The sequence below is a fragment of the Phyllobates terribilis genome, unplaced genomic scaffold (assembly GCF_046119375.1).
Source record: "Phyllobates terribilis strain yellow unplaced genomic scaffold, ASM4611937v1 Scaffold_5__5_contigs__length_657084704, whole genome shotgun sequence".
Lineage (NCBI taxonomy): Eukaryota > Metazoa > Chordata > Amphibia > Anura > Dendrobatidae > Phyllobates > Phyllobates terribilis.
In genome coordinates, this window is record NW_027362765.1 from 383255572 (window position 1) to 383543929 (window position 288358).

Sequence of the window (288358 nt, forward strand, 5' to 3'; positions counted from 1 at the left end):
ATCTCAAGACAGAATGGGGACAAAGGCTGTTAGGATACAAAACCAAGGGAACATCACCACAAAAAGTCTCTGTCTTAATCTATATGCTGCAGCCATGTGTAAATGAATTGCACAGTAAACACAAGCCTGTTAATCTGGACTTCCAGTCTCCTGTCTTGCTTGCAGTCGATACCTCGATACCGGTCCTGAGGATGGGAGGTAACGGAGACTCCCGAAGTAACAGTACATAAAGAACAGATTCCATCACACAAAAGACTCCACTCTCAGTCCTTTATAGAAGAGGGGTTACAGGGTGCAGAGAACTCAGTTCTGGCCCACAGCATGTTGAAACCGGCCCTCTACCCCCCTTTACATACAGTAAAGGATTTAGCCACAGGTGCTTTGTTTATGTGGTTTCTTAAATTGAACAGAAGATAGAGAAAATAGGAAAGCGCAATTAAAGAGTCATAACTGTCTAGGAAGCTTGAAAGTCCCTAACTCTGCTAGTGAAAAGTTTCACCAACTGTACCACTGAAATTGTTTGTTGAAGACATGTCATTATACTGTAACCTAAAGAAAGATGTCTGCAACTCCTGCTGTGCTTTGTTGGTTAATGAAACAGACAGTAAATTTGAACTTGTTTTTGTACACTGTTGTTGTCTCCAGTTCCTGGGGTCGCATAGAATCACGGCCATGCGAAGGGTGGCGGACCAGAGGAGGCAAGAAGTGTCTACAGCCACAACAGCAACACACACACACACACACTGGAAGCAGGCCCATTTGTTCGGTAAAGTGCCGGGGTGTCAGACCCATGACACTCACCTACAGCTACTGCCCTGATACCTTGCATACAGTGGGGAAGATTTGACTGACGATTTTACAAGTTTTCCCACCTACAAAGAATGGAGAGGTCTGTAATTTTTATCGTAGGTACACTTCACCTGTGAGAGACAGAATCTAAAAAAAATTCAGAAAATCCCATTCTATGATTTTTAAAGTATTTGATCACCTACCAACCAGCAAGAATCCTGGCTCTCACAGACCTGTTAAATTCTCTTTGAGAAACCTTCTTACTCTGCACTCATTACCTGTCTAAATTGCACCTGTTTTAACTCGTTACCTGTATAAAAGACACCTGTCCAAACAATCAATTACACTCCAACCTCTCCACCATGGCCAAGACCAAAGAGCTGTCTAAGGATACCAGGGACAAAATTATAGATCACTACCCTCTGATAACTTTAAAAACTACGTAAAATCCCGTGTGACTATGTGCTGAATCTACCACTGGATAAGTGAAGATTATGCCAAACTACAGTAAAATATGTCGGACACATAATCAATAAGGATGGCATTGCTTCTGATTCAGCCAAGGCAGAATCCGTAATTAAACCCTTCACGACCTATGATGTATAAGTATTTCCTAGATCGTGAAAACAATAAAAAATACACATATTTGGCATCGCTGCGTTCAGAAATGCCCGATCTATCAAAATATGAAAATAATTAATCCAATTGGTAAATGGCGTAATAAAAAAATTAAAACGCCAGAATTATGCTTTTTTGGTCACCGCAACATTGCAATAAAATGGAATAACAGGCGATCAAAACATTGTATCTACTCCAAAATGGTATCAATAAAAACATCAACTTGGCACACAAAAAATAAGCCCTCACCCAATTGTGGAATGGCACTTTTTTTTTGCAATTTCACTCCACTTCGAATTTTTTTCTGTTTTCCAATACATTATATGGTAAAATCAATGGTGTTGTTCAAAAATACAACTCGTCCCGCAAAAAACAAACCCTCACATAGCTATATTGATGGAAAAATAATAAAAGTTATTGTTCTGGGAAGAAGGGGAGCAAAAAACGAAAACGCAAAAACGGAAAATCCCAAGGTCCTGAAGGGGATAAAGAGACTTTAGACTTTATCGTGTTTTCGCTGCTTAATCTGTGAGCAGCATAATTTTTGGGCAAAGACCTTGTTACTGTGATGCTTGCTGTAGTTTTAATAAATCACTGTTTTATTAGCAGGCTATTATCACAAGAAGACTAGTAAATCTGCTGCAATGTAGTCTCCCATATTTGTGAGCTCTGTATATCCCCGCCTCCACCAATGATTATGCATAGGCAGAAAGATGCCAGTGAACACAGAAAGCTGCCAATCAGAGTTGTGGGTGGTGTTATAGAGGGCTATGCATTCAGAGAACTGCGATGTGCACCAGGCTGTACAGGCACTCTACACCAGGCTGTAAGTGAACTCTGCACCAGGCTGTAAGGGCACTCTGCACAAGGCTGTAAGGGCAGTGTGCACCAGACTGTAAGGGCACTGTGCACCAGTTTGTTAGGGCACTGTGCACCAGGCTGTAAGGGCACTGTGCACCAGACTGTAAGGGCACTGTGCACCAGACTGTAAGGGCACTGTGCACCAGGCTGTAAGGGCACTGTGCACCAGACTGTAAGGGCAGTGTGCACCATGCTGTAAGGGTACTCTGCGCCTGGCTGTAAGGGCACTGTGCACCAAGCTGTAAGGGCACTCTGCCCCAGGCTGTAAGGCACTCTGCCCCAGGCTGTAAGGGAACTCTGCACCAGGCTGTAAGGGCACCGTGCACCAGGCTGTAAGGGCACCCTGCACCAGGCTGTAAGGGCTCTGTGCACCAGGTTGTAAGAGCACTGTGCACCAGGCTGTAAGGGCACTCTGCACCAGGCTGTAAGGGCACTGTGCACCAGGCTGTAAGGGAACTTTGCACCAGGCTGTAAGGGCACTGTGCACCAGGGTGTAAGGGCACCCTGCACCAGGCTGTAAGGGCACTGTGCACCAGGTTGTAAAGGCACTGTGCACCAGTCTGTAAGGGCAGTGTGCACCAGGCTGTAAGGGCACTCTGCACCAGGCTGTAAGGGCACTGTGCACCAGGCTGTAAGGGCACTGTGCACCAGGCTGTCAGGGCACTGTGCCCCAGGCTGTAAGGGCAGTGTGCACCAGGCTGTAAGGGCACTCTGCGCTAGGCGGTAAGGGAACTCTGCACCAGGCTGTAAGGGAACTCTGCACCAGGCTGTAAGGGAACTCTGCATCAGGCTGTAAGGGCACTCTGCACGAGGCTGTAAGGGGACTCTGCACCAGGCTGTAAGGGCACTCTGCACCAGGCTGTAAGGGCACTCTGCACCAGGCTGTAAGGGCACTGTGCACCAGGCTGTAAGGGAACTCTGCACCAGGCTGTAAGGGCACTCTGCACCAGGCTGTAAGGGCACTGTGCACCAGGCTGTCAGGGCACTGTGCCCCAGGCTGTAAGGGCAGTGTGCACCAGGCTGTAAGGGCACTCTGCGCCAGGCGGTAAGGGAACTCTGCACCAGGCTGTAAGGGAACTCTGTGACGCGCCCCTGGGCCTGTGTCGCGCTGCGTTGCGCACGCGGGAGCCTACCCGGAGCCGGATCAGTGGAGGGTTGTAGTCTCGTGGCGGTGACCCGGTCCGTGCCCAGGGAGTCAAACTAGACGGCAGTCTATTAGTAGTAAATAGTTGATGACTACGCCACCCGTTGAGTGCAGCCAGGAAGCTGCTGCTGCAGGGCAGACCGCTGAGGCCGGTGGTAGGATTGTGCAGCGTGATAGTATAACCCCCAACGGGAGGGGTATGGCCTCAGGGCAGCCGACGTGGATGATGGGGGTAGCAGGAACCACTCAGAGACGGTACGGTGTAGTTCAGGGTCTTTACTGGTAACAACGACAGACCCTCCCGGAGTACTTGCTAGCAAACGGGGCCTGGTCAGTCTTTGAGCAGATGGGATCTCCCCTGGCCAGGCGTAGTTGTAGGCCTCCCAAACTGACTGTACTCTTCTGGCTACCTTGCTAGAAGCTGATGTAAGTAGCCCACGTCCCTGAGTGTACCGTGTGGTGCTCACCCGTATGGCCGGTGACTCGGGGCCTTCTAATGGCTTCCGCTCCACGATGGCGGTGCTGGTCCCACGCGTGTGACCGTGCCTTCGGGCTTCTGGGCCAGAGGACCTGAAATCCCCTGCCTGACGGATTCTGCTGCTGGGTAGGAGTTAGTCCCCACAGCCTCGGACTCCGGGTCCGGTAAAGAATCTTCTTAGTCAGGGCGAGCTCTGCAGCTGCCAGCCCCTGACTCCTTGTAACTCTGCTGTTTCCTATGCTGCTTCTTGTCTCCACTCTCCTTGTCTGACTCACCCTGCCTCAGCCCCGGGTTTATACAGGGGAAGTCCTTCCCCTCCCAAGACTGGGCAGGAGGTGTGGCATGCACAGGATCCCTGACCAAAGGACCTCCCACCTGCTCTCAGACATAACATTACATTACTGTGGAAAACCAGACCCCTGGGGTGCCACATTCCCCCCTAGTGAAATTTAGTACTCCGGGACTAAACACATTTAGAAAAACATAACAAAGTATAACAATAACAATACTATAAGAAAAACACATAAGATGGTTACGGCGTGTCCGCAACCGGATGCAGTCTTTGAAGAAAAGCAAAGGTGTCCATTTCACCAACACAGGGAGACGTAACCAGGTAGGGGTCTGTCCTACCCCGAGTCCTTAACAGTCTGTAGTCCATCCTGGGTTACGCTCCAACTATATACAAGGATTCCCGGTAAATCCACCAAGGTTTCCTAAAAACAACTGGAAACACAAAATTATACACAAGCAACAATACACAGATAAACATAAATAAAACTATTTTTACACTTCAAATTCTCCAGCGTGCGGGTAACTGGCCTCTAGTGGCCCTAGTGGACCTACGGAGCTGACTGTCTGGCCCTGAACTACAGGGTGTAGGAGCTGTCAAGGGTAAACTGGGCAGCTGTCTACCGGCTCTTTGTCTCACTAGGGGTACGGCAGGCTCACTATAAGCAGAGGGTTGATTCTCCTGTTCTACTCGTGTGGAGTCTTCTGCCTCCTGGACCGGCTGTTCTTCCAGCTCTACCCGTTGCTCCGTAGGTTCTTGGGATGATGGTTGGAGGAAGGTGAGTACGGGTACCACAACTGCACCATTGACTTGAGTCCAAGACCGAGGGAAGTCCCCGAGCACGGTACTAACCATATCTTCCCTTTCCTCTACGGGTCGATGGTCTTCTTGTTCTTCTTCAGGGTTCCTCAGTTGTTCGGGACACTTCTTCAGGTGGTCCCGGGATACAATGGCTGTGGTTTCCCCTCCGTCTTTACTGATGGTACAGACCTTCGGGTTCTCGTGGCTTGAGGGCAGTACGGTGTACGGGTCCTTCTCCCACTGGTCATCCAACTTGTGGAGCCGTCTTTTCCTCTTCAAGACCTGCTCTCCGGGTACCAGGGGAACAGCGGGAGCATACTGGTTGTAAGTCTTCTCTTGTCTTTCCCTAGCCTGACAGAGACTTCGCTCCACGCTCTCTTGTACTCTCCGGTACTGCTGCTGCCTCTCTGTGTCCCAGTCTGTTTCTGGTGAAGTGTCCTCAGGTGTCAGGACTCCCATTTCCAGGTCAACAGGTAACTTACCAGGTCTCGCCCTCATTAGGTAAGCCGGGGTACAGTTGGTGGAACCTACCGGGATGTGGTTGTATAGGTCCACCAGATCGGGCAACTTCTCAGGCCACAGACTGCGTTCTTCCAGGGGCAATGTTTTTAGAAGATCCATTACCACCTGGTTCATTTTTTCACAAAGTCCATTAGTTTGCGGATGGTAGGGTGTCGTCCTTATCTTCCGGCAGCCATACAGATTGCAGAATTCCTGGAAGACCTCCGCTTCAAAGGCAGGTCCCTGGTCCGTCAGCACTTGGTCCGGGTACCCGTGTGGACGGCAGAAGTGCTGCTGGAAGGCTCTAGCTGCTGTTTGAGCCGTTAAGTCCTTGACGGGGACGACAACCAAGAACCGGGAGTAATGATCCACGATGGTTAACGCGTAGACGTAGCCACTTCTGCTTGGGGTCAGTTTTACATGATCCAAGGCTACCAGTTCCAACGGTTGCCGGGTGACGATGGACTGCAGGGGAGTCTTCTGGCTGGCCCGGTCCTTCCTTCTCAGATTGCACGGGCCACAGTCTCTGCACCACTTCTCGATGGTTCCCCTCATGCCTACCCAGTGGAACCGCTCGCGCAGCAGGAACTCCAGCTTTTTCCACCCGAAGTGTCCAGCTCCGTCGTGGTATGCCTCCATCACCATGGCTGCGTCTCTTCGTGGCACCACTACTTGCCAGAGTAGTTCATGCGTCCGGGAGTTGACCATTCTGCGGCACAACTTCCCCTTGTAAAGGAATAGTCGACTCTTCTCCGCCCATAGTTGTTTGGCTTCCTCCGGAGCGTCTGGTTCAAGGCGAGCCTCCGGCCGAGTCAGCATCTCCTTCACCAGTCGGACGGCAGGGTCGCTGTCTTGCGTTTCCGCCCAGTTGTAGTGGGGTAAGGGGTTCAACGTAGCAGCCTGCTTACCCCTTACCCGGTGGGAATACTGGATAGTCCCATGACGGTGGAACGCAGGGAGTTCAACTTCTTCCAGTCCCTCCGGATCTTCTCCTTCGTCCGGCAGGTTGGGCATCCTGGACAGGGCATCCGCGTTAGTATTGGAGCGTCCTGCCCGGTATTTGATTGTGAACTCGTAGTTGGACAGACGGGCCATCCACCTCTGCTCCAGGGCACCGAGTCTTGCCGTGTCCAGGTGTGTCAACGGGTTGTTATCCGTGTATACGGTGAACCGGGAAGAAGCGAGGTAATGCCTAAAGCGCTCGGTGACTGCCCATACCACGGCCAGGAACTCTAGCTTAAATGAGCTGTAATTCTCGGGGTTCCTTTCGGTGGGTCGCAGTTTTCGGCTGGCATAGGAGATTACTCGTTCTCTCCCCTGCTGAATCTGGGACAGTACGGCTCCTAGCCCGATGTTACTGGCGTCGGTGTAGAGGATGAAGGGCTGGCTATAGTCCGGGTACGCCAAGATTTCATCCCCCGTGAGGGCCATCTTCAGCTGGCGGAAGGACTCTTCTTCTAGCTCTTCCCATTTGAAGGGCGGCTTCTGGTTCTTGGCCTTTCGGGACTGGCCTATCAGGAGGTCCTGCATAGGCGCTGCCTTTTTGGTGAAACCGGGAATAAACCTTCGGTAGTAGCCTACCAACCCTAGGAACTGCCGCACTTCTTTTACGCTGGAGGGGCTTGGCCATCCCTTAATTGCGGTGATCTTATCGGGGTCGGGAGCCACTCCGTCAGCGCTCACCACGTGTCCCAGGTATTGCACCTTTGGTTTCAGGAGGTGACACTTGGAGGGTTTCACCTTTAGGCCGTAACTCGCCAGAGCTTCGAACACCTCCGCCAGGTGTTTCAGGTGGTCCTCATAAGTTTTGGAGTATACGATGACATCGTCCAGGTACAACAGGACCGTCTCGAAGTTTCTGTGGCCCAGACAGCACTCCATTAATCGTTGGAAGGTTCCTGGGGCGTTGCAGAGTCCGAACGGCATGCAGGTGAACTCGCTAAGTCCCATCGGGGTGGTGAATGCGGTCTTCTCCCGGTCCGCCTCTGCTACAGGAACCTGCCAGTACCCGCTAGTGAGATCCAAGGTAGAGAAGAAGTTAGCAGATCTTAAAGCAGCCAATGACTCCTCTATCCTTGGTAAGGGGTACGCATCCTTGTGTGTGATACGGTTGATTTTCCGGTAATCTACACACATCCTCATGGTGTTGTCTTTCTTTTTGACTAAAACTAGTGGGGCTGCCCAGGGGCTACAGCTATCCCGGATTACCCCAGCCTCCTTCATGTCTCTAAGCATCCCCTTGGCGTGTTGGTAATGTGCAGGGGGTACGGGTCGATACCTCTCTTTTATGGGAGGATGATCTCCCGTGGGGATGCGGTGTTCTACCCCCTTGACTCGCCCGAAGTCTAACGGGTGTTTACTAAACACTCTCTCATACTCTTGAACCACCCGATAGACTCCTTGTTTCTGATGTGAGGGAGTGGAATCAGTACCCAAATGTAGTTGCTGACACCAGTCCTCCATGTCTTTCTTAGAGCCGTTACCTTCCTCCGGGTGAGATGGAGGCAAGGGTTCCACAGATTGTATAGAATTTTGATTAGTGGTATATAATTTGGCTAGCGTGGCATACCGGGGCAGGTACACTTCCCTCTCCCCGATATTTATTATGCGAATGGGCACCCTCCCATGGCGTACATTGACCACCCCCCGTGCTGTCAAAATGGTGGGCCTACTGTCTGAGTAAACTGGTTCTACCATTGCCTGGTAATCTCTACCTCTCAGACCAATAGCTGCCCGGCACCAAATCATCATTTCACTTTTTGGGGGCATGGCAATAGGAAAAGGGTCACACATTCTTACGCTACCAATCTCACCGCCGGAGAGTTCCACTTGTTGCCGTTGCATCAGTGCCCGGATCTCTTTCTGGAGCACCCGCTGCTCGCCGGAGCTGGCGTTCTTGGCAACCTGCTGTAAAAGGAAAATCACCTCTGCAAGACAATTTTCAATTACGTTAGTTCCTAGAGTTATTTTTGGGTGACTCTCATGTTTATCAATATCTACAATGATCAGTCCCTGTGCGGCCAGTTCGACTCTACCGATTTTGAGGGTCACCTCTTTAAATCCGATCTGTGGCACGGGCTGGCCATTGCTGGCGATGATACTCAAGTCGTCGTCAGGGTAGCGGGTAATATCCGAGTCATTCCAGTACTGCTTGAAGAGCACGTACGGGATGGTGGTGACCTGTGACCCGGTATCCAGTAGGGCACTCATGGGAATGCCATCCAGTACCACAGGCAAGACTGGACGTCCTCCCACATATCTGTCGCGCCAGTTCGATGGGCCTGGTGATCTTTTTCCTGGGGGTTGGCCCTCTACCCCAGGTTGTGCCCGTTTAAAGAACAGTACCTTTCCATATGTCCGGGTTGATTGCAGCGGCGGCAGATGGGTCGTCCGTCCTCGCTGTATCGGTCACTGGGTCTTCCTCTGGCCGGTGGGGTCCTCCTTGGTCGACGCCACGGGATGTCCTCCGGTCCGGATGCCAGCTGGATCTTCCCTGGGGTGGAAACCTGTAAAGACTGCACAGTTCGGGTTAGCGCAGCAACGCTCTTAGCTAGCTCTTGGACCTGATGGTGTAGGTCTGGAGCCGGGTCATTGTCCAAAGCCTGCGCATCAGCTCCCACAGGCCCTGCCGACAAGGGCGCCGCCTCCTGGTGGTAAGTGATAGCTGGGCGCCTGTGGGTAACAACGCCACCCGGTGCTGGTTCTCGGAGCACCCGGATAGCTCTATCCTTGAACTGTGCAAAGTCCAGATGGGGATCCTGTAAGGCCATTGCCCGCAACTGGGTTCGGTGGGCATTGCAATATAAACCCTCTATAAATTGTTCAGTCAATAGCCTGTCCTCGTTTCCCACCCCATCAGGGTCGGTCTGCTTTATGGCCCTCAGGGCCTCTTGTAGGTTTAGTGCATAGTCCCTTATACTCTCATGCGCTCGCTGCTTGCACCCGTAGAATCTAAGCTTAATCTCGGCTGAGGTGCGGGTATCAAAGGTGTCCTTCAGCCGGGTTAGTATCCCTGCGACAGTCTTCCTCCCAGGTGGCCAGGATTTTACTTCCCTTTTGGCTGCCCCGGTTAGTTGGGCCACCAGGATGCTCACTTTTTGCTCTTCTGTGAGGGGGTACACCTGGAAGAGGCTATCCAGCTTTTCTCTAAAGTCATGCAGGGTATGTGACTCCCCTGAGTACTGGGGTAGCCAAGCTGCTCCCGGGATATAGGGCATGGTGAAGGGCATAACTGCAGCAGCGGTAGCGCTGGCGGGGGTTGAGGCAGTGAAGCCCTCCTCCGTATCCGACATCTTCCTCCCCCCTAGTGGACCGTGGCCTACCTTACGATGATCCTGTTCCGTAGGCCGCGGCTCCGCAGTGGATCGTCAGGGTTGAGGACCTTCCGTCGCGCTCCTGTGACGTCGGCGTCTGCTGGGCTCCTTCCAGGACCTTACGCAACGTCCGGACGTGAGGCGGGGCTTCAGTTCTCGCGCGCTTTCGGAGTCCACGCCCCTCTTCTTCCCGCGCGGCGTCCTCAAGATGGCGTCCAATGGCGGGAAAACTCCACGGATGGCGGGAAGAAGGTCGAAGATGGCGCCGGATGGCGGGAAAACTTCGCGGATGGCGGGAAGAAGGTAGAAGATGGCGCCGGATGGCGGGAAACCTTCACCACTGGTAAGTTTGAACAGTCTTTGCTTTTCAGGCACGCAGTACCCGGTGGTTGCGGGCACGAAATCCTGCCGACTACGCCAAAGTTGACGCGCCCCTGGGCCTGTGTCGCGCTGCGTTGCGCACGCGGGAGCCTACCCGGAGCCGGATCAGTGGAGGGTTGTAGTCTCGTGGCGGTGACCCGGTCCGTGCCCAGGGAGTCAAACTAGACGGCAGTCTATTAGTAGTAAATAGTTGATGACTACGCCACCCGTTGAGTGCAGCCAGGAAGCTGCTGCTGCAGGGCAGACCGCTGAGGCCGGTGGTAGGATTGTGCAGCGTGATAGTATAACCCCCAACGGGAGGGGTATGGCCTCAGGGCAGCCGACGTGGATGATGGGGGTAGCAGGAACCACTCAGAGACGGTACGGTGTAGTTCAGGGTCTTTACTGGTAACAACGACAGACCCTCCCGGAGTACTTGCTAGCAAACGGGGCCTGGTCAGTCTTTGAGCAGATGGGATCTCCCCTGGCCAGGCGTAGTTGTAGGCCTCCCAAACTGACTGTACTCTTCTGGCTACCTTGCTAGAAGCTGATGTAAGTAGCCCACGTCCCTGAGTGTACCGTGTGGTGCTCACCCGTATGGCCGGTGACTCGGGGCCTTCTAATGGCTTCCGCTCCACGATGGCGGTGCTGGTCCCACGCGTGTGACCGTGCCTTCGGGCTTCTGGGCCAGAGGACCTGAAATCCCCTGCCTGACGGATTCTGCTGCTGGGTAGGAGTTAGTCCCCACAGCCTCGGACTCCGGGTCCGGTAAAGAATCTTCTTAGTCAGGGCGAGCTCTGCAGCTGCCAGCCCCTGACTCCTTGTAACTCTGCTGTTTCCTATGCTGCTTCTTGTCTCCACTCTCCTTGTCTGACTCACCCTGCCTCAGCCCCGGGTTTATACAGGGGAAGTCCTTCCCCTCCCAAGACTGGGCAGGAGGTGTGGCATGCACAGGATCCCTGACCAAAGGACCTCCCACCTGCTCTCAGACATAACATTACATTACTGTGGAAAAAGGGCACTCTGCCCCAGGCTGTAAGGCACTCTGCCCCAGGCTGTAAGGGAACTCTGCACCAGGCTGTAAGGGCACCGTGCACCAGGCTGTAAGGGCACCCTGCACCAGGCTGTAAGGGCTCTGTGCACCAGGTTGTAAGAGCACTGTGCACCAGGCTGTAAGGGCACTCTGCACCAGGCTGTAAGGGCACTGTGCACCAGGCTGTAAGGGAACTTTGCACCAGGCTGTAAGGGCACTGTGCACCAGGGTGTAAGGGCACCCTGCACCAGGCTGTAAGGGCACTGTGCACCAGGTTGTAAAGGCACTGTGCACCAGTCTGTAAGGGCAGTGTGCACCAGGCTGTAAGGGCACTCTGCACCAGGCTGTAAGGGCACTGTGCACCAGGCTGTAAGGGCACTGTGCACCAGGCTGTCAGGGCACTGTGCCCCAGGCTGTAAGGGCAGTGTGCACCAGGCTGTAAGGGCACTCTGCGCTAGGCGGTAAGGGAACTCTGCACCAGGCTGTAAGGGAACTCTGCACCAGGCTGTAAGGGAACTCTGCATCAGGCTGTAAGGGCACTCTGCACGAGGCTGTAAGGGGACTCTGCACCAGGCTGTAAGGGCACTCTGCACCAGGCTGTAAGGGCACTCTGCACCAGGCTGTAAGGGCACTGTGCACCAGGCTGTAAGGGAACTCTGCACCAGGCTGTAAGGGCACTCTGCACCAGGCTGTAAGGGCACTGTGCACCAGGCTGTCAGGGCACTGTGCCCCAGGCTGTAAGGGCAGTGTGCACCAGGCTGTAAGGGCACTCTGCGCCAGGCGGTAAGGGAACTCTGCACCAGGCTGTAAGGGAACTCTGCACCAGGCTGTAAGGGAAGTCTGCATCAGGCTGTAAGGGCACTCTGTACCAGGCTGTAAGGGGACTCTGCACCAGGCTGTAAGGGGACTCTGCCCCAGGCTGTAAGGGCACTCTGCACCAGGCTGTAAGGGCACTCTGCACCAGGCTGTAAGGGGACTCTGCACCAGGCTGTAAGGGCACTCTGCACCTGGCTGTAAGGGCACTCTGCACCAGGCGGTAAGGGAACTCTGCACCAGACTGTAAGGGCACTGTGCACCAGGCTGTAAGGGAACTCTGCACTAGGCTGTAAGGGAACTCTGCACCAGACTGTAAGGGCACTGTGCACCAGGCTGTAAGGGAACTCTGCACTAGGCTGTAAGGGAACTCTGCACCAGACTGTAAGGGCACTGTGCAACAGGCTGTAAGGGCACTCTGTACCAGGCTGTAAGGGCACTCTGTACCAGGCTGTAAGGGCACTCTGTACCAGGCTGTAAGGGCACTGTGCACCAGGCTGTAAGGGAACTCTGCACTAGGCTGTAAGGGCACTGTGCACCAGGCTGTAAGGGAACTCTGCACCAGGCTGTAAGGGCACTGTGCACCAGGCTGTAAGGGAACTCTGCACTAGGCTGTAAGGGCACTCTGCACCAGGCTGTAAGGGCACTCTGTACCAGGCTGTAAGGGCACTCTGCACCAGGCTATAAGGGCACTCTCTACAGCAGGCTGTAAGGTAGTTTATTAACCCTTCGGGTGCTTTTCAGGAACTGATGCCAGGTGGAATGACAAGAACGTCAAATTTTATTTTTACCACTAAAATGTTGCTAACATCTCGCTATGAACAGGCCCCTATAGCCGGCAGACTCTAAAGCCGTTGCTTGACCATGGATTGTCATTGCAACCATCAGAATCACAGAACCACAAACTCAGGGTACCAGTGGAGTTAAAGAGAGGCCCCCCACACTGTTAACCATCTAGATGCTGTTATCATCCACATCTATATGATTATATGGCCATGCTTGGTGCCAACAACAATCATGGCTGATGCAGCAGGGTGTCAGCAATATTGTTCAGTTGACATCCACTGCATTTTTAACCACAGGGGGGATGCTATACTCCTATATGTCAGGTAAGTAAACAGACGTATTGGTGGTCACTATAGGGTTAAGATAATAAATAATAACATTTTAATAAATAAAAAATACTATTTATTTGTTAAATAAGGTCACTTTTTATGGTAACAATTTTTGTTTTATGCATTTAAAGCACCAAAACTGCCTCGTCATTAACAACTTAAATACATATTAAGGGGAATGTGTCTTCAGGCTTTTGAGTTATAAACTGCTGCCAGCGCATCATGCGTCACTTAAAGGGAATCTGTCAGCAGCTTTTTGCTATGTAATCTGGCAGCATGATGTAGGGGCTGAGACCTTTATTCCAGCGGGTACAAGTCAGTTTTCTCTAAGCAGATCTAGCAGAGCTTGAAATGTTAAGCTGTGTATAACCCCGTCCACACCACTGATTGGCAGTTTTTTATGTATATTATATATTGACAGAAAGCTGCCAATCAGTGGTGGGGGATGTAGTTGGACCAGGAGGCAAGAAACAAGTAGTACTGTTGTGATAATCTCCTACTGATAAAACACTGATTGTATAGAAACAGTAAAACACAGTCTAGTAAGTGGCACATCACTGAAATCAGGGTTTCTGCCCCTACATCATGCTGCTCTCAGATTACATAGCAATAACCTGCTAACAGATTCCCTTTAATTAGAGCCATTCACTGCACCCCTGCAGCCTGGCATACTGTACTGATTGTTCTGATCATAATTATGTGACACATAATGTTGTGGTAGCAATTTAGAACCTGGAAAGATCTGAACAGCAGTACTGTACATTGGAGTTATGATATTGTTAGGCGGGTTTCACACCATCTTTGATCATCGTTTTCCTGTCTTTGTTGGAACTTCCATCTGAAAAGAAAAATTAGGAAAATTAAGAACTCCACCTATAAATATACAATATTTATAGACATTGAGACTGATTTATTAGGAAAGAAAAATCTTTCCTTCATGCCTTCCAGCACATTTAACACATTTTTTATAAAGATATTTCAACATGCTCAACAATGGGGCATAGTCCAAAGTGGCCAGAAAGAAGGCATAGCCTAAATTGCAATCCTAATGCAATGTCACAAACTGGTACGTGGACTAAAGTAAGCCAACTAATGGACTAGGCAGTCTAAAGATTTGCCAGAGTTATCAAACAGCTTGAAACACTTTGGTAAATTTGGTGCATTTTAAAACTGTCTAATTTAATAAAAGTTAGACTTTAAGGTAATCAGCCTCACAGTGCATACTATATATACTGTACTTGAGAGAATGACAAGGAGGTGTAAAGCTGTCATCAGAGTAAGGGCACAGTCAGACGGCCATATAACACGGACGACGATCACATCGCAATGCTCAGACTGGTCGGCGACTCTCCTGTCCCGAGTGTGACAGTGAAGACCGTGTACCGGGGTGGTCTCTCCCGAATACAGTGGGCCGAGGACAAAGAACACTACCAGGCAATTTAAGGAACTACTTTTTACTAAAAACGAAAACTGAGTTACCCCGACAATGCACGAAAGCAACACAGTTAAAATTTCACACACACCTAGCCCAGGTCGGCTAGGAACCCTGCGCTGCACAACCAATAGGCCCAGTATGTTCTATAGGATAAAATATAATTTGCCTGACCTGTGTTTCTGCTTAATGCGGTAACTGGGAGTTAACCAAGGGCAAAGGTGCAATTAGATGGGTGCAAGAGGCGGCCCCTGCAGTGGTGCAGCGCAGTGATTCACAAATGTAACAATTCTCTAAGATTACAATTTTGTTATACTATCTGTACACAAGCTCACCCACTGAGGGGAGGATCTAGCTACGGTTCACAAAGTCATATTAGCAAACAATATCTCTAACTGAGAATCTACAGTACAGACCAAAAGTTTGGACACACCTTCTCATTTAAAGATTTTTCTGTATTTTCTTGAATATGGGAATTGTACATTTACACTGAAGGCATCAAAACTATGAATTAACACATGTGGAATTATATACTTATCAAAAAAGTGAGAAACAACTGAAAATATGTCTTATATTCTAGGTTCTTCAAAGTAGCCACCTTTTGCTTTGATGACTGCTTTGCACACTCTTGGCATTCTCTTGATGAGCTTCAAGAGGTAGCCACCGGAAATGGTTTTCACTTCACAGGTGTGCCCTTTCAGGTTTAATAAGTGGGATTTCTTGCCTTATAAATGGGGTTGGGACCATCAGTTGTGTTGTGCAGAAGTCTGGTGGATACACAGCTGATAGTCCTACTGAGTAGACTGTTAGAATTTGTTTTATGGCAAGAAAAAAGCAGCTAAGTAAAGAAAAACGAGTGACCATCATTACTTTAAGAAATGAAGGTCAGTCAGTGCGAAAAATTGGGAAAACTTTGAAAGTGTCCCCAAATGCAGTTGAAAAACCATCAAGCGTGTAACATACGTGGCGGCGTACTTGCATAGTGCACCATCTCCCACTATGCAAGATCGCAATCTTAGCTTTCATTCCAGTTTGTAAGCCGTGCTCCTGTTCATACTGTGTGCATGCCCTGGTCTGACTGCTTAGGGCGGCGGCCCGGTCACTTCCTGCTTCTTATAGCTGCTGTGGGCGCACCCCTAATGCGTCTCCAGCCTATTGCTGTGAGTCTCTGGATATTTAAACCCCCTCCACCCAGTAGGAGGTGCCTGAGCAACACCTTCACTCAGTTTGTCTTTGCATTCTGTATTGTCAGGTCCTGTCCTGTTACCTCTGTCTTCTAGTCTGTTTCCGCCACTCTGGGGACTGTATTCCCAGACTGGCTCCTGTATCTCTTTCAGTAGCAGTTCCTGTCTGAACTGTACCCTAGCCTGTTTGTCCGCCATTCTGCGGGCCATATACCCAGACTCTCTCCTGTATCTCTTGCAGTAGCAGTTCCTGTCTGAACTGTACCCTAGCCTTTTGTTCCGCCTCTCTGGGGGCCGCATTCCCAGACCTGTTACCTGTGACTTCTAGTCTGTTTCTGCCCCTGGGGGCTGTATACCCAGGCCTGTTCTTGTATCTCCTTGCAGTAGCAGTTCCTGTCTGAACTGCATCCCAGCCTGTTATCTGTTTGTCTCTATGTCCGTACCTTCCCTTTTCCTGCAGTATCTGAACCTGCACCTAACTCCTACTCGTTGTCTCTGTACATCTGTTGTGAGTGTAGAGTCCACTCGCTACTTCATTGCAAGTACCTTGTGTGTATCTGGTTCTGCTTGTCCCTTCCAGTCTGTTCAGTGTGAACAGAGCCCTGTCCTCTCTGCCTCGTCCACCGCACTTGCGGTTTCGCTCCGCTCTGTCTTTCCCACCGCTCCGGCGGTTCCTTCCTGCTCTGCCTTGCTCACCACTCCGGCGGTTCCTTCCTGCTCAGCCTTGCTCACCGCTCTGGCGGTTCCTTCCTGCTCTGCCTTGTTCACCGCTCCGGCGGTTCCGCTCTGCTCTGCCTTGGTCACCGCTCCGGCGGTTCCTTCCTGTTCTGCCTTGCTCACTGCTCCGGCGGTTCCTCTCTGCTCTGCCTTGCACACAGCTCCGGCAGTTCCTCTCTGCTCTGCCTTGCTCACCACTCCGGCGGTTCCTCCCTGCTCTGCCTTGTTCACCGCTCCGGTGGTTCCACTCTGCTCTGCCTTGCTCACCACTCCGGTGGTTCCTTCCTGCTCTGCCTTGCTCACTGCTACGGCGGTTCCTCTCTGCTCTGCCTTGCTCACCGCTCTGGCAGTTCCTTCCTGCTCTGCCTTGTTCACCGCTCCGGCGGTTCCGCTCTGCTCTGCCTGTCTACTGCATCTGCGGTTCTGTTCCTGAATCCCAGTCTGTACTGGACCCTATCCTGCCTGTGCTCCAACCTGCTAGTACCCCCCCTGTCTGCATACCAGCCGTGCTTACCAGTATCCACCTGTCTGCACTCCAGCCATGCCTGCCAATACTCACCTGTCTCTGTGCCAGCCTAACCTGCCCGTTCCTGCATTTTCCAGTGTGGGTCAGCAGCTGTGACTCGGGTCTTACCTGGAGTCGCACCTGGTCCCTCTGCTCGTTTCCTCCTTGGTTCACGGAGTCGTTAGCCGCCGTGCAACCTTGGTCGGATCGGGTTGATACTTAGTTACGCCCCTCCAGGCACTCCTCGGTTCATGGCACAGTGGGATCACTAATCACGCTCACGCCAGTCAGCCCGGGCGCGAGCGTAACAAAGCGCTACAAAGAAACTGACTCACATGAGGACCGCCCCAGGAAAGGAAGACCAAGAGTCACCTCTGCTTCTGAGGATAAGTTTATCCGAGTCACCAGCCTCAGAAATCGCAGGTTAACAGCAGCTCAGATTAGAAACCAGGTCAATGCCACACAGAGTTCTAGCAGCAGACACATCTCTTCAACAACTGTTAAGAGGAGACTTTGTGCAGCAGGCCTTCATAGTAAAATAGCTGCTAGGAAACCACTGCTAAGGACAGGCAACAAGCAGTAGAGACTTGTTTGGGCTAAAGAACACAAGGAATGGACATTAGACCAGTGGAAATCTGTGCTTTTTTCTGATGAGTCCAAATTTGAGATCTTTGGTTCCAACAACCGTGTCTTTGTGCGACGCAGAAAAGGTGAACGGATGGACTCTACATGCCTGGTTCCCACCGTGAAGCATGGAGGAGGAGGTGGGATGGTGTGGGGGTGCTTTGCTGGTGACACTGTTGGGGATTTATTCAAAATTGAAGGCATACTGAACCAGCATGGCTACCACAGCATCTTGCAGCAGCATGCTATTCCATCAAGTTTGCGTTTAGTTGGACCATCATTTATTTTTCAACAGGACAATGACCCCAAACACACCTCCAGGCTGTATAAGGGCTATTTGACCAAGAAGGAGAGTGATGGGGTGCTACGTCAGATGACCTGGCCTCCACAATCACCAGACCTGAACCCAATCGAGATGGTTTGAGGTGAGCTAGACCGCAGAGTGAAGGCAAAAGGGCTAACAAGTGCTAAGCATCTCTGGGAACTCCTTCAAGATTGTTGGAAGACCATTTCCGGTGACTACCTCTTGAAGCTCATCAAGAGAATGCCAAGAGTGTGCAAAGCAGTCATCAAAGCAAAAGGTGGCTACTTTGAAGAACCTAGAATATAAGACATATTTTCAGTTGTTTCACACTTTTTTGTTAAGTATATAATTCCGCATGTGTTAATTCATAGTTTTGATGCCTTCAGTGTGAATGTACAATTTCCATAGTCAAGAAAATACAGAAAAATAAATGAGAAGGTGTGTCCAAACTTTTGGTCTGTACTGTATGTTTGGTGCCAAACACTCTCTAAAGTCTGCGTGCATGCTCCCACCCGGATACCTGTGGTGCGGCCTGAGCTCAGGACTTACCGTCCGTAACCCAATCACGGAAGGGGCTGCCTGATCGTCCATTCGATCGTTTAGCTGTGATGGCCGAGGAGTGGATCCTGGACTTGTCATCTGGAGCATAGTTTTAGCCTGAAAGGCTAGCAGAAGGTCATTCAAATCACAGCAGGCATTGGGGGGGAATCCAGCTCTGCATCCAACCGTAGTCCCCCCCCAAAGTAATTCCTCCTCACAGGAACAGTTGCACCTTTCTTGAGTAGTCTGATCAGCTCCTAGCACACTGCACACACTGGGCTTCCAGGATGTTACACGATTGTCCTGCTCAGGCAGCTTCCTGCTCCAACTGACTTAAACACTATCAGGTCTGCCGTAGAGTCTATTCCAGAGGCAACAGTTACCTCTTGTGGCAGGAGTCCGATATTGCAACAATGTCCCATCATTCCATGTCACAATAGCCTTTATTTCTATCCAGCTGTCGTACTCGGGTCAGGAGAGCCGCCCGCCAGCCCAAGCATTGCGATGCAATCATCATCCGTGTTATACGGCCATCTGACTGCTCCTTTAAAGAGGGATTGTGATGACTCTAAAGTGTAACACATAATCTGATTTATTTCACACGTTTCTGCTTTTAGTCTGAATCTACAATGTGCACATTCCAATGATAACAAGGAAAACCATTGCATGAACTGGTGAGTCCAAACTTTTGCCTGGTACTGAATTTACGGCAGACCTCCGTCAGTAATCGGTCCTGTAATGATACCTACAGAGGTATTTACTACTGTTGTCACAGCTTTCTGGTTCTTCTATCCTTTAGTATACAGGCCCGGAGAGAATAAGACACAAGACAGGTAGTATGCGTCAACAGACTCTAACTTTATTACAAACCATAGGGTTTATATACACCTTGGAGGCAGAAACGGATTTACCATATATGGTCCAATTATACAATTTAGCTGTGCAAACAAAAGCTGGTTTCTGTTCTTGTGACACCTAGGTTTGTAGTTGAAACATTTAATCAGACACATTTAATCAGACACTTCTGATGACTAGCAAGGACACGTTAGTTTCTATTGATACAAGGAAGGAACATTTAGTTGTTGTTGTTGACCTAAGGTAACCGTCAGACTTATATAGCATAGATCGGGTCTTTGACTTGAGGGACCTCATCTTCTGCTATAAAATTCCGTCCTTTTGTTCCTTCATTTATCAATATGAATCTCTATATTTTCTTTTTCTTTTAGTACAACGCTGAATACACATTAGAAAAAGCTTAAAAACCAAATAAACCGCAAGACACATTAGCAAAACCTGAAAAATAGAATTATTGGCCAAAGTATCTGAGCAGTTCACCCAAAAGTTTATCTCTTCCCATGAGACTGGGACAGCGAGAAAGGGTATGCTAGTGGACGTCACAGGGGCATGTGTACATATCCAACAATTAGCAATAGTCTGGTTTTGCTCTTTTAGTCCATCGATTAGAGCAAGATGGTGTTTAATGAATCTATTGTCATCTCTATCTGTGGTGCCTAACGTACTCCATGCACCTGTGGTCGCAAGGATGCAGGTAAGTATAAACAATGTCTTCATTCTTTGTCCGCTGGGTCTCCTAGTATCTTTTTGCAATGGGACGCGTGGATCCAGGCCTCTTTTCCCTCTAGCTTAACGGCTGTGCTTGTGGTCAGCAGAACTTGAAAGGGTCCGTCAAACCGTGGATCTAGGCTTTTCCTCACGTGTCTTTTTATAACCACCCAGTCTCCAGGTTGCAGCTTATGGCTGCTAGAGTCTTGATCTGGATCTGGAAGAGAACTGAAAACATTATCATGTATTTGCTTGATCTTTTTGTGTAAAGCCCTCACGTAGGAACTTAGCACATGGTTGTTCATTTCTAATGCTTGCGGATAGAAACACCCTAGACTGGGTACGTTGCCAAACAATATCTCATATGGAGAGAGTCCAGTCTTTTTATTGGGCGTGTATCTTACTGAAAACAGAGCAAGCGGTAAACAATCCGGCCATGGTTTTCCTGCCTCAGCCATGGCTTTCTGAATTTTTAATTTCAATGTCCCATTCAGTCTTTCCACTTTACCACTACTTTGTGGGTGATATGGGGTATGGAATGCTTGTTGAATTCCTAGAGCTGACATGACTTCATTCATTATTTCACCCGTGAAGTGTGTACCTCTGTCACTCTCAATTACCTCTGGTACCCCATACCTGCAGACCACCTCCGCAAGCAGTTTCTTTGCGGTTGCCGCAGCCGTGGCTTTGGCAATCGGGAAAGCCTCTGGCCATCCAGAGAACAAATCAATACAGACCAACACATATTCCCATGATCCTGACTTCGGCAGCTGAATATAATCAATTTGCAGTCTCTGGAATGGATAGAGGGGCCGGGGGGTGTGTTTGGGTGGTGTTTTAACTACTCTACCCTGATTATGTGTAGCACATATCATGCACCCTTTTATCAGTCGTTCAATACAGGTGGAGAACCCTGGTGCCACCCAATATTTCTGCATCACATTCATCACAGCCATTTTAGATTGGTGTACCGGCCCATGTAGCATCTGGGCAGCCGCTGGGTATAGTTCCCTTGGAAGGCATCATCGTGTCCCTTTCCCCCATACCCCATTTGCTTCATTCAGGCATGCACCTTCCTTCAACCACTTATCAACCTCCTCCTTCAGAGCCTGAGCCTGCATTTGGGATAAGATGTCGTCCGACACAAAGGGGTTTTTAGGGGCACTTAACTGACGTACTGTTGACCCTTGTTGCGGCTTGCAGGCTGCTGCTTTTGCAGCTGCGTCTGCCATCGCATTACCTCTGCTTACCTGGTCGGTGCTTCTGGTATGTGCTCTTATCTTTATGACAGCTACTTGTTTGGGTAATTGTAGCGCATCAATTAACTGCTGGACCGCATCAGCATTCTTTATGGGGTGTCCTGCTGCCATCAGGAAACCTCTTGATTTCCATATTGGACCAAAATCATGCGCTATACCAAAGGCGTACCTAGAATCCGTGTAAATGTTAACAACACTACCTTCTGCTAATTTACAGGCCTCGGTTAGGGTCCTAAGTTCGGCCTCTTGAGCCGATTGGTGTGGGAGCATTGGTTCTGTCTTGCTTACTGCATTGAGGGAGACAACTGCATATCCAGTATGGAAAGTACCTGAATCGTCCTGATGACGGGATCCATCTACAAAAAATTCAAAATCTGCATTTTCTAATTCATGTTCAAATACAGTAGGTAAACCTGCCGTTTCTTGTGCCATCATTTCTACACAGTCATGAGGAACATCCTCTCTTGGATCTTCCTTAAAAAGCACAGTACCTGACCCCTCCTTCAGATCCGAGAGAGGTAACAAAGTTGCTGGGTTCAAAGTAGTACACCTCTGTAAAGAAACATTGGGAGGCATTAACAGTGCACATTGTAACCTGAGATGACGTGCTGCTGAGAGGTGAGCGGGTTGCACTTGATTCAATATAGTATAGACATCAAGAGGTGTTAGGACAGTGAGCGGATGATCTACAACAATGTCTGTAGATTTGTGGAGTAGCAGTCCAACAGCATGCAGAGCAAGTACACAGGATGGTGCACCTCTGGCTACCGCATCCAATCTGCCACTAAAATAGGCAACAGGTCTCTGATTGTCACCATGTGATTGAGTTAAAACTCCTGCTGCATGTCCAGCTTGCTCGTGAAGGTACAGAGTAAATGGGAGCTCATAATTAGGTATACCCAAAGCTGGAGCGGCCAAAATACGGTTTTTGAGAGAATAAAAACAGTCTATTGCCTCTGGTGTTAGTACAAAAGGTGTTGGGGTAAGACAGTCATAGAGGGGCTGCATTAAAACAGAGACGGCATGAATCCACTGTCTGCAATAGGAAACAAGTCCAAGAAAAGTTCTGAGGGCTGCAACATTAATGGGGACGGTGAATGCCTGTACTGCTAGTTTACGTGCATTTGTCAAATGGCGGGCTCCTTGTGTAATGCAATGTCCCAAAAAGGTGACTGAAGATTTACAAAACTGAAGCTTATCTTTCAACGCCTTGCAGCCAGAACGCGATAGAGAAACAACATAAGTGATATAGTTGCGTTATGACATTGTTTCCTGGAGGGGGCACAAATGAGCAGGTCATTGACATATTGCAGAACAACAATATGTGGTTCAGACCATCCCTCCAGTATTTCCTGCAGACTTGCAGTGTACATTGTGGGTGAATTCTGGGCACCCTGTGGCAACACTGTCCATGTATATTGACTGCCCTGGAACGTGAAAGCAAACAGGTACTGGCAGTCAGGATGTAATGGTACACTGAAAAATGCATTTGCCAAATTGACTACTGAAAAACAAAGTTTTAGAAGGTATCTGTGACAGAAGAGTATGCTGGTTGGGCACAACTGGTGTTAGAAGTTCTGTGGCTTTGTTAACCAACCGGAGGTCATGGACCATTCTATATGCGGCTGGCTGTCCTGGCACGCTCCTTTTCTTTACTGGGAACAGGGGAGTGTTACAAGGGGACTGGGTTTTGACTAGGACTCCCCTGTGTAGTAATTTTTGGACTTGCTGGGCTATGGCATTCTCCTGAGCCGAGCTAAGGGGATACTGCTTCTGTTGAGGCAAGATGGCTCCTGGTTTTAGATTCACCATTACTGGTTGAACTCTTAACCTACCAGCATCTGTGCTATCTGAGGCCCAAAAGTCGTAGGGTACAGCTTGCTCCAATATCAGGGGAAAATCGTTTGTCTCTTCTATGCTGGCAATATCTAGTGACATAATTTTGCAAAGGGTGCTTGGTTTTAAACCTTGGGTCATGGTGACAATGCCATCAGGATGATATTCGATATGTGCTTGTAATTGAGACAATACATCGTTTCCCAAAAGGTTACATTGGCCTCGGGGCGATACCATGAGCTGGCTATGTACAGTAGCTCCTTGAATTTGCAGGGGAATTTTTTTAGTGACAGGGAGCAGGACAGACGGGGAATTGAAAGGGGTGGCAATGACATGATGTGAAAAATCCGTGTCAGTGTATGGCCAATCACCTCGCGTAATTACTGAATTGTCGGCCCCCGTATCTACTTGGAAATCGATTTCATGTCCCACTGGTAGGTTCACCTGCACTATACAACTGGGAGTTGGGGGTAAGTAGATGAGGGGGTTCATGTGCAAGCTACCCTCATTCTATGGGGGCGTTGTTTGTTTGGCTGGAGGACCCGTACTCTGAGCATCTGGATACGGGTTGGTCCTACAGTCCTTTCTAAAATGTCCTGGCTTTCTACATCCGTAACATAGTCTCTGTCCCCCTCCTGCAGTCCGTCCTCTGCCTCTGTTGTTTCTGGGAGTCGTCTCTACTATATGTATTCTGGCAGCTCTCTTTGCCTGTATTATGTTATGCTGTGCCCCCTGAGATATCCTTGCCAAATCCTCTGCCTTCATTGATCTCTACTCTGGTCTACTTGCTTTTACCTTTTCTGCAATCACTTTGTTTAGTCCGTTCAAGAAAGCACTTGCTAATACCCTCTCACTAGTCTTATTTTCAAGAATGAACCCCATTTCCGACCAAGTCTTCCTTAGAGCCCAAAAGTAGTCTTTGGGGTCCTCTTCCTTACCCTGAACTCGGTCTTCTAGTGTAACTTGCCTTTCTCCCTGCCTGTCTTTACATGCTTTTACCAATGCTGTTGTGAACAGGACTCCGGCCGCTGCATTGTTGGGTTCTGCGTCTACGGGTCCGGTCCTATTGTCATACTGCTTGTACGTTAAGTCTGTCAACCTATCATAGCGGGCTTCATCTGCCAATTTTCCCTTAATTACCCCTTGTAAATCCAACCTAGTTGCATTGTACGTATCCTGTATGGTTGTTATCATTCTGGCAAAACCCATCGGGGACTGGGACGGATCTGGCAACTGGGAAATCAACGCCAATTGTTCTGAGGGACTCCATGGTCTATACATTAACATTGTACGGGCTTCTTGACCTGGAACAACTGCGTCCTCTACTGCTGCTGCTGCTGCGCCTGGTGCTCCTGGCACAACTACCGTCCTCATTGGGAATAGTCTAGCTGGGTGGGGTCTTGGTCCTCCGCATGCCACACAGATATCTACAGTCAAGGGATTCTACTGTCCATATCTGGGGCAAACCCAGCAATTAGGTTCCTGGGAATTCTGGTACTGGGGTGAGGGTGACGTCGGGGGCAGATAGGGAGGAAAATCTGTCATTCCGGTTTTTGTCAGTCTGTAACATCAGTTTCCTAATTCTTCAATTCTTCCTTCAAAATGAGCACATACATTCATCCATACGTCTACTGTCCCTAACAGACCCTTATCTCTCAGCCATCCATGATAGGAGTTAAAGAAGGATTTCCATTTCTCTCCGTTCATCTCTCCATTTTCAGTCATTCCCACCTTACACAATATTTTGTCAATTCCAATCAGTGCCTGTTTCCCTTCTCTGCGTACTACTAAGCCTTTGGCTGTAATGCCTTCTTTGGCATTTTGGTTCCCCATTCTTTTGGTTCTCCTCACTCAGAGTAGACTCCTCAATCACTTAGACAATGGGCCACAAAGATTTCTGAACCATGCTACTACTTGCCCTCCAGGATTTATACGCCAACCAGAAAAACAGACCAAAAACACTGATCCCGAGACACACCCACAACACAATCATCGGATCCATACTGTCATTCTTAAGTTTTTCCAAAGGATAGAAGGCAGGACTGACAATTTATCTGAGGGAATTCTACTGGTTCAAAGGGACCTGAGCCAGACAACAATCTGTGAATTACCTGGGAGCCGACCGCTCGGGGGTGAGGGAGTCTCTTCTATGTAGTGATATAATTTAGGTAGAATATAACAGTTATTCTTACCTAAGCGCTGTATACAGTACAGACCAAAAGTTTGAACACACCTTCTCATTTAAAGATTTTTCTGTATTTTCATGACTATGAAAATTGTACATTCACACTGAAGGCATCAAAACTATGAATTAACACATGTGGAATTATATACTTAACAAAAAAGTGTGAAACAACTGAAAATATGTCTTATATTCTAGGTTCTTCAAAGTAGCCACCTTTTGTTTTGATGACTGCTTTGCACACTCTTGGCATTCTCTTGATGAGCTTCAAGAGGTAGTCACCGGAAATGGTTTTCACTTCACAGGTGTGCCCTGTCAGGTTTAATAAGTGGGATTTCTTGCCTTATAAATGGGGTTGGGACCATCACTTGTGTTGTGCAGAAGTCTGGTGGATACCCAGCTGATAGTCCTACTGAATAGACTGTTAGAATTTGTATTATGGCAAGAAAAAAGCAGCTAAGTAAAGAAAAACGAGTGCCCATCATTACTTTAAGAAATGAAGGTCAGTCAATCCGAAAAATTGGGAAAACTTTGAAAGTGTCCCCAAGTGCAGTTGCAAAAACCATCAAGCACTACAAAGAAACTGGCTCACATGAGGACCGCCCTAGGAAAGGAAGACCAAGAGTCACCTCTACTTCTGAGGATAAGTTTATCCGAGTCACTAGCCTCAGATATCGCAGGTTAATAGCAGCTCAGATTAGAGACCAGGTCAATGCCACACAGAGTTCTAGCAGCAGACACATCTCTTCAACAACTGTTAAGAGGAGACTTTGTGCAACAGGCCTTCATGGTAAAATAGCTGCTAGGAAACCACTGCTAAGGACAGGCAACAAGCTGAAGAGACTTGTTTGGGCTAAAGAACACAAGGAATGGACATTAGACCAGTGGAAATCTGTGAGTTGTTCTGATGAGTCCAAATTTGAGATCTTTGGTTCCAACCACCGTGTCTTTGTGCGACTCAGAAAAGGTGAACGGATGGACTCTACATGCCTGGTTCCCACCGTGAAGCATGGAGGAGGAGGCGTGATGGGGTGGGGGTGCTCTGCTGGTGACACTGTTGGGGGTTTCTTCAAAATTGAAGGCATACTGAACCAGCATGGCTACCACAGCATCTTGGAGCGGTATGCTATTCCATCCGGTTTGCGTTTAGTTGGACCATCATTTATTTTTCAACAGGACAATGACCCCAAACACACCTCTAGGCTGTGTAAGGGCTATTTGACCAAGAAGGAGAGCGATGGGGTGCTACGCCAGATGACCTGGCCTCCACAGTCACCAGACCTGAACCCAATCGAGATGGTTTGGGGTGAGCTGGACCGCAGAGTGAAGGCAAAGGGCCAATAAGCGCTAAGCATGTCTGGGAACTCCTTCAAGATTGTTGGAAGACCATTTCCGGTGACTACCTCTTGAAGCTCATCAAGAGAATGCCAAGAGTGTGCAAAGCAGTCATCAAAGCAAAAGGTGGCTACTAGAGATGAGCGGTGTTCGACTAGAACTGTTCGCCAATCTCAAATTCGAGCTGTTTTGGGCGGTGTTCGAGTTGTTCGAGGAACCCGAACGATTTGCAAAAAATTCGGCTGTTCGAGGTTATGTTCGATAACTGTTCGTGCACCAAAAGCGTGTCCTGCATGTCTGGCGCTATTTAGAGCACCAATCATGCAGGGATTGTCTGCCACTCACTGTAATGCCACAGCCATGGTGGTTGTGGCATTACAGTGATTGCCCAAATCGATGGGAACAGTGCCAACAGTGAAACATGAAAAGCCGGCAATTCAGCAGCGGCATACACCTGTACCCGACAATTTAGAACCGAAAGAATAGAGCTTCACACATAGATTAGATAGATATAAACATGTCAGCCACATATATACGAAGTACAGTGAAAGTGCTGCTTACTGTACTTGTCATTTAGCGTAAAGGATTTATCAAAAAAAATAATAGTGTTTTCATGCACCGTCTCTTTAAAAAAGCCGGCCGGCAATTCATCAGCGGTACCCGACAATTTATAATAGACAGAATAGAGCTTCACACATAGATTAGATAGATAGAAACATGTCAGCCACATATATACGAAGTACAGTGACAGTGTTGCTTACTGTACTTGTCATTTAGCGTAAAGGATTTATCAAAAAAAATAATAGTGTTTTCATGCACTGTCTCTTTAAAAAAGCCGGCCGGCAATTCAGCAGCGGTACCCGACAATTTATAACAGACAGAATAGAGCTTCACACATAGATTAGATAGATAGAAACATGTCAGTCACATATATATGAAGTACAGTGATAGTGTTGGTTACTGTACTTGTCATTTAGTATTAAAATAAAGGATTTATTATTAAAAAAATTGGCGTGGGGTTCCCCTTAATTTTAGGCTCTAGCGGAGGTTAAGCAGACGGCTGGGGCAGATGTTTGAAGCCTGGGAAGGGGGTAATACCCACGGAGCTTCCCAGGCTACTAATATCAGCCCCCAGCTGAATACATAGCCTTTACTAGCTATTAAAATGGGGGACCCCCCAAAAAAAATGACGTGGGGTCCCCCCTAATTTAATAGCTAGCAAAGGCTAGGCAGACAGCTGGGGGCTGATATTAATAGCCCAGGAAGGGAGCCATGAATATTGGCCCCCTCCCAGGCTAGAAACACCAGCCGTCAGCCGCCCCAGAAATGGCGCATTCATAGGATGCGCCAATTCTGGCACTTAGCCTCGCTCTTCCACGCTGCCCTGTAGCGGTGGCAGGGGGTAATAGGGTTGGGGTTGATGTCAGCTTATAATGCCAGCTGACATCAAGCCCAGGTTAGTAATGGAGAGGCGTCTATAAGACACCCCCATTACTAACCCCATAGTCAAAGTTAAAAAAAACACAAACACCCAGAATAAAGTCCTTTAATTGAAATAAAGACACAATCCTTTATTGTTCTAAATTAAACCATACTTACCGTCACGCCCATTCCAGCTGAAGCCAACGATCTCCTGCAATAAAAGAAAAATAATAAAGCAACCTCATCCTTACCTTTCCATGGTTCCCACGACAGCTTCAGCTCTGCTACATCGAGATGACAGGCTGGACCGCAGCAGAACGCTGCCATCCAGCCTCTCATCCCGCAGACACTGAGAAGCGCAGGCTTGCTTGCGCTGCTCAGCGTCTCTCTGTGACGACATCCAGATGAGCCGAGTTCATGTCCAATGAACTCGGCTCACCTCATGCACGTCACTGACAGCGTGGGAAAATTCTTACGCTGAAGCGGTGAGTGCAGGAGAATTCTCCCACGCTGTCAGTGACGTGCATAAGGTGAGCTCATGTCCAATGAACTCAGCTCACCTCCTGCACGTCACTGACAGCGTGGGAGAATTCTCCTGCACTCAGCGCTTCAGCGTGAGAATTCTCCCACGCTGAAGCGCTGAGTGCAGGAGAATTTTCCCACGCTGTCAGTGACGTGCATAAGGTGAGCTCATGTCCAATGAACTCAGCTCACCTCCTGCACGTCACTGACAGCGTGGGAGAATTCTCCTGCACTCAGCGCTTCAGTGTGAGAATTCTCCCACGCTGAAGCGCTGAGTGCAGGAGAATTTTCCCACGCTGTCAGTGACGTGCATGAGGTGAGCCGAGTTCATTGGACATTAACTCGGCTCATCTGGATGCCCTCACAGAGAGACACTGTGGAGCGCAAGCAAGCCTGCGCTTCTCAGTGTCTGCGGGATGACAGGCTGGATGGCAGCGTTCTGCTGCGGTCCAGCCTGTCATCTCGATGTAGCAGAGCTGAAGCTGTCATGGGAACCATGGAAAGGTAAGGATGAGGTTGCTTTATTATTTTTCTTTTATTTCAGAAGATCGTTGGCTTCAGCTGGAATGGGCGTGATGGTAAGTATGGTTTAATTTAGAACAATAAAGAATTGTGTGTTTATTTCAATTAAAGGACTTTTTTCTGGGTGTTGTGTTTTTTTTAAATACTTTACTAGAAATTCATGGTGGTCATGTCTAATATTGGCGTGACCCCATGAATTTCGGGCTTAGGGCCAGCTGATAATGCCAAGCTGGCCCTAACCCCTTTATTACCCAGTGAGCCACCGCATCAGGGCCCTGGATGAGTTGGGTACAGCGCCAGAAGATGGCGCTTCTATGAACGCGCCATTTTCCGGGGTGGCTGCGGACTGCAATTTGCAGCGGGGGTGGCCCAGAAAGCTTGGGCCTCCCTGCGCTGCGGATTCCAGCCCCCAGCTGCCTAGTTGTACCTGGCTGGACACAAAAACAGGGCGAAGCCCCACGTCAATTTTCTTTAAATTATTTCATGAAATAATTAAGAAAAAAAGGGCTTCCCTATATTGTTGTGTCCGGCCAGGTACAAATAGGCAGCTGGTGGTTGGGGGCAGCCCGTTCCTGCCTGCTGTACCTGGCTGGACACAAATATAGTGCGAAGCCCCACGTCAATTTTTTTTAAATTATTTCATGAATTTCCTGAAATAATTTAAAAAAATTGAAGTGGGGCTTCGCACTATATTTGTGTCCAGCCAGGTACAGCAGGCAGGAACGGGCTGCCCCCATCCACCAGCTGCCTATTTGTACCTGGCCGGACACAACAATATAGGGAAGCCCTTTTTTTCTTAATTATTTCATGAATTTCATGAAATAATTAAAAAAAATTGAAGTGGGGCTTCGCACTATATTTGTGTCCAGCCAGGTACAGCAGGCAGGAACGGGCTGCCCCCATCCACCAGCTGCCTATTTGTACCTGGCCGGACACAACAATATAGGGAAGCCCTTTTTTTCTTAATTATTTCATGAATTTCATGAAATAATTAAAAAAAAAGTACGTGGGGCTTCGCCCTATTTTTGTGTCCAGCCAGGTACAACTAGGCAGCTGGGGGCTGGAATCTGCAGCGCAGGGAGGCCCAAGCTTTCTGGGCCCCCCCCCGCTACAAATTGCAGTCCGCAGCCACCCCGGAAAATGGCACGTTCATAGAAGCGCCATCTTCTGGCGCTGTACCCAACTCATCCAGGGCCCTGGTGCGGTGGCTCACTGGGTAATAAAGGGGTTAGGGCCAGCTTGGTATTATCAGCTGGCCCCAAGCCCAAAATTCATGGGGTCACGCCAGTATTAGACATGACCGCCATGAATTTCTAGTAAAGTATTTAAAAAAAACACAACACCCAGAATAAAGTCCTTTAATTGAAATAAAGACACAATTCTTTATTGTTCTAAATTAAACCATACTTACCATCACACCCATTCCAGCTGAAGCCAACGATCTCCTGCAATAAAAGAAAAATAATAAACCAACCTCATCCTTACCTTTCCATGGTTCCCACGACAGCTTCAGCTCTGCTACATCGAGATGACTGGCTGGACCACAGCAGAACGCTGCCATCCAGTCTGTCATCCCGCAGACACTGAGAAGCGCAGGCATGCTTGCGCTCCTCACTGTCTCGCTGTGACGGCATCCAGATGAGCCGAGGTCATGTCCAATGAACTCGGCTCACCTCATGCACGTCACTGACAGCGTGGGAAAATTCTCACGCTGAAGTGCTGAGTGCAGGAGAATTCTCCCACGCTGTCAGTGATGTGCATGAGGTGAGCTCATGTCCAATGAACTCAGCTCACCTCCTGCACGTCACTGACAGCGTGGGAAAATTCTCCTGCAATCAGCGCTTCAGCGTGAGAATTTTCCCACGCTGTCAGTGACGTGCATGAGGTGAGCCGAGTTCATTGGACATGAACTCGGCTCATCTGGATGTCGTCACAGAGAGACGCTGAGCAGCGCAAGCAAGCCTGCGCTTCTCAGTGTCTGCGGGATAACAGGCTGGATGGCAGCGTTCTGCTGCGGTCCAGCCTGTCATCTCGATGTAGCAGAGCTGAAGCTGTCGTGGGAACCATGGAAAGGTAAGGATGAGGTTGCTTTATTATTTTTCTTTTATTGCAGGAGATCGTTGGCTTCAGCTGGAATGGGCGTGATGGTAAGTATGGTTTAATTTAGAACAATAAAGGATTGTGTCTTTATTTCAATTAAAGGACTTTATTCTGGGTGTTTGTGTTTTTTTTAACTTTGACTATGGGGTTAGTAATGGGGGTGTCTTATAGACGCCTCTCCATTACTAACCTGGGCTAGATGTCAGCTGGCATTATAAGCTGACATCAACCCCAACCCTATTACCCCCTGCCACCGCACCAGGGCAGCGTGGAAGAGCGAGGCTAAGTGCCAGAATTGGCGCATCCTATGAATGCGCCATTTCTGGGGCGGCTGACGGCTGGTGTTTCTAGCCTGGGAGGGGGCCAATATTCATGGCTCCCTTCCTGGGCTATTAATATCAGCCCCCAGCTGTCTGCCTAGCCTTTGCTAGCTATTAAATTAGGGGGGACCCCACGTCATTTTTTTTGGGGGGTCCCCCATTTTAATAGCTAGTAAAGGCTATGTATTCAGCTGGGGGCTGATATTAGTAGCCTGGGAAGCTCCGTGGGTATTACCCCCTTCCCAGGCTTCAAACATCTGCCCCAGCCGTCTGCTTAACCTCCGCTAGAGCCTAAAATTAAGGGGAACCCCACGCCAATTTTTTTAATAATAAATCCTTTATTTTAATACTAAATGACAAGTACAGTAACCAACACTATCACTGTACTTCATATATATGTGACTGACATGTTTCTATCTATCTAATCTATGTGTGATGCTCTATCTTTCTGTTCTAAATTGTCGGGTACCGCTGCTGAATTGCCGGCCGGCTTTTTTAAAGAGACAGTGCATGAAAACACTATTATTTTTTTAAATAAATCCTTTACACTAAATGACAAGTACAGTAAGCAACACTATCACTGTACTTATTATATATGTGACTGACATGTTTCTATCTATCTAATCTATGTGTGAAGCTCTATTCTTTCTGTTCTAAATTGTCGGGTACAGATGCTGAATTGCCGGCCGGCTTTTTTAAAGAGACGGTGCATGAAAACACTAATATTTTTTTTAATAAATCCTTTACACTAAATGACAAGTGCAGTAACCAACATTGTCACTGTGCTTCTTATATGTGTGACTGACATGTTTCTATCTATCTAATCTATGTGTGATGCTCTATTCCTTCTTGTCTAAATTGTCGGGTACCGGTGTATGCCGCTGCTGAATTTGCCGGCCGGCTTTTTTAAAGAGAGTGTCTTCTGAGCAGTTTGTCAGCTTTTGGACACCTTTGCAGGTGTTTTCTATGTGTTTCTATGTGTTTTTGTTTGCCTGCCATTGGTTTTAACGGTGTTCGACGGTGTTCTAAGGTGTTCGACGAACAGTTCGACGAACAGTTCCTCGAACATCCCGGTGTTCGACGAACCGAACCTAACCCGAACACTACGGGGGTGGCTCAACACTAGTGGCTACTTTGAAGAACCTAGAATATAAGACATATTTTCAGTTGTTTCACACTTTTTTGTTAAGTATATAGTTCCACATGTGTTAATTCATAGTTTTAATGCCTTCAGTGTGAATGTACAATTTTCATAGTCATGAAAATACAGATAAATCTTTAAATGAGAAGGTGTGTCCAAACTTTTGGTCTGTACTGTATATCACCAACAGAGAGCTTCGCTCGTCCCACGTCTCGGACCGGTCGAGCACCCCTGTGCAGATTAACTCAGGTCCCTGTGCACATTCCAATGATAACAAGGAAAACCATTGCATGAACTGGTGTGTCCAAACTTTTGCCTGGTACTGAATTTACGGCAGACCTCCGTCAGTAATCGGTCCTGTAATGATACCTACAGAGGTATTTACTACTGTCGTCACTGCTTTCTGGTTCTTCTATCCTTTAGTATACAGGCCCGGAGAGAATAAGACACAAGACAGGTAGTATGCGTCAACAGACTCTAACTTTATTACAAAGCATAGGGTTTATATACACCCTGGAGGCAGAAACGGATTTACCATATATGGTCCGATCATACAATTTAGCTGTGCAAACAAAAGCTGGTTTCTGTTCTTGTGATGCCTAGGTTTGTAGTTGAAACATTTAATCAGACACATTTAATCAGACACATTTAATCAGACACTTCTGATGACTAGCAAGGACACGTTAGTTTCTATTGATACAAGGAAGGAACATTTAGTTGTTGTTGTTGACCTAAGGTAACCGTCAGACTTATATAGCATAGATCGGGTCTTTGACTTGAGGGACCTCATCTTCTGCTATAACACTACAGAGTCCCAAAATGGTACCCTATGTAGTACAGAGGTTACAAACTCAACTATAATATAACAACTTTTTTTCTTTTAGGAAATTAATCCCAGAAAATATGAGCATATTTGAACCATATAAATGAACTTTATCATGACATTTACAATTAAAAGAGCATAAAAAAACAGTGCTTCACAAAATAAGCAGGCAGGTATCTCCTCAACATACCCACAATGAATGGTTATTACAGGTAAATGTTTGATAATAATGATAGAGTTTGCATAACTGATCTTAATAAACTTGCAATCAGTTATATCATTTTGTGTATGGTATAATCCAAATACATATAAATATTAAGATATAGCAAAAATCCTATGCAATTACTGCAAATAAACATGCAATCAGACCAATAGCTAATATGTGTCCTTTCTATCCATGTCCTGCATTGAATGGTATGGTGAAGGGAAACATGCAATTTACCTGAATAAAGTGCTATGTTCTGGTGCCTACCCACCACCCCCCTGTTGAAAGCAATGCAAAAGTACAAAAACACATCACAAACGCTATGCGTGAACATAGCCCAAGGTGTGGAGGAAAATGTTTGTTTTTGGTTATTTATTTTGCCTTATATACAAGTCATTACCCTGGAAAGGATGTCCCTTAACATTTTTCCAAGGAAAATCCATTTTGTTTTTGTATGTTTTATTGTGAGTCTATAAAAGTGGCGTAATATCTCTGACAACGTTGTTCACAGCAGTGAGCTGGGAGTCAGAAATGCTTCCAGGGGTCTTCCCCATGCTGTTCCCATATTAGCACTGTTCCCATCGATTTGGCCAAATTTTAGGTCCCCTCCAGACCTCCGGGGGAAGCCGCCTGAAAAACGCTTGAGTTTCCCATTGAATTACATTGGGCTCGTTGCTCGGGTCGAGCACCCGAGCATTACGATTCGCTCAACACGATCATCGAGCACCTGAGCATTTTAGTGCTGTCTTTTTTTTTGCTTTACCTGCAAGGATATTCCCAACTATCTCAACACGCACACCGCTACTTCCTATTACATATCCATTTGTGTTCAAAATTTCCTCCATGACTCTTTACACCATCATGATTCAGAAAAGCATATTCATCTTTTCCAGTGTTCTCTGTCAATCTTGTGATTCTAAATCTGAAAAACAAAACATTTTGCTTAGAGAATCAACACATTCGCTGCTTTTATCAAGTCACCCAGAATGATATCGTCTTATTATAAACTGATGTTTAAGACTAGTAACCATTGTTTTAATTTTTATTTCATTAATCAATAGTACACATGAAAATAAGAAACTTTGTATTATATCTCATCAGGGAAATTTGCTTATTTTACCTCCTGGATTGATCTCTCACTTTCAATTCACGGGTAAAATGTGTATTCAGTGAAGACAGATTGTTTAATTACAGGTTGGGATATAACAGTTGATGCTTTAAAAATTCTATGAAGAGAGGCTGAGTGAGGAGCTAAAGGCAGACACAGACATTGTAGGGAGGAGCTAGAGGCAGACACAGACATTCTGGGGAGGAGCTAGAGGCAGTCACAGACATTCTGGGGAGGAGCTAGAGGCAGTCACAGACATTCCGGGGAGGAGCTAGAGGCAGACACAGACATTCTGGGGAGAAGCTGGAGGCAGACACAGACATTCTGGGAAGGAGCTAGAGGCAGTCACAGACATTCTGAGGAGGAGGTAGAGGAAAAGACACAGACATTCTGGGGAAGAGCTAGAGGCAGACACAGACATTCTGGGGAGGAGGTAGAGGCAGACACAGACATTCTGGGGAGGAGCAAGAGGCAGACACAGAAATTTTAGGGAGGAGATAGAGGCAGACACAGAAATTCCAGGGAGGAGCTAGAGGCAGACACAGACATTCTGGGGAGGATCTAGAGGCAGACACAGACATTCTGGAGAGGAGCTAGAGGCATAGACACAGACATTCTGGGGAGGAGATAGAGGCAGACACAGACATTATAGGGAGGAGCTAGAGGCAGACACAGACATTCTAGGGAGGAGCTAGAGGCAGACACAGACATTCTAGGGAGGAGCTAAAGACAGACACAGCCATTCTAGGGAGGAGCTAGAGGCAGAGACAGGCATTCTGGGGAGGAGCTAGAGGCAGACACAGACATTCTGGGGAGGAGCTAGAGGCAGACACATACATTCTAGGGAGGAGCTAGAGGCAGACACAGACATTCTAGGGAGGAGCTAGAGGCAGACACAGCTATTCTAGTGAGGAGCTAGAGGCAGACACAGACATTCTGGGGAGGAGCTAGAGGCAGACACAGACATTCTGGGGAGGAGCTAGAGGCATAGACACAGACATTCTGGGAAGGAGATAGAGGCAGACACACATTCTGGGGAGGAGCTAGAGGCATAGACACAGACATTCTGGGGAGGAGATAGGGGCAGACACAGACATTCTAGGGAGGAGCTAGAGGCAGACACATACATTCTGGGGAGGAGCTAGAAGGATAGACACAGAAATTCTGGGGAGGAGCTTGAGGCAGACACAGACATTCTAGGGAGGAGCTAGAGGCAGACACATACATTCTGGGGAGGAGCTAGAGGGATAGACACAGAAATTCTGGGGAGGAGCTAGAGGCAGACACAGACATTGTAGGGAGGAGCTAGAGGCAAACACAGACATTCTGGGGAGGAGCTAGAGGCAAACACAGACATTCTGGGGAGGAGCTAGAGGCAGACACAGACATTCCAGGGAGGTGCTAGAGGCAGACAGACATTCTGTGGAGGAGCTATAGGCAGACACAGACATTCTAAGGAGGAGCTAGAGGCAGACACAGACATTCTGGGGAGGAGCAAGAGGCAGACACAGACATTCTGGGGAGGAGCTAGAGGCATAGACACAGACGTTCTGGGGAGTAGATAGAGGCAGACACAGACATTCTAGGGAGGAGCTAGAGGCAGACACAGACATTCTGGGGAGGATCTAGAGGCAGACACAGACATTCTGGAGAGGACCTAGAGGCATAGACACAAACATTCTGGGGAGGAGATAGAGGCAGACACAGACATTGTAGGGAGGAGCTAGAGGCAAACACAGACATTCTGGGGAGGAGCTAGAGGCAGACACAGACATTCTGGGGAGGAGCTAGAGGCAGACACAGACATTCCAGGGAGGTGCTAGAGGCAGACAGACATTCTGTGGAGGAGCTATAGGCAGACACAGACATTCTAAGGAGGAGCTAGAGGCAGACACAGACATTCTGGGGAGGAGCAAGAGGCAGCCACAGATATTCTGGGGAGGAGCTAGAGGCATAGACACAGACATTCTGGGGAGTAGATAGAGGCAGACACAGACATTATAGGGAGGAGCTAGAGGCAGACACAGACATTCTAGGGAGGAGCTAGAGGCAGACACAGACATTCTAGGGAGGAGCTAGAGGCAGACACAGCCATTCTAGGGAGGAGCTAGAGGCAGACACAGGCATTCTGGGGAGGAGCTAGAGGCAGACACAGACATTCTGGGGAGGAGCTAGAGGCAGACACATACATTCTAGGGAGGAGCTAGAGGCAGACACAGACATTCTAGGGAGGAGCTAGAGGCAGACAGCCATTCTAGTGAGGAGCTAGAGGCAGACACAGACATTCTGGGGAGGAGCTAGAGGCAGACACAGACATTCTGGGGAGGAGATAGAGGCATAGACACAGACATTCTGGGAAGGAGATAGAGGCAGACACACATTCTGGGGAGGAGCTAGAGGCATAGACACAGACATTCTGGGGAGGAGATAGGGGCAGACACAGACATTCTAGGGAGGAGCTAGAGGCAGACACATACATTCTTGGGAGGAGCTAGAAGGATAGACACAGAAATTCTGGGGAGGAGCTTGAGGCAGACACAGACATTCTAGGGAGGAGCTAGAGGCAGACACATACATTCTGGGGAGGAGCTAGAGGGATAGACAAAGAAATTCTGGGGAGGAGCTAGAGGCAGACACAGACATTGTAGGGAGGAGCTAGAGGCAAACACAGACATTCTGGGGAGGAGCTAGAGGCAGACACAGACATTCTAGGGAGGAGCTAGATTCAGACACATACATTCTGGGGAGGAGCTAGAGGGATAGACAAAGAAATTCTGGGGAGGAGCTAGAGGCAGACACAGACATTGTAGGGAGGAACTAGAGGCAAACACAGACATTCTGGGGAGGAGCTAGAGGCAGACACAGACATTCTGGGGAGGAGCTAGAGGCAGACAGACATTCCAGGGAGGTGCTAGAGGCAGACAGACATTCTGTGGAGGAGCTATAGGCAGACACAGACATTCTAAGGAGGAGCAAGAGGCAGACACAGACATTCTGGGGAGGAGCAAGAGGCAGACACAGACATTCTGGGGAGGAGCTAGAGGCATAGACACAGACATTCTGGGAAGGAGATAGAGGCAGACACACATTCTGGGGAGGAGCTAGAGGCATAGACACAGACATTCTGGGGAGGAGATAGGGGCAGACACAGACATTCTAGGGAGGAGCTAGAGGCAGACACATACATTCTGGGGAGGAGCTAGAAGGATAGACACAGAAATTCTGGGGAGGAGCTTGAGGCAGACACAGACATTCTAGGGAGGAGCTAGAGGCAGACACATACATTCTGGGGAGGAGCTAGAGGGATAGACACAGAAATTCTGGGGAGGAGCTAGAGGCAGACACAGACATTGTAGGGAGGAGCTAGAGGCAAACACAGACATTCTGGGGAGGAGCTAGAGGCAAACACAGACATTCTGGGGAGGAGCTAGAGGCAGACACAGACATTCCAGGGAGGTGCTAGAGGCAGACAGACATTCTGTGGAGGAGCTATAGGCAGACACAGACATTCTAAGGAGGAGCTAGAGGCAGACACAGACATTCTGGGGAGGAGCAAGAGGCAGACACAGACATTCTGGGGAGGAGCTAGAGGCATAGACACAGACGTTCTGGGGAGTAGATAGAGGCAGACACAGACATTCTAGGGAGGAGCTAGAGGCAGACACAGACATTCTGGGGAGGATCTAGAGGCAGACACAGACATTCTGGAGAGGACCTAGAGGCATAGACACAAACATTCTGGGGAGGAGATAGAGGCAGACACAGACATTGTAGGGAGGAGCTAGAGGCAAACACAGACATTCTGGGGAGGAGCTAGAGGCAGACACAGACATTCTGGGGAGGAGCTAGAGGCAGACACAGACATTCCAGGGAGGTGCTAGAGGCAGACAGACATTCTGTGGAGGAGCTATAGGCAGACACAGACATTCTAAGGAGGAGCTAGAGGCAGACACAGACATTCTGGGGAGGAGCAAGAGGCAGCCACAGACATTCTGGGGAGGAGCTAGAGGCATAGACACAGACATTCTGGGGAGTAGATAGAGGCAGACACAGACATTATAGGGAGGAGCTAGAGGCAGACACAGACATTCTAGGGAGGAGCTAGAGGCAGACACAGACATTCTAGGGAGGAGCTAGAGGCAGACACAGCCATTCTAGGGAGGAGCTAGAGGCAGACACAGGCATTCTGGGGAGGAGCTAGAGGCAGACACAGACATTCTGGGGAGGAGCTAGAGGCAGACACATACATTCTAGGGAGGAGCTAGAGGCAGACACAGACATTCTAGGGAGGAGCTAGAGGCAGACAGCCATTCTAGTGAGGAGCTAGAGGCAGACACAGACATTCTGGGGAGGAGCTAGAGGCAGACACAGACATTCTGGGGAGGAGATAGAGGCATAGACACAGACATTCTGGGAAGGAGATAGAGGCAGACACACATTCTGGGGAGGAGCTAGAGGCATAGACACAGACATTCTGGGGAGGAGATAGGGGCAGACACAGACATTCTAGGGAGGAGCTAGAGGCAGACACATACATTCTGGGGAGGAGCTAGAAGGATAGACACAGAAATTCTGGGGAGGAGCTTGAGGCAGACACAGACATTCTAGGGAGGAGCTAGAGGCAGACACATACATTCTGGGGAGGAGCTAGAGGGATAGACAAAGAAATTCTGGGGAGGAGCTAGAGGCAGACACAGACATTGTAGGGAGGAGCTAGAGGCAAACACAGACATTCTGGGGAGGAGCTAGAGGCAGACACAGACATTCTAGGGAGGAGCTAGATTCAGACACATACATTCTGGGGAGGAGCTAGAGGGATAGACAAAGAAATTCTGGGGAGGAGCTAGAGGCAGACACAGACATTGTAGGGAGGAACTAGAGGCAAACACAGACATTCTGGGGAGGAGCTAGAGGCAGACACAGACATTCTGGGGAGGAGCTAGAGGCAGACAGACATTCCAGGGAGGTGCTAGAGGCAGACAGACATTCTGTGGAGGAGCTATAGGCAGACACAGACATTCTAAGGAGGAGCAAGAGGCAGACACAGACATTCTGGGGAGGAGCAAGAGGCAGACACAGACATTCTGGGGAGGAGCTAGAGGCATAGACACAGACATTCTGGGGAGTAGATAGAGGCAGACACAGACATTCTAGGGAGGAGCTAGAGGCAGACACAGACATTCTGGGGAGGAGCTAGAGACATAGACACAGACATTCTGGGGAGGAGATAGGGGCAGACACATACATTCTGGGGAGGAGCTAGAGGGATAGACACAGACATTGTAGGGAGGAGCTAGAGGCAAACACATACATTCTGGGGAGGAGCTAGAGGCAGACACAGACATTCTGGGGAGGAGCTAGAGGCAGACACAGACATTCTAGGGAGGTGCTAGAGGCAGACAGACATTCTGGGGAGGAGCTATAGGCAGACACAGACATTCTAAGGAGGAGCTAGAGGCAGACACAGACATTCTGGGGAGGAGCTAGAGGCAGACACAGACATTCTGGGGAGGAGCTAGAGGCATAGACACAGACATTCTGGGGAGTAGATAGAGGCAGACACAGACATTCTAGGGAGGAGCTAGAGGCAGACACAGACATTCTGGGGAGGAGCTAGAGGCATAGACACAGACATTCTGGGGAGGAGATAGGGGCAGACACATACATTCTGAGGAGGAGCTAGAGGGATAGACACAGACATTCTGGGGAGGAGCTAGAGGCAGACACAGACATTATGGGGGGGAGCTAGAGGGATAGACACAGACATTGTAGGGAGGAGCTAGAGGCAAACACAGACATTCTGGGGAGGAGCTAGAGGCAGACACAGACATTCTGGGGAGGAGCTAGAGGCAGACACGGACATTCTAGGGAGGTGCTAGAGGCAGACAGACATTCTGGGGAGGAGCTATAGGCAGACACAGACATTCTAAGGAGGAGCTAGAGGCAGACATTCTGGGGAGGAGCTAGAGGCAGACACAGACATTCTGGGGAGGAGCTAGAGGCATAGACACAGACATTCTGGGGAGTAGATAGAGGCAGACACAGATATTCTAGGGGGGAGCTAGAGGCAGACACAGACATTCTGGGGAGGAGCTAGAGGCATATACACAGACATTCTGGGGAGGAGATAGGGGCAGACACATACATTCTGGGGAGGAGCTAGAGGCAGACACAGACATTATGGGGAGGAGCTAAAGCAGACACAGCCATTATGGGGAGGAGCTAGAGGCAGACACAGACTTTCTGGGGAGGAGCTAGAGGCAGACACAGACATTCTGGGGAGGAGCTACAGGCAGACACAGACATTCTGGGGAGGAGCTACAGGCAGACACAGATATTCTGCTGCAAGTTCTCCTGAAATTTTACAACTAGAACCTTAGCACCAACTCTCATCTCATATTTTAGTAATGTATCATTTTGTTTTTACTGAAGACCGATTTTACCTATGAATTTAGAATTTTGAGAATGAATAATCCGCCCAGGAGGAGAGAGAAGCAGATTTCTCTGATAAGATATATTACAAAGTTGCTTAATTTCATGTGTACTATTGATTCATGAAATAAATATTAAAGCAATGTGCTTGATTGCTAACAATGTTAACAGTTAAGAATCACCATTAAAATCCCCATATTCACTTGGAAGCAAAGCTGATAATCTATCATATGTATGTAACCCCTGTAGGGGCAGCATGGGGTACAGAGACTGCTACAGTTAGGCGCAAACATGGTTTCACAGTAGCAGATATTAATGGGAACCTGTCACCAGAAAAAAAACTCTTTTACCTCAGACATGGGGTTAATCTGCAGCTTAATAGCGTTTTTAACCTGCCCGGCACCCTCGCAGCGTTCGGGTTTCAGTCACGGGTGCAGCACCGGCGCTGGTTTAGTGCAGGAGCATGCAACAGTCAAGTAAATAGAGCCTGCATAGTTGGGAGGCTAGTAGTGATGAGCGAGTATGTTCGGTTAACCCTTTCGCCGAGTATACTCGGCCGAACACCGAGTATTTATAGAATGCTCGGGCTTTACGTTTTCGTCGCTCCGTGAACATGATTTGCAACTGTTTGACAGATTTAATACATGTGAGGAATGCTGGAAAAACAGGCATTCCTCACATGTATTAAATCTGTCAAACAGTCACAAATCATGTTCACGGGAGCGACGAAAACTTAAAGCCCGAGCATTCTATAAATACTCGGTGCTCGGCCGAGTATACTCGGCGAAAGGGTTAACCGAACATACTCGCTCATCACTAGTGGCTAGTAACTCTGCTGTGCAGGGAAAACAAAGAAAAGGATAAAATGCTAAGGATGATTACTTATACAGAGATTTTTTTGTAGCCACCTTAAATAAGCACTGTGGGTCCTTCATCCTCAGGATCTATGAAGGGTCCAGAGTTCAGACCATGGCCTGTATGCCAGTGTGATGTGATGTGATGGCATATCTTAACAATAATATGTCATGTCATTACTTTAGCAAATAAGAACAACAATTAATGTTGAGAACTTTTGCTAAGTAACAAGACAAATAAAAGTAATGCTGTAACCACAGCTTTATATACTGCCAGGGATGTAACCGTCATGGTTGCAGAGGGTGCGACTACACCCTGTAGGGAAGGGAGCCAGCCAACGCTAGCGCCTATTTCACCTGGATGTGTGTCCTCTGATGCACATTCAGTTGAAATTTATTGCGGTGCATAGATTTGGCTCTCTGCACCACAATAGCTATATGGGCTACCGGCCTATCAGAGGCTGGAAGCTGAGGTTGGTGTTCCCATCATGGGCGGCACATGATGTCACTGCCATGCACCACCCCACACCTTTGCACTGGCTATGGAGCAGGAAATGGATATTGCTCATGTGGCACCCCAGGGGTCTGGTTACCACAGTAATAGAAATATCACGTCTGAGAGCAAGTGGGAGGTTTCTCTGGTCAGGAGCCCTAAGCATGCAGCACCGCCCGCCCAGACCTGGGAGGGGAGGAATCTGCCCTTATAAACCGGGTCTGGGGCGGGATTAAGTCAGTCAGAGTCTGGGAGTCAGAGCCTGGAGAGGGAAAGCAAGAACTAGGAGCTCTGTAGGAGCAGGAGCGAATGCCAGGGGCTGGAAGCCAGATAGCTCACCCTGGCAGAAGACACTAAGCCCGGACACGGAGTCCGAGGCTGTGGGGACATCCAGGTCCAGCAGCAGAATCCAACCGGCAGGGGATTCCAGGTCCTCTGGCCATAGAAGCCCGGAGGCACGGTCACAAGCAAGGAACCAGCACCGCCATCGTGGAGCGGAGGCTAACAGAAGGCCCCAAGTCACCGGCCATACGGGTGAGCACCACACGGTATACTCAGGGACGTGGGCTACTTCTACCCGCATACAGCAAGGTAGCCAGGAAGAGTGCAGATATACGGGGAGGCCTACAACTCCACCTGGCCAGGGGAACTCCTGCTTGCTCGCAGACTGACCAGGCCTCTACTGCTAACCAGTACTCCCGGGAGGGTCTGCTTTATAACACCAGTAAAGACCTGAACTGCACTGCACGGACTCTTGAGTTATTCCTGCTGCGCTCGTGCACCATCACTCCCATCATCCACACCAACTGCCCTGAGGCCATACTTCTCCCGTGGGGAGTAATCCCATACTTGGCTGCGCATACAACATCAGCCTCAGTGGTCTGCATCGCAGCGGCGGTCCCCACTGACCGCAATCCACGGGTGGCATAGTCGGACAATTATAATACTAATAAGACTGCCACTGGTTTGACCACCCTGAGCCACGGGACCGGGTCACCGCCACGGTGACTACAACCCACAGCATCCCACAAAAGGGCCCGGTTCCGGGTTCCCCACAGGCCCAGGGGGCACGTCACTCACCATGTGGACATTATTAAAGAAAGGGACCAGTTCATTGGACATTGTTAGAAAAACGGGCCAGAATGGGGGACATTATGTACATAGTGGCTTTTGTTCAGTAACAGGCTGGTGGTTTTTATACTCAGACACCCTGGGAGGAAGGGGACAGACAGACACCATCACCTAATGTATTTCACCTGAATGTGTGTCCTCAGATGCACATTTAATTGAAATGCATGGCGGTGCAGAGAACCCCTGGCTCCCTGCACGGCAATAGCTATACGGGCCATTAGCCTATCAGAGGCCGACAGCTAAGGTTGGCGTGCCCATCACAGGCGGCGCATGATGTTACTGCCATGCGCCACCCATTCTTTTGCGCCGGCTATGGAGTAGAAAGTGGACGCTGCTCGATACAGGGACATTATTAAAGAAAGGGGCCGGGACGGGGGACATTATTGACATAGTGGATTTTGTTCAGGAGCAGGCTGGTGCTTATAGTCAGACACTATGTGGTGATAATATATGGTTCCTGTGTGGGGCTATTTACCCTCTATATGTGGTTTGTTATTGGTATGCAGTATTAGTTTGGTACAGTAGACTTATTCAGCTACAATATGGTGATATCTATTATTCAGTAAACTGTATGACTATTTAGAAGTATTACTTAGAAAATTATCTTATTGCAGTGTTTCCTATGAGATTTATATATTTTATCTGCAGTCTTTTTTTTTTTTAATGGTGTGGATCGAAAACACATGTCTTTATAGGATCTAGAATGCTACAAGGGCCCATACATCTGACTAACATGACTTTAGCTATGCCGCTGCATACCACATGTACTTTCCCCATGGTGACTTACAAGCTTTCATTGTATGATTTTCCATTAGTCCAACTCCAGCCTGTGCCAGCATATGTACGTTTTATACCAATCCAGTGATTTTCTGAACCCCTTAATCGAAACAGAAAATCCTGCCAATAAGAAAACCAGGTTACAGTTGTTCTATATAATCTTGTGTGGATATATTGCCAGCATATGTACGTTTTATACCAATCCAGTGATTTTCTGAACCCCTTAATCGAAACAGAAAATCCTGCCAATAAGAAAACCAGGTTACAGTTGTTCTATATAATCTTGTGTGGATATATTATTAATATTATTATTATTATTACTATTATTATATACAGTTGAAACCAGAAGTTTACATACACTATATAAGAAGACACATATGCACGTTTTTCTTAATATCGGACATGAAATCAGAATAAACCTTTCCCGTTTTAGGTCAATTAGGATTACCATTATTTTTAATATTTGCCAAATGCCACAATAATGAGAGAGAGAGAATGTTTTAAGGCATTTTTATTACTTACTGCAAAGTCAAAGTGTATGGAAACTTCTGGTTTCAACTGTATAACCCTATGTGGATATTCCATGTCTCTTTTGTACATTATCAGTTTCTCACCAGTTCTTCTTTATTATCTATAATCGCCAGTGATGATTTATGTGAGTTACAGAATTTCTCGCTGTTTCTCCAGGTGTTACTTTCATTAGAGAAGTAATAACACTTTCCCAGGTACCCGATCCAATAATCCTCACATGGAGCAGATTTCTGGTTCTTGATTTCAGTTCCATTATCTGTACAAGGAACACATCATCATTTGTATAAATTCACCAATTTATATTTGGAATAAAAGTGTTTAGTGATTGATATAAGCAGGGGCGTAGATAGGAATCATGGGGCCTCATAGCAGAAGTTCTAATTGGGCCCCGCCCCCCAAAAAAATGTAAATAATTGTCGGGGTCACAGAAGAGCAGATCTCACAACCTTCCAGCCTTTACATAGTAATTTTCCTCCTGCTGTAGTCCTAGATCCCTTTTTCATTGCTCCATAAAATGTGATGCCGACAAAAGTGCCCCCCAAACACAGTATGAAACCCCCATGGTCCATTCCTCCTCATTAGCCTCCACATGAACAGTATAATCACCCTACTGTCAGGGCTGTGGAGTCGGAGCCCATTTTGGTGGAGTCGGAGTGGGAGTCGGTATAAAATGGACCGACTCTGACTCCTAAAATATATAATAAATTGGGTACAGTAGTTCAATGCAGTTTGTGGGGAATATTTTCATATATTTTCAAATATTTCATAAGAATTTGGGAAAGTTATGAAATGTCCTATAAATGTCTGTCCTATTCCTGATCTAAGGGTCTGGACTTTTAGCTGAGATGAGTTTGTGCTGCAGTAAATTTATCACTTAAACATGAGCCATGTATGAATGAGTCGGAGTCGTGGCGTCGGAGTTGGAGTCAGTGTCACGGAAATTGAGGAGTCGGAGGTTTATCTTACTGACTCCACACCCCTGCCTACTGTACCCCACCTCAACTCCCATGGCAAAGTATGGTGACCCCAACACAGTATGAACCCACACACAGCCCTCTATGCAGTGTAATGGGCCTACATAAATTAAAATGGCCCCCACACCTCTCCACACTCCACAGAGTATAATGCACTCCCCATGGTCCTCCATAGAGTATAATGTACTCCCCATGGTCCTCCATACAGTGTAATGCACTCGCCATAGTCCTCCACACAGTATAATGCGCTCCCCATGGTCCTGCACACAGTATAATGCACTCCCCATGGTCCTCTACACAGTATACTGCACTCTCCATAGTCCTCCACACAGTATAATGCACCCTATGGTTCTGTGCGCTGTATAATGCAGCACCCCATAGAGTAAAATGCAGCCCCCACCATAGGGTAAAATGCAGCCCCAGTCCTCCAGTATTATCAGTACTCACTGATTTACAAAAATAAATAAATACATACTTACCGCTCCTCGTTCTCGTCTCTGCAGCGCGTCTCTGTCATCACCTCAGCAGCTGCCAGCTCCACTGTCTGACAGAGCGTGGAGCGTCATCACACCGATGCGTCAGACGCAGAGGAGGAATGATGGGAGAGGGAGTGTCACATGATGTTCCCTCCTCCATCATTGCTATCAACCAGGGCCGGCTCCAGTTCTTCATGGGCCCCAGGCGAAAGAGTCTCAGTCTCAGATATAGCAGAGAAATATAGGTATACAACACAGGCCCAGGCTATCCTCTCATCCTTCACATATGCAAACACGCACACACACAGCACGCAGACATGCACATACACAAAAAGATAAGTACACATATAGACATATGTACATACTTGAACACATTCTTAAACACATAAAACAGACATATATATATATACACAGTCATACACACTGACATACACACAAGACACATTATAAATATATTTAATATGGGGATTGGGGAATCTGGCAACAAGCCTCACTTACCTACCCCTTGGCCTGTGTCAAGTCCAGCTGTGCAGGGCAGCCGGCATGTCTGATGGCCATCACAGGCTATGGGCCATCAGAGGGGCCCAGACCACTCCCCCAGCCTCTCCGCAGGGAGGACCTCCGGCTCTGTTTGATTGCCAGAACTTCATCGGGGCCCCGCTCCTGAACCCCCCTCTCCGCCGGCGCTGCTTAATTGACAGCACTTCATCAGGGACCCCCTGAGAGCCTCCCTTCATCAGGGCCCTCCTTGGGGCCTCCCTTCATCAAGGCCCCCCTTAGGGGCTCGGACGCGCCCCCTGGGCCATATTCTTTAGGGGAATATCCGGAGCCGGATCAGATGGGGGTTGTAGTCTTCCGAGTGGCTGTGACCCGGTCCGTGCCCAGGGTGTCAAACTCAGTTGTATGTGGCAGTCCTACAGATGTTATTAAGTTCTTAATGTCGACTACGCCACCCGTTGTATTGCGGTCACTATGGCCGCCGCTGCAGCAGGGTCCGCTGAGGCTGATGGTGTTGGTGCAGCTTTTGGTGGTATAACCCCCAACGGGTGGGGTATAGCCTCAGGGGGTCAGGTGCAGAGGATGGGGGTTGTGGTGGTGCAGCATAGGTGTTAAAGGAAGACAGAGTCGGGTTATGCAGTTTAGGGTATTTACTCACTGCTGATGTTCCGGTCACTCCAGCTTCAAGTGACCTCCCGAGCCGTGCTGCATCCACCAGGTCCTGGATCCAGCCAACCCCCAAGCGAGTCCGGAGCGTGACCCTGAGCTCTCCTTCTGTCCTTTCTCTGGCCGTCCCCACTAGTGATCCACCCAGGTCCAGCTCCCTCGGGCCTTCTGTTGGGAGACCCTTGGCCTTGGGTTCCCTGACCCTCCACGTGGTATGCCTTCGTGGTGGATGTGGTGGGTGGCCGTGGCAGACGCTGCCCACGGCCTCCGGTCTCTGGCTGGGGTGTGTTTTTGCCCCCACCAGCTTGGGTTCCGGTACCCTGATGCCAACTCTTCACCCGTGGATTGGATTTGGGGTCTCAGAGTCCTCTCTTCTGCTTCCCCCTCTGCGTCTCTCTTACTTTCTCCTCTCTCTCTCTCTGGGGCTTCTCTGCTCCTCTGACTTCTCTCTGCAAAGACTCACAGCCTGACTGACTGTGGCTGACTGACCCTGTTCTTTGATGGTGCCCACCTTATATACACCCTCTATGTGTGAGCTCAGGTGACCAGCACCCAATGAGCTCCTATCTTTACCCAGGCTGCTGCCCCTATCTGCCCCTACACTACTTGGGATGTACCACCCCCCTCCCACTCCAGCCAGGAACAGACTCGGTCGTACCTGCACATTTCTAAGTGGGAGTACCGTCGGCCTGTTCCTCGGAAATGGGATGTATGTAGTGCATGCAGCCTACCGAGCTCAGTTCCACACTCCATCCTTACCCGGGAGTGGAATATCACACCTCTGGGTTGAGGTGCAATACCCCTGTAGCAGCCGAATCCTCAGGGTGCTACAGCTCCTTTCCACAGGGCCCCCCTCGGGGCCTCCCTTCAACAGGGCCCCCCTCGGGGCTTTCCTTCATGAAGGCCTCCCTTGAGGCCTCCCTTCATCAGGGCCCTCGGCAGGGCCTCCCTTCAACAGAGCCCCCTTGGGGCCTCCCTTCAACAGAGACCCCCCTCTCCATCGGGGCCTTCCTTCAACAGGGCCCCCCCTCCATTGGGGTGTCTCTCCTGCACTCCCCGCTCTGCTGTTTGATTGCTGCCGCCGCCCGCTGGCACTGTGTTCGGGCATGGCCGCGCACTGTGTGGCTGTTTCTTGTAGTAATGACATGGCAGGGATGACACAAGCACAATTAAAGGTGCAGTGTCGCCACTGCCATCATTATCATTACTACAAGACACAGCCGCACACCATGCGGCCATGCCTGAACACAGTGCCGGAGGGTGGCGGCGGCAATCAAACAGCAGCGCGGGGTGAGCAAAAGGGGGGCGACTGCTATGGTACCCCTCCGGCTCACGGGCCCCATAGCAGTTGCGTGGCCTGCCGCCATTGGCGGTACGCCACTGGATATAAGACATATATTAAAATAAAAATTCCAGATGGCACACCAATCACTGGACCACACACAATGGGCTGACATTTCCTGTTCTCTTTCTGTAGCTCAACTTTTCATCTTTGTTGCCTTTAGAAGGCCAGAGTCAACACTAAATGTATATAAAACTAAACTTCCATATAGGATATACTGTATTCCTTTTAAAGACTATAAAAATAATGTGATGCAATAATTTCAATGGTGCAAAATAATGTCACGCAAATGGCACAGTCTTCATCATGAAGCACTGACCAGACATGCTATTAATATAGTGCTGTGGAAAGTATATTAGAAATATTTGAGAATATCATATCAGACATATCTTTGTCAATTAAAAATATGCTAGTATTCTGTTAATACTTAATAGTTTTTGCTACTTGGATGCATTTATTTATTTGTAACATTTGTCGAAAATGTTGCAGTACAGGATTAAACTAGGGCACTAGAGAAGAGCGAGCACTAAAATGCTCGGGTGCTCCTTGCTCAAACCAAGTAGTTCTTAATGCTTGAATGCTCGTTACGAGTATAATGGGAGTCAATTGGAAAGCCAAGCTTTTTTCCAACAGACCCTACAAAGAGATCTGGGGGGCAGTGAAAATGTTCCAATGAAAGGGAAAAGTGATGAATGGAAGGAGAACAGCATGGGGAAGACCCCTGAAAGCATCTCTGACTCCCAGATCGCTGCTGAGAACAATGGTGTCACACTTTTACTCCACTTTAAGGACTGACAATAAAACATTCCAAACCAACAAGAAATTTTAGAGTAATAAAAATGTTAAGAATCATTTTTCCTGTATAATGACTTGTATATAAGGCCAAATTTAAAATGGATTTAAAAAATTTTAATTTAAGTAAACCAAAATTGTTTTTGCTATTAAAAAATAGGAAATTTAAGTTTCATTTTTGTAGGAAGCAAGAACTGCCAAAAATTATGGACTCAAAGGGACCCCAATAAATAAATTCGAGCTGTTTTGGGCGGTGTTCGAGCCGGTCGGCGAACACGAACAATTTGAGAAAAATTCGGCTGTTCGAGGTTATGTTCGATAACTGTTCGTGCACCAAAATCATAACTGGATTTTTTCTCAGTAATGATGAAAATTAATGTTAATACGCAGTTTGAGTGTACAGCGGGGCGGGGGGAGGGGCAGGGGATGGATCTCTGCAGGAACAATGAAGATCTCCATTTTTTTTTCTCTTTCCCGCATTTGCAGTGGGGAGGTGCAATCTGTCAGCCTATCAGCAGCGCACACACGGAGCGAAGAGCTTTTTTTCACACAAGCAAGGGCATGTGTCATTGGCTGTATATGTCACATGTCCTTGCCCTATAAGACCAAGCCATTTTCCCCGTCGCCACCATTTTCTCACTGCTGCAGCTGCGTGTTAGACGGCACCGCTGTTGCTGTGTGCGCTATACCTTGTTAATTTCAAGCCAATTTTCGCACAAATATACAGATAGCTTGGGAGTAGGGAATAGTTGTGATTGCAGTCCTTTTAAGGACTAGGTTACAGCATTTCCTACGACTTTTATCAAGCAGGTCTGTGCTCTTAAATAGATAGATTGTGGGAGTAAAGACTAATTGTAATTGGAGTCCTTTTCAGGACTAGGTTACATCAGTTCCTATCAGTTTTTGCCAGGCAGGTCTGTGCCAGTGCTGTGCAAGTTTTTTTCACAGCATTTGGCTGAATCTAGCAAAGCTAATCCTTTTTGGCCTATTGCAGAGTGTGTTAGTCAGTGGAGTAGCCTATCTGTGTTGCAAGATATACCACCTGTGTATAGAATACCAATTTTTTTACTGCACCTAGTGAAGTAAAATCTTTTGGGCATAGCATCATTCTATTAGTCCATCTATACTGACCTCCATCAGGTTGCAAACTGAATATAATTTTTTTCTGCATCTAGCTCTGAAAAAATATTTGGGCTTCTAGCAGTGTGTGGGACTTGTTGTATTAGTCCATCTATACTGACCTCCATCAGGTTGCAAATTAAAAATAATTTTTTTCTTCATTTAGCTCTGAAAAAATATTTGGGCTTCTAGCAGTGTGTGGGACTTGTTCTATTAGTCCTTCTATACTGACCTCCAGCAGGTTGCAAATTGAATATAATTTTTTTCTGCATCTAGCTCTGAAAAAATATTTGGGCTTCTAGCGGTGTGTGGGACTTGGTCTATTAGTCCATCTATACTGGCCTCCATCAGGTTGCAAATTAAAAATAATTTTTTTCTGCATCTAGCTCTGAAAAAATATTTGGGCTTCTAGCAGTGTGTGGGACTTGGTCTATTAGTCCATCTATACTGACCTCCATCAGGTTGCAAATTAAAAATAATTTTTTTCTTCATTTATCTCTGAAAAAATATTTGGGCTTCTAGCAGCGTGTGGGACTTGTTCTATTAGTCCATCTATACTGACCTCCATCAGGTTGCAAATTAAAAATAATTTTTTTCTGCATCTAGCTCTGAAAAAATATTTGGGCTTCTAGCAGTGTGTGGGACTTGGTCTATTAGTCCATCTATACTGACCTCCATCAGGTTGCAAATTAAAAATAATTTTTTTCTGCATCTAGCTCTGAAAAAATATTTGGGCTTCTAGCAGTGTGTGGGACTTGGTCTATTAGTCCATCTATACTGACCTCCATCAGGTTGCAAATTAAAAATAATTTTTTTCTTCATTTAGCTCTGAAAAAATATTTGGGCTTCTAGCAGTGTGTGGGACTTGTTCTATTAGTCCTTCTATACTGACCTCCAGCAGGTTGCAAATTGAATATAATTTTTTTCTGCATCTAGCTCTGAAAAAATATTTGGGCTTCTAGCGGTGTGTGGGACTTGGTCTATTAGTCCATCTATAGTGACCTCCATCAGGTTGCAAATTAAAAATTATTTTTTTCTGCATCTAGCTCTGAAAAAATATTTGGGCTTCTAGCAGTGTGTGGGACTTGGTCTATTAGTCGATCTATACTGACCTCCATCAGGTTGCAAATTGAATAAAAAAAATTTCTGCATCTAGCTCTGAAAAAATATTTGGGCTTCTAGCGGTGTGTGGGACTTGGTCTATTAGTCCATCTATACTGACCTCCATCAGGTTGCAAATTAAAAATAATTTTTTTCTGCATCTAACCCAGCCAATAGTTTTGGCCTAATACCACAGTTTGGCCACTCAGCTCTGCTCGGTTACCATCCATTGTTTTTTTGTGGAAACAACTCCAGAGTTGTGAATTAGTTAACCACCAAAATGAGTGGAAAAAGGCATGCTGCTGGTGGAAAGGGGAATAGGCGTGTTGGGAAGGGGAAAAAAGGTTGTGTCCGTGGGGTAGGTGCAGAAGAAAGACCATCTTCCAGCCAAACTAAAATGTCTACTTCTTTTAGCGGACAATGTGATAAGATCCCTTTCTTACGGCCACGCCAATCGTTACAAATTCCAGATGAGGCACAAAAACAGCAGGTGCTTCAACGGATATCAAGTGCTCCTTTAAGTGGGCTCTCCTCCACATCAACTTCAACATCACAAATACTCCAGTCCTCAAAGGTGTCACCCAAATCGCACTTGCTTCCTCACAGCTCCCAAATCTCCAGCTGCCCGTCTGAGTATGAGGTAGAACAGATGGTTGAGTCTGCAGAGCTGTTTACTCATACTATAGCCTGGGAATCAGAGGTCGACTCCAGCGCTTCTGTGAATCCAGACGAGGAAATGATCTGCACTGATGCCCAGAATCTTTATGAGTCGGATCCAGGACCAGACGCAGAAGGTTCTGACCATAATGTAGACCCTCATTCCCAAACTGTAACTCCTGTTGGTGGAGACAATGAGGAAGACGATGATAAGACTCAAATACCTGATTGGAGCGACAACTTTAGTTTTTTGTCAGGGCAGGAACAGGTTGGCTCTGAGGACGATGGGTGTGATAACGCACAGGGTGATGATGATGAGGTCGGAGATCCCACTTACTGTCAACCCACAGTCAGCCAAGAGATGAGGTCAGCAGAGGAGGTGGAGGAAGATGCTAGTGACGACGAGGTCAGGTTGCGCCTTCCTGGACAGAGACGTAGTACTGGAAGCACGTCAACAACTGCATCCTCAAACACAACTCTGCCTCTCACCACAAGTCGTGGTGGCTCTTCAGGTCGCATGGGTGCTAAGCCTTGCATAGCCTGGGCATTTTTTCAGATCGATAAAGATGACCCAACTCGTGTTATCTGTAACATTTGTCAGCAAAAGCTAAGTAGAGGCCAAAAAATACATAGTTTGAGTACTTCATGCATGAACCGGCACATGGACATGAAGCATAAGTTGCAGTGGGAAGCTCAGTGTGCTACAATGCGGCCTAGCCGGCCGGGCCAACCACCGTCTGCCATATCTTGTGCATCCGCGGCCTCTTCATCCTCTGTGACTGGGGGGACAGCAGTCACACCTGTTTTGGGGCGCAGACCTGCCACCTCTTTACCCGCAACAGCCAGCGTGATTGGCAGGTCATCATTTTCTTTGGAGGTGGTAACACCAGCTGGTCTTGAGCGCTGTCCGACATCGATAGCACCACCTTTGGATCAAGGCAACCTAACATGTCCGCCTGCATCTTCCTCACAGACCGGCAGTTTGCCGGGGACACCCTTATCAACCCCGTCTAAGCACAATAGCCAGCCCTCGGTCCCTCAGATGTGGACAAGTAAAAGACCATTTCCTCCTAGCCATGAGAAAGCTAAGAGGTTGAATTTCACCATCTGCAAGCTCTTGGCTACAGAAATGCTGCCTTTCCGCCTGGTGGACACAGAGGATTTTCGAGACCTTATGTCCGTCGCAGTGCCCCAGTACCAGATGCCCAGTCGGCACTACTTCTCAAAGAAAGGTGTGCCTGCGCTCCACCAGCATGTCGCACACAACATCACCGCTTCTTTGAGAAACTCTGTGTGTGACAGGGTGCATTTCACCACAGACACTTGGACGAGTAGGCATGGACAGGGGCGTTACATGTCGCTGACTGGGCACTGGGTAACTATGGTGACAGCAGGACAAGGGGCTGCTGTCCAAGTCTTGCCGTCCCCACGAGTTGTGCGTCAATCCTCTTTATGTCAAAGTTCCTCCACTGCTTCTGCCTCCTCAACCTCCTCTCGGTCTTCCACCTGCACCCAAAGCCTGTCTGGTCATGCCACAAGCTTTCTAACTGCGCAGAAGGGATCCTGCACACCTCCTTACTATGCTGGCAGTAGGGCTCAACGTCATCAGGCGGTTTTTACATTGAAATGTCTGGGAAATGTGAGTCACACAGCTGAGGAGTTGTGGTCAGCTCTGGAGAACCAATTTCATGAATGGTTGTCTCCACTGGACCTGAAACCAGGGAAGGCCGTGTGCGACAATGCTGCAAACCTGGGTGCGGCCCTTCGCCGGGGCAATGTCACACACGTGCCTTGTATGGCTCACGTGTTGAACCTGGTTGTCCAGCAATTTTTAGCCCACTATCCCAGACTAGATGGCCTTCTGCAGAGGGCACGGTCGCTGTGTGCTCACTTCCGCCGTTCGCATCCCGCAGCTCAGCGACTTACATCTCTACAGAAGTCGTTGGGCCTGCCACTTCACCGGCTAAAATGCGATGTGCCTACCCGGTGGAATTCAACTCTGCACATGTTGCAGCGACTGTGGCAGCACCGACAAGCCCTGGTGCAATACGTTCTGACGTATAGCCTGGGCCAACGAGATTCAGAGGTGGGGCAAATCACGCTGGAGGAGTGGTCTCAGATCAGGGACCTATGCACCCTTCTGCACAGTTTTGAAATGGCGACGAAGATGTTTAGTGCTGACGATGCCATTATCAGCATGACTATTCCGGTGATTTACATGCTGGAGCACATGTTAAACAGAATTCGGAGTCAGGTGGTGGCACAAGAGGAGGTGGAGGAAGTAGAGGAGGAGGAGTTGTATGCGGAAGGGCTAACATCTGCAAGGTCCAGACGGTCGGCAGCACCAAGGCGGCAGGCATGTGAGGGTGGGGGAGATGATTTTACCAGGGCGCATGGTAGCAGCCAAACTAGTGAGGAAGGTGCAGGAGCCCAGGAAGAAGTGGAGGACGAACTGATGGAAGACTCATCAGATGAGGGAGACCTTGATCACATTTCTGTTGTGCGAGGTTGGGGGGAGAGGACAGAGGAAGGAAGCATGATTGTTACCTCGCCACCAACACAACAGGGACTTGGTGCTCCTGGATGCGCAACACACATGAGTGCCTTCTTGCTGCACTACCTGCAACATGACCCTCGAATTGTGAGAATTAGAAATAATCCTGACTACTGGGTTGCCACACTGTTAGATCCCCGGTACAAAAGTAAATTTGCAGAAATTATTCCTGCCATAGAAAGGGATGCACGCATGCAGGAGTATCAGCAGAGACTGTTGCAGAATCTTACATGTGCTTTTCCACAAAATACCAGTGGTGCACGTAGTGAATCTCACAGTTCCAACTTGCCAACCGGGGGACCGTCAAGTGTTCAGCACTCAAACCGTAACAGAACCACAGTATCTGCTGGTAACATCAATTTTGCGGAATCATTTCACCACTTTTTTAGCCCATCCTTTGCAAGGCCACAGGAGACAAGAAGTCTGACACATAGTCAACGCCTAGAGACGATGGTACAGGAGTATCTCCAAGTAAACATTGAAGCCACGACTGTGTCACTGGACCCTTGCTCTTTTTGGGCTTCCAATCTGGATAAATGGCCGGAGCTAGCCACTTACGCCTTGGAGATCTTGTCATGCCCCGCAGCCAGCGTTCTGTCTGAACGTGTGTTCAGCGCTGCTGGTGGTGTGCTGACAGATAAGCGCACGCGGCTCTCCACTGATAATGTAGACAGACTCACGTTCATAAAGATGAACAAATCATGGATCCGAAACGACTTTTCTACCCCTGTGTCATCCTGGGGAGAGTAAAAGCTTGATGATTGGTTAAAATCACCCTACCAACCGTTTTAAGCTTTCAAATTACTAATCATGTTTATCTGTATCTTGACTGGAAAATAATTTGGGCTTTGTAGCAGTGTGCAGCACTGATCCTATTAGGCCATCTATAATAAGCTTCACCAGATTTAAAATTAAAAATAATTTTTAGCTGCATCTAGCCCGGAAAATAATTTTGGGGCTCCGAGATGCGCAAGACACATAAGTGCCTTCTTGCTGCACTACCTGCAGCATGAGCCTCATATTGTCAGAATTCGAAGTAATCATGACTACTGGGTTGCCACACTCTTAGATCCCCCAAACTTTTCGATCAACCTTTTCATTTTAATAAAGACCAAAAAAATGGTCATTTTTGAAATTATAAGCATTAGCAGGTTGTTAGAAACTGAAATCAAACAGTTTTCAACTCAAAACTTTATTCTAGGTGATGTTACATTTTCACATAGGACCCCTTGTTCGAAAGGAGCTTCTGAACTCTCTCGTCCATTGAATTTGTCAGGTTTTGGATGGTTTCTGCTTCATTTGTTTTGCATGAGGACAGAATACCCTCCCAGAGCTGTTGCTTAGATGTGAACTGCCTCCCGCCATCATAGACACTCCTTTTAATGATGCGCCAAAGGTTCTGAATGGGGTAGAGGTCAGGGGAGCATGGGGGTCACACCATAAGTTTGTCCCCTTTTATGCCCATATCAGCCAGAGATGCAGATGTTTTATGTGCAGCATGAGATGGTGCATTATCATGCAGAAAAATGATCTTGCTGTGAAATACACGGTTCTTCTTCTTGAACCATGGCAGGAAGTGCTGTTTGAGAAAATCCACATACATTATGGAGTTCATCTTTAGCGCCTTCAGGGATCCTAAAGGGGCCGACAATCTCTCTCCCCATGATTCCAGCCCAAAACATTACTCCACCTCCTCCTTGTTGGCGCTGTAGCCGTGTTTGCGTGGGGTGTCCATCAACCAGCCATCCTCCACTCCATTCATCTGGACCATCGAGCGCTGCACGGCACTCATCCGTAAACAAAACAGTTTTGAAATCAGTCTTCATGTAATGTTTGGCCCACTGGAGCCGTTTCTGCTTGTGTGAAGTGGATAGAGGAGGTCGACAGGATAGCGTATGCACAGCTGCAAACCTCTGAAGGACCCTGCATCTTGTTGTTCGGGGGACGTTGGAGGCACAAGCAGCTTCAAAAACTTGTCTGCTGCTATGACAAGGCTTTTTTGCCGCTGCTCTTTCAACCTGACGTAATTGCCTGTAGGAAAGAGTCCTCAATTTGCCCTTATCAGCACGCACACGTGTGTACTGTGAATCAGCTACATACTTCTTGATTGCCAAGACACTTCATCCTGATCATCGCACAATGTTGATTGTAGTCATGCCTTGACCTAAACACTCCACAATTTGTTGCTTCTCAGCAGCCGACACATCCTTTTTCTTTCCCATTTTGGCAGAAAATGTAGGCTGCTTAATAATGTGAGAGAGCCTTCTTAAGTAGTCTTGCCTTTCATTGGACACACCTGCCAAACTAATTAGCACAGGTGTCTGCAATTGCTTACAGTGATATAAAGAGCCCTGACACACATCACCATCAATGAGTTTAACTGACAAACAAACAAATTCTTCCCTTATCACTCCTAAACACTTTTTGCATAATAATTTGGAACGCGGTGTACATGTGCTTTTCCACAAAACACCAGTGGTTCACGTAGTGAATCTTACAGTTCTAACTTGCCAACCGTGGTCTGTATGGAGTTGTTCAATAAAGGGCCCAAAATTAAGATAACATAGATGGGAGAGGTCTCTATGAATAGGAATTCCTAAGTATTTGATACCCTGTGAGGGCCAGGCAAAGGGAAAGTTGGACTGGATGGAATCCTATATGGATTTAGGGAGGGAGACATCGAGGGCCTCAGACTTCGCTGCATTGATTTTAAAATTTTACCATGTAACAAAGTGATCTATTTCAGCCATAACAGCAGGGATGGATATATGTGATTGAGTGATATATACTAGGACATCATCAGCAAATAGAGAGCACTTGTACTCGGTGCCTCCCACCTCAATCCACCTAATATTGGGGTTATGGCGAATTGATGAGAGCAGGTGCTCCGTCACTAGGATGTATAAGAGAGGGGACAGAGGACATCCCTGCCTTGTCCCATTGGTGATTGTGAAAGGTGATGAAAATGTTCTGACGCACCCCCTGGGCCTTGGGACACCCGGAGCCGGACCCTTTTTGGTGGATGCTGGTGGTTGTAGTCTTCGTGGCGGCGATCCGGTTCCGTGGCTCAGGGCGGTCAAACCAGTGGCGGAACTATTTATGTGGTTTTGATGTTTAAATGTCCGACTACGCCACCCGTGGATTGCGGTCAGAGTGAACCGCCGCTACAGGGCAGACCGCTAAGGCTGGTGTTGTGGGTGCAGCAGAGCGTAGCATAACTCCCCACGGGAGGAGTATAGCCTCAGGGCAGTGTATGCGGAGGATGGGGGTGATGGTGCAGGGCAGCAGCAGTAACGACACGGAGTCAGTGATGCAGTTCAGGGCCTTTACTCACAGTTCTTATTATCCAGACCACGTCTGCAGGTAACGGCTGCCCACGTCGTACTGTGCTCACCAGGTGAGGGGCTCAGACAACTCCCAGATAACTTTGGAGCGCTTCACAGGACCCCCTTTGTGTGTCCTTTGTCTGGCCTTTCTTACCAACACTTCTGTCCGGCTGCCTCGGGCCTCCTCTTGGTAAACTTGGCGCCAGTTTCCCTGACCCTATGTGGTGCCTTCCTAGCGGGTGGAGCAAGGGGCTGCGCCACATAAAATGTCAGAGCCTCCGGTTTCTAGCTGAGGGTCGTTTCCTGCCTCCACTAGTTCGGGGACCGGTCTCCCACTTTGGCCTGACCCCTCCACGCAGGTGGATTCGGGCGTGCGGTGGCGACTCGCCCGTCCGCACCCCTGGGATCCCTTCATTCCTCGTTCCTGGAGCCTTCTCCGCTCCTCTTCCTTCCTTCTCCCTCTTGCAGGCCTGGGCCTCTGTTACTAGGCCCGCCTCCGGAGCAGAGCTCATGCAGAGCCCCTGCTCCCTGCCACTTCTGCTCAGACTTCTCTGCACTGAACTAAGATGGTGCCCACCTTTTATACTCCCTTCTCAATGCACCCAGGAACTGCTTCCTCCCTGCTCCTGCACTGCAGGGTTCCCCTTCCTCAGTGTTCCCTCCCCCCACTCCAGCCAGGGACAGGGACTGTCGTGCCCATCTCAGGGGCATATTGGTCGCCCTGCCCCACGGCAATGTGGTGTAATGCATGCAGGTGTCGGGTCCTGATCCACACTCCATCCTTATCTGAGAGTGAGATATCACACCTCTGGGTGAGGTGCAATACATCTGTAGCAACCGAGCCCTCGGTGCTACAGTTCCATTTATCTTCAGCCTAGGTGACGTATTGTGATACAGGGCCGTGATTTTGGCTATAAAAGGGTCCCCTAGACCCCTACCCCAAGCTTTTTAAGAGAATCATATATGGCGTGCCAGGAGACTCTATGGAATGCTTTCTCAGCATCCAACGAGAGTATCTACTTACAAATTTTTAACTGCATCTAGCCCAGGAAATACTTTGTGCCTAGTAGCAGTGTCTGCTAGTCAGCGGATTATCCCGGCTGTTAAGCAAGCTACACCACCTGTAGTTTGGACACTTAATTTTTTCAAAGGAAATGCTTCGGGACCACGGGATACTCAGTGAAGAGCATCAGGAGGCACCCCAAGGCATAGGGGCTGGGACTGGCACTAGGATGCCTTGCGGTGGACAGCCGAGCTCGATCCTTATAAAAGCTTTTTAACTGCAGCAGCTTTAGTGGACGCTACTGGAGCTGGAATTACGCGGCTGCTGGCATGAGACTTGCCCTCCAATAGATCCTTGTAAATGGATTTAAAGTGTATTCATTCAAATTAGAGGGACAATTTAAATTAAAAAGCTTAGAGCTGCCTCCACCACAGGGGGGCTCTCTCGACCCACCAGCGGACAGGCACCAGTATTGTGAGAGGGGGGCTGGCCGTCAGGGTTCACCGCGGCTCTGGCACAAACCCGGCGACACGGAGGTGGCACGGGCAGGAGCGGACTGGCCGTCTCGGCTTCTCACTTTTTGGATTTTAGAAGGGCATGACATGCCTATATCTGTGTCTCCCCCTCCTTTTACTCCTCCACCTCTTTTCTTTTCGCATGACTATATGTACTTGTCACTTTTCCATGTGTTAGTTGTGTCTTCTGAGCAGCTTGTCAGCTTTTGGACACCTTTGAAGGTGTTTTCTATGTGTTTCTATGTGTTTTTGTTTGCCTGCCATTGGTTTTAACGGTGTTCGAAGGTGTTCGACGAACAGTTCGACGAACAGTTCGGTGAACACACGGGTGTTCGACGAACCGAACCGAACTCGAACACTACGGGGGTGGCTCAACACTATTGTTAACCAATCCGTGCCGAGCAGATAAGATGAGGCTGAGCTTGGTAGTATGTCCCTGTCCCATGTCTTCCTCCATCTCCATCTGGTCCATATGTAAAGCTTCATGTTTGTCAGCAGCGAATGTTTAAATAAGCACAGAAGCTGGATCGTCGCTCACTATCTTTGTGGAGTCCTCAAAGTCTTAGAGAACCGCACAAATTTCAGACATCCATGCCTACTCTTCAGTTGTTATGTGTGGAGGCTGACCAGAATACCGACGGGCATGTTGGAGCTGGTATTCCACAACTAAACTCTGCTTCTCACAAACCCTTGCCAGCATGTGGTCACGTCCAGCATGTGGTCATGTCGCACACCAGTTGATGAGCTGGCTCTTGCATGTGTTGATGCAGCACTGCCAGAGCAGTGGCAGCTGTAGCTGACTTGTGTAAACGGGCAGTGATGTAGCGTACTTTGACCATAAGCTCTTGAAAGTCTGGGTAGGTTTTTATAAAATGCTGAACTACCAAGTTGAGCACATGGGCCAAGCATGGTACATGTGTCATCTTGGAAAGCTTCACAGCCACGACCAGGTTGCGGCCATTATCAGACAAGGCCATGTCTGGTTGGAGCTTCATTGCCATAAAACACAGATCTGTCTGATCTGTTATTCCTTTAAATAACTCTGTTGCGGTGTGCGGTGCTGCAGAGGCAGTGCAGCAGAGCTTCCAGCTTCTGGCTGATGTAGATGATGTGCTCTGAGATAACAAATGGGAGATGGTGGTGGAGCAGGAGGAGGTGCAGGAAACTGGTGTAGGAGATGGAAGAAACCCTGATAGAAGTGGGCCCAGCAATCCTCGGTGTCGGGAGCACATGTGCCATGCCAGGGTGAGACTCGTCCCCGGTCTCCACAATGTTCACCCAGTGTGATGTCAGGGAAATGTAGCGTCCCTGGCCACAAACTCTTTTTCACGTGTTGGTCATTAAGTGGATAATCCCAGCAACAGCATTGGTTAGGGCACAGGTGATGTTCCTGGACATGTGCTGGCATAAGGTAGGGACGCCATAACAGGAGAAATAGTGGCAACTGAGGACCGAGTACCGAGGGACCAAATTTCTACACCTGTGGCAGGACAATTTTTTTGTTTTGTTTCAAAGCAACAAAATTTAGCACAAACCAAGTTTTATAGTACAAGTGACAATAGTCAATTTGTGAACAACCACATTTCAACCACATAGCATATTGTTGACACATTTCCCCCACAACTCCAAAATTTCACCTCCAGTAGCATACAAGCAGCTGCAAATAAAAAAATTGTAGGTTGATTCTGGATACAGCTGGCGGTCCACCTTGAGGCATGCTACTGCCAGTCTTAGCCCCTTTACCTTGGGACGTCTCCCAAAGCTCTTGTCTTAAGGTCCGAAGGGGAAGTGTTTCCCTTGAAAAAAATAGTGTTCAAAGCAGGCAACCTCGCATGAGTACTTCAGCTAGGGATAATGGAATTGTACTCTGTTTCTATTTTCTTGTTTGCTCCAACTGGGGCAATGATTAAAAAGGGACGAGGTGGATCACAAACTGAAGGAACTGGACGCACTCTCAGCCATGCAATCTCAAACCACCCACAGGCAGAGTTGCAGAGTACACACGTGTAATGGAGAATCCGGTATCTATTCTGATAAATGTGTACCACATCCAAGGAAGGCAGCAGTCAAGCGAATTAACACCTTCTCAAATGAGTCAGCAGCTCATATTGCAAGACAGAAAAGCCATCCATGCCAATTTACAGGCTCTGTAATTGGAATGGGTAGTTAAAGCGCACCTGTCAGCAGGATTGTGCTCAGTAAAATACATAAACTGTCAGGTTGGAGGGCAACACTGATTAATATGATACCTTGGTTGATGAAATTCGTCCTGTGGTTGTTGTATAATCTTTACTTTCAGATAATGATATGCCCGTGCGTCGGGGCAGCCTGTGGGGTGGGCTGTATCTGGCGCTCTGCTTACATATTCATCTGTATGCTCTTATGACAGCTCACTGATCGTTCACTGACCTGCCTCTTATTTTACCTAATGCATCTACAAGTAATAGTGCATCTAATCACTCATACTGCAGTAGGAACGGCGTAAAAAATAAATAAAACCAATTCTTCACCTGCTGTTTATTTGTTCATTTTGCCTCCCAAAGATCGCAGTATGGCTCAGCGCACATTTATCCTGCGCTCTACGCTGAGCGCTTACAGCGGGGTTTTCGTGTAAATCTCTGAAATACGTGATTGAGACAGAACACTCGGCTGATGATTCCCTATAATAAGGCAGATGGAGGCACTGTGGACGCCGTCTGACCTATGATCCGGCGATGTCCGTCTTTTTTTTAGGCGTGCATAAAAGTGCCGTCAGCCACAGTTCTGTGCACTTTTGAAAAGAACGACACTGCTGAACAGAGGCCAGATGGAGTCGAGAGTAGAGATGAGCGTTGTTCTACTCGAACTGTTCGCCAATCTCAAATTCGAGCTGTTTTGGGCGGTGTTCGAGCCGGTCGGCGAACACGAACAATTTGAGAAAAATTCGGCTGTTCGAGGTTATGTTCGATAACTGTTCGTGCACCAAAATCATAACTGGATTTTTTCTCAGTAATGATGAAAATTAATGTTAATACGCAGTTTGAGTGTACAGCGGGGCGGGGGGAGGGGCAGGGGATGGATCTCTGCAGGAACAATGAAGATCTCCATTTTTTTTTCTCTTTCCCGCATTTGCAGTGGGGAGGTGCAATCTGTCAGCCTATCAGCAGCGCACACACGGAGCGAAGTGCTTTTTTTCACACAAGCAAGGGCATGTGTGATTGGCAGTGTATGTCACATGTCCTTGCCCTATAAGACCAAGCCATTTTCCCCGTCGCCACCATTTTCTCACTGCTGCAGCTGCGTGTTAGACGGCACCGCTGTTGCTGTGTGCGCTATACCTTGTTAATTTCAAGCCAATTTTCGCACAAATATACAGATAGCTTGGGAGTAGGGAATAGTTGTGATTGCAGTCCTTTTAAGGACTAGGTTACAGCATTTCCTACGACTTTTATCAGGCAGGTCTGTGCTCTTAAATAGATAGATTGTGGGAGTAAAGACTAATTGTAATTGGAGTCCTTTTCAGGACTAGGTTACATCAGTTCCTATCAGTTTTTGCCAGGCAGGTCTGTGCCAGTGCTGTGCAAGTTTTTTTCACAGCATTTGGCTGAATCTAGCAAAGCTAATCCTTTTTGGCCTATTGCAGAGTGTGTTAGTCAGTGGAGTAGCCTATCTGTGTTGCAAGATATACCACCTGTGTATAGAATACCAATTTTTTTACTGCACCTAGTGAAGTAAAATCTTTTGGGCATAGCATCATTCTATTAGTCCATCTATACTGACCTCCATCAGGTTGCAAACTGAATATAATTTTTTTCTGCATCTAGCTCTGAAAAAATATTTGGGCTTCTAGCGGTGTGTGGGACTTGGTCTATTAGTCCATCTATACTGACCTCCATCAGGTTGCAAATTAAAAATAATTTTTTTCTGCATCTAGCTCTGAAAAAATATTTGGGCTTCTAGCAGTGTGTGGGACTTGGTCTATTAGTCCATCTATACTGACCTCCATCAGGTTGCAAATTAAAAATAATTTTTTTCTTCATTTATCTCTGAAAAAATATTTGGGCTTCTAGCAGCGTGTGGGACTTGTTCTATTAGTCCATCTATACTGACCTCCATCAGGTTGCAAATTAAAAATATTTTTTTTCTGCATCTAGCTCTGAAAAAATATTTGGGCTTCTAGCAGTGTGTGGGACTTGGTCTATTAGTCCATCTATACTGACCTCCATCAGGTTGCAAATTAAAAATAATTTTTTTCTGCATCTAGCTCTGAAAAAATATTTGGGCTTCTAGCAGTGTGTGGGACTTGGTCTATTAGTCCATCTATACTGACCTCCATCAGGTTGCAAATTAAAAATAATTTTTTTCTTCATTTAGCTCTGAAAAAATATTTGGGCTTCTAGCAGTGTGTGGGACTTGTTCTATTAGTCCTTCTATACTGACGTCCAGCAGGTTGCAAATTGAATATAATTTTTTTCTGCATCTAGCTCTGAAAAAATATTTGGGCTTCTAGCGGTGTGTGGGACTTGGTCTATTAGTCCATCTATACTGACCTCCATCAGGTTGCAAATTAAAAATAATTTTTTTCTGCATCTAGCTCTGAAAAAATATTTGGGCTTCTAGCAGTGTGTGGGACTTGGTCTATTAGTCCATCTATACTGACCTCCATCAGGTTGCAAATTAAAAATAATTTTTTTCTTCATTTATCTCTGAAAAAATATTTGGGCTTCTAGCAGCGTGTGGGACTTGTTCTATTAGTCCATCTATACTGACCTCCATCAGGTTGCAAATTAAAAAAAATTTTTTTCTGCATCTAGCTCTGAAAAAATATTTGGGCTTCTAGCAGTGTGTGGGACTTGGTCTATTAGTCCATCTATACTGACCTCCATCAGGTTGCAAATTAAAAATAATTTTTTTCTGCATCTAGCTCTGAAAAAATATTTGGGCTTCTAGCAGTGTGTGGGACTTGGTCTATTAGTCCATCTATACTGACCTCCATCAGGTTGCAAATTAAAAATAATTTTTTTCTTCATTTATCTCTGAAAAAATATTTGGGCTTCTAGCAGCATGTGGGACTTGTTCTATTAGTCCATCTATACTGACCTCCATCAGGTTGCAAATTAAAAATAATTTTTTTCTGCATCTAGCTCTGAAAAAATATTTGGGCTTCTAGCAGTGTGTGGGACTTGGTCTATTAGTCCATCTATACTGACCTCCATCAGGTTGCAAATTAAAAATAATTTTTTTCTGCATCTAGCTCTGAAAAAATATTTGGGCTTCTAGCAGTGTGTGGGACTTGGTCTATTAGTCCATCTATACTGACCTCCATCAGGTTGCAAATTAAAAATAATTTTTTTCTTCATTTAGCTCTGAAAAAATATTTGGGCTTCTAGCAGTGTGTGGGACTTGTTCTATTAGTCCTTCTATACTGACGTCCAGCAGGTTGCAAATTGAATATAATTTTTTTCTGCATCTAGCTCTGTAAAAATATTTGGGCTTCTAGCGGTGTGTGGGACTTGGTCTATTAGTCCATCTATACTGACCTCCATCAGGTTGCAAATTAAAAATAATTTTTTTCTGCATCTAGCTCTGAAAAAATATTTGGGCTTCTAGCGGTGTGTGGGACTTGGTCTATTAGTCCATCTATACTGACCTCCATCAGGTTGCAAATTAAAAATAATTTTTTTCTGCATCTAGCTCTGAAAAAATATTTGGGCTTCTAGCAGTGTGTGGGACTTGGTCTATTAGTCCATCTATACTGACCTCCATCAGGTTGCAAATTAAAAATAATTTTTTTCTTCATTTATCTCTGAAAAAATATTTGGGCTTCTAGCAGCGTGTGGGAGTTGTTCTATTAGTCCATCTATACTGACCTCCATCAGGTTGCAAATTAAAAATAATTTTTTTCTGCATCTAACCCAGCCAATAGTTTTGGCCTAATACCACAGTTTGGCCACTCAGCTCTGCTCGGTTACCATCCATTGTTTTTTTGTGCAAACAACTCCAGAGTTGTGAATTAGTTAACCACCAAAATGAGTGGAAAAAGGCCTGCTGCTGGTGGAAAGGGGAATAGGCGTGTTGGGAAGGGGAAAAAAGGTTGTGTCCGTGGGGTAGGTGCAGAAGAAAGACCATCTTCCAGCCAAACTAAAATGTCTACTTCTTTTAGCGGACAATGTGATAAGATCCCTTTCTTACGGCCACGCCAATCGCTACAAATTCCAGATGAGGCACAAAAACAGCAGGTGCTTCAACGGATATCAAGTGCTCCTTTAAGTGGGCTCTCCTCCACATCAACTTCAACATCACAAATACTCCAGTCCTCAAAGGTGTCACCCAAATCGCACTTGCTTCCTCACAGCTCCCAAATCTCCAGCTGCCCGTCTGAGTATGAGGTAGAACATATGGTTGAGTCTGCAGAGCTATTTACTCATACTATAGCCTGGGAATCAGAGGTCGACTCCAGCGCTTCTGTGAATCCAGACGAGGAAATGATCTGCACTGATGCCCAGAATCTTTATGAGTCGGATCCAGGACCAGACGCAGAAGGTTCTGACCATAATGTAGACCCTCATTCCCAAACTGTAACTCCTGTTGGTGGAGACAATGAGGAAGACGATGATAAGACTCAAATACCTGATTGGAGCGACAACTTTAGTTTTTTGTCAGGGCAGGAACAGGTTGGCTCTGAGGACGACGGGTGTGATAACGCACAGGGTGATGATGATGAGGTCGGAGATCCCACTTACTGTCAACCCACAGTCAGCCAAGAGATGAGGTCAGCAGAGGAGGTGGAGGAAGATGCTAGTGACGACGAGGTCAGGTTGCGCCTTCCTGGACAGAGACGTAGTACTGGAAGCACGTCAACAACTGCATCCTCAAACACAACTCTGCCTCTCACCACAAGTCGTGGTGGCTCTTCAGGTCGCATGGGTGCTAAGCCTTGCATAGCCTGGGCATTTTTTCAGATCGATAAAGATGACCCAACTCGTGTTATCTGTAACATTTGTCAGCAAAAGCTAAGTAGAGGCCAAAAAATACATAGTTTGAGTACTTCATGCATGAACCGGCACATGGACATGAAGCATAAGTTGCAGTGGGAAGCTCAGTGTGCTACAATGCGGTCTAGCCGGCCGGGCCAACCACCATCTGCCATATCTTGTGCATCCGCGGCCTCTTCATCCTCTGTGACTGGGGGGACAGCAGTCACACCTGTTTTGGGGCGCAGACCTGCCACCTCTTTACCCGCAACAGCCAGCGTCATTGGCAGGTCATCATTTTCTTTGGAGGTGGTAACACCAGCTGGTCTTGAGCGCTGTCCGACATCGATAGCACCACCTTTGGATCAAGGCAACCTAACATGTCCGCCTGCATCTTCCTCACAGACCGGCAGTTTGCCGGGGACACCCTTATCAACCCCGTCTAAGCACAATAGCCAGCCCTCGGTCCCTCAGATGTGGACAAGTAAAAGACCATTTCCTCCTAGCCATGAGAAAGCTAAGAGGTTGAATTTCACCATCTGCAAGCTCTTGGCTACAGAAATGCTGCCTTTCCGCCTGGTGGACACAGAGGATTTTCGAGACCTTATGTCCGTCGCAGTGCCCCAGTACCAGATGCCCAGTCAGCACTACTTCTCAAAGAAAGGTGTGCCTGCGCTCCACCAGCATGTCGCACACAACATCACCGCTTCTTTGAGAAACTCTGTGTGTGACAGGGTGCATTTCACCACAGACACTTGGACGAGTAGGCATGGACAGGGGCGTTACATGTCGCTGACTGGGCACTGGGTAACTATGGTGACAGCAGGACAAGGGGCTGCTGTCCAAGTCTTGCCGTCCCCACGAGTTGTGCGTCAATCCTCTTTATGTCATTTTTCCTCCACTGCTTCTGCCTCCTCAACCTCCTCTCGGTCTTCCACCTGCACCCAAAGCCTGTCTGGTCATGCCACAAGCTTTCTAACTGCGCAGAAGGGATCCTGCACACCTCCTTACTATGCTGGCAGTAGGGCTCAACGTCATCAGGCGGTTTTTACATTGAAATGTCTGGGAAATGTGAGTCACACAGCTGAGGAGTTGTGGTCAGCTCTGGAGAACCAATTTCATGAATGGTTGTCTCCACTGGACCTGAAACCAGGGAAGGCCGTGTGCGACAATGCTGCAAACCTGGGTGCGGCCCTTCGCCGGGGCAATGTCACACACGTGCCTTGTATGGCTCACGTGTTGAACCTGGTTGTCCAGCAATTTTTAGCCCACTATCCCAGACTAGATGGCCTTCTGCAGAGGGCACGGTCGCTGTGTGCTCACTTCCGCCGTTCGCATCCCGCAGCTCAGCGACTTACATCTCTACAGAAGTCGTTGGGCCTGCCACTTCACCGGCTAAAATGCGATGTGCCTACCCGGTGGAATTCAACTCTGCACATGTTGCAGCGACTGTGGCAGCACCGACAAGCCCTGGTGCAATACGTTCTGACGTATAGCCTGGGCCAACGAGATTCAGAGGTGGGGCAAATCACGCTGGAGGAGTGGTCTCAGATCAGGGACCTATGCACCCTTCTGCACAGTTTTGAAATGGCGACGAAGATGTTTAGTGCTGACGATGCCATTATCAGCATGACTATTCCGGTGATTTACATGCTGGAGCACATGTTAAACAGAATTCGGAGTCAGGTGGTGGCACAAGAGGAGGTGGAGGAAGTAGAGGAGGAGGAGTTGTATGCGGAAGGGCTAACATCTGCAAGGTCCAGACGGTCGGCAGCACCAAGGCGGCAGGCATGTGAGGGTGGGGGAGATGGTTTAACCAGGGCGCATGGTAGCAGCCAAACTAGTGAGGAAGGTGCAGGAGCCCAGGAAGAAGTGGAGGACGAACTGATGGAAGACTCATCAGATGAGGGAGACCTTGATCACATTTCTGTTGTGCGAGGTTGGGGGGAGAGGACAGAGGAAGGAAGCATGATTGTTACCTCGCCACCAACACAACAGGGACTTGGTGCTCCTGGATGCGCAACACACATGAGTGCCTTCTTGCTGCACTACCTGCAACATGACCCTCGAATTGTGAGAATTAGAAATAATCCTGACTACTGGGTTGCCACACTGTTAGATCCCCGGTACAAAAGTAAATTTGCAGAAATTATTCCTGCCATAGAAAGGGATGCACGCATGCAGGAGTATCAGCAGAGACTGTTGCAGAATCTTACATGTGCTTTTCCACAAAATACCAGTGGTGCACGTAGTGAATCTCACAGTTCCAACTTGCCAACCGTGGGACCGTCAAGTGTTCAGCACTCAAACCGTAACAGAACCACAGTATCTGCTGGTAACATCAATTTTGCGGAATCATTTCACCACTTTTTTAGCCCATCCTTTGCAAGGCCACAGGAGACAAGAAGTCTGACACATAGTCAACGCCTAGAGACGATGGTACAGGAGTATCTCCAAGTAAACATTGAAGCCACGACTGTGTCACTGGACCCTTGCTCTTTTTGGGCTTCCAATCTGGATAAATGGCCGGAGCTAGCCACTTACGCCTTGGAGATCTTGTCATGCCCCGCAGCCAGCGTTCTGTCTGAACGTGTGTTCAGCGCTGCTGGTGGTGTGCTGACAGATAAGCGCACGCGGCTCTCCACTGATAATGTAGACAGACTCACGTTCATAAAGATGAACAAATCATGGATCCGAAACGACTTTTCTACCCCTGTGTCATCCTGGGGAGAGTAAAAGCTTGATGATTGGTTAAAATCACCCTACCAACCGTTTTAAGCTTTCAAATTACTAATCATGTTTATCTGTATCTTGACTGGAAAATAATTTGGGCTTTGTAGCAGTGTGCAGCACTGATCCTATTAGGCCATCTATAATAAGCTTCACCAGATTTAAAATTAAAAATAATTTTTAGCTGCATCTAGCCCGGAAAATAATTTTGGGGCTCCGAGATGCGCAAGACACATAAGTGCCTTCTTGCTGCACTACATGCAGCATGACCCTCATATTGTCAGAATTCGAAGTAATCATGACTACTGGGTTGCCACACTCTTAGATCCCCCAAACTTTTCGATCAACCTTTTCATTTTAATAAAGACCAAAAAAATGGTCATTTTTGAAATTATAAGCATTAGCAGGTTGTTAGAAACTGAAATCAAACAGTTTTCAACTCAAAACTTTATTCTAGGTGATGTTACATTTTCACATAGGACCCCTTGTTCGAAAGGAGCTTCTGAACTCTCTCGTCCATTGAATTTGTCAGGTTTTGGATGGTTTCTGCTTCAATTGTTTTGCATGAGGACAGAATACCCTCCCAGAGCTGTTGCTTAGATGTGAACTGCCTCCCGCCATCATAGACACTCCTTTTAATGATGCTCCAAAGGTTCTGAATGGGGTAGAGGTCAGGGGAGCATGGGGGTCACACCATAAGTTTGTCCCCTTTTATGCCCATATCAGCCAGAGATGCAGATGTTTTATGTGCAGCATGAGATGGTGCATTATCATGCAGAAAAATGATCTTGCTGTGAAATACACGGTTCTTCTTCTTGAACCATGGCAGGAAGTGCTGTTTGAGAAAATCCACATACATTATGGAGTTCATCTTTAGCGCCTTCAGGGATCCTAAAGGGGCCGACAATCTCTCTCCCCATGATTCCAGCCCAAAACATTACTCCACCTCCTCCTTGTTGGCGCTGTAGCCGTGTTTGCGTGGGGTGTCCATCAACCAGCCATCCTCCACTCCATTCATCTGGACCATCGAGCGCTGCACGGCACTCATCCGTGAACAAAACAGTTTTGAAATCAGTCTTCATGTAATGTTTGGCCCACTGGAGCCGTTTCTGCTTGTGTGAAGTGGATAGAGGAGGTCGACAGGATGGCGTATGCACAGCTGCAAACCTCTGAAGGACCCTGCATCTTGTTGTTCGGGGGACGTTGGAGGCACAAGCAGCTTCAAAAACTTGTCTGCTGCTATGACAAGGCTTTTTTGCCGCTGCTCTTTCAACCTGACGTAATTGCCTGTAGGAAAGAGTCCTCAATTTGCCCTTATCAGCACGCACACGTGTGTACTGTGAATCAGCTACATACTTCTTGATTGCCAAGACACTTCATCCTGATCATCGCACAATGTTGATTGTAGTCATGCCTTGACCTAAACACTCCACAATTTGTTGCTTCTCAGCAGCCAACACATCCTTTTTCTTTCCCATTTTGGCAGAAAATGTAGGCTGCTTAATAATGTGAGAGAGCCTTCTTAAGTAGTCTTGCCTTTCATTGGACACACCTGCCAAACTAATTAGCACAGGTGTCTGCAATTGCTTACAGTGATATAAAGAGCCCTGACACACATCACCATCAATGAGTTTAACTGACAAACAAACAAATTCTTCCCTTATCACTCCTAAACACTTTTTGCATAATAATTTGGAACGCGGTGTACATGTGCTTTTCCACAAAACACCAGTGGTTCACGTAGTGAATCTTACAGTTCTAACTTGCCAACCGTGGTCTGTATGGAATTGTTCAATAAAGGGCCCAAAATTAAGATAACATAGATGGGAGAGGTCTCTATGAATAGGAATTCCTAAGTATTTGATACCCTGTGAGGGCCAGGCAAAGGGAAAGTTGGACTGGATGGAATCCTATATGGATTTAGGGAGGGAGACATCGAGGGCCTCAGACTTCGCTGCATTGATTTTAAAATTTTACCATGTAACAAAGTGATCCATTTCAGCCATAACAGCAGGGATGGATATATGTGATTGAGTGATATATACTAGGACATCATCAGCAAATAGAGAGCACTTGTACTCGGTGCCTCCCACCTCAATCCACCTAATATTGGGGTTATGGCGAATTGATGAGAGCAGGTGCTCCGTCACTAGGATGTATAAGAGAGGGAACAGAGGACATCCCTGCCTTGTCCCATTGGTGATTGTGAAAGGTGATGAAAATGTTCTGACGCACCCCCTGGGCCTTGGGACACCCGGAGCCGGACCCTTTTTGGTGGATGCTGGTGGTTGTAGTCTTCGTGGCGGCGATCCGGTTCCGTGGCTCAGGGCGGTCAAACCAGTGGCGGAACTATTTATGTGGTTTTGATGTTTAAATGTCCGACTACGCCACCCGTGGATTGCGGTCAGAGTGAACCGCCGCTACAGGGCAGACCGCTAAGGCTGGTGTTGTGGGTGCAGCAGAGCGTAGCATAACTCCCCACGGGAGGAGTATAGCCTCAGGGCAGTGTATGCGGAGGATGGGGGTGATGGTGCAGGGCAGCAGCAGTAACGACACGGAGTCAGTGATGCAGTTCAGGGCCTTTACTCACAGTTCTTATTATCCAGACCACGTCTGCAGGTAACGGCTGCCCACGTCGTACTGTGCTCACCAGGTGAGGAGCTCAGACAACTCCCAGATAACTTTGGAGCGCTTCACAGGACCCCCTTTGTGTGTCCTTTGTCTGGCCTTTCTTACCAACACTTCTGTCCGGCTGCCTCGGGCCTCCTCTTGGTAAACTTGGCGCCAGTTTCCCTGACCCTATGTGGTGCCTTCCTAGCGGGTGGAGCAAGGGGCTGCGCCACATAAAATGTCAGAGCCTCCGGTTTCTAGCTGAGGGTCGTTTCCTGCCTCCACTAGTTCGGGGACTGGTCTCCCCCTTTGGCCTGACCCCTCCACGCAGGTGGATTCGGGCGTGCGGTGGCGACTCGCCCGTCCGCACCCCTGGGATCCCTTCATTCCTCGTTCCTGGAGCCTTCTCCGCTCCTCTTCCTTCCTTCTCCCTCTTGCAGGCCTGGGCCTCTGTTACTAGGCCCGCCTCCGGAGCAGAGCTCATGCAGAGCCCCTGCTCCCTGCCACTTCTGCTCAGACTTCTCTGCACTGAACTAAGATGGTGCCCACCTTTTATACTCCCTTCTCAATGCACCCAGGAACTGCTTCCTCCCTGCTCCTGCACTGCAGGGTTCCCCTTCCTCAGTGTTCCCTCCCCCCACTCCAGCCAGGGACAGGGACTGTCGTGCCCATCTCAGGGGCATATTGGTCGCCCTGCCCCACGGCAATGTGGTGTAATGCATGCAGGTGTCGGGTCCTGATCCACACTCCATCCTTATCTGAGAGTGAGATATCACACCTCTGGGTGAGGTGCAATACGTCTGTAGCAACCGAGCCCTCGGTGCTACAGTTCCATTTATCTTCAGCCTAGGTGACGTATTGTGATACAGGGCCGTGATTTTGGCTATAAAAGGGTCCCCTAGACCCCTACCCCAAGCTTTTTAAGAGAATCATATATGGCGTGCCAGGAGACTCTATGGAATGCTTTCTCAGCATCCAACGAGAGTATCTACTTACAAATTTTTAACTGCATCTAGCCCAGGAAATACTTTGTGCCTAGTAGCAGTGTCTGCTAGTCAGCGGATTATCCCGGCTGTTAAGCAAGCTACACCACCTGTAGTTTGGACACTTAATTTTTTCAAAGGAAATGCTTCGGGACCACGGGATACTTAGTGAAGAGCATCAGGAGGCACCCCAAGGCATAGGGGCTGGGACTGGCACTAGGATGCCTTGCGGTGGACAGCCGAGCTCGATCCTTATAAAAGCTTTTTAACTGCAGCAGCTTTAGTGGACGCTACTGGAGCTGGAATTACGCGGCTGCTGGCATGAGACTTGCCCTCCAATAGATCCTTGTAAATGGATTTAAAGTGTATTCATTCAAATTAGAGGGACAATTTAAATTAAAAAGCTTAGAGCTGCCTCCACCACAGGGGGGCTCTCTCGACCCACCAGCGGACAGGCACCAGTATTGGGAGAGGGGGGCTGGCCGTCAGGGTTCACCGCGGCTCTGGCACAAACCCGGCGACACGGAGGTGGCACGGGCAGGAGCGGACTGGCCGTCTCGGCTTCTCACTTTTTGGATTTTAGAAGGGCATGACATGCCTATATCTGTGTCTCCCCCTCCTTTTACTCCTCCACCTCTTTTCTTTTCGCATGACTATATGTACTTGTCACTTTTCCATGTGTTAGTTGTGTCTTCTGAGCAGTTTGTCAGCTTTTGGACACCTTTGAAGGTGTTTTCTATGTGTTTCTATGTGTTTTTGTTTGCCTGCCATTGGTTTTAACGGTGTTCGAAGGTGTTCGACGAACAGTTCGACGAACTGTTCGGCGAACACACGGGTGTTCGACGAACCGAACCGAACTCGAACACTACGGGGGTGGCTCAACACTAGTCGAGAGTAACTGCTGCCTCATTATAGTGAATGGATCTCTCAGGGGTTTCATCACGTCAGTTGGAGATTTAAATGGAAACTCCGATATAAGTGCTCAGCGTAGAGCGCCGGATAAATGTGATACAAAATGTTATGGAAAATGTTCCCAATAAAAGATTCAATTTCATTCACAAAGAAGCTAGTCCCCACTCAGGTCCATCATCTGTTAACAGAAATATAGGGACTTCCACGTTATTGGTAGCACAAACGTTCTGGAAAAACAAAATGGCTTCTCACCCTGCAAAAGAGATCCAGCAAATTCTGCTCTCCCAAATCCACATGCCCCCCTCCCTTCTGAGCTCCACAGTGTGCTTAAACCACAGTTAGCGTCCACATGTTTGGCATTCCTGTAGCGATGAGAGACCGCCTAATTTATGGGTGCGTGTCTCCAGAAGCATGAGCTGGTCACTACAACGTACTGGTCACTCCAACGGCAGTTTGCAATCTTCACTCAGCAACACCTGTAGATAAATTCACAAAGGGGTATAATTTCCATAATGGGTTCTGCGCTTCTAGCACTTAGGAGCTCTGTATATGGAGTCCGCAAACTATTCTAGAAAAATCTGCTCTCCAGGAGGCAAATAGCGCTATAGCGCTATGTCCTTCCTGAGTCTCGCGTATGGCTAAGCAGTACTGCACAGCCACATATGGGGTATTTCTACATTCAGCAGAAATTGTGGGATACATTTTGGTGCCATTTTTACCCATTTCCCAGTGTGAAAAGTAAAATCTGGGTTTAAAGCAAAATTTTGGTGGTAAACATATAATTATTTCTTCTTCACTGCCCAATGGTATAAGATGCAGTCCAGCAAAATATGAACTCCAATATAGCAGTTCTTCCTGTCTGAGCTTTGCACAATGCCTCAAAAGTAGTTTTTGACCACATATAGGGTATATGTGTACTCAGGAGAAATTGCAAAACAAATACTTGGTGCATTTTCTCTTGTTACCCTTGTAAAAATGCAAAATTTGGGCCTAAAACATTCTTGCGGGAAAAATGTGATTTTTTTTATTTTCACGGCTCAATGTTATAAACTTCTGTGATGTACATTGGGGGTTCAACGTGCTCACCACACATCTAGATAAGTTCCCTGAGGGGTCTAGTTTCCAAATGGTGTCACTTGTGTGGGGTTTCCACTGCTTAGGCAAATCAGGGGCTCTCCAAATGCGACATGGCGTTGGCTAGTTATTCCGGCAAATTTTGAATTCAAAAAGTGAAGTGGCACTCCTTCTCTTCCAAGCCCTGCCATGCGCCCAAACAGTAGTTTTTCTCGACATATTGGGCATTTTCGTACTCAGGAGAAATTGCACAACAAATTGTATGGTCCAATTTCTCCTGTTACCCTAGTGAAAATGCAAAATTTGGGGCTAAAAAAACATTTTTGTGTAAAAATGTGATTTCTTTATTTTTACGGCTCAACATTATAAACTTTTGTGAAGCACCTGGGGGTTCAAGGTGTTCACCATATAGCTAGATTAGTTCCCTGAGGGGTCTAGTTTCCAAAATGGTGTCACTTGGGGATTTCCACTGTTTAGGCGCATCAGGGGCTCTCCAAATGAGACATGGCGTCCACTAATTATTCCAGCAAACTTTACATTCAAAAAGTCAAATGGCGCTCTTTCCCTTCCGAGCCCTGCTGTTTGCCCAAACACTATTTTTTCCCCACATATGGGGTATCTGTGTACTCAGGAGAAATTGCACAAGAAATTGTATGGTGCAATTTCTCCTGTTAACCTAGTGTAAATGCAAAATATGGGTCTAAAAATCATTTTTCTGGGAAAAATGTGATTTTTTTTATTTTCATGACTCAACATTATAAACTTCTGTGAAGCACCTGGGGGTTCAAGGTGCTCACTGAACATCTATATTAGTTCCATGAGGGATCTAGTTTCCAGAATGGTGTCACTTGTGGGGGTTTTCCACTGTTTAGGCACATTAGCGGCTCTCCAAATGCGACATGGCATCTGCCAATTATGTCAGCCAATTTTACATTCAAAAAGGCAAATGGCGCATGTTCCCCTCCAAGCCCTGCCTTTCCCCCAAACAATGTTTTTTTCCCCCCACATATTGGGTATAGGTGTCCTCAGGAGAAATTGCACACATTTTCGGGTCCATTTTTTCCTATTACCCTTAAGAAAGTTAAAAAAATAGATCTAAAGTAAAATCTTTGTGAAAAAGAGTTAAATGTTTATTTTTTTCTTCCACATTCCATTAATTCTTGTGAAGCATCTGAAGGGTTAATTAACTTCTTGAATGTGGTTTTGAGCTCTTTGAGGGGTGCAGTTTTTTTAGAATTGTGTCACTTTTGGTATTTTCTGTCACATAGACCCCTCAAAGTCACTTCAAATGTGATATGGTCCCTAAAAGAATGGTTTTGTAAATTTTGTTGTAAAAATGAGAAACCGCTGGTCAACTTTTAACCCTTATAACTTCCTAACAAAAAAAAATATGTTTCCAAAATGGTGCTGATGTAAAATAGACATGTGGGAAATGTTATTTATTAACTATATTGCGTGACATGGCTCTCTGATGTAAGGGCATAAAAATGGAAAATTTGAAAATTGCAAAATTTTCACAATTTTTACCAAATTTCCATTTTTTTCAGAAATAAACGTAAGTCATATCAAACAAATTTTACCACTATCATGAAGTACAATATGTCATGAAAAAACATACTCAAAATTACCAGGATCCATTGAAGTGTTCCAGAGTTATTACCTCATAAAGTGACACTTTAGTCAAAATTAAAAAAATTGGTCTGGTCAGGAAGGTGACAACAGGTGTTGGGGTAAAACAGTTAAATCCAGAAAAAAATTTGGAACATTAATATTTTGAAAATGTACTTTACTTTACATTCATAAAGGATTTGCAGAAAGTGCAAAGCCAGTTAAAAATGATAAGGAGGGTCATCCATAGACCACTGTAAGGCAACAACTGTCGGGCTTCATTGCAATATTTTTATAGTTGCTGTACTCCTACACTCATAAAGGCTTTGCACAAAGTGGAAAGCCAGTAAAAAATTATAAGGACAGTCTTCCACAGACCACTGAAAAATACATATCTTTTGGACCCGTGGAAGCGCGCTGTGCACGAAACGGTCGTCGTCCTTTAATGTGTACCACAGACCCCATTGCTATAGATTTTTATCAGATGAAATAAAGGAGGATTTTTTAGACTGGTGAGTGCTCTCTTGTTTTCCTCCATATTTTTTCTCGGTACCTTATGGGCCAGACAACATTTGTCCAGACCTGGTCCTGGCTCGCCTCCTGGTCTCTTATGACCAGCCTAGGTCCCGCAGTCTGCTCACCAGTTCCTGTATCCTGACTCTCCCGTCTGCAGTGCGCAAGAAACCCATTGACAAAGCATGCGGCCTGGGTCTAGACCTTGGTGGGTCAGGGATATCGGACGGATCAGGACCACAGGCTCCTGCCACTTCTGCTGTTATGCAAGCTTCCTCTGGCTGCGAGACTCTTATGCTCATTCCACCAGAAGTCTCACGTGCTTCTGCCATCTTTGTCGCCCACTAAGCACGTAGCACTGTATGACAGAGAAATGGAGCCCTAGAAACATTTTAACAGCTTTTTCTCAGTTTTACAGATCACAGAAATGTTCACAGACTACGTTACACTGTGTGGCTGAGAAATGGAAGCCACAAAAATGTTTCAATAATTTTTGGGAGTGTTATACAACGTGAACAAGAAAATCAGCTCACTTGGACGGCTTGTTTCGTCTCTTTAGTGTTATAAACACAAAAAAGGACCTTGAAGCATGTAGTACTTGATGGATCAAAATATATTCCATTTTTTTTCAGCACCCACAAAAAAAGCTGCAGCTATATATTTGCCAATGGACGGCATAGACCTAATCCCTGTTTACAGACTCTATTCTGTCTCTTTACCTCCCAACACTTAATGCAGAATGTATGGGATACAAACAGCAAAGCACAGGTTTAGCCCTGACGAGGGCTTTTAGTATGAAGGTTCTGCTTTAGCAGAAGATTAAATTGTTATACTGTGCACACACGCCTGTACAAGCACTTTCTCCTTCCATTACAAACTGTCACGGAGCGAGCATCTCTTTCACACATATCGCTCATTACACAACTTTTCTGATATATTTACCTCTAGAAATGTATACAGGCTAGACGCTGCTAAATCAATATCATATAAAAAAGTCTCTAATGTAAAAACCTCAGAGAATTCTATCAATGCCATTATAAAATATTGTCACTTACCAGAAGTCCTGTTAACTATGAGGGCCATTGTCAATCCGATTATCACCACTATCAATACGATTATCAACATTATCAAACCGGCAATGTATTCTGCATGAAACAAAATGTGAAAATTGACTAATATTTATGGGAGAGAGAAGACAATTACACCAATGTAAGAAATCAATGTAACTGTTGAGCGTCATTTTCAGATATGTTTTTAGCATCACGGATTATTTTGTTTGCTTTGTAGCCAAATGTCACTTTCTCAGCCCTAACTTCTTATAATACCAACAAAAGCTGATCTTCCTACCTTGGGGCCATTAGGCACTAATGAGAATATTTATGGAATTACAGGATAACAAATACTTCTGCTGTCTCCTTCAATTATAAGTCAAAGACTACAAGAAGTTTCCTATCTGGGGGAAGCTTTGACCAGATCTGCTCTATATGATTCTCTAGTAGCTTTAGGCTAAGTGCCCACGATGCAGAAATGCTGCGGAGCGTTTCTGCATCTCCCTGGCAGAAAAAACACATGCAGATTTTACATGCGTTTTTTTCTGCCAGGTAGAAGCGTAAGTGATGCGTTTTGAACATGCGATTTTGCATGCGGGTTGTCAAGCGCTTTTACAAGCGATTTTAGCATCACTTGGAAAGTGCTTGACAACTTGGTCACACTATATAAATCCATGCAACCGGCATGGATTTATGTTGTGTCACCAAGTTACGATGCAGCAAATGCAGCATCAGTAGTAAAAGTAAGAATAAAAATGGTGAAAAATAAAAAAAAGACATAATACTCACCTTCTGATGACCCTCGGTCTCCTTCTCCGGTGCCTTCGGCGGCTTGCGGTGGTGTAAAAGGACCTTCCATGACATCATTTAGTCATGTGACAGGTCATGCGACTGCCGACATCAGCGGTCGCGTGACCTGTCACATGACCAAATGATGTCATGGAAGGTCCTTTTACCACCCCGAGCAGCCGAAGAGCCAGCAGCACCGCCGGGAGCAGACAGGGGGCCATCAGAAGGTAAGTATATGTTTTTTTTTTATTTTAATTCTTTTTTAACTACAGGTACTATGGTACTCGGGTCTGGTGGAGAGTCTCCTCTTCTCCAGACCCGGGTACCATCCACGCATTAAACCACATAATATCCTCATGAGCACATGTAGTCATACGGATGTTATGCGATCCAATGCAAGTCAATGGTGGCTAAAACGCCTCGTTTCCGCAAAATTAATGATAGTGCTGCAGATTTTTCCGCAATGATAATCCACAGTGGAAATTTCCGCAACATGTGCACAGCACATGCGGATTATCATTGGGGAACATGGCAGACCTTCTACCAAGTGTTTTTTAAGCGTTTCCGAGGCGGAATTGCCGCTGCAAAAACGCTTAAAAAACGCATTGTGGGCACACAGCCTTATTATGCAGTAAGATTTATTTATTTTAATTGAACCCACACAACAAACAAAAATCAGAAGTATTTATGCATTACAAATGAATTACCGGGTTTACATTTCTGGAAGCGAGTCACTAGCTTCTTTGGTACGTATTTTTGAAAACCTGCAAAAAAGAAAATGTAGGTAGAAAAAATATTCCAACAAAGAATGAATTAATAAAAGTAAGTAGCAGTAATAAAAAAATAAAATAATAAATGTTAAGTTGGGGGTTGTCACAGCAGTTTCAAAGGTTAGGATACGTGATAACTTATTAACTGGAGGCGCTCCTTCCTACTGCTTTGACCTGCACCAATCTTGAGAATTAGACTCAGCAAAACCTCATCTGAATGGAGCGGAGGTCGGGCTTATGAACTTCTTCCCTGTTATCTTCTGAGACTGCTGGAGATAGTCGAGTACATCGTTCTGTCATTTTCGACAGTCCCGAGAATGAATAGAGCTGAGGTTTACATGCATGACATCCAATACATTCAGAAGGGTCTCTGCTGAATCCAGTTTTTGGTATCAGTGGGGGGCCCAGCTGTAGATCCACCACATTCAATAAGTTATCCCCTAATCTATCGAAAAGGAATAACATATTACTGTAACTTGGTGCAAACTCTTTAAAGTAACAAAACCTAGAAATTATAGATAAAGGTAAACAGGGGTTAAAAAGTCCAGGCTATCAGTCTGTGGGATTATTTGCCTGCTGTACGAGTATAAATCTTACACAGCAGGCAGGGGTTAATGATCTCTTCAATATATAGCTGGTAAACAACTAGGGGCGGGGAGCAGTGATCTTTGTGTGATACAAGAAATCATTATATATTTCTATGTGTAGGGGGAAGGGAAAATTAGAGATAAAGAGACACAAAGTGTCATCTCCTGCTGTGTACAATGTATCAGTCCTGGTCTGGATGATTCTGCTCTTCATGTAGATCCACGATATTATGGAGGATCTGTGACATTTCCTGTCTGTGGACGGCAGAGTATAGAGAAGGGATACATACTATATGGCAGATTCTTTAACAGAACATTCAGGTAACATCTATGAGATAATCATAGTAACAGGACTGATAATAACAGTCATAATCAGGGCTGTGGAGTCGGTAAGCCAAACCTCCGACTCCTCAATTTCCATGCCGCCGACTCCGACTCCAGGACTCCGACTCCCTCATACACGGCTCATGTTTAAGTGATAACTTTACTGTAGCACAGATTCATCTCAGCTAAAAGTCCAGACCCTTAGATCAGGAATAGGACAGACATTTATAGGACATGTCATAACTTTCCCAAATTCTTATGAAAAAATATTCCCCACAAACTGCATTGAACGACTATACCCAATTTATTATATATTTTAGGAGTCAGAGTCGGTCCATTTTATACCAACTCCGATTCCGACTCCACCAAAAGGGGCTCCGACTCCACGACTCCGGCTCCACAGCCCTGGTCATAATATAAACAATAATTTAAAATATCCTGTGAGTCTTACCAGTTCTTCCTGTGTCCATCATGTCATCAAGTTCAGAAAGTTCATCATTTTCATTGACCCTCATAGTTTTTGTAAAGATATTACGCTGTAATGTTGATATTTCCTGCAGCAATTCTTTCAGCACTGGCGGACACAGAGAGAAAAGGGCCCCTTTGCAAGAACAAAATATCCGAGAGCTTCTAAAAATGCAAAATTGCACCTGTTTTGGAGGTAAAAATTGGCCCCCTTACCTCTTGGGCACCTGCGTGGCCGCACAGGTTGCACAAATGATATGTTCACCTTTGCCACTTAGCTAGAGAGTGATTTGTGTCCGGCATGCACAGGCTGTACAACTTACTGTAGAGGGGAAGGCGTCTGAGCTTTTAACAATGACTTGAGCTGAATAAATAAGAAACAAGAATTTCATGTTTAGTTCAAGATGTTGTCAGAGATCAATTAAATAGCTTCTACTTCCTGGTAAGATGGCATAATGTAGTATATTCCTCCAAATTGTCCTGAAAACAAGGATGACACGGGTACAGAGGACCATTTAGTTGAGTAGAACGTTCTCTGTAAATACTTTAATCACATCAAGCTTAACCCCTTCATCCCCTGGCGATTTTCCATTTTTTTGCATTTTCATTTTTTGCTCCCCTTCTTCCCAAAGCCATAACTTTTTTATTTTTTCCATCAACATGGCCGCATGAGGGCTTGTTTTATGCGGGATGAGTTGTAATTTTGAACGACACCATCGATTTTACCATATAGCGTACTGGAAAACAGGAAGAAAATTCTAAGTGTGGGGAAATTGAAAAAAGAAAAGTGCAATTACGCAATTCTTTTTTGGATTTTGTTGTACCATGTTCACTAAATGCTAAAAAGAAAATTGCCATTATTATTCTCCAGGTAATTACGAGTTTGGTGATTAGTGTTGAGCCACCCCCGTAGTGTTCGAGTTCGGTTCGGTTCGTCGAACACCCGTGTGTTCGCCGAACTGTTCGTCGAACTGTTCGTCGAACACCTTCGAACACCGTTAAAAACAATGGCAGGCAAACAAAAACACATAGAAACACATAGAAAACACCTTCAAAGGTGTCCAAAAGCTGACAAACTGCTCAGAAGATATAACTAACACATGGAAAAGTGACAAGTACATATAGTCATGAGAAAAGAAAAGAGGTGGAGGAGTAAAAGGAGGGGGAGACACAGATATAGGCATGTCATGCCCTTCTAAAATCCAAAAAGTGAGAAGCCGACACGGCCAGTCCGCTCCTGCCCGTGCCACCTCCGTGTCGCCGGGTTTGTGCCAGAGCCGCGGTGAACCCTGACGGCCAGCCCCCCTCTCCCAATACTGGTGCCTGTCCGCTGGTGGGTCGAGCGAGCCCCCCTTTGGTGGAGGCAGCTCTAAGCTTTTTAATTTAAATTGTCTCTCTAATTTGAATGAATACACTTTAAATCCATTTACAAGGATCTATTGGAGGGCAAGTCTCATGCCAGCAGCCGCGTAATTCCAGCTCCAGTAGCGTCCACTAAAGCTGCTGCAGTTAAAAAGCTTTTATAAGGATCGAGCTCGGCTGTCCACCGCAAGGCATCCTAATGCCAGTCCCAGCCCCTATGCCTTGGGGTGCCTCCTGATGCTCTTCACTAAGTATCCCATGGTCCCGAATCATTTCCTTTGAAAAAATTAAGTGTCTAAACTACAGGTGGTGTAGCTTGCTTAACAGCCGGGATAATCCGCTGACTAGCAGACACTGCTACTAGGCACAAAGTATTTCCTGGGCTAGATGCAGTTAAAAATTTGTAATTAGATACTCTCGTTGGATGCTGAGAAAGCATTCCATAGAGTCTCCTGGCACGCCATATATGATTCTCTTAAAAAGCTTGGGGTAGGGGTCTAGGGGACCCTTTTATAGCCAAAATCACAGCCCTGTATCGCAATACGTCACCTAGGCTGAAGATAAATGGAACTGTAGCACCCTGAGGGCTCGGTTGCTACAGACGTATTGCACCTCACCCAGAGGTGTGATATCTCACTCTCAGGTAAGGATGGAGTGTGGATCAGGACCCGACACATGAATGCATTAAACCACATTGCCGTGGGGCAGGGCGACCAATATGCCCCTGAGATGGGCACGACAGTCCCTGTCCCTGGCTGGAGTGGGGGGAGGGAACACTGAGGAAGGGGAACCCTGTAGTGCAGGAGCAGGGAGGAAGCAGTTCCTGGGTGCATTGAGAAGGGAGTATAAAAGGTGGGCACCATCTTAGTTCAGTGCAGAGAAGTCTGAGCAGAAGTGGCAGGGAGCAGGGGCTCTGCATGAGCTCTGCTCCGGAGGCGGGCCTAGTAACAGAGGCCCAGGCCTGGAAGAGGGAGAAGGAAGGAAGAGGAGCGGAGAAGGCTCCAGGAACGAGGAATAAAGGGATCCCAGGGGTGCGGACGGGCGAGTCGCCACCGCACGCCCGAATCCACCTGCGTGGAGGGGTCAGGCCAAAGGGGGAGACCGGTCCCCGAACTAGTGGAGGCAGGAAACGACCCTCAGCTAGAAACCGGAGGCTCTGACATTTTATGTGACGCAGCCCCTCGCTACACCCGCTAGGAAGGCACCACATAGGGTCAGGGAAACTGGCGCCAAGTTTACCAAGAGGAGGCCCGAGGCAGCCGGACAGAAGTGTTGGTAAGAAAGGCCAGACAAAGGACACACAAAGGGGGTCCTGTGAAGTGCTCCAAAGTTATCTGGGAGTTGTCTGAGCCCCTCACCTGGTGAGCACAGTACGACGTGGGCAGCCGTTACCTGCAGACGTGGTCTGGATAATAAGAACTGTGAGTAAAGGCCCTGGACTGCATCACTGACTCCGTGTCGTTACTGCTGCTGCCCTGCACCATCACCCCCATCCTCTGCATACACTGCCCTGAGGCTATACTCCTCCCGTGGGGAGTTATGCTACGCTCTGCTGCACCCACAACACCAGCCTCAGCGGTCTGCCCTGTAGCAGCGGTTCACTCTGACCGCAATCCACGGGTGGCGTAGTCGGACATTTAAACATCAAAACCACATAAATAGTTCCGCCACTGGTTTGACCGCCCTGAGCCACGGAACCGGGTCGCCGCCACGAAGACTACAACCACCAGCATCCACCAAAAAGGGTCCGGCTCCGGGTGTCCCAAGGCCCAGGGGGTGCGTCAGAACATTTTCATCACCTTTCACAATCACCAATGGGACAAGGCAGGGATGTCCTCTGTCCCCTCTCTTATACATCCTAGTGACGGAGCACCTGCTCTCATCAATTCGCCATAACCCCAATATTAGGTGGATTGAGGTGGGAGGCACCGAGTACAAGTGCTCTCTATTTGCTGATGATGTCCTAGTATATATCACTCAATCACATATATCCATCCCTGCTGTTATGGCTGAAATAGATCACTTTGTTACATGGTCAAATTTTAAAATCAATGCAGCGAAGTCTGAGGCCCTCGATGTCTCCCTCCCCAAATCCATATAGGATTCCATCCAGTCCAACTTTCCCTTTGCCTGTCCCTCACAGGGTATCAAATACTTAGGAATTCCTATTCATAGAGACCTCTCCCATCTATGTTATCTTAATTTTGGGCCCTTTATTGAACAACTCCATACAGACCATGGTTGGCAAGTTAGAACTGTAAGATTCACTACGTGAACCGCTGGTGTTTTGTGGAAAAGCACATGTACACTGCGTTCCAAATTATTATGCAAAAAGTGTTTAGGAGTGATAAGGGAAGAATTTGTTTGTTTGTCAGTTAAACTCATTGATGGTGATGTGTGTCAGGGCTCTTTATATCACTGTAAGCAATTGCAGACACCTGTGCTAATTAGTTTGGCAGGTGTGTCCAATGAAAGGCAAGACTACTTAAGAAGGCTCTCTCACATTATTAAGCAGCCTACATTTTCTGCCAAAATGGGAAAGAAAAAGGATGTGTCGGCTGCTGAGAAGCAACAAATTGTGGAGTGTTTAGGTCAAGGCATGACTACAATCAACATTGTGCGATGATCAGGATGAAGTGTCTTGGCAATCAAGAAGTATTCACAGTACACACGTGTGCGTGCTGATAAGGGCAAATTGAGGACTCTTTCCTACAGGCAATTACGTCAGCTTGAAAGAGCAGCGGCCAAAAAGCCTTGTCATAGCAGCAGACAAGTTTTTGAAGCTGCTTGTGCCTCCAACGTCCCCCGAACAACAAGATGCAGGGTCCTTCAGAGGTTTGCAGCTGTGCATACGCCATCCTGTCGACCTCCTCTATCCACTTCACACAAGCAGAAACGGCTCCAGTGGGCCAAACATTACATGAAGACTGATTTCAAAACAGTTTTGTTCACGGATGAGTGCCGTGCAGCGCTCGATGGTCCAGATGGATGGAGTGGAGGATGGCTGGTTGATGGACACCCCATGCAAACACGGCTACAGCGCCAACAAGGAGGAGGTGGAGTAATGTTTTGGGCTGGAATCATGGGGAGAGAGATTGTCGGCCCCTTTAGGATCCCTGAAGGCGCTAATGATGAACTCCATAATGTATGTGGATTTTCTCAAACAGCACTTCCTGCCATGGTTCAAGAAGAAGAACCGTGTATTTCACAGCAAGATCATTTTTCTGCATGATAATGCACCATCTCATGCTGCACATAAAACATCTGCATCTCTGGCTGATATGGGCATAAAAGGGGACAAACTTATGGTGTGACCCCCATGCTCCCCTGACCTCTACCCCATTCAGAACCTTTGGAGCATCATTAAAAGGAGTGTCTATGATGGCGGGAGGCAGTTCACATCTAAGCAACAGCTCTGGGAGGGTATTCTGTCCTCATGCAAAACAATTGAAGCAGAAACCATCCAAAACCTGACAAATTCAATGGACGAGAGAGTTCAGAAGCTCCTTTCGAACAAGGGGTCCTATGTGAAAATGTAACATCACCTAGAATAAAGTTTTGAGTTGAAAACTGTTTGATTTCAGTTTCTAACAACCTGCTAATGCTTATAATTTCAAAAATGACCATTTTTTTGGTCTTTATTAAAATGAAAAGGTTGATCGAAAAGTTTGGGGGATCTAAGAGTGTGGCAACCCAGTAGTCATGATTACTTCGAATTCTGACAATATGAGGGTCATGCTGCAGGTAGTGCAGCAAGAAGGCACTTATGTGTCTTGCGCATCTCGGAGCCCCAAAATTATTTTCCGGGCTAGATGCAGCTAAAAATTATTTTTAATTTTAAATCTGGTGAAGCTTTAGTATAGATGGCCTAATAGGATCAGTGCTGCACACTGCTACAAAGCCCAAATTATTTTCCAGTCAAGATACAGATAAACATGATTAGTAATTTGAAAGCTTAAAACGGTTGGTAGGGTGATTTTAACCAATCATCAAGCTTTTACTCTCCCCAGGATGACACAGGGGTAGAAAAGTCGTTTCGGATCCATGATTTGTTCATCTTTATGAACGTGAGTCTGTCTACATTATCAGTGGAGAGCCGCGTGCGCTTATCTGTCAGCACACCACCAGCAGCGCTGAACACACGTTCAGACAGAACGCTGGCTGCGGGGCATGACAAGATCTCCAAGGCGTAAGTGGCTAGCTCCGGCCATTTATCCAGATTGGAAGCCCAAAAAGAGCAAAGGTCCAGTGACACAGTCGTGGCTTCAATGTTTACTTGGAGATACTCCTGTACCATCGTCTCTAGGCGTTGACTATGTGTCAGACTTCTTGTCTCCTGTGGCCTTGCAAAGGATGGGCTAAAAAAGTGGTGAAATGATTCCGCAAAATTGATGTTACCAGCAGATACTGTGGTTCTGTTACGGTTTGAGTGCTGAACACTTGACGGTCCCACGGTTGGCAAGTTGGAACTGTGAGATTCACTACGTGCACCACTGGTATTTTGTGGAAAAGCACATGTAAGATTCTGCAACAGTCTCTGCTGATACTCCTGCATGCGTGCATCCCTTTCTATGGCAGGAATAATTTCTGCAAATTTACTTTTGTACCGGGGATCTAACAGTGTGGCAACCCAGTAGTCAGGATTATTTCTAATTCTCACAATTCGAGGGTCATGTTGCAGGTAGTGCAGCAAGAAGGCACTCATGTGTGTTGCGCATCCAGGAGCACCAAGTCCCTGTTGTGTTGGTGGCGAGGTAACAATCATGCTTCCTTCCTCTGTCCTCTACCCCCAACCTCGCACAACAGAAATGTGATCAAGGTCTCCCTCATCTGATGAGTCTTCCATCAGTTCGTCCTCCACTTCTTCCTGGGCTCCTGCACCTTCCTCACTAGTTTGGCTGCTACCATGCGCCCTGGTAAAACCATCTCCCCCACCCTCACATGCCTGCCGCCTTGGTGCTGCCGACCGTCTGGACCTTGCAGATGTTAGCCCTTCCGCATACAACTCCTCCTCCTCTACTTCCTCCACCTCCTCTTGTGCCACCACCTGACTCCGAATTCTGTTTAACATGTGCTCCAGCATGTAAATCACCGGAATAGTCATGCTGATAATGGCATCGTCAGCACTAAACATCTTCGTCGCCATTTCAAAACTGTGCAGAAGGGTGCATAGGTCCCTGATCTGAGACCACTCCTCCAGCGTGATTTGCCCCACCTCTGAATCTCGTTGGCCCAGGCTATACGTCAGAACGTATTGCACCAGGGCTTGTCGGTGCTGCCACAGTCGCTGCAACATGTGCAGAGTTGAATTCCACCGGGTAGGCACATCGCATTTTAGCCGGTGAAGTGGCAGGCCCAACGACTTCTGTAGAGATGTAAGTCGCTGAGCTGCGGGATGCGAACGGCGGAAGTGAGCACACAGCGACCGTGCCCTCTGCAGAAGGCCATCTAGTCTGGGATAGTGGGCTAAAAATTGCTGGACAACCAGGTTCAACACGTGAGCCATACAAGGCACGTGTGTGACATTGCCCCGGCGAAGGGCCGCACCCAGGTTTGCAGCATTGTCGCACACGGCCTTCCCTGGTTTCAGGTCCAGTGGAGACAACCATTCATGAAATTGGTTCTCCAGAGCTGACCACAACTCCTCAGCTGTGTGACTCACATTTCCCAGACATTTCAATGTAAAAACCGCCTGATGACGTTGAGCCCTACTGCCAGCATAGTAAGGAGGTGTGCAGGATCCCTTCTGCGCAGTTAGAAAGCTTGTGGCATGACCAGACAGGCTTTGGGTGCAGGTGGAAGACCGAGAGGAGGTTGAGGAGGCAGAAGCAGTGGAGGAACTTTGACATAAAGAGGATTGACGCACAACTCGTGGGGACGGCAAGACTTGGACAGCAGCCCCTTGTCCTGCTGTCACCATAGTTACCCAGTGCCCAGTCAGCGACATGTAACGCCCCTGTCCATGCCTACTCGTCCAAGTGTCTGTGGTGAAATGCACCCTGTCACACACAGAGTTTCTCAAAGAAGCGGTGATGTTGTGTGCGACATGCTGGTGGAGCGCAGGCACACCTTTCTTTGAGAAGTAGTGCCGACTGGGCATCTGGTACTGGGGCACTGCGACGGACATAAGGTCCCGAAAATCCTCTGTGTCCACCAGGCGGAAAGGCAGCATTTCTGTAGCCAAGAGCTTGCAGATGGTGAAATTCAACCTCTTAGCTTTCTCATGGCTAGGAGGAAATGGTCTTTTACTTGGCCACATCTGAGGGACCGAGGGCTGGCTATTGTGCTTAGACGGGGTTGATAAGGGTGTCCCCGGCAAACTGCCGGTCTGTGAGGAAGATGCAGGCGGACATGTTAGGTTGCCTTGATCCAAAGGTGGTGCTATCGATGTCGGACAGCGCTCAACACCAGCTGGTGTTCCCACCTCCAAAGAAAATGATGACCTGCCAATCACGCTGGCTGTTGCGGGTAAAGAGGTGGCAGGTCTGCGCCCCAAAACAGGTGTGACTGCTGTCCCCCCAGTCACAGAGGATGAAGAGGCCGCGGATGCACAAGATATGGCAGACGGTGGTTGGCCCAGCCGGCTAGGCCGCATTGTAGCACACTGAGCTTCCCACTGCAACTTATGCTTCATGTCCATGTACCGGTTCATGCATGAAGTACTCAAACTATGCATTTTTTGGCCTCTACTTAGCTTTTGCTGACAAATGTTACAGATAACACGAGTTGGGTCATCTTTATCGATCTGAAAAAATGCCCAGGCTATGCAAGGCTTAGCACCCATGCGACCTGAAGAGCCACCACGACTTGTGGTGAGAGGCAGAGTTGTGTTTGAGGATGCAGTTGTTGACGTGCTTCCAGTACTACGTCTCTGTCCAGGAAGGCGCAACCTGACCTCGTCGTCACTAGCATCTTCCTCCACCTCCTCTGCTGACCTCATCTCTTGGCTGACTGTGGGTTGACAGTAAGTGGGATCTCCAACCTCATCATCATCACCCTGTGTGTTATCACACCCGTCGTCCTCAGAGCCAACCTGTTCCTGCCCTGACAAAAAACTAAAGTTGTCGCTCCAATCAGGTATTTGAGTCTTATCATCGTCTTCCTCATTGTCTCCACCAACAGGAGTTACAGTTTGGGAATGAGGGTCTACATTATGGTCAGAACCTTCTGCGTCTGGTCCTGGATCCGACTCATAAAGATTCTGGGCATCAGTGCAGATCATTTCCTCGTCTGGATTCACAGAAGCGCTGGAGTCGACCTCTGATTCCCAGGCTATAGTATGAGTAAACAGCTCTGCAGACTCAACCATCTGTTCTACCTCATACTCAGACGGGCAGCTGGAGATTTGGGAGCTGTGAGGAAGCAAGTGCGATTTGGGTGACACCTTTGAGGACTGGAGTATTTGTGATGTTGAAGTTGATGTGGAGGAGAGCCCACTTAAAGGAGCACTTGATATCCGTTGAAGCACCTGCTGTTTTTGTGCCTCATCTGGAATTTGTAGCGATTGGCGTGGCCGTAAGAAAGGGATCTTATCACATTGTCCGCTAAAAGAAGTAGACATTTTAGTTTGGCTGGAAGATGGTCTTTCTTCTGCAGATGTTACTGTTGCTTTAACACCTACCCCACGGACACAACCTTTTTTCCCCTTCCCAACACGCCTATTCCCCTTTCCACCAGCAGCAGGCCTTTTTCCACTCATTTTGGTGGTTAACTAATTCACAACTCTGGAGTTGTTTGCACAAAAAAACAATGGATGGTAACCGAGCAGAGCTGAGTGGCCAAACTGTGGTATTAGGCCAAAACTATTGGCTGGGTTAGATGCAGAAAAAAATTATATTCAATTTGCAACCTGATGGAGGTCAGTATAGATGGACTAATACAACAAGTCCCACACACAGCTAGAAGCCCAATATTTTTTCAGAGGTAGATGCAGAAAAAACTATATTCAGTTTGCAACCTGATGGAGGTCAGTATAGATGGATTAATAGAACAAGGCCCACACACAGCTAGAAGCCCAATATTTTTTCAGAGCTAGATGCAGAAAAAAATTATATTCAGTTTGCAACCTGATGGAGGTCAGTATAGATGGATTAATAGAACAAGACCCACACACAGCTAGAAGCCCAATATTTTTTCAGAGCTAGATGCAGAAAAAATTATAATCAGTTTGCAACCTGATGGAGGTCAGTATAGATGGATTAATAGAACAAGACCCACACACAGCTAGAAGCCCAATATTTTTTCAGAGCTAGATGCAGAAAAAAATTATATTCAGTTTGCAACCTGATGGAGGTCAGTATAGATGGATTAATAGAACAAGACCCACACACAGCTAGAAGCCCAATATTTTTTCAGAGCTAGATGCAGAAAAAAATTATATTCAGTTTGCAACCTGATGGAGGTCAGTATAGATGGATTAATAGAACAAGACCCACACACAGCTAGAAGCCCAATATTTTTTCAGAGCTAGATGCAGAAAAAAATTATATTCAGTTTGCAACCTGATGGAGGTCAGTATAGATGGATTAATAGAACAAGACCCACACACAGCTAGAAGCCCAATATTTTTTCAGAGCTAGATGCAGAAAAAAATTATATTCAGTTTGCAACCTGATGGAGGTCAGTATAGATGGATTAATAGAACAAGACCCACACACAGCTAGAAGCCCAATATTTTTTCAGAGCTAGATGCAGAAAAAAATTATATTCAGTTTGCAACCTGATGGAGGTCAGTATAGATGGATTAATAGAACAAGACCCACACACAGCTAGAAGCCCAATATTTTTTCAGAGCTAGATGCAGAAAAAAATTATATTCAGTTTGCAACCTGATGGAGGTCAGTATAGATGGACTAATACAACAAGTCCCACACACAGCTAGAAGCCCAATATTTTTTCAGAGGTAGATGCAGAAAAAAATATATTCAGTTTGCAACCTGATGGAGGTCAGTATAGGTGGACTAATAGAACAAGTCCCACACACTGCTAGAAGGCCAAATATTTTTTCAGAGCTAGATGCAGAAAAAAATTATATTCAGTTTGCAACCTGATGGAGGTCAGTATAGATGGATTAATAGAACAAGACCCACACACAGCTAGAAGCCCAATATTTTTTCAGAGCTACATGCAGAAAAAAATTATATTCAGTTTGCAACCTGATGGAGGTCAGTATAGATGGATTAATAGAACAAGACCCACACACAGCTAGAAGCCCAATATTTTTTCAGAGCTAGATGCAGAAAAAAATTATATTCAGTTTGCAACCTGATGGAGGTCAGTATAGATGGATTAATAGAACAAGACCCACACACAGCTAGAAGCCCAATATTTTTTCAGAGCTAGATGCAGAAAAAAATTATATTCAGTTTGCAATCTGATGGAGGTCAGTATAGATGGATTAATAGAACAAGACCCACACACAGCTAGAAGCCCAATATTTTTTCAGAGCTAGATGCAGAAAAAAATTATATTCAGTTTGCAACCTGATGGAGGTCAGTATAGATGGATTAATAGAACAAGACCCACACACAGCTAGAAGCCCAATATTTTTTCAGAGGTAGATGCAGAAAAAAATATATTCAGTTTGCAACCTGATGGAGGTCAGTATAGATGGACTAATACAACAAGTCCCACACACAGCTAGAAGCCCAATATTTTTTCAGAGGTAGATGCAGAAAAAAATATATTCAGTTTGCAACCTGATGGAGGTCAGTATAGGTGGACTAATAGAACAAGTCCCACACACTGCTAGAAGGCCAAATATTTTTTCAGAGCTAGATGCAGAAAAAAATTATATTCAGTTTGCAACCTGATGGAGGTCAGTATAGATGGATTAATAGAACAAGACCCACACACAGCTAGAAGCCCAATATTTTTTCAGAGCTAGATGCAGAAAAAAATTATATTCAGTTTGCAACCTGATGGAGGTCAGTATAGATGGATTAATAGAACAAGACCCACACACAGCTAGAAGCCCAATATTTTTTCAGAGCTAGATGCAGAAAAAAATTATATTCAGTTTGCAACCTGATGGAGGTCAGTATAGATGGATTAATAGAACAAGACCCACACACAGCTAGAAGCCCAATATTTTTTCAGAGCTAGATGCAGAAAAAAATTAGATTCAGTTTGCAACCTGATGGAGGTCAGTATAGATGGACTAATAGAATGATGCTATGCCCAAAAGATTTTACTTCACTAGGTGCAGTAAAAAAATTGGTATTCTATACACAGGTGGTATATCTTGCAACACAGATAGGCTACTCCACTGACTAACACACTCTGCAATAGGCCAAAAAGGATTAGCTTTGCTAGATTCAGCCAAATGCTGTGAAAAAAACTTGCACAGCACTGGCACAGACCTGCCTGGCAAAAACTGATAGGAACTGATGTAACCTAGTCCTGAAAAGGACTCCAATTACAATTAGTCTTTACTCCCACAACCTATGTATTTAAGAGCACAGACCTGCCTGATAAAAGTCGTAGGAAATGCTGTAACCTAGTCCTTAAAAGGACTGCAATCACAACTATTCCCTACTCCCAAGCTATCTGTATATTTGTGCGAAAATTGGCTTGAAATTAACAAGGTATAGCGCACACAGCAACAGCGGTGCCGTCTAACACGCAGCTGCAGCAGTGAGAAAATGGTGGCGACGGGGAAAATGGCTTGGTCTTATAGGGCAAGGACATGGGACATACACTGCCAATGACACATGCCCTTGCTTGTGTGAAAAAAAACACTTCGCTCCGTGTGTGCGCTGCTGATAGGCTGACAGATTGCACCTCCCCACTGTAAATGCGGGAAAGAGAAAAAAAAATGGAGATCTTCATTGTTCCTGCAGAGATCCATCCCCTGCCCCTCCCCCCACCCCGCTGTACACTCAAACTGCGTATTAACATTAATTTTCATCATTACTGAGAAAAAATCCAGTTATGATTTTGGTGCACGAACAGTTATCGAACATAACCTCGAACAGCCGAATTTTTCTCAAATTGTTCGTGTTCGCCGAACGGCTCGAACACCGCCCAAAACAGCTCGAATTTGAGATTGGCGAACAGTTCGAGTAGAACAACGCTCATCTCTATTGGTGATACCAAACATGTATGGGTTCTTTTTTATTTAAGTGGTGAAAAAAAAATCCAAAGTTTGTGAAAAAAACGCAATTTCACAAGACGAGACCCGTAGCGTCTCCATTTTTTGGGATCTGGTGCTGGAGAGTGCTTATTTTTTTCACGCCGAGCTGATGTTTTTATTGATAACTTGTTAGTGTAAATAATTTTTTACACTGTGAACGCTGCAATACCAAATGTGTGTATTTTTTATTGTTTTATAATGAATGGGGCAAGAGGGGGGTGATTTGAACTTTTATATTTTTTTCATTACATTCTAGAGCACTCACAGAGGGCACTGCAATTTTCTACTAGGCAACTTTTATTATCTAGAGCAGGGGTCCTCAAACTTTTTAAACAGGGGGCCAGTTCACGGTCCCTCAGACCATTGGAGGGCTGGAATATAGTTTTTAAAAAAAACTATGAACAAATTCCTATGCACACTGCACATATCTTATTTTGAAGTAAAAAAACAATACAGGAAAAAATACAATATTTAAAATGAAGAACAAGTAAAGTTAAATCAACAAACTTACCAGTATTTCAATAGGCAGGTAAATGTCCCCAATAGGCAGCATAGGTCCCCAATAGGCAGGTAAATGTCCCCAATAGGCAGCATAGGTCCTCAATAGGCAGGTATATGTCCCCAATAGACAGAATAGGTCCTCAATAGGCAGGCTGTTCCCCCCTTATAATGCCCTATGCAGGCTGTTCCCCCCTTATAATTCCCCATGCAGGCTGTTCCCCCCTTATAATGCCCCATGCAGGATGTCACCCCCCATATAATGCCCCATGCAGGATGTCATCCCCCATATAATGCCCAATGCAGGATGTCCATTTCTCCCCCCATATAATGCCCCATGCATGATGTCCCTTTCTCCCCCCATATAATGCCCCATGCAGGATGTCCCTTTCTCCCACCATATAATGCCCCATGCAGGATGTCCCTTTCTCCCCCCATATAATGCTCCATGCAGGATATCACTCCCCTGTCTTTATAATGCCCCATTCAGGATGTCACCCCCCATATAATGCCCCATGCATGATGTCACCACCTATATAATGTCCCATGCAGCACGTCACCCCCCCATATAATGCCCCATGCAGCATGTCACCCCCCATATAATGCCCCATGCAGCATGTCACTCCCCCATATAATGCCCCATACAGGATGTCACACCCCCCATATAATGCCCCATACAGGATGTCACCTCTCCCCCCATATTATGCCCCATGCCTCCATACATTAAAAAAAAAACAAATACTCACCTCACTTCTCACCTGCTGCCGCTGCTCAGGTGCGGACTCCAGCGTCGCTGGTGTCTTCCTGCTCTGCACTGCCTGTGATGGCTCAGGGGAGGGCGTGGTAGAAAGATATCACCGCGCCCTCTGACCTGAGACGTCACAGGAAGGACACAGCAGGAAGACAGCGGATCTGCGGAGGAACGGGGAGGTAAGTATCCGGCTGCCGGGGCCCTGAGCAAGCGGGGGAGAAGGGCGGGCGCTGACACTGCTCTCCTCTGCCCATAGCCCGGCGGGCCGGATAAAAATTCTCAGCGGGCTGCATGTGGCCCGCGGGCAGTAGTTTGAGGACCCCTGATCTAGAGAACACAAAATGGACATTTTACTAAGGGACATAGTGGTGAGTATTATTATGTGGGGCACTGTTATTGTGCCACACAACAGTTCCAGTAAGGCTACGGCCCCACTATCAGTATTCGGTCAGTATCTTTTCTCAGGAGTGGGAGCCAAAACCAGGTGAGGAACAATCAGAGAAAAGGTATAATAGAAACAAGTCACCAATTCTGCATTTATCACCCACTCCTGGTTTTGACTCCCACTCCTGAGAAAAAATACTGACCAAATACTGATAGTGGCGCCGTGGCCTAATAGGGAAACACAGCAACAGTGGCTCATCATTGGGGGAGTTTATGTATGGAAATAGATGGGGATGGGCTAGAAATGTGGGAAGTCAAAAGTGTATTTGTTGTAATCTCTGCAGTTGTGGCTGGAAGAAGTCATCATGTCGGTCAGGGCCAGAGGGAAAAGATGTGAAAAGTGAACGACTCCATTAAAAAGAACATCATATATAAGTCATTATCTGTAACTTTACTGTAATCACTTGTATGTTATGCGGCACTGGAATCTGCCTCTATATGTCATCATATGGCGGTAATATCAGTGTTGGTCTTTGTATTGTGATTACTTTTTCAGTAACAGTGCGGTCATTGGCTGAGGTTCCCCTATACCTACTACAACCCCTGGAAAAAATTATATAATCACCGGGCTCGGAGGATGTTCATTCAGTTGATTAATGTTGTTGAAAAAAAGCAGATCACAGGCATGGCACAAAACTAAAGTCATTTCAAATTGCAACTTTAGGGCTTTAAGAAACACTAAAAGAAATCAAGATTAAAAATGTGGTATTCAGTAAGGGTAATTTTTTCAGACCAAGCAGAGGGAAAAAATTATGGAATCACTCAAATCTGAGGAAAAAATTATGGAATCATGAAAAACAAACACACAAAAGAACACTCCAAACTCTGAGGCATGGCCTGAATGAGTGACAATGACAAACAGTACTCTTCATCAATCTGGCTCCAACTTTCTCTGATTGCTGTTGCCAGATCAGCTTTGCAGGTTGGAGCCTTGTCATGGACCATTTTCTTCAACTTCCACCAAAGATTTTTAATTGGATTGAGATCCGGAATATTTGCAGGCCATGACATTGACCTTATGTGTCTTCTTTCAAGGAATGTTTTCACAATTTTTGCTCTATGGCAGGATGCATTATCATCTTAAAAAATGATGTCATCACCCCCAAACATCCTTTCAATTGATGGGATAAGAAAACTATCCAAAATATCAATGTAAACTTGGGCATTTATTGAAGATGTAATGACAGCCATCTCCCCAGTGCCTTGAGGTCATAAAGCCCACAATTGATAAACATAATTAAATTAATAAAAGAACCACACTACCATTACTGTATATATGGGGTAAAACTTATTTATTGGTCGGGTACCTTTGTCGAGTTTAATCAAATAATCAATATAGTAAATCCATAAATAATCAAATACATTAAATATTAAAAATGCTCCAGACATAAATAAATAATTTAATAAATAACTCATTAATAATTATCTCCATACGGATCCACCCAAGTATCTGGGTGATCCATCCTCTGACAAAGTACCCAAGCCTAGCAGTATAAATACCAAAAACAAAATAACAGCGGCAGTGTAGCGCCGGCGTCCCTGCCCTCTGCTAGGCAGGGACGCTGTTCCCCTCACCTCCCTGCTCCGTGCCCGGCGTCCTCCTCCCGCTCTGCTGGCAGCGCGCGCTCCTTCCCGTCCACTGTGCTTAGGGCGCGCGCGCTCTCCCTCCCTCTTAAAGGGGCCGCGCGCGCCGTCCTAAGGAGTCCCCGGCCAATGGCCGGAGGACTTCACCATATATAAGGCACCTCCTCCAAAATGGAGGTGCCCGAGCAATGTTGTTGCACTGTTCACTACTCTGCTTCAGCCCTCAGGTCCCGTTGCCAGTTACCTGCCAGTTACCTGCCAGTTACCTGCCAGATTCCTGCCTGATTATCTGCTACCTGCCTGCTAGTCTGAGGTCCGACGGTCTGCCTTACTACTCCTGTCAGTCTGTCTAAGGACCAGCCTGCCCGCTCACCTGGGAGCGCACATCAGCCACCTGCCTGCTTGCCTGAGGTCCGACGGTCTGCCTTCCAACTCCTGTCAGTCTGTCTATGGACCAGCTTGCCCGCTCACCTGGGAGCACACACCTGCTACCTGCCTGCTAGTCTACCTGGAGGCTCCGCCGTCACGTGCTGTGACCACCTGCCTGTCCAGTGACTCCTGCTCGCTCACCTGGGAGCGCTCATCTGCTGCCTGTCTGCTAGCCTACCTGGAGGCTCTGCCGTCACGTGCTGTGACCACCCGCCTGTCCAGAGACTTCTGCCCGCTCACCTGGGAGCGCTCATCTGCCGCCTGTCTGTTGGTCTTCCTGGAGGCTCCGCCGTCACATGCTGTGACCATCCGTTCATCCAGAGACTGCCCCGGTCACTTGCCGTGACCATCTGCCCGTTCATCCAGAGACTGCCCCGGTCACTTGCCGTGACCATCTGCCCGTTCATCCAGAGACTGCCCCGGTCACTTGCCGTGACCATCTGCCCGTTCATTCAGAGACTGCCCCGGTCACTTGCCGTGACCTCCAGCCCGTTCACTCAGAGACTGTCCCGGTCACCTGCTGTGACCTCCTGCCCGTCTTCCCTGGTCGCCACCCGCTCCCTTACAAGGACTGCCCCCTTGTATAGTAGCTCAGAGGTTCCGCCTTCCAGACCCGTTACAGGCAGGAGGGCAGGGCTTCTTCATCTCTTGAGGTAAAACTGACCCCTCCTGACAGGAGCCTTCACCTTATATAGGCATATGCCCCCACTCTCCCCCCATTTCAGAACCAATCAGCTGTTCTCCATTTACCGCTCAAAAACCGGTTCAGGCCAGATTTGTCCCACTTCTGAAACTTCCAAGTAATATTGTCAGTTACCTCATAACTAGTGTTGATCATTCCGATACTGAAATATCGGGTATCGGCCGATATTCGCGGTATCGGAATTCCGATACTTAATTCCGATACTTTTGCAATATCGTATACCGGAATCGGAAGTTCCCATAATGCCATGAGCCAGTTTCATTTTATTCAGCCAATGAGGATCCTAAGAAGTGTGGGCACATCATGTTAGGCATGTAGGCATCTTAACTAATGGCATGGCTGTGATTGGCTGCTGAAATGATGTCATGATGCACTATAAAAGTCGCCGCCGCCATTTTGAGCTCACTCTGCTGTGAATTCAGTTAGGGATAGGACGCTGTTGTTCTGAGGGACAGTTTTAGCTACCTATTTGGTCTATTCTGCTTTACCCAAGCAACTTTATAAATCGCTGTGCCTTGCAGCGCTAGTGCACAGTTCTCTGCACTGTTCACCGCTGTCTGCAAGGTCTGTGTGTGTGAGTGCAGCTCACCCTGTAGTGTGTGCTTCAGCCACGTCTGGTTGTAGTGCACTCAATGTGTGTCACTGCCTCATACATTGTCCTTTTTTGCTAATTCATAATTTTTCCTGATATCTCCTATTAGTGTGGTGGTTCCATCCGTATTCAGCTAAATTGGTTCCAAACACACTATATAGGAGTAGATAGAGAATTTTTTTTTGTCTTGCAGCGCTGGTACACAGTGCTCTGCATCTGCACTGTTCACCGCTGTCTGCAAGGTCTGTGTGTGTGAGTGCAGCTCACCCTGTAGTGTGTGCTTCAGCCACGTCTGGTTGTAGTGCCCTCAGTGTGTGTCACTGCCTCATACATTGTCCTTTTTTGCCAATTCATAATTTTTCCTGATTTCTCCTATTAGTGTGATGGTTCCATCCGTATTCAGCTAAATTGGTTCCAAACACACTATATAGGAGTAGATAGAGAATTTTTTTTGTCTTGCAGCGCTAGTGCACAGTGCTCTGCATCTGCACTGTTCACCGCTGTCTGCAAGGTCTGTGTGTGTGAGTGTAGCTCACCCTGTAGTGTGTGCTTCAGCCACGTCTGGTTGTAGTGCCCTCAGTGTGTGTCACTGCCTCATAAATTGTCCTTTTTTGCCAATTCATAATTTTTTCTGATTTCTCCTATTAGTGTGGTGGTTCCATCCGTATTCAGCTAAATTGGTTCCAAACACACTATATAGGAGTAGTTAGAGGAGCCTTTCTGCAGCATTGTGCCCTGCAGCCCCAGCCAGATTAGTATTAGCCTATTTTTTGTAGCCTCATCTATTGCATTGTAGGTTACCTTCCTACATTGTAATAGCTACAAAAAGTTTGTGATACTATCGGTATTGCATCTTTGGGCACATCCAGTGTCTTTTTGTGACAAAAAAACCTAAATAAAGTTCACCAAACACTCCACTTTACAGTTGTGTAGGCCACATTAGCTCATATTAAAGTCTAGTCCACACTTTATAAAATTAGTGTTTCTTATACCTGTTAGCAGCTGTTCAGGAATAAGCACACTAAGCCCTTAGTACTTTTCGGCCTATCTTTATCAGTCTACCAAGATGAAGAAGGCAGGGAGTAAGGCATGTGGTCGTGGTCCTGGGCGTGGGCATGGAGTTTCTGCAGGGAGAGGACGCGAGGATTCTGTGCCTGCAGGGAGAGGACGTGGGGATTCTGTGTCTGCTGCAGGCACCAGTGACTCAGCATCCCCTAGTTTTACCAGGGAACAGTCCTTTATGCGCAGCTTTGTAGGAGCAAGCCGTACCCGACTGCTGCGGGAGGACCAAATTGAAGCCGTTGTCGGATGGATGGCAGCTAACGCATCGACTTCAATTAGTTCCAGATCCTCTCAGTTCCTGAGCACTGAAGAGCACCCATCTGTCTCTTCACCACCTGCCAAATTGCCCAGGCAGTCAGAAAGCCCTGGACAGGAGCCATCTCTACTTCTGTTATCTGAATCTCTAGGCTTGGAGAGAGGGTGCCAGCCAAGCAGAATTCGAGAATTTGAAGAAGAGGTAGTATGCAGTGATGCGCAACCGTTTTGTCTCTCTGAATCTGAAGAGGCGGGTGGGCCAGTGCCTATGGTCAGCAGCACACCTCAGTACGCATCTGATGATGAGACTCAGGTGCCACTTTCTGGTGCATACTGTGCTGTCGAGACTACCCAGGAGAAGCAGTTGTTTGAAGAGGGTGGTGTAGATGATGAGGTCCTTGACCCATCATGGCGTGAGGGACAGGAAGGTGGTGGGAGCAGCTCTGATGAAGAGATTCCCCGAACGGCCCAAAAAGAAGGGAGAGGGAGGGGGCAGACTTGGTTGCCTGTAGCCTCCACTTCGGCACCCATTAGGAGCATAGGTCTTCCAAAATCCAAAGCGGGCGCTCCCAAGACTTGCAGTGCCTGGTCCTTTTTTGACACAGTTGCAGATGACATTTGCTTTGTCAAATGCAAGCTGTGTAATCAGAAGATGAAAAGAGGGAAAAGTGTCAGCAACCTCAATACCACAAATATGTGGAAAGATGTGCGGACCAAGCACGTGGTGGAGTTACAAAAACACACTGAAGACCTAGGCCAACCTACAGCGCCACCTAACACCTCTTCAGCTCGTGTTGTAGCCTCTTCCTCCAGCTCACACACAGCTGGTTCGGCTTCCTCACAGGATCGCCATGGAAGAATCTCTGGCACTGTTGTACAGAGACACAGTGTAATTCCACCCACAGCACCACTTTCCCTGTCATCCTCACACTCCCAGGCCAGTCTACAGCCATCGTTAGCACAGGCATGGGAGAAAAGGCGCCCATACTCGGCAAACAACCCCCGAGCACAGGCTGTGAATGCTGGCATTGCTAAACTACTGGCCCTTGAAATGCTATCATTCAGGCTGGTGGAGACTGACACCTTCCGTAACTTTATGGCATTGGCAGTCCCACAATACAACGTGCCCAGCCACTTTTATTTCAGCAGGCAAGCCGTCCCTGCCCTGCAACAGCATGTGGAGGGAAAAATTAAACATGCACTACAAAACGCCGTCAGTAGCAAGGTCCACCTGACCACCGATGCGTGGACCAGTAAGCATGGACAGGGACGATACCTTTCCCTCACTGCCAATTGGGTAAATGTTGTGGAGCCGGGTACAGATCTTGGGAGTGGCGCTGTACGTGTTCTGCCAACTCCAAGGATTGCAGGAATCCAGTCTGTACACATTGACTCCTCCTCATACTCCAGTTCCTCTGAATCAGCGCTGCAGGAGCCGTCACGGTCTACCTCCACATCGACCCGTGTTATGATGACCGATATGAGCACAGCCGTGGCCAAACGTCAACAGGCCGTATTAAAAATTAATTTCTTTGAGGAATCGAAGCCACACAGCGCAGGAGCTCTGGAATGCCATCAAGCAGCAGAGAGACGTGTGGTTTGTGCCAGCGAATCTCCAGCCAGGCATGGTAGTGTGTGACAATGGCCGAAATCTGGTGGCAGCTCTGGGCCTAGGCAACCTCACTCACATCCCATGTCTGGCACATGTGCTCAACTTGGTCGTGCAGAGTTTTTTGAGGGACTATCCGGATCTTGATGCACTGCTTCACAAGGTCCGCATAGTGTGCGCTCACTTGCGGCGTTCCAGCAATGCAAGATCGCACATTGCAGCACTGCAGCGCCGATTACATCTTCCGGAACATCGCATCATATGTGACCTACCCACCAGGTGGAATTCAACGTTACATATGTTGGAGAGGTTGTGTGAGCAGCAGGCAGCAGTAATGGAATACCAGCTGCAGCAGGCGCAAACAAGTCGCAGTGCGCGCCGTTCACACTTCACCACCACTGAGTGGCCCCCTATGAAGGACATTTGCCACGTTTTGCGTGCCTTCGATTATTCCACGCGGATGGCGAGTGCAGATGATGCACTTGTCAGCATGACTATCCCCCTTATCTGCCTGCTTGAAAAAACACTGCAAGCACTAAGGGAGGAGGTTTTGGAAGAGGTGGAGGATGAGGAGTCACAAATGCCATCTGCTTCTCTTCAGTCTGCGCAACGTGGTTCCTCATAAAGGCCTAGGCAGGGGACACTTTGTGAGGAGAATGAGGACCAGTCAATGGAGGAGGAAGACACCTGTCCAGAGGAGGGAGGTACGCAATGCTTTAGTAGTCAGTATCGAGAGCGAGGGTGGGGTGATGCAGAGCAGGCAGAGATCACGCCTCAAGCAGGGGACAGCGTTTCTTGGCCAGTTGACAGTCTGCAGCACATGGTTGATTTCATGCTGCAGTGCCTGAGAAACGACCGCCGCATCACCCACATTCTCAACACGGCTGATTATTGGGTGTCCACCCTCCTAGATCCTCGCTACCAGGACAACTTACAAAGCCTCATAACACCGTTGAACCGGGAGCGTAAAATGCGTGAGTACCAAGACGCACTGGTGAATTCCATCATGTTCTCCATTCCAACCGAGAGCAGTGTTGCTGCTAGTGCTTTACAAAGCAGCTCAGTGCGTCAAGGCTGTGGAGGAAGCTCTGCACAAAGAGGGAGCAGAAGCAGCACTTCAGCACAAGGCAAGACCAGTATGGACGAAATGTGGCAAAGTTTTGTGTCCCCGCCGCCACAAATGTCTACACCATCACAGACGGCTCCAGTCAGCAGGAGGCAACGTTTCCGTCAGATGGTGACAGACTACATGTCTTGCCCTCTCAGTGTACTCCCAGACGGCTCTTCTCCCTTCAAGTTTTGGGTTTGTAAGCTGGATACATGGCCAGAGCTTAGCCAGTATGCATTGGGGGTGCTAGCTTGCCCTGCTGCTAGTGTATTATCGGAACGCGTATTTAGTGCCGCAGGTGGTGTACTAACAGACCGTCGCATGCGACTATCCTCCGATAACGTTGACCGGCTTACTTTTCTCAAAATGAACAAGGCCTTGATCTCGCATGAATTTGCCAGTCCTCTTCCAGAATAAATAATTGGTTGGCAACAGTATCCAGGTCTCCTGTTGTGTTCATGTTTCTACCACCTGAACTATAATCCCTGAGCTCCAACACCGCCAGTTGCTGCTCAGAAGTGCCGTTTGCACAGTCAACACTTGCTGGCGTGTTATTGGGGTTCAGTAACGTCAGCTGTTCCCCTGCTGTGTGGACGGCAATTTCTCCTGCTCTGTCCACATTCACACTACTACAGATTTTAAAGTTGCTACAATTACACCTCTGGCTCCTCTGTTTTCAGTATTATCCCTGAGCTCCCACACCGCCAGTTGGCACTCAGAAGTGCCGTTTGCACAGTCAACACTTGCTGCCGTGTTATTAGGGTTCAGTAACGTCAGCTGTTCCCCTGCTGTGCGGACGGCAATTTCTCCTGCTCTGTCCACATTCACACTACTACAGATTTTAAAGCTGCTCCAATTACACCTCTGGCTCCTCTGTTTTCAGTATTATCCCTGAGCTCCAACACCGCCAGTTGGCGCTCAGAAGTGCCGTTTGCACAGTCAACACTTGCTGGCGTGTTATTGGGGTTCAGTAACGTCAGCTGTTCCCCTGCTGTGTGGACGGCAATTTCTCCTGCTCTGTCCACATTCACACTACTACAGATTTTTAAGTTGCTTCAATTACACCTCTGGCTCCTCTGTTTTCAGTATTATCCCTGAGCTCCAACACCACCAGTTGGCGCTCAGAAGTGCCGTTTGCACAGTCAACACTTGCTGGCGTGTTATTGGGGTTCAGTAACGTCAGCTGTTCCCCTGCTGTGAGGACAGCAATTTCTCCTGCTCTGTCCACATTCACACTACTACAGATTTTAAAGTTGCTCCAATTACACCTCTGGCTCCTCTGTTTTTAGTATTTACCCTGGGCTCCAATACCGCTAGTTGCTGCTCAGAAGTGCCGTCTGCACAGTCAACGCTTGCTCCAGAGTTATTGGGGTTCTGTAACGTTAGCTGATCCCCAGCTGTGTGCCAGGAAAATTCTCCTGCTCTGTCTACATTCACACTACTACAGATTTTAAAGTTGCTCCAATTACGCCTCTGGCTCCACTCTGTTTTTAGTATTTACCCTGGGTTCCAGCACCGGCAGCTGTTTCCCAGCAGTGTCTTTGGCACGGGTACTCCCTCCTGCCCAGCCTGGTTCCAGCACGCCAGCTGTTTCCGGGTAGTGTCAACGTCACTTTGCCTCCAATGCGTTGTCCTGTCGTGTTGCGGTTGGGTTAGCCGACTCTATGGTGCCTGCAGTTTAGGTGACTCCTATATGGGCTGCAGGATCTGGCAATGAAGGCTGGTTCCATAGTGCCAATAGGACAAGCACCCCCTGTAGGACTGTGGGTTTTGGTAACTGCGGCCGGCTCGCGGCCTTGCAACTTTTTTTTACATGGGTACCTTCTGCTACCCATCCGGGTTCCAGTACCGTCAGCTGGTTCTCGGCAGTGCCTTTGGCTTAGGTGCCTCCTTCTCGGTATCCAAGTTCCACCAATGTCTGCTGGTCCTTGGTAGTGCTTTCTGGCACAGGTACCTCCTGATAAGTAACCGAATTCCAGTACCGTCAGCTGGTCTTCGGTAGTTCCATTGGCTCTTGTACCTTCTGCTACCCATCCGGGTTCCAGTACCGTCAGCTGGTCCTCGGTAGTTCCATTTGCTCTTGTACCTTCTACTACCCATCCGGGTTCCAGTACCGTCAGCTGGTTCTCGGCAGTGTCTTTGGCACGGGTACTCCCTCCTGCCCAGCCTGGTTCCAGGACACCAGCTGTTTCCGGGTAGTGTCAACGTCACTTTGCCTCCAATGCGTTGTCCTGTCGTGTTGCGGTCGGGTTAGCCGACTCTATGGTGCCTGCAGTTTAGGTGACTCCTATGTGGGCTGCGGGATCTGGCAATGAAGGCTGGTTCCATAGTGCCAATAGGACAAGCACCCCCTGTAGGACTGTGGGTTTTGGTAACTGCGGCCGGCTCGCGGCCTTGCAACTTTTTTTTACATGGGTACCTTCTGCTACCCATCCGGGTTCCAGTACCGTCAGCTGGTTCTCAGCAGTGCCTTTGGCATAGGCGCCTCCTTCTCGGTATCCAAGTTCCACCAATGTCTGCTGGTCCTTGGTAGTGCTTTCTGGCATAGGTACCTCCTGCTTAGTAACCGAGTTCCAGTACCGTCAGCTGGTCCTCAGTAGTTTCATTGGCTCTTGTACCTTCTGCTACCCATCCGGGTTCCAGTACCATCAGCTGGTTCTCGGCAGTTCCTCAGCCTTCTTGTACCTGCTGCTACATTTCCAAGTTCAAGCTTTTTGAAATGGTTCTGGGTAATGACTCTGGATCTCCCTGACGAGGACCCTGAAGACGAGGACCCTGAAGACCACCCCGAAGAAGACGAGGACCCCCAAAGACAAGGACCCTGAAGACGAGGACCCTGAAGACCAACCCGAAGAAGACGAGGACACCGAAGACGAGGACCCTGAAGACGAGGACCCTGAAAACCAACACGAAGAAGACGAGGACCCCGAAGACGATGACCCTGAAGTCGAGGACCCTGAAGACGACCCCGAAGAAGACAAGGACCCCGAAGACGACGACCCTGAACACGAGGACCCTGAAGACCACCCCAAAGAAGACGAGGACCCCGAAGACGACGACCCTGAAGACGAGGACCCCGAAGACGACAACCCTGAAGACGATGACCCTGAAGACCACCCCGAAGACCAAGAAGATGACCCTGAAGAAGTTGACCAAGAGGACAAAGAAGAAGAAGACAACCACCAAGATACAGAAGAACAAGAGACAGAAAACCAAGAAGCAGAAGTACAAGAAGCTGCAGAACAAAAAGCGGAAGAACATTAAGCATAAGACTAAAAATCAGAGCAAAAGATAATATCTAAATTATAAGCAGAATATGACTAAGCCGTGTATGGGGGTGAGTCCGTTCCTCCTCGTGGTGCCCCTGGAAAAGACCTGCTGCTGCAGGCCAAACTGAACGCGGACAAATCCTGTTGTAAATCTTTTGTGACGGGCAGAACGAAAGGTGTAATGTTCAAACTTTTATAGATAACAACTACAGGAATGCCTGTCACAAATAAGAATATGATGAAGAAGAAGAATATGAAGAAGATGAAGAAGTAGAATATGAAGAAGAAGAATAGTTGAATAAGAAGAATATGAAGAATGTAAAAAAAAAGAATAATACGAAGAAGGTGAAGAAGAAGAAGATGAAAAAGGTGAAGAAGAAGTTGTTGAAAAAGATGCTGATGCTGAGGATGATGAAGGAGAAAGTGTGGGAGAAGTAAAAAAGAAGGTGAAGAGCATGGAAGTAGTGAAACATAAATATCTGACAAAATATAAAAATACTTAACATAGTCAATATTTCCGTAACTCAGAACGTCTTAAAAAAAATATTAATTCCTGCTATTCCATTTGATTGGGCTAAACCTCTATGCCTTTATTGTCTCCCCCACCTCCCCCAATACATTCTACATTATTCTTAGTTGTTTTCCTTCATGTAGAATTAACCTACAAGGAAAGAAAGGGTTTATTTTCATTCCGATATTTCTGTCCCATTGACTTGCATTGGTTTCCGGTATCGGAATCGGCGATATCCGATACTTTTTGAGTATCGGTCCGATTCAATCCGATCCAATATTTCCCGATATCGGAAGGTATCGCTCAACACTACTCATAACTTGACTTCACCATACGATACATTAGGGGCTTATTCCTTCATGATGTCCCCATTTAAGGCAATGTGGCCATCTCATTACCTGACAGGCAGCCCCATATCATCAATGACTGTGGAAATTTGCATGTTCTCTTCATGCAGCCATCTTTATAAATCTCATTGGAACGGCACCAAACAAAAGTTCCAGCATCATCACCTTGCCCAATGCAGATTCCATTGCAACCTTGTTTTTTTCAGTTTAGGTGTTAATGATGGCTTTTGTTTAGCTTTTCTGTATGTAAATCCCATTTCCTTTAGGCGGTTTCTTACAGTTCGGTCACAGACATTGACTCCAGTTTCCTCCCATTCGTTCTTCATTTGTTTTGTTGTGAATTTCCTGTTTTGAAACTCCTTACTGCATCCTTGGATGGCCGAGCTCCTCAGTGCATAAGGCTGTGTGCCCACATAGCGTTTTACAAGCGTATATGCTGCGGAATTTCCGCAGCGTAAACGCTTCAAAAACGCATGTATATCCGCACCCCATGGTCCTCAATGGCATTCCGCACTTTGCCCATGCTGCGGATTTTTCCGCAGCGTTTATGCTGCGCTCAAAAATCTGCAGCATGTCCATTAATTTTGCGGAAGCGCGGCGTTTTCACCGCCATTGACTTGTATTAGAACGCGCCAATTCCACAAGACTGCATCTGTACTAGCGTAATTGGCGCGTTCTAATGTGCGGATGGTACCCGGGTGTGGAGAAGATGAGACTCTCCTCCACATCCAGGTACCATAGAAACAAGAATAAAATAAAAAATAAAGATTATATTCACCTTCCGACGGCCCCTGGTCTCCTTCCCTGTGCTTGTGGGCAGTACTGAAGGACCTGCGCTGATGTCACAGTCATGTGACCGCAGGTCTTTCAGTGCAGTGTCCCGCGATCAGCTGACAGCCAGGAAGGAGCGCAGCAGCACACCCCGGGCCATCGGAAGGTAAGTATAGGTTTATTTTTTTATTTTTAACCATTCTAAAGGTCACACTATATAAATCCACGCCCGGTCCATGGATTTATATAGTGTGACCAAGTTGTCAAGCACTTTTCCAAGTGATGCTAAAATCGCTTGGTAAAGCCCTTGATAACCCTCATGCAGAAATGCATGTGTGACACCCCAGGGGTCTGGTTGCCACAGTGATAGAGATATTAAGTCTGAGAGCAGGTGGGAGGTCTCTTGGTCAGGGATCCTATGCATGCCACACCTCCTGCCCAGTCCTGGGAGGGGAAGAACTTCCCCTATATAAACCTACTGCTGAGGCAGGGTTAGTGAGTAGAGAAGAAGTAGAGACAGAGAAAAGAAGCAAATATAGGAACAGAACATCAGGAGCTCTGTGGGAGCAGTGTTACAAGGAGTCAGGGGCTGGCAGCTGCAGAGCTCGCCCTGACTGAGAAGATTTCTTACCGGACCCGGAGTCCGAGGCTGTGGGGACTAACTCCTACCCAGCAGCAGAAACCGACCGGCAGGGGATTGCAGGTCCCCTGGCCCAGAAACCCGAAGGCACGGTCACACGCGTGGGACCAGCACCGCCGTCGTGGAGCGGAAGCTACTAGAAGGCCCCGAGTCACCGGCCATACGGGTGAGCACCACACGGCACACTCAGGGACGTGGGCTACTTTTACCCGCCTCTAGCAAGGTAGCCAGAAGAGTACAGTTAGTTTGGGAGGCCTACAACTCCGCCTGGCCAGGGGAGATCCCATCTGCTCAAGGACTGACCAGGCCCCAATCGCTAGCCAGTACTCCGGGAGGGTCTATCTTTGTGACCAGTAAAGACCCTGAACTACACCGTACCGTCTCCGAGTGGTTTCTGCTACCCCCATCATCCACGTCGGCTGCCCTGAGGCCATACCCCTCCCGTTGGGGGTTATACTACCACGCTGCACAATCCTACCACCGGCCTCAGCGGTCTGCCCTGCAGCAGCAGCCCTAAAGCTGCATTCAACGGGTGGAGTAGTCATCTAACATCACTGCTATTGCAGCGCCACTTAGTCTGACTCCCTGGGCACGGACCGGGTCACCGCCACGAGACTACAACCCTCAACAGATCCGGCTCCGGGTAAGCCCCCGCGTGCGCAATGCAGCGCGATACAGGCCCAGGGGCGCGTCAACTTTTGGCGTAGTCGGCAGGATTTCGTGCCCGCAACCACCGGGTACTGCGTGCCTGAACAAGAGACTTTCAAACTCACCTGTGGTGAAGATTCCCGCCATCCGGCGCCATTTTCAGCCTTCTTCCCGCCATCCGTGAAGATTCCCGCCATCCAGCGCCATTTTCAGCCTTCTTCCCGCCATCTGTGGAGTTTTCCCGCCGTTGGACGCCATCTTGAGGACGCCGCGCGGGAAAAAGAGGGGCGTGGACTCCGAAAAGCCCGCGAGAACTGAAGCCCCGCCTCACGTCCGGACGTTGCGTCAGGTCCTGGAAGGAGCCCAGCAGACGCCGACGTCACAGGAGCGCGACGGAAGGTCCTCAACCCTGACGATCCACTGCGGAGCCGCGGCCTACGGAAGAGGATCATCGCAAGGTAGGCCACGGTCCACTAGGGGGGAGAAGGATGTCGGATACGGAGGAGAGCTTCACCGCTCCAACCCCCGCCAGCGCCACCGCTGTTGCGGTCATGCCTTTCACCATGCCCTATATCCCGGGGGCAGCCTGGCTACCCCAGTACTCAGGGGAGTCACATACCCTGCAGGACTTTAGAGAAAAGCTGGATAGCCTCTTCCAGGTGTACCCCCTCACAGAAGAGCAAAAAGTGAGCATCCTGGTGGCCCAATTAACCGGGGCAGCCCGAAGGGAGGTAAAGTCCTGGCCACCTGGGGGGAGGACTGTCGCAGGGATACTAACCCGGCTGAGGGACACCTTTGATACCCGCACCTCAGCCGAGATCAAGCTTAGATTCTACGGGTGCAAACAGCGGGCACATGAGAGTATAAGGGACTATGCCCTGAACCTACAAGAGGCCCTGAGAGCCGTTAAGCAGACCGACCCTGACGGCGTGGGAGACGAGGACAGGCTGTTGACTGAACAATTTATAGAGGGTTTATATTGCAATGCCCACCAAACCCAGTTGCGGGCAATGGCCTTACAGGACCCTCATCTGGGATTTGCACAGTTCAAGGACAGAGCCATCCGGGTGCTCCGAGAACCGGCACCGGGTGGCGTTGTGACCCACAGGCGTCCAGTTATCACTTACCACCAGGAGGCGGCGCCCTTGTCGGCAGGGCCTGTGGGGGCTGATGCGCAGGCTTTGAACAATGACCCGGCCCTAGACCTGCACCATCAGGTCCAAGAGCTAGCTAAAAGCGTTGCTGCGCTAACCCGAACTGTGCAGTCTTTACAGGTTTCTACTCCAGGGAAGATCCAGCTGGCATCCGGACCGGAGGACATCCCGTGGCGTCAACCAAGGAGGACCCCACCGGCCAGAGGAAGACCCAGTGACCGATACGACGAGGACGGACGACCCATCTGCCGCCGCTGCAATCAACCCGGACATATGGCAAGGTACTGTCCTTTAAACTGGCACAACCTGGGGGTAGAGGGCCAACCCCCAGGAAAAAGATCACCAGGCCCATCGAACTGGCGCGACAAATATGTGGGAGGATGTCCAGTCTTGCCTGTGGTACTGGATGGCATTCCTATGAGTACCCTACTGGACACCGGGTCACAGGTCACCACCATCCCGTACGTGCTCTTCAAGCAGTACTGGAATGACTCGGATATTACCCGCTACCCTGACGACGACTTGAGTATCATCGCCAGCAATGGTCAGCCCGTGCCACAGATCGGATTTAAAGAGGTGACCATTAAAATTGGTAGAGTTGAACTGGCAGCACAGGGACTGATCATTGTAGACATTGACAAACACGAGAGTCACCCAAAGATAACTCTAGGAACTAATGTAATTGAAAATTGTCTTGCAGAGGTGATTTTCCTTTTACAGCAGGTTGCCAAGAACGCCAGCTCCGGCGAGCAGCGAGTGCTCCAAAAAGAGATCCGGGCATTGATGCGACGGCAACAGGTGGAACTCTCCGGCGGTGAGATTGGTAGCGTGAGAATGTGTGACCCTTTCCCTATTGCCATGCCCCCAAAAAGTGAAATGATGATTTGGTGCCGGGCAGCTATTGGTCTGAGAGGTAGAGATTACCAGGCAATGGTAGAACCAGTTTACTCAGACAGTAGGCCCACCATCTTGACAGCACAGGGGGTGGTTAATGTATGCCATGGGAGGGTGCCCGTTCGCATAATCAATATCGGGAAGAGGGAAGTGTACCTGCCCCGGTATGCCACGCTAGCCAAATTATATACCATTAACCAAAATGCTATACAATCTGTGGAACCCTTGCCTCCATCTCACCCGGAGGAAGGTAGCGGCTCTAAGAAAGTAATGGAGGATTGGTGTCAGCAACTACACTTGGGAACTGACTCCACTCCCTCCCACCAGAAACAGGGAGTCTACCGGGTGGTTCAAGAGTATGAGAGAGTGTTTAGTAAACACCCGTTAGACTTCGGGCGAGTCAAGGGGGTAGAACACCACATCCCCACGGGAGATCATCCTCCCATAAAAGAGAGGTATCAACCCGTACCCCCTGCACATTACCAACACGCCAAGGGGATGCTTAGAGACATGAAGGAGGCTGGGGTAATCCGGGATAGCTGTAGCCCCTGGGCAGCCCCACTAGTTTTAGTCAAAAAGAAAGACAACACTATGAGGATGTGTGTAGATTACCGGAAAATCAACCGTATCACACACAAGGATGCGTACCCTTTACCAAGGATAGAGGAGTCTTTGGCTGCTTTAAGATCTGCTAACTTCTTCTCTACCTTGGATCTCACTAGCGGGTACTGGCAGGTTCCTGTAGCAGAGGCGGACCGGGAGAAGACCGCATTCACCACCCCGATGGGACTTAGCGAGTTTACCTGTATGCCGTTTGGACTTTGTAACGCACCAGGAACCTTCCAACGATTAATGGAGTGCTGTCTGGGACACAAAAACTTCGAGACGGTCTTGTTGTACCTGGACGATGTCATCGTATATTCCAAGACTTATGAGGACCACCTGAAACATCTGGCGGAAGTGTTCGAAGCCCTGGCAAGTTACGGCCTGAAGGTGAAACCCTCTAAGTGTCACCTCCTGAAGCCAAAGGTGCAGTACCTGGGACACGTGGTGAGCGCTGATGGAGTGGCTCCCGACCCTGATAAGATCACCGCAATTAAGGAATGGCCAAGTCCCTCCAGTGTAAAGGAAGTGCGGCAGTTCCTTGGGTTGGTAGGCTATTACCGCAGATTCATCCCCGGCTTCACCAAAAAGGCAGCTCCTATGCAGGACCTCCTGATAGGCCAGTACCGGAAGGCCAAGAACCAGAAGCCGCCCTTCAGATGGGAGAAGTTGGAAGAAGAGTCCTTCCGCCAGCTGAAGATGGCCCTCACGGGGGATGAAATCCTGGCGTACCCGGATTACAGCCAGCCCTTATCCTCTACACCGACGCAAGTAACATCGGGCTAGGAGCTGTGCTGTCCCAGATCCAGCAGGGGAAAGAACGAGTAATCGCTTATGCCAGCCGAAAACTGCGACCCACCGAGAGAAACCCTGAGAATTACAGCTCATTTAAGCTAGAGTTCCTGGCGGTGGTGTGGGCAGTCACCGAACGCTTTAAGCACTACCTCGCTTCTTCCCGGTTCATCGTGTACACGGATATCAACCCGTTGACACACCTGGACACAGCAAGACTCGGTGCCCTAGAGCAGAGATGGATGGCCCGTCTGTCCAACTACGAGTTCACAATCAAATACCGGGCAGGACGCTCCAATACCAACGCGGACGCCCTGTCCAGGATGCCAAATCTACCGGACGGAGGAGAAGATCCAGAGGGACTGGAAGAAGTCGAACTCCCCGCGTTTCACCGTCATGGGACTATCCAGTGTTCCCACCGGGTAAGGAGTAAGCAAGCCGCTACGTTTAACCCCTTGCCTCACTATAACTGGGCGGAAACGCAAGACAGTGACCCTGCCGTCCGGCTGGTAAAGGAGATGCTGACTCGGCCAGAGGCTCGCCTTGACCCAGACGCTCCGGAGGAAGCCAAGCAACTGTGGGCTGAGAAGAGTCGACTGTTCCTTTATAAGGGGAAGTTGTGCCGCCGAATGGTTAACTCCCGGACACATGAACTAATCTGGCAAGTAGTGGTGCCACGAAGAGACGCAGCCATGGTGATGGAGGCATACCACGACGGGGCTGGACACTTCGGATGGAAGAAGCTGGAGTTCCTGCTGCGCGGGCGGTTCCACTGGGTAGGCATGAGGGGAACCATCGAGAGGTGGTGTAGAGACTGTGGCCCGTGTAACCTAAGAAGGAAGGACCGTGCCAGCCAGAAGACTCCCCTGCAGTCCATCGTCACCCGGCAGCCGTTGGAACTGGTAGCCTTGGATCATGTAAAACTGACCCCAAGCAGAAGTGGCTACGTCTACGCGTTAACCATCGTGGATCATTACTCCCGGTTCTTGGTTGTCGTCCCCGTCAAGGACTTAACGGCTCAAACAGCAGCTAGAGCCTTCCAGCAGCACTTCTGCCGTCCGCACGGATACCCGGACCAAGTGCTGACGGACCAGGGACCTGCCTTTGAAGCGGAGGTCTTCCAGGAATTCTGCAATCTGTATGGCTGCCGGAAGATAAGGACGACACCCTATCATCCGCAAACTAATGGACTTTGTGAGAAAATGAACCAGGTGGTAATGGATCTTCTGAAAACGTTGCCCCTGGAAGAACGCAGTCTGTGGCCTGAGAAGCTGCCCGATCTGGTGGACCTATACAACCACATCCCGGTAGGTTCCACCAACTGCACCCCGGCTTACCTGATGAGGGCAAGGCCTGGTAAGCTACCTGTTGACCTGGAGATGGGAGTCCTGACACCCGAGGACACTTCACCAGAAGCAGACTGGGACACAGAGAGGCAGCAGCAGTACCGGAAAGTACAGGAGAGCGTGGAGCGAAGTCTCTGTCAAGCTAGGGAAAGACAAGAGAAAACTTACAACCAGTATGCTCCCGCTGTTCCCCTGGTACCCGGAGAGCAGGTCTTGAAGAGGAAAAGGCGGCTAAACAAGTTGGACGACCAGTGGGAGAAGGACCCGTACATCGTACTGCCCTCAAGCCATGACAACCCAAAGGTTTGTACCATCAGTAAAGACGGAGGGGAAACCACAGCCATTGTATCCCGGGATCACCTGAAGAAGTGTCCCGAACAGCTACGGAACCCAGAAGGAGAGCAAGAAGACCCTCGACCCGTAGAGGAAAGGGAAGATATGGTTAGTACTGTGCTCGGAGACTTCCCTCGGTCCTGGACTCAAGTCAATGGTGCAGTTGTGGTACCCGTCCTCACGTTCCTCCAACCAGCATCCCAAGTGCCTACGGAGCAACAGGTAGAGCTGGAAGAACAGCCGGTCCAGGAGGCAGAAGACTCCACACAAGCAGAACAGGAGGATCAACCCTCTGCTTATAGTGAGCCTGCCGTACCCCTAGTGAGCCAAAGAGCCGGTAGACAGCTGCCCAGTTTACCCTTGACAGCTCCTACACCCTGTAGTTCAGGGCTAGACAGTCAGCTCCGTAGGTCCACTAGGGCCACTAGAGGCCAGTTACCCGCACGTTGGAGGATTTGAAATGTATAAATTGTTTTATTTATGGTTACCTGTTTTTCTTGTTGCTTGTAAATAATTATGTGTTTCTAGTTATTTTTAGGAGTCCTTGGTGGATTTACCGGGAATCCTTGTACAATTAGTTGGAGCGTAACCCAGGATCGACTAAAAGACTGATAAGGACTCGGGGCAGGACAGACCCCTACCTGGTTACGTCTCCCTGTTTTGGTGAAATGGACACCTTTGTTTTCTTCAAAACTGCACCCGGTTGCGGACACGCCGTAACCATCTTTATGTGTTTTTCTTATTGTATTATTATTGTTTATACCTTGTTATGTTTTTCTAAAAATATGTTTAGTCCCGGAGTACTAAATTTCACTAGGGGGGAATGTGACACCCCAGGGGTCTGGTTGCCACAGTGATAGAGATATTACGTCTGAGAGCAGGTGGGAGGTCTCTTGGTCAGGGATCCTATGCATGCCACACCTCCTGCCCAGTCCTGGGAGGGGAAGAACTTCCCCTATATAAACCTAGGGCTGAGGCAGGGTTAGTGAGTAGAGAAGAAGTAGAGACAGAGAAAAGAAGCAAATATAGGAACAGAACATCAGGAGCTCTGTGGGAGCAGTGTTACAAGGAGTCAGGGGCTGGCAGCTGCAGAGCTCGCCCTGACTGAGAAGATTTCTTACCGGACCCGGAGTCCGAGGCTGTGGGGACTAACTCCTACCCAGCAGCAGAAACCGACCGGCAGGGGATTGCAGGTCCCCTGGCCCAGAAACCCGAAGGCACGGTCACACGCGTGGGACCAGCACCGCCGTCGTGGAGCGGAAGCTACTAGAAGGCCCCGAGTCACCGGCCATACGGGTGAGCACCACACGGCACACTCAGGGACGTGGGCTACTTTTACCCGCCTCTAGCAAGGTAGCCAGAAGAGTACAGTTAGTTTGGGAGGCCTACAACTCCGCCTGGCCAGGGGAGATCCCATCTGCTCAAGGACTGACCAGGCCCCAATCGCTAGCCAGTACTCCGGGAGGGTCTATCTTTGTGACCAGTAAAGACCCTGAACTACACCGTACCGTCTCCGAGTGGTTTCTGCTACCCCCATTATCCACGTCGGCTGCCCTGAGGCCATACCCCTCCCGTTGGGGGTTATACTACCACGCTGCACAATCCTACCACCGGCCTCAGCGGTCTGCCCTGCAGCAGCAGCCCTAAAGCTGCATTCAACGGGTGGCGTAGTCATCTAACATCACTGCTATTGCAGCGCCACTTAGTCTGACTCCCTGGGCACGGACCGGGTCACCGCCACGAGACTACAACCCTCAACAGATCCGGCTCCGGGTAAGCCCCCGCGTGCGCAACGCAGCGCGATACAGGCCCAGGGGCGCGTCACATGCAAAGACGCTTCACAAACGCTTCTTCCTGGCGGGAAAAACGCATGTAAAATCCGTATGCGTTTTTCCTGCCAGGGAGAAGCGTAAAAAATATGCTTCATTTCCGCAACGTGTGCACATAGCCTAATTATGCCCTCATTTTTTATTTATTTTTTTTTTTTCCATATCTCTGACTTTCTGTTCAAGTCCTGCCAGCTTTGTCTGCAAGTGAAAGTTCTTCACTCAATACACCTGAATCAGAGCAGCTTGAGTGACAGGAGACAGGGCTGCATACACTTGCATGAACGTGTTTTCATTTTTTCATTTGCAGACAGTCCTGGCTTGGGATATGAATAAGGCTGTGTTCACACATAGTGGTTTTTTTTTCTGCAAGCAAAACCTCGTCTCTTGGCAGTAAAGAAGCTGCTTACAAAAAGCAGGTTTTGCTGATTCTTTTTGCTGCATTTTTCAGGTACATTTGCTGATACAGTTTTGTGCCTGTTGTTCCTGAGTTTAATGCATCATAAAAGGAGCAAAACCTGATGTCTGCATTTTTTGCGGCATTTTTGCACTTACCCATCGCTTTCTATGAGAGAAAAAAAGCTGCAAAAACACTGAAAGAAGTGTCATGCTGCAGTTTTCAAAAACGCAGCAGTTTTCCAATTCAGTCAGGAAAAAAAACAATGTGTGCACATGAGATGATTTCTGAAATCTCATAGGTTTATAGGATACTATAAAAAGCAGCTTTTAGTTTGCATTAAAAAAACGCAGCAAAAAAGCAACATGTGAACATAGCGTAAAGTTGTTTTTCTGAACAAGAGAACAAGCTGCAAATAAATGAGAGGAACATTTTGTGTTAGGGTGCTTTCACACTGCGTTTTGGCCCCCACTGCGTTCAGTGGCCCCACAAAACGGGATACGGACGTATGCGCCGACAGAGCCATAGACTATAAGGGTGCCAGCAGAGTGAACGTGCATAATTTCCGGGCGTATACGCCTACTTAAGGCGGACACTCAGATGTAGTAAACTGTGCATGGGCTTATGTCTCCAGAATAAGTACACTCCTTAAAATGATGCATGGCAGAGCGCACATTTGCTCTGAAGCACCATTATAGTCTATGGCCCCGTCAGCGCATATGTCTGAATCCCGTTTTGCAGGAGTTTTCCGACACAAGCCCCAACAGAGCCACTGAACGAGTGCCAAAACGCATTAAGGCACCCTTATCCAGCAAACAGTGGGATACTTTCTTAGTAAGCTTTTGACACATTTTTTTCTGCGTGTAATTGGCCCAAAAAATGCTAAGGAATCCTTATGCCAGCAAAGACAATGAGAATTCTGAAGTGCTGTGCACATGATCAGTATTTTTCCTTTCAGGATTTGCAGTGCTTAAAAATGTGCAGCATGTCAATTGTTTCTGCGTTTTTCACCCATTGAATGCATTGCAAAAAAACACATGCAAACAACGCACAAAAAGCACAACAAAAGCTCAGTGGATTTTCCTCTGTGTTTTTGCTGCCAAGAGATGCAGAAATATTGCAGAAATTTCTGCACCAAATGTTCAATGTGCGCACATAGCCTAAGGCACCATCATCTGCAGGTCAGCTCTTCAGATTACACCTTGGTTTCTTGCTACGGGGGACAACAGACTTTCCTCTATTGCTTATTATCTTATTCTATACACCCAAACTGCCTGGAGAAAATGGAGTTCAGGGTATATTTAATATACAGTATGTACATTTTACACTCTTGTGCACGCATATCATTACTTATGCGTGCACAAAGTCTTCTCCTTTTAGTGGCTCTGTACCCGTCCCGTGCCGCCATCTTGTGACCACAATTTCTGACTAACCGAAAGTCAGAAGTAACGGTCAAAAGTTCACAATGCAAGTTTTTGAGAGCCAGAATGAGGCTCTCATAGACTTGCATTGAAAAGTGACCTGGGGCTCGCTCCGGCAAACATTGTCTTAGTTTCACACGTCTGGATATTTCCGGTACCAGAAAAACCCGTACCGGAAATATCCTTGTCTATGTGCACCTGTGAGGCAACCGTATGGCACACATGTGCCGCATCAGGAGCACACGTACTGGCGTTTGGGAATCAGCGGTACAGTTAGTGATGTTCCCAAGCGCCGGGTGCTGAATGCTGCCCTCATCATTGTCCCTTGCTTACGCTATGATCAGCACCAGCAGGGACAATGATGAGGGTAGTAGTATTCTGCTCTCGCAGTGTCCATGTGTAAAAATAAGAATAAAATAATAAAATCCTTATACTCACCTGTCTGGAGATGTCACAGCGCGAGCAAGGGATAATTATGAGGGCAGCATTCAGCACCCAGCGCTTGAGAACAGCGCTAACTGTACACTTATTCCCAGGTGCCGGTACATGTCACACTGATGACACACGCATGTCATCCGTGTGTGTTCAGCGTAAGACATTTTACGGACCGTGGAGCGTGTAAAAAACTGACATGTCAGCATGTGGAGCACATGAACACACGTTCCGTGGAAACACACTGACATGTGCAGACCCATAGATTTGAACGGGTCTACGTGTGTCAGTGTCTCCAGGAAAGTGTCACCACACATACCGGACACACTGACGTGTAATAAGTAATTATACTGCTGTAATAAGAAGCTGACCTACTGCCTGGAAAATCTAGATCTGCTGCGTGTCTAACCTATATATTTTGTCTAGTTTTTCCTGTTTTACGGCTGTTTTTTTTGTTTGTTTTGTGTCTCCTTTTAAGTTGCAAGTATATTGAAGTCTATTTTCTATTTGATGTTTTTTATTTCTCTGTTCACCATCGTGGTCATGTTTTTTGTAATCCATTTGTTTGCAGCAGATTCATTATTTGCAGTTTTTTTTAAAGTTGCGCAGATTTTGCACAAATGTACTCCAATTTTCACCTGAAGTGCTTTTTTTTGTATGCCTTACATTTTTATTGTACGAATGGTAGAGTTGTGTGCAACAATTTAAGGGATCATGCGATTTTTTTGCTCTAAAAAGGCACGTAAAAAGGAAAAATAAAGTGTTTTGATTTTTGCAAAGTTCATGAACCAGCATTTGCCATTTTGAAAAATATAATACTAAAAACAGGAACACATACTACAAGACAGAACAAAATAAAAGTGAGTTAAAACAAAACAAAAACAAAACCCACAAATGATGAATCATTTTATATATTTTTTTAGGGCCATTGTATTTAACCCCTTCGCAACCCTGAGATTTTCCGTTCTTGCATTTTCGTTTTTTGCTCCCCCTTGTTCCCAGAGCCATAGCGTTTTTATTTTTTGGTCAATATGGCCATGTGAGGGCTTATTTTTTGCGGGATGAGTTGTAATTTTGAACGACATTACTGGTTTTACCATATCGTGTATGGAAAAACGGGAAAAAAATTCCAAGTGCGGTGAAATTGAAAAAAAAGTGCAATACCACAGATGTTTTTTCTTCATTTTTTCTACCATGTTCAATGAATGATAAAACTGACCTGCCATTATTATTCTCCAGCTCATTACGAGTTCGTTGACCCCAAGCATGTACAGGTTCTTTTTTATTTAAGTGGTGAAAAAAAATTCCAAAGTTTGCTAAAAAAAAAAAAAATGGTGCCATTTTTCAGTTTTAGGTTCGGGTGAGGGCTTATTTTTTGCGCGCTGAGCTGAAGGTTTTATTGATACCATTTTGGGGTAGATCCGATGTTTTGATCGCGCGTTATTGCATTTTATTGCAATGTTGCCGCGTCCCAAAAACGTAACTCTGGCGTTTGGAATTTTTTTTTCTCGTTACGCCGTTTACCGATCGGATTAATTATTTTTTTATATTGATAGATGGGGCGATTCTGAACGCGGTGATACCAAAAATGTGTATGTGGGTTTTTTTTTATTATTTTATTTTGAATGGGGCGAAAGGGGGGTGATTTAAACTTTTATATTTTTTAATTTTTTTGAATATTTCTAAAAACATTTTTTTTTCACTTTTTGCTTGCTTCTATAGTCTCCATAGGAGACTAGAAGCAGCAACTGTCCGATCGCCTCTGCTACATAGAGGTGATGAACAGATCACCTCTATGTAGCAGAAATGCTCCTGTGCTATGAGCGCCGACCACTAGGTGGCGCTCATAGCGATCATTACATGACAACCACTGGAGTCTGCTGCAGACCCAGGGTTGTCATGCCCACCCATCAGTGACCTGCGATCACGTGACGGGGTCACCGATGCATGATAATGCCCCGTCTCATGCTGCACATAACACATCTGCATCTCTGGCTGCTATGGGCATAAAAGGGGACAAACTTATGGTGTGGTAGCCATGCTCCCCTGACCTCAACCCCATTGAGAACCTCTGGAGCATCATCAAAAGGAGTGTCTATGATGGCGGGAGGCAGTTCACATCTAAGCAACAGCTCTGGGAGGGTATTCTGTCCTCATGCAAAACAATTAAAGCAGAAACCATCCAAAACCTGACAAATTCAATGGACGAGAGAGTTCAGAAGCTCCTTTCGAACAAGGGGTCCTATGTGCAAATGTAACATCACCTAGAATAAAGTTTTGAGTTGAAAACTGTTTGATTTCAGTTTGTAATAACCTGCTAATGCTTATAATTTCACAAATGACCATTTTTTTGTTCTTTATTAAAATGAAAAGGTTGAAAACTCTGCTGTGCATAATAATTTGGAACATGCATTTTGAGTGCAGTTTGAGTTTTTTATTTTTTTTAAATATACTGTTATCATAGGCAGTTTGTACAAAAACCTTTCACTTGTACTCTAATAGTTATTTGACTGGAAAATTACAATGACTGCAATTCATATAGGTAATTTGGGAAAATCTGAGAAAATATGACTGAAAGCCAGTGGCTGCTGGGAGGAATAAAGTTAATTTATATCTAGGGTGCCGCACTTTCAGTACAGCTTCCGGGCACCTTTATAACACAATTAACCCACCGATTAACCCTATATCTGCAGGTTAATGGTGTTATCTGATCAGACAGGTTCCCTTTAATTATATCTGCGTCTCGAGGATTTCACAAGACTACTCTGCCTATACTAGGGCTATATGCTTTTCATACCTGAGATAATCTTCTGTCGGGGTGTAAGCCGAGCTGGGGATTTCCACCGTCTGAAGAAAGAGACGTCAACAGTTTATATAAATAGTTTGCCGACACAATACATTGTTAGCCAGTTACTATGGGAGCAAAGTTTTGTTTTCCTAGAAAAGGACGGTGACTGATTTACAGTAAATTGTTAGCGTCTTGAAGGCGTTTCCTTGTGCTGTATATAATCTGTGTGCTCGACTAGTAACATCCTTTTTGACTTCTTCATCAGAGAGGGTTACACCATAAAATACAGTATAAACATTAAACTAGAACAGTGTACGATCTAATATGGCAACTATGGGAAAGAATATAGAAGACAGCACGGCTGAATGTGTGTTCATCCCCAGCGATGAGAAAAGTGGTGAGAATCATAAGCTATACCATCTATCTTCTATTGTTGTAATTATTATTATTACTAATATTGATACTATTATTATCCATACGGATTAGTAATTTTAAGGAATTGTCCCATTACGGACTTTTATGGCATAACAACGAGTCTCATTTCTCAAGGCAGATGAGGCTTCAAGCGATGGGACCCACATCTATACGTCATAAATCTCCCAGAGGGGAATAACCTTTTATGTATTCTTTTAAAAGGAAATGTCAAGTCCCCTATCTGCACTATTCAACTATTTAAAAATACTAAACTACATTTTCTAGCTAAAAGTCTTCTCCTCTATTTGCTGTCCTCAGATCAGAAACTTGAGATATCAAACTTTTAATCCTTTCGTGTCGGGGCATGTTTTCACCTTTCTGACCAGGGCAATTTTTTCAATTCTGACCAGTGTCAGTTTTCATGGTAAATAACTTTAGAACTCTTCAATGGATTCCCCCTGATTCTGAGATTGTTTTTTTTTTGACACTTTGTATTTCATGTTAAATTTAGGTCGATATTTTTCGCATTTATTAGCACACATGTGTTGCAATGCATGAGACCTCTCAGCTTTAAACTGTCAGATCGCCTGTTAGACCCTGGCGACTGAGTCTTCGCTGGTCACCGTAGGAAATCAGACATTTTACTTTCTTCTTCCTCTCACAATGCTGTTTTTCCGGTTATAGGAAGTTTCGCCCCCAGCAGTTCGCCCCCATCAGTTCGCTCCCATGTACGTCCTAGCCCCCCCACACACACACATATCGTCCCTATCAGTCTCAATTTCTGGCTTCTGTTTGCAGATAATATTTTGCATATATATTGTATTCTTTTTTTTTCTGTGCCTTTATCACACAACCTCTTTTCTCTTGTATGACTTTATCCCATAGCAAACGAAAGGAAACAGAGGGGAGTAGTAGCATAGACTTTCTAGTGCAATCCCCATGCCTCTCAGGCGGACATTTTGGAGAAGAAGGTAATGGGACATCAATCTGATAGACGGAGCAAGCGGCAACATAACAGAGGGCATTATGGTGACTCTGACTATACATCAGAGATGTGCAGTCACATTTAAGTTGGGGTTAGAGGATCGCTTTAAGGGATGAGACAATTTTACAGTTTGAGTTGCCCTGTGCGTATTGAACCAACCACGTAGGAAAAGGATTTTTTATTATTTCATTGTTTGCAAACTAAAGCATCGTATAGGGGAAATATTTTGTTTTAATATGTATATATGTATGTATATACATACACTGTATTTTAGATATACTGTGTATATAAATATATATATGTATATGTATATATATATATATATATATATATATATATATATATATATATATATAATCTGCTTTATTTTATTATTCATGCAACTTGTTTCCCGTTTGGAACTGCTGTTGACTACAGACGAGCAGAAAAATGTATCAATTTATTCATTTTACTGTTACTTATTTCCCTTTCTTGCTATTTCCTTTGTTACAACACTTTCTCTACATGCAACTTTTTGCAGGTTATTCCGAAGGCATATGGAAGAAGTCATGGAACCTTATGAAGAATAATGCAGGTACTAAATACATGATACCCATATCCTGTTCTTTGCAACTGTGACAACTATAACAGTATAAAAAGATTTTTAATAGTGTTGAGCCACCCCCGTAGTGTTCGAGTTCGGTTCGGTTCGTCGAACACCCGTGTGTTCGCCGAACTGTTCGTCGAACTGTTCGTCGAACACCTTCGAACACCGTTAAAACCAATGGCAGGCAAACAAAAACACATAGAAACACATAGAAAACACCTTCAAAGGTGTCCAAAAGCTGACAAACTGCTCAGAAGACATAACTAACACATGGAAAAGTGACAAGTACATATAGTCATGCGAAAATAAAAGAGGTGGAGGAGTAAAAGGAGGGGGAGACACAGATATAGGCATGTCATGCCCTTCTAAAATCCAAAAAGTGAGAAGCCGACACGTTCAGTCCGCTCCTGCCCGTGCCACCTCCGTGTCGCCGGGTTTGTGCCAGAGCTGCGGTGAACCCTGACGGCCAGCCCCCCTCTCCCAATACTGGTGCCTGTCCGCTGGTGGGTCGAGCAAGCCCCCCTGTGGTGGAGGCAGCTCTAAGCTTTTTAATTTAAATTGTCTCTCTAATTTGAATAAATACACTTTAAATCCATTTACAAGGATCTATTGGAGGGCAAGTCTCATGCCAGCAGCCGCGTAATTCCAGCTCCAGTAGCGTCCACTAAAGCTGCTGCAGTTAAAAAGCTTTTATAAGGATCGAGCTCGGCTGTCCACCGCAAGGCATCCTACTGCCAGTCCCAGCCCCTATGCCTTGGGGTGCCTCCTGATGCTCTTCACTAAGTATCCCATGGTCCCGAATCATTTCCTTTGAAAAAATTAAGTGTCTAAACTACAGGTGGTGTAGCTTGCTTAACAGCCGGGATAATCCGCTGACTAGCAGACACTGCTACTAGGCACAAAGTATTTCCTGGGCTAGATGCAGTTAAAAATTTGTAATTAGATACTCTCGTTGGATGCTGAGAAAGCATTCCATAGAGTCTCCTGGCACGCCATATATGATTCTCTTAAAAAGCTTGGGGTAGGGGTCTAGGGGACCCTTTTATAGCCAAAATCACGGCCCTGTATCGCAATACGTAACCTAGGCTGAAGATAAATGGAACTGTAGCACCCTGAGGGCTCGGTTGCTACAGACGTATTGCACCTCACCCAGAGGTGTGATATCTCACTCTCAGGTAAGGATGGAGTGTGGATCAGGACCCGACACCTGCATGCATTACACCACATTGCCGTGGGGCAGGGCGACCAATATGCCCCTGAGATGGGCACGACAGTCCCTGTCCCTGGCTGGAGTGGGGGGAGGGAACACTGAGGAAGGGGAACCCTGTAGTGCAGGAGCAGGGAGGAAGCAGTTCCTGGGTGCATTGAGAAGGGAGTATAAAAGGTGGGCACCATCTTAGTTCAGTGCAGAGAAGTCTGAGCAGAAGTGGCAGGGAGCAGGGGCTCTGCATGAGCTCTGCTCCGGAGGCGGGCCTAGTAACAGAGGCCCAGGCCTGGAAGAGGGAGAAGGAAGGAAGAGGAGTGGAGAAGGCTCCAGGAACGAGGAATGAAGGGATCCCAGGGGTGCGGACGGGCGAGTCGCCACCGCACGCCCGAATCCACCTGCGTGGAGGGGTCAGGCCAAAGGGGGAGACCGGTCCCCGAACTAGTGGAGGCAGGAAACGACCCTCAGCTAGAAACCGGAGGCTCTGACATTTTATGTGGCGCAGCCCCTCGCTACACCCGCTAGGAAGGCACCACATAGGGTCAGGGAAACTGGCGCCAAGTTTACCAAGAGGAGGCCCGAGGCAGCCGGACAGAAGTGTTGGTAAGAAAGGCCAGACAAAGGACACACAAAGGGGGTCCTGTGAAGTGCTCCAAAGTTATCTGGGAGTTGTCTGAGCCCCTCACCTGGTGAGCACAGTACGACGTGGGCAGCCGTTACCTGCAGACGTGGTCTGGATAATAAGAACTGTGAGTAAAGGCCCTGGACTGCATCACTGACTCCGTGTCATTACTGCTGCTGCCCTGCACCATCACCCCCATCCTCCGCATACACTGCCCTGAGGCTATACTCCTCCCGTGGGGAGTTATGCTATGCTCTGCTGCACCCACAACACCAGCCTCAGCGGTCTGCCCTGTAGCAGCGGTTCACTCTGACCGCAATCCACGGGTGGCGTAGTCGGACATTTAAACATCAAAACCACATAAATAGTTCCGCCACTGGTTTGACCGCCCTGAGCCACGGAACCGGGTCGCCGCCACGAAGACTACAACCACCAGCATCCACCAAAAAGGGTCCGGCTCCGGGTGTCCCAAGGCCCAGGGGGTGCGTCAGAACATTTTCATCACCTTTCACAATCACCAGTGGGACAAGGCAGGGATGTCCTCTGTCCCCTCTCTTATACATCCTAGTGACGGAGCACCTGCTCTCATCAATTCGCCATAACCCCAATATTAGGTGGATTGAGGTGGGAGGCACCGAGTACAAGTGCTCTCTATTTGCTGATGATGTCCTAGTATATATCACTCAATCACATATATCCATCCCTGCTGTTATGGCTGAAATAGATCACTTTGTTACATGGTCAAATTTTAAAATCAATGCAGCGAAGTCTGAGGCCCTCGATGTCTCCCTCCCCAAATCCATATAGGATTCCATCCAGTCCAACTTTCCCTTTGCCTGTCCCTCACAGGGTATCAAATACTTAGGAATTCCTATTCATAGAGACCTCTCCCATCTATGTTATCTTAATTTTGGGCCCTTTATTGAACAACTCCATACAGACCACGGTTGGCAAGTTAGAACTGTAAGATTCACTACGTGAACCGCTGGTGTTTTGTGGAAAAGCACATGTACACTGCGTTCCAAATTATTATGCAAAAAGTGTTTAGGAGTGATAAGGGAAGAATTTGTTTGTTTGTCAGTTAAATTCATTGATGGTGATGTGTGTCAGGGCTCTTTATATCACTGTAAGCAATTGCAGACACCTGTGCTAATTAGTTTGGCAGGTGTGTCCAATGAAAGGCAAGACTACTTAAGAAGGCTCTCTCACATTATTAAGCAGCCTACATTTTCTGCCAAAATGGGAAAGAAAAAGGATGTGTCGGCTGCTGAGAAGCAACAAATTGTGGAGTGTTTAGGTCAAGGCATGACTACAATCAACATTGTGCGATGATCAGGATGAAGTGTCTTGGCAATCAAGAAGTATGTAGCTGATTCACAGTACACACGTGTGCGTGCTGATAAGGGCAAATTGAGGACTCTTTCCTACAGGCAATTACGTCAGGTTGAAAGAGCAGCGGCAAAAAAGACTTGTCATAGCAGCAGACAAGTTTTTGAAGCTGCTTGTGCCTCCAACGTCCCCCGAACAACAAGATGCAGGGTCCTTCAGAGGTTTGCAGCTGTGCATACGCCATCCTGTCGACCTCCTCTATCCACTTCACACAAGCAGAAACGGCTCCAGTGGGCCAAACATTACATGAAGACTGATTTCAAAACAGTTTTGTTCACGGATGAGTGCCGTGCAGCGCTCGATGGTCCAGATGGATGGAGTGGAGGATGGCTGGTTGATGGACACCCCACGCAAACACGGCTACAGCGCCAACAAGGAGGAGGTGGAGTAATGTTTTGGGCTGGAATCATGGGGAGAGAGATTGTCGGCCCCTTTAGGATCCCTGAAGGCGCTAAAGATGAACTCCATAATGTATGTGGATTTTCTCAAACAGCACTTCCTGCCATGGTTCAAGAAGAAGAACCGTGTATTTCACAGCAAGATCATTTTTCTGCATGATAATGCACCATCTCATGCTGCACATAAAACATCTGCATCTCTGGCTGATATGGGCATAAAAGGGGACAAACTTATGGTGTGACCCCCATGCTCCCCTGACCTCTACCCCATTCAGAACCTTTGGAGCATCATTAAAAGGAGTGTCTATGATGGCGGGAGGCAGTTCACATCTAAGCAACAGCTCTGGGAGGGTATTCTGTCCTCATGCAAAACAATTGAAGCAGAAACCATCCAAAACCTGACAAATTCAATGGACGAGAGAGTTCAGAAGCTCCTTTCGAACAAGTGGTCCTATGTGAAAATGTAACATCACCTAGAATAAAGTTTTGAGTTGAAAACTGTTTGATTTCAGTTTCTAACAACCTGCTAATGCTTATAATTTCAAAAATGACCATTTTTTTGGTCTTTATTAAAATGAAAAGGTTGATCGAAAAGTTTGGGGGATCTAAGAGTGTGGCAACCCAGTAGTCATGATTACTTCGAATTCTGACAATATGAGGGTCATGCTGCAGGTAGTGCAGCAAGAAGGCACTTATGTGTCTTGCGCATCTCGGAGCCCCAAAATTATTTTCCGGGCTAGATGCAGCTAAAAATTATTTTTAATTTTAAATCTGGTGAAGCTTTAGTATAGATGGCCTAATAGGATCAGTGCTGCACACTGCTACAAAGCCCAAATTATTTTCCAGTCAAGATACAGATAAACATGATTAGTAATTTGAAAGCTTAAAACAGTTGGTAGGGTGATTTTAACCAATCATCAAGCTTTTACTCTCCCCAGGATGACACAGGGGTAGAAAAGTCGTTTCGGATCCATGATTTGTTCATCTTTATGAACGTGAGTCTGTCTACATTATCAGTGGAGAGCCGCGTGCGCTTATCTGTCAGCACACCACCAGCAGCGCTGAACACACGTTCAGACAGAACGCTGGCTGCGGGGCATGACAAGATCTCCAAGGCGTAAGTGGCTAGCTCCGGCCATTTATCCAGATTGGAAGCCCAAAAAGAGCAAGGGTCCAGTGACACAGTCGTGGCTTCAATGTTTACTTGGAGATACTCCTGTACCATCGTCTCTAGGCGTTGACTATGTGTCAGACTTCTTGTCTCCTGTGGCCTTGCAAAGGATGGGCTAAAAAAGTGGTGAAATGATTCCGCAAAATTGATGTTACCAGCAGATACTGTGGTTCTGTTACGGTTTGAGTGCTGAACACTTGACGGTCCCACGGTTGGCAAGTTGGAACTGTGAGATTCACTACGTGCACCACTGGTATTTTGTGGAAAAGCACATGTAAGATTCTGCAACAGTCTCTGCTGATACTCCTGCATGCGTGCATCCCTTTCTATGGCAGGAATAATTTCTGCAAATTTACTTTTGTACCGGGGATCTAACAGTGTGGCAACCCAGTAGTCAGGATTATTTCTAATTCTCACAATTCGAGGGTCATGTTGCAGGTAGTGCAGCAAGAAGGCACTCATGTGTGTTGCGCATCCAGGAGCACCAAGTCCCTGTTGTGTTGGTGGCGAGGTAACAATCATGCTTCCTTCCTCTGTCCTCTCCCCCCAACCTCGCACAACAGAAATGTGATCAAGGTCTCCCTCATCTGATGAGTCTTCCATCAGTTCGTCCTCCACTTCTTCCTGGGCTCCTGCACCTTCCTCACTAGTTTGGCTGCTACCATGCGCCCTGGTAAAACCATCTCCCCCACCCTCACATGCCTGCCGCCTTGGTGCTGCCGACCGTCTGGACCTTGCAGATGTTAGCCCTTCCGCATACAACTCCTCCTCCTCTACTTCCTCCACCTCCTCTTGTGCCACCACCTGACTCCGAATTCTGTTTAACATGTGCTCCAGCATGTAAATCACCGGAATAGTCATGCTGATAATGGCATCGTCAGCACTAAACATCTTCGTCGCCATTTCAAAACTGTGCAGAAGGGTGCATAGGTCCCTGATCTGAGACCACTCCTCCAGCGTGATTTGCCCCACCTCTGAATCTCGTTGGCCCAGGCTATACGTCAGAACGTATTGCACCAGGGCTTGTCGGTGCTGCCACAGTCGCTGCAACATGTGCAGAGTTGAATTCCACCGGGTAGGCACATCGCATTTTAGCCGGTGAAGTGGCAGGCCCAACGACTTCTGTAGAGATGTAAGTCGCTGAGCTGCGGGATGCGAACGGCGGAAGTGAGCACACAGCGACCGTGCCCTCTGCAGAAGGCCATCTAGTCTGGGATAGTGGGCTAAAAATTGCTGGACAACCAGGTTCAACACGTGAGCCATACAAGGCACGTGTGTGACATTGCCCCGGCGAAGGGCCGCACCCAGGTTTGCAGCATTGTCGCACACGGCCTTCCCTGGTTTCAGGTCCAGTGGAGACAACCATTCATGAAATTGGTTCTCCAGAGCTGACCACAACTCCTCAGCTGTGTGACTCACATTTCCCAGACATTTCAATGTAAAAACCGCCTGATGACGTTGAGCCCTACTGCCAGCATAGTAAGGAGGTGTGCAGGATCCCTTCTGCGCAGTTAGAAAGCTTGTGGCATGACCAGACAGGCTTTGGGTGCAGGTGGAAGACCGAGAGGAGGTTGAGGAGGCAGAAGCAGTGGAGGAACTTTGACATAAAGAGGATTGACGCACAACTCGTGGGGACGGCAAGACTTGGACAGCAGCCCCTTGTCCTGCTGTCACCATAGTTACCCAGTGCCCAGTCAGCGACATGTAACGCCCCTGTCCATGCCTACTCGTCCAAGTGTCTGTGGTGAAATGCACCCTGTCACACACAGAGTTTCTCAAAGAAGCGGTGATGTTGTGTGCGACATGCTGGTGGAGCGCAGGCACACCTTTCTTTGAGAAGTAGTGCCGACTGGGCATCTGGTACTGGGGCACTGCGACGGACATAAGGTCTCGAAAATCCTCTGTGTCCACCAGGCGGAAAGGCAGCATTTCTGTAGCCAAGAGCTTGCAGATGGTGAAATTCAACCTCTTAGCTTTCTCATGGCTAGGAGGAAATGGTCTTTTACTTGTCCACATCTGAGGGACCGAGGGCTGGCTATTGTGCTTAGACGGGGTTGATAAGGGTGTCCCCGGCAAACTGCCGGTCTGTGAGGAAGATGCAGGCGGACATGTTAGGCTGCCTTGATCCAAAGGTGGTGCTATCGATGTCGGACAGCGCTCAACACCAGCTGGTGTTCCCACCTCCAAAGAAAATGATGACCTGCCAATCACGCTGGCTGTTGCGGGTAAAGAGGTGGCAGGTCTGCGCCCCAAAACAGGTGTGACTGCTGTCCCCCCAGTCACAGAGGATGAAGAGGCCGTGGATGCACAAGATATGGCAGACGGTGGTTGGCCCGGCCGGCTAAGCCGCATTGTAGCACACTGAGCTTCCCACTGCAACTTATGCTTCATGTCCATGTGCCGGTTCATGCATGAAGTACTCAAACTATGTATTTTTTGGCCTCTACTTAGCTTTTGCTGACAAATGTTACAGATAACACGAGTTGGGTCATCTTTATCGATCTGAAAAAATGCCTAGGCTATGCAAGGCTTAGCACCCATGCGACCTGAAGAGCCACCACGACTTGTGGTGAGAGGCAGAGTTGTGTTTGAGGATGCAGTTGTTGACGTGCTTCCAGTACTACGTCTCTGTCCAGGAAGGCGTAACCTGACCTCGTCGTCACTAGCATCTTCCTCCACCTCCTCTGCTGACCTCATCTCTTGGCTGACTGTGGGTTGACAGTAAGTGGGATCTCCAACCTCATCATCATCACCCTGTGTGTTATCACACCCGTCGTCCTCAGAGCCAACCTGTTCCTGCCCTGACAAAAAACTAAAGTTGTCGCTCCAGTCAGGTATTTGAGTCTTATCATCGTCTTCCTCATTGTCTCCACCAACAGGAGTTACAGTTTGGGAATGAGGGTCTACATTATGGTCAGAACCTTCTGCGTCTGGTCCTGGATCCGACTCATAAAGATTCTGGGTATCAGTGCAGATCATTTCCTCGTCTGGATTCACAGAAGCGCTGGAGTCGACCTCTGATTCCCAGGCTATAGTATGAGTAAACAGCTCTGCAGACTCAACCATCTGTTCTACCTCATACTCAGACGGGCAGCTGGAGATTTGGGAGCTGTGAGGAAGCAAGTGCGATTTGGGTGACACCTTTGAGGACTGGAGTATTTGTGATGTTGAAGTTGATGTGGAGGAGAGCCCACTTAAAGGAGCACTTGATATCCGTTGAAGCACCTGCTGTTTTTGTGCCTCATCTGGAATTTGTAGCGATTGGCGTGGCCGTAAGAAAGGGATCTTATCACATTGTCCGCTAAAAGAAGTAGACATTTTAGTTTGGCTGGAAGATGGTCTTTCTTCTGCAGATGTTACTGTTGCTTTAACACCTACCCCACGGACACAAACTTTTTTCCCCTTCCCAACACGCCTATTCCCCTTTCCACCAGCAGCAGGCCTTTTTCCACTCATTTTGGTGGTTAACTAATTCACAACTCTGGAGTTGTTTGCACAAAAAAACAATGGATGGTAACCGAGCAGAGCTGAGTGGCCAAACTGTGGTATTAGGCCAAAACTATTGGCTGGGTTAGATGCAGAAAAAAATTATATTCAATTTGCAACCTGATGGAGGTCAGTATAGATGGACTAATACAACAAGTCCCACACACAGCTAGAAGCCCAATATTTTTTCAGAGGTAGATGCAGAAAAAAATATATTCAGTTTGCAACCTGATGGAGGTCAGTATAGATGGACTAACAGAGAAAGTCCCACACACTACTAGAAGGCCATATATTTTTTCAGAGCTAGATGCAGAAAAAAATTATATTCAGTTTGCAACCTGATGGAGGTCTGTATAGATGGATTAATAGAACAAGACCCACACACAGCTAGAAGCCCAATATTTTTTCAGAGGTAGATGCAGAAAAAAATATATTCAGTTTGCAACCTGATGGAGGTCAGTATAGATGGACTAATACAACAAGTCCCACACACAGCTAGAAGCCCAATATTTTTTCAGAGGTAGATGCAGAAAAAAATATATTCAGTTCGCAACCTGATGGAGGTCAGTATAGATTGACTAATACAACAAGTCCCACACACAGCTAGAAGCCCAAATATTTTTTCAGAGGTACTGTAGATGCAGATAAAAATTATTTTTAATTTGCAACCTGATGGAGGTCAGTATAGATGGACTAATAGAGAAAGTCCGACACACTACTAGAAGGCCAAATAATTTTTCAGAGCTAGATGCAGAAAAAAATTATATTCAGTTTGCAACCTGATGGAGGTCTGTATAGATGGATTAATAGAACAAGACCCACATACAGCTAGAAGCCCAATATTTTTTCAGAGGTAGATGCAGAAAAAAATATATTCAGTTTGCAACCTGATGGAGGTCAGTATAGATGGACTAATACAACAAGTCCCACACACAGCTAGAAGCCCAATATTTTTTCAGAGGTAGATGCAGAAAAAAATATATTCAGTTTGCAACCTGATGGAGGTCAGTATAGGTGGACTAATAGAACAAGTCCCACACACTGCTAGAAGGCCAAATATTTTTTCAGAGCTAGATGCAGAAAAAAATTATATTCAGTTTGCAACCTGATGGAGGTCAGTATAGATGGATTAATAGAACAAGACCCACACACAGCTAGAAGCCCAATATTTTTTCAGAGGTAGATGCAGAAAAAAATTATATTCAGTTTGCAACCTGATGGAGGTCAGTATAGATGGATTAATAGAACAAGACCCACACACAGCTAGAAGCCCAATATTTTTTCAGAGCTAGATGCAGAAAAAAATTATATTCAGTTTGCAACCTGATGGAGGTCAGTATAGATGGATTAATAGAACAAGACCCACACACAGCTAGAAGCCCAATATTTTTTCAGAGGTAGATGGAGAAAAAAATATATTCAGTTTGCAACCTGATGGAGGTCAGTATAGATGGACTAATACAACAAGTCCCACACACAGCTAGAAGCCCAATATTTTTTCAGAGGTAGATGCAGAAAAAAATATATTCAGTTTGCAACCTGATGGAGGTCAGTATAGATGGACTAATACAACAAGTCCCACACACAGCTAGAAGCCCAATATTTTTTCAGAGGTAGATGCAGAAAAAAATATATTCAGTTTGCAACCTGATGGAGGTCAGTATAGATGGACTAATACAACAAGTCCCACACACAGCTAGAAGCCCAAATATTTTTTCAGAGGTACTGTAGATGCAGATAAAAATTATTTTTAATTTGCAACCTGATGGAGGTCAGTATAGATGGACTAATAGAGAAAGTCCGACACACTACTAGAAGGCCAAATATTTTTTCAGAGCTAGATGCAGAAAAAAATTATATTCAGTTTGCAACCTGATGGAGGTCAGTATAGATGGATTAATAGAACAAGACCCACACACAGCTAGAAGCCCAATATTTTTTCAGAGGTAGATGCAGAAAAAAATATATTCAGTTTTCAACCTGATGGAGGTCAGTATAGATGGACTAATACAACAAGTCCCACACACTGCTAGAAGCCCAATATTTTTTCAGAGGTAGATGCAGAAAAAAATATATTCAGTTTGCAACCTGATGGAGGTCAGTATAGATGGATTAATAGAACAAGACCCACACACAGCTAGAAGCCCAATATTTTTTCAGAGCTAGATGCAGAAAAAAATTATATTCAGTTTGCAACCTGATGGAGGTCAGTATAGATGGATTAATAGAACAAGACCCACACACAGCTAGAAGCCCAATATTTTTTCAGAGCTAGATGCAGAAAAAAATTAGATTCAGTTTGCAACCTGATGGAGGTCAGTATAGATGGACTAATAGAATGATGCTATGCCCAAAAGATTTTACTTCACTAGGTGCAGTAAAAAAATTGGTATTCTATACACAGGTGGTATATCTTGCAACACAGATAGGCTACTCCACTGACTAACACACTCTGCAATAGGCCAAAAAGGATTAGCTTTGCTAGATTCAGCCAAATGCTGTGAAAAAAACTTGCACAGCACTGGCACAGACCTGCCTGGCAAAAACTAATAGGAACTGATGTAACCTAGTCCTGAAAAGGACTCCAATTACAATTAGTCTTTACTCCCACAACCTATCTATTTAAGAGCACAGACCTGCCTGATAAAAGTCGTAGGAAATGCTGTAACCTAGTCCTTAAAAGGACTGCAATCACAACTATTCCCTACTCCCAAGCTATCTGTATATTTGTGCGAAAATTGGCTTGAAATTAACAAGGTATAGCGCACACAGCAACAGTGGTGCCGTCTAACACGCAGCTGCAGCAGTGAGAAAATGGTGGCGACGGGGAAAATGGCTTGGTCTTATAGGGCAAGGACATGTGACATATACAGCCAATGACACATGCCCTTGCTTGTGTGAAAAAAAGCACTTCGCTCCGTGTGTGCGCTGCTGATAGGCTGACAGATTGCACCTCCCCACTGTAAATGCGGGAAAGAGAAAAAAAAAATGGAGATCTTCATTGTTCCTGCAGAGATCCATCCCCTGCCCCTCCCCCCACCCCACTGTACACTCAAACTGCGTATTAACATTAATTTTCATCATTACTGAGAAAAAATCCAGTTATGATTTTGGTGCACGAACAGTTATCGAACATAACCTCGAACAGCCGAATTTTTCTCAAATTGTTCGTGTTCGCCGAACGGCTCGAACACCGCCCAAAACAGCTCGAATTTGAGATTGGCGAACAGTTCGAGTAGAACAACGCTCATCTCTAATTTTTAAAGAACTTTTTAAGTATCTGACGGACATGTTGTAAAATATATAAAGTAAATAATAAATCAAGAAAAAAGCAAAACAAACTAGAAAAAAAATGTAATACCCACCACCCAACCATGTTTGTAGTTTTTGCTTCTGTCTTAATATCCCAATCTAGAACATTAATTAACAATAGTGTAGAATGGACACAACTCTGAATTCCATGCTAGTATTTTACAATATATTTAATTTTAAAAATATTAAAAAATGTTTTTTTCAACAATTATGACATGGCTAATAAAGTAAAAAATAGAAATAACAATTCTAGAACAACTTTTTGTTGAGTTCTGTGTTGTATTTTTCCTCTGCTATTCCTCGTGGAAATGTACTATATTAATTTACTGACAGCTGGGTGTTACATAGGTAGAGGGTTGAAAAAAACCTCTTAAGTTTCTGAAAATAAATACCTTTTTTTTTTTTTACTTAGATCTACACTCTCAGCCAATAGCACAAGCCTGTGGATGCATGTTCCATAACTATACAACTTGGAATGAAATTGCACTTTTAACTATAAGCAGTGACCCATTATCTCTTTGTGGTTCCTGAAACTAATTGCTTTTCACATTGATCTTCCCTGTAGATTGTAAACCCCTATGGGCAGGGTCCTTTCTAGCGACAAGATAACAACTCCATAGAGTGACTGAATCATACATGACAATGACTGATTATCCATTCTTTTTCTAAATTAAAAAAAACCTCTTCAGGAATAGTAAAATTACCACCATATTGTAAGTGACTATTACTACTATACTGAGACTGTATGCAGGACAATCCATCCAGCTCCTGAAGCACAGAATGCACCGAAATGCAAGGAACACTAGAAATTCAAAGGATATAGGAAGAGTCCAGCATTAATGTATTCAATGACTTATTAAGTTTTCATTAAAATCAAATCCACACAGAAAGGAAGAAACCAACGCCGCTTTACACGTTTCGAGGAAACCATAGCAAACACATGATTGAAAGACATAGTCTACCGACAGTGTGCGGCACAAGTTCCAGTACCAGTACAGTTCTACTAGTACTAGTGATAGTGTGTATACATATGATATTACATTAATAGCATTACACAATATATTGTATGTACTGTATCTGGTGACTTACATAACATAAGGTAGGTTCATTACGTGGGCTATGCATGCTGCATCTTTTCGACACTGAAGAAACCAAAGAAAACATCAGAGGCTTCCCTGCACTTTAACAAGTACGTAATCAGGCATGGACTGGCCCACAGGAGAATCCTCCGGTGGGCCCCTGTGCAAAACTGGACCACCACCCTCTTATATGAGCAGTACTTTGTACTACAACCCCTGGCAAAAATTATGGAATCACCAGGCTCGGAGGATGTTCATTCAGTTGTTTAATGTTTTTGAAAAAAAGCAGATCACAGACATGGCACAAACCTAAAGAAATTTCAAATGGCAACTTTAGGGCTTTAAGAAACACTCAAATAAATCAAGATTAAAAATGTGGTACTCAGTAAGAGTAATTTTTTTCAGACCAAGCAGAGGGAAAAAATTATGGAATCACTCAATTCAGAGGAAAAAATTATGGAATCATGAAAAACAAACACACACAAGAACACTCCAATACATCACTAGTATTTTGTTGCACCACCTCTGGATTTAATAATAGCTTGCAGTCTCTGAGGCATGGACTGAATGAGTGACAAACAGTACTCTTCATCAATCTGGCTCCAACTTTCTCTGATTGCTGTTGCCAGATCAGCTTTGCAGGTTGGAGCCTTGTCATGGACCATTTTCTTCAACTTCCACCAAAGATTTTCAATTGGATTGAGATCCGGACTATTTCAGGCCATGACATTGACCTTATGTGTCTTCTTTCAAGGAATGTCTTCACAGTTTTTGCTCTATGGCAGGATGCATTATCATCTTGAAAAATGATGTCATCATCCCCAAACATCGTTTCAATTGATGGGATAAGAAAACTGTCCAAAATATCAATGTAAACTTGGGCATTTATTGAACATGTAATGACAATGCAGATTCGCGATTCATCACTGAATATGACTTTCATCCAGTCATCCACAGTCCACGATTGCTTTTCCTTAGCCTATTGTAACCTTGTTTTTTTATGTTTAGGTGTTAATGATGGCTTATGTTTAGCTTTTCTGTATGTAAATCCCATTTCCTTTAGGTGGTTTCTTACAGTTCGGTCACAGACATTGACTCCAGTTTCCTCCCATTCGTTCCTCATTTGTTTTGTTGTGCATTTCCTGTTTTGGAGACATATTGCTTTAAGTTTCCGGTCTTGATGCTTTGATGTCTTCCTTGGTCTACCAGTATGTTTGCCTTTAACAACCTTCCCATCTTGTTTGTATTTGGTTCAGATTTTAGACACAGCTGATTGTGAACAACCAACATCTTTTGCAACATTGCGTGATGATTTACCTTCTTTTAAGACTTTGATAATCCTCTCCTTTGTTTCAATTGACATCTCTCGTGTTGGAGCCTTGATTCATGTCAGTCCACTTGGTGCAACAGCTCTCCAAGGTGTGATCACTCCTGTTTAGATGCACACTAATGAGCAGATCTAATTTGATGCAGGTTTAGTTTTGGAAATGAAAATTTACAGGGTGATTCCATATTTTTTTCCTCTGAATTGAGTGATTCCATCATTTTTTCCCTCTGCTTGGTCTGAAAAAAATTACCCTTACTGAGTACCACATTTTAAATCTTGATTTCTTTTAGTGTTTCTTAAAGCTGTAAAGTTGCCATTTGAAATGACTTTAGTTTTGTGCCATGTCTGTGATCTGCTTTTTTTCTACAACATTAAACAACTGAATGAACATCCTCCGAGCCCGGTGATTCCATAATTTTTGCCAGGGGTTGTTTATACTGAATCACTATGTACAGCCAAAGGTGACATCTTATTCATTTACTAATCCACCCAGTTCATTGTTATACAAATTTGTGATTGCGGATAATGTCACATTTGCATGTAGCTGAAAAGTGGGACCCTGGAGTTGGTTACAGGTGGGCCCTTGGCACCCCAGTCCGACACTGTACGTGATAATAATAATTGGAGATTGAAAGTACAAGATATTGAATGTGTGGGCCAATCCCTTAATAAGGGATAAGGAATTATTTTTAAAAAATGTGACTATTTCTCCTTGTCACTTGCCATAAATGTTTTTTTTTTTTGCCTGGTATGAATGCCACTGTTTTCCTGAATCTGGCATTATTTTTTTTAGTTTCTGCTCCTCTCCTTTCCTGAGATATGGTCATGTCTTCCTTGTATGTAAATTTAGTATTGTTAGTCAACTGGGCATGAAGACACCACAAAGAATAGTAGAAGACCACACCCCTTTGGCCAACAAAACCAGATTTCTATACAGGAAAGAAGGGGCCATATCTTAGGAAAGGAGAAGCACAAGCAACAGAAGCTCAACAATACCAGATACATAAAAACGACAACATTTCTACCAGGAAAAAAAAACATATTTATGACAAGACACAGGTCCTCTTTAAAATATGTACTCTCAATGGTCTAAATAAAGTAAATAAAGTATATAAAGAATGGAATCTAAGAGGTGTTGATGTGTGGTGTGCTTCTGAATAGTATTTGCTCTTGATTTCCCCACTCGGGGATTGCAAACGAATGCAGATGGACACCAGCAATAGTTCACAATGATTTTACTTAATAGGAGGCAACAAACCTGATGCTTACAGTTCTCTGGTACAATTGAAACAGGCTTGAACAGAGGCGGTCAGTTGGCGTAGAGTAATGGGTTGAGACTGGCAACACTCAACTTGTGTTTGTGGGGGGCTGCATGCAATCCCTTCAACAGCACTTCCTTCATTCTGGCATGGTCTGGCAACCTCACAATGGAGTACAGCAACACTCACAGTGCTGGCCATGACCCCTCTTTATAGTCACCTCTGTTGGCACCAATTCCCAATACTGTTGGCAATAGCTTTATCAGTAACTTGACACAACTACCAGTCTTCAGTAATCTTCGATGTGGCAATCCTCTTAGATAGGTGTGTCAGTACTCACATTCCTCTATTATGAAATTCCCCACAGTCAGAAATAAGCCTATATGTTCCTCTCTGCTGTTGCAAATTATTTCCTTATTTCAGCATTGGGGGTGCTGTCATCTATATGGGCTGGTCTTTTTCCTGGACTGGAGTTCTTTACATATTCCTCTTTGGTCCTAAATAGGACCCTGAGGTGGCTCACCAATTGCCATTTATTCTTGTTCTGCCTAACTGCTAGTCTGACCAAATGTAGGAACTTCTAATCTCTCTATACACACTGAGGGGGGTACATCAGAATTTACAAGTTCTATTCTCTTGTAATCTGCCTGGGTATGTTAAACTCCATGTAATGCATTGGAACACACATCACCAATCACTCACATGATACATTCTGTGCAATCATTACACATTCACCTGTGGCTAAAGATGAGTGGATCAATCCGTGGAGGATCAAGCTTCAGTTGAATTTTCTGAAATGCATGGTTTCACACAAATTTAAACATTTTGAGATACGATTCCCAAAAAAACTTGTCTGCACCATTTCTCCCACGACTGAAGCATCAGAGAGGCTAACGTAGTTTTGCAGTGTCTCCCTATAATGCTCTGCAGCTATGACATCTAGTGGATTATCACGTCTTCTACAGTGGTGGTCAGTGCTGGGCCCATCACAGATCAGCGGTTCCCAGTGGTGCACAGTTTGTATGGAAGAGGCATTTTCCATTTCCAGAGTGACTGGGTAAGTCTCTCTCTCCTGTAGAGTGTAAGCTCTTATGGTCAGCAGGGTCATCTCTCTCTCCTGTAGAGTGTAAGCTCTTATGATCAGCAGGGTCCTCTCTCTCTCTCCTGTAGAGTGTAAGCTCTTATGGTCAGCGAGGTCCTCTCTCTCTTCTGTAGAGCGTAAGCTCTTATGGTCAGTGGGGTCCTTTCTCTCTTCTGTAGAGTATAAGCTCTTATGGTCAGCAGGGCCCTCTCTTTCCTGTAGAGTGTAAGCACTTAAGATCAGAAGGGTCCTCTCTCTCTCCTGTAGAGTCTAAGCTTTTATGGTTAGCGGGGTTCTCTCTCTCTTTTGTAGAGTGTGAGCTCATATGGTCAGGGGGGTCCTCTCTCTCTCCTGTAGAGTCTAAGCTTTTATGGTCAGCGGGGTCCTCTCTCTCTTCAGTAGAGTGTAAGCTGTTATGGTCAGTGGGGGTTTCACCAGTTTTAGCATGTTAAACTGGCCACATCATGAAATAGTGCTTGCAATATTGAATAAAACATTATTTTTGTTTTTAAATTTCTTATCTCTGTTGCGAAGATATTATATGCTAATTTCCTCTAAAATAAGTGGACGTGGGGCACGTAAATTTAAGGGGCCAGTACCAGTGCCCACCCTCATCCGTTATCACCCGTTCCACTGTACCGACATCCTGGATACCGATACAGTTGAAAGCAGTGATGAAAGAGAGAGTGTCAGCTCCCTTCCCCTTCAATCTTCCTCGGCATCTGAAATATGACATCTCATAGCAGCGGGAGCAATGTCTACACTATATGGTGCCTGCTGTTTTGAGCAATCAATACAACACTTCAGAGCGCTTGCTGCTGAGACCAGAGTAGCAGGGGAATGAGGAGAGGTGAGTATTGTATTTATTTGAGTACATTGTGGTTGCCATAATACTATATGGATGACTATGAGGTACATTATGCTACCGTGTTTCCCCGAAAGTAAGGCCCCCCCGAAAGTAAGGCAGGGTGGGGGGTTTCGGGGGGTCCGCCAATGTAGGGCACCCCCCGATTGTAAGGCAGGGTAACGGGGGGGGGGGGCGGGGAATGTAAGGCTGATTGGCCGATCAGCCTGTTCGTCACAGGCTCCCTAGTCCTTGCTGGCCACCAGCTCGAGCTGTGATTGGCCAGTCAGCCGGCTCGCAGCTGATTGGCCGAATCAGCTGCGACGTCACCGCCTACAGGCTCGCTCCGATTGGTCCAGCTTCCCCGGCATCCGAATCGTCAGCCCGGCACCGCAGAGGAGATTGAAACAGAAGGAAAGTAACGGTAAGTTCCGAAACTCTCTCTGTGTGTGTGTGTGTGTACGGTATGTGTATGGGTGCCGTATGGGGCTGTATGTGTCAGTGTGTGTACGGTACCGGTACGATACCGTGTTTCCTCGAAAGTAAGACCCCCCCGAAAGTAAGGCAGGGTGGGGGGTTTCGGGGGGGGGGTCCGCCAATGTAGGGCACCCCCCGAAAGTAAGGCAGGGTGGGACTTTTGGGGGTAAAATTAATGTAAGACAGGGCCTTACTTTCGGGGAAACACGGTAGATGGACAACTATGGGGGTGCATTATACTATAAGGATGACTATGGGGGGCATTTTACTATATAGAGGACTATGGGGAGTGTATTATACTATATGGAGGAATATTTGGAGTATATTATACTATATGGAGGTCTATGGGGAGTGCATTATACCATATGGAGGACTATGGGGTGCATTATAATATATGGATAAATATGGGGATTCATTATACTACATGGAGGACTATGGGGTGCATTATACTATATGGAGGACTAATGGGGTGAATTATGCTATATGGATGACTATGGGGTGCATTATACTGTATGAAAGGCAATGTTGGGCCAATTATACTATTTGGAGGGCGGTGTGTGGGCCATTATAATATTTGGAGAGTTATAGGGTGGGGGGGGGCATTATAATATTTGGAGGGCTATGTGGGAGACTTTATACTTTATGGGGGGCTATGTGAGAGCAATTATACTGTAAGCAAGGAATTATAAATGCTGTGTGGAGAGTTGTATGGGGGGGGGCATTATACTGTATTTAGGCCCATTATACTACATGTAGGGCTGTGTGGGGGGGTCACAGTTGGGAGATAATACTGTGTTGGGATCACCGTACTTTGCCGGGGGAGATGAGGTGGGGTACAGTAGGGTAGAGGAATTCACTGTGGGGGTATCATACATGTTTCTGGGGCACTTTTATTTGCATCATACTTTATGGGTGAAAGGGGAATCTAGGGCTTCAGTAGGAGGAAAATTACTTTGTATGGGCTGCAAAGTAATGAGATTTGATCTTCTGTGACCCCTCCGAATATAAAAAAAAATTTCTTGGGGGCCCAGATACAAATTCCGGTATAGGGCCCCATGATTTCTGTGTATGCCCCTGAGAGCAGAACTGTGTGTCACTACACACAGAAAAAGCCTAGTCTGATCTCTGGGGACATTTTCTCTCTTTTTTGTTTTTTTTTGCTTAGTATAGGTCAATCTCATGCAGGCAGGGGCACAATGATTGTGATTGCAGAGGGTGCAATCGCGACCAGGCCTGTGCTGGAGGGGGGCTCACCAACACTAGTGACATTTTCAGCTGAATATGCATATCAGGGATTGTAGCACAGTGAGACCCACTGCCTCCCTATGGTACAATACACACCGCTGGTTAATCAGAGGAAGTAATGTCATGTACTGGCTATAGAAGATGCCGCACATTGTGGGAGAAGATAAAGGTAAGCAAAATCATTTGTACATGGACATTATTACTGGAAGGGTCTCAGGATGGAGGACATGATACCAGGATAGAGGACATTATAACAGGAAAGGGAGACATTATACCAGGTAGGGGCCCAAAATGGAGGACATTATACTAGTAAAGGGAGACATTACACCAGAAAAGGGCCCAAGATGGAGGAAATTATTACTGGAAGTGGCCCAGAATGGGGGACATTATTACTGGAAGGGACTCGGGATAAGGGACATTATACCTGGAAGGGGCTAATGATGAGGGACTTTATACCAGGATATGAACATTATACCAGAATGGGGCCTCGGATGTGGGACATTATACCAGGAAGAGGCCCAGAATGGAAGACATTATACCTGGAAGGGGCAGGATAGAGGACATTATAGCAGTAAAAGACCAGGGATGGGGACATTATTACTGGAAGGGTCTCAGCATGGGGGGACATTATACCAGGAAAAGACCCAGGATGGATGACATTATACCTGGAAAGGGTCAAGGATGGGAGACAGTATACCAAGATGTGGGATATTATACCAGGAAGGGGTCATGATAGCGTACATTGTATCAGGAAGAGGCCCAGGATGGAGGAAATTAATACTAAGAGGGGCCCAGGATGGGGGACATTATTTCAGGAATGGGTCAGAATCAAGAACATCAGATGGGTGATATTATTACATGGGGGGGTGAACACATATGTCTTCACAGAATATGGAGCCCTACAAGGGTCCAAACATCTGATGTACATGTAGGTGAGGGTGCATGCGGGGGAAAAAGTGCGCATCCCAAAGATGAATCTCGGCTAATGCCGAGAAGAGGAAATTAGCATATAAACTCTACAAGCTAATATCTACGCAACAGAGATGAGAAAGAAAGAAATAATAGCTTTGTAGCCACTATCACATGATGCAGTCAGTTTGACATGCTAAAAAGCTTAAATGATGCTATAATCTCTGATGATAGCATGAAAGTAGCATAAAAGGGGGGAATTCCCCTGAAACATAGCCTAAATCAGTGTGTTTGGAACATGTTTCTGTGATTGCTGCACTATTTGGAGTCTGAAAGAATCATGGCAAATTTGGTTGTTCTTCTTATTCTCAAGGATTATCCATGAATGTATGGAAAAAGATTGCAAACTAAAGGACATTATACTCATCAATGGTGAATATTCCTATTATGGAAATGCTCCTCTTTTTCTATATGGAATTAATGGCAGTAAAATATTTTTAATGCATAGTGAAACTATTTTTCGGACATTACAATATTCTTAAAGCCTTAATACATTCAGGCGTTTACTGCACTAAATTCTGTAAAAGCAAAACCTGTAAACAGAAAAGCAATCACAGCATTGCATTTATTTCACCATTTCCCTACACATGGAATGTTTCTACTTATGTTTCAGTACTTTATGTGGTAAAATAAATGGTATCATTCAAAACGACAACTACAGCAACTAAACAATCTACCATACGGTTACATAAATGCAAAGATAAAAAAAAAGTATGACTTTTAAAATAAATTGTAGGAAAAAGACTGACTTGAAAAGAAAACTAAAATTCTCAGCAGGAAGAGGTTAAATACTTTAACATAACCAAGTTTCTATATAAATATGACAACAAAACCAAGTGTACCTCATTTATCCAGTAACATAACCAAGTCTACTAAATAGAAACTGTACCAAAACTAAACTAATTACATAAATACAGTTCCAGAGCAATGCTTACTACATAGATATAGAAACAAAACCAAGATTAGTTCAGGAATATGGGAAAGGAACCAAGTTTGCAGCATAAATATGGTAACAGAACCAGGCTTGCTACATCAATAGGACAACGGAACCAAGTTTACTACATAGACACGGAATAACAGTATCAGACTTAGTACATTAATATGGGAAAGGAACATAACCAATCCTAATGAATAGTTAGGGCTACAAAACCAAGCTTACTGCATACATAAAGTACCAGATAGAGATGAGTAAATTTGAAAACCTTTTCAAGCAGAACCACTAAAATCTTGGTTAGTAGATTCCTTCATTCACCAGAGTTGAAGGTATGGACAACATTATAAATAGTATAGTTGAGTTGATTAGTAGGTACTTGGATACATCATATTTGAAGGCACCAGGAAGAGTACAGATAAGTTGGTTATCGGAGACTTTGATTCAGCAGAGTTGAGGGTGTGAACAGCACAAGAAATAGTAGAGCGGAATTGATAGTCAGGCACCTGGATACAGCATAGCTGAGAGTGTGGATAGCACCAGGAATAACAGAGATAAGTTAATTATTAGTGTTGAGCGAGCATGCTCGACACTGCTCGGTACTCGCCCAAGCATCACGCTACTCGGGATGTTCGGCGAGCACCGAGCATTTCCGGGTTACTCGGGTGGGAGCTCGGGTCTCCACCCTGCATGTTTGGCTCTCTTTACAGAGCCAATGAACATGCAGGGATTGCCAGCCAGTCACTGTAATGCTGCAGCCATGTTGGATGGGCATTACATTGATTGGCTGGCCGCACAGCGTCACCTCGAGTATTTAAAACCAGGCGCTGCCATCTTGGACACAGGCGGCCGGGATCAGACAGTGTAGGGTCAGTGCTGCTGATTTAGGGAGAGATATATAGTGCAAAATAGTTAGTGTAGGGTCTCTAAAGCCTGCCAAATCAAACAAACAGTCCTTCTCAGGACTAATGTCAATCCCAGATATCAGGCAGGCAGGCAGGCTGTATAGGAGACGCAGTGGTTATACCAACAAATGCTGCATTACAGTCCTGTGTGCTGCTCCTGCTGCTGAAATTGCTAGACTTAGCTCCAGGTCATGGGGGCCAGGAAAAATCCTTTATTTTTCATCTAAATCCTCTTTTTTTTTTTTTCCTCCTTCACACTGTGCAAAAACCCATCTTATTACCTTTTGGTGTCCCCCCCCCAAAAAAGTGTGTCTGTGACTGTTCAGACATAAATATATCTGTTTAAAAGATTCTGGTGTAGGCCACATAACTATAACTGTGGTTTTGCAGTTCCACGGTTCAAACCTCTGTATTATCCACTTTTGGGCCATTTTTACCTTAAAAAACAGTTTGAGTGTGTCGCTCACTGTTCAATCACAAATATATCTATTTAAAAAAGTCTGATATACGCCAGTAAATTATAACTGTGGTTTTGCAGTTCCACGGTTCAAATCTCTGTATTATCCAGCTTTTGATATTTTTTCCGTAAAGAAAAACAGTAATAGTGTCTCCCTGATTGTTCAGACACAAATATATCCGTTGAAAAGATTCTGGTGTTCGCCACATAAATATAACTGTGGTTTTGCAGTTCCATGGTTCAAACCTCTGTATTATCCATTTTTTCGCCATTTTTACCTAAAAAAAAACAGTTTGAGTGTGTCGCTCACTGTTCAGCCGCAAATATATCTATTTAAAAAAGTCTGGTATACGCCAGTAAATTATAACTGTGGTTTTGCAGTTCCACGGTTCAAATCTCTGTATTATCCAGCTTTTGGCCTGTTTTACATAAAAAAAACAGTAATAGTGTCTCCCTGTCTATTCAGACACAAATATATCTGTTTAAAAGATTCTGGTGAAGGCCAAAGAAATAGAACTGTGGTTTTCCTCTTCCACAGTTGAAATCTGGGTGTTCTCCAACTTTTTGCCTTTTTTCTATATAAAAAAACAGTTTGAGTGTCTCGCTGACTGTTCAGACAGAAATATATCTGTTTAAGAGATTCTGGTGTAGGCCAGAGAACTAGAACTGTGTTTTGCCTCTTCCACGGTTCTAATCTTTTTCTTACCCTTTTGCCATTGATAGTGCGAGTGTAAGCTATTTTACTTCATTTACAATGGGCAAGGCGCGTGCGTGGCAAGGGACGTGGAACTGGACGTTCTGGTGATGGTGCGTGCAGAGGACGGGGCCGTGGCCAAGGTGAAAATCTGCCACAACCAACAGTCACATCTTCTCACTCCCAGTTCTTGACCGAATTACTAGGAAAGCACAGAACAACACCAGTGTTGCGAACTGATCAGTGTGAACAATTTATTAACTGGATAGCAGATAATAGTTCCAGTTACCTGGGAACCACCACCTCCGGTCTATCTTCCACACGTTCAAGTCTTAGTAGCCGTGAGTCTCGACCGCATACTCCTACTCACCCTGATGCTCCTTCCTCCCACCATGCCGAGTGTCATCAGACAGCAACTGATCCCACACTTGGACACTCTGAAGAGCTGTTCACTGGTCCATTTCCATATTTGTGCCCCTCGCCTGCTCCGCTTGAAGTGGTGGAAGAGGAGATCCCATGTAGCGATGCCCAAATATTTCAGCAGCCACGGTCACACGAAGGCTACGGTGGGAAAGTGTCACAAAAGGTGGGTGTTGATGAGACACAATTGACAAAAAGTCAGGAGGAGGACCAGGGTGCAGAAGTGGAAGACGAGGTGGTGGATGATATAGTAACTGACCCAACCTGGCAGGAGGCCACGCAGAGCAAGGTGAGCAGCACACAGGGGGAGGAAGGCAGAGAACCCCAACAGGCAGGAAAAAGCTGTGTGGTGGCCGCAGACAGAAGGCAGGCAACCATTCCCCGTAGCACCAACACGAGGGACATTGCAAGTACAACCAGTCGGTCTTCCAGAGTCTGGAATTTTTTTAAAGACTCTGCTGATAACCCCAAAATGGCCATTTGTACCACCTGCCAGGCCAGCATCAGCAGGGGTGACAAAACTACCAGCCTGACCACCACCAGCATGATCAGGCACATGTCAGCAAAGCACCCGACTTTGTGGGGCGAACCTCAGGGTCCACGACCAGTGTCAGCGGGTGTCACCACTGCTTCTTCCGCTGTTGTGCATGTAAGAGAACCCCCTGTTGTGCGTGCAAGGCAATCCCCTGACCATACTGCATGCAAAGATGCCCCCTCCTCTCAGTCTTCACTTGTTATGGCAGTTTATCAAGAAACAGCATCAACATCCACGTCCACGTCCCACTGCAACGTTCAATTGTCCATATCCCAGAACTTTGAACGAAAGCGCAAATTCGCAGCCAATGCCCCACAGGCCACAGTCCTAAATTTGCACATTTCACAACTGCTTGCGATGGAAATGCTGCCTTTTAGGCTGGTGGAGACGGAATCCTTCCGCAACCTTATGGCGATGGCCGTCCCTCGGTACTCGGTCTCCAGCCGACACTATTTTGCCCAGTGTGCCATCACCGCCTTACACAATCACCTGACCACAGACACGTGGACAAGTGCTTGTGGCCAGGGACGGTACATATCCCTGACGGCACACTGGGTAAACATAGTGGAAGCCGGGACCCAGTCGGACCTTGGGATGGAACACATCCTCCCCACACCGAGGATTGCGGGCCCTATGTCAGTCAGAGTAGCCCCCACAGTGTACAGCTCCTGCGCATCATCCTCCTCCTCCTCCTAATGTTCAGCCTCCATCTCAGATATCACCACATCAGTTACAAGCTGGAAGCACTGCAGTACTGCCTCAGCCAAGCGGCAACAGGCTGTGCTAAAACTCATAAGCTTAGGTGATAAACCTCACACTGCTTGTGAGTTGTGGACAGCTGTGAAAGAGCAAGCAGATATGTGGCTGAGACCGCTGAATCTAAATCCAGGCATGGTCATGTGTGACAATGGCCGTAACCTGGTGGCGGCTCTGAGGCGAGGCGAGATCACACACGTACCATGCCTGGCTCATGTGCTTAACCTCGTGGTTCAGCGGTTTCTTAAATCATACCCCAAGTTTCCAGATCTGCTCGGCAAAGTACGTCGCCTGTCAGCTCATTTTTGCAAGTCGGCTACAGCTTCCCCCGCCCTTGCTGTGTTGCAGCAGTGTTTGCAGCTTCCGTCACACCGACTGGTGTGTGATGTCCCCACATGATGGAAATCTACCCTCCACATGTTGCAAAGGATTTGTGAGCAGAAGAGAGCAGTTGTGGAGTACCAGCTGCAACAAGGCCGTCGATATTCAGGTTAGACTCCACACAAAAGACCTCAGGAGTGGACCTGGATGTCACTTTGAGGAGTCCACCAAGATGGTGACTGGCGATGACGCCATCATTTGCGTCAGCATCCCACTTGTCTGTCTTTTGCAACGCTCTCTGCAGAGAATTAAAGAGGAGGCATTGCAGCCAGAGTATGATGAGATGGATCAAGTAGCGGTCGATTACACACAACCCAGCCTCATTTCATCCCAACGTGCATTGGGGGGCAATGAGAGACAGGAGGAGGAGGAAGAACAGGAGCTGGTATCATGTGCTGTAGACGGTAGTACATGTACAACTGTCATACTGTCGGTTCAGCGTGGGTGGCCTGAGGACGGGGGGGGGGGAGGAGGAAGAGGACAGTATGGTCAGTCGTCATCTTGGTGAGGACACAGAAGTCTTGCCCGTTACCAGTCTGGCACGCATGGCTGACTTTATGTTACGCTGCCTTAACCGTGACCCCCTCGTGTTGTCAAAATGTTGGGTGACAGTCATTACTTGTTGGTGACACTTTTAGACCCCCGCAACAAGAAGAACTTTCACTCTCTTATTCCTGAGGTGGAGAGGTCTACAAAAATGGGGCAGTACCTGAAGGCCCTTGCTGCAGAACTGTTAAAAAAATTCCCATCTGAACACGCTAGCGGCAGAGGTCACAGTTCGTTGCCCAACCAACCAACCAAGGCGTACAGGCGAGAGAGATGCAACTCCAATCCAGCAGAGGCAGGGGAACACTGTCAACATTCTGGGACATTGGGAGACCCACTCCCCAATAATGGGAATAATGTTTTTAAGATGCTGTACTGCATGGCTTTTGTAAGGGGCATTAAAACCGTCTTGTTAAGCTACTGTGACCTCCATGTCTCTTCCATGGCACATTGATATTGTTTTTTTATTCCACTGTGACCTCCACCACTCTCCCAAGGGGCATTAAAACCGTCTTGTTAAACCACTCTGAACTCCACAGCTCTTCCAAGGGGCGTTGATATTGTCTTTTTATTCCACTGCGACCTCCACCACTCTTCTAAGGGGCATTAAAACCGTCTTGTTAAGCTACTGTGACCTCCAAGTCTCTTTTCAGGGGCATTAAAACCGTCTTGTTAAGCTACTGTGACCTCCACGTCTCTTCCAAGGGGCATTAAAACCAACTTATTAAACCACTGTGACCTCCATGTCTCTTCCAAGGGGCCTAAAAACAGTCTTGTTAAACCACTGTGACCTCCACGTTTCTTCCAAGGGGCATTAAAACCGTCTTGATAAACCACTGCGTCCTCCACCACTCTTCCAAGGGGCATTAAAACCGTCTTGTTAAACCACTGTGATCTCCACGTCTCTTCCAAGGGGCATTAAAACCGTCTTGTTAAACCACTGTGACCTCCATGTCTCTTCTAAGGGGCATTAAAACTGTCTTGTTAAGCTACTGTGACCTCCACGTCTCTTCCAAGGGGCATAGAAACCGTCTTGTTGTACCACTCTGAACTCCACAGCTCTTCCAATGGGCATTAAAACTGTCTTGTTAAACCACTGTGACCTCTACATCTCTTTGAAGGGGCATTAAAACCATCTTGTTAAACCACTCTGAACTCCACAGCTTCTCCAAGGGGCATTAAAACCATCTTTTTAAACCACTCTGAACTCCACAGCTCTTCCAAGGGGCATTGATATTGTTTTTTTATTCCACTGCGACCTCCACCACGCTTCCAAGGGGCATTAAAACCATCTTTTAAGCTACTGTGACCTTCACTTCTCTTCCAAGGAGTATTTAAACAATCTTATTAAACCACTGTGACCTCCACGTCTCTTCCAAGGGGCATAGAAACCGTCTTGTTGTACCACTCTGAACTCCACAGCTCTTCCAAGGGGCATTGATTTTGTCTTTTTATTCCACTGCGACCTCCACCACTCTTCCAAGGGGCATTAAAACCATCTTGTTAAGCTACAGTGACCTCCACGTCTCTTCCAAGGGGCACTAAAACCGTCTTGTTAAACCACTGTGACCTCCATGTCTCTTACAAGGGGCATTAAAACCGTCTTGTTAAACCACTCTGAACTCCACAGCTCTTCCAAAGGGCATTGATATTGTCTTTTTATTCCACTGCGACCTCCACCACTCTACCAAGGGGCTTTAAAACCATCTTGCTAAGCTACTGTGACATCCACGGGTCTTCCAAGGGGCATTAAAACTGTCTTGTTAAACCACTGTGACCTCCACGTCTCTTCCAATGGGCATTAAAACCGTCTTGTTAAACCACTGTAACCTCCACGTCTCTTCCAAGGGACATTAAAACCATCTTGTTAAACCACTCTGAACTTCACAGCTTTTCCAAGGGGCATTGATATTGTCTTTTTATTCCACTGCCACCTCCACCACTCTTCCAAGGGGCATTAAAACTGTCTTGTTAAGCTACTGTGACCTCCACGTCTCTTCCAAGGGGCATTAAAACCGTCTTTTTAAACCACTGTGACCTCCATGTCTCTTCCAAGGGGCATTAAAACCGTCTTGTTAAACCACTGTGACCTCCACGTCTCTTCCAAGAGGCATTAAAACCATCTTGTTAAACCACTCTGAACTCCATCTCTTCCAAGGGGCATTAAAACCGTCTTGTTAAACCACTCTGAACTCTACAGCTCTTCCAAGGTGCGTAAAAACCGTCTTGTTAAACCACTCTGAACTCCACAGCTCTTCCAAGGGGCATTGATATTGTCTTTTTATTCCACTGCGACCTCGACCACACTTCCAAGGGGCATTAAATCCGTCTTGTTAAACCACTCTGAACTCCACAGCTTTTCCAAGGGGCATTGATATTGTCTTTTTATTCCACTGCGACCTCCACCCCTCTTCCAAGGGGCATTAAAACCGCCTTGTTAAACCACTGTGACCTCCACGTCTCTTCCAAGGGGCATTAAAACTGTCTTGTTAAACCACTGTGACCTCTACGTCTCTTTGAAGGGGCATTAAAACCGTCTTGTTAAACCACTCTGAACTCCACAGCTTCTCCAAGGGGCATTAAAACCGTCTTGTTAAACCACTCTGAACTCCACAGCTCTTCCAAGGGGCATTGATATTGTCTTTGTATTCCACTGCGACCTCCACCAATCTTCCAAGGGGCATTAAAACCGTCTTGCTAAGCTACTGTGACATCCACGGGTCTTCCAAGGGGCATTAAAACAGTCTTGTTAAACCACTGTGACCTCCACGTCTCTTCCGAGGGGCATTAAAACCATCTTGTTAAACCACTCTGAACTTCACAGCTTTTCCAAGGTGCATTGATATTGTCTTTTTATTCCACTGCGACCTCCACCACTCTTCCAAGGGGCATTAAAACTGTCTTGTTAAGCTACTGTGACCTCCACATCTCTTCCAAGGGGCATTAAAACCGTCTTGTTAAACTACTGTGACCTCCATGTCTCTTCCAAGGGGCATTAAAACCGTCTTGTTAAACCACTGTGACCTCCACGTCTCTTCCAAGAGGCATTAAAACCGTCTTGTTAAACCACTCTGAACTCCATCCCTTCCAAGGGGCATTAAAACCGTCTTATTAAAACACTCTGAACTCCACAGCTCTTCCAAGGGGCATTGATATTGTTTTTTTATTCCACTGCGACCTCCACCACTCTTCCAAGGGGCAATTAAACCGTCTTGTTAAGCTACTGTAACCTCCCCGTCTCTTCCAAGGAGCATTAAAACCATCTTGTTAAACCACTGTGACCTCCACGTCTCTTCCAAGGGGCATTAAAACCGTCTTGTTAAACCACTCTGAACTCTACAGCTCTTCCAAGGTGCGTAAAAACCGTCTTGTTAAACCACTCTGAACTCCACAGCTCTTCCAAGGGGTATTGATATTTTCTTTTTATTCCACTGCGATCTCGACCACACTTCCAAGGGGCATTAAATCCGTCTTGTTAAACCACTCTGAACTCCACAGCTTTTCCAAGGGGCATTGATATTGTCTTTTTAATCAGCTGCGACCTCCACCCCTCTTCAAAGGGGCATTAAAACCGTCTTGTTAAGCAACTGTGACATCCACGTCTCTTCAAAGGGGCATTAAAACCATCTTGTTAAACCACTCTGAACTCCACAGCTCTTCCAAGGGGCATTGAAATGTTGTTTTTAATTACCTCTAACCTCCACGACTCTACCAACGGGCATTGTATTTCCTCCTAATTTTAGTCAGCTTTTGCTTTTCAATGCATCGGCGAAAACTAAGGGAGACCCACTCCCCAATAATGGGTAGAAGGTTTTTAGTACGCTGTAATCCATGTCTGTTTCAAGGGGCATTGCAGTTCCTCATAATTTTTGGAAAGCCTTCCATGCACTGCTTAGGCCAACAGTGTACAGGAGACCCAGTTGCTATAAATTGAAAAAATGGTTTAGTTAAGGCCCTCTGACCTCCATGTCACATCCAAGGGGCATTGGAGTGCCTCGACATTTTTGGTAGGCATTGCACTCACTGTATGCCCTATAACTGTGTAGCTGAACCGCTCCTTTTGGTACACAAAACATATCCTACAAGACATGTGTGGTTGACTGGCCTGATATTGATGTGAATGGTCCCTGTTCCTCCTGCTCTTTCTCCTTTGCCACTACCTCATCCATCATTCATCACCTGAAGCTTTGTTTTAACGGGAGTCATAGAACTGGGATAGTAGCAGGAAAACATCCAGCAATCCTCGGAGGAGGTAGGATATGCGCCAAAACGCTGACCACCTCAGGCCTAGCCGCTACTATATACATGCGCTTGCATTCCAAGGAACAGAAAGCTAAGGAGATGGATGGCCTCATGATCATGAATAATGTACTCATTGTGCGTTGTGTAGGAGGCCGACCACTGCTGCTGTCTACCTTCTGAACCTTGTGTTGAAGCCTGATTGACCCAGGACCCGCAATCCTCTATGTCTGGAGGACATGTTGCATCCCAGTGTCCAACTGTGTCCCGGCTTCCAAAATATTAACCCAGTGTGAAGGCGTCAGTGAGGTGGACCATCCCTGGCCACATTCACTTGTCCACATGTTTGTGGTTAGGCTGTCCTTCCCACTAAATGCACTGGGGAGGGCACAGGTAATGTTTTGGTATGCGCTCTTGTGTATAAGGCGCACCGGGACAAATAGGGATGGCTGGGGACCGAATATGGACACCCGGCCACCCCCTGGCGGCTGGGGACCGAGCGTGGACACACGGCCGACGGCCAGCTGGGGACTGAGTATGGATACCAGTCCGCCAACGCAGCCATGACATGGTGGCCGGCGTCTGCCTCCACATGCCTAAAAGGCCCAATTTGAAGTGCAAGCAAGCTAGCAGTATGGTATTTCAGCCTGGGGGTGGGTGGGTGGCAGGTTGCACACTTACGCTTGCAGTCCAAGAAAACAGCTAACTTCTATCATCATCATCATGCTCCTCACCTTGGCACTTTCAACTCCCTTGATGGAGAAGCCATGGCCCACCGGAGGAGTCTGGTTGTCTGGTGGGCACGTCCAATGCTGCCCTAATGCAGGCCAGGCTAAGAAAAGTGTGGGGAAGGTTACCGGGACAAATAGTGGTGGCTGGGGACTGATTATGGAGACCTCGCTGCTGAAGCAGCCATGAGGTAGTGGCCAGCTTCGGCCTCCTCCAAACTAAAAGGCCCCATTTCAAGTGCAAGCTAGCAGTATAGTATTGCAGCCTGCGGGTGGGTGGGTGGTTGGCTGCATACTTGCGCTTGCATTGCAAGGAATGAGGGAGGTACAATTGAACACTGCCCTGGGACAAGGACTTGCACGGGGATAGTTGCAAGTCTGCATCTTCTGATGCGGCAAGGATCACTTCTGATGGGCACACTTTTAGGCAGTGACCTAGGAGTCAGAGATGCTTCCAGGGGTCTTCCCCATGCTGTTCCCATGTCTTTTCAGCACTGTATGCATGTGTCACACAGCACATGGCCAGATAAGGTTGTAAAATGTTAAAATGACATTTCCCGGTGAATGCATTTGTCACGGTTGAAAGCAATACAAAAGTGCAAAAACGCATTAAAAATGCTACTTGTGAACATAGGTATCCATACTCAGTCCCCAGCCGCCCGGCGGCCGGGTGTCCATACTCGATCCCCTGCCACCCCTATTTCTCCTGTGACTTTGTTTTCTTGGAATGCAAGTGCATGTATGTAGTAGTGGATAGGCCTGAGGTGGTCAGCGTTTCGGCGCATATCCTACCTCCTCCGAGGCCAGTCAACCACACATGTCTTGTAGGATTTGTTTCTGTACCAAAAAGGAGCTGTTCGACTACACAGTTGTAGGGAATACAGTGAATGCAATGCCAAAAATTTCGAGGCACTCCAATGCCCCTTGGAAGGGACATGGGCCTTAACTAAACCGTTTTTTCCATTTATAGCAACTGGGTCTCCTGTACATTGTTGGCCTAAGCAGTGAATGGACGGCTTTCCAAAAATTATGAGGAACTGCAATGCCCCTTGAAACAGACGTGGATTACAGCATACTAAAAACCTTCTACCCATTATTGGGGAGTGGTTCTACCTTAGTGTTCGCCTATGCATTGAAAAGCAAAAGCTGACTAAAATTAGGAGGAAATGCAATGCCCGTTGGAAGAGTCATGGAGGTTAGAGGTAATTATAAACAACATTTCAATGCCCCTTGGAAGACCTGTGGAGTTCAGAGTGGTTTAACCAGACGGTTTTAATGCCCCTTGGAAGAGACGTGGAGGTTGCAGTAGCTCAACAAGACGGTTTTAATGCCCCTTGGAAGAGACGTGGAGGTCGCAGTACCTTAACAAGACAGTTTTAATGCCCCTTGAAAGAGACGTGGAGGTCACAGTAGCTTAACAAGACGGTTTTCATGCCCTTTGGAAAAGTGGTGGAGGTCGCAGTAGCTTAACAAGACGGTTTTAATGCCCCTTGGAAAAGTGGTGGAGGTCGCAGTAGCTTAACAAGACGGTTTTAATGCCCCTTGGAGGAGACGTGAAGGTTGTAGTTGCTTAACAAGATGGTTTCAATGCCCCTTGGAAGAGACGTGTAGGTTGCAGTAGCTTAACAAGATGGTTTTAATGCCCCTTGGAAATATAATAGAGGTCGCAGTAGCTTAACAAGACAGTTTTATTGCCCCTTGGAAAAGCGATGGAGGTTGCAGTAGCTTAACAAGACGGTTTTAATGCGCGTTGGAAAAGTGGTGGCGGTCACAGTAGCTTAAGAAGATGGTTTTAATGCCCCTTGGAAAAGATGTGGCGGTTGCAGTAGCTTAACAAGATGGTTTTAATGCCCCTTGGAAAAGTGGTGGAGGTCACAGTAGCTTAACAAGGCGGTTTTAATGCCCCTTGTAAGAGACGTGGAGGTTGCAGTAGCTTAACAAGACGGTTTTATTGCCCCTTGGAAAAGTGGTGGAGGTCACAGTACATTAACAAGACGGTTTTAATGCCCCTTGGAAGAGACGTGAAGGTCGCATTAGCTTAACAAGATGGTTTTAATGCCCCTTGGAAAAGTGGTGAAGGTCACAGTAGCTTAAAAAGACGGTTTTAATGCCCCTTGGATGACACGTGGAGGTTGCAGTAACTTAACAAGACTCTTTTAATGCCCCATGGAAGAGACGTGGAGGTTGCAGTAGCTTAGCAAGACAGTTTTAATGCCCCTTGGAAAAGTGGTGGAGGTCACAGTAGCTTAACAAGACAGTTTTAATGCCCCTTGGAAGAGACGTGGAGGTTGCAGTAGCTTAACAAGACAGTTTTAATGCCCCTTGGAAAAGTGGTGGAGGTTGCAGTAGCTTAACAAGACGGTATTAATGCCCCTTGGAAAAGACGAGGAGGTTGCAGTAGCTTAACAAGACGCTTTTAATGCCCCTTGGAACAGACGTTGAGGTCGCATTAGCTTAACAAGATGGTTTTAATGCCCCTTGAAAAAGTGGTGGAGGTCACAGTAGCTTAAAAAGACGGTTTTAATGCCCCTTGGAAGAGACGTGGAGGTTGCAGTAACTTAACAAGACTCTTTGAATGCCCCATGGAAGAGACGTGGAGGTTGCAGTAGCTTAGCAAGACAGTTTTAATGCCCCTTGGAAGAGACGTGGAGGTTGCAGTAGCTTAACAAGACAGTTTTTATGCCCCTTGGAAAAGTGGTGGAGGTCGCAGTAGCTTAACAAGACGGTTTTAATACCCCTTGGAAGAGACGTGGAGGTTGCAGTAGCTTAACAAGACGCTTTTAATGCCCCTTGGAACAGACATGGAGGTCACAGTAGCTTAACAAGATGGTTTTAATGCCCCTTGTAAAAGTGGTGGAGGTCACAGTAGCTTAACAAGATGGTTTTAATGCCCCTTGGAAGAGACGTGGAGGTTACAGTAGCTTAACAAGACGGTTTTAATGCCCCTTGGAAGAGACGTGGAGGTCGCAGTAGCTTAACAAGACGGTTTTAATTCCCCTTGGAAAAGTGGTGGAGGTCGCAGTAGCTTAACAAGTTGGTTTTTATGCCCCTTGGAAGAGACGTGGAGCTCGCAGTAGCTTAATAAGACGGTTTTAATGCCCCTTGAAAGATTTGTGGAGGTCGCAGTACCTTGACAAGATGGTTTTAATGCCCCTTGGAAAAGTGGTGGAGGTCACAGTAGCTTAACAAGATGATTTTACTGCCCCTTGGAAGAGACGTGGAGGTTGCAGTAGCTTAACAAGATGGTTTTAATGCCCCTTGAAAAAGTTTTGGAGGTCAGTCACAGTAGCTTAACAAGACGGTATTAATGCCCCTTGGAAAAGGGGTGGAGGTCGCAGTAGCTTAACAAGACGGTTTTAATGTCCCTTGGAAAAGTGGTGGAGGTCACAGTAGCTTAACAAAACGGTTTTAATTCCCCTTGGAAGAGAGGTGGAGGTTGCAGTAGCTTAACAGTACGGTTTTAATGCCCCTTGGAGGAGACATGTAGGTCACAGTAGCTTAACAAGACGGTTTTAATACCCCTTGGAAGAGACGTGGAGGTTGCAGTAGCTTAACAAGACGGTTTTAATGCCCCTTGGAAAAGTGGTGGAGGTCGCAGTAGCTTAACAAGAAGGTTTTAATGCCCCATGGAAAAGTGATGGAGGTCACAGTAGCTTAATAAGATGATTTTAATGCCCCTTGGAAGAGACGAGGAGGTTGCAGTAGCTTAACAAGACGGTTTTAATGCCCCTTACAAGAGCCATGCAGTACAGCATCTTAACAACCGTATTCCCTTTATTGGGGCGTGGGTCTCCCATAGTCTTTGCCTATGCCTTCCAAGCAAAAGCTGCCAAATATTAGGATGGAGTAACTTGCAATGCTGGCAAACAAGAGTCATGCAGTACAGCATCTTAAAAACATTATTCCCATTCTTGGGGAGTGGGTCTCCCATAGTCTTTGCCTATGCCTTCCAAGCAAAAGCTGCCAAAAATTAGGACGGAGGAACTTGCAATGCTAGCAAACAAGAGCCATGCAATACAGCATCTTTAAAACATTTTTCCCATTATTGGGGAGTGGGTCTCCCATAGTCTTTGCCTGTGCCTTCCAATCAAAAGCTGCCAAAAATTGGGATGGAGGAACTTGCAAAGCTGGCAAACAAGAGCCATGCAGTACAGCATCTTAAAAACCTTATTCCCATTATTGGAGAGTGGATCTCCCATAGTCCTTGCCTATGCCTTCCAAGCGAAAGCTGCCAAAAATTAGGATGGATCAACTTGCAATGCTGGCAAACAAGAGCCATGCAGTACAGCATCTTAAAAACATTATTCCCATTATTGGGGAGTGGGTCTCCCATAGTCCTTGCCTATGCCTTCCAAGCGAAAGCTGCCAAAAATTAGGATGGATCAACTTGCAATGCTGGCAAACAAGAGCCATGCAGTACAGCATCTTAAAAAACATTATTCCCATTATTGGGGAGTGGGTCTCCCATAGTCTTTGCCTATGCCTTCCAAGCAAAAGCTGCCAAAAATTAGGATGGAGGAACTTGCAATGCTGGCAACACGGGCCAAGGTCACCTTGGTGGTATAGTGGTGGTGGAGGCTGAGGATAAGGAGAAGAGCAAAATACAGCCGAAATGAGGAAGCGTATACCCATGTGTGAGTTTGAAGCGGTGCATGGGAATACACCTCCCAAAATAACACAGTGGATTTGACTTTATGTTACTCTGCTGTCATTTGGTGATGATGAGAAGTCTGGCCCAATAATGGTCAGTTTGTCAGCATTTTCAGTTGACAGGCGAGTGCGCTTATCAGTTATAATTCCCGCAGCGGCACTAAAAACACGCTCCGATAACACGCTCCGATAACACGCTAGTGACGCGCCCCTGGGCCTGAGTCGCGCAGCGTTGCGCACGCGGGAGCCTACCGGGAGCCGGATCTGATAGGGGTAGTAGTCTCGTGGCGGTGACCCGGTCCGTGCCCAGGGAGTCAAGCTGAGTGTCAGAGTTTAGCAGAAGATGGTACGGTGTTCGACTACGCCACCCGTTGAATGCGGCTATGAGGCCGCCGCTGCAGTGCAGACCGCTGAGGCCGGTGGTACGATTGTGCAGCGTAGATGGTATAACCCCCAACGGGAGGGGTATGGCCTCAGGGCAGCCGACGTGTTTGAAGGGGGTAGCAGAATAGCATGCAGGTAGCAGGAACCACTCAGAGACGGTGCGGTGTAGTTCAGGGTCTTTACTGATGACAAAGGTAGACCCTCCCGGAGTACTGGCTAGCGATCGGGGCCTGGTCAGTCCGTGAGCAGATGGGATCTCCCCTAGCCAGGCGAAGTTGTAGGCCTCCCCAACTAACTGTACTCTTCTGGCTACCTTGCTAGAGGCGGGTAAAAGTAGCCCACGTCCCTGAGTGTACCGTGTGGTGCTCACCCGTATGGCCGGTGACTCGGGGCCTTCTGGTAGCTTCCGCTCCACGACGGCGGTGCTGGTCCCTTGCGTGTGACCGTGCCTTCGGGTTTCTTGGCCAGAGGACCTGAAATCCCCTGCCGGTCGGTTTCTGCTGCTGGGTAAGGATTAGTCCCCACAGCCTCTGACTCCGGGTCCGGTGAGAACTCTTCAATCAGGGCGAGCTCTACAGCTTCCAGCCCCTGACTCCTTTTAGCACTGCTCCCACTGAGCTCCTGATCTTTCTTTCCTATAGCTGCTCCTCTCCAGACCAGACTATGTCTCTGTCTGGGACTCTTCTTCTTCTCTTTTCTCCTCTTCTCTAACCCTGCCTCAGCCCCAGTTTATATAGGGGAAGTTCTTCCCCTCCCAGGACTGGGCAGGAGGTGTGGCATGCATAGGATTCCTGACCAGGAGACCTCCCACCTGCTCTCAGACGTAATATTGCTATCACTGTGGAAACCAGACCCCTGGGGTGCCACATTCCCCCCTAGTGAAATTTAGTACTCCGGGACTAAACATACTTTTGTAAACATAACGAGTTATAAACAGAAACAGTACAATAAAGAAAAACACATTAGGATGGTCACGGCGTGTCCGCAACCGGGTGCAGTTTTTGAAGAAAACAAGGGTGTCCATTCCACCAAAGAACAGGGAGCCATAACCAGGTAGGGGTCTGTCCTGCCCCGAGTCTTTAACAGTCTTTAGTCCGTTCCTGGGTTACGCTCCAAACATATGTACAAAGGATTCCGGATAATCCATAAACGACACCTATAAAATAACTAGAAATACACAATTATTCACAAGCAACAATAAACAAGTAAATACAAATAAAACAGTTTGAGCACTTTAAATCCTCCAACGTACGGGCAACTGGCCTCTAGTGACCCTAGTAGACCTACGGAGCTGACTGACTGGTCCTGAGTTACAGGGTGTAGGGGCTGTCAAAGGTAAACTGGGCAGCTGTCTACGAGCTCTTTGGCTCACTAGGGGCACGGCAGGCTCACTATAAGCAGAGGGTTGATCCTCCTGGTCTGCTTGTGTGGGGTCTTCTGCCTCCTTGACCGGCTGCTCTTCCAGCTCTACCTGTTTCTCCGTAGGTACTTGAGATGCTGGTTGGAGGAAGGTGAGGACGGGTACCACAACAGCGCCATTGACTTGAGTCCAAGACCGAGGGAAGTCTCCGAGCACAGTACTGACCATATCTTCCCTTTCCTCTGCGGGTCGAGGGTCTTCCTGTTCTTCTTCAGGGTTCCGTAGCTGTTCGGGACACTTCTTCAGGTGATCTCGGGATACAATGGCTGTGGTTTCTCCTCCATCCTTACTGATTGTGCAGACTTTCGGGTTCTCATGGCTTGAGGGCAGTACGGTGTACGGGTCCTTCTCCCACTGGTCGTCCAACTTGTGGAGCCGTCTCTTCCTCTTCAAGACCTGCTCTCCAGGTACCAGGGGAACAGCGGGAGCATACTGGTTGTAAGTCTTCTCCTGTATTTCTCTAGCTTGACAGAGACTTCGCTCCACGCTCTCCTGTACTTTCCGGTACTGCTGCTGCCTCTCTGTGTCCCAGTCTGCTTCTGGTGAGGTGTCCTCGGGTGTCAGGACTCCCATATCCAGGTCAACAGGCAGCTTACCAGGTCTTGCTCTCATTAGGTAAGCCGGGGTACAGTTGGTAGAACCTACAGGGATGTGGTTGTATAGGTCCACCAGATCAGGCAGTTTCTCAGGCCACAGACTGCGTTCTTCCAGGGGCAATGTTTTCAAAAGGTCTATCACCACCTGGTTCATTTTCTCACAGAGTCCATTGGTTTGTGGATGATAGGGTGTTGTTCTTATCTTCCGGCAGCCATACAGAGTGCAGAACTCCTGGAAGACCTCCGCTTCAAAGGCAGGTCCCTGGTCCGTCAGCACCTGCTCTAGGTATCCGTGTGGACGGCAGAAGTGCTGCTGGAAGGCTCTAGCTGCTGCTTGAGCCGTTAAGTCCTTGACGGGGACGACAACCAAGAACCGGGAGTAGTGATCCACGATGGTTAACGCATAGACGTAGCCACTTCTGCTGGGGGTCAGTTTTACATGATCCAAGGCTACCAGTTCCAACGGCTGCTTGGTGACGATGGACTGCAGGGGAGTCTTCTGGCTAGCACGGTCCTTCCTTCTTAGGTTGCATGGGCCACAGTCTCTGCACCACCTCTCGATGGTTCCTCTCATGCCTACCCAATGGAACCGCCCGCGCAGCAGGAACTCCAGCTTCTTCCATCCGAAGTGCCCAGCTCCGTTGTGGTATGCCTCCAGTACCATAGCCGCGTCTCTTCTTGGCACCACTACTTGCCAGATCAGTTCATGCGTCCGGGAGTTAACCATTCTGCGGCACAACTTCCCCTTGTAAAGGAACAGTCGACTCTTCTCAACCCACAGTTGCTTGGCCTCCTCCGGAGCGTCTGGGTCAAGGCGGGCATCTGACTGAGTCAGCATCTCCTTCACCAGTCGGACGGCGGGGTCACTGTCTTGCGTTTCCGCCCAGTTGTAATGAGGTAAGGGGTTGAATGTAGCAGATTGCTTACCCCTTACACGGTGGGAATACTGGATAGTCCCATGACGGTGGAACGCGGGGAGTTCAACTTCTTCCAGTTCCACTGGATCTTCCCCTACGTCCGGTAGGTTTGGCATTCTGGACAAGGCATCCGCGTTGGTATTGGAGCGTCCTGCCCGGTATTTGATCGTGAACTCATAGTTGGACAGGCGGGCCATCCATCTCTGCTCCAGGGCACCGAGTCTTGCCGTATCCAGGTGTGTCAACGGGTTGTTATCCGTGTACACGGTGAACCGGGAAGAGGCAAGGTAGTGCCTAAAGCGTTCGGTGACTGCCCACACCACTGCCAGGAACTCTAGCTTGAATGAGCTGTAATTCTCAGGGTTTCTTTCGGTGGGTCGCAGTTTTCGGCTGGCGTAAGCAATTACCCGTTCTTTCCCCTGCTGGATCTGGGACAGTACGGCTCCTAGCCCGATGTTACTTGCGTCGGTGTAGAGGATAAAGGGCTGGCTGTAATCAGGGTACGCCAGGATTTCATCCCCCGTGAGGGCCATCTTCAGCTGGCGGAAGGACTCTTCTTCCGGCTTCTCCCATCTGAAGGGTGTCTTCTGGTTCTTGGCCTTCCTGGACTGGCCTATCAGGAGGTCCTGCATAGGAGCTGCCTTTTTGGTGAAACCGGGAATGAATCTTCGGTAGTAGCCTACCAACCCGAGGAACTGCCGCACTTCCTTTACGCTGGAGGGGCTTGGCCATTCCTTAATTGCGGTGATCTTATCAGGGTCGGGAGCCACTCCGTCAGCACTCACCACGTGTCCCAGGTACTGCACCTTTGGTTTCAGGAGGTGACACTTGGAGGGTTTCACCTTTAGGCCGTAGTTTGCCAGGGCTTCGAACACTTCTGCCAGGTGTTTCAGGTGGTCCTCGTATGTTTTGGAGTAGACGATGACATCGTCCAGGTATAACAGGACCGTCTCGAAGTTTCGGTGTCCCAGACAGCATTCCATCAATCGTTGGAAGGTTCCTGGTGCGTTGCAGAGTCCGAACGGCATGCAGGTAAACTCGCTAAGTCCCATCGGGGTGGTGAATGCGGTCTTCTCCCGGTCCGCCTCTGCTACAGGAACCTGCCAGTACCCGCTAGTGAGATCCAAAGTGGAGAAGAAGTTAGCAGATTTTAAAGCAACCAAAGACTCCTCTATCCTTGGTAAGGGGTACGCATCTTTGTGTGTGATACGGTTGATTTTCCGGTAATCTACACACATTCTCATGGTGTTGTCCTTCTTTTTAACCAAGACTAGTGGAGCTGCCCAGGGGCTACAGCTATCCCTGATTACTTCAGCCTCCTTCATGTCTCTAAGCATCCCCTTGGCGTGTTGGTAGTGTGCAGGGGGTACGGGTCGGTATCTCTCCTTTATGGGAGGATGGTCTCCCGTGGGGATGTGGTGTTCTACCCCCTTTACTCGCCCGAAGTCTAATGGGTGTTTACTAAACACTCTCTCGTACTCTTGAACCACCCGATAGACTCCCTGTTTCTGGTGTGAGGGAGTGGAGTCAGTACCCAAATGTAGTTGCTGACACCAGTCCTCCATTTGTTGCTTAGAGCCGTTACCTTCCTCTGGTTGAGATGGAGGCAAGGGTTCCACGGCCTGTACAGAATTCTGGTTTATGGTGAACAATTTGGCTAGCATGGCATACCGGGGCAGGTATACTTCCCTCTTCCCGATATTTATTATGCGAACGGGCACCCTCCCATGGCATACACCACCCCCCGTGCCGTCAAAATGGTGGGCCTACTGTCTGAGTAGACTGGTTCTACCATTGCCTGGTAATCTCTACCTCTCAGACCAATAGCTGCCCGGCACCAAATCATCATTTCACTTTTCGGGGGCATGGCAATAGGGAAAGGGTCACACATTCTCACGCTTCCTATCTCACCACCGGAGAGTTCCACCTGTTGCCGCCGCATCAGTGCCCGGATCTCTTTTTGGAGCACTCGCTGCTGGCCGGAGCTGGCGTTCTTGGCAACCTGCTGTAAAATGAAAATCACCTCTGCAAGACAATTTTCAATCACATTAGTTCCTAGGGTTATCTTTGGGTGACTCTCGCGCTTGTCAATGTCTACAATGATCAGTCCCTGTGCTGCCAGTTCGACTCTACCGATTTTAATGGTCATCTCTTTAAATCCGATCTGTGGCACGGGCTGACCATTGCTGGCAATGATACTCAAGTCGTCGTCAGGGTAGCGGGTTATATCCGAGTCATTCCAGTACTGCTTGAAGAGCACGTACGGGATGGTGGTGACCTGTGACCCGGTGTCAAGTAGGGCACTCATAGGAATGCCATCCAGTACCACAGGCAAGACTGGACGTCCTCCCACGTATTTGTCACGCCAGTTCGATGGGCCTGGTGATCTTATTCCTAGGGGTTGGCCCTCTACCCCAGGTTGTGCCAGTTTAAAGGACAGTACCTTGCCATATGTCCGGGTTGATTGCAGCGGCGGCAGATGGGTTGTCCGTCCTCGTTGTATCGGTCGCTGGGTCTTCCTCTGGCCGGTGGGGTCCTCCTTGGTCGACGCCACGGGATGTCCTCCGGTCCGGATGCCAGCTGGATCTTCGCTGGAGCAGAAACCTGTAAAGACTGCACAGTTCGGGTTAGCGCAGCAACGCTTTTAGCTAGCTCTTGGACCTGATGGTGCAGGTCTGGAGCCGGGTCATTGTTCAAAGCCTGCGCGTCAGCTCCCACAGGCCCTGCCGACAAGGGCGCCGCCTCCTGGTGGTAAGCGGTAGTAGGGCGCCTGTGGGTCACCACACCACCCGGTGCCGGTTCTCGGAGCTCCCGGATGGCTCTGTCCTTGAACTGTGCAAAGTCCAGATGAGGATCCTGTAAGGCCATTGCCCGCAACTGGGTTCGGTGGGCATTGCAATATAGTCCCTCTATAAATTGTTCGGTCAACAGCCTGTCCTCGTTTCCCACGCCGTCAGGGTCGGTCTGCTTAATGGCTCTCAGGGCCTCTTGTAGGTTTAGTGCATAGTCCCTTATATTCTCATGTGCTCGCTGTTTGCACCCGTAGAATCTAAGCTTAATCTCGGCTGAGGTGCGGGTATCAAAGGTGTCCTTCAGCCGGGTTAATATCCCTGCGACAGTCCTCCTCCCAGGTGGCCAGGACTTTACCTCCCTTTGGGCTGCCCCGGTTAGTTGGGCCACCAGGATGTGACGCGCCCCCTGGGCCAGTGTTGTTTGGGGGAATACCCGGAGCCGGATCAGATGGGGGTTGTAGTCTCCGAGTGGCGGTGACCCGGTCCGTGCCCAGGGTGTCAAACTCAGTGTGTGGCAGTCTTTACAGATGTTATTAGTTCTTAGTGTCGACTACACCACCCGTTGATTTGCGGTCAATACGGCCGCCGCTGCAGCAGGGTCCGCTGAGGCTGGTGGTATGTGTGCAGCTTCGGGTAGTATAACCCCCAACGGGAGGGGTATAGCCTCAGGGGGTCAGGTGTAGAGGATGGTGGTAGTGGTGGTGCAGTGTGGATGGTAAGAAGACTCAGAGTCGGGCTGTGCAGTTCAGGGTTTTTACTTACTGCTGTTCTGTTGGTCACTCTGGCTTTGAGTGACCGCCCGAGCCATGCTGCGTCCACCAGGTCCTGGACTCGGCCAACCCCCAAGCAATTCTGGAGCGTGGTCCTGAGCTCCCTTTCTGACTGTCCTCTCTACTGGCCTTTCTCACCAGGTGTCCACTTGTGTCCGGCTCCCTCGGGCCTCTTGGTGGGTGCACCTCCTCTGGGTTCCCTGACCCTATGCTTGGTGTGCCTTCTTAGTGGACTTGGTGAGGGGCTGCTCCACATGCAATGTCGCAGCCTCCGGTTCTTAGCTGAGGGTTGTTTCTTTCCTCCACTAATTTGGGATCCGGTTCCCTTGCGTGCCAACCCTTCACCCTTCTGTCCTTATTCTGGGATCTTGGGGTTCCTTCTTCTCCCCCTCTGGGTCCTTCTCTTCTCCTCTCTCTCTTCTCTCTGCAGGCGCTCCTGGACCTCTCTCAGGACTGACTAATCCTCTACAGAAGACTGACTGACTCACCGACTCTCTACAGAAGACTGACCGACCAACTCTCTACAGAAGACTGACCCTGATCTAAGATGGTTCCCACCTTATATACTCCCTCTATGTGTGAGCTCAGGTGACCAGCACCCAATGAGCTCCTAGCCTTACCCAGACTGCTCCCCCTATCTGCCCCTACACTACTGGGATGTTCCACCCCCCTCCCACTCCAGCCAGGGACAGACACTGTCGTACCTGCACATATACCTAGTGGGAGTACCATCGGTCTGTCCCTCGGAAATGGGATGTATGTAGTGTATGCAGCTAACTGAGCTCAGTTCCACACTCCATTCTTACCCGGGAGTGGAATACCACACCTCTGGCTTGAGGTGTAATACCCCTGTAGCAGCCGAATCCTCAGGGTGCTACAGATGCTCACTTTTTGCTCTTCTGTGAGGGGGTACACCTGGAAGAGGCTATCCAGCTTTTCTCTAAAGTCATTCAGGGTATGTGACTCCCCTGAGTACTGGGGTAGCCAGGCTGCCCCCGGGATATAAGGCATGGTGAAAGGCATGACCGCAGCAGCGGCGGCGCTGGCGGTGGCTGTGGCAGTGAAGCTCTCCTCCATATCCGACATCCTCCTCCCCCCTAGTGGACCGTGGCCTACCTTGCGATGATCCTCTTCCGTAGGCCGCGGTTCCGCAGTGGATCGTCAGGGTTGAGGACCTTCCGTCGCGCTCCTGTGACGTCGGCGTCTGCTGGGCTCCTTCCAGGACCTTACGCAACGTCCTGACGTGAGGCGGGGCTTCAGTTCTCGCGCGCTTTCAGAGTCCACGCCCCTCTTCTTCCCGCGCGGCGTCTTCAAGATGGCGTCCAACGGCGGGAAAACTCCACGGATGGCGGGAAGAAGGCAGAAGATGGCGCCGGATGTCGGGAAAACTTCACGGATGGCGGGAAGAAGGCAGAAGATGGCGTCGGATGGCGGGAATCTTCACCACAGGTAAGTTTAACAGTCTTCTTTCAGGCACGCAGTACCCGGTGGTTGCGGGCACGGAATCCTGCCGACTACACCAAAGTTGACGCGCCCCTGGGCCTGAGTCGCGCAGCGTTGCGCACGCGGGAGCCTACCCGGAGCCGGATCTGATAGGGGTAGTAGTCTCGTGGCGGTGACCCGGTCCGTGCCCAGGGAGTCAAGCTGAGTGGCAGAGTTTAGCAGAAGATGGTACGGTGTTCGACTACGCCACCCGTTGAATGCGGCTATAAGGCCGCCGCTGCAGGGCAGACCGCTGAGGCCGGTGGTACGATTGTGCAGCGTAGATGGTATAACCCCCAATGGGAGGGGTATGGCCTCAGGGCAGCCGACGTGTTTGAAGGGGGTAGCAGAATAGCATGCAGGTAGCAGGAACCACTCAGAGACGGTGCGGTGTAGTTCAGGGTCTTTACTGACGACAAAGGTAGACCCTCCCGGAGTACTGGCTAGCGATCGGGGCCTGGTCAGTCCGTGAGCAGATGGGATCTCCCCTGGCCAGGCGGAGTTGTAGGCCTCCCCAACTAACTGTACTCTTCTGGCTACCTTGCTAGAGGCGGGTAAAAGTAGCCCACGTCCCTGAGTGTACCGTGTGGTGCTCACCCGTATGGCCGGTGACTCGGGGCCTTCTGGTAGATTCCGCTCCACGACGGCGGTGCTGGTCCCTTGCGTGTGACCGTGCCTTCGGGTTTCTTGGCCAGAGGACCTGAAATCCCCTGCCGGTCGGTTTCTGCTGCTGGGTAAGTATTAGTCCCCACAGCCTCGGACTCCGGGTCCGGTGAGAACTCTTCAATCAGGGCGAGCTCTACAGCTTCCAGCCCCTGACTCCTTTTAGCACTGCTCCCACTGAGCTCCTGATCTTTCTTTCCTATAGCTGCTCCTCTCCAGACCAGACTATGTCTCTGTCTGGGACTCTTCTTCTTCTCTTTTCTCCTCTTCTCTAACCCTGCCTCAGCCCCAGTTTATATAGGGGAAGTTCTTACCCTCCCAGGACTGGGCAGGAGGTGTGGCATGCATAGGATTCCTGACCAGGAGACCTCCCACCTGCTCTCAGACGTAATATTGCTATCACTGTGGAAACCAGACCCCTGGGGTGCCACACTAGCAGAGGGGCAGGCCAGGACCTCCAAGGCATACAGAGTGAGTTCATTCCCAGTGTTAAGCTTGGATATCCAATAATTAAAAGGCACAGAGGAATCACAGAGGACGCTGGTATGGTCGGCAAGGTGCTCCCTCACCATCTTTTGAAACTTTCCACTCCTTGTGAGAGTACCCCGCGCCTCAGGGCCTGTCCGAAGGGAGGGTCTGAGAAAACTCTCCCAGAATGTTGACAGTGTTCCCCTGCCTCTGCTGGATTGGAGTTGCATCTCTCTCGCCTGTACGCCTTGGTTGGGCAACGAACTGTGACCTCTGCCGCTAGCGTGTTCAGATGGGAATTTTTTTAACAGTTCTGCAGCAAGGTCCTTCTGGTACTGCCCCATTTTTGTAGACCTCTCCACCTCAGGAATAGTGTTGAGCCACCCCCGTAGTGTTCGAGTTCGGTTCGGTTCGTCGAACACCCGTGTGTTCGCCGAACTGTTCGTCGAACTGTTCGTCGAACACCTTCGAACACCGTTAAAACCAATGGCAGGCAAAGAAAAACACATAGAAACACATAGAAAACACCTTCAAAGGTGTCCAAAAGCTGACAAACTGCTCAGAAGACACAACTAACACATGGAAAAGTGACAAGTACATATAGTCATGCGAAAAGAAAAGAGGTGGAGGAGTAAAAGGAGGGGTAGACACAGATATAGGCATGTCATGCCCTTCTAAAATCCAAAAAGTGAGAAGCCGACGCGTTCAGTCCGCTCCTGCCCGTGCCACCTTGTAGCATACCTGGCGGCGTTCTTGCATGGTGTTCCATCTCTCATCATGCAAGATCGCAAACTTCATCTCCCGCCCAGCTTCCTGGTCTGACTTCTTTCCTTGTGCTCTGCTCTACTTTGGCTGCATAGGGCGACGCCCGCTGAACTTCCTGTTTCTTGTAGCTGCTGCGGACACGCCCCTGTTGCATCTTCAGCCTATTGCTGTCCATCTTTGGGTATTTATTCCACCTTCTTCCTCAAGATGGCGCCTGAGCATTGTGTCCTGTCAGTTGGCTTTTTGTCTCTGACGTGCCAGGTCCTATCCTGTTTTCCTGCCTGTTTTCCAGTTCTGTGTCTGAACTGTGGTCTGTTCTTGTGAACTCGCTTCCAGCCTGTTCTTTCGCCTTCTAGGGGCCGTATTCCTAGATCTGCCTGTCTGTGCCTTGCGGTATCTGTTCCCGTCTGAACAGTGTCCTGTTTGTGTTCCAGCCTTGCTGTATTTGTTCCCGTTCCTCTGTTCCCAGTTGTCTGTGCCTCGTTTCTACTTTAGCCTTTTCTCCCTTTTCCCTCTATGTCTGTTTTCTGCGTCTTTCTGCAGAGTCTGAACTTGCTCCTAAATTCCTTCTCGTCGTCTCTGTACCTCTGTTGTGAATTTAGTGTACGCTCGCTACTTCTTTGTAAGTACTTTGTGTGCTTCTGGTTCTGCCTTTCCTTCTCCGTCTGTTCTTTGTGAACAGAGTCCTATCCCCTTGCCTTGTCTCGTTCGCCGCTCCGGCGGTTCTTGCCGCTCTGCGGTTTCCGCTCTGCTTCTGCCTCGCCTACCGCTCTGCGGTTTCCGCTCTGCTTCTGCCTCGCCTACCGCTCTGCGGTTTCCGCTCTGCTCCTGCCTTGTTTACCGCTCTGCGGTTTCCGCTCTGCTCCTGCCTTGTTTACCGCTCTGCGGTTTCCGCTCTGCTCCTGCTTAGCTTGCCGCTCTTGCGGTTTCTGCTCTGCTCCTGCCTTGTTTGCCTCTCTTGCGGTTTCTGCTCTGCTCCTGCCTTGTTTGCCGCTCTGCGGTTTCCGCTCTGCTCCTGCCTTCTTAGCCGCTCTGCGATTTCCGCTCTGCTCCTGCCTTGTTTACCGCTCTGCGGTTTCCGCTCTGCTCCTGCCTTGTTTACCGCTCTGCGGTTTCCGCTCTGCTCCTGCCTTGTTTGCCGCTCTGCGGTTTCCGCTCTGCTGTGGCTTTCTTAGCCGCTCTGCGGTTTCCGCTCTGCTCCTGCCTTGTTTACCGCTCTGCGGTTTCCGCTCTGCTCCTGCCTTGTTTGCCGCTCTGCGGTTTCCGCTCTGCTGCGGCCTTCTTAGCCGCTCTGCGGTTTCCGCTCTGCTCCTGCCTTGTTTACCGCTCTTGCGGTTTCCACTCTGCTCTTGCCTTGCTTGCCGCTCCTGCGGTTTCTGCTCTGCATCTGCTCGCTGCTCCGGCAGTCCTGTCCTGCTCTGCTTGCTGCTCCGGCAGTCCTGTCCTGCTCTGCTTGTGCTCGCTGCTTCGGCAGTCCCGTCCTGCTCTGCTCTTGCCCACCGCTTCGGGCATTCCCTCTCTGCTGTGTTTGTCTACCGCATCTGCGGTTCTGTTTCTGTGACCCAGTCTGTACTGGGTCTTGTCCTCTCTGTGCTCCAGCCCGTCCTTTCGGCCAGTACCTCCCTGCCTGCATATTCGCCTGTATCCACCCGTCTGCATACCTGCCGTGTTCGCTTATATCCACCAGTCTGCGCCAGCCTAACCTGCCTGTTCCAGTAATCCCTGTGTGGGTCAACCCCCGTGTCCGGAGTTTGACCTGGAGTAGCACCTGGTCTCTCTGCCCGGTTTCTCCCTGGTGCACTGGCGTCGTATGCCGTCGTGCCATCTTGGTCGGATCGGCCAGATACTTAGTCACGCCCCTCCAGGCACTCTCCGGTTCATGGTCCAGTGGAACCACTTCTCCCGCACACGCCAGTCAGTCCGGGCGTGTGCATAACAGCAACAGCATGCTCAGGCCATGGTTCCTGTTGAGCCCCACGGCCTTCGCTCTCTGAGGCGTTTTCCAGCTAAATCCGTGCATTAAAAATAAATAAATAATTTTTTTTTTCTCTAGCTGAGTTCCAGGCGAATTACTCACCCGTCCAGATGGAGCTTTCTGCACCCGTTCCTGCGGATCCGCCCCAGTACTATGGGGATCCAAAACTAAGTCGTACATTTGTGGAGCAATGCATGCTACACTTCAAGTTCTACCCTCTTTCTTTTCCTTCTGATTGGTCTAAAGTGGCATTTATAATTGACTACCTAGCGGGTGATGCCTTGAAGTGGGTCACCCTCCTATGGGAAGCTTGGGATCCTATCGTCCTTGACCTGCAGGCCTTCCTGGTGGCTTTCCTAATGGTCTTCGATGACCCCAATCCTGGAGTCCCTGCTGAAGCTGCACCTGCTCCCGCGGATCCACCACAGTACTACGGGGATCCAAAACAATGCCGTGCGTTTGTGTGGCAATGCTTGCTGCAGTTCCGGTTCTATGCCAATGCTTATTCTTCCGATCGGGTTAAGGTGGGATTTATAATGTCCAACCTAGCGGGTGATGCCTTTGAATGGATCAACCCCCTATGGGAAGCACAGGATCCTATCGTTCTTGACCTACAGGCCTTCCTGGTGGCCTTCCTTTTGGCTCTCGATGATCCTAACCCTGAAGCCCCTGCTGAAGCTTCACTTCCCTGTATCCCGGAGCAGCCCGACGGGTAATGTGCATAGGTAGCGCACAAGTTCTCCTGCCCGAAAAGACTGTTGCTTGCCCAGAATCCACTCAGGATGACTACACTCTCCGGAATACTTCTCCCAACCTCAAGAGGCAGTCCAGATGTGCTAGACGTAGAGGCAAGCCGTCACGCCAGAGTCTGTCCTCCCAGAGACCTCCTGACCCCTACCTTGAAGTCCCTACTGAAGCTTCATCTCCCTGTATCCCGGAGAAGCCCCAGCGGGTGATGTGCGTGGGTGGTGCACCAGTTCTCCTGCCAGAAGAGACTGCTACCCATCCAGAGTCCACACAGGAGAGCTTCCTGCACCTGGCATCAGATACTACACCCACTTTAACCAGTGTGCATGTCCAAGGATGCTCCGAAGCTGTGATTACCTCCGAGTCTGTACACCTCTACTACCTGGTGGAGGACCCCCTGTTGCCTCCTGAATCCTCCGGGATACCACTCGATGACAATTGGAGAGAGACTTCCCTACACCCGGTACCCGATACTTCGTCTGCTCAGTCCAGTGGGCCTGAAAATGGGTGCCTCAAAGTGGTAGTTACTCCCGAGTCTCTACACCCCTCTGACCAGGCGGAGGACCTCCAGTTGTCTCCTGAACCCTTCGGGGTGCTACCTGGTAGCGAAAGGACAGAGACTCTCCTATTCTCTGTACCTGATACCTCGCTCGCTTCGTCCAGTGAGTCCAACTTAGTGTACTCCGAAGCAGATGTTACCCCCGAGTCTCTACACCCCTCCGACCAGGCGGAGGACCTCCAGTCATCTCCAGAACCCTTCGGGGTGCTACCTGATAGCGAATGGACAGAGACTCTCCTTTTCTCGGTACCTGATACCTCGCCCGCTTCTTCTAGTAAGTCCGACCTAGTGTACTCTGAAGCAGAGGTTACCCCCGAGTCTCTACACCCCTCCGACCAGGCGGAGGACCTCCAGTCGTCTCCTGAACCCTTCGGGGTGCTACCTGATAACGAATGGACAGAGACTCTCCTTTACTCGGTACCTGATACCTCGCCCGCTTCTTCCAGTGAGTCTGACCTAGTGTACTCCGAAGCAGAGGTTACCCTCGAGTCTCGGTACCCCTCCAACCTGGCGGAGGACCCCCAGTTGTTTCCTGAATCCTCCGGGGTACCACCACATAACAAAGAGGCAGTGACTTCTCTACACCTTGTACCTGATACTTTGCCCATTTCATCCTGTGAGCTTGACAAGATGTACCCCGAAGCAGAGGCTACCCCCGAGTCTCTGCAACCCTCCAACCCGGCGGAGGACCTCCAGTTGTCTCCTGAACTTTTTGGGGTGCTGCCTAAAAATAAATGTAGAGAGACTTTTTTGTGTGCTGTTTCTGGTACTTCACCCGTTTCATCTGTTGCTGAAGATGGCTGGATGGGAAGTCGCATCCTAGCCATCCAGATTATGAGACCAGTTTTGTCTCCTCCTGTGGACAATAGAAGTAATCTCCTTGAAGAGAGGGATTGGCCCCCAAATTCCCTGCGGAAGATCCTTGCAGGCCTGAAGAAGAGGGGGCGTAAGGGGGGGGGTACTGTAGCATACCTGGCGGCGTTCTTGCATGGTGTTCCATCTCTCATCATGCAAGATCGCAAACTTCATCTCCTGCCCAGCTTCCTGGTCTGGCTTCTTTCCTTGTGCTCTGCTCTGCTCTACTTTGGCTGCATAGGGCGACGCCCGCTGAACTTCCTGTTTCTTGTAGCTGCTGCGGACACGCCCCTGTTGCATCTTCAGCCTATTGCTGTCCATCTTTGGGTATTTATTCCACCTTCTTCCTCAAGATGACGCCTGAGCATTGTGTCCTGTCAGTTGGCTTTTTGTCTCTGACGTGCCAGGTCCTATCCTGTTTTCCTGGCTGTTTTCCATTTCTGTGTCTGAACTGTGGTCTGTTCTTGTGAACTCGCTTCCAGCCTGTTCTTTCGCCTTCTAGGGGCCGTATTCCTAGATCTGCCTGTCTGTGCCTTGCGGTATCTGTTCCCGTCTGAACAGTGTCCTGTTTGTGTTCCAGCCTTGCTGTATTTGTTCCCGTTCCTCTGTTCCCAGTTGTCTGTGCCTCGTTTCTACTTTAGCCTTTTCTCCCTTTTCCCTCTATGTCTGTTTTCTGCGTCTTTCTGCAGAGTCTGAACTTGCTCCTAAATTCCTTCTCGTCGTCTCTGTACCTCTGTTGTGAATTTAGTGTACACTCGCTACTTCTTTGTAAGTACTTTGTGTGCTTCTGGTTCTGCTTTTCCTTCTCCGTCTGTTCTTTGTGAACAGAGTCCTATCCCCTTGCCTTGTCTCGTTCGCCGCTCCGGCGGTTCTTGCCGCTCTGCGGTTTCCGCTCTGCTTCTGCCTCGCCTACCGCTCTGCGGTTTCCGCTCTGCTTCTGCCTCGCCTACCGCTCTGCGGTTTCCGCTCTGCTCCTGCCTTGTTTACCGCTCTGCGGTTTCCGCTCTGCTCCTGCCTTGTTTACCGCTCTGTGGTTTCCGCTCTGCTCCTGCTTAGCTTGCCGCTCTTGCGGTTTCTGCTCTGCTCCTGCCTTGTTTGCCTCTCTTGCGGTTTCTGCTCTGCTCCTGCCTTGTTTGCCGCTCTGCGGTTTCCACTCTGCTCCTGCCTTCTTAGCCGCTCTGCGGTTTCCGCTCTGCTCCTGCCTTGTTTACCGCTCTGCGGTTTCCGCTCTGCTCCTGCCTTGTTTACCGCTCTGCGGTTTCCGCTCTGCTCCTGCCTTGTTTGCCGCTCTGCGGTTTCCGCTCTGCTGCGGCTTTCTTAGCCGCTCTGCGGTTTCTGCTCTGCTCCTGCCTTGTTTACCGCTCTGCGGTTTCCGCTCTGCTCCTGCCTTGTTTGCCGCTCTGCGGTTTCCGCTCTGCTGCGGCCTTCTTAGCCGCTCTGCGGTTTCCGCTCTGCTCCTGCCTTGTTTACCGCTCTTGCGGTTTCCACTCTGCTCTTGCCTTGCTTGCCGCTCCTGCGGTTTCTGCTCTGCATCTGCTCGCTGCTCCGGCAGTCCTGTCCTGCTCTGCTTGCTGCTCCGGCAGTCCTGTCCTGCTCTGCTTGTGCTCGCTGCTTCGGCAGTCCCGTCCTGCTCTGCTCTTGCCCACCGCTTCGGGCGTTCCCTCTCTGCTGTGTTTGGCTACCGCATCTGCGGTTCTGTTTCTGTGACCCAGTCTGTACTGGGTCTTGTCCTCTCTGTGCTCCGGCCCGTCCTTTCGGCCAGTACCTCCCTGCCTGCATATTCGCCTGTATCCACCCGTTTGCATACCTGCCGTGTTCGCTTATATCCACCAGTCTGTGCCAGCCTAACCTGCCTGTTCCAGTAATCCCTGTGTGGGTCAACCCCCGTGTCCGGAGTTTGACCTGGAGTAGCACCTGGTCCCTCTGCTCGGTTTCTCCCTGGTGCACTGGCGTCGTATGCCGTCGTGCCATCTTGGTCGGATCGGCCAGATACTTAGTCACGCCCCTCCAGGCACTCTCCGGTTCATGGTCCAGTGGAACCACTTCTCCCACACACGCCAGTCAGTCCGGGCGTCTGCATAACACACCTCCGTGTCGCCGGGTTTGTGCCAGAGCCGCGGTGAACCCTGACGGCCAGCCCCCCTCTCCCAATACTGGTGCCTGTCCGCTGGTGGGTCGAGCGAGCCCCCCTGTGGTGGAGACAGCTCTAAGCTTTTTAATTTAAATTGTCTCTCTAATTTGAATGAATACACTTTAAATCCATTTACAAGGATCTATTGGAGGGCAAATCTCATGCCAGCAGCCGCGTAATTCCAGCTCCAGTAGCGTCCACTAAAGCTGCTGCAGTTAAAAAGCTTTTATAAGGATCGAGCTCGGCTGTCCACCGCAAGGCTTCCTACTGCCAGTCCCAGCCCCTATGCCTTGGGGTGCCTCCTGATGCCCTTCACTGAGTATCCCGTGGTCCCGAAGCATTTCCTTTGAAAAAATTAAGTGTCCAAACTACAGGTGGTGTAGCTTGCTTAACAGCCGGGATAATCCGCTGACTAGCAGACACTGCTACTAGGCACAAAGTATTTCCTGGGCTAGATGCAGTTAAAAATTTGTAATTAGATACTCTCGTTGGATGCTGAGAAAGCATTCCATAGAGTCTCCTGGCACGCCATATATGATTCTCTTAAAAAGCTTCGGGTAGGGGTCTAGGGGACCCTTTTATAGCCAAAATCACGGCCCTGTATCACAATACGTCACCTAGGCTGAAGATAAATGGAACTGTAGCACCCTGAGGGCTCGGTTGCTACAGAGGTATTGCACCTCACCCAGAGGTGTGATATCTCACTCTCAGGTAAGGATGGAGTGTGGATCAGGACCCGACACCTGCATGCATTACACCACATTGCCGTGGGGCAGGGCGACCAATATGCCTCTGAGATGGGCACGACAGTCCCTGTCCCTGGCTGGAGTGGGGGGAGGGAACACTGAGGAAGGGGAACCCTGTAGTGCAGGAGGAGGGAGGAAGCAGTTCCTGGGTGCATTGAGAAGGGAGTATAAAAGGTGGACACCATCTTAGTTCAGTGCAGAGAAGTCTGAGCAGAAGTGGCAGGGAGCAGGGGTTCTGCATGAGCTCTGCTCCGGAGGCGGGCCTAGTAACAGAGGCCCAGGCCTGGAAGAGGGAGAAGGAAGGAAGAGGAGCGGAGAAGGCTCCAGGAACGAGGAATGAAGGGATCCCAGGGGTGCGGACGGGCGAGTCGCCACCGCACGCCCGAATCCACCTGCGTGGAGGGGTCAGGCCAAAGGGGGAGACCGGTCCCCGAAACTAGTAGAGGCAGGAAACGACCCTCAGCTAGAAACCGGAGGCTGTGACATTTTATGTGGCGCAGCCCCTCGCTACACCCGCTAGGAAGGCACCACATAGGGTCAGGGAAACTGGCGCCAAGTTTACCAAGAGGAGGCCCGAGGCAGCCGGACAGAAGGGTTGGTAAGAAAGGCCAGACAAAGGACACACAAAGGGGGTCCTGTGAAGCGCTCCAAAGTTATCTGGGAGTTGTCTGAGCCCCTCACCTGGTGAGCACAGTACGACGTGGGCAGCCGTTACCTGCAGACGTGGTCTGGATAATAAGAACTGTGAGTAAAGACCCTGGACTGCATCACTGACTCCGTGTCGTTACTGCTGCTGCCCTGCACCATCACCCCCATCCTCCGCATACACTGCCCTGAGGCTATACTCCTCCCGTGGGGAGTTATGCTACGCTCTGCTGCACCCACAACACCAGCCTCAGCGGTCTGCCCTGCAGCGGCGGTTCACTCTGACCGCAATCCACGGGTGGCGTAGTCGGACATTTAAACATCAAAACCACATAAATAGTTCCGCCACTGGTTTGACCACCCTGAGCCACGGAACCGGGTCGCTGCCACGAAGACTACAACCACCAGCATCCACCAAAAAGGGTCTGGCTCCGGGTGTCCCAAGGACCAGGGGGTGCATCAGAACATTTTCATCACCTTTCACAATCACCAATGGGACAAGGCAGGGATGTCCTCTGTCCCCTCTCTTATACATCCTAGTGACGGAGCACCTGCTCTCATCAATTCGCCATAACCCCAATATTAGGTGGATTGAGGTGGGAGGCACCGAGTACAAGTGCTCTCTATTTGCTGATGATGTCCTAGTATATCTCACTCAATCACATATATCCATCCATGCTGTTATGGCTGAAATAGATCACTTTGTTACATGGTCAAATTTTAAAATCAATGCAGCGAAGTCTGAGGCCCTCGATGTTTCCCTCCCCAAATCCATATAGGATTCCATCCAGTCCAACTTTCCCTTTGCCTGGCCCTCACAGGGTTTCAAATACTTAGGAATTCCTATTCATAGAGACCTCTCCCATCTATGTTATCTTAATTTTGGGCCCTTTATTGAACAACTCCATACAGACCACGGTTTGCAAGTTAGAACTGTAAGATTCACTACGTGAACCACTGGTGTTTTGTGGAAAAGCACATGTACACTGTGTTCCAAATTATTATGCAAAAAGTGTTTAGGAGTGATAAGGGAAGAATTTGTTTGTTTGTCAGTTAAACTCATTGATGGTGATGTGTGTCAGGGCTCTTTATATCACTGTAAGCAATTGCAGACACCTGTGCTAATTAGTTTGGCAGGTGTGTCCAATGAAAGGCAAGACTACTTAAGAAGGCAGTCTCACATTATTAAGCAGCCTACATTTTCTGCCAAAATGGGAAAGAAAAAGGATGTGTCGGCTGCTGAGAAGCAACAAATTGTGGAGTGTTTAGTAGAGATGAGCGTTGTTCTACTCGAACTGTTCGCCAATCTCAAATTCGAGCTGTTTTGGGCGGTGTTCGAGCCGGTCGGCGAACACGAACAATTTGAGAAAAATTCGGCTGTTCGAGGTTATGTTCGATAACTGTTCGTGCACCAAAATCATAACTGGATTTTTTCTCAGTAATGATGAAAATTAATGTTAATACGCAGTTTGAGTGTACAGCGGGGCGGGGGGAGGGGCAGGGGATGGATCTCTGCAGGAACAATGAAGATCTCCATTTTTTTTTCTCTTTCCCGCATTTGCAGTGGGGAGGTGCAATCTGTCAGCCTATCAGCAGCGCACACACGGAGCGAAGTGCTTTTTTTCACACAAGCAAGGGCATGTGTCATTGGCAGTGTATGTCACATGTCCTTGCCCTATAAGACCAAGCCATTTTCCCCGTCGCCACCATTTTCTCACTGCTGCAGCTGCGTGTTAGACGGCACCGCTGTTGCTGTGTGCGCTATACCTTGTTAATTTCAAGCCAATTTTCGCACAAATATACAGATAGCTTGGGAGTAGGGAATAGTTGTGATTGCAGTCCTTTTAAGGACTAGGTTACAGCATTTCCTACGACTTTTATCAAGCAGGTCTGTGCTCTTAAATAGATAGATTGTGGGAGTAAAGACTAATTGTAATTGGAGTCCTTTTCAGGACTAGGTTACATCAGTTCCTATCAGTTTTTGCCAGGCAGGTCTGTGCCAGTGCTGTGCAAGTTTTTTTCAAAGCATTTGGCTGAATCTAGCAAAGCTAATCCTTTTTGGCCTATTGCAGAGTGTGTTAGTCAGTGGAGTAGCCTATCTGTGTTGCAAGATATACCACCTGTGTATAGAATACCAATTTTTTTACTGCACCTAGTGAAGTAAAATCTTTTGGGCATAGCATCATTCTATTAGTCCATCTATACTGACCTCCATCAGGTTGCAAATTAAAAATAATTTTTTTCTGCATCTAGCTCTGAAAAAATATTTGGGCTTCTAGCAGTGTGTGGGACTTGGTCTATTAGTCCATCTATACTGACCTCCATCAGGTTGCAAATTAAAAATAATTTTTTTCTTCATTTAGCTCTGAAAAAATATTTGGGCTTCTAGCAGTGTGTGGGACTTGTTCTATTAGTCCTTCTATACTGACCTCCAGCAGGTTGAAATTGAATATAATTTTTTTCTGCATCTAGCTCTGAAAAAATATTTGGGCTTCTAGCGGTGTGTGGGACTTGGTCTATTAGTCCATCTATACTGACCTCCATCAGGTTGCAAATTAAAAATAATTTTTTTCTGCATCTAGCTCTGAAAAAATATTTGGGCTTCTAGCAGTGTGTGGGACTTGGTCTATTAGTCCATCTATACTGACCTCCATCAGGTTGCAAATTAAAAATAATTTTTTTCTTCATTTATCTCTGAAAAAATATTTGGGCTTCTAGCAGCGTGTGGGACTTGTTCTATTAGTCCTTCTATACTGACCTCCAGCAGGTTGCAAATTAAAAATAATTTTTTTCTGCATCTAGCTCTGAAAAAATATTTGGGCTTCTAGCAGTGTGTGGGACTTGGTCTATTAGTCCATCTATACTGACCTCCATCAGGTTGCAAATTAAAAATATTTTTTTTCTTCATTTAGCTCTGAAAAAATATTTGGGCTTCTAGCAGTGTGTGGGACTTGTTCTATTAGTCCTTCTATACTTACCTCCAGCAGGTTGCAAATTGAATATAATTTTTTTCTGCATCTAGCTCTGAAAAAATATTTAGGCTTCTAGCGGTGTGTGGGACTTGGTCTATTAGTCCATCTATACTGACCTCCATCAGGTTGCAAATTAAAAATAATTTTTTTCTGCATCTAGCTCTGAAAAAATATTTGGGCTTCTAGCAGTGTGTGGGACTTGGTCTATTAGTCCATCTATACTGACCTCCATCAGGTTGCAAATTGAATAAAAAAAATTTCTGCATCTAGCTCTGAAAAAATATTTGGGCTTCTAGCGGTGTGTGGGACTTGGTCTATTAGTCCATCTATACTGACCTCCATCAGGTTGCAAATTAAAAATATTTTTTTTCTGCATCTAACCCAGCCAATAGTTTTGGCCTAATACCACAGTTTGGCCACTCAGCTCTGCTCGGTTACCATCCATTGTTTTTTTGTGCAAACAACTCCAGAGTTGTGAATTAGTTAACCACCAAAATGAGTGGAAAAAGGCCTGCTGCTGGTGGAAAGGGGAATAGGCGTGTTGGGAAGGGGAAAAAAGGTTGTGTCCGTGGGGTAGGTGCAGAAGAAAGACCATCTTCCAGCCAAACTAAAATGTCTACTTCTTTTAGCGGACAATGTGATAAGATCCCTTTCTTACGGCCACGCCAATCGCTACAAATTCCAGATGAGGCACAAAAACAGCAGGTGCTTCAACGGATATCAAGTGCTCCTTTAAGTGTGCTCTCCTCCACATCAACTTCAACATCACAAATACTCCAGTCCTCAAAGGTGTCACCCAAATCGCACTTGCTTCCTCACAGCTCCCAAATCTCCAGCTGCCCGTCTGAGTATGAGGTAGAACAGATGGTTGAGTCTGCAGAGCTGTTTACTCATACTATAGCCTGGGAATCAGAGGTCGACTCCAGCGCTTCTGTGAATCCAGACGAGGAAATGATCTGCACTGATGCCCAGAATCTTTATGAGTCGGATCCAGGACCAGACGCAGAAGGTTCTGACCATAATGTAGACCCTCATTCCCAAACTGTAACTCCTGTTGGTGGAGACAATGAGGAAGACGATGATAAGACTCAAATACCTGATTGGAGCGACAACTTTAGTTTTTTGTCAGGGCAGGAACAGGTTGGCTCTGAGGACGACGGGTGTGATAACGCACAGGGTGATGATGATGAGGTCGGAGATCCCACTTACTGTCAACCCACAGTCAGCCAAGAGATGAGGTCAGCAGAGGAGGTGGAGGAAGATGCTAGTGACGACGAGGTCAGGTTGCGCCTTCCTGGACAGAGACGTAGTACTGGAAGCACGTCAACAACTGCATCCTCAAACACAACTCTGCCTCTCACCACAAGTCGTGGTGGCTCTTCAGGTCGCATGGGTGCTAAGCCTTGCATAGCCTGGGCATTTTTTCAGATCGATAAAGATGACCCAACTCGTGTTATCTGTAACATTTGTCAGCAAAAGCTAAGTAGAGGCCAAAAAATACATAGTTTGAGTACTTCATGCATGAACCGGCACATGGACATGAAGCATAAGTTGCAGTGGGAAGCTCAGTGTGCTACAATGCGGCCTAGCCGGCCGGGCCAACCACCGTCTGCCATATCTTGTGCATCCGCGGCCTCTTCATCCTCTGTGACTGGGGGGACAGCAGTCACACCTGTTTTGGGGCGCAGACCTGCCACCTCTTTACCCGCAACAGCCAGCGTGATTGGCAGGTCATCATTTTCTTTGGAGGTGGTAACACCAGCTGGTCTTGAGCGCTGTCCGACATCGATAGCACCACCTTTGGATCAAGGCAACCTAACATGTCCGCCTGCATCTTCCTCACAGACCGGCAGTTTGCCGGGGACACCCTTATCAACCCCGTCTAAGCACAATAGCCAGCCCTCGGTCCCTCAGATGTGGACAAGTAAAAGACCATTTCCTCCTAGCCATGAGAAAGCTAAGAGGTTGAATTTCACCATCTGCAAGCTCTTGGCTACAGAAATGCTGCCTTTCCGCCTGGTGGACACAGAGGATTTTCGAGACCTTATGTCCGTCGCAGTGCCCCAGTACCAGATGCCCAGTCGGCACTACTTCTCAAAGAAAGGTGTGCCTGCGCTCCACCAGCATGTCGCACACAACATCACCGCTTCTTTGAGAAACTCTGTGTGTGACAGGGTGCATTTCACCACAGACACTTGGACGAGTAGGCATGGACAGGGGCGTTACATGTCGCTGACTGGGCACTGGGTAACTATGGTGACAGCAGGACAAGGGGCTGCTGTCCAAGTCTTGCCGTCCCCACGAGTTGTGCGTCAATCCTCTTTATGTCAAAGTTCCTCCACTGCTTCTGCCTCCTCAACCTCCTCTCGGTCTTCCACCTGCACCCAAAGCCTATCTGGTCATGCCACAAGCTTTCTAACTGCGCAGAAGGGATCCTGCACACCTCCTTACTATGCTGGCAGTAGGGCTCAACGTCATCAGGCGGTTTTTACATTGAAATGTCTGGGAAATGTGAGTCACACAGCTGAGGAGTTGTGGTCAGCTCTGGAGAACCAATTTCATGAATGGTTGTCTCCACTGGACCTGAAACCAGGGAAGGCCGTGTGCGACAATGCTGCATACCTGGGTGCGGCCCTTCGCCGGGGCAATGTCACACACGTGCCTTGTATGGCTCACGTGTTGAACCTGGTTGTCCAGCAATTTTTAGCCCACTATCCCAGACTAGATGGCCTTCTGCAGAGGGCACGGTCGCTGTGTACTCACTTCCGTTCGCATCCCGCAGCTCAGCGACTTACATCTCTACAGAAGTCGTTGGGCCTGCCACTTCACCGGCTAAAATGCGATGTGCCTACCCGGTGGAATTCAACTCTGCACATGTTGCAGCGACTGTGGCAGCACCGACAAGCCCTGGTGCAATACGTTCTGACGTATAGCCTGGGCTAACGAGATTCAGAGGTGGGGCAAATCACGCTGGAGGAGTGGTCTCAGATCAGGGACCTATGCACCCTTCTGCACAGTTTTGAAATGGCGACGAAGATGTTTAGTGCTGACGATGCCATTATCAGCATGACTATTCCGGTGATTTACATGCTGGAGCACATGTTAAACAGAATTCGGAGTCAGGTGGTGGCACAAGAGGAGGTGGAGGAAGTAGAGGAGGAGGAGTTGTATGCGGAAGGGCTAACATCTGCAAGGTCCAGACGGTCGGCAGCACCAAGGCAGCAGGCATGTGAGGGTGGGGGAGATGATTTTACCAGGGCGCATGGTAGCAGCCAAACTAGTGAGGAAGGTGCAGGAGCCCAGGAAGAAGTGGAGGACGAACTGATGGAAGACTTATCAGATGAGGGAGACCTTGATCACATTTCTGTTGTGCGAGGTTGGGGGGAGAGGACAGAGGAAGGAAGCATGATTGTTACCTCGCCACCAACACAACAGGGACTTGGTGCTCCTGGATGCGCAACACACATGAGTGCCTTCTTGCTGCACTACCTGCAACATCACCCTCGAATTGTGAGAATTAGAAATAATCCTGACTACTGGGTTGCCACACTGTTAGATCCCCGGTACAAAAGTAAATTTGCAGAAATTATTCCTGCCATAGAAAGGGATGCACGCATGCAGGAGTATCAGCAGACACTGTTGCAGAATCTTACATGTGCTTTTCCACAAAATACCAGTGGTGCACGTAGTGAATCTCACAGTTCCAACTTGCCAACCGTGGGACCGTCAAGTGTTCAGCACTCAAACCGTAACAGAACCACAGTATCTGCTGGTAACATCAATTTTGCGGAATCATTTCACCACTTTTTTAGCCCATCCTTTGCAAGGCCACAGGAGACAAGAAGTCTGACACATAGTCAACGCCTAGAGACGATGGTACAGGAGTATCTCCAAGTAAACATTGAAGCCACGACTGTGTCACTGGACCCTTGCTCTTTTTGGGCTTCCAATCTGGATAAATGGCCGGAGCTAGCCACTTACGCCTTGGAGATCTTGTCATGCCCCGCAGCCAGCGTTCTGTCTGAACGTGTGTTCAGCGCTGCTGGTGGTGTGCTGACAGATAAGCGCACGCGGCTCTCCACTGATAATGTAGACAGACTCACGTTCATAAAGATGAACAAATCATGGATCCGAAACGACTTTTCTACCCCTGTGTCATCCTGGGGAGAGTAAAAGCTTGATGATTGGTTAAAATCACCCTACCAACCGTTTTAAGCTTTCAAATTACTAATCATGTTTATCTGTATCTTGACTGGAAAATAATTTGGGCTTTGTAGCAGTGTGCAGCACTGATCCTATTAGGCCATCTATAATAAGCTTCACCAGATTTAAAATTAAAAATAATTTTTAGCTGCATCTAGACGGAAAATAATTTTGGGGCTCCGAGATGCGCAAGACACATAAGTGCCTTCTTGCTGCACTACCTGCAGCATGACCCTCATATTGTCAGAATTCGAAGTAATCATGACTACTGGGTTGCCACACTCTTAGATCCCCCAAACTTTTCGATCAACCTTTTCATTTTAATAAAGACCAAAAAAATGGTCATTTTTGAAATTATAAGCATTAGCAGGTTGTTAGAAACTGAAATCAAACAGTTTTCAACTCAAAACTTTATTCTAGGTGATGTTACATTTTCACATAGGACCCCTTGTTCGAAAGGAGCTTCTGAACTCTCTCGTCCATTGAATTTGTCAGGTTTTGGATGGTTTCTGCTTCAATTGTTTTGCATGAGGACAGAATACCCTCCCAGAGCTGTTGCTTAGATGTGAACTGCCTCCCGCCATCATAGACACTCCTTTTAATGATGCTCCAAAGGTTCTGAATGGGGTAGAGGTCAGGGGAGCATGGGGGTCACACCATAAGTTTGTCCCCTTTTATGCCCATATCAGCCAGAGATGCAGATGTTTTATGTGCAGCATGAGATGGTGCATTATCATGCAGAAAAATGATCTTGCTGTGAAATACACGGTTCTTCTTCTTGAACCATGGCAGGAAGTGCTGTTTGAGAAAATCCACATACATTATGGAGTTCATCTTTAGCGCCTTCAGGGATCCTAAAGGGGCCGACAATCTCTCTCCCCATGATTCCAGCCCAAAACATTACTCCACCTCCTCCTTGTTGGCGCTGTAGCCGTGTTTGCGTGGGGTGTCCATCAACCAGCCATCCTCCACTCCATTCATCTGGACCATCGAGCGCTGCATGGCACTCATCCGTGAACAAAACAGTTTTGAAATCAGTCTTCATGTAATGTTTGGCCCACTGGAGCCGTTTCTGCTTGTGTGAAGTGGATAGAGGAGGTCGACAGGATGGCGTATGCACAGCTGCAAACCTCTGAAGGACCCTGCATCTTGTTGTTCGGGGGACGTTGGAGGCACAAGCAGCTTCAAAAACTTGTCTGCTGCTATGACAAGGCTTTTTTGCCGCTGCTCTTTCAACCTGACGTAATTGCCTGTAGGAAAGAGTCCTCAATTTGCCCTTATCAGCACGCACACGTGTGTACTGTGAATCAGCTACATACTTCTTGATTGCCAAGACACTTCATCCTGATCATCGCACAATGTTGATTGTAGTCATGCCTTGACCTAAACACTCCACAATTTGTTGCTTCTCAGCAGCCGACACATCCTTTTTCTTTCCCATTTTGGCAGAAAATGTAGGCTGCTTAATAATGTGAGAGAGCCTTCTTAAGTAGTCTTGCCTTTATTGGACACACCTGCCAAACTAATTAGCACAGGTGTCTGCAATTGCTTACAGTGATATAAAGAGCCCTGACACACATCACCATCAATCAGTTTAACTGACAAACAAACAAATTCTTCCCTTATCACTCCTAAACACTTTTTGCATAATAATTTGGAACGCGGTGTACATGTGCTTTTCCACAAAACACCAGTGGTTCACGTAGTGAATCTTACAGTTCTAACTTGCCAACCGTGGTCTGTATGGAATTGTTCAATAAAGGGCCCAAAATTAAGATAACATAGATGGGAGAGGTCTCTATGAATAGGAATTCCTAAGTATTTGATACCCTGTGAGGGCCAGGCAAAGGGAAAGTTGGACTGGATGGAATCCTATATGGATTTAGGGAGGGAGACATCGAGGGCCTCAGACTTCGCTGCATTGATTTTAAAATTTTACCATGTAACAAAGTGATCTATTTCAGCCATAACAGCAGGGATGGATATATGTGATTGAGTGATATATACTAGGACATCATCAGCAAATAGAGAGCACTTGTACTCGGTGCCTCCCACCTCAATCCACCTAATATTGGGGTTATGGCGAATTGATGAGAGCAGGTGCTCCGTCACTAGGATGTATAAGAGAGGGGACAGAGGACATCCCTGCCTTGTCCCATTGGTGATTGTGAAAGGTGATGAAAATGTTCTGACGCACCCCCTGGGCCTTGGGACACCCGGAGCCGGACCCTTTTTGGTGGATGCTGGTGGTTGTAGTCTTCGTGGCGGCGATCCGGTTCCGTGGCTCAGGGCGGTCAAACCAGTGGCGGAACTATTTATGTGGTTTTGATGTTTAAATGTCCGACTACGCCACCCGTGGATTGCGGTCAGAGTGAACCGCCGCTACAGGGCAGACCGCTAAGGCTGGTGTTGTGGGTGCAGCAGAGCGTAGCATAACTCCCCACGGGAGGAGTATAGCCTCAGGGCAGTGTATGCGGAGGATGGGGGTGATGGTGCAGGGCAGCAGCAGTAACGACACGGAGTCAGTGATGCAGTTCAGGGCCTTTACTCACAGTTCTTATTATCCAGACCACGTCTGCAGGTAACGGCTGCCCACGTCATACTGTGCTCACCAGGTGAGGGGCTCAGACAACTCCCAGATAACTTTGGAGCGCTTCACAGGACCCCCTTTGTGTGTCCTTTGTCTGGCCTTTCTTACCAACACTTCTGTCCGGCTGCCTCGGGCCTCCTCTTGGTAAACTTGGCGCCAGTTTCCCTGACCCTATGTGGTGCCTTCCTAGCGGGTGGAGCAAGGGGCTGCGCCACATAAAATGTCAGAGCCTCCGGTTTCTAGCTGAGGGTCGTTTCCTGCCTCCACTAGTTCGGGGACCGGTCTCCCCCTTTGGCCTGACCCCTCCACGCAGGTGGATTCGGGCGTGTGGTGGCGACTCGCCCGTCCGCACCCCTGGGATCCCTTCATTCCTCGTTCCTGGAGCCTTCTCCGCTCCTCTTCCTTCCTTCTCCCTCTTGCAGGCCTGGGCCTCTGTTACTAGGCCCGCCTCCGGAGCAGAGCTCATGCAGAGCCCCTGCTCCCTGCCACTTCTGCTCAGACTTCTCTGCACTGAACTAAGATGGTGCCCACCTTTTATACTCCCTTCTCAATGCACCCAGGAACTGCTTCCTCCCTGCTCCTGCACTGCAGGGTTCCCCTTCCTCAGTGTTCCCTCCCCCCACTCCAGCCAGGGACAGGGACTGTCGTGCCCATCTCAGGGGCATATTGGTCGCCCTGCCCCACGGCAATGTGGTGTAATGCATGCAGGTGTCGGGTCCTGATCCACACTCCATCCTTATCTGAGAGTGAGATATCACACCTCTGGGTGAGGTGCAATACGTCTGTAGCAACCGAGCCCTCGGTGCTACAGTTCCATTTATCTTCAGCCTAGGTGACGTATTGTGATACAGGGCCGTGATTTTGGCTATAAAAGGGTCCCCTAGACCCCTACCCCAAGCTTTTTAAGAGAATCATATATGGCGTGCCAGGAGACTCTATGGAATGCTTTCTCAGCATCCAACGAGAGTATCTACTTACAAATTTTTAACTGCATCTAGCCCAGGAAATACTTTGTGCCTAGTAGCAGTGTCTGCTAGTCAGCGGATTATCCCGGCTGTTAAGCAAGCTACACCACCTGTAGTTTGTACACTTAATTTTTTCAAAGGAAATGCTTCGGGACCACAGGATACTCAATGAAGAGCATCAGGAGGCACCCCAAGGCATAGGGGCTGGGACTGGCACTAGGATGCCTTGCGGTGGACAGCCGAGCTCGATCCTTTTAAAAGCTTTTTAACTGCAGCAGCTTTAGTGGACGCTACTGGAGCTGGAATTACGCGGCTGCTGGCATGAGACTTGCCCTCCAATAGATCCTTGTAAATGGATTTAAAGTGTGTTCATTCAAATTAGAGGGACAATTTAAATTAAAAAGCTTAGAGCTGCCTCCACCACAGGGGGGCTCTCTCGACCCACCAGCGGACAGGCACCAGTATTGGGAGAGGGGGGCTGGCCGTCAGGGTTCACCGCGGCTCTGGCACAAACCCGGCGACACGGAGGTGGCACGGACAGGAGCGGACTGGCCGTCTCGGCTTCTCACTTTTTGGATTTTAGAAGGGCATGACATGCCTATATCTGTGTCTCCCCCTCCTTTTACTCCTCCACCTCTTTTCTTTTCGCATGACTATATGTACTTGTCACTTTTCCATGTGTTAGTTGTGTCTTCTGAGCAGTTTGTCAGCTTTTGGACACCTTTGAAGGTGTTTTCTATGTGTTTCTATGTGTTTTTGTTTGCCTGCCATTGGTTTTAACGGTGTTCGAAGGTGTTCGACGAACAGTTCGACGAACAGTTCGGCGAACACACGGGTGTTCGACGAACCGAACCGAACTCGAACACTACGGGGGTGGCTCAACACTAGTGTTTAGGTCAAGGCATGACTACAATCAACATTGTGCGATGATCAGGATGAAGTGTCTTGGCAATCAAGAAGTATGTAGCTGATTCACAGTACACACGTGTGCATGCTGATAAGGGCAAATTGAGGACTCTTTCCTACAGGCAATTACGTCAGGTTAAAAGAGCAGCGGCAAAAAAGCCTTGTCATAGCAGCATACAAGTTTTTGAAGCTGCTGGTGCCTCCAACGTCCCCCGAACAACAAGATGCAGGGTCCTTCAGAGGTTTGCAGCTGTGCATACGCCATCCTGTCGACCTCCTCTATCCACTTCACACAAGCAGAAACGGCTCCAGTGGGCCAAACATTACATGAAGACTGATTTCAAAACTGTTTTGTTCACGGATGAGTGCCGTGCAGCGCTCGATGGTCCAGATGGATGAAGTGGAGGATGGCTGGTTGATGGACACCCCACGCAAACACGGCTACAGCGCCAACAAGGAGGAGGTGGAGTAATGTTTTGGGCTGGAATCATGGGGAGAGAGATTGTCGGCCCCTTTAGGATCCCTGAAGGCGCTAAAGATGAACTCCATAATGTATGTGGATTTTCTCAAACAGCACTTCCTGCCATGGTTCAAGAAGAAGAACCGTGTATTTCACAGCAAGATCATTTTTTTGCATGATAATGCACCATCTCATGCTGCACTTAAAACATCTGCATCTCTGACTGATATGGGCATAAAAGGGGACAAACTTATGGTGTGACCCCCATGCTCCCCTGACCTCTACCCCATTCAGAACCTCTGGAGCATCATCAAAAGGAGTGTCTATGATGGCTGGAGGCAGTTCACATCTAAGCAACAGCTCTGGGAGGGTATTCTGTCCTTATGCAAAACAATTGAAGCAGAAACCATCCAAAACCTGACAAATTCAATGGACGAGAGAGTTCAGAAGCTCCTTTCGAACAAGGGGTCCTATGTGAAAATGTAACATCACCTAGAATAAAGTTTTGAGTTGAAAACTGTTTGATTTCAGTTTCTAATAACCTGCTAATGCTTATAATTTCAAAAATGACCATTTTTTTGGTCTTTATTAAAATGAAAAGGTTGATCGAAAAGTTTGGGGGATCTAAGAGTGTGGCAACCCAGTAGTCATGATTACTTCGAATTCTGACAATATGAGGGTCATGTTGAAGGTAGTGCAGCAAGAAGGCACTTATGTGTCTTGCGCATCTCGGAGCCCCAAAATTATTTTCCGGGCTAGATGCAGCTAAAAATTATTATTAATTTTAAATCTGGTGGAGCTTAGTATAGATGGCCTAATAGGATCAGTGCTGCACACTGCTACAAAGCCCAAATTATTTTCCAGTCAAGATACAGATGAACATGATTAGTAATTTTAAATCTGGTGGAGCTTATTATAGATGGCCTAATAGAATCAGTGCTGCACACTGCTACAAAGCCCAAATTATTTTCCAGCCAAGATACAGATAAACATGATTAGTAATTTGAAAGCTTAAAATGGTTGGTAGGGTAATTTTAACCAATCATCAAGCTTTTACTCTCCCCAGGATGACACAGGGGTAGAAAAGTCGTTTCGGATCCATGATTTGTTCATCTTTATGAACGTGAGTCTGTCTACATTATCAGTGGAGAGCCGCGTGCGCTTATCTGTCAGCACACCACCAGCAGCGCTGAACACACGTTCAGACAGAACGCTGGCTGCGGGGCATGACAAGATCTCCAAGGCGTAAGTGGCTAGCTCCGGCCATTTATCCAGATTGGAAGCCCAAAAAGAGCAAGGGTCCAGTGACACAGTCATGGCTTCAATGTTTACTTGGAGATACTCCTGTACCATCGTCTCTAGGCGTTGACTATGTGTCAGACTTCTTGTCTCCTGTGGCCTTGCAAAGGATGGGCTAAAAAAGTGGTGAAATGATTCCGCAAAATTGATGTTACCAGCAGATATTGTGGTTCTGTTACGGTTTGAGTGCTGAACACTTGACGGTCCCACGGTTGGCAAGTTGGAACTGTGAGATTCACTACGTGCACCATTGGTGTTTTGTGGAAAAGCACATGTAAGATTCTGCAACAGTCTCTGCTGATACTCCTGCATGCGTGCATCCCTTTCTATGGCAGGAATAATTTCTGCAAATTTACTTTTGTACCGGGGATCTAACAGTGTGGCAACCCAGTAGTCAGGATTATTTCTAATTCTCACAATTCGAGGGTCATGTTGCAGGTAGTGCAGCAAGAAGGCACTCATGTGTGTTGCGCATCCAGGAGCACCAAGTCCCTGTTGTGTTGGTGGCGAGGTAACAATCATGCTTCCTTCCTCTGTCCTCTCCCCCCAACCTCGCACAACAGAAATGTGATCAAGGTCTCCCTCATCTGATGAGTCTTCCATCAGTTCGTCCTCCACTTCTTCCTGGGCTCCTGCACCTTCCTCACTAGTTTGGCTGCTACCATGCGCCCTGGTAAAACCATCTCCCCCACCCTCACATGCCTGCCGCCTTGGTGCTGCCGACCGTCTGGACCTTGCAGATGTTAGCCCTTCCGCATACAACTCCTCCTCCTCTACTTCCTCCACCTCCTCTTGTGCCACCACCTGACTCCGAATTCTGTTTAACATGTGCTCCAGCATGTAAATCACCGGAATAGTCATGCTGATAATGGCATCGTCAGCACTAAACATCTTCGTCGCCATTTCAAAACTGTGCAGAAGGTTGCATAGGTCCCTGATCTGAGACCACTCCTCCAGCGTGATTTGCCCCACCTCTGGATCTCGTTGGCCCAGGCTATACGTCAGAACGTATTGCACCAGGGCTTGTCGGTGCTGCCACAGTCGCTGCAACATGTGCAGAGTTGAATTCCACCGGGTAGGCACATCGCATTTTAGCCGGTGAAGTGGCAGGCCCAACGACTTCTGTAGAGATGTAAGTCGCTGAGCTGCGGGATGCGAACGGCGGAAGTGAGCACACAGCGACCGTGCCCTCTGCAGAAGGCCATCTAGTCTGGGATAGTGGGCTAAAAATTGCTGGACAACCAGGTTCAACACGTGAGCCATACAAGGCACGTGTGTGACATTGCCCCGGCGAAGGGCCGCACCCAGGTTTGCAGCATTGTCGCACACGGCCTTCCCTGGTTTCAGGTCCAGTGGAGACAACCATTCATGAAATTGGTTCTCCAGAGCTGACCACAACTCCTCAGCTGTGTGACTTACATTTCCCAGACATTTCAAAGTAAAAACCGCCTGATGACGTTGAGCCCTACTGCCAGCATAGTAAGGAGGTGTGCAGGATCCCTTCTGCGCAGTTAGAAAGCTTGTGGCGTGACCAGACAGGCTTTGGGTGCAGGTGGAACACCAAGAGGAGGTTGAGGAGGCAGAAGCAGTGGAGGAACTTTGACATAAAGAGGATTGACGCACAACTCGTGGGGACGGCAAGACTTGGACAGCAGCCCCTTGTCCTGCTGTCACCATAGTTACCCAGTGCCCAGTCAGCGACATGTAACGCCCCTGTCCATGCCTACTCGTCCAAGTGTCTGTGGTGAAATGCACCCTGTCACACACAGAGTTTCTCAAAGAAGCGGTGATGTTGTGTGCGACATGCTGGTGGAGCGCAGGCACACCTTTCTTTGAGAAGTAGTGCCGACTGGGCATCTGGTACTGGGGCACTGCGACGGACATAAGGTCTCGAAAATCCTTTGTGTCCACCAGGCGGAAAGGCATCATTTCTGTAGCCAAGAGCTTGCAGATGGTGAAATTCAACCTCTTAGCTTTCTCATGGCTAGGAGGAAATGGTCTTTTACTTGTCCACATCTGAGGGACCGAGGGCTGGCTATTGTGCTTAGACGGGGTTGATAAGGGTGTCCCCGGCAAACTGCCGGTCTGTGAGGAAGATGCAGGCGGACATGTTAGGTTGCCTTGATCCAAAGGTGGTGCTATCGATGTCGGACAGCGCTCAACACCAGCTGGTGTTACCACCTCCAAAGAAAATGATGACCTGCCAATCACGCTGGCTGTTGCGGGTAAAGAGGTGGCAGGTCTGCGCCCCAAAACAGGTGTGACTGCTGTCCCCCCAGTCACAGAGGATGAAGAGGCCGCGGATGCACAAGATGGGGCAGACGGTGCTTGGCCCGGCCGGCTAGGCCGCATTGTAGCACACTGAGCTTCCCACTGCAACTTATGCTTCATGTCCATGTGCCGGTTCATGCATGAAGTACTCAAACTATGTATTTTTTGGCCTCTACTTAGCTTTTGCTGACAAATGTTACAGATAACACGAGTTGGGTCATCTTTATCGATCTGAAAAAATGCCCAGGCTATGCAAGGCTTAGCACCCATGCGACCTGAAGAGCCACCACAACTTGTGGTGAAAGGCAGAGTTGTGTTTGAGGATGCAGTTGTTGACGTGCTTCCAGTACTACGTCTCTGTCCAGGAAGGCGCAATCTGACCTCGTCGTCACTAGCATCTTCCTCCACCTCCTCTGCTGACCTCATCTCTTGGCTGACTGTGGGTTGACAGTAAGTGGGATCTCCAACCTCATCATCATCACCCTGTGCGTTATCACACCCGTCGTCCTCAGAGCCAACCTGTTCCTGCCCTGACAAAAAACTAAAGTTGTCGCTCCAATCAGGTATTTGAGTCTCATCATCGTCTTCCTCATTGTCTCCACCAACAGGAGTTACAGTTTGGGAATGAGGGTCTACATTATGGTCAGAACCTTCTGCGTCTGGTCCTGGATCCGACTCATAAAGATTCTGGGCATCAGTGCAGATCATTTCCTCGTCTGGATTCACAGAAGCGCTGGAGTCGACCTCTGATTCCCAAGCTATAGTATGAGTAAACAGCTGTGCAGACTCAACCATCTGTTCTACCTCATACTCAGACGGGCAGCTGGAGATTTGGGAGCTGTGAGGAAGCAAGTGCGATTGGGGTGACACCTTTGAGGACTGGAGTATTTGTGATGTTGAAGTTGATGTGGAGGAGAGCCCACTTAAAGGATCACTTGATATCCGTTGAAGCACCTGCTGTTTTTGTGCCTCATCTGGAATTTGTAGCGATTGGCGTGGCCTTAAGAAAGGGATCTTATCACATTGTCCGCTAAAAGAAGTAAACATTTTAGTTTGGCTGGAAGATGGTCTTTCTTCTGCAGATGTTACTGTTGCTTTAACACCTACCCCACGGACACAACCTTTTTTCCCCTTCCCAACACGCCTATTCCCCTTTCCACCAGCAGCAGGCCTTTTTCCACTCATTTTGGTGGTTAACTAATTCACAACTCTGGAGTTGTTTGCACAAAAAAACAATGGATGGGAACCGAGCAGAGCTGAGTGGCCAAACTGTGGTATTAGGCCAAAACTATTGGCTGGGTTAGATGCAGAAAAAAATTATATTCAATTTGCAACCTGATGGAGGTCAGTATAGATGGACTAATAGAACAAGTCCCACACACTGCTAGAAGCCCAAATATTTTTTCAGAGGTAGATGCAGAAAAAAATTGTATTCAGTTTGCAACCTGATGGAGGTCAGTATAGATGGACTAATAGAACAAGTCCTACACACAGCTAGAAGCCCAAATATTTTTTCAGAGGTAGATGCAGAAAAAAAATTATTTTTAATTTGCAACCTGATGGAGGTCAGTATAGATGGACTAATAGAGAAAGTCCCACACACTGCTAGAAGGCCAAATATTTTTTCAGAGCTAGATGCAGAAAAAATTATATTCAGTTTGCAACCTGATGGAGGTCAGTATAGATGGACTAATAGAACAAGTCCCACACACAGCTAGAAGGCCAAATATTTTTTCAGAGGTAGATGCAGATAAAAATTATTTTTAATTTGCAGCCTGATGGAGGTCAGTATAGATGGACTAATAGAGAAAGTCCCACACACTGTTAGAAGGCCAAATATTTTTTCAGAGCTAGATGCAGAAAAAAATTATTTTGAATTTGCAACCTGATGGAGGTCAGTATAGATGGACTAATAGAGAAAGTCCCACACACTGCTAGAAGGCCAAATATTTTTTCAGAGCTAGATGCAGACAAAAAATTATTTTTAATTTGCAACCTGATGGAGGTCAGTATAGATGGACTAATAGAGAAAGTCCCACACACTGCTAGAAGGCCAAATATTTTTTCAGAGCTAGATGCAGATAAAAATTATTTTTAATTTGCAACCTGATGGAGGTCAGTATAGATGGACTAATAGAGAAAGTCCCACACACTGCTAGAAGGCCAAATATTTTTTCAGAGCTAGATGCAGAAAAAAATTATATTCAGTTTGCAACCTGATGGAGGTCAGTATAGATGCACTAATAGAACAAGTCCCACACACAGCTAGAAGTCCAAATATTTTTTCAGAGGTAGATGCAGAAAAAAATTATATTCAGTTTGCAACCTGATGGAGGTCTGTATAGATGGATTAATAGAACAAGTCCCACACACAGCTAGAAGCCCAAATATTTTTTCAGAGGTAGATGCAGAAAAAAATTATATTCAGTTTGCAACCTGATGGAGGTCTGTATAGATGGATTAATAGAACAAGTCCCACACACAGCTAGAAGCCCAATATTTTTTCAGAGGTAGATGCAGAAAAAAAATATATTCAGTTTGCAACCTGATGGAGGTCAGTATAGATGGACTAATAGAGAAAGTCCCACACACTGCTAGAAGGCCAAATATTTTTTCAGAGCTAGATGCAGACAAAAAGTTATTTTTAATTTGCAACCTGATGGAGGTCAGTAGAGATGGACTAATAGAGAAAGTCCCACAGACTGCTAGAAGGCCACATATTTTTTCAGAGCTAGATGCAGATATAAATTATTTTTAATTTGCAACCTGATGGAGGTCAGTATAGATGGACTAATAGATAAAGTCCCACACACTGCTAGAAGGTCAAATATTTTTTCAGAGCTAGATGCAGAAAAAAATTATATTCAGTTTGCAACCTGATGGAGGTCAGTATAGATGGACTAATAGAACAAGTCCCACACACAGCTAGAAGGCCAAATATTTTTTCAGAGGTAGATGCAGATAAAAATTATTTTTAATTTGCAGCCTGATGGAGGTCAGTATGGATGGACTAATGGAGAAAGTCCCACACACTGCTAGAAGGCCAAATATTTTTTCAGAGCTAGATGCAGACAAAAAATTATTTTGAATATGCAACCTGATGGAGGTCAGTATAGATGGACTAATAGAGAAAGTCCCACACACTGCTAGAAGCCCAAATATTTTTTCAGAGCTAGATGCAGAAAAAAATTATATTCAGTTTGCAACCTGATGGAGGTCAGTATAGATGGACTAATAGAACAAGTCCCACACACAGCTAGAAGGCCAAATATTTTTTCAGAGGTAGATGCAGATAAAAATTATTTTTAATTTGCAGCCTGATGGAGGTCAGTATAGATGGACTAATAGAGAAAGTCCCACACACTGCTAGAAGGCCAAATATTTTTTCAGAGCTAGATGCAGACAAAAAATTATTTTGAATTTGCAACCTGATGGAGGTCAGTATAGATGGACTAATAGAGAAAGTCCCACACACTGCTAGAAGGCCAAATATTTTTTCAGAGCTAGATGCAGACAAAAAATTATTTTGAATTTGCAGCGTGATGGAGGTCAGTATAGATGGACTAATAGAGAAAGTCCCACACACTGCTAGAAGCCCAATATTTTTTCAGAGGTAGATGCAGAAAAAAAATATATTCAGTTTGCAACCTGATGGAGGTCAGTATAGATGGACTAATAGAGAAAGTCCCACACACTGCTAGAAGGCCAAATATTTTTTCAGAGCTAGATGCAGATAAAAAATATTTTTAATTTGCAACCTGATGGAGGTCAGTATAGATGGACTAATAGAGAAAGTCCCACACACTGCTAGAAGGCCAAATATTTTTTCAGAGCTAGATGCAGAAAAAAATTATATTCAGTTTGCAACCTGATGGAGGTCAGTATAGATGGACTAATAGAACAAGTCCCACACACAGCTAGAAGCCCAAATATTTTTTCAGAGGTAGATGCAGAAAAAATTATATTCAGTTTGCAACCTGATGGAGGTCTGTATAGATGGATTAATAGAACAAGTCCCACACACAGCTAGAAGCCCAATATTTTTTCAGAGGTAGATGCAGAAAAAAAATATATTCAGTTTGCAACCTGATGGAGGTCAGTATAGATGGACTAATAGAGAAAGTCCCACACACTGCTAGAAGGCCAAATATTTTTTCAGAGCTAGATCCAGACAAAAAATTATTTTTAATTTGCAACCTGATGGAGGTCAGTATAGATGGACTAATAGAGAAAGTCCCACACACTGCTAGAAGGCCAAATATTGATGGAGGTCAGTATAGATGGACTAATAGAACAAGTCCCACACACAGCTAGAAGCCCAAATATTTTTCAGAGGTAGATGCAGAAAAAAATTATATTCAGTTTGCAACCTGATGGAGGTCTGTATAGATGGATTAATAGAACAAGTCCCACACACAGCTAGAAGCCCAATATTTTTTCAGAGGTAGATGCAGAAAAAAAATATATTCAGTTTGCAACCTGATGGAGGTCAGTATAGATGGACTAATAGAGAAAGTCCCACACACTGCTAGAAGGCCAAATATTTTTTCAGAGCTAGATCCAGACAAAAAATTATTTTTAATTTGCAACCTGATGGAGGTCAGTATAGATGGACTAATAGAGAAAGTCCCACACACTGCTAGAAGGCCAAATATTTTTTCAGAGCTAGATGCAGATATAAATTATTTTTAATTTGCAACCTGATGGAGGTCAGTATAGATGGACTAATAGAGAAAGTCCCACACACTGCTAGAAGGCCAAATATTTTTTCAGAGCTAGATGCAGAAAAAAATTATATTCAGTTTGCAACCTGATGGAGGTCTGTATAGATGGACTAATAGAACAAGTCCCACACACTGCTAGAAGCCCAAATATTTTTTCAGAGCTAGATGCAGAAAAAAATTATATTCAATTTGCAACCTGATGGAGGTCAGTATAGATGGACTAATAGAATGATGCTATGCCCAAAAGATTTTACTTCACTAGGTGCTACTCCACTGACTAACACACTCTGCAACAGGCCAAAAAGGATTAGCTTTGCTAGATTCAGCCAAATGCTGTGAAAAAAACTTGCACAGCACTGGCACAGACCTGCCTGGCAAAAACTGATAGGTACTGATGTAACCTAGTCCTGAAAAGGACTGCAATTACAATTAGTCTTTACTCCCACAATCTATCTATTTAAGAGCACAGACCTGCCTGATAAAAGTCGTAGGAAATGCTGTAACCTAGTCCTTAAAAGGACTGCAATCACAACTATTCCCTACTCCCAAGCTATCTGTAGATTTGTGCGAAAATTGGCTTGAAATTAACAAGGTATAGCGCACACAGCAACAGCGGTGCAGTCTAACACGCAGCTGCAGCAGTGAGAAAATGGTTGCGATGGGGAAAATGGCTTGGTCTTATAGGGCAAGGACATGTGACATACACTGCCAATGACACATGCCCTTGCTTGTGTGAAAAAAAGCACTTCGCTCCGTGTGTGCGCTGCTGATAGGCTGACAGATTGCACCTCCCCACTGTAAATGCGGGAAAGAGAAAAAAAAATGGAGATCTTCATTATTCCTGCAGAGATCCATCCCCTGCCCCTCCCCCCACCCCGCTGTACACTCAAACTGCGTATTAACATTAATTTTCATCATTACTGAGAAAAAATCCAGTTATGAGTTTGGTGCATGAACAGTTATCGAACATAGCCTCGAACAGCCGAATTTTTCTCAAATCGTTCGTGTTCGCCGAACGGCTCGAACACCGCCCAAAACAGCTCGAATTTGAGATTGGCGAACAGTTCGAGTCGAACAATGCTCATCTCTACTCAGGAATAAGAGAGTGAAATTTCTCCTTGTAGCGGGGGTCTAAAAGTGTCACCAACCAGTATTGACTGTCACCCAACGTTTTGACAACACGAGGGTCACTGTTAAGGCAGCGTAACATAAAGGCAGCCATGCGTGCCAGACTGGTAACGGGCAAGACTTCCATGTCCTCACCAAGATGATGACTGACCATGCTCTACTCCTCCTCCCCCCTGTCCTCAGGCCACCCACGCTGAACCGACGGTATGACACTTGTACAGGTACTACCGTCTACAGCGCATGATACCAGCTCCTGTTCTTCCTCCTCCTCCTCCTCTCCCTCATTGTCCCCCAATGCACGTTGGGATGAGATGAGGCTGGGTTGTGTGTAATCACCCGCTACGGCTCCTTGATCCATCTCTTCATACTCTGGCTGCAATGCCTCCTCTTTAATTCTCTGCAGAGAGCGTTGCAAAAGACAGACAAGTGGGATGCTGACGCAAATGATGGCGTTATCGCCAGTCACCATCTTGGTGGACTCCTCAAAGTTTGTCAGCATGGTACATATGTCAGACATCCAGGTCCACTCCTCAGGTCTTTTGTGTGGAGTCTGACCAGAATATCGATGGCCTTGTTGCAGCTGGTACTCCACAACTGCTCTCTTCTGCTCACAAATCCTTTGCAACATGTGGAGGGTAGAGTTCCAATGTGTGGGGACATCACACACCAGTCGGTGTGATGGAAGCTGCAAACACTGCTGCAACACAGCAAGGGTGGCGGAAGCTGTAGCCGACTTGCGAAAATGAGCTGACAGGCGGCGTACTTTCACGAGCAGATCTGGCAAATTGGGGTACGATTTAAGAAACCGCTGAACCACGAGGTTAAGCACATGAGCCAGGCATGGTACGTGTGTGATCTCACCTCGCCTCAGAGCCGCCACCAGGTTACGGCCATTGTCACACACGACCATGCCTGGATGTAGGTTCAGCGGTCTCAGCCACAGATCTGCCTGCTCTTTCACAGCTGTCCACAACTCACAAGCAGTGTGAGGTTTATCACCTAAGCTTATGAGTTTCAGCACAGCCTGTTGCCGCTTGACGGAGGCAGTACTGCAGTGATTCCAGCTTGTAACTGATGTGGTGATATCTGAGATGGAGGCTGAACATGAGGAGGAGGAGGAGGATGATGCGCAGGAGCTGTACACTGTGGGGGCAAGTCAGACTGACATAGGACCCGTAATTCTCGGTGTGGGGAGGATGTGTTCCATCCCAAGGTCCGACTGGGTCCCGGCTTCCACTATGTTTACCCAGTGTGCCGTCAGGGAGACTTCTGTGTGCGGCCACCACACTGCTTCTTCCTGCCTGTTGGGGTACTCTGCCTCCCTCACCCTGTGTGCTGCTGCCCTCACTCTGCGTGTCCTCCTGCCAGGTTGGGTCAGTTATTAGATCATTCACCACCTCCTCCTCTTCTACTTGCGCACCACGATCCTCCTCCTCACTTCCTGGCAATTGTGTATTGTCATCATCCACCTCTTGTGACAAATTGCCAGCGTCGACTTCCTGTGGCCATGGCTGTTCAAATATTTGGGCATCGCTACATGGGATCTCCTCTTCCACCACTTCAAGCGGAGCAGGCAAGGGGCACAAATCTGGAAATGGACCAGTGAACAGCTCTTCAGAGTGTCCAAGTGTGGGATCAGTTGCTGTCTGACAACACTCGGCATGGTGGGAGGAAGGAGCATCAGGGTGAGGAGGAGTATGCGGTCGAGACTCATGGCTACTTAAACTTGACCGTGTGGAAGTCAGACCGGAGGTGGTGGTGCCCAGGTAACTGGAGGTATTATCTGCTATCCAATTAATAACCTGTTCACACTGATGAGTTCGCAATTCTGTGTTGTAGTGTGCTTCCCTAGTAATTCGGTCAAGAAGTGGGAGCGAGAAGATGTGGCTGTTGGTTGTGGCACATTTTCACCTTGGCCACGGCCCCATCCTCTGCACGCACCATCACCAGAACGTCCAGTTCCACGTCCCTTGCCACGCGCCTTGCCCATTTTAAATCAAGTAAAATAGCTTACACTAAGTAAAATAGCTTACACTCGCACTATCAATGGAAAAAGGATAATAAAAAGGAGATTAGAACCGTGGAAGAGGAAAACCACAGTTCTATTTCTCTGGCCTACACCCGACTCTTTTAAACAATCTGAACAATCAGGGAGAAACTATTACTGTTTTTCTTTACGGAAAAAATACCAAAAGCTGAATAATAGAGATTTTTTACCGTGGAACAGAAAAACCACAGTTATAATTTACTGGGGTATACTAGACAATTTTAAATAGATCTATTTGCAGCTGAACAGTGAGCGACACACTCAAACTGTTTTTTTTAGGAAAAAAGGGCCCGAAAGTAAAAGTGGATAATACAGAGGTTTGAACCGTGGAACTGCAAAACCACACTTCTATTTCTCTGGCCTACACCAGACTCTTTTAAACAGATATATTTGTGTCTGAACAATCAGGGAGAAACTATTACAGTTTTTTTTTAACTTCAAAAAATGTCAAAAGCAGGATAATACTGAGATTTGACCCGTGGAACTGCAAAACCACAGTTCTATTTCTCGGGCCTACACCAGAATCTTTTAAACAGATATATTTGTGTCTGAACAATCAGGGAGAAACTATTACAGTTTTTTTTTATGGCAAAAAATGCCAAAAGCAGGATAATACAGAGGTTTGAACCGTGGAACTGCAAAACCACAGTTCTATTTCTCGGGCCTACACCAGAATCTTTTAAACAGATATATTTGTGTCTGAACAATCAGGGAGACACTATTACTGTTTTTCTTTACGGCAAAAAATGCCAAAAGCAGGATAATAGAGATTTTTTACCGTGGAACGGTGAAACCACAGTTATAATTTACTGGGGTATACCAGTCAATTTTAAATAGATATATTTGCGGCTGAACAGTGAGCGACACACTCAAACTGGTTTTTTTTAGATAAAAATGGCCTAAAAGTGGATAATACAGAGGTTTGAACCGTGGAACTGCAAAACCACAGTTCTATTTCTCTGGCCTACACCAGACTCTTTTAAACAGATATATTTGTGTCTGAACTGTCACAGACAGTGTGAAGGAGCGGAAAAAAAAGAGGAGTTAGATGAGAAAAAAAGGATTTTTCCTGGCCCCCAAGACGTGGAGCTAAGTCCAGCAATTTCAGCAGCAGGAGCAGCACACAGGACTGTAATACAGAGTTTGCTGGTATAACCACTGTGTCGCCTATACAGCCTGCCTGCCTGCCTGATATCTGGGATGGATATTAGTCCTGAGAAGGACTGTTTGTTTGATTTGGCAGGCTTTAGAGACCCTTTAGAGACCCTACACTAACTATTTCGCACTATAAATCTCTCCCTAGCTCAGCAGCACTTTCCCTACACTTTCCCTACGTCTGTGTCCAAGATGGCGGCGCCCGGTTTTAAATACTCGAGGTAACGCTGTGCGGCCAGCCAATCAATGTAATGCCCACAACCCACATGGCTGCGGCATTATAGTTACTGGCTAGCAATCCCTGCATGTTCATTGGCTCTGTAAAGAGCACCAAACATGCAGGGCGGAGACCTGAGCTCCCGCCCGAGTAACCCGGAAATGCTCAGTGCTCGCCGAACATCCCGAGTAGTGAGATGCTCGGGCGAGTACCGAGCAGTGTCGAGCATGTTCGCTCATCACTAATTAGAACCAAAGTTATTTAATAGATACAGTAAAAGACCCACAATTAATAAAAATATATACCATAACTATACAAAATAAATATGAGGTTCTTAGTTACTTTTTAATCAAAGCCCACTGCCACATCATGGTGACTCTGTTGAAGTATATCCACTTGAAGATGGCTAAGAGAACATTGGAGCATTTCAACCATTCTTTTATGGCGAAGCACACCCTTGAAGCTTTGCAGAAACAGAATAGTGTTATGCAGCAGGATGTGAATGAAGAGGATTCGGAAGATGAGAAGTGGGAGCTGAAGGTGAATATACAGGAGAAAATTTAGCTATTCCAGGAAAAGGCATGGATGGTGACTGACAGTCAGTGTGTAATTGGTGATTACGAAAACAGTTAATATTTTTTGATCAAAAAGTGTAAAAGCCTCCAAAAACAACAAGGTGTACCTAAATGTAGATGTCCCTATCACTAATTTCCTACCTATCCATGTGCCAAGCCAAGCCTCATCTGAATGAGAAAGATAAAGAAAACTAGGTGTAGCTCGGTATTAAAACCGTGTCTGGGAAGGATGTGTAGATAAGGGTGCTGAGCCCTGGAGGAGACCACATCCCTAATGTACAGTGGTGGCCAAAAGTATTGGCACCCCTGCAATTCTGTCAGATAATACTCAGTTTCTTCCTGAAAATGATTGCAATTCTTTGGTCTTATTATCTTCATTTAATTTGCTTTAAAGGAAAAAAACACAAAAGAGAATGAAGCAAAAATCAAATCATTGATCATTTCACACAAAACTCCAAAAAAGGGCCAGACAAAAGTATTGGCACCCTCAGCCTAATACTTGGTTGCACAACCTTTAGCCAAAATAACTGTGAACAACCGCTTCTGGTAACCATCAATGAGTTTCTTACAATGCTCTGCTGGAATTGTAGACCATTCTTCTTTGGCAAACTGCTCCAGGTCCCTGATATTTGAAGGGTGCCTTCTCCAAACTGCCATTTTGAGATCTCTCCACAGGTGTTCTATGGGATTCAGGTCTGGACTCATTGCTGGCCACCTTAGAAGTCTCCAGTGCTTTCTCTCAAACCATTTTATAGTGCTTTTGAAAGTGTGTTTTGGGTCATTGTCCTGCTGGAAGACCCATGACCTCTGAGGGAGACCCAGATTTCTCACACTGGGTCCTACATTATGCTGGAAATTTGTTGGTAGTCTTCAGACTTCATAATGCCATGCACACGGTCAAGCAGTCCAGTGCCAGAGGCAGCAAAGCAACCCCAAAACATCAAGGAACCTCCGCCATGTTTGACTGTAGGGGCCGTGTTCTTTTCTTTGAATGCCTCTTTTTTTTTCATGTACACTCTATGTTGATGCTTTATCCCAAAAATCTCTACTTTTGTCTCATCTGACCAGAGAACATTCTTCCAAAACGTTTTAGACTTTCTCAGGTAAGTTTTGGCAAACTCCAGCCTGGCTTTTTTATGTCTCAGGGTAAGAAGTGGGGTCTTCTTGGGTATCCTACCATACAGTCCCTTTTCATTCAGACGCCGACGGATAGTACGGGTTGACACTGTTGTACCCTCGGACTGCAGGGCAGCTTGAACTTGTTTGGATGTTAGTCGAGGTTCTTTATCCACCATCTGCACAATCTTGCGTTGAAATCTCTCAATTTTTCTTTTCTGTCCACATCTAGGGAGGTTAGCCACAGTGCCATGGGCTTTAATCTTCTTGATGATACTGCGCACGGAAGACACAGGAACATTGAGGTCTTTGGAGATGGACTTGTAGCCTTGAGATTGCTCATGCTTCCTCACAATTTGGTTTCTCAAGTCCTCAGACAGTTCTTTGGTCTTCTTTCTTTTCTCCATGCTCAATGTGGTACACACAAGGACACAGGACAGAGGTTGAGTCAACTTTAATCCATGTTAACTAGCTGCAAGTGTGATTTAGTTATTGCCAACACCTGTTAGGTGCCACAGGTAAGTTACAGGTGCTGTTAATTACACAAATTAGAGAAGCATCACATAATTTTTCAAACAGTGCCAATATTTTTGTCCACCCCCTTTTTTAGGTTTGGTGTGGAATTATATCCAATTTGGCTTTAGGACAATTCTTTTTGTGTTTTTTCATTGAAGACAAATTAAATGAAGATAATAATACCAAAGAATTTGTGATTGCAATCATTTTCAGGAAGAAACTGAGTATTATCTGACAGAATTGCAGGGGTGCCAATACTTTTGGCCACCACTGTATACTGGGGAAAAAATAGGGCCCACACAGCTTTAGTCTTAAACTAGTTACTAGGTGCACAAATATACTATGTCAAAATGTTAACTAAGTACCTTAAAGTAATAGTGGAGTTCATGTACTTATTGATCGCTGTGTATTGACATATACTGAAGACAAATTGTTACCATCAAGCAATGAAAAGACTAATGGAGAGCCACACTTTTAGACCATTTCTTTAAAAGCAAAATAGAACATTTTTTTCCAGCTTCAAAAGGGGAGACAAAATGGGTGCATTACAAGATAACCTGTGTTTCCTGCTCAGTGGAGCTTTCATCGAGCAGATGCCATACAACAATTCGACTTACCAGGAGACCCATCACTGCTGCCCAAAGAGCCAATGCTCCCTTCCCTGTGCCAGCTCTAGGAGTACAAAAAGTAGCTGAGGCAGCAGTACAGTATACAGTTAGGTCCATATATATATATGAAGTTCAGACTTTCAAAAACAGGGTGGCACATGTTAAGGAGCTGAAACTCCTAAACCTTTCATCCAATTTTAATGTGGATACCCTCAAATGAAAGCTGAAAGTCTAAACTTCAACTGCATCTGAATTGTTTTGTTTAAAATTCATTGTGGTAATGTCTAGAACCAAAATTAGAAAAATGTTGTCTCTGTCCAAATATATATGGACCTAACTGTATATGACATGATGGACCAGATATTTTATCAGCAGCTGTGCCAACATCAAACACATCAGTCTGTGAAGGGTTTTTTGGGGCTCTGGCCCTCATGTATTATGATCATGACCGAGTCTATTGGGCTGAGCCTAGGCTTCCTTAACCCCTTAACGACCTTGGGATTTTCCATTTTTGCTTTTTCATTTTTGGCTCCCCTTGTTCCCAGAGCCATAGCCTTTTTATTTTTTAGTCAATATGGCCATGTGAGGGCTTATTTTTTGTGGGACGAGTTGTACTTTTCAACGCCATTACTACATTTACCATATCATGTACGGGAAAAAAATTCCAAGCACCGTGAAATTGCAAAAAAGGTGCAATACCACAGATGGTTTTTTTAAATTTTTTTTACCACGTTCACTGAATGCTAAAACTGACCTGCCATTATTTTTCTCCAGGTCATTACAAGTTCGTAGACCCCAAACATATATAGGTTCTTTTCTATTTAAGCGGTGAAAAAAAAATCCAAAATGTGGTAAAAAAAATAAAATGGTGCCATTTTCCGAGACCCTTAGCGTCTCCATTTTTTGGGATCTGGGGCCAGGTGAGGGCTTATTTTTTGTGCACTGAGCTGACGTTTCTATTGATGCTATTTTGGGGTAGATCCGTTGTTTTGATCGACCATTATTGCATTTATTGCAATTTTGCGGCGACCAAAAAACGTAATTCTGGCGTTTAGAATTTTTTTCTCGTTACGCCGTTTACTGATCGGATTAATTATTTTTTTATATTAATAGATCGGGCGATTCTGAATGTGGCGATACCAAATATGTGTATGTGGGTTTTTTTTTTATTATTTTATTTTGAATGGGGCGAAAGGGGGGTGATTTAAACTTTTATATATTTTTTATTTTTTAAAATATTTTTTAAAACATTTTTTTCACTTTTTGCTTGCTTCTATAGTCTCCATAGGAGACTAGAAGCAGCACTCATTTGATCGACGAGCAGATCCCCTGAATGCAGCAGAAATGGTCCTGTGCTATGAGCGCCGACCACTAGGTGGCGCTCATAGTGACCAGATCATGACAACCACTGGTGTCTGCTGCAGACCCAGGGTTTTTATGACCACCCATCGGCGACCCACGATCATGTGACGGGGTCGCCGATGGGCGGGGTAAGTGACGCGCTTCCCGGAAGCGCGAGTTAAATGCCGCTGTTGCGGGCACATGTCAGCTGTAAGAATCAGCTGACATGTGCTCGGTTCAGTGCGGGCTCAGCGCCGGAGCCCTCACTGAACCGGGGGTGATGGCCCATGGCGTATTAGAACGCCATGGGTCGTAAAGGGGTTAAAGAATTATTTTGCCACTGCACCTATACTCAGTCAACCCAATGTTTCCCAACCCTTTATTGTGGAAGTTGATGCATCGGATGTGGTGGTTGGGGCTTTGTTGTCTCAGGGCCGTCCTCTGGTAAATGGCGTCCATGCGCTTTCTTTTTTAAAAAATTGTCTTCGGCCGAGAGAAATTATTACGTAGGTTATAGGGAACTTTGGGTGATCAAATTGGCATTCGAAGAATGTCAGAACCTGTCATATCTCCAGTCAGCTAAACGTTTCAACCCTAGGCAAGCTAGATGGTCCCCGTTTTTTACTAGGTTCAATCTTGTTGTCACTTTTTGTCCAGGGGTCAAAAATGTCAAGGCTAATGCTTTGTCGCGGAGCTTCCCAAGTGGCGGTGACTATGAGAACCCTGACCCGATATTAGAGAATAATATAACCCGATATAAAAAAACATTGTCTCACCCAGCAAAAAAAAACAAAAACAAAAAGAGAAAGCATTACGGGAAATGGAGACATGGATTAAAAGTTTTTTTTTAAAACTTCAGATTTTTTTTTCACCACTAAAATAATTTAAAAAAATGGAAATGTTTGGTATGGCCGTAATCGTACTGATGAGAAGAATTATATCGTGAGGTCATTTTACCACACAATGTACACAATAAAAACAATTCCGAAAAAATAATGTAAGAATTGTGTTTTTTTTTTTCATAATTTTACCACACTTGGACTTTTTCCTGTTTTCTAGTATATTATGTGTTAAAATAAATGGTGTCTCTCAAAAGTACAACTTGTCCCGCAAAACATAAGTCCTTATATAAGCAGAAAAAAATAAAAAAGGTATAGCTTTGGGAAGAATGTGAGGAAAAACCGAAAAATAGAAATTGGCTGAGTGAGGAAGAGGTTAATATTGTCACATTGCAGAAGCCATCATTTTTTTTCCTTTTGATGTAGTAAGATGATGGCTTGTTGTTTACCGTATGAATTCTGTCTGTGGCTCGCACAATAAAAGGAAATGCTGTTGTACCGTGTTATTACATCGTGTCATTGTCTTCTCTTCTCTTATTGGATCCACAAGTAACAATCAGTCTCCTCATTGTTTTTTCTGCAGAGCGTCTCCTGATTGCTGGTCTGATATTGGTGATAATCGGATTGATAGCGGCTCTCATCGTTGTCAGGTCTCGTAAGTATCAATATTTGGTATGTTTTAGCTGCATTTAAATAACCATTTGGGGTCCTTACATTACTATGTAAATATGTTTGTTATAAGATATAGAAACATATTGTCCATATAAACATGTCTAGAAAAATGCACCAGAAAAGTCTCAGAATGAATTACATGTATGAAAAACTATATTTTTCATAGATGGTAAATTAAAGAATATATAGTTAGGTCCAGAAATGTATGGACAATGACTGAAACATTATGATTTCAGCTCTGCAGGCCACTATTTTGGATTTAAAATTAAACAACTGAGATGCAATTTGTGGAGACTTTCAGATTTAATTAAAGGGGTTGAATAAAAATATCCCGTGAAGTGTTTAGGAATTGCAATTCTACAAAGCCGCCTCATTTCAGGGCCTCAAAAGTAATTGGACAAATTAACTTCTCATGAATAAAATGATAGTTTTTTAATAGTTTGTAGAGAATCCTTTTAAGCAATGACGGCCTGAAGTCTGGAAGCCATAATGCTGGGGTTCCTCCTTTGTGATACTTTGCCGCCTTTACTGCAGTGACTTCAGTTGGTGCTTGTTTGTGGGTTTTTCTGCCTTAAGTTTTGTCTTCAGCCTTTGAAATGCAGCTTGATGGGGCTGAGATCTGGGGATTGACTTGACCATTGCAGAATTTTCCATTTCTTGGCTTTAGCAGTATGTTTTGGGCCATTGTCCATCTGTCCTGTAAATCACCATCCAATCATCCTTGCTGTATTTGGTTGAATCTGAGCAGAAAGTATGGCCCTGTAAACACAGAATTCATCTGGCTCCTTCTGTATTCAGTCACATGATCAATAAACACTAATGACCCGATGCTGTTGGAAGCCATGCAAGCCTGCGCCATCACACCGCCTCCACCATGTGTTACAGAGGATGTGGTGTGCTTTGGATCATGAGCCACTCCAAGCCTTCTCCATACATTCTTCTTCCTGTCATTCTGGTACAGGATTGATCTTAGTCTCTGTCTTGCGAATGCTTTTCCAGAACTGGGTGGCTTCTTTAAATGTTTCTTGGCAAAGTCTAATCTGGCCTTTCTATTTTTATGAATGGTTAATGGTTTGCATCTTGTGGTGAACCCTCTATATTTGCACTCATGAAATCTTATCTTTATGGTAGATTTAGGGAAACATCTACTTCCTGGAGAGTGTTCTTCACTTGGATAAATGCTGTAAAGCGGTTTTTCTTTTCTTCACCATGGAAAGGATTCTGCGATCATCCATCACTGTTGTCTTCCATGGATGTCCAGGCCTTTTCGAATTCCCAAGCTCACGAGTGAGCTCATTTTTTGTAGAATGTACCAAACTGTTGATTTGGCCGCTCCTAACATTTCTGCTATCTCTCTGATGAATTCCTTCTATTTTTCAGCCTAATGATGGTCTGTTTCACTTCCATTGAGAGCTCCTTTGACAGCATGTTGTGAGTTCACAGCAACAGCTTCCAAATGCAAATGCCACACCTGGAATCGGCTCCAGACCTTTTACCTGCTCATTTGATGATGGATTAATGAGGGAAAAGCCCATGCAGCCTATTAAAGAGCTTTCAAAAATAATTATCCAATTACCTTTGGTCTTTTGAAAAAGGGGCAGCTCCATATTAAAGAACTGTAATTCCTAAACCCTTCCTCCAATTAGAATATGACTTCCCTCAAATTAAAGCTGAGAGTCAGCATTTTAAGCCCATATTGATTATATAACTGCATCTTGAATATGTTTTTTGCAAACCACTAAAATGCCAAAATTTGTGTCACTGTCAAAATATTTATGGACCTAACTTTCAAGACAACCTGGGTGTTGTAGCTAAAAAACGCAGAAAGGCTGCACCAAATTTATTAAGCCATCGCCTCATTTTTAAGAGGAAACTGCTATGACAGTTCACTAAGATTCTATATTTTTATATAAGTCATTATAATTAGTGATGAGCGAGCATGCTCGCCACTGCTCGGTACTTGCCCGAGCATCTCACTGCTCGAGATGCTCAGCGCTCGGAGAGTATTTCCGGGTCGCACATGTGGGAGCTCTGGTCCCCTCCCTGCATGTTTGGCGCTCTTTAGAGAGCCAATGAACATGCAGGGATTGCCTGCCACTCATTGTAATGCCGTAGCCATGTTGGTTGTGGCATTACAGTGATTGGCTGGCTGCACAGCGTCATCAGGTCTATATAAGACCTGGCGCCGCCATGCTCATCACAGTCTACCCTGGAAACAGGCAGTGGAGGGAGAGATGCTGCTTCATCAGGGAGAGATTTGCTTGTTTATTAGTTAGTGTAGGTATTCCGCAACATATATACATATCCATCTGAACTAACAGTCCTTCTGAGGACTAATCCAGCTGCGTATAATCAGTGCTAGGCATGCAGGCAGGCAGGGTATGTGGCAGACTGCAGTGCATGATACAGCACAAGAGGCTCCATTCCAGGTCTGTCTGCTGCTGCTGTTACAGATATTTCTAGAAATAGCCCCAGGAACCAGCAGCCAGGGATATTTTTTTTTATCTTAATCCTGATTATTTGTTTAAAAAGTAATCCAGAGAACACCATTTTTCTGCTCCATTTGCTTGTTGGCACAGCAGAATACAGTCAGATCCTTTCCATATTACAGTAATAAAAATTCAGAAATTTGTAATGAACGTGGAAAAAATTGTCCTCCATTTAAATTTTGTTGCAGTGTGTTAGTGAAGTTATTGACACCAGGTCACTGTGAAAAATAGTAACCTACAGGCCAGCTATTTAAAACTGTGGTTTTCTGTAGACCCACGCTACAAGGAGAACTTTCTATCTCTTATTTCCACGGTGGACAGGTCTACTAAAATGGGGCAGTACCAGCAGGCCCTTGTTGCGGAATTATTAAAAAAATTCCCATCTGAAAACGCTGGCAGCAGAGGTCACAGTTTGTTGGACAACCAAGGAATACAGGCGAGAGAGACACAAATCCAATCCAGCAGAGGCAGGGGAACACTGGCAAAGTTCTGGGACAGTTTTCTCAGACCCTCCCATCGCACTGGCCCTGATGCACGGCGTACTGTCCCAAAAAAGGAAAAGTTTGGGAAGATGTTGAGGGAGTATCTTGCCGACCATACCAACATCCTCCGTGATTCCTCTGTGCCTTATAATTATTGGGTATCCAAGCTGGACACGTGGCATGAACTGGCTCTGTACGCCTTGGAGGTCCTGGGCTGCCCTGCTGCTAGCGTTTTATCAGAGCGGGTTTTTAGTGCCGCTGGGGGAATTATAACTGATAGGCGCATCCGCCTGTCAACTGAAAATGCTGACAGGCTGACTCTTAGAAAAATGAACAAGGGCTGGGATTGGGCCAGACTTCTCAACACGACCGAATGATAGCAGAGCAGCATAAACTCAAATCCAGTGTCTTTTTTGGAACGTTTATTCCCATGCACCTCTTCACACCCAGACATGGGTATATGCTTCCTGATTTTGTCTATTTGCTCTTGTCCTCCTCCTTCTCCTCATCCTCCATCACCATATCATTCACCAGTAACCACCATATCTACCATATCACCTCCTCTACGTCTCTTGCAAGGGGCATTGGAGTAGGTCCAAATTTTTGGCAGCCATTGCATTCACTGCATAGGCAAACAGTATGGGAGACCCACTTCCTAATAATGGGAACATTTTTTCATGAGGGCCTCCTCTACGTCTTTTCCAAGGGGCATTCAAGTGCCTCCAAATTTTTGGCAGCCGTTGAACTCACTGCATACCCTCTAACTGCATAGCAGACCCACTCATTTGTAATGGGAACATTTCGTTACTGAGGCCCACGTCTGTGTGTCTTTAAATTGGTATTAGGGTTTTTCCCTAATTTAGGCAGCCGTTGGACTCACTGCATACCCTCAAACTGTATAGCAGACCCGCTCCTTTCTAATGGGAACATTTCGTTACTGAGGCCCACCTCTGTTTGTCTTTAAATTGGTATTGGGGTTTTCCATAATTTAGGCAGCCGTTGGACTCACTGCACACCCTATAACTGTATAGCAAAACTTCTCCTTTCTAATGGGAACATGTCGTTACTGAGGCCCACCTCTGTGTGTCTTTAAATTGGTATTGTTTTTTTCTCCCTAATTTAGGCAGCCGTTGGACTCACTGCATACCCTATAACTGTATAGCAGACTCTCTCCTTTCTAATGGGAACATGCTGTACTCGTTACTGTGGCCCTGCTCTATGTGTCTTTAAATTGCTAGTGGGATTTTTCCTAAATTTTGCCAGCCGTTGGGCTCACTGCATACCCTATAACTGTATAGCAGACCCGCTCCTTTCTAATGGGAACATGTCGTACTCATTACTGTGGCCCTGCTCTATGTGTCTTTAAATTGTTAGTGGGGTTTTTCCTAAAATTTTTTCAGCCCTTGCAGTCACAGCATGGACATTACCACTTTAGGAGACCCGCTCCTTTATAATGGGAACATTTTTTTTTCTGAGATTCTCCTCTATGTCTCTTCAAAGTGGTATTCGGTTGCGTCCAAATTTTTGGCAGCCCTTGCAGTCACTGCATATGCAATAACAGTATAGGAGACCCACTCTTTAATAATGGGAACAACAAAACATAGCTGGCTGATGACTCTCTAACAATAGCGAGGGCCGACTTCTGGCCCTTTAAGAATAGTAAGTCCCGCCTGATGGTCCTATAAAAATAGGCTTTGTGACTTTCAGAGTCCCTCCATCATAAATGAAACAGGATGTGTCTGATGATGTGCCACACACCACATGGCTATATAAGGTTGTAAAATGTTAAAATTACATTTCCCAGTAAATGTATTTGTCTTAAAAAATAGCGTAAAAAAAACACAGTAGGATCTTTCTTTAGTGTAAAACCCAGAGTCGCCAATGTAACCTCAATGTAATCACATTGTTCAGCTCCTGCACCTCCTCCTCCTCCAGTTCGGCCTCCTTCTCCGAAATGACCACATCATTCACAAGCTGAAAGCACTGCAGCACTGCCTTGGCCAAGTGGCAACAGGCTATGCTGAAGATAACATGCTTAATTCTGCTTAGGTGACAAACCACTCACTGCTGCAGATTTGTTGAAAGCTGTAACACAGCAGCCTGATCTGTAGCTTTCACCGCTGAAAATACAGCCAGGCATGGTCGTTTGTGACAATAGGTGGAACCTGGTAACGGAGAAATGACAGTGGGAGTAGATACGGTTTCCATTTATGACAGTCCTTTCACCGAGCTAAAGAATATGGCTGTGGTGATATACAACTCCCACTGAGAAGCTGCTTCAGACTGAAAAACATTGGGCCCACCTGACGATTTGATTCTAAGGGCCTACCTTTCTCCCCCGCTCAAGAGCCCCATAGCAGCTGCTAAGTTTATGCTATCATCATGAACTCTCCTGATGGAGAAGCCAGGGCCCATCCGAGGATTCTCTGGTGGGACAGTCCAACCCTGCCGAGAAGCAGTCCTGGCTAAGAAAAGTGTGCGGGAAGGTTCTCGGACACTCTATGGCTGTTTTTTTACTGAGGTGGAAACCCATGCAAACACGGGGAGAACATACAAAATCCTTGCAGATGTTGTCGTTGCTGGGATTTGAACCCAGGATCCCAGTGCTGCGAGGCATCAGTGCTAACCACTGAGCCAATATGTTGCCATTCATCCTCTGATATCTAACAGGCAGGAGAAACTTGCAGCTACTGCCACTCTATCTTCAGCTACTTTGTGAGATACTAATGTATTTGGGCAGCCACTCAGTCTATCAAATAAAATTCCTGAGAAGGAAATTTTGGATGGATTTGTTACTGGTACTGGGGTCAGTGCAGTACTAATACCATGGCATTGTACCATAGTTTACTGGAAATATTCCAGGCTGGTAGGAGGCAAGCAGATTCCACAGAAAAGTACCAGCAGTAATGTTCAGGGACCCCCGCTTGTGGAAGGCGGAGACGATACCGGGAGAAATAGTGGCGGCTGGGGACCAAGTAAGGGCACCCGGCCGCCGCCATGAGGTTGTGGACAGCTTCCACCTCCACGAGCCTAAAAAGCTACATTTCAAGTGCAAGCAGCTGTCCAAAAATGTGGCAGTTTAGTATTGCAGCCTGCGGGTGGGTGGGTGGCAGGCTTCATACTTGCGCTTGCATTTCAAGGAACAGAAAACAAAGCAGATGGTGGCCTCTATCATCATCACGGCCTCACCTTGGCACTATGAACTTTCCTGATGGGGAAGCTAGGGCCCACCCGAGGAGTCTCCAGTTCTCTGGTGGGCCCGTCCAATCCTGCCGAGAAGCAGCCCTGTCTAAGAAAAGTATGTGGGAAGGTTCCCCGACACACTATGTCTGCTTTTTTACTGTAAATTGGACGTGCTTATGCATGTTATTTCTCAAGCCGCATTGCTCATCAGGCCATTGCCCAACTCTGTAGTCATGAAATTAAAGGCGAAAGAAGTTTGTGTGTCGAAGCACCACCGAGAAGTGTGAGCTGATGTTGGATGGGCTGAGCCTGCCATTGCTTATGCAAGAAGAGGCATGAGAGGACTTCCTGGGTGAAATGACAGCTGGAGTAGATACGGTTTCCCAAGTCCTTTCACCGAGCTAAAGAATATGGCTGTGGTGAAATGCAACTCTCACCAAAAAAAGCTGTCGACTGACTCAGTACCGCCCCTGGCCACATTCACTTGACCACGTGTTTGTGGTTAAGTGGTCCTTCCAAGTAAGTGCACTAGGGAGGGCACGGGTAATGTTCTGGGACCGGTGCTTGTGGAAGGCGGAGACGATACCGTGAGAAATAGTGGCAGCTGGGGACCGAGTATGGACACCCGGCCGCCGCCGGCATGAGGTTCGGAAAAGCTTCCACCTCCACGAGCCTAAATTTCAAGTGCAATCAGCTGTCCAAAAATGTTACAGTATAGCTGTTAGAACCCTCCTGTTTGTTTTTTCCATCTTGTGTTTTGTGGTCACGTGACCCTCTGCCTTTATATTCCAGCTCTGCCCTTTTGGCGGTGCTGGACTTCAGTGTTGTTTGACTGTTTTGCTAGCCATGTGCTTCGGTGCCTATCTCTGTCAGTTCGCTTGGTCCTTCTGGGACCTCTAGTACCTTTTTGTCAGTTTGTCTTTTTGTGTTCTACAGCAACTTTCTCTGTTCAGGAGGTGTCCCATTTTTGTTCCAGTCCTTTTAGGGACCCCCTCCCTTATTCTATAGGTCTCCGTTCAGACTAGCCGAGGACTAAGGCGGGTCCGTTCTCAAGGAACAGGCAGCCAGCTACATCATAGGGATTCAGCTTAGTCTTACTGTAGGGACAGCTTTCCCCTTTATTCCCTTAGTACTTGTTGCAGATCATAACTGTAAGTCGAGCCTAAAAAACTAAAAGAAAAGAAATACGGGGATCAGTATGGCTTCTATCCAGGATTTGGCTCAACGCTTGCAGGGATTGTCTCTGGAGGTGTCCGAGCTCCAGCAACAGGTGAGTAGCTGTTCTGGAGCGCATTTTGTGGAACCCAAGGTAGGACTGCCTGATGTTTTTTATCGTAAACAACAAGATATTTTTTCCTTTAAAAATGCTTGTTTGTTATATTTTAGTTTGAGACCAAGGTCCTCTGGGAATGAATCACAGTGCATTGGTTTTATTATGTCACTTTTGTGCAATGAACCACAGGGGTGGGCCTTTTCTCTCCAACCTAATGATCCATGCTTAAGGTCGGTAGAAGAATTTTTTTCTGCTATGGGTCTATTATATGACGATCCTGATCGAATCTCATCTGCTGAGGCAGAACTCAGGCGTTTGATTCAGGGGTCAGGTGATGTTGAAAATTATTGCACACACTTTAGAAGGTGGGCTTCTGAAGTTAAATGCAATGATCCTGCTCTGAAATGTCTATTTCTTGCTGGTCTGAGTGAAAGAGTTAAGGATTTGGTAATTGCATTCCCCTCACCCGAGACTCTGCAGGATGCCATGCAATTAGCTGTTTGTGTGGATAGGAGGCTGAGGTCCTAGCAGAATGAGGTAAAAACTCCTGTAATGCCAGGTCCTAGTCCTCAGAAAATCTGCTCAGATGGCGGAGAACTGATGGACGTTGGGGCGATGTCTCTCCACTCTCAGGAAAGAGACCGGAGGTTCGCCGAGGGATTGTGTCTTTATTGTTTATGCTCTGCAGGAGTATTTCTTTCAGGGAGTACTACTTTGCAGGAAAATTTGATTGAATTTCAGGTATTTGTGGATTGTGGTTCAACACTTAATGTGATTGATAAAGGGTTTTTGGAAAAACTTAAATTGAAATCAAAACCTTTGTCATCACCTATTTCTGTGATTGCAATTGATAACACTCCCTTGAAATGTATTTGTAGCGCCCCGAGGGTTCGATTGCTACAGGGGTATTGCACCTCAACCAGAGGTGTGATATTCCACTCCCAGGTAAGGATGGAGTGTGGACCAGGGCTCAGTTAGCTGCACACACATACACTCCCCATTTCCAGGGGACAGCTCGACGGTGCTCCCAGATGCAGGCACAACTGACCATGTCCCTGGCTGGAGTGGGGAGGGGGGAGAGAACCCAGTGGTGTAGGAGCAGAAAGGGGACAGTTTCTGGAGCACAGGAAGGAGTTCAATGGGTGCAGGTCACCTGAGCTCAGACACAAAGAAGTAGATAAAAGGTGGGAGCCATCTTGTTCAGAGTAGAGTAAAGGAGTAGAGAGTAGTTCAGTCAGAGCTGACAGGGAGCCGCGGCTCAGCCTAAGCTCAGCTCCACGAGGCAGGCCTAGAGAGAAGGCCGGGGCCAGAGAGGAGAAGAGAAGAAGGAGAAGGAAGGAAGGAGAAGAGACAGAGGAGTAGAAAGGCTCCAGAAACAAGAAGGCAGAAGGGACCCTAAGAGAGCAGAACGGACAGCAACCGTTGCAAACCCGCGTTATATTGGGTGAAGGGTCAGGCTGTGGAAGGGTACCGGATTCCCAAGTTGGTGGAGGTAAATTATCCCTCAGCCAAGAACCGGAGGTCGTGATCATTTATTGGTGCGACCCCCTGCCAAACCTGCTAGGAAGGCGCCATATAGGATAGAGGGAAGCGGAGGCCAACTCTTACCCGACACGGTCCGCGGTAGCTGGACAAAAGTTTGGTCACTGGTGGGGCACGAGAGGCAAGAGAAAGGACAGAAGGGGGTCCTGTGCCATGCTCCTGAGTTGCCTGGGGGTTGACCGAGCCCCTCACCTGGTGGACGCAGCACGGCTTGGGCAGTCATTGCTGACAGAAGTGACTTGGATAACAACTGTGAGTAAAAGACCTTGGACTGCATCATTGGACAGTGTGATTTCTGCTGCGCCGGCTACATCACCCCCAACATCCACCTACACTGCCCTGAGGCTACACTCTGAGTTATCCTACCCCTGTGCTGCACACCAACACCAGCCTCAGCGGTCTGCCTCGCAGCGGCGGTTATCTCTGACCGCAATCCACGGGTGGTGTAGTCAGACATTCATAACACTGATAAGTAGACTGCCACAATTTGGTCTGACCACCCTGAGCCATGGGACCGGGTTGCCACTACTACCCCCATCAGCACCGTACACCAGAAGGCCCGGTTCCAGGTACCCCACGGCCCAGGGGGCGAGTCATATTACTCACAAGGTTGCTGCATTTCCCCTCACTATCAATGGACTACACCAAGAAATTTTGGACTTGGTTGTATTAAATAATTTACCCTCTCTGGTCATTCTAGGTTTGCCTAGGTTAAAACTGCATAATCCTTTACTGGACTGATCTACTAATGTGATTAAGTCTTGGAGTCCGAAGTGCTATGATAAATGTTGTAATGGTCGCATTGCGGCTGTGGAAAAAGGGGAATTGCCTGTACCTATTCAAGATTTTTGGAGTGTTTTTTCGGAGAAGTCGCAAGTTTTACCTCCTCATAGGGATTATGATTGCGCCATAGAGTTTGTTCCGGGAGCTACTCTTCCCAAGAGTCGCTTGTTTAATCTGACTATCCCTGAAAGAAAGGCCTTGGAGGAGTACATATTGACTAGCCTGGCTGCTGGTCACATTAGACCTTCTAAGTCGCTTGTGGCAGTTGGATTTTTCTTTGTTAAAAAAAAGGACGGGGGTTTACGTCCATGTCTGGATTTTCGTGAAATTAATAAGATTACCGTATGCAATTCCTACCCATTGCTGTTAATTCCTGACTTGTTTAACCAGTTAGTGGGGGCCAAGTGGTTCTCTAAAATTGATCTCCGGGGGGCATACAATTTGTTACGAGTGAAGGAGGGTGATGAATGGAAAACTGCTTTTAACACTCCGGTAGGTCATTTTGAGAATCTGGTGATGCCTTTTGGTCTTACCAATGCGCATGCATTTTTTCAGAACCTTATTAATGACATTCCGAGACCTTTGATTGGTAAGAATGTGGTTGAGTATTTGGATGACATTTTGATTCATTCGCCTGATCTGGAGTCCCATTGGCTGAGTGTACGTGAAGTTTTGCAGTTATTGAGTGATAATTCACTCTTTGCTAAGCTGGAGAAATGTGAGTTCGCTGTGCAGAAAATTACTTTTTTGGGCTACATTGTCTCCAGGGAGGGCTTTGAGATGGACCCGGTGAAGGTTCAGGCTGTGCAGGAATGGCCTAGGCCTATTGCTTTGAAATCTATACAGAGATTTTTAGGTTTTGCCAATTATTACAGGAAATTCATTAAGAATTTTTCTGTAATTGTTAATCCTCTAACCGATCTCACCAGGAAAGGTGCGAATACGGTCCAGTGGACTACTGAGGCCCTTGAAGCGTTTAAGTATCTCAAAGAGAGATTCAGTTCGGCCCCTATCCTTATGCAGCCTGATGAGGATTTTGGTCGAGGTCGATGCTTCATCGGTGTGGGTCGGAGCAGTTTTGTCTCAGGAGAACAGGGATGGAGTACATACTTGTGCCTTCTTTTCGAAAAAATTTTCGGAAACCGAACTGAATTATGATGTTGGAAATCGGGAGTTGCTGGCTATTAAACTCGCGTTTGAACATTGGCTTCATTTTTTGGAAGGCGCTAGATTTCCTATACAGGTTTTCACAGATCATAAGAATTTGATCTATCTGGATGCTGCCAAGCGCTTGAATGCCCGTCAAGCTAGGTGGGCATTTTTTTTTCCTTGGTTTCATTTTTCTGTTACCTATATCCCTGGTACTAAGAATGTTAAAGCCGATGCTTTATCTCACAGCTTCTCTCCTGTGGTCAGTGCCGAGGAGGAGGAGAGCATTTTACAGAAAGGAGTTGTGGTGGCGGCATTGGACTCCGTTTTGGAGAATGGGATTCTGAAAGCTCAAGGTGATGCTCCATCTAACACTCCCCATGGGAGGTTGTTCATACCTTAAACCTTTAGGAGAGATTTGTTTGTGGAGTGTCATGAGTCTCGGTTGGCAGGTCATCCAGGAATTTCTGAGACTAAGAGACTTATCAGTCGCAGTTTTTGTTGGCTTGGATGGCAGAAAGAAGTCATCAAGTGGGTGCGTCAATGTACGGTGTGTGCTAGGTCAAAGGCTTCACATACTCCTGCTTCGGGGTTGCTTTGCCCTCTGGAAGTTCCTAGTGCGCCTTGGACGCATCTCACAATGAATTTTATTACTGATCTGCCTGTGTCCGAGGGTTTTACTGTCATCTGGGTGGTCGTGGACCGTTTTAGTAAGATGTGTCATTTGATTCCATTCATTAAGTTGCCCTGCGCCAAGACACTCGCTAAGGCGTTTGTTAAGGAGATTGTCAAGCTTCATAGCGTTCCCACAGATATTGTTTCTGATAGAGGACCTCAGTTTGTGGCTCACTTTTGGCGTGCTTTTTGTGACAGGTTGGGAGTCCATTTGTCATTTACGTCTGGGTATCATCCTGAGTCTAATGGACAGACTGAAAGAAAGAACCAGGATGTAGAACAGTTTTTGCATTGTTTTGTGGCGGACAATCAAGAGGTGTGGTCTGAGTTTCTGCCTCTCGCAGAATTTGCTCTTAACAATCATACATCCTCCTCTGCTGGGTGTTCTCCTTTATTTTGTTGTACTGGGAGACATCCGTCTTTTGGTTCTTTCTCCAAATTGGGGTCGGCGGTGCCGGAGGAGGAGAATTTTTCCGGTGATTTGGAGAGAGTTTGGACTAATGTACATTGCAACCTTCAAGAGGCTAACAAGAAGTCCAAGAAGTATTTTGACAGGAAACGTAAGGAGATTTTGTTTACTGTGGGTGACATGGTTTGGTTGTCCTCAAGGAACCTGCGGTTGAGGATTCCCTCTAAAAAACTGGGTCCTAAGTTTGTGGGTCCATTTAAAGTGCTTCAGGTTGTTAAACCGTCTGCGGTTAGGTTGGATGTTCCTACTTCCTGGAAGATTAATCCTGTGTTTCATGTTTCCTTGTTGAAAAAGGCTGATGTATCAGATAGGGATGCCACTGTCACAGTTCCTCCTGTGGTGGAAGACGGCGAATATGAAATTTCTCGTATCTTGAATTCTAGATGGCTTAGAGGGAGATTACAGTATCTTGACTCCTGGAAGGGTTTCGGTCCCGAAGATAACTCCTGGGTAAGGGCGGATGATGTCTCTGCTCCTAGGCTTGTTAGAGCTTTCCACAAGAGGTTTCTACATAGGCCTGGGCCTGGAAGATCCGTAGGATCCTCATAAAAAAGGAGGTACTGTTAGAACCCTCCTGTTTGTTTTTTCCATCTTGTGTTTTGCGGTCACGTGACCATCTGCCTTTATATTCCAGCTCCGCCCTTTTGGCTGTGCTGGACTTCAGTGTTGTTTGACTGTTTTGCTAGCCAGGTGCTTCGGTGCCTATCTCTGTCAATTCGCTTGGTCCTTCTGGGACCTCTAGTACCTTTTTGTCAGTTTGTCTTTTTGTGTTGTACAGCAACTTTCTCTGTTCAGGAGGTGGCCCATTTTTGTTACAGTCCTTAGTTCTTTTAGGGACCCACTCCCTTATTCTATAGGTCTCCGTTCAGACTAGCCGAGGACTAAGGTGGGTTCGTTCGCAAGGAACAGGCAGCCCGCTACATCATAGGGATTCAACTTAGTCTTACAGTAGGGACAGCTTTCCCCTTTCTTTCCTTAGTACATTTTGCAGATCATAACAATAGCATTGCAGCCTGTGGGTGGGTTTCTGGCTGCATACTTGCGCTTGCATTCCAAACAACAGAAAGCTAAGCAGATGGTGGCCTCTATCATCATCACAACCTCACCTCAGCACTTTGAACTCTCCTGATGGAGAAGCTAGGGCCCACCGGAGGAATTTCCGGTTCTCTGGTGAGCCCGTCCAACCTTGGCGAGAAGCAGACCTGGCCAAGAAAAGTATGCAGGAATATTCCCGGACACTTTATGGCGGCTTTTTTACTGTGGACTTGGCTCTAGTGAGATGTACCGTCCCTGGCCACATTCACCTGTCCACGTGTTTGTGGTTAGGTGGTCCTTCCCACTTAAGTCCACTGGGGAGGGCACAGTTAATGTTGTGGGACCCATGCTTGTGGAAAGCGGAGACGATACCAGGAGAAATATTGGCAGCTGGGGACCGAGTATGGACACCCGGCCGCTGGCATGAGATTGTGGACAGCTTCCGGCTCCACGAGCCAAAAAGGCCACATTTCAATTGCAAGCAGCTGTTCAAAAATGTTGCAGTATAGTATTGCAGCCTGTCGGTGGGTGGCTGGCTTCATACTTGCGCTTTCTTTCCAAGTAATAGAAAACTAAGCAGATGGTGGCCTCTATCATCATCATGACCTCACCTCGGCACTATGAACTCTCCTGATGGAGAAGCTAGGGCCCACTGGAGGTTTTTCTGGTTCTCTGGTGGGCCCGTCCAACCCTGCCGAGAAGTAGCACTGGCTAAGAAAAGTGTGTGGGAAGGTTCCCGGACACTTTATGGCTGCATTTTTACTGTGGACTTCGCTCTAGTGAGATGTACCGTCCCTGGCCACATTCACCTGTCCACGTGTTTGTGGTTAGGCGGTCCTTCCCACTTAAGTCCACTGGGGAGAGCACGGGTAGTGTTGTGGGACTCATGCTTGTGGAAGGCGGAGACGACACTGGGAGAAATATTGGCAGCTGGGGACTGAGTATGGAAACCCGGCCGCCGCCGCCATGAAGTTGTGGACAGCTTCCGCCTCCACGGGCCTAAAAGGCCACATTTCAATTGCAAGCAGCTGTCCAAAAATGTGGCAGTATAGTATTGCAGCCTGTTTGGCTGGCTGAATACTTGCGCTTGCATTCCAAGGACTGGGGTAGGGATAACTGAACGCTGTGGTGGGACAAGGACGTGGATGGTGATTGTTGCAAGTCTGCAACAACAGATGCATGGCGGGAGGCATCTTTGCATGCGCAAAGGTACACTTATGATAGGCACACTTTTAGGCAGTGACTTGGGAGTCAGAAATGCTTCCAGAGGTCTTCCCTATGCTGTTCCCATGTCTTTTCAACACTGTATGCATGTGTCACACAGCACATGGCCAGATAAGGTTGTAAAATGTTAAAATGACATTTCCCAGTGAATGCATTTGTCTTGGTTGAAAGCAATGCAAAGGGGAAAAAAATGCATCAAAAACGCTACATGTGAACATTGCCCAAGGTGTGGAGGGGCATTTTTGTTTTTGGTTATTTATTTTGCCTTATATACAAGTCATTACCGTGGCCAGAATGTTCCTTAACATATTTCCCAGGAAAATCCATTTTGGTTTCGTTTTTGCATGTTTTATTGTGAGTCCATAAAAGTGGCGTAATACCTCTGACAACGTTGTTGACAGCAGTGACCTGGGAGTCAGAAATGCTTCCATGGGTCTTCCCCATGCTGTTCCCATGTAATTTGAGCACTGCTCACATCGATTTGGGCAATTTCTAGGCCCTCTGCAGACTGCCGGGGGTAGCCGCCGGAAAAATGCTCCAGTTTCCCATAGACTTACATTGGGCTCGTTACTCGGGTCGAGCACCCGAGTATTCCAATGTGCTTGCCCATCACTAATTATAATGTAACATCATCTACTGCAAAACATTTTTTCAAAGACTAAGGGGGACTTTCTAGTTTACAATTAGTTTATTGTTATAAAACATCCTCATACTTTACAAAAAGAAGGTCTGCAGCAACTCAGGTGTGTAAAATCAGGTTCTGCAGCAGCTGAGGTTTGTATGATGTATGATCGGGTTATGCAGCTGAAACTTCTTCATTGATTAGTAAGATATATGTGACTCCATATAATGAGGAGAAGAATATTCCCTACATTGCAAAAGATTAGGGATGAGCGAGTATACTCGTTACTATTCGGTACTCGCCAAATAGCACGGTACTCGGGCTACTCGTTACTCCCCGAGTTTCCTTGTGATTACTCGCTAGGAGTAACGAGTCCAATGTAAGTCAATGGGAAATGCGAGTAAGCTGAGTAATTGTCTGCAGGAGCCTATAAAGTGGTCTGGGGGCTGAGGAAAAGGCTGAAATGGGTGCATGATCGTTTAAAACCCGGCGGTAAAAAGCTGCCGGCTTTTAAACATTCACTCATCCCCATACTCACTTCCCCACAGCCTCCCATCCCGATCCTCCGCTCCCCCCGCCGCCTCCCATCCCGATCCTAAGTTAGGACCAGGCGGGAAGCGAAGCACCAGTGAGTGGGGAGCAAAGGACCCGGGAGGGGAAGCCTTCACTGCCGGTTTTCCCGTTCGGTGCTGTGGTCCCCGCTCCCTGATGTACGCTCCCCGCTCCCTGGTGCTTCACTCCCCGCCCGGTCCTAACTTAGGATCGGGATGGGAGGCGGCGGGGGAGCGGGGAGCGTACATCAGGGAGTGGGGAGTGCAGCACCAAACGGGAAAGCCGGTGGTGAAGTCTTTTCACTGTGGCTTTCCCGCTGGTTATTTCAGATGAACAGCTGAGGTATCAGCTGATGCTGATCAGCTGTTCATTTGAAGTAGCTGCGGTGCCCTCAGAGGGTTCATGTGAGTTCATGCTTGACTGCATGAACTTACATCATCTTTCCCATGGCCGCACAGCTTAGCTACATCTCTGGTAGAGAATCTCTACCAGAGTTGTAGCTGAGCTAAAGAAGAACACTCCATTGGACTACGTCGGACGGAAGATCATTTTTTTTAATAAAGATGGAGTCTCTAATTTTTTTTTTTGCATTATTTCTAATAAAAAATGTATTTCTCTGTATTGTGTTTTTTTTAATATTCCACTTAGAAATTCATGGCGGTCATGTCTAATATTGGCGTGACCCCATGGATTTCGGGTTTAGGGCAAGCTGATAATACAAAGCTGGCCCTAACCCCTTTATTACCCAATTAGCCATGGCACCAGGGCCCTGGATGAGTTGGGTTTTGCGTAATCTCTGACAATTTTTTGTGGGCCATTGCGTTGCTGTTCTAACAAATAGCAAGCACAGTACCTCAGGTCTGACATGCAGCCAGCACCTCTGTCCAGGGTGGTGACTGGTTTTGTGTAATCCCGCCTGTAACCTCTGGCCAATTTTTGTGTGCAGTTGCATTGCTGTTTGTTAAACACCAAGTATTAGTAGCCTGTAGTGTTATCCTTCCACAAAACAGTAACTGCTACTTGTTTGTCAATATCTGCATCTAAACATCTGCAAACATGTTACAAACACCACAAAATCCGAAAAAGACTGTTGCGAAGGGACGTGGGCGTGGGCTTGTCAGTCGGGCCCAACAAGGCACTGAGTCTAGGAGACAGAGGAAAATTGATGCATCCATGTTCCTGTCTGGAAGGTAAACGTGTCTTGAAGTCGGAAGAGCAAGACCAGATAATGTCTTGGATGGCTGATAACACCTCAACAAATTGTTCTAGCAGCACCCAATCTTCCTTGAACACACTGACGCGCCCCTGGGCCTGTGTCGCGCTGCGTTGCGCACGCGGGAGCTTACCCGGAGCCGGATCTGTTTAGGGTTGTAGTCTCGTGGCGGTGACCCGGTCCGTGCCCAGGGAGTCAAACTGGACGGCAGTCTGTTAGCGGTAGAAAATGGTTGATGACTACGCCACCCGTTGAATGCAGCCAGGGGGCTGCTGCTGCAGGGCAGACCGCTGAGGCCGGTGGAAGGATGGTGCAGCGTGATAGTATAACCCCCAACGGGAGGGGTATGGCCTCAGGGCAGCCGACGTGGATGATGGGGGTAGCAGGAACCACTCAGAGACGGTATGGTAGCGTTCAGGGTCTTTACTGGTAACAACGATAGACCCTCCCGGAGTACTTGCTAGCGAACGGGGCCTGGTCAGTCCTTGAGCAGATGGGATCTCCCCTGGCCAGGCGTAGTTGTAGGCCTCCCAAGCTGACTGTACTCTTCTGGCTACCTTGCTAGAAGCTGATGTAAGTAGCCCACGTCCCTGAGTGTACCGTGTGGTGCTCACCCGTATGGCCGGTGACTCGGGGCCTTCTAATGGCTTCCGCTCCACGATGGCGGTGCTGGTCCCACGCGTGTGACCGGGCCTTCGGGCTTCTGGGCCAGGGGACCTGAAATCCCCTGCCTGACGGATTCTGCTGCTGGGTAGAAGTTAGTCCCCACAGCCTCGGACTCCGGGTCCGGTAAAGAATCTTCTTAGTCAGGGCGAGCTCTTTAGCTGCCAGCCCCTGACTCCTTGTGACTCTGTTGCTTCCTATGCTGCTCTTGTCTCTACTCTTCCTGGACTCACTCACCCTGCCTCAGCCCCGAGTTTATACAGGGGAAGTTCTTCCCCTCCCAAGGCTGGGCAGGAGGTGTGGCATGCACAGGATCCCTGACCAAAGGACCTCCCACCTGCTCTCAGACGTAATATCTCTATCACTGTGACAACCAGACCCCTGGGGTGTCACACTCCCCCCTAGTGAAATTTAGTACTCCGGGACTAAACACTTTTTAGAAAAATATAACAAGGTATATCAAAGAACAATAAAATACAATAAGGAAACACAATAAGATGGTCACGGATGTCCGCAACCGGGTGCAGTCTTTGAAGAAAAGCAAAGGTGTCCATTTCACCAACACAGGGAGACGTAACCAGGTAGGGGTCTGTCCTACCCCAAGTCCTTAACAGTCTCTAGTCCATCCTGGGTTACGCTCCAACTATATACAAAGGATTCCCGGTAAATCCACCGAAGACTCCTAAAAACAACTAGAAACACAAAATTACACACAAGCAACAATAAACAGGTAAACATTGTAAAACAACTTAAACATTTAGATCCTCCAACGTGCGGGTAACTGGCCTCTAGTGGCCCTAGTGGACCTACGGAGCTGACTGTCTGGCCCTGAACTACAGGGTGTAGGAGCTGTCAAGGGTAAACTGGGCAGCTGTCTACCGGCTCTTTGTCTCACTAGGGGTACGGCAGGCTCACTATAAGCAGAGGGTGGATTCTCCTGTTCCGCTTGGGTGGAGTCTTCTGCCTCCTGGACCGGCTGCTCTTCCAGCTCTACCCGTTGCTCCGTAGGTTCTTGGGATGATGGTTGGAGGAAGGTGAGTACGGGTACCACAACTGCACCATTGACTTGAGTCCAAGACCGAGGGAAGTCCCCGAGCACGGTACTAACCATATCTTCCCTTTCTTCCACGGGTCGATGGTCTTCCTGTTCCTCCTCAGGGTTCCTCAGTTGTTCGGGGCACTTCTTCAGGTGGTCCCGGGATACAATGGCTGTGGTTTCCCCTCCGTCTTTACTGATGGTACAGACCTTCGGGTTCTCGTGGCTTGAGGGCAGTACGGTGTACGGGTCCTTCTCCCACTGGTCGTCCAACTTGTGGAGCCGTCTCTTCCTCTTCAAGACCTGCTCTCCGGGTACCAGGGGAACAGCGGGAGCATACTGGTTGTAAGTCTTCTCTTGTCTTTCCCTAGCCTGACAGAGACTTCGCTCCACGCTCTCCTGTACTTTCCGGTACTGCTGCTGCCTCTCTGTGTCCCAGTCTGTTTCTGGTGAAGTGTCCTCGGGCGTCAGGACTCCCATTTCCAGGTCAACAGGTAACTTACCAGGTCTTGCCCTCATTAGGTAAGCCGGGGTACAGTTGGTGGAACCTACCGGGATGTGGTTGTATAGGTCCACCAGATCGGGCAACTTCTCAGGCCACAGACTGCGTTCTTCCAGGGGCAACGTTTTTAGAAGATCCATTACCACCTGGTTCATTTTCTCACAAAGTCCATTAGTTTGCGGATGGTAGGGTGTCGTCCTTATCTTCCGGCAGCCATACAGATTGCAGAATTCCTGGAAGACCTCCGCTTCAAAGGCAGGTCCCTGGTCCGTCAGCACTTGGTCCGGGTACCCGTGTGGACGGCAAAAGTGCTGCTGGAAGGCTCTAGCTGCTGTTCGAGCCGTTAAGTCCTTGACGGGGACGACAACCAGAAACCGGGAGTAATGATCCACGATGGTTAACGCGTAGACGTAGCCACTTCTGCTGGGGGTCAGTTTTACATGATCCAAGGCTACCAGTTCCAACGGTTGCCGGGTGACGATGGACTGCAGGGGAGTCTTCTGGCTGGCCCGGTCCTTCCTTCTCAGATTGCACGGGCCACAGTCTCTGCACCACTTCTCGATGGTTCCCCTCATGCCTACCCAGTGGAACCGCTCGCGCAGCAGGAACTCCAGCTTTTTCCACCCGAAGTGTCCAGCTCCGTCGTGGTATGCCTCCATCACCATGGCTGCGTCTCTTCGTGGCACCACTACTTGCCAGAGTAGTTCATGCGTCCTGGAGTTAACCATTCTTCGGCACAACTTCCCCTTGTAAAGGAACAGTCGACTCTTCTCTGCCCATAGTTGTTTGGCTTCCTCTGGAGCGTCTGATTCCAGGCTAGCCTCCGGGCGAGTCAGCATCTCCTTCACCAGTCGGACGGCAGGGTCGCTGTCTTGCGTTTCCGCCCAGTTGTAGTGAGGTAAGGGGTTCAACGTAGCAGCCTGCTTACTCCTTACCCGGTGGGAATACTGGATAGTCCCATGACGGTGGAACGCAGGGAGTTCAACTTCTTCCAGTCCCTCCGGATCTTCTCCTCCGTCCGGCAGGTTGGGCATCCTGGACAGGGCGTCCGCGTTGGTATTGGAGCGCCCTGCCCGGTATTTAATTGTGAACTCGTAGTTGGACAGACGGGCCATCCACCTCTGCTCCAGGGCACCGAGTCTTGCCGTGTCCAGGTGTGTCAACGGGTTGTTATCCGTGTATACGGTGAACCGGGAAGAAGCGAGGTAATGCCTAAAGCGCTCGGTGACTGCCCATACCACGGCCAGGAACTCTAGCTTAAATGAGCTGTAATTTTCGGGGTTCCTTTCGGTGGGTCGCAGTTTTCGGCTGGCATAGGAGATTACTCGTTCTCTCCCCTGCTGAATCTGGGACAGTACGGCTCCTAGCCCGATGTTACTGGCGTCGGTGTAGAGGATGAAGGGCTGGCTATAGTCCGGGTACGCCAAGATTTCATCCCCCGTGAGGGCCATCTTCAGCTGGCGGAAGGACTCTTCTTCTAGCTTTTCCCATTTGAAGGGCGGCTTCTGGTTCTTGGCCTTCCGGGACTGGCCTATCAGGAGGTCCTGCATAGGTGCTGCCTTTTTGGTGAAACCGGGAATAAACCTTCGGTAGTAGCCTACCAACCCTAGGAACTGCCGCACTTCTTTTACGCTGGAGGGGCTTGGCCATCCCTTAATTGCGGTGATCTTATCGGGGTCGGGAGCCACTCCGTCAGCGCTCACCACGTGTCCCAGGTATTGCACCTTTGGTTTCAGGAGGTGACACTTGGAGGGTTTCACCTTTAGGCCGTAACTCGCCAGAGCTTCGAACACCTCCGCCAGGTGTTTCAGGTGGTCCTCATAAGTTTTGGAGTATACGATGACATCGTCCAGGTACAACAGGACCGTCTCGAAGTTTCTGTGGCCCAGACAGCACTCCATTAATCGTTGGAAGGTTCCTGGGGCGTTGCAGAGTCCGAACGGCATGCAGGTGAACTCGCTAAGTCCCATCGGGGTGGTGAATGCGGTCTTCTCCCGGTCCGCCTCTGCTACAGGAACCTGCCAGTACCCGCTAGTGAGATCCAAGGTAGAGAAGAAGTTAGCAGATCTTAAAGCAGCCAATGACTCCTCTATCCTTGGTAAGGGGTACGCATCCTTGTGTGTGATACGGTTGATTTTCCGGTAATCTACACACATCCTCATGGTGTTGTCTTTCTTTTTGACTAAAACTAGTGGGGCTGCCCAGGGGCTACAGCTATCCCGGATTACCCCAGCCTCCTTCATGTCTCTAAGCATCCCCTTGGCGTGTTGGTAATGTGCAGGGGGTACGGGTCGATACCTCTCTTTTATGGGAGGATGATCTCCCGTGGGGATGCGGTGTTCTACCCCCTTGACTCGCCCGAAGTCTAACGGGTGTTTACTAAACACTCTCTCATACTCTTGAACCACCCGATAGACTCCTTGTTTCTGGTGTGAGGGAGTGGAGTCAGTACCCAGATGTAGTTGCTGACACCAGTCCTCCATGTCTTTCTTAGAGCCGTTACCTTCCTCCGGGTGAGATGGAGGCAAGGGTTCCACAGATTGTATAGAATTTTGATTAGTGGTATATAATTTGGCTAGCGTGGCATACCGGGGCAGGTACACTTCCCTCTCCCCGATATTTATTATGCGAACGGGCACCCTCCCATGGCGTACATTGACCACCCCCCGTGCTGTCAAAATGGTGGGCCTACTGTCTGAGTAAACTGGTTCTACCATTGCCTGGTAATCTCTACCTCTCAGACCAATAGCTGCCCGGCACCAAATCATCATTTCACTTTTTGGGGGCATGGCAATAGGAAAAGGGTCACACATTCTTACGCTACCAATCTCACCGCCGGAGAGTTCCACTTGTTGCCGTTGCATCAGTGCCCGGATCTCTTTCTGGAGCACCCGCTGCTCGCCGGAGCTGGCATTCTTGGCAACCTGCTGTAAAAGGAAAATCACCTCTGCAAGACAATTTTCAATTACATTAGTTCCTAGAGTTATTTTTGGGTGACTCTCATGTTTGTCAATATCTACAATGATCAGTCCCTGTGCGGCCAGTTCGACTCTACCAATTTTGATGGTCACCTCTTTAAATCCGATCTGTGGCACGGGCTGACCATTGCTGGCGATGATACTCAAGTCGTCGTCAGGGTAGCGGGTAATATCCGAGTCATTCCAGTACTGCTTGAAGAGCACGTACGGGATGGTGGTGACCTGTGACCCGGTGTCCAGTAGGGCACTCATGGGAATGCCATCCAGTACCACAGGCAAGACTGGACGTCCTCCCACATATCTGTCGCGCCAGTTCGATGGGCCTGGTGATCTTTTTCCTGGGGGTTGGCCCTCTACCCCAGGTTGTGCCCGTTTAAAGAACAGTACCTTTCCATATGTCCGGGTTGATTGCAGCGGCGGCAGATGGGTCGTCCGTCCTCGCTGTATCGGTCACTGGGTCTTCCTCTGGCCGGTGGGGTCCTCCTTGGTCGACGCCACGGGATGTCCTCCGGTCCGGATGCCAGCTGGATCTTCCCTGGAGTGGAAACCTGTAAAGACTGCACAGTTCGGGTTAGCGCAGCAACGCTTTTAGCTAGCTCTTGGACCTGATGGTGTAGGTCTGGAGCCGGGTCATTGTCCAAAGCCTGCGCATCAGCTCCCACAGGCCCTGCTGACAAGGGCGCCGCCTCCTGGTAGTAAGTGGTAGTGGGGCGTCTGTGGGTCACAACGCCACCTGGTGCCGGTTCTCGGAGCACCCGGATGGCTCTGTCCTTGAACTGTGCAAATTCTAGATGAGGGTCCTGTAAGGCCATTGCCCGCAACTGGGTGCGGTGGGCATTGCAATATAAACCCTCTATAAATTGTTCGGTCAACAGCCTGTCCTCGTTTCCCACTCCATTAGGGTCGGTCTGCTTAATGGCCCTCAGGGCCTCTTGTAGGTTGAGTGCATAGTCCCTTATACTCTCATGCGCTCGCTGCTTGCACCCGTAGAATCTAAGTTTAATCTCGGCTGAGGTGCGGGTATCAAAGGTGTCCTTCAGCCGGGTTAGTATCCCTGCGACAGTCTTCCTCCCAGGTGGCCAGGATTTTACTTCCCTTTTGGCTGCCCCAGTTAGTTGGGCCACCAGGATGCTCACTTTTTGCTCTTCTGTGAGGGGGTACACCTGGAAGAGGCTATCCAGCTTTTCTCTAAAGTCATGCAGGGTATGTGACTCCCCTGAGTACTGGGGTAGCCAAGCTGCTCCCGGGATATAGGGCATGGTGAAGGGCATAACTGCAACAGCGGTAGCGCTGGCGGGGGTTGAGGCAGTGGAGCTCTCCTCCGTATCCGACATCTTCCTCCCCCCTAGTGGACCGTGGCCTACCTTGCGATGATCCTGTTCCGTAGGCCGCGGCTCCGCAGTGGATCGTCAGGGTTGAGGACCTTCCGTCGCGCTCCTGTGACGTCGGCGACTGCTGGGCTCCTTCCAGGACCTTACGCAACGTCCGGACGTGAGGCGGGGCTTCAGTTCTCGCGCGCTTTCGGAGTCCACGCCCCTCTTCTTCCCGCGCGGCGTCCTCAAGATGGCGTCCAATGGCGGGAAAACTCCACGGATGGTGGGAAGAAGGCTGAAGATGGCGCCGGATGGCGGGAAACTTCACCGATGGCGGGAAGAAGGCTGAAGATGGCGCCGGATGGCGGGAATCTTCACCGATGGCGGGAATCTTCACCACTGGTAAGTTTGAACAGTCTTTGCTTTTCAGGCACGCAGTACCCGGTGGTTGCGGGCACGTGATCCTGCCGACTACGCCAAAGTTGACGCGCCCCTGGGCCTGTGTCGCGCTGCGTTGCGCACGCGGGAGCTTACCCGGAGCCGGATCTGTTTAGGGTTGTAGTCTCGTGGCGGTGACCCGGTCCGTGCCCAGGGAGTCAAACTGGACGGCAGTCTGTTAGCGGTAGAAAATGGTTGATGACTACGCCACCCGTTGAATGCAGCCAGGGGGCTGCTGCTGCAGGGCAGACCGCTGAGGCCGGTGGAAGGATGGTGCAGCGTGATAGTATAACCCCCAACGGGAGGGGTATGGCCTCAGGGCAGCCGACGTGGATGATGGGGGTAGCAGGAACCACTCAGAGACGGTATGGTAGCGTTCAGGGTCTTTACTGGTAACAACGATAGACCCTCCCGGAGTACTTGCTAGCGAACGGGGCCTGGTCAGTCCTTGAGCAGATGGGATCTCCCCTGGCCAGGCGTAGTTGTAGGCCTCCCAAGCTGACTGTACTCTTCTGGCTACCTTGCTAGAAGCTGATGTAAGTAGCCCACGTCCCTGAGTGTACCGTGTGGTGCTCACCCGTATGGCCGGTGACTCGGGGCCTTCTAATGGCTTCCGCTCCACGATGGCGGTGCTGGTCCCACGCGTGTGACCGGGCCTTCGGGCTTCTGGGCCAGGGGACCTGAAATCCCCTGCCTGACGGATTCTGCTGCTGGGTAGAAGTTAGTCCCCACAGCCTCGGACTCCGGGTCCGGTAAAGAATCTTCTTAGTCAGGGCGAGCTCTTTAGCTGCCAGCCCCTGACTCCTTGTGACTCTGTTGCTTCCTATGCTGCTCTTGTCTCTACTCTTCCTGGACTCACTCACCCTGCCTCAGCCCCGAGTTTATACAGGGGAAGTTCTTCCCCTCCCAAGGCTGGGCAGGAGGTGTGGCATGCACAGGATCCCTGACCAAAGGACCTCCCACCTGCTCTCAGACGTAATATCTCTATCACTGTGACAACCAGACCCCTGGGGTGTCACACACACAGTCTCCTGTCGATAGAAAGAACGCTGGGTCATCCAATCCTCAACCTCCTCCTAGTTCCTCACCCCGTCAGCAGTCACAGGAAACATTTGACCCCAAGCTTGGCCACTCTGAGGATTTGTTTGGTACATATGATCCTTTGGTTGACTCTGGCCTCTCAGCCGGCAACATTGACGAGCAAAGTGAGGATGTATTCTCGGTTCATGACCAAATATTGGAAAAACCACGGCCCTAAAAAAGCCACTTTCAGCCACGTCATATACCGCCTGAGGAGGAGGAGGCTGATGATGATGAGACACAGTTGTCATCTGGCCAGCCGACTATATCAACCCGGAATCAGGATGAAATAGACAACGAGGTGGTTGATGATGAGACCACTGATCCAACCTGGAATGTTGGCATGCATAGCCAGCACAGCAGCACAGAGGAAAAAAGTGGATACGTAACACCTACAAAGGCACCAAGGGCTACTGGTTTGAGCAGAGTGCTAAGTGTGTCAACTCTTGCCAAGAGCAATCCCTCTGTGCCCCAAATCAAAGCAAGAGTGCATTCAGCCGCTGTCTGGAATTTTTTTTTCGGATACTCCTTCTGAACCAAATGTTGTAATCTGTAGCATCTGCCATACAAAGCTAAGCAGAGGCCAGGGCAAAGGCAACCAGAGCACCACAAGTATGCGGAAACACATGGCAGCTAAGCACCCTACTCGGTAGGCGGAACAACAGGGTAGAAAATCTGTGTCTTCGGGTCAAAACACTGCCATGTTACCTGTGATCCGTCCTTCCCAATCTGCTGGCCAGGAAGCAGGTGCTGCTCATACTGCTCACAAGCTGTGGTTGTAGAGAGACAGGACACAAGTCCATCCACTTGTTTGTCACAGCCAACCGTCCAGTTGTCCGTTCCCCAGATCTATGAAAGGAAGTGGAAATACCAAGCTTCACACCCACAAGCACAAATACTTAACGCGCACATTGCCAAGTTGCTGGCCGTGGAGATGTTGCCATTTAGGCTTGTGGGGACACAGTCTTTCGGCGATCTGTTGGCTGTGGCTGCCCCACGATACTCTGTTCCCAGCCGGCACTATTTTTCACGCATTACACCAGCACGTCTTAAGCCATCTAAAGCGTGCTCTCACCAATGCCGTAACCAGGAAGGTCCACTTAACAACGGACACCTGGACAAGTAGCTGTGGACAGGGATGATACATCTCTGTCACGGCACACTGGCTCAACCTGGTGGAGAGTGGGACAACTTCTCAAAGTGGACCATCACATATACTACCCACGCCACGAATAGCGGGCCCAACATCATTCAGGGTGTCCGCCTCATCATATACGTCCAGTCCACACTCTTCCTCCTCCGATACCTCATCCAATGCTGAATTACCCTCAACATCACGCCCAAGTTGGGAGCTTTGCAGCAGCGCATCAGCAAGGCGACAACACGCTCTGCTCAAGCTGATCTGTTTAGGTCAAACACCGTACACTGCAGCAGAGCTCTGGAAAGGTATAAAGCAACATCATTGGCTCTCCCCACTGCAACTCCAACCCACTTTGGTCGTCAGCGATAATGGGCTTAACCTCATGGTGGCTTTAAAGCTCAGGAAGCTGGTACACATGCAATGCAAGGCTCACGTGCTGAACCTAGTGGTGCAGAAATTTCTCAAAACCTACCCTGACTTGATGTACCTACTTGACAAGGTGCGCCGGATTAGCGCCCATTTCAGACATTCATCAACAGCTGTTGCCAGTCTTGCAGCGCTTCAAATGCAATTTAATTTGCCCAACCACAGACTCATTTGTGACCTGCCCACACGCTGGAACTCAACATATCATATGTTAGCAAGGATTAGTGAGCTGCAGAGGCCACTTGCAGAATACCAGCTTAAACATGCCCATCAGACTGAGACTCAGCAAAGACACATAACAACTGTCGAGTGGGTGTGGATTGCTGACATTTGTGAGGTGCTTGATAACTTTCAGTACTGCTCCAAGCTTGTGAGCGGTGATCAGTCTATTATCAGTGTAACGATCCCTATGCTATGTCTGCTGAAAGAATCGCTGCAGAATCTAAAATATAGAATCTTTGAGTGCTCAGCAGCTGGGGATGGAGCAAGATTTCACACTCGCTGATCCTAGCCAGCCCAGCCAGTGTCATCAGCCAACATTGTGGGATGAAGATGATGAGGATGACGAGGAGGGAGATGACTTCTTTTTCTGTGGTACCGAGGGGAACCCTCATGCTACTGAGGGTACTCCCAACCCCAGCTTTATGTCTGTCCAGCATGGGTGGGCTGGAGAGGAGGAGGAGGAGAATCAGTGTGAGGCCACGATGGGTATTGTTCCTCCTTCTGGGGACACAGAACATTTGAGTCTTTGCAGCTTGGCACACATGACACAATTCATGTCTAACTGTCTGTCCCAAGACCCTCGCGTCATCAACATTTTGAACAGCAACCTATACTGGTTGGCCACCTTTCTGGACCCACGGTACAAGGACAAATTTCCTTTGCTACTGTTGCAGTCACCAAGGGGCTTTACAATTGAATACTTCAAGAGGGCTGTTGTCGACAATTTGATGACAAGATCACCCTCAGACACCGCTGTTAGCAGAGGTACCAGCTCTTTGCAACAGCAGTCATTCATGGGGAGAGACACGCCCAGCATGTCCAAAAGAGGTGGGGGGAAGATGTCCACAAACTGGGCCATCTTCAATAAACCTTCTCATCAGCAAGGGCTTGGTGGTCCGGTAACCATGTCAAGGAGAGAGAAATTGAACAACATGGTCAACGATTATGTAAGTGACCATACCTGCTTCCTTACTGACGCTTCTGTTCTGTTTAATTACTCGGTATTCAAGCTTCATAGTTGGGCAGAGCTCTCCTTATATGCCTTGGAGGTGCTGGCCTGGCCTGCCCTGCTGCTAGTATGATGTCAGAGCGTGTTTTCAGTGCCGCTGGGGCAATCATCACCGATACACGGACACGGCTGACTACAGAGAAAGCAGACATTCTGACTCTGATAAAATTCAACAAGGACTGGATTTCACCACAGTTCTTAAGCCCTCCAGAAGACATGATCCCAAGCTAAAGTCACGCAAAATGTTCTTTTATGCTACAGGTGTTCACGTCCATCCCTTTCCATGCAAAAACAATTTCCTTAATCTTACATGAGTACCCTACTCCTGCTCCTTCCACATGTTCCTCATGGTCAAAACCCTAGAAACACTGTTCCATTAATTTATATTTCCCATCGGAGACACTTGTGATGGGACCTCCTTACTTCATCAACCATGATATAGCCCATTGGGCTAATTTTTTGAGGCACCATGCCTATGCCTGCACATTGGGCAGTGGAAGTACTGTGCTAGAAGTCCTAGCTTCATGATTGTCTGGCCCATGAGGCCTGCTTCCTTCATCAACCATCAGACAGCCCCTTGGCCTAATGTTTTGAGGCACCATGCCTATGCCTCCACATTGGGCAGTGGAAGTACTGTGCTAGAAGACCTAGCTTCATGATTGTCTGGCCCATGAGGCCTGCTTCCTTCATCAACCATCAGACAGCCCCTTGGGCTAATTTCTTGAAGCAACATGCCTATGCCTGCACATTGTGCAGTGGCAGTGGAACAACAAGGACAGTAGTCCAACTTTTATAATTGTGAAGCCCTACTACTGATGATGATGGGTGGCTTCTTCCTGCGTTAACCATCACACAGCCCCTAGGGCAGGTAGCTATCCTTACGCCACTTACACACTGAGCTATCAGAAGATCGCCTCGATCATCACCCGCTCCTATGTCACTTATGATAGCTCAGTGCGTACATGGCATACGAGTCACAGTCTGCCTGCAATAAATAACAGTACTTCAAACAGTGTTTGTACACTCGTGCAACCCCTGACCAGGTGCCCCCATGTTATATACAGTTAGGTCCATATATATTTGGACAGAAACAACATTTTTCTAATTATGGTTCTAGACATTACCACAATGAATTTTAAAGAAAACAATTCAGATGCAGTTGAGGTTCAGACTTTCAGCTTTCATTTGAGGGTATCCACATTAAAATTGGATGAAGGGTTTAGGAGTTTCTGCTCCTTAACATGTGCCACCCTGTTTTTAAAGAGACCAAAAGTAATTGGACAATTGACTCCAAGGCTATTTCTTGGACAGGTGTGGGCAATCCCTTCGTTATGTCATTCTCAATTAAGCAGATAAAAGGCCTGGAGTTGATTTGAGGTGAGGGGCTTGCATTTGGAAGGTTTTGCTGTGAAGTAAACATGCGGTCAAAGGAGCTAACCATGCAGGTGAAACAAGCCATCCTCAAGCTGCAAAAACAGAAAAAACCCAACTGAGAATTTGCTACAATATTAGGAGTGGCAAAATCTACAGTTTGGTATATCCTGAGAAAGAAAGAAAGCACTGGTGAACTCATCAATGCAAAAAGACCTGGGCGCCCACGGAAGACAACAGTGGTGGATGATCGCAGAATAATCTCCATGGTGAAGAGAAACCCCTTCACAACAGCCAACCAAGTGAACAACACTCTCCAGGAGGTAGGCGTATCAATATCCAAATCTACCATAAAGAGAAGACTGCATGAAAGTAAATACAGAGGGTTCACTGCACGGTGCAAGCCACTCATAAGCATCAAGAATAAAAAGGCTAGACTGGACTTTGCTAAAAACATCTAAGAAAGCCAGCACAGTTCTGGAATAACATTCTTTGGACAGATGAAACCAAGATCAACCTCTACCAGAATGATGGAAAGAGAAAAGTATGGCGAAGGCGTGGTACAGCTCATGATCCAAAGCATACCACATCATCTGTAAAACACGGCGGAGGCAGTGTGATGGCTTGGGCATGCATGGCTGCCAGTGGCACTGGGTCACTAGTGTTTATTGATGATGTGACACAGGACAGAAGCAGCCGAATGAATTCTGATGTATTCAGAGCTATACTGTGTGCTCAGATCCAGCCAAATGCAGCCAAACTGATTGGTCGTTGTTTCATACTACAGATGGACAATGACCCAAAACATAAAGCCAAAGCAACCCAGGAGTATATTAAAGCAAAGAAGTGGAATATTCTTGAATGGCCAAGTCAGTCACCTGATCTCAACCCAATTGAGCATGCATTTTACTTGTTAAAGACTAAACTTCAGACAGAAAGGCCCACAAACAAACAGCACCTGAAAACCACCGCAGTGAAGGCCTGGCAGAGCATCAAAAAGGAGGAAACACAGCGTCTGGTGATGTCCATGAGTTCAAGACTTCAGGCAGTCATTGCCAACAAAGGGTTTTCAACTAGGTACTAGAAATTAACATTTTATTTATAATTATTTAATTTGTCCAATTACTTTTGGTCCCTTTAAAAACAGGGTGGCACATGTTAAGGAGCTGAAAATCCTAAACCCTTCATCCAATTTTAATGTGGATACCCTCAAATGAAAGGTGAAAGTCTGAACTTCAACTGCATCTGAATTGTTTTGTTTAAAATTCATTGTGGTAACGTCTAGAACCAAAATTAGAAAAATGTTGTCCAAATATATATGGACCTAACTGTACATTTACACCATACATTTTTGAAACATTTACACATTACGGCTGCGCACACATGCTGCCTTTTTTTTTATGTATGCGTATTTTTCTGCACTGTCCACTGAGACGGTGAAGAAAGATATTTTGCTGTTAAAAAAAGTTTCCCTGATGTTATTTATTGACTTCTCTATCCGATGTGATGAAGATACAAGTGAGCCCTATTTTTTTAAAATTGTCACAAAAATTTGACGTGGCCTTCGCCATATTTTTGTATGCCAGCCAGGTACAGCAGGCAGGTACGGGTTGCCCCCGACCCCCAGCTGCTTAAATGTATACGGCTGAAAACAAAAATATCGGGAAGCCCTTTTTTTTTATTTTGAATTTCATGAAATAATTTTAAAAAATTTGACGTGAGCCTTCGCCCTATTTTTGCGTCCAGCCAGGTACAACTAGGCAGCCGGGGGCTGGAATCCGCAGTGCAGGGAGGCCCAAGCTTTCTGCCCCCCCCGCTGTGAATTGCAGTCCGCAGTCACCCCAGAAAATGGCGCGTTCATAGAAGCGCCATTTTATGGCGCTGTATCCAACTCATCCAGGGCCCTGGTGCGGTGGCTCACTGGGTAATAAAGGGGTTAGGGCCAGCTTTGTATTATTCACTGGCCCTAAGCCCGAAATTCATGGGGTCACGCCAATATTAGACATGACCACCATGAATTTCTAGTAAAGTATTTAAAAAAAACACAACACATAGAAAAAAATATTTTATTAGAACTAAAACAAAAAAACACTTAGAGACTCCATCTTTATTAAAAAAATTATCTTCCGTCCGACATAGTCCATTGGAATCTTCTTCTTTAGCTCAGCTACATCTCTGGTAGAGATACCTCAGCTGTTCATTTGAAATAACCGGCGGGAAAGCCGGCAGTGAAAAGACTTCACCGCCGGCTTTCCCGTTCGGTGCTGCGCTCCCCGCTCCCTGATGTACGCTCCACGCTCCCCCACCGCCTTACCATCCTGATCCTAAGTTAGGACCGGGCGGGGAGCGAAGCACCAGGGAGCGGAGAGCGTACATCAGGGAGCAGGGAGCGCAGCACCGAATTGGAAAACCGGCGGTGAAGTCTTTTCACTGCCGGCTTCCCGGCCCGGGTCCTTCGCTCCTCACTCCCTGGTGCTGCGCTCCCCGCCTGGTCCTAATTTAGCGGTGGAGGATTGGGATGGGAGGCTGCGGGGAAGTGAGTATGGGGCTGAGTGATTGTTTTAAATGCCGGCGGCTTTTTACCGCCGGGTTTTAAACAATCATGCACCCATTTCAGCCTTTTCCTAAGCCCCCCGACCGCTTTATAGGCTCCAGCAGACAATTACTCTGCTTAATCGCTTTTGCCATTGACTTACATTGGAGTATTGGGACCTACTCGTTACTAGTATAGTGAGTCCGATTATTTCACTACTCGCTCATACCTACTAAAGATCCAATACATTTCTGTTTAGCTTCTAGATCATGTGACCTGAATAATGAGGAAAAGAAACTTGATACCATTATCAGTCTACCAGGTGAGTAGATATGTCGGTGTCTCCCTTGTTCTCTCCTTACAGCGGCCGGGTCTCTGGGCTATACTGCAGCTTCCGGGGTCCTCAGAGGTTACACTGTGATCAGTAACACAGGGAATAATCCAGATCTGTGAGATATCAGAGGTGGAAATATCCCGCACCCCGATATCCACCAGATAATACACTGGTAACAGCTCGTCTGATCATTGTATCCTCATCTACAGATACAAGTCCTGGGGAGACGAGATCTGCGGGGTGTAATATCAGTATTGTGTTATCTGTAATCTTACAGGGAATATTTTATATATTTGATTTTAGTTTCATGTAATTTCCTGTTGACCAAAATCTGCCAGAAAACAAAGTGATCTGCAGTAAAATGAAAATGTCAGCAGATCATTTGATCTCCGGAGACCCCAAAGATCTCCAGTTCGGAAACCGGAATTATTATTGTATAATGGGCGACATAAAGCTCAAAACCTTTTATTCCAAATATAAATTGGTGAATTGTAAATTACAACAATGATGATGATTGATAATGTGTTCATTGTACAGAAATCAAGAACCAGAATTTTGCTCCATGTGTGGATGATTGGATCTGGTACAGGGGAAAGTGTTATTACTTCTCTACGGAACGTGACACCTGGAACAACAGCGAGGAATTCTGTAACTCACATAAATCATCACTGGCGATTATAGAAAATAAAGAGGAAAAGGTGAGAAACTGATAATGTACAGAAGAAATATGGAATATCTACACAGGATCATATATAATAACTGTATAATAATAATAATAATATATCCACACAGGATTATATATAATAACTATGACCCATTTCTATTATTGTCAGGATTTTCTGTTCCGGTTTAAGGGTTTAGACAATCACTGGATCGGTATGAGACGTACAGATGATAATATGGCCTGGACCTGGACTAATGGAGAATCATATAATGAAAAGCTGTAAGTCATCGCATGTGAGATAATTACAGATTATATAGCTGCTGTATTAATTATCTATCAGAAGTTCTTAGAACATTGGAGGGGTATTTCCATATTTTAATGTAAAGCCGTATCAGTCATTAATAGTGAGAAATAAGAGACCAGGGGCACAAATTTAACACTGCGTTCTCTTCTAAGTTTTTAATGTATAGCGGTATTACTAACCATTGTATGTACAAGGAATTACATACAACATTTCCCAAATAACAAGAATAACGCCGGCTGCAGTCCTGTGCACTTCCAGTGGTTAGGGTAAGTGCTGTGCAGGAAAAAACTTGCAGGGGATGGAGCACTATAAAATCTCTGCGGCTGCTTCTCAGGATCAGTTAGGGGTCAAGAGGTAGGAACCCCAAGTCTCATCAAATGATAATATATCCTAGTGATGAGCCAATCCTTTATCACATGTACAGACACCCTTATGCCTTAAAGCGAACCTGTCAGCAGGATTTAGCCCTATAAACTAAAGGCATGGCTATAATAGCGCTATGATGCTGATAAATCTGATACGTGATGTGAAGGGATCTGATCAGTGGCTGCTAAATACTCCCCTTATGAAGTTTTCAGAAAATGACGTCGTGTGCTTTGGCGCAGGAATTAGGAGCAGGGTAGTCTTCTCGTTCTCAACCTCCCACCAGCCTCCTCTGTTTATTCTGCAGCTCACTGATTATTCAGTGACCTCTCTACTTTCTAAAATTCCGCGCCACCGCCATCATTGTGTGGGCGGCGCATGCACAGTGTCCTGTGAGCCAAAACTGAACCAAACTGAGCCGATATCTCGATCTGCGAATGCGCCGCCTTTGGCGCCATTCTATTGAAGTTCTGCATACCACTATGCACGCCTGCAAACTTCATGAGGTGAGTATTCAGCAGCCACTGAGCGGATCCCTTCACATCAGGTATCAGATTAATCAGCATCACAGCGCCATTATAACCATGCCTTTAGCTTTCAGGGCTAAATTCTGCTGACAGGTTCTCTTTAAATGACGCAGTGGTCTACACATGTCCATGTCCTGTGATACACAGTTATATCAAAAAGCCCAAAACACAGTAACAACAGGGGTTTAATACCACTCAAGAGAATCCAAGGCCAAGTGCAAGAGTCTTTATTAAGGATTTAAACTGTTTTACATTGTTATCAGCTGGGCATTTACAGAGTTATCTGCAGTTATTATAAAACTAGATGGTGGCCCGATTCTAACGCATCGGGTATTCTAGAATATGTATGCAGCCGACCGGGCGCAATCAGCAAAACGTTGTTTAAATTTGGCGCCAAAATCGCTGATTGGTCGCGGCCGGCAACCGCGACTAATCAGCAAAACGGTGTTTAAATTTGGCGGCAATATCGGTGATTGGTCACGGGTGGCGGCCGCGACCAATCAGTGAACTGTGTTAGTGAGGACCGGAGAGCTTGTTTAAATTTGGCGATAAAATCGACCAATCAGCAGAGCGTTGTTTAAATTTGCCGGCAATCTCGCTGAATGGTCTCGGCCGGCCGGCGGCCGGGACCAATGAGCAGAGCGGTGTTTAAATTTGGCGCCAAAATCGCTGATTGGTAGCGGTCACCGGAGGCCGCGACCAATCAGCAGAGCGTTGTTTAAGTTTGGCGCCAATCTCGCTGATTGGACGCGGTCGGCCGGCGGCCGCGACCAATCAGCAGAGCGGTGTTTAAATTTAGCGCCGATCTCGCTGATTGGTCGCGGTTGGCCACCGCGACCAATCAGCAGAGCGGCGTTTAAATTTGCAGCCTATATCGCTGCTTAATCGCGGCCGGCCACCGCGACCAATCAGCAGAGCGGCGTTTAGATTTGCCGCCCATCTCGCTGATTGGTCGCAGCCGGCCACCGCGACCAATCAGCAGAGTGGCGTTTAAATGTGCCACCCATCTCGCTGATTGGTCGCGGTGGCTGGCCGCGACCAATCAGCAGAGCGGCGTTTAAATTTGCCGCTCATCTCGCTAATTGGTCGCGGTGGCCGGCCGCGACCAATCACCAGAGCGGCGTTTAAATTTGCCACCCATCTCGCTGATTGGTCGCGGCCGGCCACCGTGACCAATCAGCACAGCGGCGTTTAAATTTGCCGCCCATCTCGCTGATTGGTCGCGGTGGCCGGCCGCTACCAATCAGCAGAACGGCGTTTAAATTTGCCGCCCATCTCGCTGATTGGTCGCGGTCGGCCACCGCGACCAATCAGCGTCATATTAGTGTGGGCCCGGGAGTGGCGCTGCTTGTGCGGCTCCGTATTAGCGAAGAACGGGGAGCGGCTCTGCCTGTGCGGCTCCTTCTGCTGCGAGAAGCCGGGAGATGAGCGGCTGCTCGCAGCAGAAGCATCCCGACCGGCGGCGCCGCTCCCCGGTCCTCCGTTCACACTTGCTGTCAGGAGATCAGCGGGCCAAGCCGCTGATCTTCCGACGTTAGCCGCATGGAGGTCAGCGGTGCCGGTCGGAGTAGTTGTGCTGCTAGCGCCGCTGACCTCCGTCCGCCAGATGAGCCGCTAACGGCCGCCATCTTTTTTCAGAAATCCCGCGGCGCTGATTGGCTGCTGCCGGACCAATGAGCGACGCGAGATTTCCAGGATAGACAGAAAGACAGACAGACAGACAGACGGGATAAGACAATTATATAGTAGATAATCAGTTTCTATCTGGTGAGATGATAAAAGCTGATGTGATGATTCTCTGTACAAAAAAATGTCTTGTTTTCCAGATTCAGAATCACAAGAAGGTCAGAGAATTCTGGAAATGTTGAATATGTTTTTTTGGATCGTGCTAATGTAAGGAGTCAGGATGGAATTATTAGGCAAAAATGGATATGTAGCAAGATGTAGCGGTTATCGGATTTAAAACACTTGGAGTTGAGCAGTGGAAAGAAACATCGTCATCGAGGACATCAACTTTCTTATCAATATTTCACTCTTCATACTTACAAGATCTCAACCACATCCAAGCAATGTGCTGTTGTACTACATGATCCATAAATACAGATGTAACAAAGTTTAACTTGTCAAATAAAGCTTCATCTTGATATTGTGTCACAGAAAGTTATCTCGCTGAAACGGATAAACACCTTCCCGACATCTGATTTACCGGTATGTCAGTCATGGCGAATATGCGGGCACAAAAGCTGAGCCCGCACGATTGCGGCCGGGAGCTCAGCTTAAGTTAACCCTCTAAATGCTGCGATCAATAGCGATTGAAGCATTTAGAAGGCTAGGAGAGGGAGGGGGCTCTCTCTCCTACCCGATTGGCACCCCTGCAAAGTGATCAAGGGCCTGATGGCTGCCATGACAGAAGGAGGTCAAATAATGACCAGGATCATGGTCTCAAAGGTCTTTTGTCAGTCTTACACTGACAGGTGTAATGCATTGCAGTTCATGTGTATTGCAATGCATTATACCAGTGATCAGAATAATAAAAGTTGAAGTCTTATACAATGACTAAATAAAAAAGTAAAAAGAAAGTTTAAAAAAAATTGTAAAAAATGTTGTTGTTTTTTTAAAAATCACAAAATAAACAACAAAAAAAATGAAAAAAATAATATACCTGTAAATACATTTATCAGTGGAAAAATAAAAAAGCTAAAGATTTTAGAATATAGTGATGCAAAAACAATTTATCTTCTTTTAATAGTTTTTATTGTGTATAAGTGGCAAAACATAAAAAAGTGATATAAATGAGTTATCACTGTAATCATACTGACCTGAAGAAAAAAGTTGTCTTATCACTGTTACCACATGGTGAATGGCATAAAAAAAATCCCAAAAAACTATGCCTGATTTTCTGCTTTTTGTTCATTCTGATTCCCAAAAATCAAAATAGAGAGCGATCAAAAAATGTTATGTGCACAAAAATGGTACCAATAAAAACATCAACTCGTCTGTGGGAAAATTCTCCTGCGCGTGCGGTGACGTCATTTGCCGACACCGCATGCGCAGGAGAATTTTCCCACGCTGTCAGTGACGTGCATGAGGTGAGCTGAGTTCATTGGACATGAACTCGGCTCATCTGGATGCCGTCACAGCGAGATGCTGAGAAGCTTCTCAGTGTCTGCGGCATGGCAAGCTGGATGGCAGCGTTCTGCTACGATCCAGCCTGTCATGTCAATGTAGCAGAGCTGAAGCCGTCCTGGGAACCATGGAAAGGTAAGGATGATGTTGGTTTATTATTTTACTTTTATTGCAGGAGATCGTTGGCTTCAGCTGGAATGGGCGTGATGGTAAGTATGGTTTAATTTAGAACATTAAAGTATTGTGTCTTTATTTCAATTAAAGGATTTTATTCTGGGTGTGGGTGTCTTTATTTTACATTTCACTTTCACTATGGGGTTAGTAATGGGGGAGTCTTATAGACTCCTCCCCATTACTAACCTGGGCTTGATGTCAGCTGGCATTATAAGCTGACATCAACCCCAGCTCTATTACCCCACTGCCACCACTACAGGGCAGTGGGAAGAGCGAGGCTAAGTGCCAGAATTGGCGCATCCTATGGATGCGCCATTTCTGGGGCGGCTGAGGGCTGGTGTTTCTAGCCTGGGAGGGGGCCAATATTCATGGCACCCTTCCTGGGCTATTGATATCAGCCCCCAGCTGTCTGCCTAGCCTTTGCTAGCTATTAAAATAGGGGGGACCCCACGTCATTTTTTGGGGGTCCCCCATTTTAATAGCTAGTAAAGGCTAGGTATTCAGCTGGGGGCTGATATTAGTAGCCTGGGAAGCTCCGTGGGTATTACCCCCTTCCCAGGCTTCAAACATCTGCCCCAGCCATCTGCTTAACCTCCGCTAGAGACTAAAATTACGGGGAACCCCACGCCAATTTTTTTTTTAATAAATCCTTTATTTTAACACTAAATGACAAGTACAGTAACCAACACTGTCACTGTACTTATTATATATGTGACTCACATGTTTCTATCTATCTAATCTATGTGTGATGCTCTATTCTTTCTGTTCTAAATTGTCGGGTACTGCTGTATACCGCTGTTGAATTGCCGGCTGGCTTTTTTAAAGAGACAAACACACTATTATTTTTTTTAATAAATCCTTTATTTTAACACTAAATAACAAGTACAGTAACCAACACTGTCACTGTAGTTATTATATATGTGACTGACATGTTTCTATCTATCTAATCTATGTGTTATGCTCTATTCTTTCTGTTCTAAATTGTCGGGTACCGGTGTATGCCACTGCTAAATTGCCGGCTTTTCATGTTTCACTGTGAGAACTGTTCCCATCGATTTGGGCAATCACTGTAATGCCACAACCACCATGGCTGTGACATTACAGTGAGTGGCAGACAATCCCTGCATGATTGGTGCTCTAAATAGCGCCAGACATGCAGGACGGGGACCTGAGCTCGCGCCCAAGCATCTCGAAAGTACTCGGCGAGCTCCGGGCATCTCGAGTACTGAGATGCTCGGGCGAGCACCGAGCAGTGGTGAGCATGCTCGCTCATCACTAGCCCTGACATGTTCCCAAACAGTTGTTATTCTTTACATATAGGGTATCGGCGTACTCAGGAGAAATTGCACAACAAATTTGATGGTCTATGTTTTTCTGTTGCCCTTGTGAATATAAAAAATATAGGCTAAAGCAACATTTTTGTGGAAAAACTTAATTTTTCACTTTTACATTTCAGTGTTTTAAAATTCTGTGAAGCAACCATGCGTTCAAAATATTCACCAAACTCTTAGATAAATTCCATTAGGGGTGCAGTTTCCAAAATAGGGTCAATTGTGGGAACTTTCTTCGGCTTTGGCACCTTGGAGGCTCTTCAAATGCGGCATGGCGACTGCAGTAAATTTTGGCCAAATTTTTGCTAGAAAAGTCATATAGCACTTCTCCCCTTCTGAGCCCTGTCACGTGATCCACATAAGAAGCATAAACATACTCAGGAGAAAATGGACCACCCAATTTGTTGTGCTATTTCTCCTGTTACCCTTGTGAAAATGAGATATTTAGGGCTAATTCAACATTTTTATGGAAAAACATGATTTTTCATTTTTACACTTCAATCTTATAAACTTCTGTGGAGCACCTATGGGTTCAAGATGCTCACTACACCCCTAGATAAATTCCTTGAGGTGTGTAATTTCTCAATTGGGGTCACTTTTGGGGTGTTTCCACTGTTTAAGCACATCTGGGGCTCTGCAAATGCGACATGGCATTTTTGCATTCCAAAAGTCAAATGTTGCTCCTTCACTTTCGAGCCTTCCGTTTGCCCTAACAGTAGTTTTCCACCACATATGGGGAATCCGAATACGCAGGAGAAAATGCACATTATGTTTTAATGCCCATTTTCTCTTGTTACCCTTGTGAAAATTAAAAATGTGGAATTTAAGCAACATTTTTGTGTGAAAAATTCATATTTCATTTTCACAACTCAACTTTACAAAATTGTGTGAAGCACTTGTGGATTTAAGGTACTCACACTCGTTTAGATAAATTTCTTGAGGGGTGTAGTTTTGAAAATGTTACAGGACGAGTTAATTAAATGAATGTAATTATGTAGAGAGTAGTGATGAGCGAGCGTGCTCTGTTAACTCTTTCGGCGAGCATGCTCTGGTGCTCGCCCAGTATTTACAGCGTGCTTGAGTGTTATGTTTTGTGACTGTTTGACAGCATTAATACATGTGAGGAATGCCTGTTTGTCAGCTGTTATGATTGGATCAAGTGATGGAGTACAGCAAAGTTTAAAGAAAATCAACCTGAGGCTATATATGTGCATTGTTATGCCCATGAACTGAATCTTGTACTTTGTTACACCTGCAAAGCAGTAGAGGAAGCAAGTGATTTCTTTGAAAAATTGGAAACATTGTACTTGTTTTTTACCACATCTCTTGTCAATCACAGTAAATTTGGTGATCTTCAGAGATGTTTAGGTTTAAAAGAAAGTCAACTTGTACAACTTTCAGATATGTGCTCGGCTTGTCTAATCCGTTCTGTCAATTCAATAATTTCCAGTTACTGGAAATGATTGGGCTTGGCTGCATAAAATACATGAAGAATTGTTCAATATTTTGGCTAATGTACACAAGCTTGCAACCCACACCAAGGGTCCCCATTGTCTTGTGAGTCCCTACACTACAATCAAAAGCAAAAATGCATCTGCTGGAGCTGCGAGTGAATTCATTTTCTCACCTGTGTTGGTAAATACGGCTGCCTTTTTTTCTGCTATATTTGTACATCAGTACTTGCTCAGTATTTTACAGTATTTGTAAGTTAAAAGCAGGTGAGGATTGGAACAATCGGAGGAAAAGGTATAATAGAAACTCATCACCACTTCTTCATTTATCATCACCCACTCCTGGTATTGGCTTACTAATACTGATTTCTAATCCCATTTTGTGTTTTAAACATCCTTTTTTCATGCAAGGGACAGTTCTTTATTTCATTTAATGGAACTGAAAAGGTTAACAGACCAATCAGATAAGGGGATTGATAGTGGGTAGTGATGAGCGAACATGTTCGCTAGTGCTCGAGATGCTCGGCGCTCGCCGAGTATTTCCGGGGTTGCTCTGCGGGAGCTCGGATCCCCTCCTCGCATGTTTGGCGCTCTTTAGAGCGCCAATGAACATGCAAGGATTGCCAGCCACTCACTGTAATGCTGTAGCCATGTTGGTTGTGGGCATTACAGTGATTGGCTGGCCGCGCAGCGTCATCAGGTCTATATCAGATCTTAATCCTCATTATTTGCTTAAAAACCAATCCAGAGAACACAGTTTTTCTACGCCATTTGCTTGTTGGCACTGCAGAATACAGCCAGATCCTTTCCATATTACAGCGCTAGAAATCCAGGTATTTAAAACTTTGTTTTCTCCGTCACACGGATCACATATACGTTTTCAGAAAATGCTGCCATTTCTGAACTCCATTAAAAATTTGTTGCAGTGTGTCAGTGAAGCAATTGACACCAGATTGCTGTTCAAAATAGTTAATTACCGGCCAGGTATTCAAAACTGTGTTTTCTCCGTCACACGGATCACAAATACGTTTTCAGAAAATACTGCCATTTCTGACCTCTAGTGATGAGCGAGCACTAAAATGCTCGGGTACTCGTTGCTCGGGTTGAGCAAATTGGAATACTCGGGTGCTCAACCCGAGCAACGAGCCCAATGTAAGTCTATGGGAAACTTGAGCATTTTTCAGGCGGCTCCCCCCGGCGGTCTGCAGAGGGCCTAAAAATTGCCCAAATCGATGGGAACAGTGCTCAAATGACATTGGGACAGCATGGGGAAGACCCCTGGAAGCATTTCTGACTTCCAGGTCACTTCTGTCAACAATGTTGCCAGAGGTATTATGCCACTTTTACGGACTCACAATAAAACATACCAAAACAAAACCAAAATGGATTTTCCTGGGAAATATGTTAAGGAACATCCTTTCCATGACATGTACAATGTATATAAAGCAAAATAAATAACCAAAAATACTCCTCCAAAACCTTGGGCTATGTTCACACGTAAAGTTTTTGATGCATTTTTGCACTTTTGCATTGCTTTCAACCAAGACTAATGCATTCACCAGGAAATTTCATTTTAACATTTTACAACCTTATCTAGCCATGTGGTGTGTGACAAATTATCAGACACATGCATACAGTGCTGAAAAGACATGGGAACAGCATGGGGAAGACCTCTGGAAGCATCTCTGACTCCCAGGTCACTGCTTAAAAGTGTGCCCATCAGAAGTGATCCTTGGCGCATGCGAAGATGCCTCCCGCCATGAACCTGTCATTGCAGACTTGCAACAATCACCGTCCACGTCCTTGTCCCACTGCAGCGTTCAGTTGTCCCTACCCCACTCCTTGGAATGCAAGCGCAAGTATGCAGCCAGCCACCCACCCACCCACAGGCTGCAATACTATACTGCCAAATTTTTGACAGCTCCTTGCACTTGAAATGTGGCCTTTTAGGCTCGTGGAGGCGGAAGCTTTTCATAACCTAATGCCAGCGGCAGCCGGGTGTGTTATGATCTGCTACAAGCACTAAGGAAAGAAAGGAGATCTGTCCCTACAATAGAACTAAGCTAGATCCCTATGATGTAACGAGGAACCTGATCCTGCGATCAGACCCACTAAAGTCCTCAGCTAGTCTGAACGAAGACCTATAGATGTGAGGGAGGGATCCCTACAAGAACTAGGGACTGGGAGAAAGATGGACACCTCCTAGCAGAAATTGTAGCAGTAAAAAGACAAACAAACAACATAGAACATAGAGGTCAAAAGACCTAGCTAAACTGACTGAGAAAGGTTACAAAGCACCTGGCTAGCTTAAGAGTAGAAATTACAATGAAGTCCAGCAAGGCCTGAAGGGCGGAGCAGGATTAAATAGGCAAAAAAGGTCATGTGACAGCAAAATAGAAAAAACCTAACAGGAGAGTTCTAACAGTACCCCCTCTTCTATGATGATCCTCCGGATCCCCTAGGCCCAGGCTTATCAGGAAACCTCTTGTGAAACACTCTGACAAGTCTGGAAGCAGAAACATCATCCGCCCTCACCCATGAGTTATCCTCGGGACCGAAACCCTTCCAAGCGATGAGATACTGCAAACTCCCCCTATACCGTCTAGAATTAAGGATGCAGGAAATTTTATATTCCCCGTCCTCCACCACCGGAGGAACAGTAGCAGTGGCGTCTCTATCTGATACATCAGCTTTTTCCAATAGAGAAACATGAAACACCGGATTAATCTTCCAGGAGGTAGGAACCTCCAACCTAACAGCAGATTCGTTAACTACTTGAAGCACCTTAAAGGGCCCTACAAACTTGGGACCCAATTTTTTAGAAGGAATTCTCAACCGCAGATTCTTAGAGGACAACCAAACCATGTCACCAACCGTAAACAAAACCTCTTGACGTTTCCTGTCAAAGTACCTCTTAGATTTTTTGTTAGCCTCCTGAAGATTACCACGCACATCCGTCCAAACTCTCTCCAAATCACCGGAAAAACTCTACTCCTCAGGCACAGCCGATACCAATTTGGAGAATGACCCAAAAGACAGATGTCTCCCAGAACAACAAAAAAAAGGCGAACACCCAGCAGAAGAGGATGTATGGTTTAGTGTTGAGCCACCCCCGTAGTGTTCGAGTTCGGTTCGGTTCGTCGAACACCCGTGTGTTCGCCGAACTGTTCATCGAACTGTTCGTCGAACACCTTCGAACACCGTTAAAACCAATGGCAGGCAAACAAAAACACATAGAGACACATAGAAAACACCTTCAAAGGTGTCCAAAAGCTGACAAACTGCTCAGAAGACACAACTAACACATGGAAAAGTGACAAGTACATATAGTCATGCGAAAAGAAAAGAGGTGGAGGAGTAAAAGGAGGGGGAGACACAGATCTAGGCATGTCATGCCCTTCTAAAATCCAAAAAGTGAGAAGCCGACACGTTCAGTCCGCTCCTGCCCGTGCCACCTCCGTGTCGCCGGGTTTGTGCCAGAGCCGCGGTGAACCCTGACGGCCAGCCCCCCTCTCCCAATACTGGTGCCTGTCCGCTGGTGGGTCGAGCGAGCCCCCCTGTGGTGGAGGCAGCTCTAAGCTTTTTAATTTAAATTGTCTCTCTAATTTGAATGAATACACATTAAATCCATTTACAAGGATCTATTGGAGGGCAAGTCTCATGCCAGCAGCCACGTAATTCCAGCTCCAGTAGCGTCCACTAAAGCTGCTGCAGTTAAAAAGCTTTTATAAGGATCGAGCTCGGCTGTCCACCGCAAGGCATCCTACTGCCAGTCCCAGCCCCTATGCCTTGGGGTGCCTCCTGATGCTCTTCACTGAGTATCCCGTGGTCCCGAAGCATTTCCTTTGAAAAAATTAAGTGTCCAAACTACAGGTGGTGTAGCTTGCTTAACAGCCGGGATAATCCGCTGACTAGCAGACACTGCTACTAGGCACAAAGTATTTCCTGGGCTAGATGCAGTTAAAAATTTGTAATTAGATACTCTCGTTGGATGCTGAGAAAGCATTCCATAGAGTCTCCTGGCACGCCATATATGATTCTCTTAAAAAGCTTGGGGTAGGGGTCTAGGGGACCCTTTTATAGCCAAAATCACGGTCCTGTATCGCAATACGTCACCTAGGCTGAAGATAAATGGAACTGTAGCACCCTGAGGGCTCGGTTGCTACAGAGGTATTGCACCTCACCCAGAGGTGTGATATCTCACTCTCAGGTAAGAATGGAGTGTGGATCAGGACCCGACACCTGCATGCATCACACCACATTGCCGTGGGGCAGGGCGACCAATATGCCCCTGAGATGGGCACGACAGTCCCTGTCCCTGGCTGGAGTGGGGGGAGGGAACACTGAGGAAGGGGAACCCTGTAGTGCAGGAGCAGGGAGGAAGCAGTTCCTGGGTGCATTGAGAAGGGAGTATAAAAGGTGGGCACCATCTTAGTTCAGTGCAGAGAAGTCTGAGCAGAAGTGGCAGGGAGCAGGGGCTCTGCATGAGCTCTGCTCCGGAGGCGGGCCTAGGAACAGAGGCCCAGGCCTGGAAGAGGGAGAAGGAAGGAAGAGGAGCGGAGAAGGCTCCAGGAACGAGGAACGAAGGGATCCCAGGGGTGCGGACGGGCGAGTCGCCACCGCACGCCCGAATCCACCTGCATGGAGGGGTCAGGCCAAAGGGGGAGACCGGTCCCCGAAACTAGTGGAGGCAGGAAACGACCCTCAGCTAGAAACCGGAGGCTGTGACATTTTATGTGGCGCAGCCCCTCGCTACACCCGCTAGGAGGGCAGCACATAGGGTCAGGGAAACTGGCGCCAAGTTTACCAAGAGGAGGCCCGAGGCAGCCGGACAGAAGGGTTGGTAAGAAAGGCCAGACAAAGGACACACAAAGGGGTCCTGTGAAGCGCTCCAAAGTTATCTGGGAGTTGTCTGAGCCCCTCACCTGGTGAGCACAGTACGACGTGGGCAGCCGTTACCTGCAGACGTGGTCTGGATAATAAGAACTGTGAGTAAAGGCCCTGGACTGCATCACTGACTCCGTGTCGTTACTGCTGCTGCCCTGCACCATCACCCCCATCCTCCGCATACACTGCCCTGAGGCTATACTCCTCCCGTGGGGAGTTATGCTACGCTCTGCTGCACCCACAACACCAGCCTCAGCGGTCTGCCCTGCAGCGGCGGTTCACTCTGACCGCAATCCACGGGTGGCGTAGTCGGACATTTAAACATCAAAACCACATAAATAGTTCCGCCACTGGTTTGACCACCCTGAGCCACGGAACCGGGTCGCCGCCACGAAGACTACAACCACCAGCATCCACCAAAAAGGGTCCGGCTCCGGGTGTCCCAAGGCCCAGGGGGTGCATCAGAACATTTTCATCACCTTTCACAATCACCAATGGGTCAAGGCAGGGATGTCCTCTGTCCCCTCTCTTATACATCCTAGTGACGGAGCACCTGCTCTCATCAATTCGCCATAACCCCAATATTAGGTGGATTGAGGTGGGAGGCACCGAGTACAAGTGCTCTCTATTTGCTGATGATGTACTAGTATATATCACTCAATCACATATATCCATCCATGCTGTTATGGCTGAAATAGATCACTTTGTTACATGGTCAAATTTTAAAATCAATGCAGCGAAGTCTGAGGCCCTCGATGTCTCCCTCCCCAAATCCATATAGGATTCCATCCAGTCCAACTTTCCCTTTGCCTGGCCCTCACAGGGTATCAAATACTTAGGAATTCCTATTCAAAGAGACCTCTCCCATCTATGTTATCTTAATTTTGGGCCCTTTATTGAACAACTCCATACAGACCACAGTTGGCAAGTTAGAACTGTAAGATTCACTACGTGAACCACTGGTGTTTTGTGGAAAAGCACATGTACACTGTGTTCCAAATTATTATGCAAAAAGTGTTTAGGAGTGATAAGGGAAGAATTTGTTTGTTTGTCAGTTAAACTCATTGATGGTGATGTGTGTCAGGGCTCTTTATATCACTGTAAGCAATTGCAGACACCTGTGCTAATTAGTTTGGCAGGTGTGTCCAATGAAAGGCAAGACTACTTAAGAAGGCTGTCTCACATTATTAAGCAGCCTACATTTTCTGCCAAAATGGGAAAGAAAAAGGATGTGTCGGCTGCTGAGAAGCAACAAATTGTGGAGTGTTTAGGTCAAGGCATGACTACAATCAACATTGTGCGATGATCAGGATGAAGTGTCTTGGCAATCAAGAAGTATGTAGCTGATTCACAGTACACACGTGTGCGTGCTAATAAGGGCAAATTGAGGACTCTTTCCTACAGGCAATTACGTCAGGTTAAAAGAGCAGCGGCAAAAAAGCCTTGTCATAGCAGCAGACAAGTTTTTGAAGCTGATGGTGCCTCCAACGTCCCCCGAACAACAAGATGCAGGGTCCTTCAGAGGTTTGCAGCTGTGCATATGCCATCCTGTCGACCTCCTCTATCCACTTCACACAAGCAGAAACGGCTCCAGTGAGCCAAACATTACATGAAGACTGATTTCAAAACTGTTTTGTTCACGGATGAGTGCCGTGCAGCTCTCGATGGTCCAGATGGATGGAGTGGAGGATGGCTGGTTGATGGACACCCCACGCAAACACGGCTACAGCGCCAACAAGGAGTAGGTGGAGTAATGTTTTGGGCTGGAATCATGGGGAGAGAGATTGTTGGCCCCTTTAGGATCCCTGAAGGCGCTAAAGATGAACTCCATAATGTATGTGGATTTTCTCAAACAGCACTTCCTGCCATGGTTCAAGAAGAAGAACCATGTATTTCACAGCAAGATCATTTTTTTGCATGATAATGCACCATCTCATGCTGCACATAAAACATCTGCATCTCTGGCTGATATGGGCATAAAAGGGGACAAACTTATGGTGTGACCCCCATGCTCCCCTGACCTCTACCCCATTCAGAACCTCTGGAGCATCATCAAAAGGAGTGTCTATGATGGCGGGAGGCAGTTCACATCTAAGCAACAGCTCTGGGAGGGTATTCTGTCCTCATGCAAAACAATTGAAGCAGAAACCATCCAAAACCTGACAAATTCAATGGACGAGAGAGTTCAGAAGCTCCTTTCGAACAAGGGGTCCTATGTGAAAATGTAACATCACCTAGAATAAAGTTTTGAGTTGAAAACTGTTTGATTTCAGTTTCTAATAACCTGCTAATGCTTATAATTTAAAAAATGACCATTTTTTTGGTCTTTATTAAAATGAAAAGGTTGATCGAAAAGTTTGGGGGATCTAAGAGTGTGGCAACCCAGTAGTCATGATTACTTCGAATTCTGACAATATGAGGGTCATGTTGCAGGTAGTGCAGCAAGAAGGCACTTATGTGACTTGCGCATCTCGGAGCCCCAAAATTATTTTCCGGGCTAGATGCAGCTAAAAATTATTATTAATTTTAAATCTGGAGGAGCTTAGTATAGATGGGCTAATAGGATCAGTGCTGCACACTGCTACAAAGCCCAAATTATTTTCCAGTCAAGATACAGATAAACATGATTAGTAATTTGAAAGCTTAAAACGGTTGGTAGGGTGATTTTAACCAATCACCAAGCTTTTACTCTCCCCAGGATGACACAGGGGTAGAAAAGTCGTTTCGGATCCATGATTTGTTCATCTTTATGAACGTGAGTCTGTCTACATTATCAGTGGAGAGTCGCGTGCGCTTATCTGTCAGCACACCACCAGCAGCGCTGAACACACGTTCAGACAGAACGCTGGCTGCGGGGCATGACAAGATCTCCAAGGCGTAAGTGGCTAGCTCCGGCCATTTATCCAGATTGGAAGCCCAAAAAGAGCAAGGGTCCAGTGACACAGTCATGGCTTCAATGTTTACTTGGAGATACTCCTGTACCATCGTCTCTAGGCGTTGACTATGTGTCAGACTTCTTGTCTCCTGTGGCCTTGCAAAGGATGGGCTAAAAAAGTGGTGAAATGATTCTGCAAAATTGATGTTACCAGCAGATACTGTGGTTCTGTTACGGTTTGAGTGCTGAACACTTGACGGTCCCACGGTTGGCAAGTTGGAACTGCGAGATTCACTACGTGCACCACTGGTGTTTTGTGGAAAAGCACATGTAAGATTCTGCAACAGTCTCTGCTGATACTCCTGCATGCGTGCATCCCTTTCTATGGCAGGAATAATTTCTGCAAATTTACTTTTGTACCGGGGATCTAACAGTGTGGCAACCCAGTAGTCAGGATTATTTCTAATTCTCACAATTCGAGGGTCATGTTGCAGGTAGTGCAGCAAGAAGGCACTCATGTGTGTTGCGCATCCAGGAGCACCAAGTCCCTGTTGTGTTGGTGGCGAGGTAACAATCATGCTTCCTTTCTCTGTCCTCTCCCCCCAACCTCGCACAACAGAAATGTGATCAAGGTCTCCCTCATCTGATGAGTCTTCCATCAGTTCGTTCTCCACTTCTTCCTGGGCTCCTGCACCTTCCTCACTAGTTTGGCTGCTACCATGCGCCCTGGTAAAACCATCTTCCCCACCCTCACATGCCTGCCGCCTTGGTGCTGCCGACCGTCTGGACCATGCAGATGTTAGCCCTTCCGCATACAACTCCTCCTCCTCTACTTCCTCCACCTCCTCTTGTGCCACCACCTGACTCCGAATTCTGTTTAACATGTGCTCCAGCATGTAAATCACCGGAACAGTCATGCTGATAATGGCATCGTCAGCACTGAACATCTTCGTCGCCATTTCAAAACTGTGCAGAAGGGTGTGTAGCACCCTGAGGATTCGGCTGCTACAGGGGTATTGCACCTCAACCCAGAGGTGTGATATTCCACTCCCGGGTAAGGAAGGAGTGTGGATCTGAGCTCGGTAGGCTGCATGCACTACACACATCCCATTTCCGAGGAGCAGACCGACGGTACTCCCACTTAGAAATGTGCAGGTACGACCGAGTCTGTTCCTGGCTGGAGTGGGAGGGGGGTGGTACATCCCAAGTAGTGTAGGGGCAGATAGGGGGAGCAGCCTGGGTAAAGATAGGAGCTCATTGGGTGCTGGTCACCTGAGCTCACACATAGAGGGTGTATATAAGGTGGGCACCAACTAAGAACAGGGTCAGTTGCAGAGAGAAAGTCAGGAGCAGAGGAGAAGAGAGACCCAGAGTGAGAGAGGAGAGAGAAAGACCCAGAGGCACAGCAGAAAAGGACTCTAAGATCCCAAACTAAATCCCCGGGTGAAGAGTCGGCACAGGGTACCGGAACCCAAGCTGGTGGGGGTAAAAACACTCCCCAGCCAGAGACCGGAGACCGTGGGCAGCGTTTGCCACGGTCACCCACCACATCCACCACGAAGGCATACCACGTGGAGGGTCAGGGAACCCAAGGCCAAGGGTGTCCCAACAGAAGGCCCGAGGGAGCTGGACCTGGGTGGATCAATAGTGGGGACGGCCAGAGAAAGGACTGAAGGAGAGCTCAGGGTCACGCTCCGGACTTATTTGGGAGTTGGCTGGATCCAGAACCTGGTGGACGCAGCACGGCTCGGGAGGTCACTCGAAGCTGGAGTGACCAGAACATCAGCAGTGAGTAAAACATCCTAAACTGCATAACCCGACTCAGTCTCTGATTGCCGTCTACACTGCATCACCACAACTCCCATCCTCTGCACCTGATCCCCCTGAGGCTATACCCCACCCGTTGGGGGTTATATCACCAGAGCTGCACCTACACCACCAGCCTCAGCGGATCCTGCTGCAGCGGCGGCCACAGTGACCGCAATACAACGGGTGGCGTGGTCGACAAACAAAGAACTTATAACATCTGTAGGACTGCCACATACAACTGAGTTTGACACCCTGGGCACGGACCGGGTCACAGCCACTCGGAAGACTACAACCCCCATCTGATCCGGCTCCGGATATTCCCCCTAAAGAATATGGCCCAGGGGGCGCGTCAACTTTGGCGTAGTCGGCAGGATTACGTGCCCACAACAACCGGGTACTGCGTGCCTGAAGAAAAGTGCAAGTTTACCTCAAAAAGAAGTCTCCTGCCGGTTCCGGAGGGTCCCCGCCATCGGACCCCATCACCAGTCGATTCCCGCCGGTTGTCCGCCATTAACAGCGTTTTCCCGCCATCTGCAGAGTTTCCCGCCACTGGGAAGCGATTCCCGCCATTTCCAAAGGTTTCCCGCCTTGGAAGAGCGGACGCCATTATGGGCGTGCCAGAGGGTAGCGAGAGGCCACCTCCCATCGTGGGCCAGGACCGAAAATGGCGCCAAAAGTGGAAACCGCCCCCACCAACAGAGACTGTGATGCTTGAGGTGTCTGTCAGCGTGAAAGAACCGCCCCTGGAGCTGACAGTCACCCAGTGGCCCCGGGACCGCCCTCGAAGTGGGAGGAGACGAAAGAAAAGAACGAAGATGGGTGCCGCCTGGAGCAGTCTGGAGCGAGCGCACCCGGAGGCAGGAAGCCTGGAGAAGAGTAGCAGAGAATCTCACCCGGAGATGGCGAGAGAGCAGAGCAGCACCGGCCCGCTGGCCAGGAGCCTGCTGGAAGAAGAGCAGAGCAGCACCGACTCGTTGGTCAGGAGCCTGCTGGAAACCGCGACCCCACTAGGCCTAGTGGAGGTCCTTGCACAGCTCCCCCGAGACCGGGAGTGTGCACAAACTGCCCTGGAGGGCCTCGCACGGAGGATGGCCCGGGTACAGCGAGAGACATTGGCGGAGTGGAGCCGTGAGATGGCCCAGCAAACCAAGACCCGGAGCACGCCAGCCAGGATGAGGAAGCAGACCGCCTCTGAGGATGGCGCGGGAGGACCCAAGGTCGGAGACGGCGCCGAGAAGGGAGCCGAACGCATGGAGGCAGGTAAAGGGGACGTCTATACCCCAAGCCGGGACACCGCTTACCTGCCCCAGCTCCCCGTCGCAGAGCCCGAAAGTCCCCCTGCTGTGCCCGAAAACGCCATGTCACCGACGCAGACTAGGCCCCAACCGGAAGCCGCCGCCGCGACCCCTGTGACGTCACACGCCTCGACCCCGAGCGTGACCAAGCAGGAAGTACCACCAGCCTGGTCGCAAGGCCTAGTAACCCCGGGCGCCGCAAAGCCAACAGCGCCCCCTACCTCCGCGGAGCCTCCGGCCTGGCCGCAAGGCCAGGCAGCCCAGGGCGCCGCCGTCCTAACGGTGCCCTTCACCTTCCAGGTGCCCCAGGCCTGGCCGCAAGGCCTGGGCAACCCGGGCGCCACCACCACTGTGCCCGCACCCGTAAAATCAAGGGTGCCGCGTCTGGGAGAGGACTTGTTTGCCCAGCACACGTGGCCGGACGGGCAGCCTTTCATCTGGCCCCAGGAATATTATGAACTGGAGCACCAGAGGAGGGTTGGGGCCATGTGTGCACCCCTGATTCCGGCTCCGAAGCCCGTAATAAGGATCTCGCCCCCGCTAGCGGAAGCGCAGTTTGAGTGGGACCCCACCGGAGAAGATCTAATGGGGTTCACTCAGGAAACCAGGGCAGCTGCAGCGGAGCGTGCTGAGTGCTGCCGCCAACAGCTCGAGGAGTTTGCGAGGGAGCGGAGAGAGAGGCGGGTCCGGGAACAGCGAGCTCAAGTAAGGAGCGCGGAGCAGAAGAGCCGGGCCAGGAGAGACCCCCGTGCAGCGCACAGTCCCCGCACCACCGGGACTGTAATTAAGTTCAATATGCAGCATGGGTGGGGTTTCGTCAGAGACCACAACACCCCCGGCGACGTCTTTGTCACGCGCAGAGATGTGGAGTCCCATCTGCCGGAGGGGCACAGAGGTCGTGACCTTTATATCGGGGACGAGGTCACCTTTACCCGGCACAAGTGTGCCAAAGGACCTTACGCCCTCCATGTGCATCGCCTGACAGAAGAGGAGCTGCGATGTGAGGAGGAAGAGCAAGAGGATCCGGACGGGTCTGAAGCTGAGATCCCCAAAGAAGGAGCAGGAGGAAGACGTTGTTGAGTACAGCGGAGTAGGTGCTGTAAATAGTTACCCGATCGGGGTATAAAGAAACTGTTACTGCAAATATAGTCCCCGTTGGGACCAGCTGAGTGAACTGTTTACCCGTTTACCCTTAATCCCACAGGCTGAGGACTGTGAGCAGCCATTCCCTTTCCCTCCTTAACTGGCCGAGGACTGAGAGCGGCCACTATCCCTGTAAATAGTTGCGCGTCCTAAAGCGCCCCCTATCGGTTTTATAGGAAAACCAGTTTTTCTAAGAGACTGTCGCACTTTACCCGGTCACACGTTGCACAGTGACCGGAGGAGGAGCCTGAGACGACGAGAAAGTTTTATCTGCTAAGATATGTTATTTATATAATGTTTTATATGTTTTATATGTTTATAAAAATTTGTATGTTTTGGTGTTTATGTCTTACAGCCCGAGGACGTGCTGTGATTTACCAGGGGGGAATGTAGCACCCTGAGGATTCGGCTGCTACAGGGGTATTACACCTCAACCCAGAGGTGTGATATTCCACTCCCGGGTAAGGAAGGAGTGTGGATCTGAGCTCGGTAGGCTGCATGCACTACACACATCCCATTTCCGAGGAGCAGACCGACGGTACTCCCACTTAGAAATGTGCAGGTACGACCGAGTCTGTTCCTGGCTGGAGTGGGAGGGGGGTGGTACATCCCAAGTAGTGTAGGGGCAGATAGGGGGAGCAGCCTGGGTAAAGATAGGAGCTCATTGGGTGCTGGTCACCTGAGCTCACACATAGAGGGTGTATATAAGGTGGGCACCAACTAAGAACAGGGTCAGTTGCAGAGAGAAAGTCAGGAGCAGAGGAGAAGAGAGACCCAGAGTGAGAGAGGAGAGAGAAAGACCCAGAGGCACAGCAGAAAAGGACTCTAAGATCCCAAACTAAATCCCCGGGTGAAGAGTCGGCACAGGGTACCGGAACCCAAGCTGGTGGGGGTAAAAACACTCCCCAGCCAGAGACCGGAGACCGTGGGCAGCGTTTGCCACGGTCACCCACCACATCCACCACGAAGGCATACCACGTGGAGGGTCAGGGAACCCAAGGCCAAGGGTGTCCCAACAGAAGGCCCGAGGGAGCTGGACCTGGGTGGATCAATAGTGGGGACGGCCAGAGAAAGGACTGAAGGAGAGCTCAGGGTCACGCTCCGGACTTATTTGGGAGTTGGCTGGATCCAGAACCTGGTGGACGCAGCACGGCTCGGGAGGTCACTCGAAGCTGGAGTGACCAGAACATCAGCAGTGAGTAAAACATCCTAAACTGCATAACCCGACTCAGTCTCTGATTGCCGTCTACACTGCATCACCACAACTCCCATCCTCTGCACCTGATCCCCCTGAGGCTATACCCCACCCGTTGGGGGTTATATCACCAGAGCTGCACCTACACCACCAGCCTCAGCGGATCCTGCTGCAGCGGCGGCCACAGTGACCGCAATACAACGGGTGGCGTGGTCGACAAACAAAGAACTTATAACATCTGTAGGACTGCCACATACAACTGAGTTTGACACCCTGGGCACGGACCGGGTCACAGCAACTCGGAAGACTACAACCCCCATCTGATCCGGCTCCGGATATTCCCCCTAAAGAATATGGCCCAGGGGGCGCGTCAGGTGCATAGGTCCCTGATCTGAGACCACTCCTCCAGCGTGATTTGCCCCACCTCCGGATCTCGTTGGCCCAGGCTATACGTCAGAACGTATTGCACCAGGGCTTGTCGGTGCTGCCACAGTCGCTGCAACATGTGCAGAGTTGAATTCCACCGGGTAGGCACATCGCATTTTAGCCGGTGAAGTGGCAGGCCCAACGACTTCTGTAGAGATGTAAGTCGCTGAGCTGCGGGATGCGAACGGCGGAAGTAAGCACACAGCGACCGTGCCCTCTGCAGAAGGCCATCTAGTCTGGGATAGTGGGCTAAAAATTGCTGGACAACCAGGTTCAACACGTGAGCCATACAAGGCACGTGTGTGACATTGCCCCGGCGAAGGGCCGCACCCAGGTTTGCAGCATTGTCGCACACGGCCTTCCCTGGTTTCAGGTCCAGTGGAGACAACCATTCATGAAATTGGTTCTCCAGAGCTGACCACAACTCCTCAGCTGTGTGACTCACATTTCCCAGACATTTCAAAGTAAAAACCGCCTGATGACGTTGAGCCCTACTGCCAGCATAGTAAGGAGGTGTGCAGGATCCCTTCTGCGCAGTTAGAAAGCTTGTGGCATGACCAGACAGGCTTTGGGTGCAGGTGGAAGACCGAGAGGAGGTTGAGGAGGCAGAAGCAGTGGAGGAACTTTGACATAAAGAGGATTGACGCACAACTCGTGGGGACGGCAAGACTTGGACAGCAGCCCCTTGTCCTGCTGTCACCATAGTTACCCAGTGCCCAGTCAGCGACATGTAACGCCCCTGTCCATGCCTACTCGTCCAAGTGTCTGTGGTGAAATGCACCCTGTCACACACAGAGTTTCTCAAAGAAGCAGTGATGTTGTGTGCGACATGCTGGTGGAGCGCAGGCACACCTTTCTTTGAGAAGTAGTGCTGACTGGGCATCTGGTACTGGGGCACTGCGACGGACATAAGGTCTCGAAAATCCTCTGTGTCCACCAGGCGGAAAGGCAGCATTTCTGTAGCCAAGAGCTTGCAGATGGTGAAATTCAACCTCTTAGCTTTCTCATGGCTAGGAGGAAATGGTCTTTTACTTGTCCACATCTGAGGGACCGAGGGCTGGCTATTGTGCTTAGACGGGGTTGATAAGGGTGTCCCCGGCAAACTGCCGGTCTGTGAGGAAGATGCAGGCGGACATGTTAGGTTGCCTTGATCCAAAGGTGGTGCTATCGATGTCGGACAGCGCTCAACATCAGCTGGTGTTACCACCTCCAAAGAAAATGATGACCTGCCAATCACGCTGGCTGTTGCGGGTAAAGAGGTGGCAGGTCTGCGCCCCAAAACAGGTGTGACTGCTGTCCCCCCAGTCACAGAGGATGAAGAGGCCGCGGATGCACAAGATATGGCAGACGGTGGTTGGCCCGGCCGGCTAGGCTGCATTGTAGCACACTGAGCTTCCCACTGCAATTTATGCTTCATGTCCATGTGCCGGTTCATGCATGAAGTACTTAAACTATGTATTTTTTGGCCTCTACTTAGCTTTTGCTGACAAATGTTACAGATAACACGAGTTGGGTCATCTTTATCGATCTGAAAAAATGCCCAGGCTATGCAAGGCTTAGCACCCATGCGACCTGAAGAGCCACCACGACTTGTGGTGAGAGGCAGAGATGTGTTTGAGGATGCAGTTGTTGACGTGCTTCAAGTACTACGTCTCTGTCCAGGAAGGCGCAACCTGACCTCGTCGTCACTAGCATCTTCCTCCACCTCCTCTGCTGACCTCATCTCTTGGCTGACTGTGGGTTGACAGTAAGTGGGATCTCCAACCTCATCATCATCACCCTGTGCGTTATCACACCCGTCGTCCTCAGAGCCAACCTGTTCCTGCCCTGACAAAAAACTAAAGTTGTCGCTCCAATCAGGTATTTGAGTCTCATCATCGTCTTCCTCATTGTCTCCACCAACAGGAGTTACAGTTTGGGAATGAGGGTCTACATTATGGTCAGAACCTTCTGCGTCTGGTCCTGGATCCGATTCATAAAGATTCTGGTCATCAGTGCAGATCATTTCCTCGTCTGGATTCACAGAAGCGCTGGAGTCGACCTCTGATTCCCAGGCTATAGTATGAGTAAACAGCTCTGCAGACTCAACCATCTGTTCTACCTCATACTCAGACGGGCAGCTGGAGATTTGGGAGCTGTGAGGAAGCAAGTGCGATTGGGGTGACACCTTTGAGGACTGGAGTATTTGTGATGTTGAAGTTGATGTGGAGGAGAGCCCACTTAAAGGAGCACTTGATATCTGTTGAAGCACCTGCTGTTTTTGTGCCTCATCTGGAATTTGTAGCGATTGGCGTGGCCGTAAGAAAGGGATCTTATCACATTGTCCGCTAAAAGAAGTAGACATTTTAGTTTGGCTGGAAGATGGTCTTTCTTCTGCAGATGTTACTGTTGATTTAACACCTACCCCACGGACACAACCTTTTTTCCCCTTCCCAACACACCTATTCACCTTTCCACCAGCAGCAGGCCTTTTTCCACTCATTTTGGTGGTTAACTAATTCACAACTCTGGAGTTGTTTGCACAAAAAAACAATGGATGGGAACCAAGCAGAGCTGAGTGGCCAAACTGTGGTATTAGGCCAAAACTATTGGCTGGGTTAGATGCAGAAAAAAATTATATTCAATTTGCAACCTGATGGAGGTCAGTATAGATGGACTAATAGAGAAAGTCCCACACACAGCTAGAAGCCCAAATATTTTTTCAGAGGTAGATGCAGAAAAAAAATTGTATTCAGTTTGCAACCTGATGGAGGTCAGTATAGATGGACTAATAGAGAAAGTCCCACACACTGCTAGAAGGCCACATATTTTTTCAGAGCTGGATGCAGATAAAAATTATTTTTAATTTGCAACCTGATGGAGGTCAGTATAGATGGACTAATAGAGAAAGTCCCACACACTGCTAGAAGGCCAAATAATTTTTCAGAGCTAGATGCAGACAAAAAATTATTTTCAGTTTGCAACCTGATGGAGGTCAGTATAGATGGACTAATAGAACAAGTCCCACACACAGCTAGAAGCCCAAATATTTTTTCAGAGGTAGATGCAGAAAAAAATTATATTCAGTTTGCAACCTGATGGAGGTCTGTATAGATGGATTAATAGAACAAGTCCCACACACAGCTAGAAGCCCAATATTTTTTCAGAGGTAGATGCAGAAAAAAAATATATTCAGTTTGCAACCTGATGGAGGTCAGTATAGATGGACTAATAGAGAAAGTCCCACACACTGCTAGAAGGCCAAATATTTTTTCAGAGCTAGATGTAGACAAAAAATTATTTTTAATTTGCAACCTGATGGAGGTCAGTATAGATGGACTAATAGAGAAAGTCCCACACACTGCTAGAAGGCCAAATATTTTTTCAGAGCTGGATGCAGATAAAAATTATTTTTAATTTGCAACCTGATGGAGGTCAGTATAGATGGACTAATAGAGAAAGTCCCACACACTGCTAGAAGGCCAAATATTTTTTCAGAGATAGATGCAGAAAAAAATTATATTCAGTTTGCAACCTGATGGAGGTCAGTATAGATGGACTAATAGAACAAGTCCCACACACAGCTAGAAGCCCAAATATTTTTTCAGAGGTAGATGCAGATAAAAATTATTTTTAATTTGCAACCTGATGGAGGTCAGTATAGATGGACTAATAGAGAAAGTCCCACACACTGCTAGAAGGCCAAATATTTTTTCAGAGCTAGATGCAGACAAAAAATTATTTCCAGTTTGCAACCTGATGGAGGTCAGTATAGATGGACTAATAGAACAAGTCCCACACACAGCTAGAAGCCCAAATATTTTTTCAGAGGTAGATGCAGAAAAAAATTATATTCAGTTTGCAACCTGATGGAGGTCTGTATAGATGGATTAATAGAACAAGTCCCACACACAGCTAGAAGCCCAATATTTTTTCAGAGGTAGATGCAGAAAAAAAATATATTCAGTTTGCAACCTGATGGAGGTCAGTATAGATAGACTAATAGAGAAAGTCCCACACACTGCTAGAAGGCCAAATATTTTTTCAGAGCTAGATGCAGACAAAAAATTATTTTCAGTTTGCAACCTGATGGAGGTCAGTATAGATGGACTAATAGAACAAGTCCCACACACAGCTAGTAGCCCAAATATTTTTTCAGAGGTAGATGCAGAAAAAAATTATATTCAGTTTGCAACCTGATGGAGGTCAGTATAGATGGACTAATAGAATGATGCTATGCCCAAAAAATTTTACTTCACTAGGTGCAGTAAAAAAATTGGTATTCTATACACAGGTGGTATATCTTGCAACACAGATAGGCTACTCCACTGACTAACACACTCTGCAATAGGCCAAAAAGGATTAGCTTTGCTAGATTCAGCCAAATGCTGTGAAAAAAACTTGCACAGCACTGGCACAGACCTGCCTGGCAAAAACTGATAGGAACTGATGTAACCTAGTCCTGAAAAGGACTGCAATTACAATTAGTCTTTACTCCCACAATCTATCTATTTAAGAGCACAGACCTGCCTGATAAAAGTCGTAGGAAATGCTGTAACCTAGTCCTTAAAAGGACTGCAATCACAACTGTTCCCTACTCCCAAGCTATCTGTAGATTTGTGCGAAAATTGGCTTGAAATTAACAAGGTATAGCGCACACAGCAACAGCGGTGCCGTCTAACACGCAGCTGCAGCAGTGAGAAAATGGTGGCGACGGGGAAAATGGCTTGGTCTTATAGGGCAAGGACATGTGACATACACTGCCAATGACACATGCCCTTGCTTGTGTGTAAAAAGCACTTCGCTCCGTGTGTGCGCTGCTGATAGGCTGACAGATTGCACCTCCCCACTGTAAATGCGGGAAAGAGAAAAAAAAATGGAGATCTTCATTATTCCTGCAGAGATCCATCCCCTGCCCCTCCCCCCACCCCGCTGTACACTCAAACTGCGTATTAACATTAATTTTCATCATTACTGAGAAAAAATCCAGTTATGATTTTGGTGCACGAACAGTTATCGAACATAACCTCGAACAGCCGAATTTTTCTCAAATCGTTCGTGTTCGCCGAACGGCTCGAATGACGCGCCCCTGGACCTGTGCCGAGTAGCGTTGCGCACGCGGGGGCCTACCCGGAGCCGGATCTGATAGGGGTAGTAGTTTCGTGGCGGTGACCCGGTCCGTGCCCAGGGAGTCAAACTAAGTGGCAGTGCTTGTCAGAAGATGTTATATTGCTCGACTACGCCACCCGTTGAATGCGGTTATGAGACCGCCGCTGCAGGGCAGACCGCTGAGGCCGGTGGTACGGTTGTGCAGCGTGGATGGTGTAACCCCCAACGGGAGGGGTATGGCCTCAGGGCAGCGGACGTGGATGATGAAACACTCAGAGACGGTGCAGTGTAGTTCAGGGTCTTTACTGGTGGCAAAGGTAGACCCTCCCGGAGTACTGGCTAGCGATCGGGGCCTGGTCAGTCCGTGAGCAGATGGAATCTCCCCTGGCCAGGCGGAGTTGTAGGCCTCCCCAACTAATCGTACTCTTCTGGCTACCTTGCTAGAGGCGGGTAAAAGTAGCCCACGTCCCTGAGTGTACCGTGTGGTGCTCACCCGTATGGCCGGTGACTCGGGGCCTTCTGGTAGCTTCCGCTCCACGACGGCGGTGCTGGTCCCTTGCGTGTGACCGTGCCTTCGGGTTTCTTGGCCAGAGGACCTGAAATCCCCTGCCGGTCGGTTTCTGCTGCTGGGTAAGGATTCGTCCCCACAGCCTCGGACTCCGGGTCCGGTCAGAACTCTTCAATCAGGGCGAGCTCTACAGCTTCCAGCCCCTGATCTCTTTTAGCACAGCTCCCACAGAGCTCCTGATCTTTCTTTCCCTAAAGCTGCTCCACTACAGACCAGACTGTGTCTCTGTCTGTGTTCTCTCACTCTACTCTACTCTACTCTACTCTACTCACTAACCCTGCCTCAGCCCCAGCTTTATATAGGGGAAGTTCTTCCCCTCCCAGGACTGGGCAGGAGGTGTGGCATGCATAGGATGTCTGACCAGGAAACCTCCCACCTGCTCACAGACGTAATATTGCTATTACTGTGGGAACCAGACCCCTGGGGTGCCACATTCCCCCCTAGTGAAATTTAGTACTCCGGGACTAAACATATTTTTGTAAAACATAACAAGTAAAAACAGAAACAGTACAATAAAGAAAAACACATTAAGATGGTCACGGCATGTCCGCAACCGGGTGCAGTCTTTGAAGAAAACAAAGGTGTCCATTTCACCATGAGACCGGGAGCCGTAACCAGGTAGGGGTCTGTCCTACCCCGAGTCTTTAACAGTCTTAGTCCTTTCCTGGGTTACGCTCCAAACATATGTACAAAGGATTCCGGATAATCCATAAACGACACCTATAAAATAACTAGAAATACACAATTATTTACAGGTAACAGAAAACAGATAAATACAAATAAACAGTCTAAACACTTAGATCCTCCAACGTATGGGCAACTGGCCTCTAGTGGCTCTAGTGGACCTACGGAGCTGACTGACTGGTCCTGAGCTACCAGGTGTAGGAGCTGTCAAAGGTAAACTGGGCAGCTGTCTACGGGCTCTTTGGCTCACTAGGGGTACGGCAGGCTCACTATAAGCAGAGGGTTGATCCTCCTGGTCTGCTTGTGTGGGGTCTTCTGCCTCCTGGACCGGCTGCTCTTCCAGCTCTACCTGTTTCTCCGTAGGCACTTGGGATGCTGGTTGGAGGAAGGTGAGGACGGGTACCACAACAGCGCCATTGACTTGAGTCCAAGACCGAGGGAAGTCTCCGAGCACAGTACTGACCATATCTTCCCTTTCCTCTGCGGGTCGAGGGTCTTCTTGTTCTTCTTCAGGGCTTCGTAGCTGTTCGGGACACTTCTTCAGGTGATCTCGGGAGACAATGGCTGTGGTTTCTCCTCCGTCCTTACTGATTATGCAGACTTTCGGGTTCTCATGGCTTGAGGGCAGTACCGTGTACGGGTCCTTCTCCCACTGGTCGTCCAACTTGTGGAGGCGTCTCTTCCTCTTCAAGACCTGCTCTCCAGGTACCAGGGGAACAGCGGGAGCATACTGGTTGTAAGTCTTCTCCTGTCTTTCTCTAGCTTGACAGAGACTTCGCTCCACGCTCTCCTGTACTTTCCGGTACTGCTGCTGCCTTTCTGTGTCCCAGTCTGCTTCTGGTGAAGTGTCCTCGGGTGTCAGGACTCCCATCTCCAGATCAACAGGAAGCTTACCAGGTCTTGCTCTCATTAGGTAAGCCGGGGTACAGTTGGTAGAACCTACCGGGATGTGGTTGTATAGGTCCACCAGATCAGGCAGTTTCTCAGGCCACAGAATGCGTTCTTCCAGGGGCAAGGTTTTCAGAAGATCGATCACCACCTGGTTCATTTTCTCACAGAGTCCATTGGTTTGCGGATGATAGGGTGTTGTTCTTATCTTCCGGCAGCCATACAGAGTACAGAACTCCTGGAAGACTTCCGCTTCAAAGGCAGGTCCCTGGTCCGTCAGCACCTGCTCCGGGTATCCGTGTGGACGGCAGAAGTGCTGCTGGAAGGCTCTAGCTGCTGTTTGAGCCGTTAAGTCCTTGACCGGGACCACCACCAGGAACCGGGAGTAATGATCTACGATTGTGAGGGCGTAGACATACCCAGATCTGCTTGGAGCCAGTTTCACATGGTCCAGGGCTACCAGTTCCAGTGGCTGTCGGGTGATGATGGGCTGCAAGGGAGTCTTCTGGTTGGCACGGTCCTTCCTTCTTAGGTGGCACGGTCCACAGTCTCTGCACCACCTCTCGATGGTTCCTCTCATGCCTACCCAGTGGAACCGCCCGCGCAGCAGTAACTCCAGCTTCTTCCACCCGAAGTGCCCATCTCCGTCGTGGTATGCCTCCAGTACCATAGCCGCGTCTCTTCTTGGCACCACTACTTGCCAGATCAGTTCATGCGTCCGGGAGTTAACCATTCTGCGGCACAACTTCCCCTTGTAAAGGAACAGTCGACTCTTCTCAATCCACAGTTGCTTGGCCTCCTCCGGAGCGTCTGGGTCAAGGCGGGTATCTGGCTGAGTCAGCATCTCCTTCACCAGTCGGACGGCGGGGTCACTGTCTTGCGTTTCCGCCCAGTTGTAATGAGGTAAGGGATTGAACGTAGCGGATTGCTTACTCCTTACACGGTGGGAATACTGGATAGTCCCATGACGGTGGAACGCGGGGAGTTCAACTTCTTCCAGTTCCTCTGGATCTTCCCCTACGTCCGGTAGGTTTGGCATTCTGGACAAGGCATCCGCGTTGGTATTGGAGCGTCCTGCCCGGTACTTGATCGTGAACTCGTAGTTGGACAGGCTGGCCATCCATCTCTGCTCCAGGGCACCGAGTCTTGCCGTATCCAGGTGTGTCAACGGGTTGTTATCCGTGTACACGGTGAACCGGGAAGAGGCGAGGTAGTGCCTAAAGCGTTCGGTGACTGCCCACACCACTGCCAGGAACTCTAGCTTGAATGAGCTGTAATTCTCAGGGTTTCTTTCGGTGGGTCGCAGTTTTCGGCTGGCGTAAGCAATTACCCGTTCTTTCCCCTGCTGGATCTGGGACAGTACGGCTCCTAGCCCGATGTTACTTGCGTCGGTGTAGAGGATAAAGGGCTGGCTGTAATCAGGGTACGCCAGGATTTCATCCCCCGTGAGGGCCATCTTCAGCTGGCGGAAGGACTCTTCTTCCAGCTTCTCCCATTTGAAGGGCGGCTTCTGGTTCTTGGCCTTCCTGGACTGGCCTATCAGGAGGTCCTGCATAGGAGCTGCCTTTTTGGTGAAACCGGGAATGAATCTTCGGTAGTAGCCTACCAACCCGAGGAACTGCCGCACTTCCTTTACGCTGGAGGGGCTTGGCCATCCCTTAATTGCTGTGATCTTATCAGGATCGGGAGCCACTCCGTCAGCACTCACCACGTGTCCCAGGTACTGCACCTTTGGTTTCAGGAGGTGACACTTGGAGGGTTTCACCTTTAGGCCGTAGTTTGCCAGGGCTTCGAACACTTCTGCCAGGTGTTTCATGTGGTCCTCGTAGGTCTTGGAGTAGACGATGACATCGTCCAGGTATAACAGGACCGTCTCGAAGTTTCGGTGTCCCAGACAGCATTCCATCAATCGTTGGAAGGTTCCTGGTGCGTTGCAGAGTCCGAACGGCATGCAGGTAAACTCGCTAAGTCCCATCGGGGTGGTGAATGCGGTCTTCTCCCGGTCCGCCTCTGCTACAGGAACCTGCCAGTACCCGCTAGTGAGATCCAAAGTGGAGAAGAAGTTAGCAGATTTTAAAGCAGCCAAAGACTCCTCTATCCTTGGTAAGGGGTACGCATCTTTGTGTGTGATACGGTTGATTTTCCGGTAATCTACACACATTCTCATGGTGTTGTCTTTCTTTTTAACCAAGACTAGTGGAGCTGCCCAGGGGCTACAGCTATCCCTGATTACCCCAGCCTCCTTCATGTCTCTAAGCATCCCCTTGGCGTGTTGGTAGTGTGCAGGGGGTACGGGTCGGTATCTCTCCTTTATGGGAGGATGGTCTCCCGTGGGGATATGGTGTTCTACCCCCTTTACTCGCCCGAAGTCTAACGGGTGTTTACTAAACACTCTCTCGTACTCTTGAACCACCCGATAGACTCCTTGTTTCTGGTGTGAGGGAGTGGAGTCAGTACCCAGATGTAGTTGCTGACACCAGTCCTCCATTGGTTTCTTAGAGCCGTTACCTTCCTCTGGTTGGGATGGAGGTAAGGGTTCCACGGCCTGTACAGAATTCTGATTGATGGTATACAATTTGGCTAGCGTAGCATACCGGGGCAGGTACACTTCCCTTTTCCCGATGTTTATTATGCGAACGGGCACCCTCCCATGGCGTACATCAACCACCCCCCGTGCTGTCAAAATGGTAGGCCTACTGTCTGAGTAGACGGGTTCTACCATTGCTTGGTAGTCTCTACCTCTTAGACCAATAGCTGCCCGGCACCAAATCATCATTTCACTTTTTGGGGGCATGGCAATAGGGAAAGGGTCACACATTCTCACGCTTCCAATCTCACCACCGGAGAGTTCCACCTGTTGCCGCCGCATCAGTGCCCGGATCTCTTTTTGGAGCACTCGCTGCTGGCCGGAGCTGGCGTTCTTGGCAACCTGCTGTAAAATGAAAATCACCTCTGCAAGACAATTTTCAATCACATTAGTTCCTAGAGTTATCTTTGGGTGACTCTCGCGCTTGTCAATGTCTACAATGATCAGTCCCTGTGCTGCCAGTTCGACTCTACCGATTTTAATGGTCATCTCTTTGAATCCGATCTGTGGCACGGGTTGACCATTGCTGGCGATGATACTCAAGTCGTCGTCAGGGTAGCGGGTTATATCCGAGTCATTCCAGTACTGCTTGAAGAGCACGTACGGGATGGTGGTGACCTGTGACCCGGTGTCAAGTAGGGCACTCATAGGAATGCCATCCAGTACCACAGGCAAGACTGGACGTCCTCCCACATATTTGTCACGCCAGTTCGATGGGCCTGGTGATCTTATTACTGGGGGTTGGCCCTCTACCCCAGGTTGTGCCAGTTTAAAGGACAGTACCTTGCCATATGTCCAGGTTGATTGCAGCGGCGGCAGATGGGTTGTCCGTCCTCGTTGTATCGGTCGCTGGGTCTTCCTCTGGCCGGTGGAGTCCTCCTTGGTCGATGCCACGGGATGTCCTCCGGTCCGGATGCCAGCTGGATCTTCCCTGGAGCAGAAACCTGTAACGACTGCACAGTTCGGGTTAGCGCGGCAACGCTTTTAGCTAGCTCTTGGACCTGATGGTGCAGGTCCGGAGCCGGGTCATTGTTCAAAGCCTGCGCATCAGCTCCCACAGGCCCTGCCGACAAGGGCGCCGCCTCCTGGTGGTAAGCGGTAGTAGGGCGCCTGTGGGTCACAACGCCACCCGGTGCCGGTTCTCGGAGCACCCGGATGGCTCTGTCCTTGAACTGTGCAAAGTCCAGATGAGGATCCTGTAAGGCCATTGCCCGCAACTGGGTTCGGTGGGTATTGCAATATAGTCCCTCTATAAATTGTTCGGTCAACAGCCTGTCCTCGTTTCCCACGCCGTCAGGGTCGGTCTGCTTAATGGCTCTCAGGGCCTCTTGTAGGTTTAGTGCATAGTCCCTTATATTCTCATGTGCTCGCTGTTTGCACCCGTAGAATCTAAGCTTAATCTCGGCTGAGGTGCGGGTATCAAAGGTGTCCTTCAGCCGGGTTAATATCCCTGGGACAGTCCTCCTCCCAGGTGGCCAGGACTTTACCTCCCTTTGGGCTGCCCCGGTTAGTTGGGCCACCAGGATGCTCACTTTTTGCTCTTCTGTGAGGGGGTACACCTGGAAGAGGCTATCCAGCTTTTCTCTAAAGTCATTCAGGGTATGTGACTCCCCTGAGTACTGGGGTAGCCAGGCTGCCCCCGGGATATAGGGCATAGTGAAAGGCATGACCGCAGTAGCGGTGGCGCTGGCGGTGGCTGCGGCAGTGAAGCTCTCCTCCGTATCCGACATCCTCCTCCCCCTAGTGGACCGTGGCCTACCTTGCGATGATCCTCTTCCGTAGGCCGCGGTTCCGCAGTGGATCGTCAGGGTTGAGGACCTTCCGTCGCGCTCCTGTGACGTCGGCGTCTGCTGGGCTCCTTCCAGGACCTTACGCAACGTCCGGACGTGAGGCGGGGCTTCAGTTCTCGCGCGCTTTCGGAGTCCACGCCCCTCTTCTTCCCGCGCGGCGTCTTCAAGATGGCGTCCAACGGCGGGAAAACTCCACGGATGGCGGGAAGAAGGCAGAAGATGGCGCCGGATGGCGGGAATCTTCACCACAGGTAAGTTTAAAAGTCTCTTTTTCAGGCACGCAGTACCCGGTGGTTGCGGGCACGAAATCCTGCCGACTACGCCAAAAGTTGACGCGCCCCTGGACCTGTGCCGAGTAGCGTTGCGCACGCGGGGGCCTACCCGGAGCCGGATCTGATAGGGGTAGTAGTTTCGTGGCGGTGACCCGGTCCGTGCCCAGGGAGTCAAACTAAGTGGCAGTGCTTGTCAGAAGATGTTATATTGCTCGACTACGCCACCCGTTGAATGCGGTTATGAGACCGCCGCTGCAGGGCAGACCGCTGAGGCCGGTGGTACGGTTGTGCAGCGTGGATGGTATAACCCCCAACGGGAGGGGTATGGCCTCAGGGCAGCGGACGTGGATGATGAAACACTCAGAGACGGTGCGGTGTAGTTCAGGGTCTTTACTGGTGGCAAAGGTAGACCCTCCCGGAGTACTGGCTAGCGATCGGGGCCTGGTCAGTCCGTGAGCAGATGGAATCTCCCCTGGCCAGGCGGAGTTGTAGGCCTCCCCAACTAATCGTACTCTTCTGGCTACCTTGCTAGAGGCGGGTAAAAGTAGCCCACGTCCCTGAGTGTACCGTGTGGTGCTCACCCGTATGGCCGGTGACTCGGGGCCTTCTGGTAGCTTCCGCTCCACGACGGCGGTGCTGGTCCCTTGCGTGTGACCGTGCCTTCGGGTTTCTTGGCCAGAGGACCTGAAATCCCCTGCCGGTCGGTTTCTGCTGCTGGGTGAGGATTCGTCCCCACAGCCTCGGACTCCGGGTCCGGTCAGAACTCTTCAATCAGGGCGAGCTCTACAGCTTCCAGCCCCTGATCTCTTTTAGCACAGCTCCCACAGAGCTCCTGATCTTTCTTTCCCTAAAGCTGCTCCACTACAGACCAGACTGTGTCTCTGTCTGTGTTCTCTCACTCTACTCTACTCTACTCTACTCTACTCACTAACCCTGCCTCAGCCCCAGCTTTATATAGGGGAAGTTCTTCCCCTCCCAGGACTGGGCAGGAGGTGTGGCATGCATAGGATGTCTGACCAGGAAACCTCCCACCTGCTCACAGACGTAATATTGCTATTACTGTGGGAACCAGACCCCTGGGGTGCCACACGAACACCGCCCAAAACAGCTTGAATTTGGGATTGGCGAACAGTTCGAGTAGAACAACGCTCATCTCTAGTATGGTTGTTAAGAGCAAATTCAGCAAGCGGCAGAAACTCAGACCACCCCTCTTGATTGTCTGCCACAAAACAAAGCAAGAACTGCTCAACATCCTGATTCTTCCTTTCTGTCTGGCCATTAGACTCAGGCTGATATCCAGATGAAAACAACAAATGAACTCCCAACCTGTCACAAAAGGCATGCCAAAAACGAGCCACGAACTTGGGTCCCCTATCAGAAACAATGTCAGTAGGAACACCATGGAGTCTGACAAATTCCTTGACAAAGGCCTTAGCGAGTGTCTTAGCGCAGGGCAGTTTGATGAAGGGAGCCAAGTGACACATCTTGCTAAAACGGTCCACGACCACCCAGATGACCGTGAAATCCTCAGAGGAGGGAAGGTCAGTAATAAAGTCCATAGCCAGATGTGTCCAAGATGCACTAGGAACCTCCAGAGGGCAAAGCAACCCCGCCGCAGGAGTATGTGAAGACTTAGATCTAGCACACACAGTACATTGACGCACCCACTTAATGACTTCCTTCTGCCATCCAGGCCTCCAAAAACTGCGACCCACAAGTCTCTTGGTCTCAGAAATTCCTGGATGACCTGCCAACCGAGACTCATGACACTCAACAAACAAATCTCTCCTAAAGGTCCTAGGCACAAACAACCTCCCATGGGGAGTGTTAGATGGGGCATCCTCCTGTGCTTTAAGAATCTCATCTTCCAAAACGGAGTCCAATGCAGCAATCACAACACCTTCTTGTAAAATGCTCTCCTCCTCCTCCTCAGCACCGACCATGGGAGAAAAGCTGCGAGACAAAGCATCAGCTTTAACATTCTTGGTACCCGGGATGTAAGTAACGGAAAAATTAAACCGCGAAAAAAAAAGTGCCCACCTAGCCTGACGGGCATTCAAGCGCTTGGCAGCTTCAAGATAGATCAGATTTTTATGATCAGTGAAAACCTGAATGGGAAATTCAGCACCTTCCAAGAGATGACGCCAGTGTTCAAATGCGAGTTTAATAGCCAGCAATTCTCGATTACCAATATCGTAATTAAGTTCAGTCTCAGAAATTTTTTTTGAAAAAAAGGCACAGGGATGTACTCCATCCTTGTTTTCCTGAGACAACACCGCACCGACCCCCACAGAAGAAGCATCAACCTCAACCAAAAACGGCTTAGTCACATCAGGCTGCATAAGGATGGGGGCAGAGCTGAACCTCTCCTTTAGAAACACAAAAGCTTCAATGGCCTCAGTAGTCCACTGAACCGTATTAGCACCTTTCCTGGTGAGATCGGTCAGTGGTTTAACAATAATAGAAACATTTTTAATGAATTTTCTGTAAAAAAATTCAGCTAGTCTGAACGAAGACCTATAGATGTGAGGGAGGGATCCCTACAAGAACTAGGGACTGGGAGAAAGATGGACACCTCCTAGCAGAAATTGTAGCAGTAAAAAGACAAACAAACAACATAGAACATAGAGGTCAAAAGACCTAGCTAAACTGACTGAGAAAAGTTACAAAGCACCTGGCTAGCTTAAGAGTAGAAATTACAATGAAGTCCAGCAAGGCCAGAAGGGCGGAGCAGGATTAAATAGGCAAAAAAGGTCATGTGACAGCAAAATAGAAAAAACCTAACAGAAGAGTTCTAACAGGGTGTCCATACTCGGTCCCCAGCCGCCACTAGATTTCCCGGTATCGCCTCCGCCTTCCACAAGTATGGGTCAAACAACATTACCCGTACCCTCCCCAGTGCACTTACTGGGAAGGACCGCCTAACCACAAACACGTGGACAGGTGAATGTGGCCAGGGACGGTGCGGAGCCAGTCCATAACTTTTTTTGCTGACAGTTGTATTTAGCTCGGTGAAAGGACTGGCACAGAGGGAAACCCTATCTACCCTGCATGTCATTTCTCCCAGGAAGTCCTGTAATGCAGCTTGTTGCAGAAGCAATGGCAGCCCGTCCAACATCAACTCGCCCTTGTCAGTGGTGCTTTGACACACAGACATCTTTCTTTGCGCATTTAATTTCTTGAATACAGAGTTGGACAATGGCCTGATCTGTAATGCGGTTTGAGAAATAACATGCATAAGCATGGCCAATGCACATTAAAAAAGCAGCCATAGAGTGTCCGGGAACCTTCGCCCACACTTTTCTTAGCCAGGGCTGCTTTTCGGCAGGGTTGGACAGGCCCACCAGAGAACCGGAGACTCCTCCGGCGGGCCCTGGCTTCTCCTTCAGGAGAGTTCATAGTGTCGAGATGAGGCCATGATGATGATTGAGGCCACCATCTGCTTAGTTTTCTGTTACTTGGAATGCAAGTGCAAGTATGCAGCCAGCCACCCACCCACAGGCCGCAACACTAAACTGCCAGATTTCTGGGCAGCTTTTTGCACTTGAAATATGGCCTTTTAAGCTTGTGGAGGCGGAAGCTTTTCACAACCTCATGCCGGCGGCGGCCGGGTGTTCATACTCGGTCCCCAGCCACCACTATATTTCCCGGTATCGCCTCCACCTTCCACAAGCACGGGTCCCTCAACATTACCTGTGCCCTCCCCAGTGCACTTACTGGGAAGAACCACCTAACCACAAACACATAGACAGGTGAATGTGGCCAGGGAAGGTACGGAGCCAGTCCACAACTTTTTTTGCTGACAGCTGTATTTAGCTCGGTGAAAGGACTGGCATAGAGGGAAACTCTATCTACCCTGCGTGTCATTTCTCACAGGAAGTCCTGTAAAGCTGCTTTCACTTGAAATATGGCCTTTTAGGCTAGAGGAGGTAGAAGCTTTTCACAACCACATGCCTCATGCCTCGTGTCCATACTCGGTCCCCAGCCGTCACTATTTCTCCCGGTGTTGTCTCCGTCTTCTACAAGCGTGGGTCCCTGAACATTACTGCTGGTACTTTTCTGTGGGAACCTGTTTGCCTCCTACCAGCCTAGAATGTTTCCAGCAAACTATGGTACGACGCCAAGGTATTAGCACTGCCTAAAGTACCAGTAGCGAAGCCATCCCCAATTTCCTTCTCAGGAATTTTATTTGGTATACCGAGTGGCTGCCCAAATACATTTTCTCACAAAGGAGATGGCAGTAGGTGCAAGTTTCTCCAGCCTGTTAGATATTAGAGGGTGAACGGCAGCACATTGGATCAGTGGTTAACACTGAAGACTTGCAGCGCTGGGATCCTGGGTTCAAATCCCAGCAAGGACAACATCTGCAAGGACTTTGTATGTTCTCCTCGTGTTTGCGTGTGTTTCCTCCTCAGTAAAAAAGCAGCCATAGAGTGTCCGGGAACCTTTCCACATACTTTTCTTAGCCAGGACTGCTTCTTGGCAGGGTTGGACGGTCCCACCAGAGAATCCTCTGGTGTGCCTTGGCTTCTACCTCAGCAGAGTTCATGATAGCGCTAACTTTGCAGCTGCTATGAGGCTCTTGAGCGGGGGAGAAAGATTAGCCCTCAGAATCAAATCCTCTGGTGGGCACAATGTTTTTCAATCTGAAACAGCTTCTCAGTGGGTGTTGTATTTCACCACAGCCATATTCTTTAGCTCGGTGAAAGGACTGGCATAGAGAGAAACTGTATTTACCCCGGCTGTCATTTCTTCGTCACCAGGTTCCGCCCATTGTCACACACGACCATGCCTGGCTATATGTTCAGCGGTGAGAGCCACAGATCAGGCTGCTGTGTTACAGCTTTCAACAACTCTGCAGCACTGGGCGGTTTGTCAATTAAGCATTATGCATGTTATCTTCAGCACAGCCTGTTGCCACTTGGCCAAGGCTGTGCTGCAGGCAGTGCTGTCAGCTTGTGACTGATGTGGTCATTTCGGAGATGGAGGAGGAGGTGCATGAGCTGAACAATGTGATTACATTGTTGTTAAATTGGTGACACTGTTTTTTATACTAAAGAAAGATCCTATTGTTTTGGGTTGTTTTACGTATTTTTTTAAGACAAATGCATTCACCGAGAAATGTCATTTTAACATTTTACAACCTTATCTAGCAATGTGGTGTGTGACACATCATCAGACACATCCTGTTTTATTTATGATGGAGGGACTCTGAAAGTCATAAAGCCTATTTTTATAGAGACATCAGACAGCCCTTACTATTCTTAAAAGGCCAGCAGTGGGCCCTAGCTATTGTTAGAGACCATCAGCCGGCAATGCTTTGTTGTTCCCATTATTAACAAGTGGGTCTCCTATGCTATTATTGCATATCCAGTGACTGCAAGGGCTGCCAAAAAGGAAAAAAAATGTTCCCATTATAAAAGAGCGGGTCTCCTATAGTGGTAATGCCCATGCTGTGACTGCAAGGGCTGCCAAAATTTGGGAAAAACCCCACTAACAATTTAAAGACACATAGAGCAGGGCCACAGTAACAAGGTACGACATGTACCCATTAGAAAGAAGAGAGTCTGTTATACAGTTATAGGGTATGCAGTGAGTCCAACGGCTGACCAATTTTAGGAAAAACCCCACTAAGAATTTAAAGACACACAGAGCAGGGCCACAGTAACAAGGTATGACATGTTCCCGTTAGAAAGGACATAGGCTGCTATACAGTTATAGTGTATGCAGTGAGTCCAACGGCTGACCAATTTTAGGAAAACCCCACTAAGAATTTAAAGACACATAGAGCAGGGCTAGAGTAATAACAAATTCCCATTAGAAAGGAAAGAGTCTCCCATAGTGTTGGCCTATGCAGTAAATGCAAGGGCTGCCAAAAATTTGGAGGCACTTAAATGACCCTTGGAAGAGACGTGGAGGAGGGCCTCATAAAAAAATGTTCCCATTAGAAAGGAGCGAGCCTCCTATACTTGTAATGCCCATGCACTAAGTGTATGGGCTGACAAACATTTACCCCTGGGGGGTATACATGAAAATACTGTATAAAATTTTTTTTTTTACGGGCATCATAAACACCCTTTAAAAAAATTAATTGGGTGCTGCATCACGGACCACGGTCACCCTGGTGATATGGTGGTGGAAGATGAGGAGAAGGAGGAGGACAAGAGCAAATAGCCAAAATCAGGAAGGGTATACCCATGTGTTGGTGTGAAAAGGTGCATGGGAATATACCTCCCAAGAAAAGACACTGGATTTGAGTTTATGTTACGCTGCTATCATTCGGTGGTGTTGAGAAGTCTGGCCCAATCCAGCCCTTGTTCATTTTTATAAGAGTCAGCCTGTCAGCATTTTCAATTGACAGGTGGATGCACTTATCAGTTATAATTCCACCAGCGGCACTAAAAATCCGCTCTAAAAAATGCTGGCGGCCGGGCAGGCCAGGACCTCCAAGGCATAGAGAGCAAGTTCATTCTAAGTATTCAGTTTGGATACTTAATAATTATAAGGCACAGCGAAATCACAGAGGAAGTTGGTATGGTCGGCAAGGTACTCCCTCAGCATCTTCCCAAACTTTGCACTCCTTGTGAGAGAGTACGCCGCACCTCAGAGCCTGTGCAATGGGAGGGTCTGAGAAAACTCTCCCAGAACTTTGACAGTGTTCCCCTGCCTCTGCTGGACTGAAGTTGTGTCTCTCTCGCCTGTACTTCTTGGTTGTCCAACAAAGTGTGCCTCTGCCACCATCGTTTTCAGATGGGAATTTTTGTTAATAGTTCCGCAACAAGGGCCTTCTGGTACTGCCCCATTTTTGTACACCTGTCCGCCTGAGGAATAAGAGATAGAAAGTTCTCCTTATAGTGTGGGTCTAGAAGTGTCACCAACCAGTAATGACTATCACACAAAATTTTGAGAACGCGAGGGTCATGGGAAAGGCAGCGTAACATAAACTCAGCCATGCGTGCCAGACTACTAACAGGCAAGACTTCTGTGTCCTCAACAAGAGGATGACTGACCATGCTCTCCTCCTCCTCCTCCTCTCTGTCCTCTGGCCATCCACGCTGAACAGACGGTATGACAGCTGTGCAGGTAGTTCCGTCTATAGTGCTTGAAACTAGCTCCTGTCCTTCCTCCCCCTCCTCCTCTTCCTCATTGTCACCCAACCCACGTTGGGATGAGATGAGGCTTGGCTGTGTGTAATCACACTGTATGGTTCTTTGCTCCATCTCATCGTGCTCCACTTGCAATGCATCCTCTTTGATTGTGAGCAGAGAGCGTTTCAGAAGACAGAGAAGCAGGATGGTGTCGCTAATTATGGCGTCATCGCCGCTCACCATCTTGGTGGAGTCCTCAAAGTTTTGGAGAATGGTACATATGTATGACATCCATGTCCACTCCTGAGGTCTTATGTGTGCAGTCTCAACTGAATACCGACGGCCTTGTTGATGCTGATACTCAACAACTGCACTCTTCTGCTTACAAATCCTTTCCAACATGTGCAGTGTAGATTTCCAACTCGTGGGGACATCACACACCAGTCTGTGAGCCGGAAGCTGCAAACGCTGCTGAAGCACGGCAAGGGCGGCGGACGCTGTAGCTGACTTTCTAAAATGGGCACACAGGCTGCGTTTTTACACAAGCAGATCCGGCAGCCTGGGTAGGATTTGAGAAACCGCTGAACCACGAGGTTAAGCACATGGGCCAGGCATGGTACGTGTGTGAACTCTCCTCCCCTCAAATCCGCCACCAGTTTACGTCCATTGTCACACACAACCATACCTGGCTGTAGGTTCAGCGGTGTGAGCCACAGATCTACCTGCTCTTTCAGAGCTGTCCACAACTCTTCAGCTTTGTGTGTTTTTTCACCTAAGCATATTAGCTTCAGCACAGCCTTTTGCCAGTTGGCCAAGGCAGTGCTACAGTGCTTTCAGCTTGTGACTGATGTGGTCATTTCGGAGATGGAGGCTGAAGAGGAGGAGGAGGCTGAGGAGGATGAGGTGGAGGAGCTGTAGACCGTGGGGGCAACCCTGATTGACCTCCTTGGTGTCGGGAGGACAAGTTCCATCTCAAGGTCCGACAGGGTCCCGGCTTCCACTATGTTAACCAGTGTGCCATCAGCGAGATATACCATCCCTGCCCACAAGCACTTGTCCATGTGTCCATGGTTATGTGGATTTTACTGGTAACTGCGTTGTTGAGAGCACGGCTAATGTTTTGGTACACAGGCTTGTGTAATGCGGGGATGGCACACGGGGTGAAAAAGTGGCGGCTGGGGGCCGAGTATCTAGGGACAGCCACCGCCATCAGGTTGCGGAATGCTTCCATCTCCTCGAGCCTAAGAGGCAACATTTTGAGCACAAGCAGTCGTGAAATTTGAGAATTTAGTAGTGTGGCCTGTGGGGCATTGGCTGCATATTTATGCCTGCGTTCCAAGGACTGGGGTATGGACAACTGAATGCTGCACTGGGACAAGAACATGGACGTGCTTCCTGATGCTGCTACTTGAGAGTGTGCAACAACAGGTGCAGGGCAGGAGGCGTCTTTTCATGCACCATGGACAGGGGATTGGCCTGCATGCACACCAGCGGAAGAAGCAATGGTGCCACCTGCAGACACTGTTCCAGGACCCTGGGGTTCGGCTCACAAAGTCAGGTGCTTTGCTGTCATGTGCCTGATCATGCTGGTGGTGGTCAGGCTGATCGTTTTGCCACCCCTGCTGATGCTGGCCTGGCAGGTGGTGCAAATGGCCTTTTTGGGGTTATCGTCTTTAAAAAACAACTAGACTCGGGAAGACCTAACAGTTGTACTGGCAACTGCCTTCGTGTTGGTGTTACGGGGAACTGTTGCCAGACTTCTGTCTGCGGCCACCACACTGCTTCTTCCTGCCTGCTGGGGTGCTCTGCCTCCCTCCCCCTGTGTACTGCTGTCCTCGCTCTGCATGTCCTCCGGCCAGGTTGGGTCAGTTACTATATCATCCACCACCTCGTCTTCCACTTCCTCACCCTGGTCCTCCTCCTGACTTTCTGGCAATTGTGTCTCATCATCGTCCACCTCTTGTGACACTTTCCCACCATCGCCTTCATGTGACCGTGGCTGATCAAATATTTGGGCATCTCTACACTTGATCTCCTCTTGCCCCCCTTCAAGTGGACTGGGCGAGAGGCCCGAATCTATAAATGGAAAAGTGAACAGCTCTTCAGAGTGTCCAAGTGTGGGATCAGTTGTCTCTGGGTACTTGGCATGGTGGGAGGAAGGAGGATCAGGGTGAGGAATATGCAGTCCATACTCAAGGCTACTGAGACTTGACTGTGTGGAAGACAGGGTGGTGGTGGTGGCTAAGTGACTCAAAGCATTATCCGCTATCCAACCAACAACCTTTTGACACTGCTTTGGGTTCAATAGTGGTGTGCTGCGGTCCCCTAGAAATTGGGACAGGAAGGTCAGGCAAGAAGATGTTGGTGTTTGTTGTGGCACAATTTCGGCTTGCCCACGGCCTTGTCCTCAGCTTCTGCATGCACCATTACCATCATGTCCAGTTCCCCGTCCCTTGCCACGTGCCTTGCCCATTTTAAATGGAGGACAGTATCTTCCACGCTCACTACAAATGACTGAGTTTGGAGCGAACTTATTAGACATCCGTGTGATAGAGAAAACACAGTTTTTAATTTTTTTTGCAGCTATTCTTAATCCTCATTATTTGCTTAAAAAGCAATCCAGAGAACACTTTTTTTCTGCGCCATTTGCTTATTGGCACTGCAGAACACAGTCAGGTTCTTTCCATATTACAGCGCTAAAAATACATCTATGTAAAACTGTGTTTTCTCCGTCACACGGATCACATATACGTTTTCAGAAAATACTGCCATTTTTGGCCTCCATTAAATTTTTTTTTCAGTGTGTCAGCAAAGTTTTTGACACTGGTTTGCTGTTCAAAACAGTTACCTACAGGCCAGGTATTTAAAACTGTGTTTTCTCCATCACACGGATTACATATACTGTACGTTTTCAGAAAATACTGCCATTTCTGACCTCCATTAAAAATTTGTTTCAGTGTGTCAGTGAAGCAATTGACACCAGTTTGCTGTTCAAAATAGTTACCTACAGGCCAGGTATTTAAAACTATGGTTTGTCCGTCACACGGATCACATATAAGTTCGCTCCAAATTCAGTCATTTGTTGTGAGCGTGGAAGATATTGTCCTCCATTTAAAATGGGTAAGGCACGTGGCAAGGGACGGGGAACTGGTCATGATGGTGATGATGGTTCATGCAGAGGGCGAGGCCATGGGTAAGCTGAAATTGTGCCACAACAAACACCCACATCTTCTCGCTCGACTTTCCTGTCCCAATTAATAAGGTACTGAAGAAAAGCACTATAGAACACAAAGCAGTGTGAAAAGGTTATTGGTTGGATAGCAGATAATTCTTCCAGTCACTTAGCCACCACCACCACCACCTTGTCTTCCACACTGTCAAGTCTCAGTAGCTGTGAGTCTGGACTGCATATTCCTCACCCTGAACCTCCTTCCTCCCACCATGCCGAGTGCCCGGAGACAACTGATCCCACACTTGGACACTCCGAAGAGCTGTTCACTTTTCCATTTATAGATTCGGGCCTCTTGCCCGGTCCACTTGAAGCGATGCAAGAGGAGATCGCATGTAGCAATGCACAAATATTTGAGCAGCCACAGTCACATGAAGGCGAGAGTGGGAAAGTGTCACAAGAGGTGGACGATGATGAGACACAATTGCCAGAAAGTCAGGAGAAGGACCAGAGTGCAGAAGTGGAAGACGAGGTGGTGGATGATATAATAACTGACCCAAACTGGCAGGAGGACATGCAGAGCGAGGACAGCAGCACACAGGGTGAGGGAGGCAGAGCAGCCCAAAAGGCAGGAAGAAGCAGTGTGGTGGCCGTAGAAAGAAGGCAGGCAACCGTTCCCCCTAACACCAACATGAAGGAAGTTGCCAGTACAACTGTTAGGTCTTCCTGAGTCTGGTTGTTTTTTAAACACTCTGCTGATAACACCAAATAGGCCATTTGCACCACCTGCCAGGCCAGCATCAGCAGGGGTGGCAATACGACCAGCCTGATCACCACCAGCATGATCTGGCACATGGCAGCAAAGCACCCGATTTTGTGAGCCGAACCCCAGGGTTCAGGAACAGTGTCTGCGGGTGGCACCATTGCTTCTTCCGCCATTGTGCATGCAAGCCAATCCCCTGTCCATGGTGCATACGAAGATGCCTCCTGCCCTGCACCTGTTGTTGCACACTCTCAAGTAGCAGCATCAGGAAGCATGTCCATGTCCTTGACCCAGTGCAGCATTTAGTTGTCCATACCCCAGTCCTTGAAATGAAAGGGCACATACGCAGCTAACGCCCCACAGGCCACAATATTAAATTCCAAAATTTCACGACTGCTTGCACTCGAAATGTTGCCTTTTAGGCTCCTGGAGACGGAAGCATTCCGCAACCTGATAGCGGCGGCCGTCCCTCGGTACTCGGTCCCCAGCCGCCACTATTTTTCCCGGTGTGCCATCCCCACATTACACAAGCACGTGTCCCAAAACATTAGCCATGCTCTCAACAATGCAGTTACCAGGAAAGTCTACCTAACCACGGACACGTGGACAAGTGCTTGTGGGCAGGGAAGGTACATCTCGCTGATGGAACACTGGGTTAACATAGTGGAACCCGGGACCCAGTCGAACCTTGGGACGGAACAGGTCCTCCCGATGCCAAATATTGCGGGCCCTAGGTCAATCAGGGTTGCCCTCACAGTCTAAAGATCCTGCACCTCATCCTCCTCAGCCTCATCCCCCTCTTCAGCCTCCATCTCCGAAATGACCACATCAGTCACAAGCTGGAAGCACTGCAGCAATGCCTCAGCCAAGTGGCAAAAGGCTGTGCTGAATCTAATATGCTTAGGTGACAAACAGTACAATTCTGAAGAGTTGTGGACAGCTCTGAAAGAGCAGGCAGATCTGTGGCTCACACCGCTGAACCTACAGCCAGGCATGGTCGTGTGTGACAATGTCCGGAACCTGGTGGCGGCTCTGAGGTGAGGCGAGCCCACACACGTACCAAGTTTGGCCCATGTGCTTAAACTCGTGGTTCAGCTGTTTCTCAAATCCTACCCAGATCTGCTTGTTAAAGTACTCCACCTGTGTGCCCATTTTGGAAAGTCACCTACAGCTTCCGCCGCCCTTGCCATGTTTCAGCAGCGTTTGCAGCTTCCGGCTCACGGACTGGTGTGTGAAGTACCCACGCGTTGGAACTCTACACTGCACATGTTGAGAAGGATTTGTGAGCAGAAGGGGGCAGTTGTTGAGTACCAGCATCAAAAAGCCCTTCGGTATTCAGTTCAGACTCCACACATAAGACCTCAGGAGTGGACATGGAAGTCAGACATATGTACCAACCTCCAAAACTTTGAGGACTCCACCAAGATGGTGAGTGGCGATGACGCCATAATTAGCATCACCATCCCACTTCTCTGTCGTTTGAAACGCTCTCTGCTCACAATCAAAGTGGATGCATTGCAGGCAGAGCACGATGAGATGGAACAAGGAACCATACAGTGTGATTACACACAGCCAAGCCTCATCTCATCCCAACGTGGATTGGGTGACAATGAGCAAGATGAGGAGGAGGAGGAAAAACAGGAGCTAGTTTCTTGCGCTATAGACGGTACTACCTGCACAACTGTGATACCGTTTGTTCAACGTGGATGGCCAGAGGACAGAGAGGAGGAGGAGAGCATGGTCAGTCATCCTCTTGGTGAGGACACGGAAGTCTTGCCTGTTAGCAGTCTGGCACGCATGGCTGAGTTTATGTTACGCTTCCTTTACCATGACCCTCGCATTCTCAAAATTTTGGGTGACAGTCATTACTGGTTGGTGACACTTCTAGACTCACGCTACAAGGAGAACTTTCTATCTCTTATTCCTGAGGCGGACAGGTGTACAAAAATAGGGCAGTACCAGAAGGCCCTTGTTGCGCAACTATTAAAAAAATTCCCATCTGAAAACGCTGGCGGCAGAGGTCATAGTTCGTTGGACAACCAAGGAGTACAGGCGAGAGAGACACAACTACAATCCAGCAGAGGCAGGGGAGCACTTCAAAAGTTCTGGGAGAATTTTCTCAGACCCTCCCATCGCACAAGCCCTGAGGAGAGGGTTACTCTTACAAGGAGTGCAAAGTTTGGGAAGATGCTGAGGAAGTACCTTGCCGACCGTACCAACATCCTCCGTGATTCCTATGTGCCTTATAATTTTGGGAATCCAAGGTGGATACATGGAATGAACTGGCTCTCTACGCCTTGCAGGTCCTGGCCTTCCCTGCCGCCAGCGTTCTATCAGAGCAGATTTTTAGTGCCGCTGGTTGAATTATAACTGATAAGCGCATCCGCTTGTCAACTGAAAACACTGACAGGTTGACTCTTAATCTATATATTTAAAAAAGTCTGGTATACCCCAGTAAACAATAACTGTGGTTTTGCCATCCCACGGTAAAAAATCTCTATTATTCAGGTTTTGGTATATTTTCCATAAAGAAAAACAGTAGTGTCTCCTGACTGTTGTGACACAAAAATATATCTGTTGAAAATAGTCTGGTGTAGGCCCGACAAATCCCAGTGTGGTTTTGCAGTTCCACGGGTCAAATCTCTGTACTATCCAGTTTTGGGCCTTTGGTATCTAAAAAAACACAGTTTGAGTGTGTTGCTCACTGTTCAGCCGCAAATCTATATATTTAAAAAAGTCTGGTATACCCCAGTAAACAATAACTGTGGTTTTGCCATCCCATGGTAAAAAAGCTCTATTATTCAGGTTTTGGTATATTTTCCGTAAAGAAAAACAGTAGTGTCTCCTGACTGTTTTGACACAAAAATATATCTGTTGAAAATAGTCTGGTGTAGGCTCGACAAATCCCAGTGTGGTTTTGCAGTTCCACGGGTCAAATCTCTGTACTATCCAGTTTTGGGCCTTTGGTATCTAAAAAAAAAACAGTTTGAGTGTGTCGCTCACTGTTCAGCCGCAAATCTATATATTTAAAAAAGTCTGGTATACCCCAGTAAACAATAACTGTGGTTTTGCCATCCCACGGTAAAAATTGTCTATTATTCAGGTTTTGGTATATTTTCTGTAAAGAAAAACAGTAGTGTCTCCTGACTGTTGTGACACAAAAATATATCTGTTGAAAATAGTCTGGTGTAGGCTCGACAAATCCCAGTGTGGTTTTGCAGTTCCACGGGTCAAATCTCTGTACTATCCAGTATACCGCAGTAAACAATAACTGTGGTTTTGCCATCCCACGGTAAAAAATCTCTATTATTCTGGTTTTGTTATTTTTTACGTAAAGAAAAACAGTAATAGTTTCTCCCTGATTGTTCTGATTGTTTAAAAGAGTCGGGTGTAAGCCAGAGAAATAGAACTGTGGTTTTCCTCTTACACGGTTCTAATCTACTTTTTATTACCCTTTTTCCATTGATAGTGCAAGTGTAAGCTATTTTACTTCCTTTACAATGGGCAAGGCGCGTGGCAAGGGACGTGGAAGTGGACGTTCTGGTGATGGTTCGTACAGAGGACGGGGCCGTGTCCAAATGTGCCACAACCAACAGCCACATCTTCTCGCTCCCACTTCTTGACCGAATTACTAGGGAAGCACAGAACAACACCAGTATTGAGAACTGATCAGTGTGAACAAGTTATTAATTGGATAGCAGATAATACTTTCAGTTACCTGGGCACCACCACCTCCGGTCTGTCTTCCACACGGTCAACTCATAGTAGCCGTGAGTCTCGACCGCATACTCCTCCTCACCCTGATGCTCCTTCCTCCCATCATGCCGAGTGTCGTCAGACAGCAACTGATCCCACACTTGGACACTCTGAAGAGCTGTTCACTGGTCCATTTCCATATTTGTGCCCCTCGCCTGATACGCTTGAAGTGGTGGAAGAGGAGATCCCATGTAGCGATGCCCAAATATTTGAACAGCCACGGCCACAGGAAATCGACGCTGGCAATTTGTCACAAGAGGTGGACGATGACGAGACACAATTGCCAGGAAGTGAGGAGGAGCATCGTGGTGCGCAAGTGGAAGAGGAGGAGGTGGTGGATGATCTAGTAACTGACCCAACGTGGCAGGAGGACATGCAGAGTGAGGCCAGCAGCACACAGGGGGAGGGAGGCAGAGTACCCCAACAGGCAGGAAGAAGCAGTGTGGTGGCCGCAGACAGAAAGCGGGCAACCGTACCCGTAACACCAACACGAGGGACGTTGCCAGTACAAGCGGTAGGTCTTCCAGAGCCTGGAATTTTTTTAAAGACTCTGCTGATAACCCCAAAAAGGCCATATGTTCCACCTGCCATGCCAGCATCAGCAGGGGTGACAAAACTACCAGCCTGACCACCACCAGCATGATCAGGCACATGGCAGCAAAGCACCCGACTTTGTGGGGCGAAACCCAGGGTCCACGACCAGTGTCAGCGGGTGTCACCACTGCTTCTTCCACTGTTGTGCGTGCAATAGAACCCCCTGTTGTGTGTGCAAGGCAATCCCCTATCCATACTGCATGTAAAGATGCCCCCTCCTCTCAGTCTTCACTTGTTATGGCAGTTTATAAAGAAACAGCATCAACGTCCATGTCCATGTCCCACCGCAGCGTTCAATTGTCCATATCCCAGACCTTTGAACGAAAGCAGAAATTCTCAGCTAACGCCCCACAGGCCACAGTCGTAATTCGCACATTTCACGACTGCTTGCGTTGGAAATGCTGCCTTTTAGGCTGGTGGAGACGGATTCCTTCCGCAATCTTATGGCGGTGGCCGTCCCTCGGTACTCGGTCCCCAGCTGACACTATTTTGCCCGGTATGCCATCCCCGCACTACACAAGCACGTGTCCCAAAGCATCTGCCGTGCCCTCAACAACGCAGTTACTGGGAGCGTCCTCCTGACAACGGACACGTGGACAAGTGCTTGTGGCCAGGGACGGTACATCTCTCTGACGGCACACTGGGTAAACATAGTGGAAGCCGGGACCCAGTCGAACCTTGGGACGGAACACGTCCTCCCCACACCGAGGATTGCGGGCCCTATGTCAGTCATAGTTGCCCCCACAGTGTATAGCTCCTGCACATCATCCTCCTCCTCCTCCTCATCATGTTCAGCCTCCATCTCAGATATCACCACATCAGTTATAAGCTGGAAGCACTGCAGTACTGCCTCAGCCAAGCGGCAACAGGCTGTGCTGAAACTCATAAGCTTAGGTGATAAACCTCACACTGCTTGTGAGTTGTGGACAGCTGTGAAAGAGCAGGCAGATCTGTGGCTGAGACCGATGAACCTACATCCCGGCATGGTCGTGTGTGACAATGGCCGTAACCTGGTGGCGGCTCTTAGTCGAGGTGAGATCACACACGTACCATGCCTGGCTCATGTGCTTAACCTCGTGGTTCAGCGGTTTCTTAAATCGTACCCCGAGTTGCCAGATCTGCTCG

General features: G+C 47.7%; 2 protein-coding genes across 4 annotated transcripts; one reads left to right on the plus strand and one right to left on the minus strand.

Moving 5' to 3' along the window:
• Positions 1–33084: 33084 nt before the first annotated feature.
• On the minus strand, positions 33085–121209 carry LOC141273290 (C-type lectin domain family 2 member A-like). Its single transcript, XM_073684919.1, has 8 exons — positions 121080–121209; positions 81584–81731; positions 81354–81503; positions 79929–79985; positions 78439–78528; positions 45061–45233; positions 44457–44566; positions 33085–34573 (listed from the first exon to the last, which is right to left on the minus strand). The coding sequence occupies exons 3-8, from the start codon at positions 81415–81417 to the stop codon at positions 34453–34455; spliced, it is 615 nt and encodes a 204-aa protein (XP_073541020.1). The 5' UTR covers positions 81418–81503; positions 81584–81731; positions 121080–121209; the 3' UTR covers positions 33085–34452.
• On the plus strand, positions 121181–242334 carry LOC141273289 (C-type lectin domain family 2 member A-like). 3 transcript variants are annotated; one of them, XM_073684918.1, is made up of 8 exons: positions 121187–121467; positions 122370–122455; positions 122990–123043; positions 206591–206662; positions 238342–238404; positions 238954–239114; positions 239250–239359; positions 242101–242334. In XM_073684918.1, exons 3-8 carry the CDS (start codon positions 123028–123030, stop codon positions 242219–242221), a joined length of 543 nt encoding a protein of 180 aa, XP_073541019.1. In that variant the 5' UTR covers positions 121187–121467; positions 122370–122455; positions 122990–123027; the 3' UTR covers positions 242222–242334. The 3 variants fall into 3 exon arrangements, 2 of the variants coding, with proteins under 2 accessions (XP_073541018.1, XP_073541019.1); XM_073684917.1 differs by lacking the exon at positions 122370–122455 and having other exon boundaries at positions 121181–121467; positions 242101–242302; XR_012322082.1 differs by lacking the exons at positions 206591–206662; positions 238342–238404; positions 238954–239114; positions 239250–239359; positions 242101–242334 and adding an exon at positions 135050–138172 and having other exon boundaries at positions 121233–121467.
• The last annotated feature ends 46024 nt before the right edge of the window (positions 242335–288358 follow it).

Excerpts from the sequence above, each read along its gene's own strand:
- LOC141273290 (XM_073684919.1), bottom strand. The coding sequence starts at position 81,417 with ATGAGGGTCAATGAAAATGATGAACTTTCTGAACTTGATGACATGATG. Across the intron at positions 79,986-81,353 it reads GATGGACACAGGAAGAACTG|GTTTTCAAAAATACGTACCA; the intron begins GTAAGACTCACA and ends TCTTTTTTGCAG. Across the intron at positions 34,574-44,456 it reads AAATCATACAATGAAAGCTT|ATTTAGAATCACAAGATTGA; the intron begins GTAAGTCACCAT and ends TTTGTTTTTCAG.
- LOC141273289 (XM_073684917.1), top strand. The coding sequence starts at position 121,395 with ATGGCAACTATGGGAAAGAATATAGAAGACAGCACGGCTGAATGTGTG. Across the intron at positions 121,468-122,989 it reads CCCCAGCGATGAGAAAAGTG|GTTATTCCGAAGGCATATGG; the intron begins GTGAGAATCATA and ends AACTTTTTGCAG. Across the intron at positions 123,044-206,590 it reads CCTTATGAAGAATAATGCAG|AGCGTCTCCTGATTGCTGGT; the intron begins GTACTAAATACA and ends TTTTTTCTGCAG.